The following is a 243,793-nucleotide window of genomic DNA, read 5'->3' on the forward strand; positions in this document are numbered from 1 at the left end:
ACACGTATGTTTATTGTGGTACTATTCACAATAGCAAAGACTTGGAACCAACCCAAATGCCCAACAACGATAGACTGGATTAAGAAAATGTGGCACATATACACCATGGAATACTATGCAGCCATAAAAAATGATGAGTTCATGTCCTTTGTAGGGACATGGATGAAACTGGAAAACATCATTCTCAGTAAACTATTGCAAGGACAAAAAACCAAACACCGCATGTTCTCACTCATAGGTGGGAATTGAACAATGAGAACTCATGGACACAGGAAGGGGAACATCACACTCCGGGGACTGTTGCAGGTTGGGGGGAGGGGGGAGGGACAGCATTAGGAGATATACCTAATGCTAAATGATGAGTTAATGGGTGCAGCAAACCAACACAGCACATGGATACATATGTAACAAACCTGCACATTGTGCACATGTACCCTAAAACTTAAAGTATAATAAAATAAAAAAAAAATTTATCTGAGGATATCAGCCACAGAGATTACAACCTAGACTATCAGGATCAGTCTCAAGAAAGTGTCATTCTATCAAGTTTATATATACTTTCTTTAAGATTTTGAACCAATAATTTTTTCAGTCAGCAGGCTTATTAGCATAAAGAAAAATATTAATAGAGTCAATTCAGTAAACATTCATTATATATGAACAAGGTGAAAAATACTGTGCTCGGCACAGTAAGAAATAAAAATCAAAATAGGACAGTCTTTCTTCAGGATTTGTTATCCCTAGTAGAGGATCAGGCACAATGATGCTGTCATAGAAGGTAGAATTTAATCGTCATATTGAAAACAGCCAGTGATTCATTCTGGCCAGGGTTTATGTTACACTTAATTCTCTGATTTATGACTCCATAAACCCACAGACATGTGGTACCCCCACAGGTTTGAAGGTGAACATTTCCCTCAGTGTTCATATGCGTAGAGCAGTTCTCCAAACGGCTGCCCTAATTTTCACACCATACACATCGGTCTAACATCATCCACAGGCCCAACAATGTTTTATTTTCCAACAGACTGTGGGGTAAACTGCACCTTTGAAATGTTCCAGGCCAGGTGCAGTGGCTCATGCCTGTATTCCCAGTACTTTGGGAGGCCAAGGTGGGAGGATCAGTTGAGCCCAGGAGTTCAAGACCAGCCAGGGCAACATGGCGAGACCCCTGTCTCTACAAAAAAATAAAAAATTAGCCTGATGCAGTGGCACATGCCTGCAGTCCCAGCTACTTAGGAGGCTGAGGTAGGAGGATCACTTGAGCTCAGGAGGTGGAGGCTGCAGTGAGTTGTGACTCCAGCCAGGGCCATGGAGAAAGACTCTGTCTCAAAAAAACACCCAAATGTTCTAGAGCAGAAAGTCAGGATTAGCTGACATTTCTAGGAAATGACAAGAGATCTGTTTCTTAAAAGTGACTCTACTCTGGAAATTGTCACATGGAGAACTGGAAGCAGAGAATTTATGAAATTCCCATGCTTTAAAAGAATCAAGAGGAAGTTAAAAAAAAATTAAAAGACTTTACCAAATCACATTGGAGGACAAGCCTTTACAGGGAAACTTTGGTTGCTCCTTCTTTGTGTTGGGTACCAAGTTTTTTTGTAAGATATTAATAAATTTTCTTGTTCTAAATCCATAAATGCTCATATTTTAAAAGAGATGGCTCTTACGGGTATTATTTTATATTATATCCCCTCTCTGAAAATCTCTCAACATTGAGAATAAAACTTAATGGATCAAATTTATTTACTTATTTATTTTTTTGAGACAGAGTTTCACTCTGTTGCCCAGGCTGGAGTGTAATGGTACGATCTCAGCTCACTGCAACCTCCGACTCCGGGTTGAAGAAATTCTCCTGCCTCAGTCTCCCTAGCACCTGGGATTACAGGAATGCACCACCACACCTGGCTAATTTTTGTATTTTTAGTAGAGACGGGGTTTCACCATGTTGGCCAGGCTGGTCTCAAACTCCTGACCTCAAGTGATCTGCCCACCTCGGCCTCCCAAACTGCTGGGATTACAGGCGTGAGCCACCGCACCCAGCCAAGAATAAAACTTAATAAATCAAATTTATTTTTTAAAATCCGTTTATTTCCACCTCTGCTAAATCAACGCTACTTTACTGAGCAGGTGGCTATCTGATTCTGTCATCTTATTAGCAGACACCACCCAAGAGGAGTTACGTGATACCCAGAGGAATATTAAACTGAAGAAATAAGGGCCACCGAGGGCTCATCTGTAGGCAGCTCTTTGAAGTTCCTCCCTGGGCCCAACTTTCCTCTGGCAGATTGGTAGGAGATAGCTGTCTTCACAGTGCATGTTCTCCTACCATTTCAAACACTCTTGACTAAATCTTAAACTACTCACAAGTTTTTTATTGTAAATCCATTTGCTTTCATTGTAGCACAATGCATGTTTATTGTAGTAAAAGCAAAAAAAAATACAAGTAAGGGAAAATAAGGTATGTAATTCCAACTATCCAAAGGCAATTACCGTTAATGCTTTCAGTATGGTTCCGGGTTTTTCTGTGCATCAAAAGATTTAACACTATACTTGAAATAGCTGAATAGTATTCCATTACATAGATATACATCAATTTAACAAATTGTTGTTTTCACAGCTATAAATGTCCATCTTTTCTTACTACAAATAGCCATTTCAAAGAACATGTCCAGTACTCAGGATCTGTGCATCTCCTAATTATTTCCTTTAAAAAGTCTATATTTTATGCTCAATACCACTAATCATTAGGGAAATGCAAATGAAAACCATAATGAGATACCATCTCATACTAGTCAGATGGCTTTTATTAAAAAGTCAGAAGATAACAGATGCTGGTGAGGTTGCGGAGAAAAGGGAGTGCTTATACACTGCTGGTGGGAATGTAAATTAGTTCAGTCACTGGACATTTCTCAAAGAACTTAAAATAGAACTACCATTAAACCCAGCAATCCCACTACTGAGTATATACCCAAAGGAATATAAATCATTCTACCATAAAGACACATGCACACCTGTGTTCATCACAGCACCACTCACAATAGCAATTGCATGGAATCAACCTAAATGCTCATCAGTGGTGGACTGGATAAAGAAAATGTTGGGCTAGGCAGAGTAGCTCACGCCTATAAACCAAGCATTTTGGGAGGCTGAGGTGGGCGGATCACTTCAGGTCAGGAGTTCATGACCAGCCTGGCCAATATTACAAAACCCCATCTCTACTAAGAATAGAAAAATCAGCCAGGCATGATGGTACACGCCTATATTTCTAGCTACTGGGGAGGCTGAGATATGAGAAACACTTGAAGCCTGAGAGGTGGAGGTTGCAGTGAGCTGAGATGGTACCACTGCACTCTAGTCTGTGTGACAGAGCAAGACTGTGTCTCAGAAAAAGGAAAATAAAGAAAATGTGATACATATAACACCATGGAATACTACACAGTCACAGAAAAGAACAAAATTATGTCCTTTGCAGCAACACGGGTGGAACTGGAGGCCATCATCCTAAGTGAATTAACACAGGAACAGAAAATCAAATACTGCATGTTCTCCCTAATAAATAGGAGCTAAACATTGAGTACACCCAGGCTAGAGTGCAAAGGCGCCATCTCAGCTCACACATGGACACAATGAAGGGAATAATAGATATGGAAGCCTAACTGAGGGTAGAGGGTGAGAGGAGGATGGTGATTGAAAAACTACCTATCAGGCATTATGCTGATTACTTGGGTAATTACCTGTATACCAAACCCCCACAACGCGTAATTTACCCATGTAACAAATGTGCACATATACCCCTTGAATCTAAAATGAAAGTTGGAAAGAACAAAAAGTCTACATTTTAAAACATTAGATTTGTCCATGCTTCTTCTCTATTTGTTTAAAAAAGAGAGAAAGAATAAAAAAGAGGTAGAGAATCTTTAAAATTCACATTTGGCATACATGAATATGGCTAGGTTTTATGATTTTTTATTTGCAGTTTTTAAGCTGTATACTTCCAAAAGGTTATTGATATTGGTTACAAGCAAATTTATGTACATGCATGTAGAAAAACACTAAAGGTAAAAGAGATGAGAACGCACATTGATAAAGAGAAGAGTAACGGTGTAAGGGAGGAGTAATGAGCTAATTTTAATATCATGACAGCCAAGGAAAAAAAGGAAGCATTACAGGTGAGGCGATTCTCATTGTCTGATAAAAGGAAGCACACTATTTCAAAGGAGTCTTTTTTTCTAGCACTACACTAGTGATACAGTAATATATCCCATGTGTCTTTACATAAAGGTGTTGATCAATGAATTTTTTTCATCCAACATTTCTTTATAAAGTCAAGGACACAGCATTAAATTTTATTTCAGGAAAAACATTTTTATAGGAAAAGCTAACATAGTTCAAGTAGATAGCTTGTGATCTAACTTATTACAAAGAAAGAACTTAGACTAACATATAATAACGTTCCCATATATGGTTTCCCTCCAACAGCTCTCATTTCAACCATACATTTGGCAGAAGCTAATTAACTGGGGACTCCAAAACTGCCTGATGGAGAGTCAATATTGACCTCAAATCTTTGAATTTGTTTGAAAGCCTACATAACCACTAAGTTGAGCCCCATAGAGCAAAATGTAGATGACTGGGATTAGAAATTCTTGTCAATGAGCTTCCTTGACCATAAAAGAATCTGAGGGTAGTTTGGATAGAAAGAAGGTTGCCAGCTCAAAAGCCCTCAGGTGTCACTAAATGCATACCGGGGCCAGGTGTGAACAATGGCAAATTGAAGCTGCTTAGCCAAAGGCACTGAAAACATACAAACATTCAAAAGTATAAAAACACTGTTGGGCCAGGAGCAGTGGCTTACACCTATAATTCCATCACTTCGGTGGTCCGAGGCTGGTGGATCACCTGAGGTCAGCAGTTCGAGGCCAGCCTGGTCAACATGGTGAAACTCCCATCTCTACTAAAAATACAAAATTAGCTAGGCATGGTGGCAGGCACCTGTAATCCCAGCTACTCAGGAGGCTGAGGCAGGAGAATCAGGAATATAAATCATTCTACCATATATTTTATATATATAAAATATACACACACACACACAGACATATATATGTATACACCACACACACATATACATATATGTATATGTGTGTGTGTGTGTGTGTGTGTGTGTGTGTATGTGTGTATAGGGGGCGGAGGTTGCAATGAGCTGAGATTGCGCCATTGCACTCCAGCCTGGATGACATGAGTGAAATTTCAACTCAGGGGAAAAAAAAAACAGTTGCAACCAGTCTCCTGGTAGAACTTGGTCTGCAGGCAGCCAGTTGATATACCTGCTGACAATAACTGACTTGGAGCATTAGCGCTTCCTGTTGAGCCAACCAGAATGAGTTATCTACAAAATGTACAGCCAAGTTCCTGAATAAAAATACTCACTATTTGAATATTGGAATCCATCAGCCAAGAACACCTGTTTTAGTTCTTTTAACAGCAGTAGGCAATCAGGGTGAAAGGCTCCTCCTAATCCATGATAGCGCCCCACGTCATCAGTTTACAGAAGTTTTTCTATTTGCTGTAACAAAAGGATATGGATTACCTTAATATAAATAATAAGAATCAGACTATTGGTTTATGTTGATAAGAAGAGTGAGCAGAACATGGCTCTCTTTTATCTGCAATGGACCAGAGCACCCCATCGTATCCATCTTGATTCTGGTAGGGGTATTATGAAGAATTCATACCCACTAGAAATGTTCAGCCATCTTGGCTTTCTTGACTTCATAATTTAGCCATGCTTTGGCCAAATTGCTGAAAGATAGCAATATTTAGGTACATAATAAATTTAAGGGAGATGCATTCACTCTTAACCTTATTTGAGGGTCAAAGCAAATATCTCCAGAAAAACGACCCATGGGAAAATGATCTTTGAGTAAAGATTTTCTATGCCTCAGTGTTTTGCAGAGTCAATTCTAGGCATTCCATTCTTTCAACACTATCAACAAATGGGTTTTTGAACATGTGACTTATTTTTAAAACTGTAAAGATTTTCCTTAAATTGTATTCAAATAAGTCCTAGCCAAGTTAATATACATTAATACTTCTATACTGCCCTTAAGAATAAATTCATACAAAAACACCTATTAACATAGAACTTTCCTTCATCTTCACCTTTGCTTTTACTCAATTTTTTTTCAAGAGTGTTGACCAGCACTGTTGCTACTAGCCACATATTATTGAAATTTAAATCAAAATTAAAATTAAACTAAAAGCTCAGTTTCTTGCCACATTTTCAAATGTTCAATGACCACATGGGTATAGTGGATACTATATTGGTCTGCACATATATAGAACATCTTCATCATCACTGAAAATTCTACTGGAGAGCCATGATTGAGATAAGAGAAAAAGCAACTGAATATTTGCCCATAAAGAAAATGACATGGAAACTTGCTGGGAGAAAACAATTTGCTTATAAATATACCTGCTGATTGAGAAGTCACAATTTCTTGGAGTTCAATTACAAAATGATTTTTGTCTTTCAACTACGTCCACCAGCAACACTAGATCAAATTTGCTTTCCAGCTGGGTGATTGCTGCCTTAACAATGTCTTAGGATGATTCTGTAGTCATTTTTAGTTATTAAAACAATGTCAATCTTTTTTGTTGCAATAATTAAGACTCAATGTGGCTAGGCACATTGGCTCACACCTGTAAATACCAGCACTTCGTAAGGCCAAGATGAGAGGATCACTTGAGCTCAGGAGTTCAAGATCAGCCTGGGCAACATGACAAGATCCTGTCTCTACAAAAAAATAAAAAATTTGCCCAGTGTACCTGAAGCCCCAGAGGCTGAGGTAGGAAGATTGTTTGGGCCCAGGAGGTTGCGGCTGCAAGTGGGTCATGATCTGATCTAGCCACTGCACTCCAACCTGGGTGACAGAGTGAGACCCTGTCCCAAAAAAAAGACCCAATGCCACTAAATTTTTAATATTTGTATGTCACACTCAACCCAGAACTCTTGTCCTCTCTTACCACTTCCCCTACCTCACGCAAGCTTTAGTGTTTGAAGTGAAGGAGGAAGGTGTGGTTTGTCTCTGGGACACTTTATATCCTTTCTTTTTTAAAAAACTTCATTGTTTGAATTGACACATAATTGAAATAATATTTACAGAGTATATAGTGACCTTTTGATACTGTATCATGATCAGGGTAATTAGCATATTCATCATCTCAAACATTTATCATTTCTGGGAACATTCAATATCCTCCTTCTGGCTGTCTAAAACTATATTATTGTTAACTATAGTCATCCTATAGTGCTTTGTATAGAACACTAGAACTTATTCTCCATCTACCTTTAATTTTGTATTCAACAAATCTTTCCCTTGCCCATGTCCCTCTGTCCTTCCCAGTCTCTAGTATCCTCTGCTATAGTTTTTACCTCTAAGAGTTCAACTAATTTTTAGCTTCCCCATGTAAGTGAGAACATACTGGAGTTTAACTTTCTATTCCTGGCTTATTTCACTTAGCATAATATCCCCCAGTTCTACGCATGTTGCTGTGAATGACAGGATTTCATTCTTTTTGCAGCTGAATAGTATTCCATGGTGCGTCATGTGGTTCTTCTATTGATGGACACTTAGGTTGACTCCATATCTGGGCTATTGTGAGTGGTGCTGCAATAAACATGGAGGTGCAGATGTCTCTTTTATATACAAATTTTCTCTCCTCTGGATAAATGTACAGGGACATTTGCTACTATGGATTTGGGGACAAGATGATGATGGGGCTGACGCAACAAAACTCTCCTCATGTGATTGTCTCCATGGGAAGACATAGAGTTGGGAAAGGCCTCTAATCTTCTTGTAGTTTAAGCTGCCTCCATCTGGTTGTGATGGCCTCCCCTGATGTGTCAGCCTCTACATAAGGGGTGTACTTGTGAAGTTCCACACTAGACCTACGTGTCCAATATCCTCTCAGTCTCCAAGGGCTCCTCCATTTAACACCTTTTCTCCTTCAACCTTGCCATGAACACATCTTCAAAATCAGGAAACATGGGCCAGCATTTCCCTCTTCTTTTCTATTATGAGGTAGGAGAGCTGAAAACAAAAGCATGTCATACATATAGCAACAGAAGTCTCCAGATTCTAGCTTTGCACCATGACAGTCTCACAGCCAATGAGGTTTATTTGAGGTGCGATTACTGCTAATTAAAAACTTTTCCCAATACCCCATCATCATGACTTGAAATATAGTTGGCATAGGCAATTTTTGACAGTCTCTATAGAGACTTAACTATCTCAGGTTTAAAAAAAGCTGACAATTTTTTTTAAGTCTCCAGATTCTGCAGCTAAGTAAGTACTTAAAGGGAAAGGGTGTCAGTCTCCTCTTTTTCAAGACACCCCCAACCTTCATGAGTATTTTATCAAAGCTGACTCACTTGGCTCCATGAATGGAAAAGCACCACTGTCACCTTCTCCAAGGATAGACAGAGGAGAGAGGACCTCCAACCACAAACTGTGAAAGTTGTTCCTCCAAGTTCCTGGGGTGCAGGAGGAAATCAGGGGACAGGGGTAGATGGTAACTAGTGGTAGTAGTAGGGATAAATGCCACTCATCATGCACTGGCAACTATTAGTGGCTTAGGAATACTTAGTGCCTTGTGTCCTCAGCTTTGGGTTTTAGCCACAATTCTGAGACAGCAAGAAAAATCAAACTCCACTTTCTCTTACATATGCAATGATTATTAGAAGCAGCCTTAAATTTATGCCTTAACATTTCCATCCAACCATAGTAAAGATTTTTAGTCATTTAGAGCTATGTTCCAGAGCAGTTTCCAAGTCAGAATAAGTTAAACCATTTGCCTTTTGACACTCGATATTTTACGGTTGCCAATTTGCTATTTGCAGCTAACCTTAGGGGTCAACAGCTCTAATTCATCTGAATGGAGAAACAGTGTAACCAACCAGTTTCTCACAGTGACAGAATACTTGGGCTGCTTTGTCCAGACTGTTGGGATGGAGTCAGCCAATAGCTAAGAATGAAGGTCATTGATTCACATGACAGGGGGCCCAATGCAGGTCATGTTCTACCTGCATATCTGAGGATTGCCCCTGAATAATATTTATATCTGAATGAATCGATTCTAATATAGCAGTAAAAAGTGTGAGCTTCAGAGTCAAGCACCTGAGCTGACAGTCCATCCCAACTGCGTATTAACTGTGAAGTCGAGCACATTGCAGAATTCCTGTGCCCCTGTGTAATCATCCCTACAATGGTGGCTCCTGGGTGGCTATGAGGGTAATATGTGATTATGCACCTGCAGGACTTACATGTGCTTAAACAGACACCATCATTAACTTTCATATTACATTCTGATAGAATTAGAAACCATAAAGGTGTTATGAGGAGGAGAAGAGACATTTATGGAAATATTTGCCCAACTCACTTGTAATCTGTAATTTGACCATTTACTGCACACACTGTCCATGCTCTAGATGTCACTGGACTCCATTGCTAGATGGTACTCCCAGTGTGATTTATTTTTCAGGCATTGCATTATCTTTGGTGTAATATGTTTTTATTAAAGTCACATTACCACGTGATATTCAGAGCACAAAACTTAACATAAAACAAGTTTAATACAAAGAAAGGCAACTTATGTCTAAATGATTTCTCTCTAACCCAGTATTTGTAACAGCAGTAGAATAAAAGGAAATATTTTCACTGAAATAAAAATTGGGCAGCAAAAATATCTTTTTCAAAATGTAAGTAAAAATAAATTTATCTTAATTTTGGAATTCTTTATTGAAATGGCAAAAGTTATTTAATTAAGATATTTCATATGAGAAGGCAATTCTGAGAAAGTAATGTAGACACTGTTCACTCAAAATTCATGTTGAAGCCTTAAAGACCAATATAATTGTATTTGGAGATGGGATCCTTGGAAGATACTTAGGTTTACATGAGGCCATGAGAATGCCACTCTCCTGATGGCATTGGTACCCTCATAAGAGCCCCAGAGAGCTTGCTCTCCACCCCATCCCCGTTTACCCTATGCCCGCCATATAAGAACACAGCAAGAAGGTGGCATCTACAGGCAGGAAGAGAGCCCTCATCACAAACCATAGGCATTTTGATCTTGGACTTTTAGCCTCCAGAACTGTAAGAAAATGAATTTCCATTGTTTTGGACAGCTAGTCTAAGAGAGAGAGAGAGAGAGAGAGAGAGAGAGAGAGAGAGTGTGTGTGTGTGTGTGTGTGTGTGTGTGTGTGTGTGTGTGTGACAGAGTCTCACTCAAGGATCCTCCTACCATAGCCTCCCAAGTAGCTGGGACTACAGGTGCATGCCACCATGCTCGTCTAATTTTTGTACTTTTTGTAGAGATGGGATTTCACCATGTTGGCCAAGCTGGTATTGAACTCCTGAGCTCAAGCGACCCACCCATCTCGGCCTCCCATAGTGCTGGGATTACAGGCGTGAGCCACCTTGCCTGGCCCTAAGATATTTTATTACAGAGGCCCAAGCTAAAGTAGCACTCTACATGCTTTTATTATCAGTGAAAGTTTTTGAGTATGTTGAAATAAATGTGTGCATTGTTACAGAAATAAAGATATATAACTTTGAATGGACATTTAGAAATCTATTAAAAATGGGGAAGAAAATAATTCTGGAGTAATTCATGCAGATCTGAATAAAAAGTAACGATCGGTTTGGTTGGCTCCCTTACTGAGGCACTTATGAATCTAGTGCTGATCCAGCAAAACATCTTCCAACTCAGCACTCGGCTAAGAGGGCAGGAAGGAATCCTGCTCTAAAGAGATTACTTCAGAATTCACTTACTCTACTGTTTCAATTCAAACAAAAGTTCATACTTTCCTCATGACCATGGAAGATTGAAGTAAAACCACCATACTGGCATGATATAATGTGGTAGACAAACTGGCTTTTTATCAGAATATATAAAATTCATGCTGGGCCATTTATCAGTGACGAATTTATTCTTTAACTTCACTGGACTTCAGTTTCTGCATTTGTAAAAATGAGAAAATAATGGCAATATCCGTCTCACTGGGTTGTTACAAGAATGTTAGAAAAGTGGCTGGCTTATGGCAAACTCTCAACTAATGTTAAACGCCCTGGCCTATCTGAGTATTAAATTCAACAAATGAACTCACATTCGTCCAGAAGAATAAGCATAGGCTCTAGATGACTGAAGAAAAATTTAACAAACCATTTAATTCAGACCCTACTGAAAACTCAGTAGGCCCTTTACAAGTAAAAGTTACCCCCACACTATAGTAAGCTCCATGACATTACATGATATGGAGAATTTTTTGCAGTGTATTCATCCATGATTTTGAATGAGTTGAAAAAATGTTTTTAAATGTTTAATGCTCATGTGTAATTAGTTTTGTCAAAATAGAAATGATTGAAACAAATATATTTTAATTTGGCTACAAATTTTATGAAAGTATATAAGTCTTCCAGATGGTCATATATCATTTTCATTGCAGATTTAAACTAATTTTTTATCTAATTTAAATGTAATAATTGATTGTATTAAATTAATTTAAATAATCTTTAACAGTAAACTTTGCTTTGTCAAGGTACAATTTTACATCCCAACTACATTGGTTTTTTATTCAGTCTGAGAGCATCTGTCTTTTAGTGTGCTAGACCATTCGGGGTTTGGTCCTTGTAAACCTTTTGAGTGTTTTTCCACCTTGACCTCAGATAATTTCCCCCCACAAAAACACTGACCTATGCTCAGATGAAGACTCTAGAGGACCCGCTGCAGAGCTCTGAAGTTCTCTGGAGCCCTCTCCCCCTGGGTACTTTGCCACCGTAGCCTACCCAATTTCTGGTTCTGTCTCCTCAACTCAGGGATACCACCAACCTCCTCCTCCTGGGTTCCGCTTCCCTCCAGCATGGCCTGGAAACTCTCTCCTGGGAGGAAACTGGGGCAATCCTAGGCCTCACCTCATTTGTTTCTCCTCTCCCAGGAATTCTTGTCTTTTATTACCTGATGTCCCATGTCTTGGTAAACCATTGTTTCACATATTTTGTTCAGTTTTTTTGTTCAGGCAGAAGAGTAAGTCCAGTCCCTGTTACCACAGAAAGGCTTCCACCTTGATTTCCAACAGGAAAATTGAAATGAGCACCTGCACTTATAAAGCCTTATTTGTTCTCTCTCATTTGAGGGACATGGAACCCTTGACTGCCTTTAGCAAATTCTGTGATGCTTTCTAATACCACTAATGGCCTATTTCATGTCTGCTCCAGTTGGACGGTGACCTGCACCCAGGAATGGCTCTTCAGACTGCCTCCTGCTCTTCCTCACCCCGGCTAGAAGGTGGTAGACAAGAACATTTCTAGGCAGGATCTCCAAGGCCCAGGCAGAGGAGCACAGAAAAAAAAAGGAGAGAGCAGTGCAACCCAGTACATATAATTTAAGGACCCCTTGTCCTTGACAATTGATTGTCATCTTCCCATTGGACATTTTTTTTTAACTCAATGCTATTCGCTCCTTTTATATGCTATATTTAAACTTGTTGGGAGAAAACCACATGTGCTTCCATTTCTCCTGACATCTTCCTTTCCCATCCATCCAAGTCCTTCCCCCATCATTTGCAGCCCAGAAAGAATACAAACTGTGGTACCTAGGCCCATACAGCTGTCAGGGCTCAAAACACGATACCGTTAAACTTGGCACCGTGGCATGCTGAGTACTTTGAACCGAAGGAAACTGGAAGGCCTCTGAAGCAAGGTCTTTCTGACCTTCTCCCATCTTCCTGTTTCTTGCCCCTTCTTCTCCCTCTAAGCAAGCACAGAAAACAATTCCTCTTCCCCAAGGCAGCCCATAGAAGTAGAACCTCTCTTCCCCAAAGAAAACCATAAAGCCTAGAAAGATCACTCTCTCCTTCTCCCTTGAAGACCCTCATTTCAGAGGGGTTATGCCCCAGGAGGAAGGAATGCTACACAGAGAAGCCAAGAAGACTCTGAACAGAGAGGCCTTGCTGGGTCTCCCCACTCACTCAGTCAATTACCACTCAATCATACACTTTTATCCAACCTCATTTCCATATGGCTGTCCATTTTTCATCAAACTTAAGCATAAAAATAGGCAGTTTTCCCTGGGTCTTTGAATCTTCATATCTGAAGGCTCCTGTGTCATGCAAAACTTTGACTAAATAAATCTTTATGCTTTTGTCTTGTTAACCTGTCTTTTGTTATAAGGGTGTCAGCTATGCCCCTTGTGATGGGTGAGAAAAGGGATCACACCTTTCCACAGTCCCCACCTACCACCACCCAGATCCACCTGGTACCACGAAGGGCCTCAGTACACCTCTGTGGGGAAGCCAGTCTGTATCTGTATGTCCTGATCACATACCCCCAAAAGTGCTGCTGGGCCCTGTAGCCACAGGGGTAAACAACAGGAGCTCAGGTGGACTTTGGGTGATCCATCTGGGGAGGATGCCTTGAGACCTAAAAGCAGGCCCATTCATTTGCACAGGGACTTCTGTGGTCCTGGAGAACCGGGACAGCATGTAGAAGTGGGTGAGGGAGAGAGGAGAACAGAAGCTGCTGGTGTGTGGGTGCCCTGGCCCAGTGAGGAACTGGAGTTCAGGGTGGCAACTAGAAGGCAGGGTACACAGGGCAGGGGCTCCAGTGACCCAGCTCTAGAAGCGATACTGTCTCACTATAAAACTCTCACTAAGGAACCATATTGAAATGTATTTCTTTAACTATGTAAATACTTCTTGTGAGAAACTATATTATTTGTATCTAGTATTAATTACTTGGAAAAATCAAACTCATAAATTTGGCGACAACAGTCAACAAATAATTTCTACCTAAAAATGATAAAGACTTCGGCAGAATTTTTTTTCCTCATCACTGGTCAAGTTGCTTTCTGGTAGACAGTGAGCTAAAATTACAAGAAATTCTCTGGGGAGCAGATTGTAAGAACCAGAATGAAAATAAAGTGTGCTTCTTCAGAAACAAAACGTTGGAACTCCATTCCAAACAGCATTTGCTCATAAGAGATAGTTTTATTGGTCTTCAATGTATCATTCCAAGAAGTTTTGACTACCATGATTGGGCTTAGACATCCAGTGGGAGTTTTCAGATACACGTCATCCCTTAAGGGAGATTTACATGCAACTATCAGGTGTCATAAGGAAGGTTAAAAAAAAAAAAAAAAAAAAATGCTTGTCTGATGAGGGTGTCCTTCGATTCACTTCACCTCAAACATTTGATCAAAGTTCACTAGATATAGGTCTGTCATGTGGAAATAAATGGAAGCCTTTCAAATAGAAATCTGACTATACCCTGCCAAGATTAATTCCTGACTAGATTTATTTACACACAATTGCAGTTTTTGATGTCTTTGGGAGATCAGCACTTATTTTGGAAAAAGATCAAAAAAGATTATAAATTAACAATATCTTTTTAATGTCTCAGATCAATAACTAATTTAAGAAATTTGCTTAAATTTGTCTATTATACTCTTAAATAAAATCCACAAACCAAACAGAAAGCAGCTTCATTAACCCACGACAAAGGAAAAAGTGACAAATCTGAAATAAACTTCGAAAACTCTAAAAAAGCAATATAATTTTTGCAGTATATTACAGTGACAGTAAAAGACAGAAACTAGGTTTGACTTAAAGTCACACAACAGCTGCACAAACTGATATTTTAAATAGAAAATTCTATCTTCAGAGGATAAAATAGAAGTCAGGAATTTTCGAAGAGAAAAAAAATCAGAAATTATCTTTAAAAACCAGCTGGACATGCATCCTGCTTATGTCTCACATGAATTCTTGCTGAAATTTAAATGAACCTTGCTAGAACATTGGCAAAGTGGGGACATTAAAATAAAATATTATATGCTTGACTAGTCCAGGAATTTGGGCTTGTTCGGAGATTCAAAAAGATGGACTGAAAAAGCACTGAGAGGTAGTAAGCAGGTGTATTCACATGGAGATGAGACATTTGTGAGACAGGCATGAGCAGGAATGATTATTTCAACTGCTAAAGAGTCAGGAGTGTGGAGAAGAGGGAATTCTTGTACTGTTGGTGGGGATGTAAATTTTATGGAAAATTGTACAGAGGGTCCTTGCATTAGTCTGTTCTCATGCTGCTCTAAAGAAATGTCCAAGACTGAGTACTTCACTAAGAAAAGAGGTTTAATTAATTCATAGTTCAGCATGGCTGGGGAGGCCTCAGAAAATTTATAATCATGGCAGAAGGGGAAGCAAACACATCCTTCTTCACATGGTGGCAGCAAGGAGAAGAATGAGTGTCCAGCAAAAGGGGAAGCCTCTTATAAAACCATCAGATCTCATAAGAACTAACTCCCTATCATGAGAACAGGATGGGGGAAACTGCCCTCGTGATTCAATTATCTCCACTTGGTCCGTCCCATGACATGTGGGGATTATGGGAACTACAATTCAAGATGATATTTGGGTGGGGACACAGCCAAACCATATGTCTGCCCTGGCCCCTCCCAAATCACATGTCCTCACATTTCAAAACACAATCATACCCTTCCAACAGTCCCCCAAAGTCTTTACTCATTCCAGCATTAACCCAAAAGTCTAAGTCTAAAGTCTCATCTGAGACAGGTGAGCTCTATGGTTGTCCCAACTTATTGCTCAGGAGAATTCCTGATGCAGGCAGGGGAAACTCAGCAAAACCCAACCATCTTCCTGAGTTGAGGAAATGCAACTGAGACTCCAGGAAGACTAACAAGGCTACAACTGGCAGCACAGATAACTGCAGCAAAGAGAACTTCCCAGAGACATAAACCTGGGAACCTGCAGAGGCTCAAGTATTCAGCAGATCAAAGAGTACATATAAATAAACAATCTAAGTCCAGAGAAAGAGCCATCAGAAAGAAGTAGAGGGAACAGCACCCAACACTCTCACAGGGCCTGGAATAGTACCTGCTCCAGCCAGCCAGATTTGGAAATTTCATAATCCATGGGGCAGCAGGTTGAGCAGGGGCCCCCAAACCTGGGCCACAGACCAGTACCAATCCGTGGTGTGTCAGGAAACAGGCCGAACAGCAGGAGGTGAGTGGCAGGTGAGCAAGCATTACCGCCTGAGCTCCACCTCCTTTCAGATCTGCTGCAACATTAGATTCTCATAGGAGTGTGAACCCTATTGTGAACTGTGCAAGCGAGGGTTCTAGGTTGCATGTTCCTTATGAGAATCTAATGCCTGAGGATCTATCACTGTTTCCCATCACCCACAGATGGAACTGTCTAGTTGCAGGAAAACAAGTTCAGGGCTCCCACTGATTCTACATTATGGTGAGTTGTATAATTATTTCATTATATATTACAATTAATATAGAAATAAAGTGCACAATAAATGTAATGCGCTTAAATTATCCTAAACCACCCCCGACCCCAGTCCATGGAAAAACTGTTTTACATGTAACCAGTCCCTGGTACCAAAAAGGTTGGGAACCGCTGAGGTAGAGTACTCAGATAGGATTTGCCTCAGGCATGGGGAAAAAATAGCTTTAGACTATATGTTGCTCTGGTACTGCAAGACTTGGGAAAGAATCCTAGCAGTAAAATTGTTAGATCAAATTGCATGCACATTTTACATTTTGATATACCCCCTCCACCTTGGCCTCTAAAAAGTCTATCAATTTATGCTGTCCATTTTATTCACAGAGTTGTCATCAAGGCATTGATGTATTTATTTGCTGGTCTAATGGGTAAATATTTATTCTTATGGCTTAACTCCCTTGTTCCTTATCAACTGTCTAATCTGACTTGGCTGCTCCATGAATGTGAATTGCTGACTATTGCCACACTCTACTGACATCCTTGAATCTAACTCAGACCAGTAGATACAATCCAAACCTCAACAAACACACGCACGTGAGGGTCCCAGTTCAGAGACTGTCCACTCTCCCCTAACAGAGAGAATGCAGATTCTAATTGCCAATACTTTCTAGTTTCTCAAACAAAAGACAACATAGGCAAAGCTCACCTTACTAATTTAAGATATTTTTTACCAATGGGCTAAGAATAAAATAATGCAACAAGTTCCTATCTTTCAGAGGCAGATTTGAAGTCAAAAATCTTCTCTTTTATCTACTAATTGGATGACCCTGAGCAAAATAAATTACACTCTCTAAACTACTTTCTTCATCTGCAAAATGAGAGAAGGTTAACACTACTTTTGAAGGGTTGCTGTGAGGAATAAATGAGGTAATGAATGAAAAGTCATTATGGAAGTGACTTATAAACATATAAAAAGATGTGTCCCTAAATTTAAAAATTACCTAACATATTCTAAGTTTTCTAAGTAAACTAGATTCAGTTTTTTGTGAAATTACCTTCATCAAACTTTAAAGAATCTCAAAATAATGTACAAAGATGATAGAAGCAAAATCAATAATGCATTGTTAACTTGACAAAATTCTATTTCACATTCAAATTCAAAGACAGCTAAATAATGGCAAAAAATTTTAAAGATCACCCCAAAATAAAGAAGCCATTTGCCACAAATGAGAAACATTGTCAATGTATTCATTTTTGTGTTGCTGTTGTAAGAGCACACCACAAACTCAGTGGCTTAAAAGAACACAAATTTATTATCTTACAGTTCTAGAGGTCAGAATTCCAAATGGAGTCTCAGACGATTAAAATCAAAGTGTTGGCAGGGCTGGTTCCTTCTAGAGGCTCCAGGAGAAAATTCCATTCTGTGCCTCTTCCAGTTTCCAAATGCTATCAGCCTTCCTTAGCTTGTGGCTGCATCACTCCAACCTCTCACTTTCATAGCCACATTTCCTGCTACTCACTGTGATCTCCTGCCTCGCTCTTACAAAGGTCCCTGTAATTACATCAGCCCCACCTGTATAATTGAGGCAAATCTTCCCATCTCGAGAATCACAATTTAACCCTATCTGCAAAGTCCTTCTGTCATATAAGGTAACATTCACAGGTTCCACAAGTTAGGATATGGACATCTGGGCTAGGGGCACTATTCAGCTTACCACAGGGAAAAATGCAAACACAGTCATAATTCAGGCAACAGATACATTAAGAGCACTGCACTGAGTCACACAAATCAGGTTAAGAAGCAACATCTGGGCCGGGCGCGGTGGCTCACGCCTGTAATCCCAGCACTTCGGGAGGCCGAGGCGGGCGGATCACGAGGTCAGGAGATCGGGACCATCCTGGCTAACACTGTGAAACCCCGTCTCTACTAAAAATACAAAAAATTAGCCGGGCGAGGTGGCGGGCGCCTGTAGTCCCAGCTACGCGGGAGGCTGAGGCAGGAGAATGGCGTGAACCCTGGGGGGCGGAGCCTGCAGTGAGCCGAGATCGCGCCACTGCACTCCAGCCTGGGTGAAAGAGCGAGACTCCTTCTCAAAAAAAAAAGCAACACCTGATACAAGGGTGATCTAACATTAAACCCTCCACAAAGCATCTCCTGATTCCCTTCAATAAGCTGTGAGCAATTGTTTTAAGGCTATGTGTTTAAAAGCATGTGTGGCAAAAAAGGGGAAATCTTGACTGAACACCTGCTGTGTGCCATGAACTGTCTGGGCACTGAGGATACAACGGTGAACAACCCAAAGTCTCTCCCTTCATGGAGCCCTCATTCCAGCAGAGGGACACGGTATACCAACAAGTCTTCTAGTAATACCAGCAATGTTGCCTTGATTGAAAGTAGTGAGATTCATACATTCTGTATGACTCCAGTATAAAAATCTGGAAAATATTAACAGTATGATTCCCAGGGCACTTGCCTGAAATAGACAAGGCTAGTGCAAAAAAAGTTAGGACTTATTCTAAAAACTAAAATAAAATAAGCTTACACCTGAAGACATGGGTTTTGTTTTGTTTCTGTTCGTTTTTGAGATGGAGTCTCGCTCTGTCACTCAGGCTGGAGTGCAATGGCACGATCTTTGCTCACTGCAACCTCCACCTCCTGGGTTCAAATAATTCTCTTGTCTCAGCCTCCCGAGTAGCTGGGATTACAGGTGCACGCTGCCACACCTGGCTAATTTTTTGTATTTTAGTAGAGACAGGGTTTCACCGTGTTGCCCAGGCTGGTCTCGAACTCCTGAGCTCAGGCAATCCACCCCACTTGGCCTCCCAAAGTGCTAGGATTACAGGCATGAGCCACCACGCCCAGCTGAAGACATGGGTTTCTTAATACTCTAGTCAAGGATAGAAAAGAAAATTTGGAAAAGATGAATGAATTCCAGAGGCCATTAATAGTGGGCTGCAGATTAAATAGACAACATTATGAAGAAGGGAAGCTATTTTTTTTTCAACCATATAACTCACTTTCAGGTACAAGAAGACTCCTAAGATATAAAACAGAATATTTCATATGAAGGAGTAAGAATGGCCTCATTTTTCTGGCCAAATTTGACATTAACTAAAAGAGGAAAAAATGAATTTGTGTCTTCCGAAGATGTTAAACTCACATTTGGTTAATTTGAAAGGTTAACCAAAAAATGTAGCTATAGGAAAATATGAGAGGCTGATCCAATGGGATGATTAGTTTCTTGGTGTGAAATTCTTTTGGTTTATTACTATCCTATAATATTTTCCAATATCCCTTTTCCTCTTTCTCCTAATAACCTACTTCTTCTGAGCTCCCACCTCTGATTCAGTTCTCCTTGCTTAGGGTTTTCTACTTATCTATATGAAATTTACTAAAGAAAGGCAGTAAGTAGCATCTTGGCTATCCTGTGTGCCTCGTCAAGAAACCAAAAAATAAAAACTATTTTTAGCATATCAAACTTTGACAGTTCTTTTAGAAAAAGTAAGTCTCCTTTTTAAGGCATAAGGAAGCACTTTAGCTGAGACAGAGAACAACATGGGGAAAATACGCCTCCATGATCCAATCACCTCCCACAAGGCACCTCCGCTCACACGCGGGGATTTAAATTTGAGATGAGACTGGGTGGTAACACAGCCAAATCATATCAATAAGGTAATGTGCAATCAGCCACACCTGAAAGAAGAAGGTGGGAAATCATTAGCAGAATCAGTAAGTGTATCCATTAGAGCTTAATCAGAGAAGGAAGATCACAAAGATGGACATAGAAGAAGGTGTTTATTAAAAAGTTTAAACTTTAAAATTGTTTGAGAAGCTGGGGAAATAAAACTCCAGAAGAAAGCATTTTAGAGAATCAGAAGAAAAAAAAAAAGTCACAAACCAGGAACCTCAGGCAAGAGCTGATGGAGAGGTCTTTCTGCAAGGCTCTTACCTCTGCACCTGGCAGTGAGTCTGAAGTTGCTACAGGTCAGGTAGGCCAAGAGATAGGAAAATAAATTTGTCTACAAAGCTGGAGAAATCAAGGAAAAACTAGAATCCACAAAGGCCAACAGGAACTCACAAAAACAAACTGAAACCCAAGAGGACAAACAGAAACATGCAGGAATATCCCTGTCCTCACTGCAACAGTGGTGACCTACAGGAATCTGGTTCCTTTCACTGTGGGGCTGTGCAGGTGCCTGACCCTGGACTTGGAGAAGCTGGAGGAGGGGACCCAGCAAAATCTGACACAGATGCAGACACTGATGCAGATGAAGCTACAGGTCTTGCTGCTGCGCGCCCCAAAGAAACAAATCAGCAGATCATTGGCCATATACATAGAACCCTACAATGAACCTTCTGAGTGCCATTGCCTGCTGCCTCCTCTGCCCTCCAAATGTCACATATATTTCTCCTGTGCCCAACTCTAACCCAGAATCATACAGGAAAGGAGCATCCAGCACAACTTTTCCTTACATATATAATTTATTCAATATTATTTCCCAAGCCTACCATATATAAATTCACAGTCTCCCTTTTTCTATCCTAATATCCCCCAAATCCTCTAAAGCAGTGATTCTCAAACTTCAGTGTATAGAAGAATCACCTACGAATCTTCCTAAAAGGCAGATTCCAATTCAGTAGGTCCCGGATGGGGCCTGAGGTTCTGCATGTCTAACATACGTCTTTACACAACAAGATTTAATCCTCAGAAATAAAAATGCTGTTGTGGAAATTTTTAAATTGTATTTCAGGAGGTCCTGAAACACAATCATAAATAAGTAAAAGATTTCATATAGATAAGTAAAAAAACCCTAAACAAAGGAAACTTAATTGGAGGAGACAGCTCAGGAGAATTAGGGTATTCGGAGAACGAGGAAAAGGGATACTGGAAAATACAATAGAAAAATAATAAACCCGCCGGGCGCGGTGGCTCACGCCTGTAATACCAGCACTTTGGCAGGCCGAGGCGGGCAGATCACGAGGTCAGGAGATGGAGATCATCCTGGATAACACGGTGAAACCCCGTCTCTACTGAAAATACAAAAAAAAAAAAAGAAATTACCCGGGCGTGGTGGCGGGCGCCTTGTAGTCCCAGCTACTCCGGAGGCTGAGGCAGCAGAACGGCGTGAACGCGGGAGGCGGAGCTTACAGTGAGCCAAGATCGCGCCACTGCACTCCAGCATGCGCAACAGAGCGAGACTCCGTCTCAAAAAAAAAAAGAAAAAAAACCAAAAGAGTTTTGTACCAAGAAGCTAATCATCCCGTTAGATCACCTCACCAGAGGTGCGTAACAGGCCATGGTTTGGTGGGGGAAAAGGAAGTAAAGGACAGGTTTGGCCTCTGCACCTACCTCGTCTGCACTACTTTTTTCTATTTTAAAGGTATTCGAATTTCGTGTAAAATTTCACTTGCAGAAAAATATAGATGAGTTACCTGGTGATATGGTTTGGCTGTATCCCCACGAAAATCTCAACTTGAGTTGTATCTTCTAGAATTCCCACATGTTGTGGGAGGGACCCAGGTGGAGGTGATTGAATCATGGGGCCCAGTCTCTCCCGTGCTATTCTCGTGATAGTGAATAGGTCTCACGAGATCTGATAGGTTTATCAGGCGCTTTTGTTTCTTCCTCATTTTCTCTTGCCACCGCTGTGTAAGAAGAGCCTTTCACTTCCCGCCATGATTCTGAGGCTTCCCCAGCCGTGTGGAACTGTAAGTCCAGTTAAACCTTTTTTTGTTCCCAGTTTCGGGTATGTCTTTATCAGCAGTGTGAAAACGGACTAATACACCTGGTTTAACGACAACAGCTTGAAAATCATTTGAGTTTCAGTGACCATGAGCTTAATTACAAAATTATTTTGGCATTGTTTTTGAAGAAAGGAAAATAAACGTTCCACTCAGCATTCTCTGAACTACATTATAAAAATCTTAGTTTGGCACATTGAGAACATATGTTCATTTATTATTTTATTGATCCTTGCCTGTTCAAGAATACGAAATTGACCTCAAATACTTTTAATTTTTATTTATTTTTGAGAGAAGGTCTCATTCTGTCACCCAGGCTGGAGTGCAGTGGCGCCATCATAGCTCACTGTAATCTCCAACTCCTGAGCTCAAATGATCCTCCCACTTCAGCCTCCCAAAGTACTGAGATTACAGCCATGAGCCACCACTCCTGTCTTTCCTCAAATATTTTTAATATATTAACTGAATTCCGTTTATAACCTTAGGCGAAATCACTAACTTTCTCAAGAGCTTATTTATGTATGTTTAAATTCAAGTCAACAAACATTCGTTGAATACTAAATATGTTAGGGCAGGGGTGTATTGCCTTAGGGTACAAGGGGCTTCACTCATGCTTTCTGTCTTTGAAGAGATTTGCTTTCTATTAGGAAGAACAAAATGACTTACTATAAAACACAGTGAGAGGAAACCCATAAAAAGTGTAAATGTGCAAGAATTCAAATGAGAAATTGTCTCCAGTTGGAATGACCAGGTGGAGTTTAGAATTGGTAATGGAAGTAAATCCTCAAAGGATGGATACGAATTCTTCTATCATTAATGAAGAGAAAAAAGCATTTCTGGTGAAAAGCACAGGTTGGACAAAGAATGGAGTCCAAAAAGTTAGACAAATAGAGGTCCATGGGAAACAAGATGAGTGAGACCGGATTTGGACAGGGAGCAGAGTCCCTATGATTGTTGTGGAATCACTTGTCACAGGAGTTCAGTCTTAATTGTAGGAGGAGCTGGGAAAATGAAGATCCAGAAGAGGGAGTTGGAGGATCAGAAAAGACACTCAGCAGTCCATTTAAGAACCCATGTCCAGCGCAGCAAATGGGACTGGGAAGCGGAGTTCATAGGGAGGTATATAGGCAGCTGTTGTTAATGTGAAGCTAGCACATCTGAGAGTGCACAAACATCTGGAGGCTGCCCAGAGGCTGATGTTGGTCAACAGGACCAACAGTTGAGGAGCTGGATACAAATCAGAAGAGAACCAGAGCAAGTGGGAACCCGCTAGGCACCTCTACATCTTTTCATTACCTTATATGACTAAAACAACCTTCAGAGAGTAATGGCCACTACTTCACTTTTGCTTTTTGATTCTCACCTGAGTTCTTCACAAGCCACACAGGGCGACTTATCCTGGGAAATATAGTGCCCAACTTAAATGAGTCAACTCGAACAATCCACCACACAAGTTGTCCTGTTTAAGAGATATAAGATGCGTATGTGAATGTGCTGAAGATCAGTTTGGTTAAGGTATCAGGGAACCTGAGAGTGACCATGACTTCCATGGTGTGAAGTTGATTCTCAATCAAGGGAATCATCTCTAGTGAGGTGAGAGTGAGGTTTATTTTTGCAGGTTCAGCATGAAAAGCCTGAGACTGATCCAAAATTATCCAGTCCAGCATAAGAAAATATTCCTTGACAGGATGCCCTAATCCATGCAGCCATGAGAGGGTTTTATTTAGATGAGAGAGAGCTCTATAGCAGTGCCTTCCAACTCCTGTGTCAAAGCAAGCCATTGTACTGGTATATGGAAAAGCGTTCAGGTATGCTGAGATATTCATCCTCCAAGCCTGCAGGGAAGCATGGTAGCAGTTAGAGCTCCTAGACCAGCTGCCTTGGGCAATGAGCATTTCTGTCCAGGGCTGAAGGCAGTGAGCATACTGGGCTACATTTATTTCTTGCTGCTTCCCCACCATGCACTCATCACAGTGCGTGGTACTCTAGCACCTGGGCATCTCTTCCAGTAGCCATCTGCAGCATGAATTGCTATTCATAATGGACAAGGTGCCTACAGAGCTGCTGAAGGAGTGCATGTTCCAGATGCCCAAGGAGCTCAGTAGGCAGCCCTAAGTATACTAGCAGGAGGTAAGAATGGCAGGAGGCCAGGGAGACTGTTTTTGGCAGGCACCACCCAAGGAGTAGCTCTGAAACTCTGCCTTCAGTATTTGTAACACATATGGGTTTGTGGCTTAACTTGTTCCTTTTCTGATTCCAACTAGCTTAAGTTGCACCTACATTCTGACAATTAGAGCCTTGTCATTATTTTACAATTGTGACATAAAAAATTTCATGTGGATTCAAAGTCTATTAACATTAAAGATAATTTCAAAGTTTCATCTCTGAGGGAGAAAATGGGGTCTTCTTTAAATACAGTTTCAGCTGTTACAAGCAACTTGAATGGCTGAAAAAAATGGTTTTAATTTTTTAAATTACATGACTATGTGAACAAAATTTATTTGATGGTAGCTATAAACAAAGTAATCATCATCTGAAATCACTAATAAGGAATTTACTATAGCCATTGAGAACATAAGACCTAATAACAAAACATTATGTTCATGGAAGCAAGTATGAGTATTTTATTAAAAATCTTGGAAGATTCTATTTGTAAATTTTAATCATGTTCAATTGGTAACAACTAAAAAGTATATATCATATAAAATAAATGTAATAAAATTTTTCACTAAGCACCACGGAGATTCCTCCAGATCCTCCCATTTACTCCAGTGTATTGTATGATTGTAATTTTATGGTTTTCTATTTATTTCACAATGTTAAATATAAAATTGTCATGAAGAACTACTCTTGAGAAGGTTAGAAATGCACATTTCTTTGGGGTCAGAGAGACACAAATCTTGTAGCTCTAATTCCATATGTCCCCCTTATATCCCAACATTATCTTAACATTATATCCCAGTGGGCTGGCATTATTATGAAGGATATTTACAGTTGAGACTCTTGGATGCAGGACTACTCTCCAGCTCCATGTCAGATAAAAAAAATCACCCAGTGCAAATGATTAGTGATTGGTAACTACTGATTTGTCTTCTCAGTTTATCAATGTTTCTCTGAAAGAGTAATTATGTTAACTGAGTTCTTTAAAACTTATAGATTCAAGACTGCATTTTAAGAAGACCAAACTGGCTGAGACTATATATGATGAGGAGAAAAGGGAGGAATGAAAGAAGGGAAGAAAAGTTGTATGCTGTTGCAATAGTCAGAGGACGAAGACCTAGCATAAGGCTGTACAGTAGCTGTGGAAAAGAGATTCTGGAGGCACTTTGTAGATAAAATCTTCAGAACTCTTGAGTTTGGGGAGAAAGAGACATATGAAAGAAGTCAAATATGACCGAAATGTTGATTGTGAGAGGATGGTAAAATAGAGTTAAGGAAGAGAAAAGGAAGAGATGGTTTAGGGAGGAGAATAAGGTATTTGGATCTGGAAATGTTAAATTTGGGTCCTGGGGTAGGACAACAATATAAACTGTTCTGCCAAAAAACCAAGATGCTGATTCAGAATATGAGGAGAAATGTCCTCAAATATATAGCTTAATTCTCAAACAGAAGGAGGAACATATTGTTTAATTGTTTTTCCGTAAATTATTGGGGCACAGGTGGTATTTGGTTACATGAGTAAGTTCTTCAGTGGTGATTTGTGAGATTTTGGTGCACTCATCACCTAAGCCGTATACACTGCACCGTATTTGTAGTCTTTTATCTCTCACCTCCCTCCCACTCTTCCCCCCAAATCCCCAAAGTCCAATGTATCATTCTTATGCCTTTGCATCCTCATAGCATAGCTCCTACATATCAGTGAGAAAATATGACGTTTGGTTTTCCATTCCTGAGTTACTTCACTTAGAGTAATAGTCTCCAATCTCATCCAGGTCACTGCAAATGCTATTAATTCATTCCTTTTTATGACTGCATAGTATTCCATCGTATATCTATCTATCTATCTATATATACACACACACACACACACACACATACGTACACCACAGTTTCTTTATCCACTTGATTGATGGGCCTTTGGGTTGGTTCTACCATTTTGCAATTGTGAATTGTGCTGCTATAAACATGCGTGTGCAAGGATCTTTTTCAAATAATGAATTTTTTTCCTCTGGGTAGATACCTAGTAGTAGAACTGCTGGATCAAATAGTAGTTCTACTTTTAGTTCTTTAAGGAATCTCCACACTATTTTCTATAGCAGCTGTACTAGTTTACATTCCCACCAGCAGTGTAGAAGTGTTCCCTGTTCACATCCACGCCAACATCTGTTTTTTTTATTTTTTGATTATGTCCATTCTTGCAGGAGTAATGTGGTATCGCATCGTGGTTTTGATTTGCATTTCCCTGATCATTAATGATGTTGAGCATATTTTCCTATGTTTGTTGGCCATTTGTGTATCTTTTGAGAATTGTCTATTTATGTCCTTAGCCCACTTTTTGAGGGGATTGTTTGGTTTTTTCTTACTGATTTGTTTGAGTTCACTGTAGACTCTAGGTATTAGTCCTTTGTCCGATGTATTGATTGTGAAGATTTTCTCCACTCTGTGGGTTGTCTGTTTACTCTGCTGACTGTTCCTTTTGCCATGCAAAAGCTCTTTAGTTTAATTAGGTCCCAGCTATTTATCTTTTTATTGCATTTGCTTTTGGGTTCTTGGTCATGAAATCCTTGCCTAAGCCAATGTCTAGAAGGGTTTTTCCAATGTTATCTTCTAGAATTTTTATAGTTTCAGATCTTAGGTTTAAGTCCTTAATCCATCTTGAGTTGATTCTTGTATAAGGTAAGAGATGAGGATCCAATCTCATTCTCCTACAGGTGGCTAGCCAATTATCCCAGCACCATTTGTTGAAAAGGGTGTCCTTTCCCCACTTAATGTTTTTGTTTGCTTTGTCAAAGATCAGTTGGCTGCAAGTATTTGGGTTTATTTCTGGGTTCTCTATTCTGTTCCATTGGTCTATGTGCCTAATTTTATACCAATACCATGCTGTTTTGGTGACTATGTCCTTATAGTATAGTTTGAAATCACACAGTGTGATGCCTCCAGATTTGTTCTTTTTGCTTAGTCTTTTGGCTATGTGGGCTCTTTTTTGGTTCTATATGAATTTTAGAATTGTTTTTTCTAACTCTGTGAAGAATGATGGTGGTTTATTTGATAGGGATTGCATTGAATTTGTAGATTGCTTTTGGCAGTATGGTCCTTTTCACAATATTGATTCCACCCATCCATAAGCATGAGATGTGTTTCCATTTGTTGGTGTTGTCTATGATTTCTTTCAGCAGTAGTTTGCAGTTTTCCTTGTTAGAGGTCTTTTGACTCCTTGGTTAGGTATATTACTAAGTATTTTAATTTTTTGCAGCTATTGTAAAAGGGGTTGAGTTCTTGATTTGATTCTCTGCTTGGTTGCTGTTGGTGTATAGAAGAGCTACTGATTTGTGTATGTTAATCTTGTATTCAGAAACTTTGCTGCATTCTTTTATCAGTTATAGGAGCTTTCTGGAGGAGTCCTTAGGGTTTTCAAGGTAAACGGTCATATTGTCAGCAATCAGTGACAGTTTGACTTCCTCTTTGCTGATTTGGATGCCCTTTATGTCTTCGTGTCCGATTGCTGTGGCTAGGACTTCCAATACTGTGTTGAACGGGAATGGTGAGAGTGGGCATTTTTGTCTTGTTCCAGTTCTCGGAGGGAATGCTTTCAGCTTTTCCCCATTCAGTATTACGGGGACTATGGGTTTGTCATAGATGGCTTTTACTACATTAAGGTATGTCCCTTGTATGCCAATTTTGCTGAGTGTTTTAATCACAAAGTGATGCTGGATTTCGTCGACAGCTTTTTCTGCATCTGTCGAAATGATTATGTGATTTTTGTTTTTAATTCTGTTTATGTGGCGTATCACATTTATTGACTTGCATATGTTAAACCATCCCTACAACTGTGGTATGAAACCCACTTGATCATGGTGGATTATCTTTTTGATATGTTGTTGGATTTGGTTAGCTAGTGTTTTGTTAAGGATTTTAGCATCTTTGTTCACCAAGGATATCAGTCTGTAGTTTTCTTTTTTGGTTCTTACCTAGTTTTGGTATTAGGGTGATGCCAACTTCATAAAATGATTTAGGGAAGGTTCCTTCTTTCTCTATCTTGTGGAATAGTGTCAAAAGGATTGGTACCAATTCTTCTTTGAATGTCTGGTAGAATTCTGCTGTGAATCCATCTGGTCTTGGACTTTTTGCGTTGGTAATTTTTTTTTTTTTTTTTTTTTTTTGTCACCCAGGCTGGAGTGCAGTGGCACGGTCTCAGCTCACTGCAACCTCTTCCTCCCAGATTCAAGCAATTCTCCTGTCTCAGCCTCTCGAGTAGCTGAGACTACAGGAGCCCACCACCACACTCAGCTAATTTTTGTATTTTCAGTAGAGACGGGGTTTCACCATATTGGTCAGGCTGGTCTCAGACTCCTGACCTCAGGTGATCTGCCCGCCTTTGCCTCCCAAGTTGCAGGGATTACAGGCATGCCCAGCTGGTCATTTTTAAATTACCATTCCAGTCTCACTGGTTGTTATTGGTCTGTTGTGTTTTTCCAGGAATTTATCCATCCCTTCTAGGTTTTCTAGTTTATGTGTGTAAAGGTGTTCATCGTAGCTTTGAATGATCTTTTGTGTATCAGTGGTGTCAGTTGTAATATCTCCTGTTTCATTTCTTAGTGAAGTTATTTGGATTTTCTCTCTTCTTGGTTAATCTTTCCAATGGTCTATCAATTTTATTTATCTTTTCAAAGAATGAGCTTTTTATTTCATTTTTTGTATTTTTTTTGTTTGTTTCAATTTCATTTAGTTCTGCTCTGATCTTGATTATTTCCTTTCTTCTGGGTTTAGGTTTGGTTTGTTCTTATTTCTCTAGTTCCTTGAGTTGTGACCTTAGAGTGTCAGCTTGTGCTCATTCAGTCTTTTTGATTTAGGCGTTTAGGGCTATGAACTTCCTTCTTAGCAGTGCCTTTGCTGTATCCCAGAGGTTTTGATAGGTTGTATCATTATCATCTTTCAGTTTGAAGAATTTTTAAATTTCCATCTTGATTTTGTTTTTGACCCAATGCTCATTCAGGAGCAGGTTATTTGATTTCCATGTGTTTGAGTGATTTTGAAGGTTCCTTTTGCAGTTGATTTCCAGTTTTATTCCACTGTGGTCTGAGACAGTGCTTGATACAATTTCAGTTTTCTTAAATTTATTGAGGCTCGTTTTATGGCCTCTCATATGTTCTATCTTGGAGAAAGTTCCACATGCTGTTGAATAGAATGAATAGAATCTGCGTTTGTTGAATTAAATTTTCTGTATATATCTGGTAAGTCCATTTGTTCCAAGGTATAGTTCAAATCCATTGTTTCTTTGTTGACTTTCTGTCTTGATGACCTGTCTAGTGCTGTCAGTGGAATATTGAAGTTCTTCACTATTATTGTGTTGCTGTCTATCTCATTTCTTAGGTCTGTTATTAAATGTTTTATAAATTTGGGAGCTCCAGTATTAGGTGCATATATGTTTAGGATTGTGATATTTTCTTGTTGGACAAGGCCTTTTAACATTATATAATGTCCCTCTTTGTCTCTTTTAACTGCTGTTGCTTTAAAGTTAGTTTTGTCTGATATAAGAATAGCTACCCCTGCTTACTTTTGGTGTCCATTTGCATGAAATGCCTTTTCCCACCACTTTAAGTTTATGTGAGTCCTTATATGTTAGGTGAGTCTCCTGAAGGCAGCAGATGGTTTGTTGGTGAGTTCTTATCCATTCTGCGGTTCTGTATCTTCTAAGTGGAGCATTTAAGCCAGTTACATTTAATGTTAGTATTGAAATGTGAGGTACCATTGCATTCACTGTGCTCTTTGTTGCCTGTTACTTTGGTTTTTTTGTTTTTTGTTTTGGCTTTTTAACTTGTATTTTTGTTTTATAGGTCTTGTGTGATTTATGCTTTAAAGAGGTTCTGTTTTGATGTGTTCTCAGGATTTGTTTCAAGATTTAGAGCTCCTTTTAGCAGTTCTTGTAGTCGTGGCTTGGTAATAGCAAATTCTCTTGGCATTTGTCTGAAAAAGACTGTATCTTTCCCTCGTATATGAGGCTTAGTTTCACTGGATACAAAATTCGTGGCTGATAATTGTTTTGTTTGAGGAGGCTGAAGATAGGGCCTCAATCCCTTCTAGCTTGTAGGGTCTCTGCTGAGAAATCTGCTGTTAATCTGATAGGATTTCCTTTATAGGTTATCTGGTGCTTCTGTCTCACAGCTCTTAAGATTCTTTCCTTCATCTTAACTTTGGATATCCCGATGACAGTGTGCCTAGGCAAAGATCTTTTTGCAATGAATTTCCTGGGTGTTCTTTGTGCTTCTTGTATTTGGATGTTTGGGTCTCTACTAAGACTGGGGAAGTTTCCCTCAATTATTCCCCCAAATAGGTTTTCCAAGCTTTTAGAATTCTCTTCTTCCTCAGGAACAGTGATTATTTTTAGGTTTGGTCATTTAATATAATCCCAGACTTCTTGGAGGCTTTGTGCATATTTTCTTATTATTTTTTTCTTTGCCTTTTTTGGATTGGGTTAATTTGAAGACCTTGTCTTCGCACTCTGAATTTCTTTCTTCTACTTGTTCAATTCTATTGCTGAGACTTCCCTGAGCATTTCGCATTTCTAAAACTGTGTCCAAAGTTTTCTGAATTTTTGACTGTTTTTTCTTTAAGCTATCTATTTCCTTGAATATTTCTCCTTTCACTTCTTGTATCATTTTTTGAATTTCCTTGCATTGGTCTTCACCTTTCTCTGGTCCCACCCTGATTAGCTTAATAACTAACCTCCTGAATTCTTTTACGGATAAATTAGGGATTTCTTCTTGGTTTGAATACATTGCTGGTGAGCTAGTGTGATTTTGGGGGAGTGTTGAAGAGTCTTGTTTTTTCATATTACCAGGGTTGGTTTTCTGGTTCCTTCTCATTTGGGTAGGCTCTGTCAAAGGGAAGGTCTAGGGCTGAAGGTCGTTGTTCAGATTCTTTTGTCCCACGGGGTATTCCCTTGATGTAGTACTCTCCTCCTTTTCCTACGGATGTGGCTTCCTCTGAGCTGAATTGTAGTGATTATTGTCTCTCTTCTGGGTCTAGCTACCCAGCTCCGGGCTGATACTGGAGGTTGTCTGCACAGAGTCCTGTGATGTGAACCATCTATGGGTCTCTCAGCCGTGGATACCAGTGCCTGTTCCAGTGGAGGTGGCCGGTAGGGGGATACAATGGACTGTGAGGGTTCTTAGCTTTGGTGGTTTAATGCTCTATTTTTGTGCTGGTTGGCCTCTTGCCAGGAGGTGGCGCTTTCCAGAAACCCTCAGCTGTGGTAGTATGGAGACGAACCTGTGGTGAGTGGGGCCCTAGATCTTCCAAGAGTATATGCCCTGTGTCTTCCGCTACCAGGGTGAGTAGAGAAGGATCATCAGGTGGGGGCAGGGCTAGATGTGTCTGAGCTCAGACTCTCCTTGGGTGGGTCTTGCTGTGGCTGCTGTGGGGGATGGGGGTGAGATTCCCAGGTCACTGGAGTTGTGTACCTGGGAAAATTATGGCTGCCTCTGCTGAATCATGCAGGTTGTCAGGGAAGTGGAGGAAAGCCGGCAGTCACAGGCTCACTCAGCTGCCACACAAACTAAAGGGCGGGTCTCACTCCCACAATGCCTCGCACAACAGCCTCTAGTCCATTTTCAGGTGGAGAGTGATACAGGTTTGAAAACCTGCCCCTGGCCACCTACCTCCCAGCTGCGAAAGAAAAGGGCTTGGTTCTTCCCCCTCCCGTGGAGTCTGCACACTAGATTTGGGCCCCCACCCAAGTTCTGGCCAGGAGGCTTCCCACCCCACTCAAATTGTTACAAAGTTCAGCTAGGGATTTGCTTCTCCCGGTGGAGTTTTACCCCCGGTCTTCTCCCATTGGATCCCTGTGGTGCCAGGTAGGAATGGGCTGCTAGGGGACCCAGCAAGCTCCCAGCGCCTTTCTGCTGCTGCTTCTACCCCTGTATTTCACTTGGCTCTCTAAATTGACTCAGCTCCAGATAAAGTCAGAAACTTCTCCCACAAATAGACCTTCAGCTCCTCCCATGGGAATGTGTGTTTGGGAGAGGAAGGTCTCGCTTTCCCACTTCCGTGGTTGGGGCACTGAGTTTTTGGGGGGTCTCCCAGGTCCTGCAGGAGCAGGCTGCTTCCTTCAGAGGGTCTGTGGGTCCTCTTGGGATTGCTGTTTTTTTCTTGCAGTAGATTTGGAGCTAAAATTCATGATGTGAGCCCCCTGCACACTGCTCTGTCTGGAGCTGCAATCTAGTCCTGCCTCCCATCCACCATGATGATCAACAGACCAAAAGGAGGAACATATTCAGTTGGTAGCAAATAAGAGTAATTCAGGCAACAGTAATTCAAATAAAGATTTTTGAGATTTAAGAAGTGTTTTTCATGTTTTGTGCTCTTCTTCTGCATGGGTTTATAGATGTTCTTGGCTTCCCAGACTGTATCCCTAGCCTAATCTTGAGAATTACCTAATTCATGCAGCTGTGAAATGGTTTTATTTAAGAGCGAGAACTCTATAGCAGTGCCGTTCAACTCCTGTGTCAAAGCAAGCCCAGAAGGGGTTCAGGTATGCTGAGATATTCATCCCCCAAGCCTGCAGGGCAGCATGGTTGCAGTCAGAGCTCCTAGACCAGTTGCCTTGAACAATGAGCCTTTCTGTCCAGGGCTGAAGGCAGTGAGCATACTGGGCTACATTTACTTCTTGCTGCTTCCCCAGCATGCACTCAGCACAGTGCCCGACACTCCAGCACCTGGGCATCAAAAAATTTGTTGGACAACCATATGCTTTCAATAAATCTTTTTCATGCCTTTTATCTTTTCCACCTGTAGCATTTTCTTTAAACTATTATTCCTTTGAAATGTAGCAAATATCCAAAGTGATGATATTAGCTCTGAACAAATAACACAGCACTAAGATGGAAAAATGTATTCATAAGTCTTTTTATAAAACACCTCTATCAAACCATGCCTCTGTGGACTGAGAAATAAATAGTATGTTAGCTTCTGTATCACAGACTTGAGAATAATTCACTCTCCTGCTGAAGATTAGTGATTGGAAAAATGGTAAAAAAAAAATAGAAATTATGTTAAAACTTTTTATTTCATTGCAAATATGATAAGTAAATGTGAACAAACGTCTCAGCAGTACAAAGCTTTATTTCTTCTCGATGAAATGATTATAATGGCATAGAAAGAAATATCTTTAAAAATGCATCCTTGACCAGGGCATATGAGTGCATTGAGGCAAAATATCATGATTCCTATCAAAGCTTTTTCTCTCTAGACCCTACACTATCATAGAGAAAAACGAATGTAAATTTCTCATGAATTGCAGATACATTACGTATTCTATGAGTCATAAAAGAAGCAAGCAATACTTCATTGTTAAGTTGAAATTATAGCCTGATCATTACAATCTTCTTCATGCATTATACTATTCAGAGAGATAACCATGCTTTTTTTTTACTAAAAAATGTGGAACAAGACAAAATATTACCCTCTGTGTCTATGTAATAGTTTTGCCACTTTTAATTAACTATTGAAGTAGGTCATAGAGCTGGAGGAAACACGGGAGGAGGCTAATAACTTTAAATTTAATTTTGTTTAGTATATGATTTTCACCAGAAAAGTAAAGTCAATTAAAAATATTAAAATTTTTTGCATTTTACATTTAGAAGGAGACTGGAGGTAGGGGAAGGGTATAACATACTGTTTTACTGTTTATTAAGTTACAATTTATGTAAAATATATTGCACAGATTTGAAATTTGTTGGATTTTGAGAATTGTATACACCCATATAACTGAAAAATATACCCATGTAACTGTGCTCAAAAGGGCCCTTACATTTGCTATTACTGCTGTCTTGAAATTCTTAATAATTTTATCATTGAACTTGTGTTTTATAAATTGAGTCTGATTGGACAATGGAGAAATGTGTGTGTCTGCTGTTCCTTGCCATACCAATCACATATGGCCTTTACAATACCACATCAAGACAGAATTCCAGGGGACAAATGATAGATGGGAGTTCGTTGAGACTCAAAGTGAGCTAAGCATGTTGCCTCTATGAATAAGTATGGGTGCCAATAGCCTCAGAAGCCACACATTATATTCCAAGCAGAATTTCTTTCAAACACAGAAAAAAGGCAATGATTTTCTTTATAAAACTCCTACTTAGGAACCCTATCATATACTTTGCTAGTTGTGTTCTTTGTCTGTGTTGGCCAACCATTTATGTTGGAAATGATACTACGAAAGGAAAGATAGGGCAAATGTAACCCATATTTCCTTTTCAGACCTTACCTACTCATCACTAAGCCACCAGTAGAGAGGGTAGTAGAATGTTCATGTATCAAGAAGTGAAATAAAAACAGTAGAATTATTTTTGTACAGTATTTCCACTGTTTGAATAAGAACAAAATACATATGTGTGTATGAACTACACAATATGTGCTGTGTTCTGAATACTTTTGTCCCCGCAAAATGTTGAAACTTAATCTCCAGTGCAGTGGTCTTGGGAAGTGGGGCAACTGGAAAGTGATTAGGTCCTGAAGACTAAGACCTCATGAATAGGATTATTACCCTTAAAAAAGAGGCCTGAGAAAGCTTGTTTGTCTCTTCTACCACATCAGGACACATCTAGAAGGTGTCATCTTTGAAGCCGAGAGAAAGCCCTCTCCAGATACCAAATCTGCTGGCACCTTGGTCCTGGATTCCTGGCCTCCAGAACTGTGAGCAATAAATTTCTATTGTTTACAAATTACCTAGTTAAAGGTATTTTGTTATAGCAGCCTGAATGGACTAAGACAGTATGAATTGTGTAAGTTCAGTTATTCTGCATAAAAGTTAAATGTTCTATATTTGCATGTAAAACTTACGTTGTACAAAAGATGAACAATAATTTTTACCACTTAATACTAAATTAAATTTAACAACTTTAACTTTTCCTTTTGTTAGAACAATATTAAATAGCAAGTAAAACTATGACATGTCGAGAGAAACTGAAAGAAAGAAAAGGCTTTTATCCTAGTACTTAAAGGCACTTTTTTCCATTTTTGCACATTTTTGTTTTGCACTGAGCTACACAAATTATGTCACCACCTTGCTGCATGCCAGAATGAAGTTCTTACAGTTTTGCTTTATGTCGTTTTTAGCTACACATAAAACTTTTATGCGGTTTTTCCATGTTATATAGCAGCAGTTCATTCCTTTGTATTGTTGAGTAGAATTCCATTGCATGGCTATACAATCTCCCTTTGATATTCATATTATTTCAAGTTCAGAGGTGTTGAGAACAAAACTGCTATGAACATGCTTGTAAAAACCTTTTTCTGGATATTACTTTTTAAATGTTACATGAATATGTATTTATAATTTTAAATAAATGCATGAATAGGATGATATTATTCATACAAGTTTAAAACATTCTTTTTTAAATCATTTCCTATTTTTAAAATTTTAGTTTACTCTCCTATCCCCCTGTCATCCCTATACTCCAACCCACATCACATATACCCTGGAGGTACTGATATTAGTTTAGAATTTATCATTCATGTTTTTCATATTTCTGTAAGACATGCAAATATATAAACATACACAGATGTAGCATATACACATATTAATATACACATATGCATGTGTATACATCTAGCATGTATGTGATAACACCTAGGAAAAATAATAACCATCTCAATACACATATTTCTTGCTTTTTTCACTCAACAACACCTCATAAAAATTTTACTATGTCTACTAGTATAGCTAACATTCCATTTTGATGAACATTTACTTTTGCTTATTTACTTATGTATTCATTTATTCTATTCATTTGCTTATTTATTTTTATCACAACAAATGATGCAGCAATAGAAATCTTTGGAAATATATTCTTAGGTGCTGAGGCGTATAATTCCATGGGATATTTTTCAAGTGAAGGACCACTGGGTTAAAATGCCTGTGTGTGTGTGTGTGTGTGTGTGTGTGTGTGTGTGTGTGTGTTTTAATTTTAATAGATGTTTCCCAGTTGCTTTTTCAAAAAGTTATCAAATAAATATTTTCATAAGCATGTTTGAGAATTCACATTTTAAAATTCACATTCCCTGTATCCCAGAAGCAGCTGGTGTTAACAGCCTTTTTAATTTTAGCCAATCTGACAGATGGAAAATGATATTTATTTATGAGTTTAAATTTGCCCTTTCCTGATCGTTAGTGAGCTTGGTCTTCCTCTCAGCTCTTCTTGGTCATTTGGATTTGCTCTTTTATTAATTGCCTAAATAAGTTTGTCATATTGTTATGTTTTCTATTTGTTATATAATTGAAAAGTATTTATATTGTTATTTGTTTTGTGAATTGTGTTTTTTGCCGTATATTTTTCGTGTCTTTTAGTAAAATATATCTACCTTTATTTGTATAGTTTCTAAGTTTCTAGACTTGCTTAGGAAGGTCTTCCACAAACCTAGACTGCATGTAGCCTAGATTTTAATGTGGGAGTTTTATCTTATTTCTTACACTTATAAATATATTATATAATTAATTTCCAATTGTATGAGAACCATTTATTAAATAATTCACCCTCTGTTCCTGAAGCAATAGCTTTGTCACTTACTAAATTTATTCTTAAGTATTTCACAGCTTTGTTAATATTTTTTATATATATATACATATGTATGTATATATACATACATATGTATATATATATTATTTTTTTGAGATGAAGTCTTACTCTGTTGCACAGGCTGGAGTACGGTGGTGTGATCTTGGCTCACTGCAATCTCCACCTCCTGGGTTCAAGCAATTCTCCTGCCTCAGCCTCCCAAGTAGCTGTGATTACAGGCACCCACCACCACCCAGCTAATTTTTGTATTTTTAGTAGAGATGGGGTTTCACCACGTTGGCCAGGCTGGTCTTGAACTCCTGACCTCAAGTGATCTGTCCGCCTCAGCTTCCGAAAGTGCTGGGATTACAGGCATGAGCCACCATACTATTATAATTTTAAAAATTTACTATACAGGGGTTTATTACTACAGTGGAGAACAATGCTTGTTTTCAAATTTAGGTAGTATTTAGCCATTTTATTATATTTTCTTTTTAATTCCAGTGGACTTCTTGTCCCTCTACCCACATTCATTTTGCCAGGGATATATCCATACCATCAACAACAACAAAAAAAACTAGCTGTAGTTCTCCTCTCCCAAAATATATGCCAGCTATTCTTTTCTTTTCTTTCTTCCTTCTCCTGCTTTTCTTTCTCCTCCTTCTTGCCTTCTCCTTCTCCTTCTTCAATTATTGAAATTGCTAAAATCACTAAGACAATTGTAAATAACAAGGACAAGTAGTATGGCAATAGCAAGCATCCCAGCTAACACTTAATTTTAATGAAAATGAATTTAGTTTTGCTATTTCAAGTAATACTCATATTTTAGCAAATAGTATGAATCACCTTAAGATAATTTCCCTTCTATTTTCATTTTATTTTGTTAGGAATAGCTACTAAATTGTATCAAATTATTTTTAGGTTATTATTGAGATGATCATATTGATATTTTTGAAATTTGTAAATATAGTACATTATTTTAATAGATTTTTCCTCTCAAAATGTAATAAACCCACATGGAACTGGTTTTATTCATTTTCTATGTTGCTGGGCTCAATATGACACTTTTTGTCTGAGATGGGGGGGTCTTGCTATGTTAACTAGTCTGGCCTCGAACTCCTGGCCTCATGCAATCCTCCCATCCTGGCCTCCCAAAGTGTTTGGATTACAAGTGTGAGCCACCATGCCTGACCATGCCACATTTTTAATAGAATTTTTTACTAATATATATCACAAATATATTCATAAATTTCATATCTTTTGTGCCCTTTACTCAGTTCTTCTCAATAGTAACATCTTGTAAAACAAGATGGCAAACAGGACATTAACATTGATGCAGCCAAGATAGAGAACATTTCCATCACCACAGGGATTGTTTATGTTGCCCTTTTGTAAAGATATCATTTCCCACCTGTCCCCACCCACTTTGTAGCCCATGCCACTAACCTATTCTCCATTTCTATAATTTTTGCCATTTCAAGAATGGCATACAAATGGAATCATACAGTATGTAATCTTTCAGGATTAGTCTTATTCACTCAGGATAATTCCATAATTTATTCCTTTTTATTGCTGAGTAGTATTCCATGGCATGGATATACCACAGGTTGTTTAACCATTCACCCACTGAAGTACATCTGGGTTATTTCCAGTTTGGGGCTGTCACAAATGAAGCTGCAATAAATATGTATGTGCAGATCTTTACATGACCATACATCTTCATTTCTCTAGAATAAATACCCAGCAGTGCAATTGCTGGGTTGTATAGTAGTTGTATGCTTCATTTTGCCAAATTGCCAAACTGTTTTCCAGAGTGATGTGCCACTTGGCATTCCCATCAGCAATGTATGAGTGATCCAGTTCCTCTGCATCCTTGTCAGCATATTGAGTTGTCACTATTTTTTATTTTAGTCATTCTGATGGGTTTGTAATGATATCTCATTATAGTTTTAATTTGCATATTCCTAATGGCTAATGATGTTGAATATCCTTTCATGTGCTTATTTGCTATCTATATATCCTCTGCTGAAATCTCTTCCTGTCTTTTTGTCATTTTTTAATTGTATTGTTTATCTTGAGAGTTCTTTATATATTCCAGATATATCTCTTGTATACTCCTTTGTAGGATATGTGGTTTTCAAACAAGTGTTGAATTTTATCAAATATGTTTTCAGCATTGATGGATATAATCATATGATTTTTAGGGCTATGGTTGAAGAACTGCAGTATCAGTTTCTTTGCTGTCAGCTACGGGCTTCCCATAGCTCCTAGACACCTCTCTCTGGTTCCTGCACACGGACTCCTACATCTTAGAACCAGCAATGAATGGTACATCAGATCCTTTTTATGCCCAGAATCTCTCTGACTTCTTTTTCTGCTATATCTCACTGACTCCAGCTAGAGAAAAATTATCTCCTTTTATCAGCTCCTGTTATTAAATTGGGCCCACTCAGATAATCTAGGATAATCTCTCTATTTTAGGTCCTTAACCTTAATTGCACCCTCAAACTCCCTTTTGCCATGTAACACAACGTATTCACTGGTTCTAGGCATAGCGGCATAGATGTCTGGAGTGCCGCTCTGCCCACAATAGTCTCCAACTTTCCATTGATTTCTAGTATTTGTCCCATTACATGATTTGTAGTTCACAATGTGCCAAGCACTGTGCTAAAACTTTTATGGCCATTAATTCACATTTCTTAATAAAAATTATATTGTGTAGGTACTATTATCGTTTCTATTTTTACAGATGAGAAAACTGAGACACAGAAAGGGTAAGAAAATCCTCTGAGGTCTTATAGCTGATATGTGGCAGAATCAGAATTAGAACCTAGGCCAAATGGCTCCAAAGTCTGCATTCTTAGCATTTCATTATATTGCCGCCTTGTAATTTTCCATTTGATATTTTCTTTGATCCAGTGGTTGTGCTCATATGTAATAGGTTTCAGAGGACATATAGTCCCTGTCACAATATTCTAATTAAATTTTTGTATTTGTCATCATATGATGTCTCAATTTACTTTGTTTACCACTTTTAGCCTGACAGTCTTCTCATCTGACATCAATATTGGCATTTCTGACTTCTTTTTGTTTGTATTTTCCTAACATGCCATTCTCCTTCTATTCATTTTCCCTTTACTTAAAGTATATATTTGTAAAGTCACATAGTGGAGATTTTATTGGCCCATCTGACAGTCTCTGTCTTTTAATAGATTAATTCAGGTCCATTTACATTGAGTAATGACTCATTTACTAGTCTTCTGTATCTAACATTTTTTCTTATGTTTCTCATGCAATTTATGTTTCCTTTTGTTCTTAGTTCTTATTTTTAAAAATTTGTTAAATGTTTTCATTCCATAGTTTTCTATGTACATTTGGAAGTTCTACTAATTTCTAACATTTCTTTAATGATTACTACCCATTTCCCTATACTCATTACCAGATACCTATTTCTCTACTACTGTTTGTAAACAAGGTACTACCTTTCTCATCAAGGCATAAATTTTCTCCTACCAAGATGTCATAGATCACCATGGCTTTCCTTAGAGGGCTAACTCTGTTTCCACTTAGGGTGTAGAACTCCACAAAAAAATGTTGTTCCTACATAATAACAACAACAGAAGAAATTAGATAATTTACCAAAAAAAAATCTTTCTTATGCCCATCAGATATATGAGGACACAAGGCCATCAAGTGAAGTAGTTTCCAATGAGTAAGCAGGCCTTAAAAGGAGAGAGGAGACCCAAAAACTGTTTTATCTTTGGCACTGCGTGAAAGGATGAGGTAACCATCATAAGAGCAGATGAGAAGAAATCAGCAAAAATTTTAACAAATTCTTAAAAACTGATTAGATACAAGTGTGATCACTTAAAATAACTGAAAGCCACAAACCCAAGAGGATTTCTTACTGACAAGCTCTATTTCACTGGCCTTCACTGAGTGCACACAAAAAAAATTGGGAGTAAAGCAGGCATAGCTCAACTCCTGATTATATTGACTCAACTTTTCACATTGACAGCCCAAAGAATAGGCATTCCCATTTTGGGGCATAAGTTCTATTTATCTCAATCTCTGTTTTTCCCAACACAGGATATCTGCCCTTAAATAAAGCATAATGAGATACACAAAAAAAGCAAGAAAAAAAAAACCTGTTGTCAACAGAATCAGACTCAGCAATAACCTAGATGTTGAAACCATTAGACAAAGACTTAAAAATAACTATGACTAGTATGTTAAAGAATGAAGTGGAAAACATGAACAGCATACTTGAACAGATGAAGAATTTCAAAAAAAAAATTGAACAAATAATTGTTTTAAAAATGCTAGAAATAAAAACATGGTATCATAGATCTGTGCTGTTCAATATAATAACCACTAATAAATGTGACTATTTTCTAATCAAAATTTAAATTAATTAAGATAATATTTAAAATGTATTGCTTCAGTCACACTTGCCACATTTCAAGCCACATGTGGCTAGTAGATGCTGTATTGGACAAGAATTTTTTCATCAGCCCACAAGGTTCTATTGGTTAGCACCATTGTAGAAGAAGAAAAATTTTTATAGGTTTATCAGCAGACTAGATGTAGCTAAGGAAAGAATTGGTATACTTGAAGATATGTCACTAAATATTATCCAAACTGAAATACAAAAAAAGTGTGTAGAAGAACAGAGTGTATAAGGGCTATGATATATCAAATAGTCTAACATACAGGAGATTGGGTATTCAAAGGAAGAATAGAAAAAGTATATGGCAGAAGAAACAATTAAAGAAACAGTAGCTTAGAATTTTCTGATATTAATGAAACACAGCATAGATCGCAGAAGCTCTGAGAACTCTATACAGAATAAATACAACACACATAGACATTTTCAGATACATCACAATCAAACTGCTGAAAACCAAAGATATACAGAAAATATTGAAGGCACTGAGAGAAAAAAGAAACATTACATACAAACATGAGAATTATACCAGATTTTTTTTTCAAATGTTATGCAAGCCAGAAGACAACAAACAGACATCTTTAAAATAAGAAATGGTCAACCCAGAATTCCAAATGAAGTTAAAATATGTCTCGGAAAGGAAAGCAAAATACAGACTTTCAGACAAACAAAAACAAAATTCAATGACAGCAGACCTATACTAAAAGAAATGCTAACTCAGGTTGTTAAAGTTGGAAAAAAAAAAAGTATGCTACTACATGGAAATGTATATTTACACAAAGAGATAAAGAATGCCAAAAAATGATTAAATGGTAAGATTTAAATCCAACCATATCAATAAATACAACAAATACAAATTGTATGTAAATATTCCAATTAGAAGGTATAGATGGTCAAGTTGGATTATTTAAGAAATTAAGGCCCAACTAGATGTGGTCTACCAAAAACTCACTTTAAATATAAATACACCAGTTAAAAGCAGAAGAACAAAGAATATATATTAGGCAATGACCAATCAAAACTGGATTATCTATATTAATAACTGACAAAGTAGATTTCTGAACAAGGAATGTGCCAGAGATAAAGAATTATATTACATAATGAGCAAATGATGAATTCATCAGGAAACTATGAAAGTCCTATGTATTTATACACCTAATAATAGAACTCCCCCAAAAAAAGCTGATAGAACTAAAAGACAAAAATGGGCAAATTCACAATTACAATTAGAGATTGCAGTACTCTTCATAAAATTGATAGAACAGATTGACAAAATTGCAAGGATATGAAAGAACTAAACCACACTGCCAGAAAACTTCATTGACATTTATAGAAAAATACACCCAACAAAATTAAAATACACATTCTTTTCATGTTTAAATGACATAGTGGCTAAGATAGGCCATATTCTTGGGTTACTGAGATAAATCTCATATTTAAAAGAATTGAAATCATCCAATGATATATGCAAATTCACAGTGAAATTAAACTAGAACTTAATAACAGACATCTGGAAAACCTCCAAATATTTAAAAATTAATGCACCTCAAAATAATCCATTGGCCAAAGAAGACATCACAAGAAAAAATAGAAAATTTGAATTTTATAAATTTTATAAAAATGAAAAGAGAATATGTTGAAATTTCTAGAATGCAGACAAATCATTAGTTGTAAGGTATATGTTAAATATTTATATTAAAATTAAAGTCTTGAATGAATAAGATTTCATCTTAAGAAACTAAAAGAAGAAAAGGAAATTAAAGCAAGCAGAAAGAAGAACGTAATTCAAATAAGAACAGAAGTCAATGAAATTGGGGAAAAAAAGAGAAAAAAAAAATGAAGACTTAAACTTAAGACCTGCAACTATAAAACTACTACAAGAAAACCTAGGGTAAAGCTCTATGACATTGGTCTGGAAAATGAGTTTTTGGATATGACTCAGAAAGCACCAGCAACAAAAATAAAAATAGATAAATGAGATTACATCAAAATAACAGTCTTCTGCACAGCAAAGGAAACAATCAACAGAGTGAAGAGATAACCTACAGTATGGAAAAAAAAATCTTAAACTATACCTCTGATGAAGCATTAATGTCCAAAATATATAAGGAACTCAATTCAATAGTAAGAAAGCAAAAACTCAAATTAAAAATGGGCAAAGGACCTAAAGAGACATTTCTTCAAAGATCTGCAAATGACAAACAGGTTCAAGGGCTCAATATCACTAAACATCAGAGAAATGCAAGTCAAAACCGCAATGAGAAATTACCTCATATCTCCTAGAATGACCATTAGGAAAAAGATGAGAGATAATATGTGTTGGAATCATATGAAGAAAAGGAAACACTTGTACACTGCTGATGGAAAGGTAAATTAGTACAGTCATTATGGAAAACAATATGAAGCCTTCCTCAAAAAATTAAAAATAGAATTACCATATGATCCAGCAATCAGAAGATGAAGCTGCTCACATAAAGCCAAGCTCTTCCAAGGAACATGCTTAGCTTTCATTTGAAGCAACACCTATTAAAAACTAAAGTTTGAATAACTCTTTCTTGGAATACAAGTTCAAGCAACTGAAAAGGCCCTGACATGATATGGTCGAGGTAGTCGTCATTATATATACATATAAAATTCAGTCACACACAAAGCAAATTGTGAAGCCTGTCTGAAACACTAGATAGAAAAGGCTTCAGCTAATCGTTGGTGCAACTCTATAAGGTATCGGGTAACACATTCCTAAAATCATTCTAAGATTGAAATCATGCAACTGATGACAGACATTAAGGTTATGTGGTTACAGCTAACATTATACTCCATGGAAAAATTGAAACCCTTTCTCCTAAGATCCAGAATAGGAAAAGGATGCCCTCTCCTGCCACTTCCATTCAACATAGTATTGGAAGTTCTTACCAGAGCAATTAGGCAAGAGTGAGAAATAAAAGTCACCCAAATTGGAAAGGAAAAAGTGAAATTGTCACTGTTTGCTGACAACATGATTTTATATATAGAAAACCCTAAAGATTCTACCAAAAAAGCTGTTAGAATAAACAAATACGGTAAAGTTTCAGGATACAAAATCAACATACAAAAATTAGTAGTGCTTCTATACACTAACAACAAACTTTCTGAAAAAGAAATCAAGAGAATAATCCCATTAACAATAGCTACAGAAAAATAAAATACTTAGGAATAAATATAACCAAGGAGATAAAAGACCTGTACACTGAAAACTATAAAACATTAATGATAGAAATTGAAGAAGACACAAATAGATATCTCATGTTCATGAATTCAAATAATCAATATTGTTAAAGTGTCCATACTACCCAAAGAGACCTACAAATTTAACGCAATTCTTGACAAAATTCCAATGGCATTTTTCATAGAAATAGCAAAAAAAAATCAGAAAATTCACATAGCATCAGAAAAACAAAACAAATAGACAAGGCAATCATGAGCAAAAATAAGGCTGGAGGTGTCACACTATCTGACTTCAAACAATACTACAAAGCAATAATAAAACAACATGGTAATGGCATTAAAATAGATTCTGACCAATGGAGCAGAATAGAGAGCTCATAAATGATCACACCCAGTGCAGGTATGTATGATCAATTGACTTGTGACAAAGTTGTCAAGAATATGCCAATGGGAAAAGGACAGTTTCTTCCACAAATTGTGTTAGGAAAACTGGATATCTATATGCGGAAGAATGAAATTGGACCTTTATCTCATACCATATCCAAAATTGACTCAAAATGGATGAAAGACATAAACATAAGACCTGAAAATTTTAAACTACTAGAAGAAAACATAGGGCAAAAAACTATACAACATTGGTCCGGGCAAGGATTTTTTACATTTGACCCCAAAAGTTCAGGCAACAAAAGCAAAAATGACAAATGGAATTAAATCAAAATAAAAAGCTTCTGCACAACAAAGGAAACAATTAACAGAATGAAAAGACACCCAATGGATTGGGGAGAAAATATTTGTAAGCCATACATCTGATTAGGAGCTAATATCCAAAATACACAAAGAGCTGAACTCTACAGACAAAAACAAACACAACTGAAAATGGGCTGGGGACCTGAATAGACATTTCTCAATAAGCAGCATAAAAATAGCAAACAGATTAAAATTAAAACTTTTAAAAAAGATTGGTCAATTGTTTATGGGTAGTTGTGTACTGAAGTAGCTTGAGGAATCCCTGTTTTATACACAAGAAGAGAAAACTTCAGGAAGAAAATGATAGTTAATAATAGGTGGGATGGCTGCTACAGCCAACCCTTATTCTTCTTTGCCCACTAGAGACCTATCGCCCATGAACAAGGCCAGTCTCACAGCCACTTATCACAGCAGAAGACTTAGAGTGCAGGCATACTTTGCTTTATTGCACTTCATTTTGTTGTGCTTTGCAGATATTGCCCTTTCTACAAATTGAAGGTTTGTGGCAACCCTTTGTTGAACAAGTCTATCAGTGCCATTTTTCCAACAGCATGTGCTCAAGTTGTGTGTGTCACATTTTGGTATATCTTGCATTATTTCAACCTTTTTCTTTTTCTTCTGTTTATGTATTTTATTTACTTATTTACTTACTTATTTATTTATTTATTTATTTACTGAGACTCTGTCAGCCAGGCTGGAGTGCAGTGGCACAATCACTGCAACCTCCAGCTGCTGGGTTCAAGTGATTCTCATGCCTTGGCCTCCTGAGTAGCTGGGATTACAGGTGTGCATCACCATGCCTGGCTAATTTTTGTATTTTTAGTAGAGTCGGGGTTTCGCCATGTTGGCTGGGCTGGTCTCAAACTCCTGACCTCAAGTGATCCGCCTGCCTCGGCCTCCCAAATTGCTGGGATTACAGGCATGAGCCACTGCACTCAGCCTTATGTTTTTATTATTATATCTGTTGTGGTGATCTGTGACTAGTGATCTTTGATGTTATTATAATTGTTTTGGGGCACCACAAGCCACACCCATATAAAACAGCAAATATTGACAAATGTTGTATGTGTTCTGACTGCTCCACCAGTAGACAGTCCCCCTATCTCTCTTCCTCTCCTCGGGCCTCCCTATTCCCTAAGACACAACAATATTGAAATTAGGCTAATTACCCTAAAATAGCTTCTAAGTGTTTAAGTAAAAGAAAGAGTTGCACATCCCTTACCTTAAACCAAAAGCTAGAAATGATTAAGTTTAGTGAGGAAGGCATTTTGAAAGCTGAGATAAAGTGAAAAACTAGGCCTCATGCACCAAACAGTTAGCCAAGTTGTGAATACAAAGGAAACGTTCATGAAGGAAATTGAAAGTAGTACTCTGGTGAACCCACGAATGATAAGAAAGCGAAACAGTCTTATTGCTGATATGAAGAAAGTTTTAGTGGTCTGGATAGAAGATCAAACCAGCCACAATATTCCCTTAACCAAAGCCTAATGCAGAGCAAGGCTCTAACTCTCTTCAAGTCTATGAAGATGGAGTCTTGCTCTGTCGCCCAGGCTGGAGTGCAGTGGTGCGATCTCAGCTCACTGCAACCTTTGCCTCCCGGGTTCAAGTGATTCTCCTGCCTCAGCCTCCTGAATAGCTGGGATTACAGGTGTGCACCATCATGCCTGAATAATTTTTGTATTTTTTAGTAGAGACGGGGTTTCACCATGTTGGCCAGGTTGGTCTGAACTCCTGATCTCAAATGATCTGCCCGCCTTAGCCTCCCAAAGTGCTGGGATTACAGTTGTGAGCCACCATGCACGAATGCTATATTTTTTGATATAATCAGTTTATTTGCCTGATTAGTTTCTTACTTTGATGTTACATCAAAAAATTATATTTCAGGTTTAAAATGTGTAAAAATACAAAAATCTATACCCATATGTTCATATTAACTCTCTAGGATTTCAGTAGTCTAGGAGATTTTTGTTTCCATGTTTTAAAAAATAGTTTAAAAATGATTTAATTTTCCTATTACAAATATAAATATATGCAAGCTAATACCTGCCTCCTATAAACATCTGAACCGTTTCGAACTCTGAAACTCTATTGACATTTACAAAACCAAACAGGTAAAAATGTCCTTGTTAAATTTATGGCTAGATTTGCAGTTTTGAACTGAACATTTGTAAGTGTTTTTTTAATGAAAATTAAAGAATTTCATAACACCTACACACACACCCCACTCTCTATGCCCAGCAACAAGGTTGCTATTAAATGGTCTTCAACTTTTTGGCACTCCCCAGCCTCATATCCATTATTCCAACAGAGGCAGAAAAATGGGTCATAAAAGGCCATACTACTGAAGCTTCTTCCAATTTATAAACATCCTGAGCCATTTCCCAGGGGATTGAAATTTCAAGCACACAGGTCAGAGGAGTTCAAGACTGGCTACGTGATGCTCTGCATAGTAATTGCAAAATTTCTAAGTTATATCACTTGCCAAGAAACCTCTGAGTCTCTTCAGGGCTGACTTTGAGATTTCATAAGCAGAATCATAAGTATGACTAAACATATTTTTAACCCTTTGAGTCCAATTCAGTAGCCATTTTGTATTCATCCTCCAGGGAGGTGGAATAGCTTAGTATCTGAGAATATGGGCTTTGGGGACACATTGTCAGTTTATCCACTTGCCAGTACGGTGGGGTTGAGCACACTACTTAACCTCCCCAAGTTTTATATCAATAAAATGAGGAATCAGAGTTGACAATTTGTGTGTAAAACTTTTAGCACAGTGTCTGGCAATAGTAATCATTCAATAAATTTTATTAGGAGAGCGTAAAGCAAGTCACACATCTTTGCCAGTATACACAGTGTGTTCAGAACTCAGATTATCAGAACATTGGAAGGTAACTCTTAGAATCATTCTGCAACTCATCTGTTGCCGTGAGTTAGACACAGCCTGAGGAAACTTAGGTTAATCCATGTTGAGTGCAACTACAATTCCTCAGATTAATTGAAAATTGCATGAAGGGCAAGCAATGAAAGTTTTACATGCCATAATTTTATTTTCTATAACTTTCCTTATAACTAGAATTTTTCCACAGAATTGTCAAAAGGGCTTGCAATGAGTGAGACATGTCTTTATAACTAAAATACCTGTAATTATATTAGATAGCTCTAAGTATATAAATAATAGAAACTCTAAATGTATACAGATATTTCAAATATCACTACAAAAATTAAAATTGATGTACTGGAGACTTTGAACTAGCCATCATCAAAGTCATAAGACATCCGTCATGCCAGGACATTTAATACTATATAAAATACCATGTTCAATGGATGTATAAACTTTATTAAAAACTTAGTAAATGTCAAGCTGTGTACGAGGAATTGAAAAGTGTAACATTAAATCCTAACCATCAAAGAGTTCATAGTCTAAAAAAGGAAACAAACAAACATATTTAAATGTATCTGTTAAGTACTATAATAGATACATATTTGAACAGCCAGGGGAAGCCAAAAGATAAATAAGAGGAAACCAGAGTAGAATACAGAGATGGTGGTGGCTAGAAAGGTAAAGAGAAGTGGTACCATTCGCACTATACTTTAAAGAATGAATAATAATTTTCCATGCTGGATTTTCCAGATGGATGGCATGCTTGTTACATTGTCTCTTAAACTAGACCGAAATGCTCATGTGTAATTTTTCACCATGGCCCAGAAATGCTAGTTCAAAGGTAAACAAAGCCTCTTCACCTCATCTCTCCTCTCACAATAATCACCCATTTATCCCCCAACTTGCCTGTCTGTGGACTTCAGTTTTACACCTTGACTTTCATATCTATCTCTTTCCCCACTTGATATTAGTCACCTGCTAGATGGTTAATATTTTCTTAGAATCTGGTATACTTACAAAATTTCGCACTTCATTTGTTCCAATCATGAAGAAATTGTCACAATCAATATTTTACAGTTTTTTCATTTATTTTCTAAGTAAAAATACACATAAATATTGATTTAGGTATTTGCATACATACAGAAGAAAGAGGAAAAGAATTTCCTACTTAGAAACAACTACTGTCCAACTTGGGGGAACCATGGTAACATTAAGACCTTTTTGTTCCACTGAGCACTTTTGTAGAATAGGTTATATGAAGATGGGCCTAGAGGAACTTCAGATTTAATCATGGTGAAATAAATTATGCATTTTGTCTTCTATAAGAAATATAAGAAACAGAAATATGCATCTATCTTTGATCGAACTAGAGAATTCTGCATTTCCAAATCATGAAACAAAAAGGTTACAAAAAGATGTGAAGGCTCAACCTCTATGAAAAACAGTATGAAAATTTCTCAAAGAACTAAAAATAAAACTACCATTTTATCCAGCAATCCCACTACTGGGTATCTACCCAAAGGAAAAGAAATCATTGTATCAAAATGACACCTGCACTTGTGTTTTTGTTGCAGCACTATTCACAACAGCAAATATATAGAAGCAGCCTTAGTGTCCAACAATGGATCAATTGATTTTTTGTAAATGTGATATGTATATATATATATATATATATATATATATATATACATATATACACATATATGTGTGTGTATATATGTGTATATATGTGTGTATATATGTATATATGTGTGTATATGTGTATATATGTGTATATATATTTGTATATATATGTGTGTATACACACACACACACACACACACACAATGGAATACTATTCAGCCATAAAAAAGAATGAGATTGTGTCTTTTGCAGCAACATGGATGGAACTGAAGTTCATTACCTTAAGTGAAATGAGCCACACACACAAAGCCAAATATTGCATGTTCTCACTCATAAGTGAGTGTTTAAAAATGTGTACAGGGCCAGGCACGGTGGCTCACACCTATAATCCCAGCACTTTGGGGGGCCAAGGCAGGCAGGTCACCTGAGGTCAGGAGTTCAAGACCAGCCTGGTCAACATGGTGAAATCCTGTCTCTACTAAAAATACAAAAATTAGCTGGGCATGGTGGTGCACACCTGTAATCCCAGCTACTCAGGAGACTGAGGCAGGAGAATCACTTGAACCCAGGAGGCAGAGGTTGCAGTGAGTCGAGATCATGCTGTTGCACTCCAGCCTGGGCTACAAGAAAGGGATTCTGTCTCAAAAAAGACTTTTGTTTGAGCCAGGTATAGTGGTTCATACCTGTAATCCCAGCACTTTGGGAGGCCGAAGCGGGGGGATCACTTGAGGTCAGGAGTTCAAGACCAGCCTAGCCAACATGGTAAAACCCTGTCTCTACTAAAAATATAAAAATTAGCCAGACATGGTGGTGGGTGCCTGTAATCCCACTTACTTGGGAGGCTGAGGCAGGAGAATCGCTTGAATCTGGGAGGCAGAGGTTACAGTGAGCTGAGATCCCTCCACTGCACTCCAGCTTGGGCAACAGAGCAAAACTGTTTCTAAAAAAGAGAAACCACAAGAGGATAAACTTCAGCCAAACAATTAATGAATGAGTAGATTACTCCAAAAAGATTGGCACTGAGTATTGATGTCACTTTATAGGACCAAGTCTCAAAATAATAGGGGGATTATGGTTAAAGGACAAATATAAGACAAAAATCCTGATAATCTAGAAATAATGTAACAAATGAAAATCATAATTGAAGTGATGAGAAAAGGTAGGAAATAGCATACATATGTTGATTTCTTCACTTTCCACACCTGAGCATGCATCAAAATATATATTATAAACTATCGAATCAAGTAATAAAGATAAAAGTATGTTTAAAGTTATAAGAGATACTAAGGAAAATCATAAAATCTATTAAAACTGGCAGTGAAGAAGTATAAAAGGAGGAATTATGTTATAGCTCATAGCCATGGATATTGGCTAAAGAAATAATGGATTAAATATTTTAACTAGTTCTGTGACACTGTAGACTGAATAGAGTTGACAATAATTTATTATACATGTTCAAAAAGCTAGAAGAGAGGATTTTGAATGTTCCCAACACAAAGAAATGATAATTATCCAAATTTGCTCCTTGCACATTGTATACATGTATTGAAATATCACTCCGTACCCCCAGAAAAGTAATTAAAATAAGCAAAAGCTTTGGAAAAAGTTATATTTTAAATAAAGGTTGGATATAAAGGTAAACACCAGGAAAAAAATATGAAACTGCCAAATTATCAGAAGAAATATGCAAATTAAAATAAACACAGATCAGTTATAAAGATTAAAAAGGAAAATCAAAAGAATCCATAAAAACAGAAACAAAGTATTATGGTAGAAGTAAGTGCAATCATAATTAAAATCTAATGCAAATAGGCTGAACTAATCTATTAAAATGCAAAACATACAAAAGACTCATAAAAAACAAAGTCACTTCCCATCCCACCACCACACAAATTGCAGGTGGATCCAAAATAGATTAAATTCCAGGTGGATCCAAAATAGATCAAAGATTTAAACATAAAATGAAGTTACAGGTAAACTACCAAAAATATGGGATAATTTTTAATAGTACAGTATTAACGTGGGGAGAATCTCTGTAAGACCATAAAAGTTTTAATAGATTTATTTATAGAAAACAAGAACTAAAAAACATTGCTAGTCCACATTTTCAAAATCTAGTCAAAGGATAAATGAAAACCTCGGGAAAAATATCTTCAAAATATGACATGATAATTTCTACAATTGGAGAGTTCTCCTATACCATAATCTAAGTGTGATGAATTGAATTATTTTTAAAAATATTCCATGCTTCTCCTGTGGGATATACATCCCTGCCCTGTTGAATGTAGATACAGCCACCTTTGCTTTGACCAGTGGAATATCAACAGAATTGACATGTTGCTTCCAAGCAATATGTAATCTTTTTTGTTTGGCTTCTTTTACTGGGCAAAAGAATTTTGAAGTTCCTTCATGTTGTTTCACATATCTGTAGTTTCTTCCTTCTTGTTCCTAATTAGTGTTTCATTGGATTACTATTCCACAATTTATTTATCTGTTTTCCTGTTGATGAATAGTTATGTTGTTTCTAGTTTAGGCTATTATGAATAATCTTGTTATGAACATTCTTGTGCAAGTCTTTTTATGGACATGTGTTTTCAATTCTCTTGGAAAAATACCTAAGAATAGAATTACTGGGTCATAAGATAAATTTATGTTTAATTTTTTAAAAAACAACTTAAAAACCTAAAATCATAAAAACCCTAGAAGAAAACCTAGGCAATACCATTCAGGGCATAGGCATGGGCAAAGACTTTATGACTAAAACACCAAAAGAAATTGCAACAAAAGCCAAAATTGACAAATGGGATCTAATTAAAGAGCTTCTGCACAACAAAAGAAACTATCATCAGAGTGAACAGGCAACCTACAGAATAGGTGAAAATTTCTGCAATCTATCCATCTGACAAAGGTCTAATATCCAAAATCTACAGGAAACTTAAACAAATTTACAAGAAAAAAACAATCCGATCAAAAAGTGGGCAAAAGATATGAACAGGCATTTCTGAAAAGAAGACATTTATGTTACCAGCAAACATATGAAAAAAAGCTCATCATCACTGTTCATTAGAGAAATGCAAATCAAAACAACAATGAGATGCCAGTTAAAATGACAATTATTAAAAAGTCAGGAAACAACAGATGCTGTTGAGGCTGTAGAGGAATAGGAATGCTTTTACACTGTTGGTTGGAGTGTAAATTGGTTCAACCATTGTAGAAGACAGTGTGGTGATTCCTCAAGGATCTAGAACCAGAAATACCATTTGACTCAGTAATCCCATTACTGGGTATATACCCAGAGGATTATAAATTGTTCTACTATAAAGACACATGCACACATATGTTTATTGCAGCACTATTTACAATAGCAAAGACTTGGACCCAACCCAAATGCCCATCAATGATAGACTGGATAAAGAAAATCTGGCACATATAAACCATGGAATACTATGCAGCCATAAAAAAGAATGAGTTCATGTCCTTTGCAGAGACATGGATGAAGCTGGAAGCCATCATTCTCAGCAAACTAACATAGGAACAGAGAACCAAATACCACATGTTCTCACTCATAAGTGGGAGTGAACAATGAGAACACATGGATACAGGGAGGGGAACATCACACACCAGGGCCTGTCAAGGGATGGGGAGCAAGGGAAAGGAGAACGTTAGGACAAATACCTAATGCATGCAGGGCTTAAAACCTAGATGATGGGTTGATAGGTGCAGCAAACCACCATGGCACATGTATACTTATGTAACAAACCTGCACGTTCTGCACATGTATCCCGGAACTTAAAGTAAAATTTAAAAAAAAAAAAAACGGTTTTCCAAAGTGAGAATTCCTGTGCACAGTTTCATCACTAATATTGGTTGTTACCGATCTTTTAAATTTCAGCCATTCCAGTGGGAGTAAAATGGTCATTTGCTATGGACTTAATCTGCATTTTCCTGATAATTAATGATTCTGAGTACCTTTTCACTTGCTTATTGGCTATTTGAATATCCTCTTTACAGATGTCTGTTCAAGCATTTTGCCTGTTTTCTTCAAGCTGCTTAGCTTTTTATTATTGTGCTATAGTTCTTTACATATGACTTTCAATGAGATCAATTTCTTATTTTACTAAACTTTATAAGTTTTGAGAGTATGTAGTAGGTGTATATATTTATGAGGTACATAAGATACTTTTGGTACAGGCATACAATGTGTAATAATCACATGATGGAAGATTGGGTATTCATCCCCTGAAGCACTTATCCTTTGTGTTACAAACAATCCAATTATACTATTTTAGTTAAAATGTTTAATTAAATTATTATTCACCATAGCCCCTATGTTGTTGTATCAAACACTAGGTCTTATTCTTTCTAACTATACTTTTTGTACCCATTTATCATCCCCACCTCCCCCTGCCCTGCCCATGACCCTTCTCAGTCTCTGGTAACCATCTTTATTTTTTTTTTATTATTATACTTTAAGTTTTAGGGTACATGTGCACAACATGCAGGTTAGTTACATATGTATACATGCGCCATGTTGGTGCGCTGCACCCTTTAACTTGTCATTTAACATTAGGTATATCTCCTAATGCTATCCCTCCCCCCTCCCCCCACCCCACAACAGGCCCCGGTGTGTGATGTTCCCCTTCCTGTGTCTGGTAACCATCTTTCTATTCTCTATCTCTATGAGTTCAATTGTTTTTATTTTTAGATTCCACAAATAAGTGAGAACATGCGGTGTTTGTCTTTCTTTGTCCGGCTTATTTCACTTAATAGAATTACCTTCAGTTCCATCCATATTGTTGCAAATGACTAGTAATCTACTGTGTATACGTACCACGTTTTCTTTGTCCATTCATCTATTGATGGACACTTAGGTTGCTTCCAAATCTTAGTTATTGTGAACAGTGCTGCAACAAACATGGGAGTGCAGGTATCTTTCTGATATAGTGATTTCCTTTTTGAGGGGCATATACACAGAACTGGGATTGCTGGATCATATGGTAGCTCTGTTTTTAGTTTTGGAGGACTCTCCAAACTGTTCTCCATAGTGGTTGTACTAATTTATATTCACATCAACAGTTTATGAGGGTTCCCTTTTCTCCATATCCTCACCAACATTGTTACTGCCTGACTTTTGTATAAAAGCCATTTTAATTGTAATGAGATGAAATCTCATTGTAGTTTTGATTTCCATTTCTTTGGTAATCAGTGATGTTGAGCATCTTATATGTCTATTTGTCATTTGTGTGTCTTCTTTGAGAAACATCTACTCAAATTTTTTGCTCATTTTTTAATCAGAATATTAGATTTTTTCATCTACAGTTCCTTGTATATTCTGGTTATTAATGCCTTGTCAGATGAGTAGTTTGCAAATGTTTTCTCCCATTTTATGAGTTGTCTCTTCACTTTATTGACTAATTGCTGTGCAGAAGATTTTTAACTTGATGTCATCTTATTTGTCCATTTTTGCTTTGGTTGCCTGTGATTGTGGGGTATTACTCAAGAAATTTTGCCCAAAGCAATGTTCTGAAGATTTTTCCCCAATGTTTCCTTGTAGTAGTTTCATAGGCTGAGGTCTTCAATGTATGTCTTTAATTCATTTTGATTTTACTTTTATAAATGGCAAGAGATGAGAGTCCAGTTTCATTCTTCTGCATATGGATATCCAATTTTCCCAGCACCATTTATTGAAGAGACTTGTCTTTTTCTCAGTGTGTGTTCTTGGCGTCTTTGTTGAAAACAAGTTCACTGTAGATGCGTGGATTTGTTTCTGGGTTCTCTATTCTGTTCCATTGGTCTGTGTGTCTGTTTTTATGCCAATACCTTGCTACTTTTGTTACTATACCTCTGTAGTATAATTTGAAGTTAGGACATGTGATTCCTCCAGTTTTGCTCTTTTTGATTAGAATAGCTTTCCCTATTCTGGATCTTTAGTGATTCTACATAAATTTTAAGATTGTATTTTTCTTTCTACGAAGAATATCATTGGTATTTTGAGAGGGATTGCATTGAATCTGCATTTTGTTTTGTGTAGTATGGACAGTTTAACAATATTGATTCTTTGAATCTATGAACATGGAATAGTTTTCCATTTTTTGTTTGTCTTCTTCAATTTCTTTCATCAGTGTTTCATAGTTTTTATTGTAGAGATCTTTCACTTCTTTGGTTAATTCCTAGACATTTAATTTTATTTGTGGCCATGGTAAATGGGATTACATTTTTAATTTCTTTTTCAGATTGTTTGCTTTTGGTATAGAAATACTACCAATTTTTTCATGTTGATTTTGTATCCTGCAATTTTACTGAATTTGTTTATCAGTTTTTTGGTGGACTTTAGGTTTTTCCAGTAAAGCCATTGAGTCCCAGGCTTTTCTTTACTGGAAGACTTTTTATTACAGCTTCAATCTTGTTACTTGTTATTGGTCTATTCAGGTTTTGGATTTCTTCATGGTTCAATCTTTGTAAGTTGTATGTGTCTAGGAATTTATCCATTTCTTCTAGATTTTCCAATTTATTGGCATATAGTTGTTCATAGTGGCCATTAATGATCCTTTGAATTTCTGTGGTATCAGTTGTAATGTCTCCAGTTTCATCTCTCATTTTATTTATTTGGCTCTTCTGTCTTTTTTTCTTAGTTTGTCTGGCTAAAGGTTTGTCAATTTTGTTTAGCTTTTTAAAAAAAAAACAACTTTTTGTTTTATTGGTCTTTTGTATTGTCTTTTTCATTTCAATTTACTCTTGCTTTTCTAGTTCTTTAAGATGCATCATTAGCTTATTTATTTGAAGTTTTTTTGATGTAGGCACTTATAGCTATAAATTCACCTCTTAGTACTGCTTTCACTGAATCCCATAGGTTTTAGTATGTTGTGTTTCTATTACCACTTGTTTCAAGAAATTTTTAAAATTTCTTTCTTAATTTCTTCATTGGCCTACTGGTTATTCAAGATCCTATTATTTAATTTCTATGTGTTTGTATAGTTTCCAAAATTCCTATTGATTTTTAGTTTAATTCCATTGAGATTGGAGAAGATGCTTGATATCATTTCAATGTTTGTGAATGTTTTAAGACTTGTTTTGTGACAACATATGGTCTAACCTTGAGAATGATCTCTGTGCCAAGGAGAAAAATGTGTATTCTGCAGCCATTGGATTAAATGTTCTGTAAATATCTATTAGATCCATTGGTTCTATAGTGCAGATTAAATCCAATGTTTCTTTGTTGACTTTCTGTCATGGAGATCTGTCCAATGCTGCAGGTAGGATGTTGAAGTCTCCAACTATTATCGTATTGGAGTCTTTCTCTCTCTTTAGCTCTAATAACATTGGCTTTACAGTATGGCAATTCCTCAAAGAGATAAAAGCAGAACTACCATTCGAACAATCCCTTTACTGGATATATACCCAGAGGAATATAAATCATTCTACCATGAAGACACATGCATGCAATTGTTCATTGCAGCACTATTTATAATAGCAAAGACACAGAATCAACCTAAATGCCTAGCAGTGACAGATTAGATAAAGAAAACGTGGTGTATATATATATACCATGGAATACTATGCAGCCATAAAAAAAGAATAACATCATGTCTTTTATGGGAACATGTATGGAACTGGAGACTATTATCCTTAGCAAACTAATGCAGGAACAGAAAATCATACACTGCATGTTCTCACTTATAAGTGGGAGTTAAACTGTGTGAAATCATGAACACAAAGAAGGGAACAACAGACATTGGACTCTACTTGAGGGGGAAGGTGGGAGGAGGGAGAGGAGCAGAAAAGATCATTATTGGGTACTGCACTTAATACCTGGGTGATGAAATAATCTGCACAACAAACCTTCATCACATGAGTTTATCTGTGTAACAAACTTTCACATGTACCCCCAAATCTAAAATGAAGTTAAAGAATAATACTATTTGCTTTGTATATTTATCTGGGTGCTTCACTGTTGGGTGCATATATATTTACAATTATTACATCCTCTTGCTGAATTGACCCATTTATTATTATACAATGACCTTCTTTGTCTCTTCTTACAGTTTTTGTCTTGAAATCTATTTTGTCTGACATAAATGTAACTACTCTTGCTCTTTTTTAGTTTCCATTGGCATGAAATATATTTTTCCATCCCTTTATTTTCAGTCTGTGTATGTCTTTATAGATGAAGTATGTTTTCTGTAGGCAACAGAGCCTTGGGTCTTGTTTTTTCATCCATTTAGCCAGTTTATGTCTTTTGATTTGAGAGTTTAGTCTCTTTACATTTAATGTTATTATTGATAAGTAGGGACTTACTCTTGCCATTTTGTTGTTTTCTAGTTGTTTTTGCAATTTTGTTGTTTTCTAGTTGTTTTGTGGTCTTCTCCTCTTTCTTTCCTTCCTTCCTGTCTTCCTTTTAGTGAAGGTGATTTTCTCTGGTGATATGCTTTAATTTCTTGATTTTTATGTTTTGTGTATCCATTCTATGTTTTTCAACTTGAGGTTACCACAAGGCTTGCAAATACTGTCTTATAATCCATTATTTTAAACTGATGACAGCTTAACACTGATTGCATAAACAAACACAAAAATAAAACTAATAAAAACTCTACATTTTAATTTCATCCCCAGCTCTTTAACATTTTGTTGCTCCTCTTTATGTCTTATTGTACTTGAAATGCTGTTTTAGTTATTTTTGATTGGTTCATCATTTAGTCTTTCTACTTAAGAGACGAGTAGGTTACACACCAAAATTACAGTGTTATACTGTTCTGTGTTTTTCGATGTACTTAACTATTACCAGGGAGTTTTGTACCTTCAGATGATTTCTTCTTGCTGATTAATGTCCTTTTCTTTCAGATTGAAGAATTTCCTTTAGCATTTCTTTTAGGACAGGTCTGGTGTTGATTAAATTCCTCATCTTTTGTTTGTCTGGGAAGGTTTTTATTTCTCCTTCATACTTGAAGGATATTTTCACTGGATATACTATTAGAGGGGTAAAAGCTTTTTCCTTCAGTACTTTAAATATGCCATGCCACTCTCTCCTGTCTTGTAAGGTTTCCACTGAAAAGTTGGCTGCCAGACATTCTGGAGCTCCATTTTATGTTATTTATGTCTTTTCTCTTGCTGCTTTTAGCACAGCTCTAGGCCTTGCCCAAAGTCCTTCCCTTCATGATGGTGAGTTACCTAAGGCCCTGGGCCTGACCAGAGATGCTGTATGGGATCCAGGGATTGGAGTCAAAAACCTTAGCAATTTACTGGATGTTCTGCTGTGGCTAAGCTGGTACTCAAACCACAACACAAAGTCCTTTACCCATAACCTTTGGGAGTTTGACTATTAAGTGCCTGGAGATAGTCTTCTTTGGGTTAAAACTGATTGGTGTTCTATAATCTTCTTGTACTTGAATGCTGATATGTTTCTCTAGGTTTGGGAAGTTCTCTGATAATATTCCTTTGAATAAACTTTTTATTCCTATCTCTTTATCTTCTATTTAAGGCCAGTAACTATTAGATTTGCCCTTTTGAGGCAATTTTCCATATCCTGTAGGTGTGCTTCGTTGTTTTTATTCTTTTTACTTGTGTCTCCTCTAACTATGTATTTTCAAACAGCCTATCTTCAAGCTTACTAATTCTTTTTTCTGCCAGATCAATTCTGCTATTAAGAGACTGATACATTCTTCAGCATGTCAATTGCATTTTTGAACTCCATAATTTCTGCTTGATTCTTTTTAATTATTTCAATCTCTTCATTAAATTTATTTGATAGAATTCTGAATTCCTTCTCTGTTATCTTGAATTTCTATGAGTTACCTCAACACAACTATTTTGAATTATCTGTCTGAAAGGTCATATATGTCTGTTTTTCCAGGATTGGTTCCTGATGATCTATTTAGTTCATTTGGTGAGGTCATGTTTTCCTGAATGGTGTTGATGCTTGTAGATGTTAGTCAGTGTCTGGGCATTGAAGAGTTAGGTATTTATTGTAGTCTTCACAGTCTGGGCTTGTTTGTACCTGTCCTCCTTGGGAAGGCTTTCCAGGTATTCAAAGGGAATTGGCCCCCATGCCCAATAATGCTCTGGTTTTTGCAGACTTGTAGAGGTACTGCCTTAGTAGTCTTGGATAAGCTCTAGAGGAATTCTCTGATTACCAGGCAGAGACTCTTGTTATTTTCCCTTATTTTCTTCCAAACAAATAGCCTTTCCCTTTGTGCTGAGCCACCTGGTACTGGGGGTATGGTGATGCAATTACCTTTGTGGCCACCACCACTGGAACTGCGCTGCGTCAGACCTGAAGCCAGCAAAACACTGGGCCTTGCCCAAGGCCTTTCCCTTCATGAGTTACCTGAGGCCCTGGGCCTGACCAGAGATGCTGTATGGGATCCAGGGATTGGAGTCAAAAATCTTAGCAATTTACCGGATGTTCTATTCTGCCGTGCTTAAGCTGGTACTCAAACCACAACACAAAGTCCTTCCTGCTCTTCCCTCCCCTTTCCAAAGACAGAGGAGCCTCTCCCTGTGGTCACCACCATCATTTGACAGGGGGTTCTGCCAGGCCACTGCCAATGTTCACCTAAAGCCCAAGGGCTGTTCTGTCAGCTTGTGGTGAATGCTGCCAGGCCTGGGACTCACCCTTCAGGGCAGTGGGCTCCCCTCTGGCCTAGGGCAGGTCCAGAAATGCTGTCCAAGAGCCTAGGCCTGAACTCAGGAACCCCAAGAGTCTGCTTTTTGTTTTACCCCACTGTGGCCAAGCACTGGTGCCTAAGGTGCAAGACAAGGTTCCCTTTACTTTTCCCTCTGCTTTTCTCAAATAGAAAGTCTTTCACCATAGCCACCACACCTGGGAATGTGCTGTGTCACCCCTGAAGCCAGCACATCTCAGAGGTCAAGACCCATGGTGTACTCCCTGGGTGTTGTTGGTTACTTAGGGCCCAAAGCTTCGTAAGTCAGCAAATAATGAGTACCGACAGGACTGGGTCCTTTTCTTCAAGGCAGTGCATTTCCTTTTGGCACATCCAGGAATGTCTAAAAATGTCATGGAGAAGCTAGGGCCTGGAATGGGGGCTGCACAACTTTTCCCAGTGCCCTATCCTATTATGGCTCAGCTGGTGTCCAAGATGCAAGACAAAGTCCTCTTTACTCTTTGCTCACCTCTCCTTAAGCAGAAGGAAGGAGTCACTTTTGTTGCTGTGAGCTGCATTACCTGCGGTTGGAGGAGGAATGGTGCAGGCATTTTCTTAGCTGAGCCAGCTGGTGTCTCCCTAGGTCACATGCCACCCTAGTTCACTGGTTCTAAGCCTAGACTAGCACCAGAAGTTGCCTAGGAATTGCTTGTTTCCTAGACTGCCTTTCAAGTTAACTGGGAGTACAAAGCACTTTAGCCCCCAGTGGCTACGCTTGCCAAGAAACTCAAGTTCCACTGCTGAGATGGGCGGTTCCCCTCTGGCTATAGCTGGTCCAAATGCTTTCTCTGTGCACGGGTGCTGCCTGAGCCCAGCACAGCTTTATTCCCCACTGTGACAGAGCAGCACTGAGTTCAATATAAAGTCCCCCAGCCACTGCACTCTCCTTCCCAAAGTGCACAGATTCTCTCTCCATGCCATATAACTGCTGCCAGGGGATGAGGGACGGGATGGATGGCGTCAGCAACTCGACTGTCTTTCCTGTCCTCCTCAATGCCTCTTTCCACAATATGAAGTTAAAATTGGATACTGTGATTGCTCGCCTGATTTTTGGGGTTCTCATGATGATGCTTTTCTGTGTGCAGATAGTTGTTAAAATTTGCTGTACCTGTGGGAAGGACAAACAGTGTAGGCTTCTATTCAACCATCTTCCTCCACCCCTCAAGGTAAATATGTTTTTCTTTCTATTACATTTAGTGCTTTCAGTGTCCTTGCTAAGAAATCTTTGCCCACCCTCAGATCATGAAGATATTGTAGAAGCTTTTGTTTTTGTGAAAGAAGCTTTCTCCTATAGAAATTTTACAATTTTAGTTTTTATGTTAGGTTCACATTTCATTCAAATTAATTTTGGGTGCAGCATAAGATGAACGTCAAAGTTCCTTTTTTCCTTTATATTTACTAATTCTTACAGGCCTATTTGTTGAAAAGACTTTTCTTTACCCATTGAATTGAATTGAATTGAAATGAATTTGCAACCTTTTCAGAAATCAGTTGATTGTACATTTATGTCTATTCGTGGAATTTCATTCTGTTCCAGGGATCTATTTGTCCATTTTCATGTTAGCACCACTCTGTCTTGGTTGCTGTAGCTCTGTAGTAATTCTCGAAATCAAATAATTAGAGTCTCTAACTTTGTTCTTCTCTGGCAAGATTCTTTGAGCTATTCTAAGTTCTTTTCTTCTGTATAGTGAGAGAAAATTAATGATGCAAGAGAGAAGACAATTGTTCATGATATGTCTGTGAGATTACCCACAATCAAACATCATCTATACTAGGTTTGTTATTTGAAAATTGTATATCAATTTGACAGTTGAAATTGATATTTCATTACCCTTATAGCATCACTTGATTACCTAGGCATTTTATGGTTTTGTTGTGGTTTTTACATTTCTTTAAAATTATTTCAATGTTCTTTGTTCATCATTATAGTGTGCTTTTGTATTGTTACCGGTTTTTCTTCAGATGAGAAAGAATAGACCACTCCTGGACTCTCTTAAATGGTGCCAAATCCAAACTTGCTGGGCCACAGTGAATAGTACAATACAGCAGGAAAATTGTGCATTTGGAGAGCAGGCGGAGATGCAAGTAGAAACTGACGTGAAAGATCTTATGTTACATGAACAAGAAATTGCAGGTGGAGAGTACTAATGTGAAAGCTGAAGGGATGGGCAAGACTGGAGGCACGAAGACAAGTTAGTGGGCAGTTATTACAACAGTGGGGGAGAAGAAGACCTTTAAAGGATATCCAAGAGCAAAAACAAAAATCATATCAAAGCCAGTATCAGATGAACAAAAACAAAACTACAAGGGGAATATAGAGGCTGGAATTAGGCAACATAGGTGACTTAAGTCAGAATAAAGAAACAGAGGCACAGAGGCCAATAAAAAAACTAATATGACTCATATGACCCAAGTTAATTATAACCAAGTCCAGACATGGAGAGAACCTCAGGTCATCGGGGTAGAAATAAACAACTCCCACCTCAGGACATGACTGTAAGCAAAGAACATGCATGTAACAGTTACTCACAGCTAAAAACACTCAAAAAAAAGAAAGGCAAGAACATTCATACATTGGTTTCCAGAACAAATTTTGTCAACACAGCTAAGTATTATTCCAATACTTCATTTTTGTCTGGTCCCATGTAAATTTTTTTACCTTCAGATCCTAAATGGACAGCATCGCTTATACTAATCAGACATGGAGAACAGGAAAAGTGGAGGTCAAAGATGGTACCAAGATTACCTGCCTGATTGTCTGAGTAAATGATGAAATGATGAGTAAATGATCAAACTGAGTAAATGATGAAACTGTCAGCTGATAATTAGAATTCGGAAAAAGTATGTTCCTTTAATACAGGATAAGATGATGCATTGATAAACCTAAGTCAGGAAATAAATGGCAATAAAATCACAAAGAATTAAGGCAAATAAGAGCATCCAAGAAAAGTGATAAAGATGTGAAATAGTTGTTATAAGAACTGGGAAAAGAAATTGATTAGAATGAAGAGTACCGCCGAAATGCCAGATGAAGAAGACATTTATAGATGTGTAACAGGCGGTCATATGGTTTTGCAATATTCTGTAGTAGCATTCTGCAGATCAGGCATAACAAGGAAGAAAGTGGGAAAGTAAGCTCCAAGTTAAAATGTAGTGAATTCTCCAATGTTTGTGAAATTTTTAAGTCTTCTCTAATCAATCAAACTTTCAATTCCTTGAGAGTGAGGACCTTGAGATACACAATTTCTAATGCTTCACAGCTCCTAGCTCAGTGCCATGTACAAATGAGTGCCTAATATGTAAATATTAATGGATATGATACTGTTATTTGTACCTCTTTAAATGCAGACTATAATAGTGTTGAAAATGTCTAGTGTCAGAGGAAGTTCATTTGTTCATGCCTATCATACGAGTTGAAATACCTTTCCTAATTTATTTGCATACGTTGTAGTCAAAATTTTCAACTCCAAACAGAATAAATTTTATATATCATAAAAAGCACAGGCATAGAAAGAGTCAAAAACTACTCTCTGAACCCCTTCCCAAGTATAGCAATTACCCAACGCCCTGGTAAATATGCCAGTCAAAATGTTTAACAGGTAGAGCAGGGATACTCGTTCCTGTAGCCCCAAAATAAGAGATCAACAGACCCTGAGATTGAACAAAACAACTTCAGAAGAAAGAATCAGAGCTCTTTTATTTCCCCCCTAGGGCATGAGCAGTTGCTTAGTCAGAAGTTTCTCCTGCTGCCCAACCCAGTGGGTGACTGAAGATATGAAGATTATCTTCTAGGTTTTGTGTAAAAGTTCCTAGATATTTCAAGTGCCCCAGAAGTTTATTAAAATTGGCAAGAATTGTCTCTGAAGTGAATTGATAGTAGTGAACAATTCAACAAGGTACTTAAAAAGAGACACAGGCATTTCTTCAGTACTTTGGTTCAAACAAATGACATAACTGGTTAAAGTATTTCAGCTGGTGGTATTTTCCTACCTACTCCAACCCCTCTCCTATTGTTGGTATTCTTCAGCCAAAACTGTAAGCTATGTTTGATTTGTGTAATGAGTAGTTTCAGCAGTTTCTTTTTTTAATATATTTTTTTATTATACTTTAAGTTCTAGGGTACATGTGCACAACGTGCAGGTTTGTTACATATGTATTACATGTGCCATGTTGGTGTGCTGCACCAATTAACTCGTCGTTTACATTAGGTATATCTCCTAATGCTATCCCTCCCCCCTCCCCTACCCCACAACAGGCCCTGGTGTGTGATGTTCCCCTTCCTGTGTCCAAGTGTTCTCATTCTTCAATTCCTACCTATGAGTGAGAACATGTGGTGTTTGGTTTTTTGTCCTTGCTATAGTTTGCTGAGAATGATGGTTTCCAGCTTCATCCATGTCCCTACAAAGGACATGAACTCATCATTTTTTATGGCTGCATAGTATTCCATGGTGTATATGTGCCACATTTTCTTAATCCAGTCTGTCATTGATGGACATTTGGGTTGATTCCAAGTCTTTGCTATTGTGAATAGTGCCGCAATAAACATACGTGTGCATGTGTCTTTATAGCAGCATGACTTATAATCCTTTGGGTATATACCAAGTAATGGGATGGCTGGGTCAAATGGTATTTCTAGTTCTAGATCCCTGAGGAATCACCACACTGTCTTCCACAGTGGTTGAACTAGTCTGCAGTCCCACCAACAGTGTAAAAGTGTTCCTATTTCTCCACATCCTGTCCAGCACCTGTTGTTTCCTGACTTTTTAATGATGGCCATTCTAACTGGTGTGAGATGGTATCTCATTGTGGTTTTGATTTGCATTTCTCTGATAGCCAATGATGATGAGCATTTTTTCATGTGTCTTTTGGCTGCATAAATATCTTCTTTTGAGAAGTGTCTGTTCATATCCTTCGCCCACTTGTTGATGGAGTTTTTTTTCTTGTAAATTTGTTTAAGTTCTTTGTAGATTCTGGATATTAGCCCTTTGTCAGATGAGTAGATTGCAAAAATTTTCTCCCATTCTGTAGGTTGCCTGTTCAATCTGATGGTAGTTTCTTTTGCTGTGCAGAAGCTCTTTAGTTTAATTAGATCCCATTTGTCAATTTTGGCTTTTGTTGCCATTGCTTTTGGTGTTTTAGACATGAAGTCCTTGCCCATGCCTATGTCCTGGATGGTATTGCCTAGGTTTTCTTCTAGGGTTCTTATGGTTTTAGGTCTAACATATAAGTCTTTAATCCATCTTGAATTAATTTTTGTATAAGGTGTAAGGAAGGGGTCCAGTTTCAGTTTTCTGCATATGGCTAGCCAGTTTTGCCAGCACCATTTGTTAAATAGGGAATCCTTTCCCCATTTCTTGTTTTTGTCAGGTTTGTCAAAGATCAGATGGTTGTAGATGTGTGGTATTATTTCTGAGGGCTCTGTTCTGTTCCGTTGGTCTATATCTCTGTTTTGGTACCAGTACCATGCTGTTTTGGTTACTGTAGCCTTGTAGTATAGTTTGAAGTCAGGTAGCATGATGCCTCCAGCTGTGTTCTTTTGGCTTAGGATTGACTTGGCAATGTGGGCTCTTTTTTGGTTCCATATGAACTTTAAAGTAGTTTTCTCCACTTCTGTGAAGAAAGTCATTGTTAGCTTGATGGGGATGGCATTGAATCTATAAATTACCTTGGGCAGTATGGCCATTTTCACGATATTGATTCTTCCTATCCATGAGCATGGAATGTTCTTCCATTTGTTTGTATCCTCTTTTATTTCATTGAGCAGTGGTTTGTAGTTCTCCTTGAAGAGGTCCTTCACATCCCTTGTAAGTTGGATTCCTAGGTATTTTATTGTCTTTGAAGCAATTGTGAATGGGAGTTCACTCATGATTTGGCTCTCTGTTTGTCTGTGATTGGTGTATAAGAATGCTTGTGATTTTTGCACATTGATTTTGTATCCTGAGACTTTGCTGAAGTTGCTTATCAGCTTGAGGAGATTCTGGGCTGAGACAATGGAGTTTTCTACATATACAATCATGTCATCTGCAAACAGGGACAATTTGACTTCCTGTTTTCCTAACTGAATACACTTTATTTCTTTCTCCTGCCTGATTGCCCTGGCCAAAACTTCCAACACTATGTTGAATAGGAGTGGTGACAGAGGACATCGAGTGGTGAGAGAGGGCATCCCTGTCTTGTGCCAGTTTTCAAAGGGAATGCTTCCAGTTTTTGCCCATTCAGTACGATATTGGCTGTGGGTTTGTCATAAATGGCTCTTATTATTTTGAGACACGTCCCATCAATACCTGATTTATTGAGAATTTTTAGCATGAAGGGCTGTTGAATTTTGTCAAAGGCCTTTTCTGCATCTGTTGAGATAATCATGTGGTTTTTGTCTTTGGTTCTCTGTATATGCTGGATTACATTTATTGATTTGCATGTGTTGAACCAGCCTTGCATCCCAGGGATGAAGCCCACTTGATCATGCTGGATAAGCTTTTTGATGTGCTGCTGGATTCGGTTTGCCAGTATTTTATTGAGGATTTTTGCATCAATGTTCATCAGGGATATTGGTCTAAACTTCTCTTTTTTTGTTTTGTCTCTGCCAGGCTTTGGTATCAGGATGATGCTGGCCTCATAAAATGAGTTAGGGAGGATTCCCTCTTTTTCTATTGATTGGAATAGTTTCAGAAGGAATGGTACCAGCTCCTCCTTGTACCTCTGGTAGAATTCAGCTGTGAATCCATCTGGTCCTGGACTTTTTTTGGTTGGTAAGCTATTAATTATTGCCTCAGTTTCAGAGCCTTTTACTGGTCTATTCAGAGATTCAACTTCTTCCTGGTTTAGTCTTGGGAGGGTGTATGTGTCCAGGAATTTATCCATTTCTTCTAGATTTTCTAGTTTATTTGCGTAGAGGTGTTTATAGTATTCTCTGATGGTAGTTTGTATTTCTGTGGGATCAGTGGTGATATCCCCTTTATCATTTTTTATTGCTATCATATTTTTATTGCTATTTGATTCTTCTGTCTTTTCTTCTTTATTAGTCTTGCTAGCAGTCTATCAATTTTGTTGATCTTTTCAAAAAACCAGCTCCTGGATTCATTGATTTTTTGAAGGGTTTTTTGTGTCTCTATCTCCTTCAGTTCTGCTCTGATCTTAGCTATTTCTAGCCTTCTGCTAGCTTTTGAATGTGTTTGCTCTTGCTTCTCTAGTTCTTTTAATTGTGATGTTAGGGTGTCAATTTTAGATCTTTCCTGCTTTCTCTTGTGGGCATTTAGTGCTATCAATTTCCCTCTACACACTGCTTTGAATGTGTCCCAGAGATTCTGGTATGTTGTGTCTTTGTTCTCGTTGGTTTCAAAGAACATCTTTATTTCTGCCTTCATTTTGTTATGTACCCAGTAGTCATTCAGAAGCAGGTTGTTCAGTTTCCATGTAGTTGAGCGGTTTTGAGTGAGTTTCTTAATCCTGAGTTCTAGTTTGATTGCACTGTGGTCTGAGAGACAGTTTGTTATAATTTCTGTTCTTTTACATTTCCTGAGGAGTGCTTTACTTCCAACTATGTGGTCAATTTTGGAATAGGTGTGGTGTGGTGCTGAAAAAAATGTATATTCTGTTGACTTGGGGTGGAGAGTTCTGTAGATGTCTATTAGGTCTGCTTGGTGCAGAACTGAGTTCAATTCCTGGATATCCTTGTTAACTTTCTGTCTCATTGATCTGTCTAATGTTGACAGTGGGGTTTTAAAGTCTCCCATTATTATTGTGTGGGAGTCTAAGTCTCTTTGTAGGTCTCTAAGGACTTGCTTTATGAATCTGGGTGCTCCTATATTGGGTGTATATATATTTAGGATAGTTAGCTCTTCTTGTTGAATTGATCCCTTTACCATTATGTAATGGCCTTCTTTGTCTCTTTTGATCTTTTTTGGTTTAAAGTTTGTTTTATCCAAGACTAGGATTGCAACCCCTGCCTTTTTTTGTTTTCCATTTGCTTGGTAGATCTTCCTCCATCCCTTTATTTTGAGCCTATGGGTGTCTCTGCACATGAGATGGGTTTTTTGAATACAGCACACTGATGGGCCTTAACTCTTTATCCAATTTGCCAGTCTGTGTCTTTTAATTGGAGCATTTAGCCCATTTACATTTAAGGTTAATATTGTTATGTGTGAATTTGATCCTGTCATTATGATGTTAGCTGGTTATTTTGCTCGTTAGTTGATGCAGTTTCTTCCTAGCATTGATGGTCTTTACAATTTGGCATGTTTTTGCAGTGGCTGGTACTGGTTGTTCCTTTCCATGTTTAGTGCTTCCTTCAGGAGCTGTGTAAGGCTGACCTGGTGGTGACAAAATCTCTCAGCATTTGCTTGTCTGTAAAGTATTTTATTTCTCCTTCACTTATGAAGCTTAGTTTGGCTGGATATGAAATTCTGGGTTGAAAATTATTTTCTTTAAGAATGTTGAATATTGGGCCAGGTGCGGTGGCTCACGCCTGTAATCTCAGCACTTCGGGAGGCCGAGGCGGGTGGATCACGAGGTCAGGAGATCAAGACCATCTTGGCTAGCACGGTGAAACCCCATCTCTACTAAAAATACAAAAAATTAGCTGGGCATGGTGGTGGGCGCCTGTAATCCCAGCTACTCAGGAGGCTGAGGCAGGAGAATGGCATGAACCCAGGAGGCGGAGCTTGCAGTGAGCCGAGATAGCGCCACTGCAGTCGGCCTGGGTGAAAGAGCGAGACTCCGTCTCAAAAAAAAAAAAAAAAAAGAATGTTGAATATTGGCCCCCACTCTCTTCTGGCTTGTAGAGTTTCTGCTGAGAGATCAGCTGTTAGTCTGATGGGCTTCCCTTTGTAGATAACCCGACCTTTCTCTCTGGCTGCCCTTAACATTTTTTCCTTCATTTCAACTTTGGTGAATCTGACAATTATGTGTCTTGGGGTTGCTCTTCTCGAGGATTATCTTTGTGGCATTCTCTGTATTTCCTGATTTTGAATTTTGGCCTGCGTTGCTAGGTTGGGGAAGTTTTCCTGGATAATATCCTGCAGAGTGTTTTCCAACTTGGTTCCATTCTCCCCGTCACTTTCAGGTACACCAGTCAGACATAGATTTGGTCTTTTCACATAGTCCCATATTTCTTGGAGGCTTTGTTCGTTTCTTTTTATTCTTTTTTCTCTAAACTTCTCGCTTCATTTCATTCATTTCATCTTCCATCACTGATACCCTTTCTTCCAGTTGATCGAATCGGCTACTGAAGCTTGTGCATTCGTCACGTAGTTCTCGTGCCATGGTTTTCAGCTCCATCAGGTCATTTAAGGACTTCTCTACATTGGTTATTCTAGTTAGCCATTCGTCTAATCTTTTTTCAAGGTTTTTAACTTCTTTGTGGTGGGTTCGAACTTCCTCTTTTAGCTCAGAGAAGTTTGGTCGTCTGAAGCCTTCTTCTCTCAACTCATCAAAGTCATTCTCCGTCCAGCTTTGTTCTGTTGCTGGTGAGGAGTTGTGTTCCTTTGGAGGAGGAGAGGCGCTCTGATTTTTAGAATTTTCAAATGACTGTTTAGATATTGCTAAAGTTTCATGGCAGTTTATTTTTACTTTTGTTAAAAGTTTTAGGAGGTTGACCTCAGTCCTTTTCATGTCACAATGGGACAGCTTTTCTAAATGAAGACATTGAAAGAATATAGAGATTTTTCTATTTTATGTATGTGGAGGTTTAAGATGTTGCAGCTTCCCAGCAGCATGGTAGTATTGAGATAGCTATGTGTGTCTCTTTATGCTGATGTTTAAGAATGCTCTTCAGATGTGAAGTTTTCTTTTTGCTATTTGGCTCATAAATTAGATATTTCATGTGGAGTAGATAAGTACAATAGTGACAAGTACGTAGAATAATAAAGAAGGCTTTGATCTTAAATCTAAGAAACTTGGCTAATTCTGGAGATAGCCATATAAAAACTTTAAAAGAGGTACAGGTATGGTGGCACATGCCTATAATTTCAGCATTTTGGGAGGTCGAGGCAGGAGCATCACTTGAAGCCAGGAGTTTGAGACCAGCCTGGGCAACTAGCAAGAATCTATCTCTAAAGAAAACACACACACACACACACACACACACACACACACACACACACGTGCATTTTATATATATGACATATAGAAAGAAAGTAAATGTGGTATCAACCAAAGTCCTCATTTCTACAACATTCATTTACCAAGAAATAATGTTCAGTACAGCCCAACACAAGATTATTGGTTTTCTTTCTTTTTAAAAAATTATACGTAGATTACATATAAAATTATATTTTTTAAAAACACTTTAAAACAGAAGTATGGGTAGGTGATTTAAAGTGACCTTATGTCAAATAGCCATAGGTTAAGTATCTTCGAAGAACTTGGATATTATTTCAGAAGAAAAAAAATTTTAACTTGAACACATAAATATTACAGAGAAAAAACCAGTACCTTCCTGTGCAGTCCTGTTGGAATTTGGACTTGCCGTGAGGTGTTGAAGCCTTGTTTCACTGAGTTGGAGAGACTGGATGTAAATGGCACAGTGTGACTTTGCTCCATCCTGCCTTGATTTTCCTACTCCACCATCATCAACAAAGTTGTTATTGAATTTTGAGAAGCATTATGAAAACTTTTCATGGACATAAAATTGTTATGATGTAAATTATCAACAACACAACTATTCAGATGACTTTGATTCTGGTGTTGGATGTCTTAATGGTGGTAACTTTGTATGCAAATAAAAAAATGGATGGCATACACATGGAAGAAATGGTACTGAACACATAAATCATCGAGGCAGTTACCATGGTAGAAGTTCCTGTTCTTATAGCAGTATTTTCCATTCTGGGAAAAGACAAGTCTACATCAAAACAACATCCCTGACAATGAAACGAGGAGGAAAGAAGACAAGAGCGATTGCAAGCGGTTTGAGGCTGAGGATTTTCTATCTTTAAATCTTGAACATGAGAGAGAACCAAATCAGAACAGATCTTTAGCTGCAGGTGTGTGGGAATACCTCCAAATCGTAAATCTAGAGCTCCAAGGTATTAATCAAGGTACTGAGGGCCAATGTATTGAGCTCTGGTCATTAAGCTGTGTAATACAAAATAATAGACTCACAGCCAGCTGGATTCCCAGTAGTAGGATATCTTCAGTAACAGCCAGGTAAGAACGGAAGTCATTCAAGTGTTTACAAAGATTTAGTCCCTAAATCTGCTGCTCTACCTACAAAACCTATGCAATGGAAAAGCCCAACTAAAGAGAATAAAGTTGGGACTTCTTTTCCTCATGAGTCTACATATGGTATTGGCAACTTTAATGCTTTTAAATCAACTGCCAAGAATTTTAGTCCATCAACAAATTCAGTGAAAGAGGGTCATCGCTCAAACTCCTCTTTGCCTGTTGACAAACTTAATCAGCAGCCTTGTCTAACGGAACTGACACAGTGGTAAGAAGAGTGCATTTTTGAAAGCACTGAAAAGAGACAGAGTAGAAAAAGAACATAAAGATGAAAGGCATTACTGGCTCACAGACAGATGATGTCTCATTTAATTTACATAACAGCAATAGTACTCACTGATATGAACCAAAACTTTGAGGAAAATAAAATTCCACAGGAGGATGACAATGCCCCACTTTGTGCACTCCCCCAACCCCCAGAATAAACAAAAAGTGGACTGTAGCATGCTGGCTAAAACTGGAGCAAAGAGCACTAAAACATTAATTTCCTGATCTCGACTGTTGTATTGGTCATCTTTTAAAACATAAATTGTTCTTTAGTCATTTGTAGTGCAGTAAATGTTATAGGAAAGACTTGGCCACATTTTCTTCCAAATTTTAAGAGGTGATTTTCAAGAGCCTTCTTTGGGTAGGTTGTCAGACCCAGATTTTCAGAGTAGTTGGAGAAGAGTCTTGTGGGAAAACTTATTTTGATAAAATTATTACACATGCAGAAAAGCCTGATTACACTGACTGACTAGATCTGTTCATAACACAAAAAATAAACTGGATTTTGGGGGGAAAAAAGAAGAGAGAGGCACAGATTAGTACACCGAGGGAAAAAAAAAAGAGAGTGGAAAGCATCTCTGGCACCTGTGTATTATGATGTGGTCTCTAAGCAAAGAGAGAGGATAAAAAAGATGGATTTTAGGCCCTTAAAATTGGGGATTTTGAGGGGGATTGTAACCACAAACCACAAGACTTAAAGCCAATCCAACTCAATGACAGAGTGTCAAATTCATGAACCAAAACAAGAATAAGCTCTATCCTTCTAATTTAAACTACACATCAATTTTTCTTATTTAAAATACATTTCAATTTGGAATTATTCACACTGACATATGTGAGACATGGATATAAAAGATGCACTAAAAAAATTCATAAAGAGAACACACTAAAATCTGACTTCAGAGATAAGCCAGACGTCCAACTCTGGAAATGGTATTTCAGTATCAATTACCTGTCTGCACCCCTGAACCATCAGAAGTACTTGTTTGAGGTAACATCATATACAGCTATTGGGTTTCACAGACCATCTGTTCTTGGTCATAGTAACTTCAGAAATGAGACATAATGACAAGGAAAGTTCTGGAAGTCATTTTGACTTTACTAGGCTCTGTATAACCTCCATCCACCCCATCCAGGGCCTCTTACACAAACTGTCTTAATGGAAGTGAAAGGAATTGAAGATACATGAGATCAGTGCAGAAAACAGAGGTGGCAAAAGGTTACCTCTATTTTGGATCAAGTTATTACAGAAGTTTTAATGTATTATGAAGTCATTTTTAATAAAATGTGCTACAGGAATACAAGAAACTATGCTGTTATGGTTTTTAAATGCCATGATATTTATAAGCAACACATGAGGAAATTTTTGTAAAGAGTTGGCTATGTTCTAAGGCAGTTATAAAATACAGAAGTTGGTACCAATCAACTCTCTAAGGTGGTTGTTAACAGTTTCTCTTCCTCCTTCTCCTCCTTCTAATGCACTGCATAATCTTTTTCTTTGGCAGACAGTAGCAACTACTTCTGCAGTTATTTTCAATTCTGACGTTGCTTCAAAATCACCTGCAAAACTTTTTTAAAATATTGATGCTAGACCTTCACCTCTCAGATATTCTGACTTTGTGAAACTCACATAGAGCCGCAGGATTTTTATACATTTTCTATAGGAGATTCTGAGACAGTGGTAGGGACAAGAACCCCTGTCTTAATTTCACCCAGAACAGTCTATAACTTCTGTATAAATTAAAAGCAACATGGATCCATGGATCCAATTGGTTAATGTGGATATCACTTTGGTTTCAGGAATGAATCCAAATGAGAGATATAACAGTGTTATATAACAATAATAGTGACACTCTTTGAGAATTGCTGGGTTTGCATAAACACAGCCCCTCACACATCTCTTCAGACTTGGTTAATGATGAAGTCTCTATGAAAAGACTTGATAGCACACTTTGGATCCACTGAGTCAGCATAAATTGATATTCAGCTTTCTCAAAGTTGTTGACAGAAGTAGCAGACTCTAAATATTTAAGGAATTTACTGACTGAGGAGGGCATAGAACGGTTCAGCCCTCCTCTCTCCGATAATGATTTTTGAGGAGTTTATTCTTGTCTGTCTTTCTGAGAACAATGTGAATTTTTCCCTGAGAACTAGTGTGTTTTCTTTTCCGAGATGACATAAAAATATGTAATCTTTTTCTTGTGCCCTTTTTTCTTTGAAAACCAGGAAACCTAGAACCAAATCTGTTGCTCAACTGTAGTAACTGTGTAGAACACCATGACCTGCATATTTTAAAGTCATTTTTCCCCATCTTGCATTATTGTATGTCTTCCCTCATTCAGATTTCAATTATAGTTTTTCTATTTTATTACATGAATTAATGTAATCTTTTATCAAGTCCACTCAATATGGAAAGTGTTTGATGATATTGGAATCAATTGGAATCATTTCCGAATTGCATAATTAGAAACATGTTGTCTTTTAATTATCAGCCAAAGAAAAATTGAAAAGTTACCCTGATGAGGTTTTCTGAGCCTCTAAAGGAACTTAGAGATAAATTCTGTATCAGAGGGTGTCAGCATCACCTCCAGAGCTAACCTTCATCACAGTTCACTCTAAACTTCAAATTTCTCCAACCTGGGAACTAGTAGTGATTATCTTACTTGGTTACATGCAGGAAGACTAGAAGGTGAGATGACAGTCTATCACCAAGGTACACACAGGACACAGCACCTAGATGATATTTGTAATCGTTGAAACAGTTATTTATGCTGTCTTTCCTATTTCATTTCCTAGGGTAGCAGTTCATATTTTTATTAGAGAACGAAATGTTTAGACATGTCATTGGCTAGTGTATTTTCTGAGTGAGAGTATGCTTATATAAAAGTCAATTCAACTTTCTCTAGAAATTTTTCAGATTCTGTTCAGACCCTTTTAAGTATTCAGTACTCATGACAAAGCAAGGTTTTTCATTATACTTATAACAAAAATTGGTCTCAAAGCTTTTGAAAGAGAAATTACACTGGAGCCTTAGAAGATGCTTTTATTTTTTATTACATTGTGCTGCTGTTGCCAAAAAAATGATTTTAAAAGGCCAACGACTTATTTCTATCCATTATTACTATAATACAGAAAATGTACACATTAGAGAATTAGATAACCCCTCTAGAAGCTATGACAATTTCATCACTGCCAATCCAAAACAATATTTTGCAAGGTCAGATCTTCTAGATAAGAAGAATAAAAAAACCTATCATCTTGAAGCTTTATCTTAGCTAGAAGTGGTATGGTAGATGTAGTGTTTGCCTTCTGCCTCCTGCCTTATCCTCAGGTACCTTCTATTTAATGAGGATTGTTATTGAAGCCGATGCTTTTTGATTCCCAATCATGTCCCATCTCTAGACCAGTGGCTGCACTATTAAGATCACATGATGAGCTCTTTAAACTCCTGATGCCAAAGCCAAACCCAGATCAGTTGAATCAGGATATCTGGAGGAAAGATCTGTATATGCACCAATTGTAAGTTCCTCCAGTGATTCCATTAAGCAAACAAGTTCAAAATCCAACTTCACATTTAATTAAATAATTTTAAGGTATATGTAATTAGAATCAAGAATCTCATTACACAAGTAAAATAATCCAATCAATAAATGATGTAACTTAAAGATCTCTCTTGGCAATAAGTGTCGCCTTGTTTTCTACTATCTCCTCATTCTGAAATTAACAACAGAATCTGAATTAGAGTTTTATTGGTAAACTGAGGCAAGTTCTATAAAACCCTTTATTATCAATTTTATTCAGGATAATTTTTTAGAAATTTTATATTCTTAGTTTAAAAGAGAGGGGTCTCAGAGTCAATTACTTTAAAATTAAAAAGATAACAAATTTAATGTCAAAACAATTTGCTTGTACCATATATAGGGAGAGGGCTTTTAAAAGCACAGTTTCTGTAGAATAAAATGCAATGAGCAAGTTCAAATTCTTCTTGAAAAAATAACTTGAAAGAAACAGCAGTTCTATTTTGTTCCAAAAAAATTGGTATTTGAGGGAGAAGAAAAGGCAATGAATATCAAACCTCATTTTTCTGTCATGAATCGGCTTCAAACAAAAAATAGATAGGGTTTGCCATCTTCTTGTCGGGTTTTTCCAAAATCTGATTTATTGAGGAATTTATTTGGAATACAGGCAGTGTTACAAGTATATACAAAATATCCAAAGAGCCATGGACTATAAACAAACTCTTATTTGTACTGTATATCAACCTTATTCACATTTTCAAAGGAAAAAGTTGAGATACAGAGACATTGCATGACTCATCTAAGGGCATCAAGTAAATTCAATCAGCAGGAGAAGGAAAAGTAAAGTCTAAATTTACTCATTTTTATGTCAGTATCCCTGAATCCCAGTAGTTTGCACAATAGCCTCTTTTTCCATGAATGCATCCCAATTTATACAAATTATAGTTCAAGACCCTTGCCAGAGTTTCAAATATCTCTTAAAAGAAGAAAAACACTTGTACCTCTTTTAAAGCTCTGTTCTTTGAGATTTCAGAAACTAATGGTGGGATTTAGTCTTTTGACATCGGTCAATGGAAGCATTCATCCCTGATAGGGAAGAAGACTACCATGTCCAATAAACTGAATAAACTTTCCAAGATCGATTCATGTTTGTGGAAAGATCCACATGTAGTGTTCCAAAGTCTGCCTTCCTGAGCTATCTTCTGTGCCTGTCATCAGACCAGCTACATAAACCAGCACCTAGCCTTTCCAAGAATTTCCAGTTTTGCTTCCATGAATCATGTTACTGACCTTAGCAAGTGCTTGGCAACTCTTATCTTGCCATAGAAATTGGAGTTTTCTGTCACAGCAAGGGCTATGACTGCTGAACAGGAATGGGTTGTATTGGGAAAATGGATTGCTTATTTTCATAAGAATACTAGCCTCAAACTTGAATGTCTAAAGTCATTTCATAATTTCCTCTTTATTTACAGCAGAGATGCATTTTAAGATTATTGAAAAGCAAAACCCAATATTGCTATTTAGAAGATGGGCAAATATTGATATCCGAGACTCCTGAGCATGGCCAATTTAGCTGGTATCTGATAACCAAACAAGACTGTCATTTAGTACTTACTTTATGTCATAATTTCCAAGTAAGCCTTACCAACTACAAGCATTATATCATTATTACTCAGAATATGCTAGTCAAGAAGTCAATATTCCGGCCGGGCGCGGTGGCTCACGCCTGTAATCCCAACACTTTGGGAGGCCGAGGCGGGCGGATCACGAGGTCAGGAGATCGAGACCACGGTGAAACCCCGTCTCTACTAAAAATACAAAAAATTAGCTGGGCGTGGTGGCGGGCGCCTGTAGTCCCAGCTACTCGGGAGGCTGAGGCAGGAGAATGGCATGAACCCAGGAGGCGGAGCTGACACTGAGCCGAGATTGCGCCACTGCACTCCAGCCTGGGCGACAGAGCGAGACCCCATCTCAAAAAAAAAAAAAAAAAAAAAAAAAAAAGTCAATATTCCAGGATATTCCAGGAGAGCTTAACCTTCCCCTTGTTGAGACGATTTACCCAAAACACCTCAGTGGTATGCCTTTCTCTAGTCTAGGAAGTACTACCCAACTCTCAGACATCATCCTTCCTTTTTCCAGAGATGAGGAATTGTATTCTTCTAAGACCCAGTTATGGACCCATCATCTGTTACTAGACTCTCAAACTCTCATGTTTCCGTATTCTGGCTCTGGTAGATTCCGTTCCTTGATCTTCTGTCTGAATTGTACACCCCCTCCAAACCTCTGCTATAACTCTTCAGTAGTCTTTCCATGAGCCTATACTACCCTGATGTCACTGTCTCTTGACTCTGATGTCAGCTTCATCCTCTGAATTTAGGTACTTGCTTTTCTTATCTTGCAATGTTAACTCACTTGGCTTTCTCCAACTTGTGACCTCATGCTCTCCTCTCTGTGCCGCATCCACCAAGCTCTCTGGTCACTTGTGCCATTTTGTACTGACCAATTTTCATTGCAATCCATCACCCAGGACTGACAGCTGTACATGAAAACACGTATTATATAGAAGCTGGGAATGTTTCTCAGACAGAAATACACCGATCTTTTAAAAGACAACAAATGGTCTTTATTTCACATACAACATGAGTATCTGTATAAGTAGTAAAATGAGCAACTCACTGAGAGACAACTTTTTAAAAATAAATAAAACTCAGAAAAACAATGTGTCAAAGACAACAGATGGTCAAATAATACAGCATGTATAAAACATTTGGGCAAAAACCAATTTGCTAAGTGAAGTGCTTAGAAAAGGCCAAACAAAACACACCAGAGACTTTTATAAACAAAACAATATGTGTACTTTTCAGATAGTCATTTCATTGAAATAGGGAGACTCCCCCCAAACAGTAGCATTTTTAAAATGGAGTTGACTCCTTTTGGAAATAACGTATAAAAATCAGAATTTTTTCTCATATTCAATCTTTTAACGAATAATGTAAACTCACAACAGCATTTTAATGGGTATGCTACTCAATATGATCTTCTGTAATTAGTTTCACATGTGACTTGCCCTCTTGTGCAATTACTAAAGGATATAAAGAGACTTGAAGGTTAACAACAATGTATCATGTTTTATCTTTGCTGTTCCAATGTGTATGCACACTTGCATATGCACACATAAACTCTTTCTAAAATCACCATGGGAATAATAACTAAGGTCATCTGAGTTTATACCCTTTATGGGGACAGAGGTAGGTTATGCAGTCATTGCAGAAGGAAACTTCTGATGTCCCTTTATTCTTACAGAGCGGGAGTGGTAAGGCAAAGATCACTCCCTCAGATCAAACGGGTGTCATAACCTGTGAAAAGAAGATGGAACAAGGAGAATCAACCTAAACAACTTTGTAAGAAATATTTCTAGGAATGTGATGCAGTGTTAAGTGAACACCGAAGAGCAAGCTGAAGAAAGAGATTTTTTTTCCATTATCTTCCAGAGTTTCTTTGCGCCCATTTTCTTTTTTCTGTTTATTTCTTTTTATTTTTTTATTTTACTTTAAGTTCTAGGATACATGTGCTGAATGTGCCAGTTTGTTACATAAGTATACGTGTGCCATGGTGGTTTGCTGCACCTATCAAACCATCATCTAGGTTTTAAGCTCCGCATGCATTAAGTATTTGTCCTAATGCTCTCCCTCGCCTATCCCCCCACCCCCTGACAGGCCCCAGTGTGTGATGTTCCCCTCCCTGTGTCCATGTGTTCTCATTGTTCAGCTCCCACTTATGAGTGAGAACATGCAGTGTTTGGTTTTCCCTTCCTGTGTTAGTCTGCTGAGGATGATGGTTTCCAGCTTCATCCATGTCCCTGCAAAGGACATGAAATCATTCTTTTTTATGGCTGCATAGTATTCCATGGTGTATATGTGCCACATTTTCTTTATCCAGTCTATCATTGATGGGCGTTTGGGTTGGTTCCAAGTCTTTGCTATTATAAATAGTGCTGCAATAAACATATGTGTGCATGTGTCTTTATAGTAGAATGATTTATAGGCATGGGCAAAGACTTCATGACTAAAACACTAAAAGCAATTGCAACAAAAGCCAAAATTGACCAATGGGATCTAATTAAACTAAAGAGCTTCTGCTCAGCAAAATAAACTATCATCAGAGTGAATAGATAACCTACAGAATAGGAAAAAATTTTTGCAATCTATCTGACAAAGGCCTAATATCCAGTATCTACAAGGAACTTAAACAAGTTTACAAGAAAAAAACAACCCCGTCAAAAAGTGGGCGATGGATATGAATAGACACTTCTCAAAAGAAGACATTTATGTGGCCAACAAACTTATGAATAAAAGCTCATCATCACTGGTCATTAGAAAAATGCAAATGAAAACCATAATGAGATACCATCTCATGCCAGTTAGAATGGCGATCATTAAAAAGTCTGGAAACAACAAATGCTGGCAAGGATGTGGAGAAATACGAATGTTTTTACACTGTTGGTGGGAGTGTAAATTAGTTCAACTACTGTGGAAGACAGCATGGTGATTCCTCAAGGATCTAGAACCAGAAATACCATTTGACCCAGCAGTCCCATTACTGGGTATAAAGAGACTGTTTTTAGAGACAATTACTGGCAGAATCCTCTGAGCAACGCTGCTCTCTGACAACGTTTTCTCTCTGAGAGCAGTTGGGTCCACCACTTTCCAAACATAACAACAAAGGGTATCTCCCTTGTCAAGACCACATACTGTAAATTTAGACAGATGCAGGTTCAAATCCCAACCACTTATGTGCCATTTAAATTCTGTGACTTGGAGCATTTTGTTTAATTTCTCCAAGCTTTAATTTCCTCATCTAAGAAATAGAGATAATAATATCATCCCCATAATTACTGTTAAATGTAAAGCATTTAGCTCTGGTGTTTGGCACAGGGCAAGTACTCAACAAATGTTAGCTAAAATGATAAACATTAATAACATTAATAAACTGATATTTAGAAACAATCCATTTGTTTCTCACCAGGTTTACTTTGGTTCTCAAATGGCCTGATTGCCCCATCTGGTTGCCAAACTCTTAACTATTTTTTTTTTTTATATTGACACTGCATTTTATTTTTATTTTATTATTTTTTTTTATTATACTTTAGGGTTTTAGGGTACATGTGCACAATGTGCAGGTTTGTTACATATGTATCCATGTGCCATGTTGATTTCCTGCACCCATTAACTCGTCATTTAGCATTAGGTGTATCTCCTAATGCTGTCCCTCCCCCCTCCCCCCACCCCACAACAGTCCCCGGAGTGTGATGTTCCCCTTCCTGTGTCCATGAGTTCTCATTGTTCAATTCCCACCTATGAGAGAGAACATGCGGTGTTTGGTTTTTTGTCCTTGCAATAGTTTACTGAGAATGATGTTTTCCAGTTTCATCCATGTCCCTACAAAGGACACGAACTCATCATTTTTTATGGCTGCATAGTATTCCATGGTGTATATGTGCCACATTTTCTTAATCCAGTCTATCGTTGTTGGACATTTGGGTTGGTTCCAACTCTTTGCTATTGTGAATAGTGCCGCAATAAACATACGTGTGCATGTGTCTTTATAGCAGCATGATTTATAGTCCTTTGGGTATATACCCAGTAATGGGATGGCTGGGTCAAATGGTATTTCTAGTTCGAGATCCCTGAGGAATCTCCACACTGACTTCCACAATGGTTGAAGTAGTTTACAGTCCCACCAACAGTGTAAAAGTGTTCCTATTTCTCCACATCCTCTCCAGCACCTGTTGTTTCCTGATTTTTTAATGATGGCCATTCTAACTGGTGTGAGATGGTATCTCACTGTGGTTTTGATTTGCATTTCTTTGATGGCCAGTGATGATGAGCATTTCTTCATGTGTTTTCTGGCTGCATAAATGTCTTCTTTTGAGAAGTGTCTGTTCTGTCCTTGCCCACTTTTTGATGGGGTTGTTTGTTTTTTTCTTGTAAATTTGTTTGAGTTCATTGTAGATTCTGGATATTAGCCCTTTGTCAGATGAGTAGGTTGCAAAAATTTTCTCCCATTCTGTAGGTTGCCTGTTCATTCTGATGATAGTTTCTTTTGCTGTGCAGAAGCTCTTTAGTTTAATGAGATCCCATTTGTCGATTTTGGCTTTTGTTGCCATTGCTTTTGGTGTTTTAGACATGAAGTCCTTGCCCACGCCTATGTCCTGAATGGTATTGCCTAGGTTTTCTTGTAGGATTTTAATGGTTTTAGGTCTAACATATAAGTCTTTAATCCATCTTGAATTAATTTTTGTATAAGGTGTAAGTAAGGGATCCAGTTGCAGCTTTCTACATATGGCTAGCCAGTTTTCCCAGCACCATTTATTAAATAGGGAATCCTTTCCCCATTTCTTGTTTTTGTCAGGTTTGTCAAAGATCAGATAGTTGTAGCTATGCGGCATCATTTCTGAGGGCTCTGTTCTGTTCCATTGATCTATGTCTCTGTTGTGGTACCAGTACCATGCTGTTTTGGTTACTGTAGCCTTGTAGTATAGTTTAAAGTCAGGTAGCGTGATGCCTCCAGCTTTGTTCTTTTGGCTTAGGATTGACTTGGCGATGCGGGCTCTTTTTTGGTTCCATATGAACTTTAAAGTAGTTTTTTCCAATTCTGTGAAGAAAGTCATTGGTAGTTTGATGGGGATGGCATTGAATCTATAAATTACCTTGGGCAGTATGGCCATTTTCATGATATTGATTCTTCCAACCCATGAGCATGGAATGTTCTTCCATTTGTTTGTATCCTCTTTTATTTCATTGAGCAGTGGTTTGTAGTTCTCCTTGAAGAGGTCTTTCACATCCCTTGTAAGTTGGATTCCTAGGGCAACTCCAAGACACATTATTGTCAGATTCACCAAAGTTGAAATGAAAGAAAAAATGTTAAGGGCAGCCAGAGAGAAAGGTCGGGTTACCCACAAAGGGAAGCCCATCAGACTAACAGCTGATCTCTCAGCAGAAACTCTACAAGCCAGAAGAGAGTGGGGGCCGATATTCAACATTCTTAAAGAAAAGAATTTTCAACCCAGAATCTCCTATCCTGCCAAACTAAGCTTCATAAGTGAAGGAGAAATAAAACACTTTACAGACAAGCAAACGCTGAGTGATTTTGTCACCACCAGGCCTGCCCTAAAAGAGCTCCTGAAGGAAGCACTAAACATGGAAAGGAACAACCGGTACCAGCCCCTGCAAAAACATGCCAAATTGTAAAGACCATTGAGACTAGGAAGAAACTATAGCAACTAACGAGCAAAATAACCAACTAACATCATAATGACAGGATCAGATTCACACATAACAATATTAACGTTAAACGTAAATGGGCTAAATGCTCCAATCAAAAGACACAGACTGGCAAACTGGATAAGGAGTCAGGACCCATCAGTGTGCTGTATTCAGGAAACCCATCTCACGTGCAGAGACACACATAGACTCAAAATAAAGGGATGGAGGAAGATCTATCAAGCAATGGAAAACAAAAAAAGGCAGGGGTTGCAATCCTAGTCTCTGATAAAATAGACTTTAAACCAACAAAGATCAAAAGAGACAAAGAAGGCCATTACATAATGGTAAAGGGATCAATTCAACAAGAAGAGCTAACTATCCTAAATATATATGCACCCAACACAGGAGCACCCAGATTCATAAAGCAAGTCCTGAGTGACCTACAAAGGGACTTAAACTCCCACACAATAATAATGGGAGATTTTAACACCCCACTGTCAGCATTAGACAGATCAACGAGACAGAAAGTTAACAAGGATATCCAGGAATTGAACTCAGCTCTACATAAAGTGGACCTAATAGACATCTACAGAACTCTCCACCCCAAGTCAACAGAATATACATTTTTTTCAGCACCACACCACACCTATTCCAAAATTGACCACATAGTTGGAAGTAAAGCTCTCCTCAGCAAATGTAAAAGAACAGAAATTATAACAAACTGTCTCTCAGACCACAGTGCAATCAAACTAGAACTCAGGATTAAGAAACTCACTCAAAACCGCTCTACTACATGGAAACTGAACAACCTGCTCCTGAATGACTATTGGGTACATAATGAAATGAAGGCAGAAATAAAGATGTTCTTTGAAACCAACGAGAACAAAGACACAACATACCAGAATCTCTGGGACACATTCAAAGCAGTGTGTAGAGGGAAATTTATAGCACTAAATGCCCACAAGAGAAAGCAGGAAAGATCCAAAATTGACTCCCTAACATCACAATTAAAAGAACTAGAAAAGCAAGAGCAAACACATTCAAAAGCTAGCAGAAGGCTAGAAATAACTAAAATCAGAGCAGAACTGAAGGAAATAGAGACACAAAAAAACCCTTCAAAAAATTAATGAATCCAGGAGCTGGTTTTTTGAAAAGATCAACAAAATTGATGGACCGCTAGCAAGACTAATAAAGAAGAAAAGAGAGAAGAATCAAATAGATGCAATAAAAAACGAAAAAGGGGATATCACCACCGATCCCACAGAAATACAATCTACCATCAGAGAATACTACAAACACCTCTATGCAAATAAACTACAAAATCTAGAAGAAATGGATAAATTCCTCGACAAATACACCCTCCCAAGACTAAACCAGGAAGAAGCTGAATCTCTGAATAGACCAATAACAGGTTCTGAAATTGTGGCAATAATCAATAGCTTACCAACCAAAAAGAGTCCAGGACCTGATGGATTCACAGCTGAATTCTACCAGAGGTACAAGGAGGAACTGGTACCATTCCTTCTGAAACTATTCCAATCGATAGAAAAAGAGGGAATCCTCCCTAACACATTTTATGAAGCCAGCATCGTCCTGATACCAAAACCTGGCAGAGACATAACCAAAAAAGAGAATTTCAGACCAATATCCTTGATGAACATTGATGCAAAAATCCTCAATAAAATACTGGCAAACCGAATCCAGCAGCACATCAAAAAGCTTATCCACCATGATCAAGTGGGCTTCATCCCTGGGATGCAAGGCTGGTTCAACATACGCAAAACTCTTAACTATTTTAATGTAATTGGAGTTCAGGCAGTGTGTAATGGTAAGACAGTCCCCATCAACTAATTATGCCTGCACCATTTTATATTTCTTCAATTTTTCATGTGTGTCTAGCCATTTGGTAGGTCCTTTGGAATTTATAATAACACCTTCCCTGAGAGATTGTAGGTTGAGCTCATGGAACTGGCTAAGGCAAACAGCATTATCCTGATTAGAAAGACAAATACAGGTGGTAAATAAGCAGAAGCCTACTCCAGGACAAGAAGCTACAAATCAGAAGCCCACAGTTCAGTTAGGAGAGCTTAAAAAAGAAGTTAACCATGGAACATGACTTAGTGAGAGGTTGAATAGCAACATGGAACTGAGAGAAAGTCTTAGAGAGAAGGCAGTTTCCTGGCTTGGGTGGTGTGTCATATTTCTCCTTATCCCACTTGTTAAAGATGTGTTTTAGTAGCTCAACAAGTTCTGCAGAAGAAGAAATAGGTTTAGATGACTTTGGATGGGAGGAAAAATATTCTTTTTCTTCTACCCATCTTAGGTACATTGGCTGGAGCCCTGAGTATTAGATCGACAAAAGACACATTCACAAGAGAAAAATAAACAGTTTATGAATGTGTGTAGTGCACATCACATGGAAGAAACCTCATTGATGAGTAACTCAAAGTTGTGGTTAGAACTTCAGCTTATATAGCCTCTTAGCAAAGAAAAAGAAATTTATAGAGAAGGGACAAGACAAAGGAAAAGGGTTTTAGGCTTCCAAAGGTGGCAAACTGTGGGAAGGTAACTATGTGTGGGAAACAGAGTAAGATTTGTTTATGCGGGTCCATCTCAGGACTGACTTTCCATCTTTTTTGTGGTCCTAAAACTTCCACAGGAGAGATGATTTATGGTGGTTCTCATTTCTCAGAAATTTCTGCTTTTAGTTAAGAGAAGCTCTGGAAAGGTTTCTTTCTTCATCTGTTGTTTCTTATTTGCCTCCAACTCAAAATAATCTTTATGCCAAGGTAACACATTTTGGAGTGGCATATTTTGCTCCGCTACAACTTCCTAGAGCAGGAAAACCATGTTAATTACTTGCACCCACGTGAGCAGTGGGATAGCAACTCTATAATCTTCTCATAGATTACCTACCACCCAGGCTAATGAGCTCACCATAAAAGTCACCCACTAACACATGTACTCTGTATGATCCCCCTGGATAGGAGTCAATTGTGTGACTTTAATAGATAATTTTTAAGTTAGCTCTAAAGCACTAGAAGCATAACAATTGTAGTGGAAGAACTGCAAGTGGAAGAAATGGGAAACTTTTTCCAAAAATAAGAATCCAGACCCAGTAAAGAGCCACAGCTCCAGGTGTTTGGGAATCTAGCCTGGGGACTCTTCAAAACTCAAAGAGCACTATACTGCAGGGCCCACTGTCCTCGCTGAGACTATCATGATGCACAAAGGATCCTTTCTGCAGTGTGATCACCAGGTGTCTGCTTTTCTAAGAGGCAACATCATTTTATAAATATTTCCTATGGGATCAATATGTGTATATAACAAAAAATAAATGTCTAGCCGAGTGTCTTATTTTTTAATACTGTGTTAGAGCAAGGCAGTGCCCTCGTCTTCACCTGTGTTGTTCATGTGTATAGATATTGCCTATAAAACACATCTTTCAAACATGGTGACTAAATTCTGACATTCATTACCTGGAAGGCATTTGCATTTTCTTCTTGGCTTCTACGGCATATCACTGCTTGTTCAAAGCACCTAAGGAGAGGTGAGGAAGGACATCTGAAAACATTTATTTTATCAAGGTAGATAATAGGAAAATATCCGAAGAAACTATTCAAAAAAATGCCAGAATTATCAAAGTGGAAAACATTAGCATGCACACACATCCTTGGGCTCCTGATATCAACTGTTTTCTGGATGCTGGTAGCTTACAAGAGATCTTGCCGAGCACTTCAAAGACTATCAATGTACATGAGGTCTAGAACAGCAGATAATGAAAATTTTTTGTACCATATCCTCAATTGCTCACATTGTTAAAGATTCACCTTTTTCTAATTCTCCTTTAATTCAGTGGGGCAGGAAAATAAGTTTATTCTTGCCTTGCTCCATCTCATCACTTCTAAACCACTAGTTTATCACCTTCCTTCCATGTATCTTCATTTGAATTTCATATTTACCGTTCTCTCCAAAGCACCACTGAACTCCAAGAACTATTTCAAAGTTTTGAGATAACTTAAAAACTGACCAAAATTTTTCTTGTTCTCCTCAAGAAAGTCTTCCCCTAGTCCCACCCCACTTAATCATGCATTTATTTACTCATTTATCCATTTATTAATTCACCAAGTATTGACTTCCTACTATCATGGCCAGTATATCTAGGACTGCCTAGACCTAAGAGGCTTAGACAACAGATATTTATTGTCTCACAGTTCTGAAGGCTAAAAATCCAAGATCAATCTGCTAGCAAGGTTGACTCCTTCTAAGGGCTATGAAGAAAGGATTTGTTCCAGGTCTGTCTCCTCGGCTTGATCATTTTCTTTCTATGTTTCTTCATACTGTCTTTCTTTTTTGTATGTCTGTGTCCAAACTTCCCTTTTTTATAACCACTCTAGACATGTTGGTTTAAGGGCCCACCCTACTCCAGTGTGACCTCATCTTAACTAATTACATCTGCAAGACCTATTTCCAAATATAGTCACATTCTGGGCAACATAGTGAGGGACTGGTGGTTATGACTTGAGCAAATGAATTTGGGGTGCAAGGGACAATTTAATTCATAATAGCCAAGTAAGTGCTAAGTGCTAAAGATAAAAGACCTTGTCTGACATTCTCTTCAGCCCCTAGATCTAACCAAAGGCCTTTGCCTCCTACTTTGTCATAAAAACAAAGCTTATTTTGTAGAAATTCCATAAACTGTCCTCTTCTTTACCTCTTTATCACATATATTCTCTTGTATTATTTGTGCTTCCATCCTTCCTGCTAAGCAAACTAGGCCACTAAGCAAGCCAAAACCCAATTCAGCATGAATAGTCCTATCCTAGGAAAATGAAACTTAGTTTTACCAAGTAGAAACTGCCAACAAACCTGTAACTAGGGATTTTGAGGCAACTGCTCCACTTTAATCTAATATTTTCTTTGCCTTGCTTCTACATTCACCTTATAAAAGCCTTCCCCCCCACACTCCTTCACTGAAGCCCCAAACCACCTGTGGTCTGGAGCCGTCTAATTCATTAATTGCTACTTGCTCAAATGAACTCTTCAAAAATTGAATGTTTTATCACTAAAAAATTGAATCTTTTATCACTATGTAAAGAGTCATTAAATGACTTGGTCACTATGACATCACATATTTGTGATTCAGTGTATTAAATTCTTGGCCAAGGCAGTTCCTGTTTCAGAATTTAAATGGTAAGTATTTAGGATATGCTTGATTAGGATACTTATTCAAAGTTTAAGAGGCTTACTAATGTATATCCTGAATTGTCAGGTATATTTACAACATTTTCGTCTCTATTCAATTACGTTTGCCTTAGCAGATAAAACCTTTTATTATGTTTCTAATTGAACACTTGTCTCCATGAATTAAAAAACATAGCTTAATTACTACAAAAGAGTACTGAGAAACCAGAGGCCCTGGAGAACAGCAGATGGTACACATTCATAGACATGCTAAGTAGGAAGCAGAAAAATGAGAGTACAAAATGTTTTACAAGCATTGAAAGATAAAATTCCATTAAAAAGTGAAATTGAGGAAAATGGATGTTTTAATAACCAAATGAGACATGTATAGTCAAAAGCTGCCTCTTGGGATGTGATTAAATTGATTTGATATTTATATGCTGGAAAGATCAAAATGGGAAAAGAGCTTCTAAAGAAATACTAAGCATGACATTCATTCAATTGTTCAACACTCAAAAACATATTAAGCCTCTGCTATGCTTCAGACATTGTGCTAGGCACCAGAAATACAACATTGGGTAAGATAGACACAGCTTTAATTAGTTTATAGAACAGGATGCAGAAAAACATTATTCAACAAAATAAGATACTGTTATGAATAGGAAATGCTTGGGATGATGTGAAAGTACATAGCAAGAGCATCTGTGGCTCTTTTCTATTTTCCTAAAGGAAAATCTCCTAAAAGATGACCAGAGCAATGGAGAAAACCAGGTGTCCATGGCAGAGGTAAAGAGAGTCAAAGAAACTAGTTGGGAAGGTGCTGAAATAATTCAGATGGTGGCATCAGCTAACATACTGACAGTGGGGATTAGGAAATGGAATGAAATTGAGAAAGCTTTATGGATAGATTTGATAGCAATTAACTATTGGTGAGATGGAGAAAGTGAGAAAAAGAAAGGAGTCAAGAGTGATTCCCAGATTCTTGGCTTGAGCAAGCCACGTGGCAAGGACCAAAACAGGAGCAGAATCGGGAGGAAAGACGATGATGTGCTCTATGCATGCTGATGTCAGGGTGCTGGTGAGACTGAGAGAGGATCTTTCTGGTAGGTAAGTATGGAGCTCAAAAGAGAGATCTTAGCTGGAGATACAAACTCAGGACTTAATGGCAAATGGATAGTAACTGAAACTAAGATACTGATGTGATTTACCTAAGGCTTTATAAAAGTAAGATGAGAAAAAGGCTTAAGAAAGCAGTTTGACGCCAGTACAGTGGCTCATGCCTGTGATCCCAGCACCTTGGGAGGGCAAGGAAAATCACTTGAGCCCAGGAATTTGAAACTAGCCTGGGCAACATGCTGAAATCCCGTCTCTATGAAAAATACAAAAATTAGCCAGAGGTGGTGGTGCGTACCTGTAGTCCCAGATACTTGGGAGGCTGAGGCAGGAGAATCACTTGAACCCAGGAGGCAGAGGTTGCAGTGAGCCAAGATGGAGCCCCTGCACTCCAGCCTGGGTGACAGAGGGAGATTCTGTCTCAAAAAAAAAAAAGAAAGAAAAGAAAAAAAAGGAAAAAAAAAAGAACACAAAACAAAAAGAAAGCAGCTTGACATTGAGAGAAATTTAATCCATTCCAAAACATTTGCATTTTTTCTTTTTCTATTTTATTTTATTTATTTATTTTTTAAATTTTACTTCTGGGATACATATGCAGAATGTGCAGGTTTGTTACATAGATATACATGTGCCATGGTGGTTTACTGCATCTATCAATCGTCATCTAGGTTTTAAGCCCTGCATGCATTAGGTATTTGTCCTAATGTTCTCCCTCCCCTTGCTCCCCAACCCCTGACAGGCCCTGGTGTGTGATGTTCCCCTCCCTGTGTTCATTTATTCTCATTGTTCAACTCCCACTTATGAGTGAGAACATGCAGTGTTTGGTTTTCTCTTCCTGTGTTAGTTTGCTGAGAATGATGGCTTCCAGCTGTATCCATGTCTCTGCAAAGGACATGAGCTCATTCTTTTTTATGGCTGCACAGTATTCCATGGTGTATATGTGCCACATTTTCTTTATCCAGTCTATGATTGATGGGCATTTAGGTTGGTTCCAAGTCTTTGCTATCGTCAATAGTGCTGCAATACATATATGTGTGCATGTGTCTTCATAGTAGAATGATTTATAATCCTTTGGGTATATACTCAGTAATGGGATTACTGGGTCAAATGATATTTCTGGTTCTAGATCTTTGAGGAATTGCCACACTGTCTTCCACAATGGTTGAACTAATTTACATTCCCACCACCAGTGTAAAAGCATTCCTATTCCTCCACAGCCTTGCCAGTATCTGTTGTTTCCTGACTTTTTAATAATCACCATTCTAATGAGATGGTATCTCATTGTGGTTCTGATTTGCTTTCCTCTAATGACCAGTGATGATGAGCTTTTTTTCATATGTTTGTTGGTTGCATAAATGTCTTCTATTGAGAAGTGTCTGTTCATATCCTTCGCCCACTTTTTGATCGGGTTGTTTGTTTTTTTCTTGTAAATTTGTTGAATTTCCTTGTAGATTCTGGATATTAGACCTTTGTCAGATGAGTGGCTTGCAAAAATTTTCTCCCAATCTGTAGGTTGCTTGTTTACTCTGATGATAGTTTATTTTGCTGTGCAGAAGCTCTTTAGTGTAATTAGATCCCATTTGTCAATTTTGGCTTTTGTTGCAATTGCTTTTAGTGTTTTAGTCATTAAGTCTTTGCCCATGCCTATGTCCTGAATGGTATTGCCTAGGATTTTTTCTAGGGTTTTATGGTTTTGAGTTTTACATTTAAGTCTTTAATCCATCTTGAGTTAATTTTTATATAAGGTGTAAGGAAGGGGTCCAATTTCTATTCTCTGCATATGGCTAGGCATTTTTCCCAGCACCATTTATTAGCTAGGGAATTCTTTCCTCATTGCTTGTTTTTGTAGGTTTGTAACAAAGATCAGATGGTTGTAGATGTGTGGTGTTATTTCTGAGGCCTCTGTTCTGTTCCATTGGTCTATATATCTGTTTTGGTACCAGTACCATGCTGTTTTGGTTACTGTAGCCTTGTAATATAGTTTGAAGTCAGGTAGTGAGGTGCCTCCAGCTTTGTTCTTATTGCTTAGGATTGTCTTGGCTATACAAGGTCTTCCAAAACATTTGCATTTTAAAGAGGTGAAGGTTGGGCTAGGAGCTGGGTAGATAAATGAAGTCTGTTTCATAAATACAAAGTTTGAGAAGCCTGAGATATCCAAAAAGAAGCTAGGTTGGATTTAGCTTCTAGCAAGCATCCTCTTACTTCAGTAACAGTCAAGGAATTACAAAGGTCAAAATAGAAGAGTAGCCACAAGTATTTATCTTCATTCTTTGTCATGATCTCTTAAAATTATATGAAGGAATATAATAGGTATAAACTCACTCTAAATCCTGTAGCAGGAAGATTCAGGATTCCAGGAAGAAGCTAACTGAAAAAAAATTAAAGATGTGATATTATTCTTGAGAAGTTACTAAAACTTCAGAATGTAATAAAAAGTCAGTGCAATAAATTTGAAATATAAATAAAATCTTCATAAAAAAATTAAAAGATGCTTAAAAAGACAACATAATCATACAATACTGATAGCCAGAGCAAAAGTAATTGCACAGCAATAACAAAATGCACAGTACATATTTACTGACTTGCAAAATTCATAATCAATTACTAGACAAAAATCCAAAAGAAATAGGATTACCAAATGGAATTTATATCTTATCAACCTTAACAATTTAAAGTGAAAGTTAAAATGTACAAATTTTGGTGAATGAAAGAAAGAAAAGGTGAAGTTAAGTCACATTAGAATGTGGATTCAAGATTTATTGCACATAGTTCATGGAACAAGAATTTTAAAAATTATTGAAATTTATTAAGAGGAATAGAAGTATAATAATTATGATATTGGTATGGGGCAAGGAAATTTAGTAAGTTTTGAAAAAGTATGCTAAATTTTATCTATCATAGCAGAAACTAATAGATCATGTTTAAATTAAGTAATATGTTCATAGTATATGGTGGTAGGTTGAAACTGCTAGAAGAAAAAGTTTAAAAATAGCAATCTCAAAAAATAAATAAAATTTAAAAAATAAAAACAGCTATCTCTGCAATAGAGGAAGTAGATAATTGAAAGAGATATAGGCCGGGCACGGTGGCTCACACCTGTAATCCCAACACTTTGGGAGGCCGAGGCAGGTGGATCACCTGAGGTCAAGGGTTCGAGACCAGCCTGGCCAATATGGTGAAATGCTGTCTCTACTAAAAATACAAAAATTAGCTGGGCATGTTGGCAGGTGCCTGTAATCCCAGCTACTTGGGAGGCTGAGACAGGAGAATCACTTAAACTCAGAAGATGGAGGTTGCAGTGAGCCAAGATTGTGCCATTGCACTCCAGCCTGGGCGACAAGAGTGAAACTCCGTCTCAAAAAAAAGAAAAAGAAAAAGAAAAGAGATATAACTGAGAGCATTTCATCATAAGCCCTTAGCTACTTTTTGATTATCAACCATACACGTTTTATTTTTTATATAAATTAAAAATATATTTTAAAAAAGTAATGAAGTCTGCAACAATCTACTCCCAACCTATTTGTCTAACTATTTCTTCTTTCTTCCTTTTTTCTTTCTTTCTTTCTTTCTTTTTCTTTCTTTCTTTCTTTCTTTCCTCTCTTTCTCTCTCTCTTTCTTTTGCTCTTTCTCTCTCTCTCTCCTTTCTTCTTTCTTCTTTACCTTAGCTGCAACCAAAATTGACTTTCCAACAGAAGTTACTGAGACTGCTCCATTTGGTGCACTGGAGGAGCGTTATGTGGTACTAGGGGCAAATAAAAGCCAACTGGAGTACTAAGTATATTACCAACAGCATCTGTCTCATCTTCTTTCTTATAACTGTGCACATACACACACACCCCACCAACAACAGTACCCACTATAACAACACATTCATAAGAGATGGTGCCATTTGGTCTTCAACTTAGCTCAGATTCCAAGATTTTAAGCTCTCTGCTACCCATCTACTGTGAGGTTGTTCCTCATAGTCAGTGCAGCATAGCTCTTTAATTCTTCTTTCTCTATTTTAGTCATATTCTCTGCTAACTTAACAACCCACTCCACATTCTTGGTCAGCTCCCAATCCTCAGATTCTGCTAACTTCATAATATAGGTCACCATGTGACTTGTTGACTTCTCCATCTGCCCAAATCTTACACATTATTTCAGATCCACCTCAAATGCCAGTTCCTCATCATTTCTTCTCTGCACTCAACAGAGCTTTGCTTCTTATTTATAAAAACAAAGGTCACCATGCTTTATATTACAAATTTATTGTTTGTATAAATTTATTACAAAATTATTGTATATGTATATTTTAAGTTTCTCTCAATTTTAAATTCTTTCAAGGCCAGGATTAAAGCTTGCTAATCTCTTATCTAACATAGTAAATGTAATATTTTAATGGATATAATGCTCCTTAGATGAATATTTAACTATATTTTAATTTTGGTGAGACTCTCACTGTCTTAGTTCATTTAGTATGTTCTTTTAAGGAAATACCTGAAGCTGGGTAATTTATAAAGAAAAGAGGTTTATTTGGCTCATGGTTCTGTGGCAGAACAAGAAGCATGGCACAAGCATCTGCTTCTCGCGAGGGCTTCAGGCTCCTTCCACTTATGGCAGAGGGTGACGGGCAATGCACAGAGATCCCAACAAGAGAGAAAGCAAGAGAGAGAGTGGGGAGGTGTCCGGTTCTTTTCAACAATCAGTTCTTGCAGGAGCTAATAGACTGAGAACTCACTCACCCCTACCCTTAGAGAGGGTATTAATATTCATGAGGGATCCACCTCCATGCCCCAAACACCTCTCATTTGATCTCCTATATTGGGGATCAAATTTCAACATGAGATTTGGAGGGGAAGAAACACCTGAACTATATTACTCATGGATTTTTATTAATTGGGCAATTCGGAATTATTTTCTGTAGGTTTTTGAGGGGAAGCTTTCATTTTCTTCATAGGCATTTACTGTATGTTACATACTTGTTATACTGTGGCTCTTCCGAAACAAAGATGGCTTGCAAAATAGTAACAAAATAGTAATAGTAACAAAATGCTATTACAGGGTTAATAAAAAGGAAACTGAAAATTTAAGGAAACTGAAAATTTAAGGAAAGGAGTCAAATATGTTCCACATATTTTCTGTGATTGAGCCTTAATATTGTTTTTGCAGCTTTCTAATATCCAGAGCAAAAAGGGAAATATTAATTTCAACTGGTGTTTCTAGATAAATGCTCTAATTTGAAGGTGTTGGTAACCAGCTAGACTTCCCAGGGAACTTTCAAACAGTGTGAGGGACATATCAAAAGATCTCACACATGGGAAATTATGATCGATCCTAGAAGCAGAAAGTGGGACAGAAAAAAAAAATTTGGTGACATAATGGATGAATAGCTCCCAAATTTTATGGAAGACATGTTTACAGATTCAAGAAGCGTGGAAAACCCTAAGCAGTGTGAATTTAAGATAACCACATCTAGGCATACCATATTCAAACCACAGAACCAAAAACTAAAGAGAAAATCTTGAAAACAGCCAGGAAAAGAACAGCATATTTGAACAATTATTTGGACAAATTTGAACAATGATTCAATATTTTTTAAGAATGAAAATAAAGACACGTCCAGATAAAAATAAAACTAGCAGGGTTCATCACCGGCAGCTCTGCAATGAAACAAATGTTAAAGAAGCTCTTTCGTGAGACTCCGTCTCAAAAAAAAAAAAAGAAGCTCTTTTGGCTGAAGAGAAATCATACCTGATAAAAATCCAAATTTTCAAGAAGGAATGAAAAGCATGAGAATCTATAAACATCTAGGTCAATGTAAGAGAGTATTGTTTTCTCCTAATTTCTTTAAAATGCATATGGTTTCAAAGCAAAAACTGTAATATTCTTTTGTGTGGTTTATAGAATAAATACATATACATGTGAAAATTATAATAAATGGAACTATGGAGTCGCAAAGTTTCTCCATTTTTCATGAAGTCACACAATATTAACTCTAAGTAGACTGAGAAGTTAAGAATGTGTATTGTAATTCCATGAGCAACCATTGAAACTAATGCAAAAAACCCTGAAAATCTAATAAATAAATTAAAATATAGTTTAAAAATGTTCAATTAATCTAAAAGGAAGCAAGAAAGGTGGAATATAGGAGCAAAAAAGCAGAGGGGACAACAGAAAACAGATAGTAAAATGGTAGACCTAATTGTAAACATGCCAGTAATTCTATTAGCTGTTGTTGGACTAAACACCCCAATTAAAAGATAGAGATGTCAGAATGAATTTTTTAAACACCCAAACATGTTATCTCAAGAAGATGCAGACTGGGCACAGTGGCTCATGCTGGTAATCTTAGCACTTTGGGAGACCGAGGCAGAAGGATCACTTGAGCTTAGGAGTTCGAGACCAGGCTGGGCAACAAAGTGAGACCTAGTCTCTAAAAAATAAAAATAAACATAAATTAGCTGGGTGTAGTGGCACACACCTGTAGTCCCACCTATTCGAGGTGGGAAGACTACATAGCTCAGTTGGTCTAGGCTGCAGTGAGCCATGTTCGCATCATTGCACTTCAGCTTCGGTGACAGTATGTGATCCTGTCTCAAAAAATCAAAACAAAACAAAAAAAGAAGATGCACTTTAAAGATGCTGATAGATTGAAATTAAATAGCTGGGAGGAAAATGCCATGCAAACTATAGGCATGAGAAAGGCTAGAGTGTTTATATTAGTATGAGATAAGGTAGACTTCAAGACAAAGAGTATTACTGGAATAAAGAAGGACATTTCATAAAGCTAAAAGAACCAATAAATCAGGAAGATATAACAATCATAAATATGTATGTACCCAGCACAGACTTTAAAATATATAAAGAAAAAAATGAGAATTACTGGAGCAATAGACAATTCCAGGATCATAATTGGAGATTTTAACACTCCTTTCTTAGCAATTGATGGGCCAATGATTCAAAAAATTTAGGGGAAAACAATGATATGATTTCTGCAAAAACAGATAATCCCTCATGTAGACAATAAAAATATAGTTATACCAATATTGTTGCTAATATCAAACTGTGAAACAAAATTTACCAATGATCAACAAATGCATATATGGTCATACTTCACTTGATGATGAGGATATGTTCTGAGAAATGAAAAATCTACACAAATCTACATGAAATATCTAATTTTTACTAGCACTTCTTGTCATAATACATCTTGGATAAGTTACTTTTTTGAGCCTCACATATGACATCCATAAAATATTAATATAAATATCCATAACTCACTCTCCAAAATCAGAAATCTGGCCTGATACCTCCTTGGGTTTTCTTTCACTACCAATGTATATGATTCTGCAAAATTAAAGCTATGAATTTTTCACTTGATACCCAAAATCTTGTAAGCTTAGAACGTGAAGACAGGCACAGCATGCAGTCATATAGTAAACACAAATAATGCTATCTATAATGAAATTTTAACATTTTGACATTTGACAGAAGAATTCAAACCATCAAAAGAAATATTTTGTGTGTGTGTGGAGAGTAACTTTATTCATTGTCCATAATGATGATTTTCTTATTTTTCTTTCCTGGAATGCTGTGTTAAATAAAATCTTATATATAAATACAATCTTTATAATATAAACACAATCTTATAGAGAAGACACATATATATAAAACAAATGAAACCACAACTGCTCTTATTGACGTGATAGGTAGGAGCCCAGATTTCATTCTACCTAGGGGAAAATCGAGCACAGGTTCTCCCTCAAGGGGGCGCCTTAGAGCACAGCTGAAGGCTAAAGCCCAGGTGGAAGAATCACCGTAAAAGGAGTCTCCTTGGCTGGACATTCTTTCAGCTGCCATAATAGTTTCTTATTAAGACTTTCCTGAAACTCCAAAAATCACTGATCTGCATAGTCTCACTTTTTTCTACTCTTCTCAGTGCCAGACATTGATGCGTGAAAAAAATATGCATCTCAGCATTTTATTACATTCTGTTATAGTGCTTTAAATTGCCTTGCTGAATTGTGTTATGTATAAATCTAATCAGCATTCCTTAATTCCCTTCTACCATAAGATCTCGAAAATAATATATAATTGCTGAATTGACAAAATTATCAGGATCTAATGTCTGGTTTGAATTAAACATTAAAATATATGAGGAAAATATTGAAAGGCTCCAAAAGACAGCAATACAGATGAAAATATATGGAAAATAAAGGAAGTGAACCTGCTTAATTGGTCAATGAAAAGGCAGTGAGAAACTTAACTATCTTTGAATTAGGAGGAAAAAACTATTATGCAGTAATGACTTTTTAATCCTTGCTATTTCATGAGGGATTTGCTACAAAAAGGAGGGATTTCCTCTTAATGAGAACTGACTGGACCCACAATGCTAGTCAGCAATTCCAAATCAGCAAACTCGCCCATTGTTCTGAAGAGTCTTTCTAAGCATTTACCATATTCTTCAAGATTTCTGTCCCACTTTAATTCTCTGAGAATATCCAAAAAAGAAACTAAAAGGCATGAATAAAGGCAATGAGAATGGGATTGCAGGGCATTGCTAATGAGGGAAAGATGTGGCAGCTTCTTGGAATAGAAAGGACGTTGGATTCCAAAAGGACAGAGAGAGGGAGAAGTGCCGGTTGATCTCCAGGACTCTGAACTGTGCAGCTAAGTTAGGGGTGCTGCTGTTCACCAAGACTGGGCATGTCGGAGGAGGCAGAAGATGAAAAGAAAAGGAAGGAATGGTGATGATTGGGGGAATATGTGTATTCCTTTTGGATACACTGAATCAAAGTGTCTTTGGGAATTGCAGTGGAAATGTCTAGAATGCAGTCAGGTATACACAACTAAAGCTGGGTTGAAACACAGATTTTGGAGTTCTCGGGGTGGCCAATGTCACAGGTATGGTTGAAAATGACCAAAAAGAGCAAGTAAAAGAGAGGTGCTCAACTTGGGATCCACAAACTTCCTGTGGGTACCGTGAGTGATCTTCAGGAGCATCCTTTAATCCTCTGAAATTTCATGTTATTTTTGTGAGCATGTTCTTTTCCGCAGGAGAGAAGGCCTGTAACTTTCTTCATGTTCTCAAAAATTCATTACCCAAAAAGATTTTGAACCAGAGATCTAGATTGAGAAATGAAAATATCCAGGAAACATGCTCTGAAGAATATGTCCATCCATACGGCCGGGTGCGGTGGCTCACGCCTGTAATCCCAGCACTTCGGGAGGCCGAGTTGGGCGGATAACGAGGTCAGGAGTTCAAGAACAGCCTGACCAACATAGTGAAACCCCTTCTCTACTAAAAATACAAAAATTAGCTGGGCGTGGTGGCATACACCTGTAATCCTAGCTACTCAGGAGGCTGAGGCAGGAGAATCGCTTGAACCCGAGAGGCAGAGGTCGCAGTGAGCCGAGATCACACCACTGCACTCCAGCCTGGGCGACAGAGTGACACTCCGTCTCAAAAAAAAAAAAAGAATATGTCCATACACATAAAATATATAAATGTTCATACACATAAAGAGAACTGGTTGCCAAGAGGGAGCCTGAGAAAGAGCTGGCAGTCAGAGAGCAGAAGCAGAAAGACGCAAGACTGGATCCAAGAGAAGGCAAGTTTTCAAATAGGAGAATGCCCCATTTTGTCACTCAGGGTAGAGATCAAATATTAACCCTCAGAAGGGCCTTCTCTAATCACTTAGCTCAACCACCCATACAGGTGTATTTCCCACATGAAAGAGAAAGTTCGCTGTGAGCAGGAACCCTGAATCCCAGTGCTTACAACATAATGAACATAAAGTAATTGTCAGATGATTAACTGATTGGCTGCTATTGGAGACAATCTGCAATTTTTAAATATCATTTTTACCTTCCTTGTTCCAAAAATACATTGCATTCAAGTAGTTCAAAGACATTTTTGATTTAATAACTAAATGAACAAGTGAGCAAATATATTACCATTTGTTTCCTGGTACGACCAATAACAATAAAGGCAGAGTGCTATCGAAGAATGCAGAAAAAAAGGAGGCAAAAATATAGGTAACTGAACAGTAAAGTAACTAAAAGGGTTAGTCACTGACATTTATACTTATTAGTGAGTTTTCTGACTAGAAGCTATTATTTATGTAATATAAGCATTTCATTTTATTCTATAATCTATAATGCTAGACAGGAGCAAATGCAGCAGTTGTCAATAATTGCTACAAGCCTATCAAACTGGAGAATTCAAAGGTCTTTATTATAAGCCAAATGCTGTAAAACATAATGTCCTAAGGCAGTTAGGCAATAAATGTTTACTGAGGAAAATGAACTCTTCTTTCCTAGCCAATTTGAATAAAAACAACAAAAGTTATTTCAAACATTTTAACATAATGCTACACACTCATGTCCAATAAAATACATTATTTCTTAGAGTTATAGGATATTACATTATTGAAAATAGACATGTTTCATTACTTTTTATATTTAGGCCACGTTTAATACTTCCTATAAATAAACTATCAGACAAGATGATGCCTCAACCCTAAGCAAAGTATTTTATACTTTCACTTTCAGAGATTCATAACAACACTTGATTTACATTTTAAAATATTAAATTCTACTTTCTGAGATGCAGATATAACAAGTACATCAATTTCACAATAGGAAAATCATCTGTGTATTAAACAGTTCAGGTAGAAGATGGTCTCTGAAATCAAATAGCTTATGAACTGATGCATTTTTCAAAGATTTGTCTTAAATGAATTCTGCTGGTGAGAGCAAGATTTTCAAAGTGGCTATCGTGTCCTCATTCCTGTACTGACTCGTAAGAGCCAAGAAAGGAGAAAGGAAAATTGACATCTGCGCACAGCTTAATGTTGGTACAGGTGCAGGGCTAGCTACATAATTTGCAGGGTCCAGCGCAAAATGAAAATTTGGGACTCCTTTTTCAAAAAGCAGGGGAAAGCATTTTTTAAAGGTATGAAAATATAAAGCTTTTTCATTTCTTCTCTCTTTTTCTCTCTGTGTCACAGTGGGGTTTTTTTTACTGAATTAGAAACTGGAGGTAATTTTTTTTCTTTTTTCTTTTATTTTATTTTACTTTACGTTCTGGGATACATGTGCAGAACTTGCAGGTTTGTTACATAGGTGTACATGTGCCATGGTGGTTTGCTGCACTCATCAACCCGTCTTCTAGGTTTTTAAGCCCCACATGCATTAGGTATTTGTTCTAATGCTCTCCCTCACAGTGTCCCCCACCCCCCGACAGGCCCCAGTGTGTGATGTTCCTGTCCCTGTGTCCGTGTGTTCTCATTGTTCAACTTGTCACAGTGTTTTTTATTTGCACTATAATGTTGTTCTAGGTAAAGAAAAATTAAAATTTTAAATTATTAAAATGAATTTGCTGTTCATCTGTGTATTGTACAGTGCAAATTTTAAATGCAAATATAGGAATATTTAACATACAAAATGACCACAATTACTTGATTTGTATTTCATAGCTCACACATCGATACACATTTTGTTCTTAGCAAAACAATGGAAACACTATGCAAAACTAACTCAACTTCTTATTTCACTTCTTAATACATCACATCCTACCAATACTCTCTATGGATAAATAAGGAAGGTTTGAAAGAACAAGGAACTATGAATAGTCCTACTTTTCACTTTCTCTCTTTGTCATCATTTTCAGTGTAAATGTTTAGCTAGTATAAAAAAGAGAAAGGAGTAACAAGGGATATGCTAGGGTACCTATGTATGTCATTGGTTTAGAAGGACACTGCCCACTTTCAAAGCAATTCTTGTTCAAATAGAAAATGAGCCTCTCAGCCTGTTTGCACTGCACTTAGTTTGACTGACACTCGACTTGCTTAGTTTTTTGTTTGTTTTGTTTTGTTTTGTTTTATTATATTTTAAGTTCTGGGGTACATGTGCATAATGTGCAGGGTTGTTACATAGGTATACATGTGCCATGTATGTACATTAGGTATTTCTCCTGCTATCCCTCCCCTAGTCCGCCACACCCATCATCTACATTAGGTATTTCTCCTGCTATCCCTCCCCTAGTCCGCCACACCCCGACAGGCCCCAGTGTGTGATGTTCCTCTCCCTGTGTCCACGTGTTCTCAATGTTCAACTCTGACTTAAGAGTGAGAACATGCGGTGTTTGGTTTTCTGTCTTGAGTTTGCTGAGAATGATGGCTTCCAGCTCCATCCATGTCCCTGCAAAGGACATGAATTCATCCTTTTTTATGGCTGCATAGTATTCCATGGTGTATATGTGCCACATTTTCTTTATCCAGTCTATCCTTGATGGGCATTTCGGTTGGTTTCAAGTCTTGGCTATTGTAAATAGTGCTGCAACAAATATATGTGTGCATGTGTCTTTATAGTAGAATGATTTATAACCCTTCGGGTATATACCCAGTAATGGGATTGCTGGGTCAAATGATATTTCTGGTTCTAGATCCTTGAGGAATTGCCACACCATCTTCCACACTGGTTGAACTAATTTACACTCCCAGCAATAGTGTAAAAGTGTTCCTATTTCTCCACATCCTCTCCAGCATCTGTTGTTTCCTGACTTTTTAATGATTGCCATTCTAATGAGATGGTATCTCATTGTGGTTTTGATTTGCGTTTTTCTAATGACCAGTGATGGTGAGCTTTTTTTCATATGTTTGTTGGTTGCATAAATGTCTTCTTTTGAGAAATGTTTGTTTATACCTTTCTCTCCCACTTTTTGATGGGGTTGTTTGTTTTTTTCTTGTAAATTTGTTTAAGTTCTTTGTAGATTCTGGATATTGGACCTTTGTCAGATGGATAGACTGCAAAAATGTTCTCCCATTCTGTAGGTTGCCTGTTCACTCTAATGATAGTTTCTTTTGCTATGCAGAAGCTCTTTAGGTTGATTAGATCCCATTTGTTTATTTTGGCTTTTGTTGCCATTGCTTTTGGTGTTTTAGTCAGGAAGTCTTTGCCCATGCCTATGTCCAGAATGATATTGCCTAGGTTTTCTTCCAGAGTTTTTATGGTTTTAGGTCTTATGTTTAAGTCTTTAATCCATCTTGAGTTAATTTTTGTATAAAGTGTAAGGAAGGGATCCAGTTTCTATTTTCTGCATATGGCTAGCCAGTTTTCCCAGCACCATTTATTAAATAGGGAATCCTTTGCCCATTGCTTCTTTTTGTCAGGTTTGTCAAAGATCAGATGGTTGTAGATGTGTGGTGTTATTTCTGAGGCCTCTGCTCTGTTCCATTGGTCTATATATCTGTTTTGGTACCAGTACCATGCTGTTTTGGTTACTGTAGCCTTGTAATATAGTTTGAAGTCAAGTAGTGTGATGCCTCCAGCTTTGTTCTTTTTGCTTAGGATTGTCTTGGCTATGTGGGCTCTTTTTTGGTTCCATGTGAAATTTAAAGTAGTTTTTTCTAATTCTGTGAAGAAAGTCCATGGTAGCTTGATGGGGATAGCATTGAATCTATAAATTACTTGGGCAGTATGGCCATTTTCACAATATTGATTATTCCTATCCATGAGCATGGAATGTTCTTCCATTTGTTTGTGTCTTCTCTTATTCCCTTGGGCAGTGGTTTATAGTTCTCCTTGAAGAGGTTCTTCATATCCCTTGTAAGTTGTACTCCTAGGTATTTTATTCTGTTTGTAGCAGTTGTGAGTGAGAGTTCACTCGTGATTTGGCTCTCTATTATTGGTGTATAGGAATGCTTGTGATTTTCTCACATTGATTTTGTATCCTGAGACTTTGCTGAAGCTGTTTATCAGCTTAAGGATATTTTGGGCTGAGATGATGGGGTTTTCTAAATATACAATCATGTCATCTGCAAACAGAGACAATTTGACTCCCTCTCTTCCTATTTGAATACGCTTTATTTCTTTCTCTTGCCTGATTGCCCTGGCTGGAACTTCCAATACTATATTGAATAGGAGTGGTAAGAGAGGGAATCCTTGACATGCTTAGTTTATACTACCAGTAGGTCTCCCTGAACTCCCATGCATGTGCATCTGCTAGACTTCTCTGCCTCTGGAGCACTGCAAAAGCTGTGTGCTAATGGATTGGTGAGGCTATGTGCTAATGGATTCTCTAGGGCCAAAAGAGATTTTAAAATATTTTATTTCAGATCCATCTATATGCTGCCTTTCAAGAAACTCATTTCGGCTTTAGGGACACACACGGGCTAAAAGTGAAGGGCTGGAAAAAGACACTCTATGCAAATTGTAATCAGAAGAGAGCAGGGATGGCTATACATCAGACAAAATAGACTCTACATCAAAAACTGTCACAAGAGACAAGAGGGTCATTATATAATTATAAAAGTATCCTCTTATCAAGAGGATATAACAATTATAAATATTTATGCACAGAATATCAGAGCACCTAAATATATAAAGCAAATATTAATGTAACTGAAAGGAGATATAGACAGCAATGCAATAATAGTAGGGGACTTTAGTACCTCACTTTCAACAGTGGATACATCATCTAATGGAAAATCAATAAGGAAACAGCAGACATGAACAAACTATAGACCAAATGGACCTAACAGACATGTTCAGAACATTCCATCCAGTAGCAGTAGAATACACGTTCTTTTCAGACACCCACAGAGCATCCTCCAGGATAGATCATACGTTAGGCCACAAAACAAGTCTTAACAAATTTAATAAGACTGAAATAATATCAAGTACCTTTTATGACCACAACAGTATAAAACTAGAAATCAATACCAGGAGGAAAATTAGGAAATTCACAAATATGTGGAAATTAAACAATGCACTCTTAACCAATGGATCAAAGAAGAAATCAAAAGGGACATAAAAAATATCTTGAGAAAAATGAAAATGGAAATATACAGATATCAAAACTTATGGAATGCAGCTAAAGCAAATCTAAGAGGGAAGTTTATAGTAATAAACACCTACATTCAGAAAAAAAGAAAGATCTCTAATGAACAACCTAACTTTACACCTAAGCCCAAAGTTAGCAGAAGGAAGAAAATAAAGATTAGAACAGAAATAAATGAAATAGATACTAGAAGAACAAAAGAAAATATCAACAAAACTGAGAGTAATAAAAACAGAGAAAAGACTCACATAAATAAAATTATAGATAAGGGAGATATAACAACTGATATCACAGAAATACAAAGGATCATAAGAAACTACTATGAAAATTATAGTCCAACAAGTTGGATAACCTAAAAAAAATGAAGAAATTCCTAGAAACATACAACCGACTATCTTAGTTTGTTTTCTGTTGTTTATAATAGAATATCTGAAACTAGGTAATTTAGAAAGAATAGGAATTTATTTTCTACAATTATGGAGGCTGAGAAGTCCAGGGTCAAGGGGATGCATCTGATGAAAGTCTCCATGGTGGGGTTTCTGCAGAATTCTGAAGCAGTACAGTGCATCACATGACCAGGGTGCTGAGCATGCTAGCTCCAATCTCTCTTCTTCTTATAAAGCCACCAGTCCCACTCCCATGATAACCCATTAATCCATTAACCTATTAATAGATTAATCCATTCACAAAGACAGAGTCCTTATCATCCAATCACTTTTTTAAGTCCCAGCCTCTTAATATTGCCACATTGGGGATAAAGTTTCAACATGAGTTTTGAAAGGGACAAATATTCAAACCATAGCACCTACAAAGACTGACTCATGAAGAAATAGAAAATCTGAACAGACCATAGTAAGTAAGGACTTTAAGTGATTAAGAACTTCCCAACAAAGAAAAGCCAAGGACCTGATGGCTTCACTGGTGAATTCTGCCAAATATTTAAGGAAAATTAAACCAATCCTTCTCAAACTCTTCCCAAAAAATTGAAGAAGAAAGAGCACTTCCAAAGTCACTATGAGGCCAACATTACCCTGATAGCAAAGCCAGACAAGGACACTACAAGAAAAAAAAATATGAAAGAATATCCCTGATAAACATAGATGCAAAACTCCTCAACAAAATACTGACAACTCTAGGAAAAATGGACAAATGTAATCACATCAACTTAAAAAATATCTGCACAGCGAAGAAAACAATCAAGGAAATGAAGGGACAGCCCACAGAATGGGAGAAAGTATTTGCAAACTACCTACCTGACAAGGGATTAATTACCAGAATATATAAGGAGTTAAAATAACTCTCTAGGAAAAAATATCTTATAATCCAATTTAAAAATGGGCAAAAGATCTGAACAGACATTTCTCAAAAGAAGACGTACCAGTAGCAAACACGTATATGAAAAGGTGCACAACATCACTGATCACCAAAGAAAGGTAAATCAAAACTACAATGAGATATGATATCACCTTGGTTACAATGGCTTTTACCCAAAAGGCAATAATGAATGCTGGTGAGGATGTGGAGAAAAGCGAACTCTCTTCCACTGTTGGTAGGAAGCTAAATTAGTGCAGCCACTATGGAGAATGCATGGGGATTACTCAAAAAAACTAAAAATAGAGCTATCATATGATCCAGCAATCCCACTACTGGGTATATGCCCAAAAGAAAGAAGTATATCAAAGAGATATCTGCACTCCCATATTTATTGCAGCATTATTTATAATAGCCAAGCAAGCACCTGAGTGCCCATCATCAGACAAATGGATAAAGAAAATATACATATATAAAATGGAGTACTATTCAGTCATAAAAAAGAATGAGATCCTATCATTTGCAACAACATGGATAGAACTGGAGATCACTATGTTAAGTGAAATAAGCCAGGCACAGAGTGAAACTTTGAATGTTCTCACTTATTTGTGGGAACTAAAAAATTTCAAACAACTGAACTCATAGAGATAGAGAGTAGAATGATGGTTACCAGAGGCTGGGAAGATTGGAGGAGGACAGGAGGAAGAGAGGATGGTTAACGCATACAAAAATATTATTAGAAGGAATAAGATCTAGTATTTGATAGCACAACAGGGTGACCATAGTCAACAATAACTTATTGTACATTTTAAAATAACTAAAAGAGTATAACTGGATTGTTTGTAACACAAAGAAACGGTAATTGCTTGAGGTGATGCATACCTGACTTACCTTGATGTGACTATTAAACATTATATGCTTGTATCAAAATATCTCATGTGACCCATAACAATATACACCCAATATTTACCCATAAATATTAAAAATTAAAAATACTAGCAAACCAAATACAAAAGCACATTAAAAGGATCATACATCATGATCAAATAGGCTTTATCCCAGGGATACAAGGATGGTTCAGTATATACAAATCAATAAATGATGGTTCAGTATATGCAAATTGGTAAATATAATACACCACATTCACAGAATGAAGGATAAAACTCATAATCATCTCACTAGATACAGAAAAAGCATTTGATAAAATTCAACATTATTTCATGATTTTTAAATCTTGTAAAAAAATTAGTGATAGAAGGAATGCAACTCAGTATAATAATGACCATATATGACAAGCCCTCAGCTAACATCATACTCAACAGTGAGCAACAGAAAGCTTTTCCTTTAAGATCAGAAACAAGACAAAAAATACCAACTCTTGCCACTTCTATTCAACATAGTACTGTAAGTCCTAGACAGAACAATTAGGCAAGAAAAAGAAATGAAAGGCATCCAAATTAGGAAGAAAGAGGTAAAATTGTCTTTGTTTGCAGATGGCATGATCTTATATATAGGAAAGTCTGAAGACTCCACTAAAAAGTAGTTCGAAATAATAAATTTAAAGTTGTAAAATATGAAACCAATATACAAGTCAGAACATGTCTATACACAAACAACAAACTATCCAAAAGAGAAATGATGAAATCAATCCAATTTACAGTAGCATCAAAAAATAAAATACTTAGAAATAAATTCAGCCAAGGAGGTAAAAAAAGAAATGCACACTGAAAAGTACAAAACATTCATGAAAGAAATTGAAGGCCAGGTGCAGTGGCTCATGTAATCTCAGCACTTTGGGAGGCTGAGGCGGGCAGATAACCTGAGATCAGGAGTTCAAGACCAGGCTGGCCAACATGGTGAGACCCCCGTCTCTACTAAAAATACAAAAAAATTAGCTGGGCATGGTGGCACATGCCTGTAATCCCAACTACTCGGGAGGCTGAGGCAGGAGAATTGCTTGAACCTGGGAGGCAGAGGTTGCAAGGTTGCAGTGAGCCGAGATAGCGCCACTGCACTCCAGCCTGGGTGAAAGAGTGAGACTCCATCTCAAAAAAAAAAAAAAAAAAAAGAAATTGAAGAAGATGCAAATAAATAGGTATCCTGTGTTCATTGATTAGAGGATTAGAAAAATCAGTATTGTTAAAATGTTCGTATTGCTGAAAGCAATCTACAGATTCAGTGCAATCCCTATCAAAATTCTGGTGGCATTTTTCATAGAAATAGAACAATCCTAAAATTCTTATGGAACCACCAAAGGCCCTGAATAGCAAAAGCAACCTTGAGCAAGAAGAACAGAGTTGGAGGCATCACATTTTCTGATTTCATATTATATTACAAAGCTATAGTATCAAAATAGTATGGTACTGGCATAAAAACAGATACATATATCAGTGAAACAGGATAGAGAGCTCAGAGAAAAACCCAAGCATATATAGTCAACTAACTTTTGACAAGGGCATCAAGACTACAAAACAGAGAAAGGATAGTCTCTTCAATAATTGGTGTTGAGGAAACTAAACATTCACATGCAAAAGAAATGAAATTGGATGTGTATCTTAGACCATATACAAAATGGGTTAGAGACTTAATCATAAGACATAAAACTGTAAAACTTCTACAAGAAAACATAGGGGAAAGTGCTTTGATATTGGTCTTGGCAATGATAATTTGGGGTATGACACTAAAAGCACAAACAAAAGCAAAAGTAAACAAGTAAGACTACATCAAACTAAAAACCCTCCGCACAAAAAGGAAATAATGAATGAAATGAAAAGGCAACCTACAGAATGGGAGAAAATATTTATAAACGGTATATCTGAACGGGAGTTAATATCCAAAACATATAAGAAACTCAAACAACTCAGTATCAAGAAAACAATAACTAAATATAAAAAGAGGGTAAAGAACTTGAATAGACATTTCTCAAAAGGATACACACAAATGGTCAACAGGAATATTAAAAAGTATTCAACATCACTAATCATCAGGTAAATGCAAATCAAGGCCACAGTGAGATACCACATCACACTTGTTAAGATGGCTATCATTAAAAATAAAAAGATCAATGCCGAGGAGTATGTGAAGAAAAGGGAACACTGACACACTGTTGGTGGAAATGTAAATTGGCACAGCCATTACAAAAAAACACTATGGAGGTTCCCTAAAACTTTTTAAATAGAACTACCATATGATCCAGCGATCCCACTTCTGGATATTTATACAAAAGAAATGAAAACAGTATGTAGAAGAGATACCTTCTACCTACTGTACCATACATGCCATATTCATCACAGTGTCATTCACAAATAGTCAAGATATGAAAACAACCTAAACGTCTATTGGCAAATGAATGAATAAAGAAAATATGGACTATACATGTAATGCAATATTATTCAGCCTTAAAAAAGAAGAAAATCTTATTTGGGAGGCGAGGTGGACAGATCACTTGAGGTCAGGAGTTCGAGACCAGCCTGGCCAACATGGCAAAACCCCATCTCTACTAAAAATACAAAAAAAAAATTAGCCGAGCATGGTGATGAACTCCTGTAATCCCAGCTATTTGGAAGGCTGAGGCACAAGAATCACTTGAACCCAGGAGGCAGAGGTTGCAGTGAGCCAGTGAGCCGAGATCGTGCCACAGCACTCCAGCCTAGGCAACAGAGCAAGACTCTGCCTTTAAAAAAAAAAAAAGAAAGAAAGAAAAGAAAAAGAAAAAGAAAAAAAATCCTGCCATTTGCTATCACATGGATAGACCTAGAGGACATTATGCTAAGTGAAATAAACCAAACACAAAGACAAATACTGTAAAACTTTACTTATATGTTGAATCTAAAATAAGCAAACTTATAGAGGCAGAGAGTAGAATGGTAGTTGCCAGTGGCTAAAGGTAGGGGAAATGGAGAGGTGATGGCCAAAGATTACAACGTTTCAGTTATGCAAGATAAGTTCTGGAGATTGAATGTGCAGCATGGCAACTATAGCTAACAATACTGTACTGTATACTTCAAATTTTCTAAGAGGTTAGTTCTTAAGTGTTATTACCGCAAGAATAATAATAATAATAATTTATTACAACAGTAATAAGAGGATAGGAGAAAACTTTAGGAGGTGTTGGATATGCCTTTGGACATGATAGTGGTGATGGTTTCATGGATATATATTTATCCTCAAACTCATGGAGTTGTATACACTAAGTATGTACAGCTTTTTACATGTCAATCACACCTCAATAAAGTGATTTAAAAATATATATTTGCTTTTCAGATTTAAAAAGGCAGTTAATTCTCCTGATCAGCAGTTTATTTTAACCCTAAAAAGATACGTGGAATATTTTCAAGGCAATGGATATAGAAGATTTTAATTTGTATCTCAAACTGAAATTTCATGCTATACCATAGATATTTGCCAATACAGATTATTGGAATTGTGTGTTTTTTTAAAAAAACCATACCAGTATTTTGGCTTGAAGTATTAGGCAGAGAGAGTCAGGGCATAGCCAAGCGGAGTGCCACAGAGTCCCATAACACCATTCAAGCCCACACTTGCAGGTGGGCAAGACCACTCATCTGTGTCCTCCTCTGATCTTGCCTGGTTCTTGCATTGGTGGAATGAGCCTGCTAATGAGCACACCCATCACTGCCCCTGAGAACCACTAGGATAAATGAGGAAGGATATTCAGAGCACTGCCTCATTACTGCTTAGATTTCTCCTTCCAGCCAGTCAGCACCGAAACCAGTTTAATGTCTGCACATTAAAAAAAGGCAGAGTGAAATGCTCTCCTCGGCTTCTCCCCAGCTCCACCTTGTCCTAAAGAGTAACTAAGCCTTTCTGTTCCTCACCTCAACTTGATTAGGGGAGGGAGAAAAATTACTTCATTGTGTTTTAAAAACTTCTCTTAAAAAAAAAAAAGCCTAGGCCAATCCACCAATCGCTGGAGCTCCGCATGCTGACGCTAACAATCATGTAGCAAAAATCAGTAGCAGTGGTATCTCTGTTAACTACCATGAACATCCAGGACCATACAATGAAAGGAAGAATAAAGCCAAGTGAATGTGCATGGACAGAGAACGAGATTTAATTTAATTTGGAAAAATCAAGGAATATAACATTTCTTGCATTTGTCTCATAACCACTTCTTACCTAAGGTTAAAAAAAAAACTACCTCAGTTTATTTGTTCTTACCTTTTCAAAGTAGACCATTTCAACTTAAATTCTGTGTCACACAATTTCTTTTAAGTGCAAAATTCTGAAGCCTTTTTTAAATAACATAGGGAAATATTTAACTTAAAGTTCAGAGCTCAGAAAAGACGATCCTCTTTATACACTAGATATTCTTAACTAGTGCTTCTATAATTTGCTTCTAAACAAAGAAAATCTGTTCAGCTGGTAACCACAGTCTATTGAAACAATTGAAATAACTTTCAATAGTTAAGTAGAAGGTATACATTAACTTAGAGCTTCTTTAAGAACTATGTGTATTTCTGGATTAAAGTACTTTATATAAACTAGTTCAGTTAACTATTTTACCAGGACACAATATGGCATTCTGCAAAATTCATTACTCCTATAACTATAAAGTCCTGTTCAAGAGATTTTCACAATTATATTTGCTTCACACATTAAAATGAGAATATAATCTAATAATAAGTGTTAATTTAGAGTTAAAGGTGTAATAGGCCCAGGTTTGGTCCCAACACTGGAGCTTGGCTTTAGGACTTCCCAGTGCCACTTTCTAAAATCACTGGGCCTCAACTATTCTATTTAAAATAGACCTGCTTGTTCCCACTCAAAATAGACAATGCAAAAACACATATTTTCTTCTTCTACACATACATATTTTCCTCCATTGCTCCCTGTGTTACTGGTTTAAGACAACATTTATTCTTAAAATTACTTCACCAATTCCTAGGATATGTTTTCCCACAATAAACAATTAAAAAGATAATTTTGGGTCACTGATTCATCTTCTTCAGACCATGCTGATTTCTTTTTAGCATCTGGCACATGACCCAGTGATAATTTTTAATGACTTTCAAAATACATTTTTCTGGAAATCAAATAAATACATTTTTCCCCTAAAGCCCCTTTGCATTACTATTGTGGTTTGTTCTCCAAAGTGCAACTTCAAAAGCCACCATAGGAGGAACTCTCATTGTTTTTGTCTGATGATCAGTACTGATAGTTATTCTTTAGCAACTTGGATTTAGCCACTTAAAGAAGGAGCGAGATCTATACCTGAAGACAAACATTCTTTATCTCATAAATGAGATAAGAAAGATCTCAACTCCTTCTAGACCAGTGGTTCCCAAACTTGAACGTGTATGAGAATCATCTAGAAGGCTTGCTAAACCATGTGTCCCTGGGCCCACCCTAGGGTTGTGCTTCAGCCCCTGGAGTTGCAGCCTGAGAATCTGTATTTCTGATCAGTTCCCAGGACCACACCATGAGAACCACTGGTCTAGACTGAGTGGTCCAATCAAAAAACCAAAATTTTTACAAAAACAACTTTTAAGTCGCTATTAGAAAAAATTAAGACATTCATACTTCTAGCTCTAAAATCTATCTTATCAGAACCTCACAATGTTTCTTAGAGGAATTTTAGTAAACAATAGTATTATATTCGTTTTTTAAATGTCAAAAATTTGTCTAACATCATTACACTGAATCTGTTTTTGCCTTCATATTGGGAAGTTTAAGCACTACTATTTTTTATTTTAGCTTGTAGACAATTTTCCAAAGAACATATGTGGTTTTCTTTTTAGAATAACATATGATTAAAGACACTGTTTTACCTTTAAAAAGTAACTAAATTAAAATTTACTTCACATATGTTTATAGATTTTCCAAAAATTCCAAGGCAAACTCAAACTGCATAGAAAGTTAATTTTTTCTAAATTCATCCATGAGTATATGGGTATGGTTTACTATTAATTATGCATACCTCTTATTAGAATAAGACCAGATTCTAAAAAATTTCCAATTGGCACCATTTATTTTTTTATTTATTTTTTTTTGTTTTTGTTTTTTTTGTTGTTTTTTTTTATAATTTTTTTTTATTATACTTTAGGTTTTAGGGTACATGTGCACAATGTGCAGGTTTGTTACATACGTATCCATGTGCCATGTTGATTTCCTGCACCCATTAACTCGTCATTTAGCATTACGTATATCTCCTAATGCTGTCCCTCCCCGCTCCCCGCACCCCACAAGAGTCCCCGGAGTGTGATATTCCCCTTCCTGTGTCCATGAGATGGACACAGGAAGGGCACCATTTATTATATCACCATTTATGCGATAATCTAGTAAATAGCATCTAATGAAAAATACATTTACCTTGGAAAACTATACACATACTATATGAGAGAATAATTAAGATGATGATTGCAATAAAAACAGTACTGTACATTAGTTTCCTAAATGTTATGGTATAAATTAATGTCCAAAGGAAATACTTTTCATTCATCAAAGATTTGAAACTACAAATTATTAAACATATGTGCTAAGAAGCTATCTGTAACTGATTTTAGGCTCTGTGTATTTTTATGTTCATTGAAGCACTTTTTTAAAAGATCAACACGTGCTTGTTTACTGCCACTCGCTGTTCAACTCTCTGAAAACTAGCTCCTCTGCTGCATACTGACTAGTACAGATAAAGACAATTCTGTTGTAACAAAATTACTTTTTAGGACATTAGGGGTTTTTTTCTTATTGTTTATTTAATGTTCAAGCATAGTTTTAATAACAACCCTGATCAGAAACTCATTTTAATGATGCTAGGAGTACTAATTCTCCCAGCCTTTCAGAAGGATGTAAATTACTACTGTGATGTGGAGACTTGCGAAGCATTTGGGCACAATGAACAAACATGAGAAAATTGCTAGAGGTAAAGAATAGCTACTGTTTACTGGACAGAAGGAAAAAATGGCGAATCCAATAATTGTCATGATGGAGATGCAAGTAAATAGAGTTTGCCATCAATTGACTAACTTGACAAAGTGCACCTAGATTCATCATCTTTCCAACCCTGCTTTTTCTAATCTTTTAATGCATCACCATCATCCAAGGCTCCTTTCTTCTAGGACAATAACTGGGCATCCAGAACAGTACCAGTATAATACCCAGTACAATACCAGACAATGTCTAAAGTATCCCATCAGCTGGTTAAAATAGTTTCAAACACAGTGGTCTGGCACATGAAAGCAGCCCATTTAGCAGCCACTTCCAGAGACCCATCCTCCTCCCACCTGCCCTTCTTTTCCCTTTATTGCTCAATAATGTCCAGTAGTCTTCTAAGCTTTTGTTAAGTCCCTGTTGATTCTTGGTGTTTCCGATTTTCACTGCCCTGATTCTACTTGTCTTTGTTCTATGGTTCAGCCCTTTGTACCATGACTGAAGCTGCTATGTCTTCCTCACCAACTCCCTTTGGTTCCAACGCTTACACACATCTTACAATATTTCACCCAGAAAATGTTTTCTTTTGTACCCTTATAGCAGATCTGTTAAGATATTTGACCCTAACAAATATGTGACTATTGAATATATTTATAGATGGGCAAGTTGTGGAGAAAACCCACCAGCTTCCTATTTCACAAGGTGAACAGCAAGCAGTAAACATGATAGGAATGAGGAACTATCAAAACCTATCTCCACTTGGTTCTTACAACTAGACCCAATTATGTATTGTGTTTAGTTAGTCTCTGGAAAATACAATCACCGAGAAATTACCTGTAACTATTGCATGACATGTAAACATGACCAGTAGTCAGTTACTGGGGAAATCATTTAGAAATTCCAGGAACTCCAATTTGAACTCCAGTAATTCTAAAGGAAGATTAAATGAGAAAAAGGAGACACATTTTTGTTTTCACAACTAGGATTTCTTATTCTGACACCTTTTTATTTCAGTAGCACAGCCTGAAGAGTGTTATCTCACCAGGAGGAAAGTAAGATGACAAAATTGATCTGTCTTCACAAAGCAAAATTATAAACTTAATTACATAATTATTTTTAATATGTGCATTTATGACTATTGTGATAATAGTTACATTTCATGTTCTTCACAAGAAATGTACATATAACATGAAAAGTTACATTTCATGTTCTTCACATACACCATTTCATAAAGCCTAACAATATTCTCATTCAACGTACAATAGTTAATGACCCATTTGCTTGCCATTTGTCTTTTCCTTTGCCAATCTTTCTTTTTCTCAGTACTTACCCATCCTGTTACCCAAAAGAGGCATATTCTGCAATATTCACTTTAGATGTGGCCAGTTCAAATCAATACAAAGGAAGATCTTCCAGAGTGTAGACAAATGGCCATAATAAAAGATGAATTGGGCAGCCCCTGCTAGGGAACAGTCCCTGGGCCTAATTAAGGAATATTTCCTATCCTCAGGTTAAGGAGCCTCACCTTGTTCTACCCAGCAGGATTTGCTAGCATTCTCCTTTCTAATCAGAATGTTATTACAGTTATTTGTAACTCTTATAGCTGCTCCAAATTGTGCTGTGGAACATAGATCAGGGCAGATAGCTTATCTTTTTAGTTCACAGATATTAAATCAAGAGAATCCACATCTAGATGTCATGTAGGAGCCACCTACTATGTATCACCCAGAGATCCTGAAGTGTGAGCTTGACACTGTGACTAGGTGTAACTTCTAGAATGTCTGTCTTGAAAAAGAGGTTAGTGTATTATGCCTAGAGATCAGAAAGGCAGACTGAAGTTATCCTTAGTAATGTTCATCAAAATACTTCTAGCTCTCCTCCTTCCAGGCTCAGGGATGGATCGTCCTTTCTCTATCACTTTGAAGTTAGGCCAATGAAATTTAAACAGACATGCTGTGGGTCCCTTCCAGATAGAATTTGCCATGTTTCCTGTGTCCTGCCTTGATAGTTGTGGATGTGTGTGTCAATATAGAATTTCCATCAGCCTGGTGCCTGAGAGACTATGGTGATCAGAGCCCTCCACTGACTTGTGATAACCATGATGGTCATGTAAAATAAGAAATAAACTTCTGTTGACTTAAGCAACTGAGGTTATGTGGTTGTTGTATTTTTTCCACAGATCATCTAACCTATACTGACTGATAAGCCTTCTAAAAGCGAAAGGAAGAAAACAGCTTTGTAAATCGAGGCCTCTTCTGCAAAGTTCACCATAGGTAAGAAAATATTTCTCATAGCATTGCAAATCTGCACCCAAATTTGTACCCAAATCAAAAGTTAGTGCTACCTGGAAGGAGGCAAAGAAATGAGGAAACCCTGACTTCCCAGTCTTTATCCAATGTGCCCCACAGGGCAACCTTGGAATTATAGAGGTAACAAGCCCCTGTTCCTCAAGTGTCAATCCCTGGAATGTGGCAGATTAGCTCTGCACATGAAACCATCTATTATTCCCCTTGTCTTGAAGCAGAAGCCAAGATAGCAGCCTTTAAACTAAGGCTTAGGGCCTCCAACAGATGCTAACAGGGAGACATACAAAGGCAGTACCTAGATTCGTTGACCATGACCGAAAACATTGGTTAATAGCTAACAGAATGCATTCTGTTTGAAGCTACTGTGTCCTACCACGATTTTAAAGGACTTGTGCTATCAGAGAGACCCTGAGCCTGGACTAGATCAATGGTTCCCAAATCATGGTCCACAGACAGGGTCTATGGGACTTTTTACTCATCTGCAATGAAATGAGAAAAATAAGGACAATTTAGTCATTTTTAGTGAAACTAAATATATTCTGTTTAGAGGACTGTGTTTGAACATTGTTGTCTTTACATTTATCAAATGATGGTAAAAGATAAATGGTAGGGCCTTTATTGTTGCTATTACTGTTTTTATTTGACAAAATTAAGTTTGGTAACCTTATGTTGTCCCATTGTTTTTATTAAAATTTGACTTAATTATGGAAACTGTTATTTTTACATGACCATCAGGTTTAAAAACTACTGAAGCTCTATAAATCTTTGTATGTAGGTCACGCTATGGTTATGTTTAATATGATAAAGTATAACTTGGTGGAATCTTGAAACCTCTTGCCCCATCCTCTAGAGCTGCACCATCCAACGGGGTAACAACCAGCCACATGTAGCTACTGAGCTCTTGAAATATAGCTGCTCCAAATTGTGCTGCATAGTAAAATACATACTGAATTTTAAAGATAAATAATAAACTGTTAGTTATTTGAGAAATCTCCAAACTGCTCTCCAGTGGCTGAACTAATTTACATTCCCAATGGATTCATTCACACTCTAAACATCAGCATCACACAATATACCTTTGTAACAAACCTGCACATGTACCTCTTCATTCTAAAATAAAGGTTTAAAAAAAGAAATAAAGTATCTCATTAATAATTTTTATATTGATCACATGTTGAAGTAATATTTTTAATATCCTGAGTTAAAATTTATTATTAAAACTGATTCATCTGTTTCTTTTTACTTTTTAAGTATGGCTTCTAGAAAACTTTAAATTGCATCTGTAGCTCACATTGTATTTCTGTTGGACCTCCCTGTTCTAATGTCAGTGTGTTCATGATTAACCACTATTAAGATTATGTTCTTTCTGGTAATGTATTGTGTTTGCATGCCTTCTCAGTCATACAAATCGTAATAGCTGACTTACTTCTGTTACTCAATAGCCTCATTTACCTAGAGTCTCTGCTCTTTCTCATCTTTTGTATCATATGGTCATGAAACTAGTTTTCTTAGTTAGTCTCCTTTTGATCATATCACTCCATTGCCCAGAAATTGAAGAACAGGGAAGCCTTAGGCACCGGTGGTGAGAACGTAAATTAGTACAGCAAGTCCTCACTTAATAGCATCAATAAGTTATTGGAAACTGACTTTACGTTAAAGGACATACTGTATAACAGAACCAATTTTATCATAGGCTAATTGATATATAAACAAGAGTTAACTTCCTATGGCTACAGTTTGCAATTTCACTTAAAGTCACAGTTTCCAAGAACCTGTCAATGGCATTAAATGAGGAATTGTTATATAGTTACTGTGGAAAAGAGAATGAAGGTACCTCAAGAAATTAAAAATGCACCTAACATAGGATCCAGCAATCCTGTTACTGGAGATATACACAAAGGAAAAGAAATCAGTATGTCAAAGAGATATCTGCTCTTCCATGTTTATTGCAGCACCATCCACAATAGCCAAGGTATAGACTCAATCTAAAAGCCCATCTACAGATGATTGCAGAAAACTAGATAGATAGATAGATAGATAGATAGATAGATACATACATACATACATACATACATACATACATACAATGGAATCCTATTCAGCCATAAAACAGAATGAAATCCTGTCGTTTACAGCAAAATGGATAAAGCTGGAGAACATGTCATGTGAAATCAGGCAGATGCAGAAAGACAAACACTGCATAATATTATATGTGGAATCTAAAGAAGCTTGTTTCACAGAAGTAGAGAGTAGAATAGTGGTTACCAGAGGCTGGGAAGAGGTTGGTTGACAAGTACAAAGTTACATTTAGACAGGGAGAATAACTTCTGGTGTTTCTGTTACACAGTAGGGTGACTATAGCAAATAACAATGCAGTGTATAGTCGAAGATATAGTTGAAGAGACTAGAAGATTTTGAATGTTATCACGACAAAGCAGTGATAAATGTTTAAAGTGATAGAAGGTAATTACCCTGATTTGAACATTATAAAATGTATGCAAGCATTGATACATCACATAAGTATGTACAATTACCATATGTTGATTATGAATTTAAATTTAAATTTTAAAATAAAAAATAATCAACCTAATGTTTGACACTCTCCAACAAGTAATTATTCCATAGCTCTCCAATACCAATTATGTTATTTTCTGGCCATAAACCCATCCAGACCTGCTATTTGCACATGCTGAGCATTTGCACATGCTGAGCATTTGCACTCACTTGTCTTTGATATGAAATGTTGTTTCCATTACTCTCTCTCAGTCTATGTCTTTGTCTTCCACACTCAGTACACAGCTCTCCTTCTCTAAAAACCCTTCCATACTTGACCCTACCCGACCCTCCAAACCAGGCTCCTTGATGATCTCTCATATCTCCTTTAATACATTATGTTCATGGCATCAATTTATATTTATTGATAGATGTAGAAAAAATATATATCTCAGACAATCAGCTATGTGAATTCTGTTTCCATAATTCATAAATTATCTTAAAGCAGAGTATCATATTTCATAAAATGACAGGGCTATAATGCAGCTAAAAGAATGACTGTTTATTTTGCTAGTGAGGTAACAAGACTAAAGCTTTTAAGTGACTTATCAGAGTTTACATGTCTAATTAGGAGCAAAAGTGGGACCAGAACTCCCAATGTTCTACTGGTATTCCTGGAACAAGCCACTTTTACTTTTCTAATTTATTCTGTCTTCCAGCATGTAGGAAATACCCCGATATAAATCAGGTAGTCTCAAATGAAGCATGAAGAAACATCAGCAGGAGATAGTGCCCAAAGGAGAGAACATTGAGATTATCAGGATAGGGCAAAGAGCACCAGATCTCCAATGGGTTGATCCCATGGGGTGAAAAGCAGGCTAGATGATAGGCAAGTGAGTGGGCTTAGAGACAAGGCTCCAATCATAGCAGAGTGGCTGAAGTGCAGTCAAGAAATCTGAAGCAGCTGAGGCTTAACCACAGTGACTGAGCATGCGCCTTAAGGTTGTGAGAGAAGAGTTAGAAAGATGGCTGCTTAGGGAGCACACAGGTTACCAGACATGAAACAGCAAGGTTAATTTCCAGATCCCACCCACTAACCCAGTCAACAGACTATATCGCTTATTTTATCCCATCAGTCTTCATAGATAGTCTAGATAGAATGAATCTAAAGCTTGAATATATTCAATTAAGGGAACTAAGTAAGACAAAGTTAATACTAAGCTCTGCCCAGAGTTTGCACTTACCGTGTAAGATGATACAGAGATGGATAGATAAGGGGCAACACAAAAATCCACGTGGCACTTGGCTTACAATGTAATGGTTGATTTTCTGCTAAAATGACAATAGCTTCTGGTCAGTTTTCATCTAGGGTGAAATTGTTTAGATTTTATATAAAATCTTTTCTGAAATACCTGTGCCTACTAACTGTCTGTTCCAGTTGCACATTTTGCTAGCTATCACTCCCTAAAAGTCATTTCAGAATTGTTTAATTAATGCTAAATCAAGCAGCTAGTATTTTTGGTCTGACACGGAGGTGATGAATTCCTCAAGGGTCCTGCCTGACTGACAGCTGTCAACTAGAAATGGATGCATAGAATGAACAATTTGGCAGCATGCATTTTAGCCTTTAGATTGCACTTAATATTTTTAATGTATGGTTGGTTTACTATTATCTGAATATCTCTACATGATGAAGCTCTTATTGAGGTTTTACCAGCCTCTTGCACTGGGACTTCTCGGGTCTACAATAAAAAAAAAAACACATAATAAAATGGCTTTTTCTACTGTTGAAAATGGTGATTGTGAATAGGTGCAGAAACGTGGACAGAAGCCCTCAAGTGTCATTCCCCAGTTTTAAAACATGATGCTGAAAAAAAGAAAGTTGTGGTTTATTTCCGTCGTGGTAGGATGAAAAAGCCACAAGATTACTGTGGATGTGTATAGTGCAAACAGGTTAACAATGCTTGTTTGCTTTGACTCACTAGGTTGGTTTGAGAAGTAATTTTCAAATGGGTTTTGTTATTCAAAGAGCCTCAACGAGGTTTTAAGAAGAGATTCAAAGATAAGAAAGGGTATCAGCCTCTATTAGCCTATGTCTAGGGTGGAAACCCCTGACATGCTCAGCCAAGTGGAGGCATTGACATCACAGATTCTATTGGGCCCGGAGTGCAAGTTTATAATTGAACAATGTAGGCAGGAAGCGAAGGCTAAGAACATACACCATCTGTTTGTTTTTAAAACTCTAATGTGTGTCTTCAAACTGCAAAACAAGAGAAACACACTTTAATTCAAATCTTAAGAAGAATTCTATTTCAGTAATCTGGTAAAAAAATAATAATAATAATAATACCTAAACATTACTTAGGGGAGTCTTTTGCTACAATGCAGTGGTTCTCAACCAGGAGCAATTTTGTCCTTCAGGAACATTTGCCAACGGCTGGAGACACCTTTAATTGTCGCAACTGGAAAGTGCTACAGGCATCCAATGGGTGGAGGCCAGGGAGGCTACTAAACGTTCTACAGTGTAAAGGACAGCCTCTCACAATAAGGAATTCTCCAGCCCATAGTACAAACAATGTCCAACAACGATAGACTGGATTAAGAAAATGTGGCACATATACACCGTGGAATACTATGCAGCCATAAAAAATGATGAGTTCATGTCCTTTGTAGGGACATGGATGAAACTGGAAAACATCATTCTCAGTAAACTATCGCAAGGACAAAAAACCAAACACCGCATGTTCTCACTCATAGGTGGGAATTGAACAGTGAGAACACATGGACACAGGAAGGGGAACATCACACTCCGGGGACTGTTGTGGGGTGGGGGGAGGGGGGAGGGACAGCATTAAGAGATATACCTAATGCTAAATGACGAGTTAATGGTTGCAGCAAACCAACATGGCACATGGATACATATGTAACAAACCTGCACATTGTGCACATGTACCCTAAAACTTAAAGTATAATAATAATAATAAATAATAAAACTGAAAAAAAAAAAAAACAAAAACAGTACCTGCCTCAATGTATGGCCAGGGTATGCTAGATTCACTTTTGGGTTTTGCCACCAAAATACTTCTATAAAACTAATATGCCAGATTCACTGCCTTTGCCAAAAATAAGACAGAAGTGACACCCTGAGAAAACAAACAATGAAAATTATTCATTCAGATAAACATCTATTTTAGTAAAACCTAATAGATTCTTAATAAAATGAGAGGTGATTTGGAAATTTTGCCCTGATAATTTGAGATTAAAAATACATTGTTAATGAGTACTTCCTGGCTACCCACGCACTAATTGTATGTATCTGTGATATTCGCTCAGGCAAAATTTTCAAAGTTTGCAAAATAACATCAGAATGATTTTGAAGACCTCTGTATCAACAGCTTACTTTTTATTGACAATTCCCAAAGCAAGTTCTTCAATTTTACTATTAAGAAGCTTCTTATGGGTCCCCCTTCTGAAACTGCCCTTGACATGTTCCACAGCATCCTTCCAAAAAACTGTTTCTAAATAAATTTTTAAAAAATCCATGAACCACTCACATAATAATCTTAAAATACTTCAAGTATTATTAAAAATAGTGAACATTTTATGGGACTAAATTCAGTTAACCATAAGCATGTCCATCAAAAGAACAGTGTCTTCACTAAATAAATCTACTGCTAAATGAATAAGGACTTGTGAAGATTTCTATATTAAAATTCTTCTTTCATGGAATTAATTATATTTATGGGGGGAGGAAGCAGGGTTAGTATAACCTTTTAGCCTTTATTTAGAAATAGGCTTATTATATTGAAGTCAATGATATACAGATATGTAATTCAAGCAGATTCTACTTGTGTATCTACAAGTAGGGAGCATTAACCTCAAAAATAAATTCCTCATGTCAAAGGGCTACTACTCATTTGTTCCAGAAATTCATTAGCAAGTTGAAAAATAAGAATGACCCAGTCTGGTTAAAAGAAAACGCAGTCTACAGAAATGTTCATTGCATTTTCATACTTTTCCCCCCACTGGTCAAATAATAAAAATCATCATATGAATGACACTTAGTAATCACCTATAATGCAGTAGGACCTACACCCCTCACTATGCCCTGTGCTGGCCATCACAGCTACCTTGTTGCATACATATTTTGCTCCAGAAAAGCAAGGCTCAGCCAAGAGTCAGCACCTGCATAACTCTAAAGTCACAGGGGACCTACAATTCAAACCCAGGCCAGCTTTGCTCCAGGACATCCAGTGACATATCATGGTCTCCACTATAGCAAAATTCACAAGTTCAAAAGGGTTTTAAGTTGTTGTATTCCTTTGTATTCTTCTTTCAACAATATCCTATTGTTCGAATTCCCAAACTCAAAACAGTTTATAAACGATTGCTGTAGTTACACTTTAATTCCTGCCCCACAGTTACTTCCACAAAGGCATTTTGCCCTGTGTAATTCCATTCTTTTCCTAGTCTTATGTCATAAGGGGAAAAAATATGTTTTTGCTTGTGAGATATCTCTAGCTCAATTTCTTTCTGGTAGTGTGTCTTTGATCAGTTCAGACATTTCTCAGACTTCGTAAACACCCTCGTTTGTAGATAGCGTATGTGTTCTCTGAAACTTTTTATTGCTGTTCAGCTTTGTCTGTGTGTGTGTGCGCGCGCACGCGTGCATGTGTGTAAAGAAGGAGATTAGGACATTTAGAGAAGGAGGGCGGGGAGGAGAGATCCTGAGAATAGAAAGGAGGAAAGAAAAAAAGAGGAATGGAAAGAGACAGAGAAAGGAAATGGGAGTGGAAGGAGGGAGGACTGCTTTGTAGCTGCTAAGATTGCAGACAGAAATAGCACACAACCACTGTGAGTTGTATGCGATTCAGAAACCAAGACCAAATTTTGCTCACTTTCATTAATCAGTTGCTCGCAGAGAAGGAAATGACATCTGGTTCTGTCTTCTTCTACATCTTAATTGTTGGAAAATATTGTAAGTATGCTCATATCTAATTTTGTATACCTTAGTATTTTGTGGAATAACCACAAGCACAAATGTTTATTCCTTATATTTATGCTTTTAAGATAAAATGCACTTGCTGATGAAATTGTAATCTCACTTCAGAATTGTTCTTCTTAGTATATGTCTGGTATTTGTATTAAAAACCATAATATCTTACCATAGTCAATAGTGAAGCAAGACCGATGTGCTGTGTAAACCTAGGCTCATAATAACCAATTCATATAATTGATATTATAAGCAACATTATAATATTTAAAGAGTAGTAATTCTTAAACTATATTCAAGGAATATGTTCATTGAAAAAATCCTGGGAAAGTCCTCACATTTGTGCCAGCTTCTGTGTAGTTGTAATGCTCTGTCACCCTTATCCTTTGTGATTTGCTATCATAGGTGTGCTTCTGGGCAGGGAGATGCATTCATAAAACTCTTTTTATTTAGCAAGGTTTATCACTGTTCCTTGAAAGAAAAACAAGGGAAATCACAAAGCAATGAAAAACATAGGCACAAAAGAAGCTCCAAATGGGCATGTTATTTTTACTATAATGACAAATTTTGTTTTCTCTATGTGTGCTGTGGTTTATTTTTCAGAAAATCTTTTTTAAATTCAAGGGAAACAGTTGTTGTGTGTTAAGCTCCATTTGAATTATAGTACGTAGATAGAAATAAAGTGTTTTTGTTTCTTAGGTAATAAATGATCAAAAAGTCAAAGCCAAACCAAGAACAAAACTTTCTGGGTATCTTTAATACTTTATGATTCCGGGAATGTGGGCTTTCACTAATTTAGAAATTGAGCCTTTTTATAGTACTGTGTCTCTTAAAAGTTTGCATAAGTTTTGTTAACTCTGAGCTCTTCTATTAAGGAATGTCTCAGGGTAACTTTCAATCCTGACTCTCCCAATTGTAATGTGTCAAAGTGATTATATTTTCCTTTTTCTTCTTCTTTCCTCCTTCCCTCTACTCCATCTCATCTAGAGTTAAAGGACAGCATCAAACCCACAGAAACTATTCAGAATCCTGGGGAAATATTCTAGTCCTAGCCTTCTCCATCTCTAATCTTGATTAGTGACATTCCTATTTTTTAACTGAAGGGAAAACAATAAATTGCAAACCACCATCAAAAATGTAATGTTTCTAATTATAATTCCATGTTTAAACTACCAGAGCTTTTGACATTTGTGGCCAACAGCTTCAAAAATTAATGCCATATTTTACCACCCCTATTCCATTTCAGTGAAATGAATAGATTAAATAAGCCAGAGGAATATTTCCAAAATAGTCTTTCTAGTATAAAGAATTTAAGGGTATATAAAAGGTGTTTAGGGCAGGTTGGGAAGCAACTTTGGCCACTGTATCACCAGTCATTTCAGGTTAGGAAAAAAATTCCATGTTTACCTGTACCCTTTTGTTAATAAATTATTTTCATGAGCAGAAAATAATAATAATGGTGGTGATGAAGATGCCAAAACCCTCTGTCTCTTTAAATTTAACTTCTCTTTTGATTCAAAAGAAAATTTGGGAGTGTAGTGTAAGTTGAGAGCTCCAAGTTCTCATCCTTCCAGGCCTTCCCCAGGAAATGAGGGCATAAACATTTGCAGCAAAGTTTGGCAAGCCAATTCCTGGCTACATGGTATTAACTGCATGTTAGGGTGGGGGAACACTTGTCAGGGACCCCCTGAAATAGCACTCACAGCCATGGCTCACCTTGAGTTTAGCCCCTCACCCAGGCCCCACCTAAGTGAGAATTTCCTGGGCACATAGCAACGGAAATCAACAGCCACGCATAAGGACAAATTTTTAAACCTCTGTGAATGCCCCATGGTTGTTGTTTCTTTGTGTGTTTGCTTTGTTTTGTTTTGTTTTGGTTTGGTTTGGTTTGGTTTTTTATCTACTTTCCTGTTACGGGAAAGGCGATGTGGTATCATGGAAGACACCTAACCTAAGATGCTTAACTGCACTACCATGTACCGGTTCTATGGTTTTCAGCAAATGATTTACCTCTTCTGAGCATGTGAAATGGCAATCAAATCCTTTACCCTGTCTACCTCTCAGAAACCCTGTGTTCCGTTCTTTATTACAAAAATTACCTCCTGAATCTTCACAACAACTCTATTATGTGGATACAATTAAGCACACGAGGTAGGACATTCAGTGCCTTGTCACAAGACTCGAGCTAATAAATGCCAAGATTGGAATGCTTTCAAAGCCCATGCTCTCTCCCCTAGACCATGATAATTCTCAGTAGCCATAATGTGTATAAATGGGCTTTGAAAACTATAAAGCCTGTTACAGACGTAAGCAACTATTAGTCATCCTTTCAACCAAAAATACCTATGCATGCCAGAGCAGTGACCATGCTTTATTCACCTATCTTATTAAAGTAAGCATGGTCCCTCCTCTGAAGGGATAGAATGGAGAAAACGGCACGTTGATCTAGAATTCAATTCAATAAGACAAGTGCAAAAATTGAGGTCCACACAAACAGAGGTGACATTAAGACTTAGAAAAGATTTCCTTTTAGCCTTGAGAATTTTTCATTCTTTAAAAATCCTTCTGCCCATAGTCTAATTAATTGTATTGTGCCAATGTTAATTTTTTAGTTTTTTAATGTACTAAATTTATGTAAGATGAAGGAAAGCTGGGTGAAAGGTGTATGGGACCTCTCTATACTATTTTTTCAACTTCTTGTAAGTATATAATTATTTCAGAATTCATGGTTAAAAAACAATCCCCAGGACAACTTGTATTATAAGTTCTTATCAGAAAATGCTGTATTATTTCTTAAATGATATCACTAAGCAAAACAATTCTTTTACTTAATGTTTTAGATAGGCAGGAAACAAGTGAAGACATAGTAAATAGAAGGAGTTCAAACAAGCTTGATCCACTTTAGTATTTTGCCAAGGACCGGCCCAGCATAGTAAGGTCTTCTCTTTCAGACTCCTAGAGACACTTACCAGGCTACCTGGCCTTTGCTTTGGATCCCAGCACTGGCATATCTTGTAACAGTTTTCTTCTGTAACTATGAAGAAGAGAAAAGGAAGAGACAATTCCAGAACAGACCACTAGCTTGGTTAGTACATGGAAAAAGAAAATGTTGGCATATTTATCCAATTCCAAAAGATGGGAGAATAAACATACCAATATGCAGACCACGGAGGTATACTGTGTTCCACCTTATACTTTGGCGGGCGGGTTGGGTTTTTTTTTAATTTGTATAAATTTATGGGGCATGAGTGCAATTTTGTTACATGCCTAGATTGCATGGTGGTCAACTCAGGACTTTTAGGGTAACATGCATGGTACCAATTAAATAACTTCTCACCACCGTATATTGTGGAGGCTGCTGACAATTTTGTATTGTTTTTACTACATATTTTGAATCATATTTTTAAGTTTCAAATGGAAGGAAAATTAATGAATCTGTGCAAATTCACCCCGATCTACATCAAGGGAAATTATTATGTTTGTGAACTAAATAGTCTTTCAAGCACAATTTCACACATTGGTACAAACTTGTTAAACTAAAATGCCTGGAGTTGAGTATTCTAGTTAGGTTTAGCTTTCTGTCTGAAAAACTGTAAGCATTTAGACCATTTGATTTCAATCCTTATGTTTACGGGTGTAGTTGTTTTTCTATTTCCCATTTATTGAGAGGTCTCCATGGATGAGGAACAATGTAAGTGCTTTACAAACATGATCTTATTTTATTCCTATAATAACCCTATGAGATATTCTTGCTTTACAAAATAGGAAACAGAGAATGAGAAATATTTGGTAGCATTCCTGGCACCACTTCTTAGTATTGTTGCAAAGGAGATTTGAATCCAAGTCTATCTCCTTAAAAAGCCTATGCTATTAAACATGATTCAATGCTAACACTTTCTTAAATTATAATATAGAATTTAAAGTGACTTTAACAGACCCCTGACCTAGCTCACTGGCCTTCAAGCAAGTTAGATCTTTCTCTATTTTAGATATTAATCCATAAAGATATATTGACCAGCCCAAGGTCTCAAAGCTGGTAAATCCAGGGCTTCCACCACCTACGGTGAGGGCCTCCCCATCCAAGGCAAGTTTAACAAATCCATGCTAGGAGTTTATATATCTCCTCTAACGAGCTGGTGCTATCTGCTTTGTATACATTCCTCAGTGTACACCAACAACTGATGAATTAGTATATGTAAATAATTTGAATACATAGAAAGCACTTTTGTTTGCAGCACATGAAACTTAGCTATACATACAGCAAGTGCCAATAAATATTGACTTAATTCCTACATTAGTTTACCTCTCCCTCCTTCTGGATATTTTATTAGCCCCACAACCCCAACAGCTCTATTTACTGCCTATGTGTAGTGATCCAATACTCTTTCATCTTTTTAAATTCTACAGCTTCATCTATTTCTGTGATCAGAACAACAAGGACCCAACACTAAACCAAAAGCTCTTTCCTTCTTTGGAGATAAGCAGGGGCAAGTTGTGAATATTTCAAATTTAGGTTTTGTTCTCTGTCACAACAAAAATAAATGTCAAATGGAAAAGGGACAGTGTAAAGTGAGATATCGTGTTGTTCATGTTAGAACTTGGTATTTTCCTACTAAATAACTGTATTTTATAGCAACCTGGATATTATATTTGTTGTTAAATAGATTCATTTTATAATTATTTCAGTACTACCTAAATTAACTGGGTCTCCTTATTTCTTCAATCTTTTATGATAATGAATATGCCTTTTGGAAATCATAAATGTTTTCAAAAAATTTCTGAGAGTTAATCTTTGGGAATGGTACTCTTGGGACTTTTCACCAGCTGGTCTAGGCCACCTGGAGCCCTTGCCTCTGGCCATTGTGCCAGCAACTCTCTCCACCTCTCTCTCCCCATCATTCTTCCTCAACTCCTCCTCCCATATTGCTCCAGGAACTCAAGTTCTCATTGAGTTCCTATACAGATGGACACAGCTCTCTCTCTCCTTAGCTCCTGTTTCCAAATGCAATCCTAGGTCTACATTTAGACAGGGTGCTCAGTTGAACCAAAATATTACCCACATGATTAGCTACAAATGAAACAACAGACAATATGATATATTCTTTAATAGTAAGATTCACACTTAAAAAAACAAAAAGCTGTTGAGATTTTAAACAATTTTTTTGTTAGAGGATTGAGTATCCACTTGAACTAAGAGGCCATATAATTATATGAGTTATTCCATTGATTAAAACATATAGTTGGCCAGGCATGGTGGCTCACGCCTGTAATCCCAGCACTTTGGGAGGCCAAGGCAGGAGGATCACTTGAGGTCAGGAGTTCAAGACCAGCCTGGCCAACATGGCGAAACCCCGTCACTACTAAAAATACAAAAGTTAGCCGGGCGTGATCGTGGGCGCCTGTAATCCCAGCTACTCAGGTGGCTGAGGCTGGAGAATCGCTTGAACCCAGGAGGCAGAGGTTGCAATGAGCCAAGATCATGCCACTGCACTCCAGACTAGGTGACAAGAGTGAGACTCCATCTTCCCAAAAAAAAAAAAAAATATATATATATATATATATATATACTGTTGCCTCCTACTAATCTTTTCCCTTGGTTCTCATCTAATTCATTTAAGGAAAAAATGAAGTTTCTTTTTCCACTTCCCACAGTCTGATCCTCGAGTAAATTGCTATTACTTAGACAGTTTCTACTTAATGTCGCTCAAGTACTATTTTTAATTTCAGTTTCATAAAATCAGACTTTTTTGAGTTGGAAGGCAAGGTAAAGCTATAAAGGACAACATTCTCATTTTTCACATAGAAAGAAACTAAGGCCATATAGCTGTGTTCCCTTTAGTTTTCAGCTGTCTTATTCTTAATTCACTTTTAAAAGTGGGTCTCCAAATTTCATATGTAAGACAAAAAGGGCAAGAAATATCAAAAGGGTAAAACAGGAAAGAACCTAGACAGAAATTATTAAAATAAATTTATTATCTACCAAAATTCTAGCGTCAATGATTAAGACTTTGCCAATACACTAAGCTAGTATAATCCCTCTTCACATACCTACCTTGTAGAAAAACATTTAAATCATTCTTACAACCAAGGAGAGAAAGGTTCTCATTGCGCCTGCCCATCATCATGTTTGCAGCCAGGCCCAGAGGAACTTTAATGAAAGGGACTTTAAAAATGCTTAGAGTAAGGCGGGGGGTAGTGTCTCATGCCTATAATCCCAGCACTTTGGGAAGCCAAGCCAGGTGGATTGCTTGAGCCTAGGAGTTCAAGACCAGCCTGGGCAACATGGCGCGACCCCCCATCTCTACAAAAAATACAAAATTTAGCCAGTCGTGGTGGTAAGCATCTGTAGTTCCAGCTACTCGGGAAGCTGAGATGGGAGGATCGCTTGAGCCTGGGAGGCAGAGGTTGCAGTGAGCCAAGATGGCCACTGCACTCCAGCCTAGGCAACAGAGCAAGACCCTGTGTCAGAAAAAGAAAAAAAAAAATGCTCAGAGTAAGTCAACACCCAGTGGATGTCTTCACTATTAATATCTCCTCTCCAGTCCATGCTCCTATCGTATTCCCCAGATAATAGAGTCATCTCTAAAGATGCAGCCCTTTTCATCACATGCCATGCAAATCATGAATCTGGCCCTTGGGGTCACCCCTCTAAGGTGATAGAGGCTTCATGTGCCACAGGTTGAAAAATGAGACTGAGCATTGCTACAGCAGAAGAAACTTTGCCAACTTCTCAGGAGTAATTTATAAACTATCAGAATCTCTCAGACACTTCTAGTGTCCAGAGAAATGCCCTCTTTTTTCTGGGTGCCCCAGATAATGTAGGCACCAAATACCTGTGTGCTTCACCGCTCCCATAACCTCTTCATTCCCACCAAAAAAGAATGCCATCTCTTCTGTCTTTCTGCCTATGCAGGTGCCAGAGAGGGCGGACAGTGGAGGCCCTGGTCGTAGGGAGTCAAATATCCCTAACCTTACTGTTTTCTTCCCTCTCCCCACCCCAGCACACACAGTTTCCTGAGATAGAGTAACATGTTTCAATCCTCACCTTTGTGGGGATTGAAAGGACACTCACAGAGCAACACAGAGCATCCTCACTGTTATGTTAAACGACCCCAAGATATTCATTCCTGATATGGTAAAACATAAATCCCACACTGGTCGTAAACTCTGCTATCATGAAAGTCTGATCTCTTTTTTCGCTTGCTTGTTTTGTTGTTGTTGTTGTTGTTGTTTATGAGACAGGGTTTTGCTCTGTGGCCCAGGCTGGAGTGCGGGTGTGATCACAGCTCACTGCAGCCTCAATCTCCTGGACTCAAGTGATCCTCCCACCTCAGCCTCCTGAGTAGCTGGTACCACAGGTGCATGCCACCACGCCTGGCTAATTTTTGTATTTTTTGTAGAGATGGGAGTTTCACCATGTTGCCCAGACTGGTCTCGAACTCCTGGGCTCAAGCCATCCGCCCACCTCAGCCTCTCAAATCTCTGGGATTACAGGCATGAGCCACTGCTCCCAAACTCCTTCAAGTTTTGATCCTGCTACATGCTTGGGTTTCTCCTCCTTTGCTTCTCTCCCAGATGGACTATTTAGTGCCAAGTGGACTCCCTGCAGCTTTCCCTTTCCTGGCTAAGCAACCTAAATACTGGCTTCCAGTTCTAATTAACCAGTTCCTCTTTCTCCCTTAGCACTTAATTTCTCCTTCCTATCTTAATGATTCTCTGTATTCCTTACACTCACCACACCTTCAGACAAAATACCCACAAAGAGAAACTCTCCTGTCTTGGTCCCAAATCTTGCAACCCAAATTCTGATTTCTACTCATTTCATTTCCCTAATAAATACTTCCTCCTCATGAATTAGGACTTTCATAGAGAACAGCTGCCTGTTAAACATACTACTTGCAGCTTATACCCCTCCCTCATTTTGCAGTTACCTGGGTTCATGGACATTTTTGGCCGATTTTTTTCAGTGTTATGTAAATTGGTTCCAACACCTGATCCTCATAATACAAGCAAGTTATGACCCTGCAGGTTCATGTAGTTGCAGCCATTTAAACAGATAAATCTTACTTTACAGAGTTTAAATTAAAACGTTATAAAATAGAACATGCAAATAGATAGGAAATGACAAATTTTGAACAAAATTTATATGTGTGTGTGCCTGGACTTAGTGGAAGAAATCAGATAAGCTGCCCTAGGAAGCTTTTTTGGAAGCTTTTATCCAGGCACATATTGCAAGTATAAGTTAATGAAAATAACTGTTCTCAGGTGCATCACTCATTGGCTTCTGAGATACAGCACAATCCACTCTGCCATTACCTTCACTCATAAAACCTCAGATTCTTTTTATCCTCTTCTCTCACCCTCTGTTGCTCACCCTAGCCTTTTGATATTTTAATTGTTTTTTCCCAGGGCAGGCTAGAAATGTTTGATTCATTTTCAATGGTCCAGAAGATTTGCCGTTTTTACTTTCTCAGTTGTGGCTGATTTGCTGGAAATTGCAAAACTGCCTCATGGTTTATAAATGTTTCTACTTTCTCACACATTTCAAACTTAGACACAATGACATCATCAGTCATGCTTTCTGTTAGCTTCTTAACCTCCATTTAACCTCCTTTTTGTGTTAAGATCAGGAGAGATGGCCAGTTTAGCAAAGTCAAATTTAGATTTTTATTTCGCCCTTCTAATTGCAGTCGTTACCCCTGATCCTATGAACTTGCAGCACAACAGTTTAAGCTCCCTGGAAAGGAAAGAGGGATTGTTTTTGTTTGTTGATATTTTCTCAACCACTGAGCATTCGTCTTCAGTGGTGATCCAGAATAATGTGGCAAGTCATTTGTCTATCAAATCCATTTTAATGGAAAAAATCTGTACAAAGCTTTTTGTAGCACGTCTGGCTCTTGGGCACCTTTTTTCAAAGTTTCTATGCTAGTAAACAGGGCAGGTTCAATTTGAAAGCTCCATGCCCTCTTCTGTTCTTCAATCCCCTAGAGGCTTTGAGTCTTTTTTGAGACAGGGTCTTGCTCTCCTGGCCCAGGCTGGAGTGCAGTGATGCAATCTTGGCTCACTGCAAACTCTGCCCCCTGGCTCAAGCAATCCTCCCAACTAAGCCTCGCGAGTTGCTGGGACTACAAGTGCATGCCACCATGCCTACCTATTTAAAAAAAAAATTATGGAGAGGAAGACACACTACATTGCCCAGGCTGGTCCTAAACGCCTGGGCTCAAGCCATCTGCCTACCTCAGCCTCCCAAAGTGCTGGGATTGAGCCACTGCACCTGGCCTGCCTTTGACTCTTCACTATTTCTCTCTCTCTGATCCAAGGCCCTTGGCGTCACTCTCTGCCCCTCTGTTTCCTCCAATCACTCAGCTCCTCACTCCTGATCCACTCCTGACACACATATTCCCCTACTGCACAGGGTCATCTTGAACACAAAATTTACTTCTATTCTAATTTTTTCAGGAGAATCCACCCTTCGGTTTTTGTCATTTTTTCCCTCAGAAAGCACGGGGTTGGGGAGGGGTTCAGGGAATGTTAACAAAGATAATGCCAGCATTCTCTGACATGAAGTTTGAGGGTGGAAGGAAATGTTATAAACTACTACTACACACACACTTTAAATCTTATGCCATCATTAACATTAAGCATACCAAATCCAGGTACGATATATAGTGTAAACATTTTCACGTTTATAGACCACAAACCTCAGATGTGCAAAAATTACATTTTATATTTCTATGACTAAAATTCAGAGCTCATGACTCCTACATAAAATAATAGAACATTTAAATTTGCTAATTCAAAGTAGCTTGGTTTTAAAATCAGACACTTTTTCTTTAAAATGCAATCTGGGTTTTCTTTTGGTTTGGGTTTTTTGTTTTTTGTTTGTTTGTTTGTTTTACATTTAGGGGGTATATGCTCAGGTTCGTTACATGGGTATGTCGTGTGATGCTGCGGCTTAGGCTTCTGATGATCCCATCACCCAAGTAATGAGCATACTGCCTGATAGGCAGTTTTTCAGAATTTGCCCCCACCCCGCTTTTGGAATCCCCAGTGTCTCTTGTCCCCATCCTTTTGTGCATGTTTACCCATGCACCCAGTGTTCAGCTCCCACTTATAAGTGAGAACATGTAGCATTTGTTTTTCTGTCTCTGCTTGAATTTACTTAGGATAATTGCCTCCAGTTGCATCCCTGTTGCTGCAAAGGACAGGATTTCATTTTTTTTATGGCTGGGTAGTATTCCATGGTACCATATTTTCTTTATCTGATCTACCGTTGGTGGGCATCTAGATGGATTCCATGTCTTTGCTATTGTGAATAGTGCTGTGATATATATATGAGTGGAGGTGTCTTTTTGGTAGAACTGTGTATAAAATACAATCTCAATCACTTAAGAAATCTTACCTGCACTACCCTTTTTCCCTTCTGACCAACAGCATCTGATTTCGGTGACAGTTTTGCAAACATCAAAATTGAGGAGGCAGGTAGAGAGGTGAACATCTCCAGTCACTTTGCCAGCTATTCATGAGGGTTAACTCACTCTGGCAGGGATGGGTGACACCAGCACCCACCAAAGCATTCAACCACTCTTCCACATTGTTCTCCAGCTAATCCACATGCTTCTCACCAAAGACCACCAACACCATCTGCTCATAGCCTTCTCAGGAGAGCACAGGAAGCCCTCAAGTGTCCTTCCTCACCTATTGGGAACTCAGGCAGATTCGGGGCTGACAAAGGACCTGTGTCTAGCTCACACATTCACCATCCCCTCCCTCACTTCAAGACCCTGCTTCTCCTAGAGACGTGCCCTTTCTTTGAGCTGGACATTAGGATTTGAGACAAGAATCACTTCTGCTTAGGCAGTCCCCCAAATTTGCTTAGCAATTTCCACCTCCTCCCTTGCCCTACAGAGTTTTAATACCAAAGGAACAGGGTGCTTCCTTCTCACATTTCATTCTCAGCAGGTTCAGGAAAACTGCTTTGAGGGCATCACACATGCTTAACCCTTAATTCTCGCTAGAGGTTGTGGAAAGACTGGATGTTCTGTGTCCTTCATTACTGGGTCTTAATGTTTAAGACCAATATGGTAGAATCTAACAAGTAAATAAAAAGAAAGAAAAAATATTATCTCTCTCAAGCACCTATCTTTTGCCACTGAAAGCCATGACTCTAAAGCTTTGGAATTTAAAGCCAAGAAGGTAAGGACTCTAGAAAGTTTTTTTGTGCTCTGCCTTCCCTGAGCAATAAAGTACAGTCTACATTTATAGTTTTAGTGGTGGAAGAATAAAAAAGGAATAACCACGAAGGGAAGCATACATGGACATACCCTAAAATCAGTAATTATAAACACAAAGCCACAGTAATTAGAAATAATCATTATAGGCCGGGCGCGGTGGCTCACGCTTGTAATCCCAGCACTTTGGGAGGCCGAGGCGGGCGGATCACGAGGTCATGAGATCGAGACCACGGTGAAACCCCGTCTCTACTAAAAATACAAAAAAATTAGCCGTGCTTGGTGGCGGGCGCCTGTAGTCCCAGCTACTCGGAGAGGCTGAGGCAAGAGAATGGCGTGAACCCGGGAGGCGGAGCTTGCAGTGATCCGAGATTGCGCCACTGTACTCCAGCCTGGGCAACAGAGCGAGACTCCGTCTCAAAAAAAAAATAATAATAATCATTATAACGAAATACCTTAGTAAGAGATGCACCCTTTTTATTTGCAAATCATATCATATCAAATTTTTAGCTATTTCCCAACACTGTAAGATAGACACAAGTGAATATGCATATTTACCCTTACTCTCAAGAAACTTCTATAAGAGAATTGGAATTTTCAAAACTTGCCTAATGATAGATAGGGTTAGTCTATCTTCATTTAGTCATTTATTTTTTGAGTCACACACAAAAAATTTGCTTACCCTATTTGGATTCTAACTCAAATATCTTGGCTCAAAATTCTGTACTCTTTCTGATACCACTTTTCCCTACTCTTCTATTCTGTTGCCCACAATGGTTTCTCATATTTCACTTACACCTGCCTTTCATGTAACTTTTATTTTTAATCTCTTTTCCCTACACTTTTCTATATGCTTTTTTCCTACTTAATCAACACTAATCACAATATTATAGATGAAAACATCAATGTATGAAAGTGTTATTCAAAGCTTGAAAAATCCCAAATCATTAGGCATATTTATTAAATTTCTCCCCCAAATTCTTTCTGATGCAATGTCTAAAACAATAGAATATGTAATAAATTGGAAGGAGTAAGGAATAGTCTCACATGGCACTCTCACCCCCTAGGAACTACTCAATCACATTCTTCTCTAATTAGTCTCCCAGGGACCTATGTACCACTTTTAAATTTATTCTGGGGAAATTGTGGCAATTTTTAATGTATATTGTAATGTGCTTCATTCCATGTACTTAGATACACAAAGTGTTCTAGATCGATGTTACAATGTTCTGATTTTTTTTTTTTTTTTGTGAGAGAGTTTCACTCTTGTTGCCCAGGCTGGCGTGCAATGGTGCAATCTCGGCTCACTGCAACCTCCGCCTCCTGGGTTCAAACGATTCTGCTGCCTCAGCCTCCCGAGTAACTGGGATTACAGGCATGCGCCACCACGCCCGGCTAACTTTGTATTTTTATTAGAGACGGGGTTTCTCTATGTTGGTCAGGTTGGTCGCGAACTCCCGACCTCAGGTGATCCGCCCACCTCGGCCTCCCAAAGTGCTGGGATTACAGGCATGAGCCACCGTGCCCGGCCTTATTCTGATTATTAATAGGAATTATTTACATTGCTAAAGTTATAGGTAAGAGTAGTTAAATTATTGATGTTCTGGTTAAATGATAAGCACTCATAAATGTTGTCTGATTATATCCTCACATGAACCCTGAAAGGTGATGTTTTCTCACCTTTCCAGAATGAAGAGAGAAATTTAGAAATTTATCAAGGTCATGGACACATCAATGCTTAGTCCAGAACTCGAACTCAAGCTTATCTGATTCCCAAGCCTGAGTTTTTTCACTCACATACAAACACCAAAATCATGTTCTCTCTCATTTTTATTATTATTATTATATATTATTACATATAATGAGTAATTTTTATTACATATAATAAAATAATTTGTATTGTTATATTAATATATTACATATGATAAAATATTTATTACTATTATAGATAATATATGATAAAATGATTTATAATTATCTAATATTTTATCATTTATTATATTTCATTTTATAAGACAAGAATTCCTATGCCCATTAACAGGTGAACAAGCTAGCCAAGCAAGTTGAACTGGTTGCAGATTTACCATGTTTTATTTCCCAGGGAGAGGAAAGAAGGGCACTGCAAGGTCAGGTACAGCATGCACAAGGTCATGGAGACAGGAAAGGACATGGCAGGCTCAGAACATGATGAGAAGTCTGGGGTAGTTTAAGAGGAGGGCTGAAGCAGATGCTTGGAGATGAAGTTAGAGAGGATCACCAGAACCAGATCATGAAGGTCTTTGGAAGCCACGTGCCAGAGTTAGGATGGTAATATGTTAGTAATTCGAATTGAGGTTTTGCACAAAATGGAAGTAACTCAGGCAAATTACCAAAAATGGACTAAAACATGAGAAACTGAAAGCAATCTTTAGAGAGGGCGTGGCCATTGCACTTGAGTCACTGGAAAGATACAGGCTATGAACAAGTCGAATCAGCTACTGGTTTTCACAAGGAAGTAACTCAGGCAAATTACCAAAAATGGACTAAAATGTGAGAAACTGAAAGCAATCCTTAGAGAGGGCGTGGCCATTGCACTTGAGTCACTGGAAAGATACAGGCTATGACCAAGTCAAATCAGATAATGGTTTTCACATTGTTTTCCTGGGACCTTAATACATTTTTAAAATATTTTCTCCCTATTCCTATCTATAAAATACACAAAATATGTGTGGAACACACTACAGAATGTTTGTTGAATACCCTGACTGTGATAGGACTGGTCTTTTTGATATTGCACTCCACAAATATCCAACTAGCATCTCTATTTCTCATTCTCAAGAGTTTGATCTAGTCTGTGTTGTGTTTTCCACACTTCCTATTTCTCTTGTGTTATTTTCCAACTCACTATTTTCTTTAACTCTGGAAAGCCCTCTGATCCAATTTGCAAATAAGACAATAAATAAAACATAACAGAAAACATTAACAAAGTCTCACACAATAATGGACAATAGATGGACAAAATGCTTATACACGGTTATTGGAATCAAATGGAGTGAACTCATTATCTGGAAGTACATACAATCTGCGCTCTTTAATCAGTAACTTTGCAACACAAAGGTTGTTACTCAGAAAGTATCAGTCAACAGATTTAAGAGGTTTTATTCAGCAACTATAACCTCAAAGTAGTAGAAAACAGCACATAGACAAATAATTTAAAATATTGTGTTTATAGGACCAAGGCCTAATACCTGTAAGAATATAATTTTACTCTCTCTATTTTAATATATTTACATTTTAATCGATAATACTACCCATGATATGTTTAATGCATGGGTGTAAATTCATTTCTTTTTCTCATTTGTATTTTCCTTTATAAAGGACACCTTAAGAGTATGATGAAACAGTGCTGAAAGTTTAAGGTGCATTATGGGAAATGCATCAATCAGAGATGACTTCAATATCCTCAGCAGACTTTTAATTTCCCTAAGAATTGCAGAACCATAGTCATGCTATCTAGAGAAATAGCTTGCTCAGAACATCTTTAAAATAAGAATACATTCAATCATTCTTGCAGGTAAATATTAACCCAATACCTGACTTAAAATAGGCTCTTTTTGCAAGCACTGTATACATTATGAGCAAACCATTGCTAATGCCTTCTAACATGACTAGAAATATTATAACTACAGGTCACGGAAAACTATAGTTTTAATACACATATGAAAATATTAGTGGTTTACCTTCAACTGAACAAAGTCATATTCTTCCACTGGATAAATTATTTTCTGGCATAAATTAGATACATATTTGGAAACTTGTATTAACTGTTTCAAAATAACATAGCCAGGAAATCATACACACTTTGGAGTTGCAATATTGGTGTACTAAATAGGGTTTACACTTATGAGCTGAAAGAATTCCATACTCATGGAATGTACAAAGTTTTGTTTACTGTTTCCAAAAAAAAAAAAAGTGACTTATATGCCAATTTGTCACTTTATATTAGGCTGGCACAAAAGTAATTGAAAACCGCAATTACTTTTGCACCAACCTAATAGAAACCTAGCTAAACTAGAAAAATAGGTTTGTTCACTTAATTAATACAGACATATGCTCTAGAATCTAAATCTAAAATCCAGCCTCTCTTTAGGATTTTTACCAATATTTGAAGACAAACTACAGCTGTGGGAAATACAGCATTATCCCCACCACTGTGTTTACTGGTGAGCTAGTCCTCATTTGAAATATTTCTCTTTTTATCTTTCTTTCCTTAACTATCTCTTCCTTTCATCCTTTCCTTCCCTTGTACCCCCCAAAAAACAACTAAATTTTCTTAGTCTAGTTGTTTCACAGACAAAATCTGTAGTCCCTAGAGTTTCTATGAGGCAGGTAAAGGGCTTATGTCCTTTGAGAAAACAAGATCTTGGTGGCAGACTATGTTAACATCAGGCCCGAAATGCCCTTGGGCATTATAGGAATTGGGTCTTACCTAGCTGGCAACAGAGTCTGGAGAAAAGAACTACTTTCTATATGCATTAAAGAGAACTTCATGACACCATTATTTTAAAATACTCTTCTAAGTATTTCAGGCACACAGACAATTATTCATTCTTCCTTTCCTTCAACTAATTTTGTTTTACTTCCTACAATATGCCAGACACCAATACAGGCATCAGAAATAAATGATGGACAACTCCAGAAAGATCCTTCACCTATGGGAATTTATAATCTGGCAGTAATATTTAAATAACAAAAAGTAAACTAATAAACAAGATACCTCAAAGAGTAATAAGTATTGTGAAGAAGGAAAAAGTAGTGGAATAGGATAGTAACTAGCAAGGAATTTAAAGGGATAGAGGGATAGATAGAGGGATCCCAAGCGATCTCCCTAAGGGAGGGATACTTATGCTGAGGCTTGAAGAATGAGGAACAGCCAGTCTTGTAATGATCTGAGGAAAGAACAATGCAGGCACTCAGGTGGATGGAACAGCCAACTCAAGACTCTAAAGTCAGACCAAACCTAGCCCATCAAGAGAGGACAGTGTTTGTAGGTCAAATTAAGTAAAGGAAGAAATGTGGAAAGAAACCAAGTTAGTGAATAGGATTGGCCCATTTATGTAAGGTAAAATGTAAAGGTTAAAAGTTTGGATTTTATTTCAAGAACAATAGAGTGTCAGTAGAAGTTTTAGAAGAGGACACATTAATGATCTAGTTTAATTTTGAAAAATCACTCTGGCTGCTATGTGGAGAACAGGATGAAAAGAGGCAGGCGTGGAAGCAGGAAGTCCAAGTGAGAGACAGCTGCAATTAGACACGATGGCTCGCGCTCTGGGGAAAGAAGCAGAGATGAGAAGTTGACTCATTTCAGATAGTCAAGTGCTGAAGGATTGCAAGTGGGAGGTGATGGGCTAAGAGAAAAGAATTCTTTATTCCTAAAAGATGAGAGAATGCAAAATGAATTATGAGTCAGAAGCCAAAGGCATTTTTTTTTTATGGGGAGAAAGAATAGGGGCCAGGTACAGTGGCTCACGCCTGTAATCCCAACACTTTGGGAGGCTGAGGCGGGCAGATCACCTGAGGTCAAGAGTTCAAGACCAGACTGATCAACATGGAGAAACCCCGTTTCTGCTAAAAATACAAAATTAGCTGGGCGTCGTGGCACATGCCTGGAATCCCAGCTACTGGGGAGGCTGAGGCACTTGAACTCAGGAGGTGGAGGTTGCGGTGAGCTGAGATCGTGCCATTGCACTCCAGCCTGGGCAACAAGAGCAAAACTCCATCTCAAAAAAAAAGAATAGGTAGAAAAATGGTCATATAATCTATGACTTCTCTACGAAATAATTCAATTCTGAAAGAAGGGTGCTTCCTTCCACGTTCCATAAATGTGCATCCAACCCATGTATTGTTCTAATGAGATGAGTACAGATGGGCATATGAGCAGGGGCCATTCAAAACACGCCCAGGTGGCAACAGCAGTAAGAGAGTATGATGGAAGAGGGAGAAAATGAGTCCTTCCTCACTACTTAACCCAGTGACCTGAATTAGCAACCACCTCCCATCATGGGAAGCATTACATTGAGATGGCATCGTGGACAGAAAGAGGAAGTTAGGCAGTTGGCAACACAAACTACTTGTTCTGTTCATTAAAAGACAAACTGGAAAGGTTTGGAGATGAGGGTGCTCTACAAAAGATGAAGAGTGTTAACTAGTTCCTGACAGACATTTATAATAGAAGAAAAAAGGCATATGTAATACCTACTTGATATCAGAGAAGGTCTTAGCATCAAATTAAACCACATGTGCTGCTTAGCATTTCAGATAGTATTTGGCTCATGGTGCTTACAATTTCATTGATTGATGATTGATTGGATGGTGTGGAATCTAGGAAGTATATTTTTAGTACAGTCATTAGTTACAATAGAGCTAACCATGTCCAGTAAAACCTTGTCTCAGACTCTAACAGCCTCTAAATGCCTTTGAAATCGTCCTTTTGGCTAAAGATGGAAAAAAAAAATCACAGATTTCAAGTCATAAACACACAGGTGGAGTGGAATGAAATATCTGGAAATACTTTAAACTGGAAGTTAAAAGCAATGGGTTTAGAAAAAAGGGAAATTGTCATCTAGTACTGAGACTTCTGTGAAAGATAACAATGAGGACATTTTGCCCATCCATTAATTTTATCTAATCATAGCAAACAACCTGGCAGGGGGTAGTTACTACTACCGGAAAGGGTCCTGATCTAGACCCTAAGATAGGGTTCTTGCATCTCACGCAAGAAAGAATTTGGGGCGAGTCCATAAAGTGAAAGCAAGTTTATTAAGAAAGTAAAGGAAGAAAGAATGGCTACTCCATAGGCAGAGCAGTGGCATGGGCTGCTCAGCAGCTTATACTTATTTCTTGATTCTATGCTAGACAAAGGGTGGATTACTCATGAGTTTTCTGGGAAAGGGGCAGGCAATTCCCAAAACTGAGGTTCTTCCCCTTTTGGGACCATATAGGGTAACTGACATTGCCATGGCATCTGTAAACTGTCATGGCACTGGTAGGATTGTCTTTTAGCAATCTAATACATTATAATTAGCATATAATGAGCAGTGAGAAGTCAGAGGTCACTCTCGTCACCATCTTGGTTTTGGAGGGTTTTGGCTGGCTTCTGTACCGCAACCTGGTTTATCAGCACGGTCTTTATGACCTGTATCTTGTACCAACCTCCTATCTCATCCTGTGACTAAGAATACCTAACCTCCTGGGAATGCAGCCTGCTAGGTCTCCACCTTATTTTACCCACCCCAATGCCTCTGACATTACTAATTCTCATGTTCCGGAAGAAGAAACTGAAGTTTAAGAAAGCTGTACAAAGCCCACAACAGCACATCTGGGAATGTCTAAGGATGACCCTCCCTGCCCTGCAGCAGCCACACTTTAGCCTGTACTGTAAACATTCCGTACAGGTGTGGGGAGCACACACTAGGGATGGCTGTTGTCTGTACGTTGTGGCAATTCCAAAAAAAAGGCAAAAGCAGGAAAACACACTATTCAAATTTAAATAAGCCTCTTTGATTTTGCTGAATAATAAGTAGTTGTATGGAAATGCATTAAAATTAAACTCACCAGCAAGTAGATGTCATTAACAATATAATAGCCACCATGGCAATCCTAAAAATAAGAAGCAGTGGCCACTTTTCTGTAGTCTGTAGACAGCAGTCAGCCAACAGTCACTGCTCTGGACTGCCCTTGATGGCATTCAGAGTCATGCTTTTTGTTATTTTCCCACAAAAGGTTAGATCCCCGCTATGCATCATGTCCAGAAAAACCTTGTCAAACTCTCAAAGTCTCTAAATGCCTTTGAAATTGTCCTTTTGGTTAAAGATGGAAGAAAAAATCACAGATTCCAAATTATAAACACACAGGAGAAGTGGAATTAAAATCTCATAAATAATATTACTGGCAATTAAAATTCTTTGTGACTTATACCCAGAATTCTCAGAGAGCTTCACACACACACACACACACACACACAGTGTCCAGGGTAATTTCATATTTATGCAAAAACTGTATGAGTATATGCCCAAATTCTAGGTAGAGGGGGAGTCATACATTCTAAAAATAGTGGAAATTTCAAAACTTGGAAACCATTTCAGCTCCAAGTTTAAAATATAAAAATATTTCCTAAACTTATTTTTTAAAAACATTTTATTTTGACAAATTTCAAACGTACACAAAAATTACAAAAGTAATACAATCACATCCATACACCTTTCACCTGGATTCACTCATAGTTAACACTTTTCCCCATTTACTTTATCTCCTTCAGCAAACATACATACATATTTTTTCTTGCTGAATCATTTGAGACTCACTGGCGACATTATGACCCTTCGCAAGCACTTCAGCATGTATCTCCAAAGAGTTACAGTCTCTTAGCCCTCATACAATTACTAAATACAATTAACATTGAAAAATCATATTATTTAACATAAAGTCTATATTTATATTTCAGCAATCGTCTCAATTACATCCTTTATGCGGGGTGGCAGGGGGAATGATGCTTTTCTTTTTTTGTTTTTGTTTTTTTGAGATGGAATCTCACTCTGTTGCCCAGGCTGGAGTGCAGTGTTGCGAGCTCGGCTCACTGCAACCTCCACCTCCTGGGTTCAAGTGATTCTTCTGTCCCAGCCTCCCAAGTAGCTGGGACTACAGACAGGTGCCACCATGGCAATTTTTTTTCTTTTTTTTTTTTTTTTTTTTTTTTTAGTAGAGACAGGGTTTCACCACATTGACCAGGCTGGTCTCGAACTCCTGACCTCGTGATTTGCCTGCCTCAGCCTCCCAAATTGCTGGGATTACAGGCACGAATCACCGCGCCCGGCCCATAATGATGCTTTTCTAATCCAGGCTCCAATCCAGGATCACACATTGCATTCAGCGGCCACAGCTGTATAATCTTCTTTAATCAGGAGACAGTGACATTGTGAGATTTGAAGAATATGGACAAGTTGTTCCATAGAATATTCTTCAATTCAGGTGTGTCTGATGCAAGCATACTTATATATACCTAAAGTAGGCCTTTTGCAAACCCAAGACTGTTACAAAACTTACCATAAAAATACAGCAAGGAAAGAAAGCTACATGTTATGTTCAGGGACTGGTCTCCTGTTAAAGTGCCTCCTTAGATTTGCACCAATTTTTCTTTAAAATTATGACTCACGGGACTTCCTGCTTTTGTATCTCCCTTGTTCCTCTAATTGTTGTCAGCCAGTCTTCAAACAAAAACATCACATTTATCTATCCTGACTAACTTTCCAAGTCATTTCAAAAGCCATAACCCTAAACCCCACACCTTGCCTTCACCTTTTGGCAATCATTGCAGAGTTCCTTTACTTAATTTCAGTTCTTTTGCTCCTTTCCATAGTAGAGAGTCTGTATTGCTATTTTCATCAGTCCCTTCTGTATCAGTTAGAAATGCATCATAGGTGCAACAAAGAGAAGGACCAAGCAACAGTGACTTAAACAAATAAGAACTTAAGAATTTTTTTTTCACATAAACAGAGTCCATATGGACACTAAGAGGGGAACTACAGACACTGGGGCCTACTTGAGGGTGGAGGGTGGGAGGAGGGAGAGGAGCAGAAAAAAATAACTATTGGGTACTAGGTTTAGTAACTGGATGACAAAATAATCTGAAAACAAACCCCCATGACATGAGTTTACTTATATAACAAACCTGAACATGTGCCCCTGAACCTAAAATAAAAGTTTAACACACACACACACACACGCACACGCACACGCACACACTCCAGAACTAAGTGCTTGCTGGCATTGCAGCATCTATTCAGCCATGACCTGAGGTTCCTAGGTACTTCCTACCTTTCCCATTCTCCATTCTTCAGACACTGGTTTTTATGTTACATTGACTCCTAATAGATGGAAAGATGGCTACTGTCACTCCAGACATCAAGTTCATGTTCAAAGCAGGAAGAAGGGGAAGAGTGATGTAAAGCTGGATTTTCCCCCAGTTATCAGGAAAGCAATGGCTTTTCCAAAAATTTCCCAAAAAGATTTCTAGTTTTTAGGTCTCATGGTCAGAATTGGGTCACACAGTCCCACCTCACTGCCAAGGAAACAGGGAAGGCCAGAAACAGGAGTCACCTTATGGCTTGGGGCAGTCACCTCATCTAATGGTGCAGAACACAGTGTCCCCACAAACAAGATGGGGATTGTGTTAACAGAGGAAAATGGGAAATGGAGAATCGGTAGGCAACTAACAGTTTCCCTGAGCCCTCCCAGTCAATATTTATATTTATTTATTCCCCACTTCTCTATTCCATTTCATATTTCTTCTGAGTTTTTCTTCATTTATCTTCTCTCCCTACTACTTCCTCCTGAAGAATGAACTTTCAAACTATTTTTTATTAACATTCCATCTCCCACCTAGAATCAAATAATATTACAACAGCTGGTACTGCCTCTTCCTTTGACACAGAAGAAAACCTAAAATCCAGTAAGACAGAGTGGCATGCCAAATTTGCCCATCAATTTATTGGCACATCCAAGAATAAAGCAAAACTCTACTGAATATCAATACAGTAGTATCTGCCTCTGAGGATTCTTGGTGCATATTTTTGCGTTCTGCCATGTTTGGTCCATTTTGCCCCTACCTTGGGCATTTAAATATAAAGATTCCCATGAGGTCAGATCAATTCAGCTGTTTATTTCTAGAAATGTCTATAAAGAGAAGAACTAACGAGAGAACCATCTTTTTATTTTTTTAATTTACTTCCTAAATATAAATGAAGGAGAATCTAGAACCACTGTCTTCATTGGAAATCATTGTTCCAAATGAACCACAAGTCTGAGTTTATAAAGCTGCCATCTCCAATATCTCTGTTGAGAAATATGTCTATTTACATACATCATGTTTGTTTCTGACCTTGTGGGACAATAACTTGGAATGCCCTGAGCAACAAAAACATAAAATACTCTGATGAGACAGCATCTCATCTTTGCACTGAAGGATTTCAAAAGAGGGACAGATCACCCAGAATGGATATGGTCATAGAGGAAGTAAGTTAGAAGCTATAATTGACCTCAATCTTAAAGGGTAAGATCTAAATAGGTGAAAAAGAAGATATTCAGGAGTACTGCCATGAGTCCAAAAAAGGGAGGTAGAAACATCAACAACCTTTCAGGGCTCATAAGCAAGTCTATATGGGGAATTAGTAGAGGCACATTGGTTAAGAACACGTGTTCTGGAATCAGATGGATCTGCATCTGAATCCCATTTCCACCACTTCCTGGTCCCATTATCTCCAAGCGATTTATTCCTCTATGCTTTAGCTTCCTAAACTATAAAATCTTGATAATATTAGAACTTATTTAATGGAGTTTTATGAAGATAAAGTGAAAAAAGGCATGCAAAGTGCTTAGCCTGGTGCCTAAAACATATTAAATGCTCAAAAACATGAAGAAAAAAAAAATCAACTACTGACCAACGTGAAAGGAGTCAATGTAACAGACTATTAAGTTTTAAAACTGGGTTGTGGACCTAAGTGTCCATCAACAGATGATGGATAATGAAAATGTGGTATATATACATAATGGAATATTATTCAGCCTTTTAAAGGAAAGAAACTCTGTCATTTGTGACAACATGGATGAACCTAGATGGCATTATGCTATGTGAAATAAGCCAGGCACAGAGAGACAACTACTGCAAGATCCTTTTTATATGTAGAATGTGAAGTAGCCAAACTCATAGAAATAGAGAGTCGAATGGTGAGTACCAGGGTGTGGGGGAAAATGGAGAGATGTTGGCCAAAAAATGTGAGGTTTCTTACACTTCTCTTTGTTGAAGGACCAAGCAAGTGACCAAAACAAGAATTAAAAAATAAGTTCCAGAGGTCTGTCATACAGCATGGTGACTATAGTTAGTAATAATGTGTTGTACACTTGAAAATTGCCAAGACAGTAGATTTTAAATGTTCTCACCACAAAAAAATGCTAGTCATGTAAGATGATGATTATGTTAATTGGTTTGATTTAATCATTTCACAATGTATACATATATCAAAAAACCACATTGTACACCATAAATATGTACAACTTTTATTTCTCAAAAATAAATAAATAAATATAGGCTGGGCACTGTGGCTCATACCTGTAGTCCCAGCACTTTGGGAGGCCGAGGTGAATGGATTGCTTGATCCCAGGAATTCGAGACCAACCTGGGCAACATAGTGAAACCCTGTCTCTACAAAAAATATAAAAATTTAGCCAGGTGTGGTGGCATGTGCCTGTAGTCCCAGCTACTCAGGAGGCTGAGGTAGGAGGATTGCTTGAGCCCAGGAGGTCAAGGCTGCAGTGAGCCGAAATCACACCACTGGTTACTCCAGCCTGGGTGACAGAGTGAGACCTTGTTACAAAAATAAATAAATATAAAGAAATTTTTAAAAAATAAAGACCCACTCAAAAAACAGAAAAGTGTATTGAGACCAGTTGGGGACACTTTGACAATAAGGCTAAAGTGTCACAAAGGAAGTTATTAAAAATGTGTTATCTAGATGTGAACTAATACAGATTAGAATCACAGTTGAGGCAGTAGGAATGGAAATAAGGTGTGAAATGGAAATGCTATTAAGAAGAAATACAACTGCCCTTAATTTAGGATTTTTATTTCTTGGCTGCACTACCAGCATAAATCAATAAAACTGACTGTTATCACACCAGTAAGTAGGAATAAAATGTGATAGTTGGACAGTCAAGACGAGTTTTGTCATAGTTTGAGACAGATGCTAGAAATGTATAAGTACAAAATCCGTGGCTAGAAATGTATAAATATGAAACCTCAGCCACTTTATGTGTTGGGAAATATGTACATTTATTCAATAAATGCTTACTGAATGTGAACTCATGATTATGACAACATCTCACTCATCCGAGAATTACTTATCCTAGACCCTCAAAAACTTTGATTCTTCAAAACCTAGGCATTAAAAAAAAAGGAAAATATCTCATCTTGTTTTAGGCCCTCATTCAGAGCTTATTTGCTTACTTTCACATAGAAATCTAGTACGTCCAAGTAGCTGTGTTTTTGGCCACAGCAGGTTCAAGTTACAAACTAGAAATGGGAATTAGAATAGTGAGACTACAGAGGCAGAAACATTAATGATAGTAGAAGTGACAGCTGGTAGAAAATTGTGATGAAAACTATAAAAAGTTGGCAAGAGTCTGTGATAAAATTTATAGGACAAAAATGCCCTCAAAGGGCCCTAAAGGTATCACTGTATTGTTCAATATGGGAACCCCAATTTACAACTAAAGGTTAATATGTTCCACAGATTTCCAAAACTTCAAAAGGAAAGCTAAACACAAAAATTATATCAGATGGCTAGGTGCTATGGCTCACATCTGTATTCCCAGCACATTGGGAGGCTGAAGCAGGAGGATCACTTGAACCCAGGAGTTTGAGACCAGCCTAGATAACATAGCAAGACCCTGCCTCTACAAAAATTAAAATTAAAAAATAGCCAGAAGTGGTGGAATGCTGCTGAAGTCCCGGCTACTTGGGAGGCTGGTGTGGGAGGATCACCTGAGCCCAGGGGTTTGAGGCTGCAGTGAGCTCCGATCATGCCACTGTACTCCAGCCTGGACAATAGAGCAAGATCATTTATCTTAAAAAATAACAATATCAGAGACACCAGTATAGAAATTTTTTGACAAGTTTTGCTAAAAAGGAGAGATAAGAAATGGTGATATAAGTGGATAATTGATAATTGAATCAATAAAATATTTTTTGTTTTATTTTGTCCTGTTTTAAGAAGGGATACATAACAGCATGTTTTCAGGGACTAAGCCAGAAAAGAGGTAAACATTGATGATGCTTAAGAGAGAAACGGAGAATTGCTAAAATGTGTCCTGAGTAGGAGAGAGGGGATGGAACTGGAAGCTCAGGTGAAGGACTGATATGGGACAGAGGCAAAGACAGCTCATCCATAACAACAGCAAGGAAGCAGAGACAGGAGGGTGACCCGTGGAGAGATGCACTGTGGGGATTTGTGCAGGTACAGGTTAGGCCACCTTCTGGAATGTCTTATTATCTACTTTCAGACAAGTTAGGTCAGAGGATTTCTTTATGGCTAGCTCTTACACAGAAAGGCAGGGGAAGGTTAGAGTCATTTTTCTAGGTTTTATGGCTGATTTAGGGGGCAAGGGATTCTAGTTTCTATGGCCTGCCTTGGGGGAAGAAGGGGAATAGGAGAAAGAAGGGCAGGAGAAGGTCAGAGAGAGACTTTACTTCTGAGCCCCTTCTAATGTCCTCCAGTTCAAAGTACTCAGCATGCTAAAGTGCCATACTTTGGGATATCGCTTTCTAAGCCCGAAAAATGACATCGAATGGTTTCCTACTGATTATTCACCAATGCTTTGTTCGGGGTTTTTCATCCTGGGCACTGTTGACATTTTCGGGCAGATAAATCTTTGTTTGGGGGAACTGCCCTGTGCATTGAAGAATTCTTAGCAGCATCCTTGGACTCTACCTACTAGATGCCGGTAGCAACCCCCAAGTTGTGACAATCAAAAATGTCTCCAAACATTGCCAAATGTCCCCTGGGTCCAAAAGCATCCCCAATTAAGAACCACTAGCTTAGTTACACCTTGTTACAAAATAGCTAGAGAAAACTAATATTACAATTCAATTATTTTTGAGCTATAGCTAAGAAACCACATTTTTGCACTCTTGAATTATCTGTAAATAACATCAGAGTGTTTTTATTATTAAAAGAATACTCACTTTTTAAAAGCAAGTCAAATTTTTCCTAAGTATATAAACTGAAAAGTAAAATCCCCACTTTCTTCTGTCATTTTTGGTCCAACTTCCCAAAGATGACCACTGTTAGCAGTTTCACGTTAACATACCATAATTTTATAAACACAAGCATATATGTCTTTTATCTCATACAAAGAAGAGCAAACTATATAGATTATTCTTCAACATACTTTCTGTAACTTAATGATATTCCTTGAACAACTTATTATATCAGTGGATATAGATCTACCTCATTTTTTCAAATTGTTTAACTGGATATAGACTGTGCTACGAATTTATAGTTCTGTAATTGCACCATATAATTTATTTTTAAATCCTCTATTTATAATTATATTTTTGTTTAATTTGTTTCTGGATATCTGAAATCATTATTGATAGACCTTATTGAAGATAAAAATTATATTTAAACATAAATGAATCAGGCTGGGCACAGTCCCTCATGCCTATAATGCCAGCACTTTGGGAGGCTGAGGCAGGTGGATCACTTGAGTCCAGGAGTTAGAGACCAGCCTGGGCAACATGGTGAAACCTCATCTCTACTAAAAATACAAAAATTAGCTGAGCCTGGTGGTGCACACCTGTAATCCCAGCTATTCAGGAGGCTGAGGCAGGAGAATCACTTGAACCTGGGAGGTGGAAGTTGCAGTGAGCCGAGATCACACCAATGCACTCCAGCCTGAGCAACAGAGCAAGATTCTGCCTCAAAATAATAATAATAATCATCATCATCATCATCATCAAATATAGGGAAAGTTTGTGTTTGTGTGTGGTTTTCTTTTTTGTTTTCTTTTGTGTTTTGTTGTTTAATTTTACTTCCTAACAAGACATTTTAGCAAATTATTTACACACTTTTGAGACTGGGGGCAATGAAAAGAAAATAGGTATATTTTATATACCTATTTTACTGGGGGTAAAAGAAAATAGGTATATTGAATATTTTTCATGGATTGTAAAAGGATTGCAAATGCTGGAAATAAGTCATAGAGTACAATTAAACTCCTAGTGCTTGAAAAAGTCATAGCTGTACAGAAACACTATAAACATTTTAATTAGAAATGATAGATATTTTAATCTGCTTCACTATTGTAACCATGTCACTAGCTACATGTATCTCATAATATCATTTTGTAAAGCCCAAATAAACCCAATACTTTATTTTTAAAAAATAAAGTCTGATGCTTGGTGAAAAATATTTTAATTAAATTTATCAGTTACACTCTATTACTTTATTTTAAATTTAAGTAAACAAAACTACCTTTAAGGCAGTGACTGCACTGATTTCAGAGCAATGATGTTAAAATTTTCCATATTGGGCCGGGTGCAGTGGCTCACGCTTGTAATCCCAGCACTTTGGGAGGCCAAGGTGGGCGGATCACGAGGTCGGGAGATCGAGACCACGATGAAACCCCGTCTCTACTAAAAATACAAAAAATTAGCCGGGCGTGGTGGCGGGCGCCTGTAGTCCCAGCTACTCGGAGAGGCTGAGGCAGGAGAATGGCGTGAACCCGGGAGGCGGAGCTTGCAGTGAGCCGAGATTGCGCCACTGCACTCCAGCCTGGGCGACAGAGCGAGACTCCGTCTCAAAAAAAAAAAAAAAAAAAAAAAAATTTCCATATTAACATTTAATGACGTTACAGAATGGGGGTTATAATTTTACTGAGTTATTGTTTACGTGAGTTCCCTAGACACAAATTGTAAGTGTTTTTGCATTTCTGTTAAAATCTGTAAGAGAGTAAAAAGCCTAGTTTATTCCACTCAATAAGTCACTAAGAACTTAGTTCTCAAGAAATGTTTATTGAAACGCTTAAGGTTTTAGTTCTGAGACAGGAATTCATTATTTGAATATAACTCAGATCAAACTATGTTCCCCCCCCAAAACGATAACCAGCTATAGCATAGTCACCTTACTGTAAGAAAAGGGTGCAATTTCCTCAAAAGCGCATTATAAAAATATTTCACTGTACTTGCTCTCTGGCTTTGGTCTTTGAATTGCATTAGGATCCAAATAATGTCAAAGAGAAAGGTGCAATAGCCGCGCACAGGATACAGCATTTTTTCCTTCTCTGTGCACCACTCACACAGACCCCATGAAATGCATACAATGCACACAATTTTATAGTCATAGGGGAATGATTCATTCTCAGAAAAAAGATTCCACTGATATCCATTCAATACTTGTGTCTCACTTGGCAATTGGCATACGTGACAGTTTCTCTGTTTTTCCATCTACTTAATTTCAAAGGATTTCCAGAAGGAAAAGAAGACTTAAATGCTTCATTTAAAATATTTCTGAGTTTTGACAAAGGTGCCAAGACCACACATTGGAGAAAATACAATATCTTCAATAAATGGTTCTGGGAAAATAAAATATTCATGTGTAGAAGAATGAGATTACAGCCCTCCCTCTTGCAATATACAAAAAACAACTCAAAATGAATTCAAGACTTAAATGTAAGACGCAAAATTATGAAACTACTAGAAGAAAACATAAGGGGAATGCTTCACTGCATTGGGCTTGGCAAAGATTTTTGAAATAACACCTTATAAATACAAGCAACAAAAGCAAAAATAGACAAATGGATTATATCAAACTGAAAAGTTTTTTCACAGCAAAGGAAATTATTAACAGCGTGAAAAGACAACCTACAGAAAGGGAGAAAATATTTGCAAACTGTACATTTGACAAAGAGTTGATATCCAAAATACATAAGAAACTTAACAGCAAAAAAAAAAAAAAAAGCCCAATTGAAAAATGGACAAAAGACCTTAATGGACGTTTCTCAAATAAAGACCTACAAATGGCCAACAGATATGTGAAAAAATGGTCATCACTAATCATTAGGGAAATGCAAATCAAATCACAATGAGATACCACCTCACTCCAGTTAGAATGGCTATTATCAAAAAAAACAAAAGAAAACAATTATTGGCAAGGATGTGGAGAAATGGCAACCCTTACACACTGCAGGTAGGAAATTAGTACAGCCATTATCGGAAAACAATATGGATTTTCCTCAAAACATTAAAAATAAAACTACCATATGACCCAGCAGTCCTACTCCTTGGTATATATCCAAAGGAAATAAAATCAGTATGTTGAAGAGATAGCTGCACTCTTATGTTTACTGCAGCACTATTTGCAATAACCAGGGTGAGGAATCAACCTAAGTGTCAGACAACAGAATAATGGATAAAAGAAAATGTGGTATATATACATAAAGATAAAGATATACTATTCAGCCACACAAATATTCAGCCATAAAAAAGAATTAAATCTTATCATTTGTGACAACATGGATGAACCTAGTGGACATTATGATAAGTAAAATAAGCCAGACACAGAAAGACAAATTCTGCATGATCGCATTCATATGTGAAATTTTTTTAAAAGGTGATGTCATAATATAGATACAGAGTAGAACAGTGGTGACCAGAGCAGAGAGAAGGATGAGGAGAGGTTGGTCAAAGGATACAAAGTTACAATTACATAGAAGGAATAAATTATAGTGTTCTATTACACAGTAGAGTGACTATGGTTAACAGTAAATTATTACATATTATGAAATAGCTAGAAGAGGTTTTGAATGTTCTCACCACAAAGAAATGATAAATGCATGAGATGATGGATACACTAACTACCCTAAATGAATCATTGTATAACATAGATATATATGGAAAAATCAAATTGTATCCTTAAAATATGTATAATTACAATATGTATAATTGATATGTATGTATCAATTTTTCAAGTAAATAATTTTTCAATATTTCTGCTGTTGGAATTTAAATGTTTAAGCATGTTTCCAAGTTGCTCTCAAATTTTTAACTAATAATTTCGGTTTGTATATGTTGGAGTAGTTTTTCAGTTAGGAAATTTTTTTATTGATAAATTCCTTAAAGTATCAGTTTGTTTGTTTGTTTAGAGACAGGGTCTCTTCTGTCACCTAAGTTGGAGTAGTTTTTCAGTTAGAAAATTTTTTAATTAACTGATAAATTCCTTACGTATGAGTGTGTTTGTTTGTTTGGAGGGCAGTAGTGCAGTTGTGACCATCAGAGCTTACTGCAGCCTCAAATTCCTGGGCTCCAAGGAATCCTCCAGCCTCAGACTCCCAAAGCTGGGCCTACAGGCATAAGCCACTGTGCCCAGCCTATGAATGGTTTTTACATGAGATGAGAATATTCAAATTAAAAACTGTAATTCAAAAAAGTCTAATTTTAAGTACCACTAAAAGCAAGATGCATTTATATCAACATTAAGTGTTAAGTTAATCCATGCTCAAAGAGCCAAATGCCTCATCATTGTCGTGGAGCCAATTTCACTGTCTACTGCTTCACTAGAGCTCCACTAGGTGTTTCAATTCCATTCTGAGTGTCTTTTGCTACTCAATCTCTGTTAAAAATATTAATGTCCTGATCCCAGTGCCTTAGAAACTCCTAGTGCACAGATATATTCAGATATATTAAATATTTTATTGATTTGATCAGAAAGCCTTCAAAACATCTTGAGAAATATATCTACTCCTAAGGCACACATTTTTCCTACAAGGTAAGCCTACTAATATCTGCATTACATACCATTTTGTTAAACTTTTCTATCACACCTGTTTGTTCTTGATCTGAGAAGGAACTTGCTCTCACCTTTAGGAGTAAATAAGTTTACTTTTTAAATAAGCAGGAAAAATTATTCAGATGAAGCCATCACCTTCCTCACTGGTGTCCTCATTCTGTGCGCTCTTATGCTTGGTGCATACATTTGCAAATGCACACACAGCCAGGAGGAACACAGAAAGAGTGGCAGGTAGTTGCTTCCTCCAGTTAAACTTCATATCAACAAATCATTGAGCCTTCCTTATTCACAGCCAAACAACACAGAGTCATCTAAACAGAGATTCTCAATAGAGAGTAGGCTATTGGAATTGAGCAATGAGTAGAGTAGGGATGTGGTTTGGCATAGCATATTCAATATTTTAATATAAATTTATGTTTGGGAAAACCATTCCTCATTCTTTCCTTAATAGCTACAAAAAAATAAAGCTGAACCAAATTTTCTTGGTTGGTGGGGAGCCACAAAAGATATATAGTCTTAAGCAAGGTATATATTCACCCCTATGAGAAATGTATCAAAACCTTAGGGAAGTTGTATAAAATACATTTGATTATCAAAACTGAACATAGATTTTGAAGGCCTGAGAAATCCTGAATTGATATGAATTCTAAACAAGGCTGCTGCTGGTCATGTATAGAAAAAATAGCTTTTGGGTACAGAAAAGCTGTAGACATGAAAGAGTATAATTGAAGAAGCAAGCTAAGTGATCAGTATTTTTAAAACTACTCAACACATTCACAAAATATATTTATTATAGAATCAATCAATAAGAATAATACAACCAAATATGAACACAAAAATTTTAAGTGACAGCTGTTGTAATAATAGCCTCAACAGATTTTGAAATCTCACTCTTCATTTAAACAAAGCTGGAAAGATGGTTATTCAAGATCTGTGTTTACAAAAAAAAAGGTTAATCTGGTTGCATAAGTAAAAATGTTGACCATTTACACTGTGTTAAAATTTTTACATATTTAACAAAGTTATATATGCTTTTACTATCATAGTTTAAAATGTATTTTGAAAAATAAAATTCTGGCTGGGCACAGTGGCTAGGGCCTGTAATCCCAGCACTTTGGGAGAACAAGGCAGGAGGATTGCTTAAGGCCAAGAGTTAGAGGCTGCAGTGAGCTATGATCATGCCACTGCACTCCAGCCTGGGCAACAGCAAGACCCTTTCTTCAAAAAATAAAAATAAAATTCTAGTCAAAGACTTGCAAAAACTGATATACCTTCCTGAAACCCTAATTTTATTCAACCATGTTTAATACCATTAGATGAATGTTACCACTTATTTTCCAGATGATGAAACTTAAGCTCAAAAAATTTACTGAAGGTCACAGATCTAGAAAGGTGACAAATGAAGGCTAGACACCCCTGCCCCACTGCATTGATTCCCAACACTGAGCTTTTTTCCCCTATACCAGGAATAGATGTGCTTTAAAAAAAATTTTCATACACCTATTACATATCCAATATTAAGACAAGCAGCTGTGAATTATAATTTTATGGTTGATGCATTTACGACAAAAAGAAAAGCTACTTTTTTCTACTTTAATGTGAAGCACAAGATGGTATCATGCAAACTAGGAAGGTAGAAATTCTTCATAGAATTGCAGTTGTCTTTTCAATGGCAAATTGGTATCTTTACACAATTCTACAATAATTTTTCTGTTAAGTACTTCTGACTGTTGCACTGATATTAGTGAATTTCCATAAGCTTGATAGGTGAAATCAAACTATTTAACCTCAGGTCAGAGAAACATCAGAACTATGAACATACATTCATGTAAAACCAAGTTATAAAATGTTTACAAGTTATTTTACTCAGTAAGGACTTCTTTCCCAAAGAGTAAAGACAACTATTCTCCTATTCCAGGAAAGTTTACATAATGTCTGCAGGAAGAAAAAGGATGGAAAGCTTTCCTCTGGCTTTTTCTCCTTCAGCTGCATGGATGTAACTAACCCAGGTAGCTGCAGGTAATGAAGCTGGCAGGCTGCCTGAGACCATCCTGTTACACTGAGCACATCACATAAAGTATTGTCTGCATATCAGTCCCCACAATATCTCCACACCATAAGCCATCTTTTTACTTCCCAGACGCTTCTCTTGGGGCTTCCAGTAGACTGAGTCCCAGAGAAAAATTTGATAGTTCAGGGATGATTTTTTTCCCAGTCAGTCCAACAGGGACCACTCATCCCACCAAGCCTGAAGGAATTTGTATGGCAGTTCACACCTGAGGCTCAAGAAAGCATGGACTCCTTCTATTGCTGTCCCTACAAGCCCCATCAGTTTTTCACTTACTCCTTCATTCACCCTTTCAAGTAAATTGCCAACCCGAGATTTTTCATGTCTGGAATGACTGCAGAAAGGACACTTCGAAGTTTCTTGATGTATCAGTTAGGAATGCATTTTCTTGCAACAAAAGAAAACCTGACCCGGCATGGCCTAAACAAAGAAGCATTTATTTTTCACACCTAAAGAGGAGTCCGAGTAGCCTGATGATTCCAGGGTTGGCATTTTGTGGGTATCTGTGGGTTTTCTTGGTCTTGCCAGCACGTGTGTTGCCTCATAGATGCAAAACTGTTGCTGCAGTTTCACACAATCATCCCATCATGTTCAAGGCAGAAAGAAAGTGGAAGACAACAGCCCCATCCATCTCTTGTATCAAGAAAGCTAGCACCTCCAGGACTTCCTCAGCAGATGTCTGCCCATGTCTCACTGGCCGGAACTGTGCCCCTTAGACACCGAGAAGCCGGCCAGCTGGGGAAGAAAGTATTTTGCTTTCCAACCTCTTTAACGGAAGGGTAGCAAGAGAGAAGGGTTTTGGGAATCACTGTTGAATCAACAAACCAACAGTGTCTATTATACTTGGGTTTAAAATTAATAATGCGTTTATTATAGTAACAAATTCAAAAACCATGTTTCCCTTCAGCCTTTAACTTCAATTTACAAACCTATTTTCTACTTATAAATCTTGTAAAATCAAACCAATCTCCTTCACTTTTTAGTTTATAAATGTTTAACTCAAGTTGAAAAAATTGAACTTTTAACCAGTCTCATTCAAGACAAAGTATAATGAACTGTTTTAAACAGCATCTTAAATGTAATGATTAATTTTATTCTAAATACAAGTGGATTATCCCTAATCTGAAATTTTGAAATCTGAAATGTTTCAAACTCTGAAACTTCTTGAGCACTGACAAGATGCCACAGTGGAAAATTCCACACCTGACCTAATGTAATTGGTTGCAGCCAAAATGCAGTCAAAACTCATTCATGCATAAAGTCATTTTAATATTGTATAAACTTACTTTCAGGCCATGTGTATAAAGTATATATGAAACAAATAAATTTTGTGTTTAGATTTGGGTTTCATTTCCAAAATATCTGAGAATGCATTTGCAAATATTCCAAAATCTGAAAAAATCTGAAACCTAAAACTCTTATGTTTCCAAGCATTTTGAATAAGAAATACACAATCTGTATTTTTTTTTCTTTTTTTTTTTTTTTTTTGAGACAGAGTCTCACTCTGTCACCCAGGCTGGAGTGCAGTGGTGTGATCTCATCTCACTGCAACCTCCACCTCCCTGGTTCAAGTGATTCTTGTGCATCAGTCTCCTGAGTAGCTGGGATTACAGGTGTGTGCTACCATGTTCGGCTAATTTTTGTATTATTAGTAGGAACAGGGTTTCACCATGTTGGCCAGGTTGGTCTCAAACTCCTGCCCTCAAGTGATCTGCCCGCATCGGCCTCCCAAAGTGCTAGGATTACAGGTGTGAGCCACTGCACCCGGCCTCAACTTGTATTTTAAATGCATGCTTAAAAACTTTAGAAAATCGAATAAAACATATTTTAAATATAGTAAATGTCAAGTTACCTTAAATAGTCCAGTGCTCCTTATACACTTAAACTCTCTTATAATGTAAAATCACAAGCTTGAACTTAATTACCTGTTTTAAGTTGAAATTAGTAGGTTCATCTGTTATTCCTTAATTGCCTAATTCTCGTAATCATAAAAAACACTCCAACCCCCAATAAGCACAGATTATTCCCACATTAAAATATAATTCCATTACTATACATTTGATTAATTTTATTGTTTCTATATTCTAAAATTTATGACAGTTTAAAATACACGTATTTATTAAGGGGAGAATTTTATCATAACAGATCAACAAGAGTTTCATCTCAAACAAGCTGAGGTTACTTTTGAGCCAACAATTTTTTTTACCAGGATATATATCTTGAGTTTCCTATAACTGGGATGATTCCACCTGAAGCTTTTGTTAAAGGAACCCCGAGTGCCCACCCCACAGGGGCAGCTGATCTTAAAGTACACATCCCCTGTGTTCAAGTTTCCCAGAGGAAACACTTTTCTTTGCCCTTATGCTCAAGGACTGGGAACCTGCAAATTAAACCAACAAGAGGCTGATTTGTATGCATATGGCAGCTAACTAAAGTAATAGCTAGCTTGCCAAACAGTTAGAGGCTAGTGTTCCTAAGTAGGGGAAAGGAAGAGGAAGAAAAGCCTTCCATGGGAAGAAAATCATTTCTTTAGGAAGGACAAAGGGATTTTTAGAAGAAAAAACAGGAGGTAAAGTTTGTGATGATGTTTGTTTATGCAGGTGCATGTAGCCTATCCATCCTTTAAGGATATGAATTTCCCCAGGGAAGGGATTTATGACAGGTTTACTGTCAGTCTCTCTCCTGGGAGTAGACTCACCCAAAAGAGGGAATTTAGGGAAGGATTGTTTCCCAGAAGTTTCAGATTTTAGTCAGATAAGGGAAACTCTGAGAAAGCTTCTTTCTGCATCTGGCATCTGTTGATTCTCAAATGTCTTCACCTTAAAATAATCTTTGTACGAACTCTGGGGTTCTGAGTGGGTCCTCACACCTGTTAAAAGATAATTTAAAAAGAAGGGGAAGTGAAAGGAGAAGGAAGAGGAGGTAAAATCATGATATTCATATAAATATAAAATAAAAATGTCTCAAAGACCTCAAAGACTAATTCATTTACTAATGAGGGAACCAGTAAGATGTTACAAATAATTCAAAGGAGACTTCAATGCACACACACACACACACACAGACACACACACACACACACACACACACGCCAACAGGAATACTGACATAAATCTGATTAACACATGCAAAAGAGAACAATAATCTATGGGGCAATAATCAATGTATCTCACAATCTGCATCTATCTGTCACACCTAATCTGCATTTCTATGAACAATAAATCATTTGCATTACTATAACTATTCTACAACTTACAGAGTTGTAACATACAGTCATAGAACATCTCAGTTAGCAATGGAACAGACCCTGTATATGACAGCAGTCCCTTAAGATTACAATGGAGCCAAAAAATTCCTATCACCTAGTGACATTGTAGCCATGTAATATATATGTTATATTATATATTATATGTAATATATAACATATATATTATATGTAATATATAATATATATTATATGTAATATATAACACATATTATATGTAATATATAACATATATAATATATAGCATATATTATATATAACATATATAATTATATTATATTATATATAACTTTATCATTATATAATGTTATAACTTTATCATTATATAATGTTATAACATCATTATATAATGTTATAACATTATCATCTTAGAAATTTTGTTATTGGGCTACCCAATTTACAGCCTTTAGGAGTCATAAGTATGACAATTCCAACACTAAACTATTCAAAAGTTGGCATTCTAGCCATATCTGAAGGACCCTATTCAATGCAACTAGTGATCATTCACATTCCAATAACAATATGTTTTCATATTTTACCCCATATCCTGACAGTTCCACATGTAGAGATATTTTGGAAAAGCTACCAGGGTACAGGGGTGGGGAACATTTTTAAATTGTTATATATAATCCCTACTGCCTTATAAGCAGATCTAAGCACCTACCTATGGTTATACAAATATTTGGAAGAAGACTAAGTTACTCTACATGAGAAATAAATAAAAGATACAGCAGCTGAGGGCAGATCCAAACCTTAAGAACAGTGACAGCCAGGGAGGCTGGAAACTCAGTGCTGGAAAAGCTGAATCCCTTTCATCCTCCAAGCCAGAGAGACTCCATGACAACTGTCAGTCTAAAGAGGATAGTTAAGATAATTTGTACTGAAATATAAACTCTGTTGTCTCTCACCCTCTCAAAATTGTCAACCACTTAAAAAAATTGTCAACCACTGAAATATTTAGGCTGGTTCAGGACAAAAACAGCATTCAGGGCAGATGGATAACTGGGTTACACAATGAGAGCATGTTTACTTGCTCTTCTAGGAACTATTACTTCTGTAACTCTTTGGGCATACTTTTCCAGAGGGACTCAATATCATTTTTTTCTATTGATTTGTGTTACTGCACTGTGAATTATTGCTGTTCTTAAGGATACGGTTCCATGCTAAAAAGGAAATGCTTTTTGTTTTTGACTTTCCCAACGTTTCCGTATAAACATCACTTACTGGCCCCTTGCCTTTCTACTTCTATTCCTAAACAATTGAGTTCTAAAGCCATTTGGTGGATCAGAAGAAGGTATTTTTCTGTGTGGAGTGTGATAGAGTAGTGGTCCAGAGAAGAATTTCGGAGTTCCACTGGGGTGAGAAGGGCATCCTTAGAGGGGGCTGGTGCCGGGTCCTAAACAGGGTGGGGAGAGTGCTCATGTAAGTGAGAGTCTGCACTGAGTAAGGCGAGGAGAGCATCCATGCAGGAAAGAGGATCTGTCAAGATAATAAATATATTAAGTTAATAGAAAGCAGGCTTCTCACTGTCAGGAAAGGGAGTAACAGATATGTGAAGGGAGAAGATTAGACTGAGCCTGTAGTGTTGGATAGGAACTGGAGATGAACTCATAGTTTTCAGTATCTAGAAATATACAGAGAAATTAATATAGATGGAAATGTGTGTATGTATGAATAACCATACATATATTTCCTAGTCTGTCCACTGAGAGACCTGGTGGCAGTGATACCCACTATCAGTGAGCTTACCTTGTGTCTACATCTTGGCTTCCAAATGCCATTCTACCCAGAGAGGACCCAGAGCTCCTTAGAGAAATGGCTGGTTACAGGACTATAGCAAGGAAAATGCAAGATGATCCTGAAACATCTTGTAGTGCCAGAAAGCAAGGAAGAGTGCTCAAAAAATGATGCATAAATATTAAAAAGACACCAAAGCTAGGTTAAAAGAGTTCCTACTGGTCCAATTTGAGACAACTTCCATATCAGAATACATAATAATAATCAACAGATTGTAACCCATTGAACAAAATAGGAAGCCATAAGTCTACCTGATAGAAATAAGTAAATGAATAAATTAACATTTGGATGAGGAAAGGGATTTTTGCAGTTTCAAAGTACCCCTCTACAAAATGTGTATTAATTACAAAGGAATTTGGGTGAAATCACTAATGGAAAAGTTAACATCTTGTACTACCTGACAGGTTGAAATGAGCATCACTTGTGTGAATTTCATGCCAAAGATGCATAACCTGAATCTAATTATGATGGACATCAGACAACCCAAATTCAGGAACATTCTACAAAATAATTGACTTGCATTTTTCAAGTATCAAGGCCATGAAAATGAAAAGATGCTAAAGAAATGTGACAATTAAATGCAAGGAGTGATTCCATACCAGATCCTTTTACTATAAAGGACATCTTGCGGGGGCAATATATAAACTTTAATGGGTTCTGAGGTTTAAGTGGTAGTAACAGCTCCATGTTAAATTCCTGATTTTAATGGTTCTATTTACATAGGAAAATATTCTTGTTTGTAGGAAATACTAAAGTATTTAAGGGTGCCAGAGCATCAGGTCAAAAACTTACTTTCAAATGGTGGGGTGGTGGGGAAATGTTCTTTATCTGATACTTGCAACTTCTCAGTTTGAGATTATCTCAAAATTTTACAGTTACTTTTTTTTTTTTTTTTTTTTTGAGACAGTTTCACTCTTGTTGCCAAGGCTGGAGTGCGGTGGTGCAATCTCGGCTCACTGCAACCTCCACCTTCAGGGTTCAAGTGATTCTCCTACATCAGCCTCCCGAGTGGCTGGGATTACAGGCGCCCGCCATCACACCCGGCTAACTTTCTGCATTTTTAGTAGAGACGAGGTTTCACCACATTGGCCAGGCCAGGCTGGTCTCCAACTCCTGACCTCAGATATCTGCCCACCTCAACCTCCCAAAGTGCTGGGATTACAGGCGTAGGCCACCACACCCAGCCCCAAAGTTACTTTTAAAATATCACTTAAAAATATTCAAGATACCTAGTTCAACCATTGTGGAAGTCAGTGTGGCGATTCCTCAGGGATCTACAACTAGAAATACCATTTGACCCAGCCATCCCATTACTGGGTATATACCCAAAGGATTATAAATCATGCTGCTATAAAGACACATGCACACGTATGTTTGTTGCGGCACTATTCACAATAGCAAAGACTTGGAACTAACCCAAATGTCCAACAACGATAGACTGGATTAAGAAAATATGGCACATATACACCATGGAATACTATGCAGCCATAAAAAATGATGAGTTCATGTCCTTTGTAGGGACATGGATGAAACTGGAAAACATCATTCTCAGTAAACTATCGCAAGGACAAAAAACCAAACACCGCATGTTCTCACTCATAGGTGGGAACTGAACAATGAGAACTCATGGACACAGGAGGGGGAGCATCACACTCTGGGGACTGTTGTGGGGTGGGGGGAGGGGGGATGGACAGCATTAGGAGATATACCTAATGCTAAATGACAAGTTAATGGGTGCAGCAAAACAACATGGCACATGGATACATATGTAACAAACCTGCACATTGTGCACATGTACCCTAAAACCTAAAGTATAATAATAAAAAAAAAATTAAGATACCTGATATAGCTGTTGAATCATAATGTTATGAAAATGTAGAACTAATTTCATGATACAATCATTGAGGAGCTATATCTGCCACTAAATATAAATTTTAAAGACAGGACATAAAGAGATAATATTCAGAAAAGAAGTTATGTGGAGAAGAATATTCAAAAGAGCTGCATGAAAACACAGGCAGGTATGGCCAGTTAAATCATCTTCAAAGTATCTGTGGCTGGAGGCTGACAATTCATCAAAGAATTTTTCTTAAAATCTTGATGTTTAAAGTGTTCTTAAAAAATTAATAAAGATATAAAAAGTCTCAACACAGATCGGTTTATTTATATGTATGCTTGAGATCTCTGAAATATGTGATGTTCTGCCAGTAATGGCCTTCGGCATGCAAATCCCTTTTTTTTACTTTGTTTTAAACAATTGGTTGAAAAAAGATTAATTTTGAGTAATTTCACAAGTGAGAACATTATTTATAGCACAGCTCATTATTATATAGATTTGACTATGTCCTTCATCAAACTATGTGCTCCGAAGTGACTACATACAGTCAAAGCCTGTCATACATGGATTGCTTCTCTATGAGAATGTTAATTGCCCTGTTATTAAGAAGTCCCGCCATACTTCACAAAGGAAGTAGTCACTTTTATTTTTTTCATGCTTTGATCATTGATCCAAATACATTTTTACATAATAAGCTTTTAATGATTATTCGAACTATTGTGTTCTTATTTCTTCATAATTATGAGTATTCTAGAAAGTTCAAAAGATTTACAAACTTGGTAAGGATTATAAGAACATAACTGTACTGGGAGTCTACAGAAATCTTTGAAATTATATGAATCTCATATTTTAAAGTGTTATAGTTAATATGTGGCCGACACAAAAACCTGCACACAGGTGTTTATAGCAGCTTATTCGTAATTGCCAAAACTTAGAAGCAACCAAGATGTCTTTCAGTAAGTGAGTGGATAAATATATATTACCAAGTGTGAGAAGCTAGTTTGAAAAGGCTACATACTGCATGATTCCAATGACATAACATTCTGGAAAAAGAAGAACTATGGAGATAGTAAAAAGTTCAGTGGTTACCAGAGGACTTTTAGGGCAGTGAAACTACTCTGTATTATACTATAATGGTGGATACATGTCATTATACATTTGTCCAAACCCATAGAATGTATAACATCAAAAGCGAACTCCAATGTAAACTACGGACTTTGAGTGACAATGGTGTGTCAGTGTAGGTTCATCAGTTGCAACAAATGCACCACTCTGGACTGGGGAGAGTGTTGATAGTGGAGGAGGCAGGGACTATATGGGCACTCTCTGTACCTTTTGCTCTATTTTGCTGTGAACCTAATAGCTATAAAAAATAAGGTCTACTTTTTAAAATGGCATTGTTGCCCTTCAAAGTCAGAATAGGATGGTTATGTGAAATGTTATCAAATATTCATACCTTTCAATTGTTTATGGAAAAATTTTTACTTCTTAAGTTTGTCTCCCCTAATTTTACTATTCAACAAGTAATTTTCAGCATCCCCAACCAGAGATACAAACAAGTAATGACATGGGCTTTGTTTACAATGAGTGTTCTTTTTTGTTGGTGGGGGGTGGGGGTAAGATTAAAGCACTTGATACAATTGGACAACCAATATGTGATGAAATTTAATTAACTGGTTGTTAGTGTAGATGAGTGTGTCTGGTGCAAAGAGGTTAAAGTGGACTGCTTTTTGAAGTATTGATAGTTTTAAAGTTCTTATAGTCCTCTTCATTCTATTAAATGTTTATTTGTAGGGGTATAAATATAGCAAATCAGATAATATTTCAAAACTTTAATCTTTAAATTAGCTTGGACGCTCAAACATTCTTTCCTAGAAACGCAATTGCAAATAATGACTAATTTTTCTTCAAAAAAGGAAGTAAAAGAATATTTATCTAAAAGGATTAGAATCTCACCTAGATGCAAGCCAATAAAGTCTGAGTCAGGAATTCCGACAAGGCTGGAGCCCAAATTTCAGGAGGAAGTGATAGTGATGAGGCGGAATGGTAGTGATGGAGGAGGAGTTCCAGGAATCGGGGAAGGTATAAAAAACCAGAATGAGACTTCTGGATTGAAGATGGAGTTTGAAAGTGTTGAAGTGAGTGAGGAAGTGTTGAGCTGAATTAGAAAACTCACATGGTGAAGCTCTTGGGTAAGGAGGGAAATGAAGGCAAATGAGTTATCTTTATTCTTGCACCCTACCGTTCCCCCAGAGAGTCTCAGTGGTGGCACTGCCATGCTTCCAGCTGGTCAAGCCAATTCAGAACATTCTGTCCATTTCCATTCTACCCCTAAATTACATGTCAAATATATTCACTTCTCTCCTCTCCACTGGCGCCATTCTAGACTAAGCCTCATTTGTCTATTACCTGGAGCACTGCAAAGTTTCCTAATCAGCAGCCCAGCTTTCCCTCCTACGCTCCCCTCAAGTCTCCTACCCAATGGCACTCCACCCCAGTAGCCAGAATTATGTGACCAAAACATACCTGTTTCCTAAATGGCCCCTTGGCTTCAAATTCTTCATTGATTCCCCTTTGCATTTTAAATAAAACCCAAACTTCTTCCCTTTGCCCAAGGATGCTTCTCTACCTCATCAACCTCAGCTCATGTCACTTGTCCCTGCTTACTGGGCTCCATCACCACAACCTTCCCAGAGTTCGCTAATCCTCAGCCTGAAGCCTCTTCCTCACCACTTTAACTACCACCACCACTTCCCCACTCCTACCTCCCCTACTCTCATGGGTGATTTCCTTTTCTTCCTCCAGATCTCAGCTTAAATGGCACCATTTTACAGAGGCCTCCCTCTAACTACCCCTTGTACAAAGCACCAGCACACAGTTATTTTTCATTACATCACCTGTTTTCTTTCTTTTTGGACCTCTCCATAAATTGTAAATATTTATTAACTTGTTCAATATATCCTCCCTGGGAGATGGTAACCTCCCCTAGGGCAGGAACTCTGTTTCATTCAATGATGCATGCATTAAATCTTGCACAGGGCCTTACACTTAGCAACTATCCAATATAGAAATTATCACATGGCACCTGCTTTCCTGTTATCCTCTATGTCTTCTTCTTTCTCTAATACTAATACAGGAGCTATTAAGAAATTATTTTAGGCAATTAGGGTAAAAGAGGCTGGATGCGGTGGCTCACACCTGTAATCCCAGCACTTTGGGAGGCCGAGATGGGTGGATCACCTGAGGTCAGGAGTTCAAGACCAGCCTGACCAACATGTTAAATATAAAATTAGGCGTGGTGGTGCATGCCTGTAATCTCAGCTACTCAGGAGGCTGAGGCAAAAGAATCGCTTGAACCCGGGAGGCGGAGGTTGCCGTGAGCCAAGATTGTGCCGTGGCACTCCAGCCTGGGCGACAAGAGCGAAACTCTGTCTCAAAAAAAAAAAAAAAGAAAGAAAGAAACAGTAAAAGAGTCCTCGGTGGAATTTTCCTTTAATAAAAAGCAGCCCCAAACCATTTCTTTTCTAACAGAAAGCAGCCTGAAAAGTCAAGCTGCAAGCACAGATTTGCAAGCTGGAAGCTTTCATATGTAAATGTCAGCAGCTGTACCTGGAAGCCAGATACATTCAATATGGCGATTCCCGCTCCCTTTTCCTTATCACCATGTGTGTGGGTATCACAGCACTGGCCAGGTAAAGCCACATGTGCAGGTGTCACGGCCACAGCCAGGTAGAAGCCACATTTGCATAATAAAAGATTAGGGTGGGAGGGCCAGTCTTTTAGGTCTTTTCGCAGGCTATGTAAATGACACACCTGGTGAAACCAATCCCCTGGGCTCTATGTAAATCAATCACCGCCTCCTCAAGCCTCTGTACAAAATCAATCGTGTTCTGCCCCAAAACCTGGAAACCCTCTCTTGGGCCACCGGCTTTCTCATCATGAGGAAACTTTCTCTCTCTACTTTTTTGTCTATTAAACATTCCTCTCCTTAACCTACTCCACGTGTGTGTCCTTGTCCTTAATCATCTCAGGGTGAGACAATGAACCATGGGTTTTCCACAGACAATGAAGTCGTTTCAATACCAGACCAGCCTTGATTCTGAGCCCATAGTAAGAATACAACAAATTTCTGTTTTTAAAATTATTGGCTGAAAATTGTTTGTAGAAGAGGGTAATTGGATTGAACTGTTAAGTATGGGCAGATGTTTCATAGAAGAGAGGAGTGGAGAGGCACTCCAGGTGGGAAACAGCATGAACAAAGGCAAAGAGGAAAATGTTGGCATCTTCTGGAATCATGGAAAGAACATCCTAAGAGGTGAAGGTTCCTAGAAAATAACTGGCATCAGGGTTGTAGAAACCATGATGAGAAAGACAAATCATTATAAAATATCAGGGAGAAACTGCTCTTTGCCATGCCTTCGTATTAACCGCCTTCAAACTTTGTGTCGTCTCCCTTTTTCCTCAGTTTCTCATGGGGGTGGACAGGATATCAAGTGCTCCCTTGGCTATTTCCCCTGTGGGAACATCACAAAGTGCTTGCCTCAGCTCCTGCACTGTAATGGTGTGGACGACTGCGGGAATCAGGCCGATGAGGACAACTGTGGTGAGTGAAGCCCCTGCAGTCACAGTGAGAGAAAGGAGCAGAAAGGACTGAAGGTGAAGTCGCCGAGACTTCTCTCAACAAAAAGACAACACTAAATTAAAATACAAAACATATGTTGCTTAAGGAAATCTTACACTTATTTCAGTAGCTTAAAATATCCACTCTTTTCTTTTCTTTTGAGACGGAGTCTCGCTCTGTTGCCAGGCTAGAGTGCAGTGGCACGATCTCGGCTCACTGCAACCTCTGCCTCCTGGGTTCAAGTGATTCTCATGCCTCAGCCTCCCGAGTAGCTGGGACTACAGGTGCCCACCATCACGCCCGGCTAATTCTTTTTATTTTTAGTAGAGACAGGGTTTCACCGTGTTAACCAGGATGGTCTCAATCTCCTAACCTCATGATCCACCTGCCTCTTCCTCCCAAAGTGTTGGGATTACAGGCATGAGCCACCATGCCCGGCCTTAATATCCACTCTTTTCTATGTAATGGTATCACAGCCAATATTCCAGGCAAGTGGTGGTTGCTCATAGAGTAAGTTTTAACCAAGGTTGTCCAACCCACAACCCGCAGGCTGCATGCAGCCCAGGATGGCTTTGAACACAGCCCAACACAAATTCATAAGGTTTTTGAAAGCATTAGATTTTTTGGTGATTTTTTTAAGCTCATCAGCTATCATTAATGTAAGTGTATTTTATGTGTGGCCCAAGACAACTCTTCTTCCAGTGTGGCCCAGGGAAGCCCAAAGACTGGACACCCCTGTTTTAACCCAACAAACCTGCCCAAGTAAGGTGTTAGAGGCAGAATACTGTTGAAAATGAGAATACGGGCTCTGGAGCCAGACTGCCCAAGTTTGAACCTGGGTATAACGATAACCAATTATCTAAGCTTGAGAACATTTCCTAGCCTCTCTGTGCCTCAGTTTCCTCATTTTATAAAAGGGCATGGTAATTGTGCCTATACTATAAGAATTCAGGAAGATTAAGGGTACAGAATTAGAAGAGTACTAGACATCTAGGAGGTGCTGTCTAAGTTTTGGATGCTGTTGCCCTTATCTTTTGGGAAGAAAAGTGAGTGCTTCTAAAAGAGACAAAACAATATGTAAATACAACTTACTTACTACTTAACCAACAACCATACCTCTGGATTTATAAAGCCGGTAAGTAGGGCTTCTGGCCAATTTGAATATGGGAAAACAGCTTTCAGTTAGAATTTTGTTCAAACTTCTGAAGCCTTAAAAATACAAAGTTAGAACCTGAATTGTTTGGATCTGAGTCACTGGGAAAATAAACTTCGGTTAATTATGTAAAATAGTAAGATTTCTCACCTGTCAAGAAATAAGGTACTATTTTGGGAGGACTAAAAGATGCATAACAATGTTGTTATGCAAAGTGTCACATAAATAATATACGCTAATGAGGCCTTGCTGTGATCACTCCCCCAAGTATTTCAGGCTTTTTAAGAAACCACCTTGAAGGAATTAAGTTTCCGTTAACATAAAATAAGATGAACACCAGGCTTGAAAATCCTCCTACCTGAAAAAAATCAGCTAGGTCACACAAGCAAACCTTAACTGAGCTTATTTCTTGAATGTAACTGAAACTTAGGTTGTTTCTTGTAAATGCCTCTGATAATCACAAACAAAACTTAAATCGTCTTTCTAAAGTGGTATAAGGTAAATCACTTTTAACCAATCCCCTATCACCTGGAAACCCCGTTGTAATAACCAGTCATGGAAAAGGTTGAAGTACTTCCTCATTTTCACTTTATGAGCAATCCTATAATATGTGCCTCTGAGCTTTCTTTACTGCCTGGGCTGAAATCTCCCTGATATCGAGCTGTACTTTCTCTTGCTGTAAGATAATAAACTTTTAAATTTTTATAACTCAATCTGATTTTATTTTTGACACTTCTTAGTTTGAAACACTGTTTCTATGTGATGGCAGTAACTCAAGTATAACCACACTATCTAAACTAGTGAGCTTAAGCTGCAATTGTATTTGATTTGGATGGCCATAAATATGTTTTCATTTACTTAAAAAAATAACATCTTGTTAAAATAAATTAATATTACATAATTTTTTAATTAGATGAAACAGTGTTTTGCCCACTGCCAGCCAGTTCCCCCTCGACCTGCTGGCAATTCAAACAGAGAGTTCTAGACAGAGCAACAGGAAAACTTCACTCCAATTAAAATGGCAGCTGGAAGCAGGAAAGGAACGTGGTAGGAGTAGCAAATTTACCAGCAAATGTAGCTTCTCAGTGGAAAAAAAGCTTGGGAACTCTAGCTTTAAGGCTAAGTTTAAAGAGGCCAAGTAGCAAAAGTAGCAATCCTTACAGTAATAATCCTTAAAATCATGCAAGTTTTTCAGGATTCACCAAAAAGCACATTTAGACAGAGGCAATAGGGCACTGGGGTTTCAGAGAGAAGTTCAGTAATCAAGAGTTAAACTCTAGCTATAAAGGGAGGCAAAAAATGGCTTGTTTTCTTTTTCTAAACGGGAATAATAAGAGTATCAATGTTCATGAGTTGTTAACAGGATTCCATGAGATAATGTATCCGAGATGCTTAGCAGAGTACAGGTGCTATGGACTGAATGCTTGTGTCCCCCATAAAGTTAGTATGTTGAAGCCCTATCCCCCAATGTGATAGGATTTGGAGGTGGGATTTGGGGGATGTAATTAGGAATACATGAGGTCATAAGGGTGGATTAGTATCCTTATGAGTCCTAAGGGAGCTTGCTTCATCTCTCCACCATGTAAGGAAACAGCAAGAAGACTGCTGTCTGTGAACCAGAAAGTGGGCCATCACTAGACATGACTCTACCAGCACCTTGATCTTGGACCTCCCAGTCTCCAGAACCATGAAAAATAAATGTTTATGTTTAAGCCACCCTATCTATGATACTTAGTTATAGTAACCTGACCTAAGACAATAGGACATGAAATTAGCACTCAATAAATTTTACCTAGTGTTATCAGTTAGCTGTAATTATATTACAAACATAGTGGCCTAAAAAGTAACCATTTATTTAGCTTATGATTCTTGGGGTCAGCAATTTTGGATGGACTCCGCTGAGATCAGCTAGGCAGTTCTGGACTCAGCTGGATTTTCTCATGCACCTGCAGTCATCTGTGGATCAGCTATGCCATGATGCCTGGGACCTTGTCTGTGTCCTTAATTCACCATTGCCAACGTTTGAAAACTCTCAAGTCCAGTTTTGGAAATCTGGGAAAGATCATAATTCACTCTTATAAAGACATGTCTATGTAAAAAATAACTATTTCAATTTGTTACTGATCTTCTTATGCCAGAATCACATAACTTTCTTGAAATTCACCTAGATCACTGGATCGCCAAAAGTAGTCCTGAGACCAAATTCATCAACATTACCCAGGAAGTTGTTAGAAATACACATTTTGGCCAGGCCCAGTGACTCACACCTGTAATCCCAGCACTTTGAGAGGCCAAAGTGGGAGGATTGCTTGAGTCCAGGAGTTGGAGATCAGCCTAGGCAACATGGCAAAAACCTGTCTCAATATTTTTTAAAAAAGAAAAAATAATTATTTTAAAATATTTATATAAAAATTTAAAGAAATGCAAATGCTCAGGCTCCATCCCAGACCTATTGAATCAAAAGCTCTGTTTTAATAAGAGCCTCGTGTCATTCTAATACACACTAAGTTTTGAGAACCACGAACCTAAACCCAATGAGCAGAAAATCAGGAATGCATGCAAAATGGTAGCAACAGCAGAGATACATTAGAATCAAGTTTTCAATATGATATGCAAGTATTCTAACTTGCTCACAAACTCCATTATTATCAATTATCTACAATTTTTAGCTCCTCTAGGAAAACTGGTACTCTAGTAGTGGCAGTCATCTAGAAATAGAAAAAAAAAATTAATTCCGTTCAAAACCTCAAAGATGCCCAGTTGGCATGCTGCTGCTGTCCATGTAAAAATAGGCTGGAACTTTCCAGGAAGGATGGCAGAATTTCAATACCATCTTTAGAGTCTAGGTGATGGAAAAATTATGAGACACAGTTATTTCTGTTTGTCTCTAATTGCTTTAATTTCCCTTGCGAAATGAGTGGTTTTTTCCTTCATTTTATAGTATCTGGATAATTTATGCTCCCAAGGCTGTTTTCTTATTCTCCTTCTCCTTCTCCTTCTCCTTCTCCTTCTTCTTCTCCTTCTTCTTATTCTTCTCTCTTCCTTTTTTTCTTTTGAGACAGAGTCCCACTTTGTCACCCAGGCTGGAGTGCAGTGGTGTGACATCAGCTCACTGCAACCTCTGCCTCCAGGATTCAAATGATTCTGCTGCCTCAGCCTCCCAAGAGCTGGGGCTACAGGTGCGTGTACCACACTCAGCTAATTTTTTTGCATTTTTAGTATTAATGGGGTTTCGTGTTAGCCAGGATGGTCTCGATCTCCTGACCTCGTGATCCACCAGCCTCGGCCTGCTAAAGTGCTGGGATTACAGGCATGAGCCCACCGCACCTGATCGGCTGTTCATTTTTAAAACATCCATATGTAAATTCTGTTTAATACTAATTAAATTAAGTCAGAAAGTTGCTTCTTTTCAGAATATGTAAACCTCATGCATATTTTCAGTCATGTAAAACACAATATCTTAACATACAAATATAAGAAAATCCCATAATTAAAAATCACTTTTAGAGTAATAACTTACAACTTAATAGTATATTGTCAAATAAAATACCTTCTTTTAATAAAAGGGTTTTTTCTTAATCAGACCTTTTAAGGTATATCTTAAACTCCAGAAACCTCTCCCTTATTCTGTCAAGCTATTTAAACCTTGACACTAATAATAATTATTAAAATGGAAAAATAAGTCAAATGGAAATTGTAGAAATAAAATTTAGGGAGATCGCTGAAAAAAATGAAACACTAAATGAATTACACTGAGTCCCTATATTTGAACTAATATATGAACTAATTATATTTAGAAAGAACGGTCACTTTTGTGTTATCACAGGCACTTTAAACAAGTACTCTTATTTAGTACATATTAAGGTCCCAGTTTTCTCAGAAAACTCATAAATAATTAATTTCCCTATAATTAAACACTTTATTAAGTATAACAAATAAAATATTTCAGCACAAAGAGCATTGACGTTAACTCAGTGAAGATTTTTTGTGAACACAATGCAAGCAAAATCAATAGATTTAAAATTTTTCAGTTGAATTCATATGAATCCTTTTTTCTAAAATATTTACACAATATGGAATTTACATGTATACAGACATACATATATCAAAAACTGATTACACTATTTTTATAATAACTTTGATCCTTACTGGTAAACTTCAGTATAGAAATGTATAGATATTTCCTGAGTTATGCAATTTTATATAATTCCCATATAATTCCATTTGTTTTTTTGCCATGTGTCACTAACCCATTCTTCATCTCTACTCAGAACTGTCACAGACACAATCAAACAGCATAAGGACCAAAAAAAATTTTTTAAGTCATCAGAGCAGTGTTTGGTGTGACAATGACAAATCCCAAAGGAGGGACCTTTCAGTTTTTCAGCTAGAACTATGATACCTGAGGGAATACGTCTGGGTAAATAACAAAGGAACCTGATAACAAAAAGTTGAGGGTTCTTCTTTAGGAACCATCTGTGTTCATTTTCAAATGAGTGCAAGCTCAGTAGTAAAAATGTTAAAGGAGCATCAAATTCTCACATGCTATTACATTAGTTCACTACCTCTAAATTTGTATTTAAAAGAAACTCTTTGCATTTCTAGATTAGAATTTGCCCTAGCATTCCTTCTGTGTTATAAACAGAAGCCTGTGCTAAATGAGGGCTCCCCTTCATGGTTACACTAACCCAACCTTATCCGAGAGACAGGTTGAATTACTATACTGGGAAGACTGGCATTATGGTGCCTCTCCACTGTACTCTTGTTCTTTAGCACTTTAGCAGCCTTGTCTACAGGAAAAGGATAAAGGCCTTTGTCAGTCTGTTTACATATTACCAATTCTATAACCCGTAGGGGAAATGGAAAACCTCTTCTAATACATTTTGGGTTGTTTAGTGTGTTAGTATCTGCCAAAAAATTAACGTGCAAATAATGTGACCTTATTTGGAAATAGGGTATTTGCAAATACAATGCCGGTAAAGAGTGACATCATACTAGATCAGGGTGGGCCCTAGATCCAATGACAGTGTCCTGCAAGAGACAGGAAATGGCATACAGAGATGCTGGAGAAAAGAAGGCCATGTGAAGACAGAGGCAGAGACTGGAGCGATGCTGCTACAAGCCAAGGAACACCAGGAGCCATCAGAAGCTGAAAGAGGCAAGGAAAGATTCTCCCCCAAAACCTTCTGAGACGCTGTGGCCCCAATGACACCTTGATTGCAGACGTCTGACCTCCAGAACTGTGAGAGAACAAACTTCTCTTGTTTTCGATTTTTTGTTTTGAGACAGAGTCTCACTCTGTAGCCCAGGATGGAGTGTAGTGGCGTGATCTCGGCTCACTGCAACCTCTGCCTGCCGGGTTCAAGCAATTCTCCTGCCTCAGCCTCTTGAGTAGCTGGAACTACAGGCACGTGCTGCCACACCCAGCTAATTTTTTTATTTAGTAGAGATGGGGTTTCACCATGTTGTCCAGGATGGTCTCGATCTCTTGAGCTCGTGATCCGCGCATCTTGGCTTCCCAAAGTGCTGGGATTACAGGTGTGAGCCACCGTGCCTGGCCAACTTCTCTTGTTTTAAGTCACCAAGTTTGTGGGAATTTGTTACAGCAGCCCTGGGGAACAATGCATGTTAGGACAGGACATGGAGAAGGGCCACCTTCTGTGGGCCCAAAGAGACATTATTAAGGTCGATATAAAGTCCTGGTCCAGATTAAAGCGAGCCTTAGAATTTAGTCTTAGTGAATTTTAGACAGAATTTCCAATGAGCTGTTCTTATGCATAATTGTATGTGGTATAAAACCTCCTAAAGACGATTTTGCTTCACTGTTGACTTTCAGTTCTGGGTTGTGCTAAACTTGAACCACATGGTTTTTACCAGGTGTTTTGTACTCTTTTATGTTATGGCGAGTCAGGTATGGCTACAAGAGACACCAGGGAGGCTCAGAAACACAAAAGTTTATTATTCCCACAGGTTCTAGAGATGGGAGGCAGGGCATACCATACAGGGCTAGATGGGAAAGACACCAGGAGGCAGAAAACAGGGGTGAGAGGGGAGGCATCAGGTCAGAGCCTTTATTGGGGTTTCTGAGGGAAATGCAAGGCAGTGTGGGGTGAGCAGCTTAAGATGTGCTGGTTTGAATAATTTTGGAGGGCTCTGAACACTAGCAGTGGTCCTTACTTCCCAGCTACCTGGCCGTAGGATGATGAAGCGGAGGACTATTGCCTCCGGGGTGTGTGGGCTAATGAGAGGAGCTCTAGGTCTGGATTGGTTAGTTTGCATATCAAAGGCATGCTCTAAGCACCCTTTGCTCTCTAAGAACTGACAAGCCCTGGGAAAGACAATCTCTTACTAGCCTAGAAAGGTTTTTTAAAGGATGTTAAAGATCATAATATACAGAAAAAATGTTTAAATGTACAATATACCAAGTCTTTCTTGAGTTCAACTTTGCCAGCAATTCCCTCCCTACCTCCCACTTCACAAATGTACACAGAAAGTTGCAGCAACAAACAACAGTAAGTAGAAAGTCACCTTTACCATGTAGCAAAAACTGCCCTCTGCGTATGAATGCTTCTCTGGGAAGCTCCTTGAAAGTATGAACATTTTCCCACGTAAAGTTTTCTATTTCAGCTCCTTCCCAAGGTGATCTTAAATGCTTTGCCTTCCCTCCCCACTGCTCCAGACTTTGTTGTCTGTCAGTAATAGTTTACTTTGCAATTTTGCCATTCACTGCATATTTTAGGTTTGAAAAGACATCTTATGTTCTAGGTTTGTCTATGCATGACTATTTTTTTATTATTTTTGAGACTGAGTGTTGCTCTATCACCCAGGCTGGAGTGCAATGGCGCGATCTCAGCTCACTGCAACCTCTGCCTCCCAGGTTCAAGCGATTCTCCTGCCTCAGCCTTCTGAGTAGCTGGTATTACAGGCACCTGCCACCACACCTGGCTAATTTTTAGTAGGACCAACTTTTAAGCAACTTTGCTTAAAAGAAATACACTCCAAGTCACAGGATTTTTCTGTGACTAAATTCTAGCTGTCCTCCAATGCAATGTGAGAAGGACCCTAGTTGACTATGGCAAATCCCATAATGCAGTTCTTCCAAAGCTTGCTTTAAGACTCACCTAGGCCACTTATGAAAAATATAGATTTCTCAGACTCCATGCTGACCAAATAAATGAGAGTCTCCAGTGGAGAAGCCTGTAAATTTGTGTTTTTGATAAATGCCCCAGCTCTCAGTTTTTATTTTAGCATAAGGGAGACTGAGCTTTCTCTAAAGTGTCTTTAAGGACAGAAATCCAATCATTCATTCATTCAATCAACAAGTATTTAGTAAGCCCATGCAGCATGCAAGATCAGATTTTTCTTAATCTATGTTTTTAAACTTTATTTACAGCATGACTATATCATTTTTAGCTGAAAAGCTCTTTTTTAGTAAAAGTATTTGTTTTATTGGTGCCGTTTTTACAGCACTACCAATACATACTGGAAACCATATCCCCTAACACAATATTCTCTTCTGTGCAGTGCTTGTTCCACTACCCTAGACTGCCTCGAGATAAATCAGAGAATAAATTTCATCAGGATCATTACTGAAGTATGAAAAACCATTCTGATCACTGCCCTATACATCCTTAAAATATGAAGGACACAGGTTTTAAAATATAGAAACACATATACCAAAAGCTGTTTTCTTTAAAATGCTAACTCCCCAACTTTGCAATTTTGGCAACATTTCCCATGTTCTGTATATCTGCCTTCTGCTTTCTGGTGGGAGGAAGTAATGGGTAGAAAGAGGAAAATACTTTGGAAAGGCAGAAAGAAAAGTAAAAGCTGATTACTAAAAGGCTTGTTTGTTTGATGATGTTGCTATTTAATAAACACAATGGTGAGGACAAAGGATTAGGAAATGTCATATAGCCCATGGTTTTAAGCATGGCATTATCTATTAATGGTAAAAAAAAAAATTCAGCAAATTGAAGTTGTCTATTTGTAAAAGCTCAGTTAAATATAGGATCTGCTAAAGAAGCAGAGTGAAAGAAAATCAGCATCTATGGCAGTCACCCAGCCACGTCTCATGAATTTCATAGCATCAGTGAAACATTACCCACAAAACAGCCCCGTGTTCTGGGATGCTGTCACTTCACCTAATTTCCATCACTGATGCTGAGGTAGGTGGATGTGGCAGTCACAGGAACATGAACGTGGTGCACAGAGTGAAGTGAGGCCCTGGTAGCCTGCAAGGTCGAAGCCTTCAAACCTTCACAAGCCCACTTCTCACTCACCTTCTGCAGATATGCATGAAAACTGTTTATATGAATACTCAAAGCCTCAACATACTCTGACCTACCTACTTACATGCTTTATTTGTAACATCGATAAACATATAACCACTCATAACACTACTATGTTTTTGGTAAATTGTCTTTAGTAATACCTTGATTTGCAATATTTTCATTGATTTAATAAAGAAAAATAATGTGAATTTGAATTCCAGTTAATAACAACTTCTGGTTGTTATTTAAATAAACTTTTTTATAATTCACACAATTCTGATGTAAGAGCCTCAATAATGGAAGTGAAACAGACAACAGAAAAATAAGCAGCAAATAGTGATAGCTAAATACTTAAAGCTGATGTCCCACAAAAGGTGAAATTCTGTAGATAGAATGTAAACTGATTACATAATTTCTTTGGCCTAGAAAAGAAATACAATAATAATTTATATTTTAATTATTTATTTTTAATAAATCTGTTTCTTAGTCAAGTCACCTAACCTTTTTCAGTATCAATTTTTCTATCTGCAGTATCAATTTTTCTATCTGGGTTTCTGCTTATATATATATATCTGTAAGTGGAGATGATGATAATGACCAAATAGAGTTACGAGGATAAAATGGAGTACCTAGCACAACATAATGGGTACTTGCTAAATATGACTTCTTTCAGGGCTAAATGCTAACATTCAACCTCTCTGTTAAAAGGGGTGAATGAAAGTCTCTCAAAGAATTCTCCTTATCTAAAGATATGAAACAAGTTTACAAAAGTAAACTTGCCAAAAGGTCAAAAAACTCTGCAAAACTAGGAAAGGAAGACAATCCAATGCCATAAATTTCCAAAATCTCAAAACCTGACAGCCAAGGAAACATATGGTGATTCCGGAGCCCAGTAGAACAGAACATTTTGTAAGGCTCCTGACCCCATCCCCAGAACCCACGTGACATTTTTTTTTAGGGCAACCACAAAATTAAACTACACTAAATTTATGGGTTCAGAAAAAATGCACTGCGAGATTCCACTTGAGCTCCCCAAATTAACTAAATGTCTAATCATTGTTCCGCCGTACTTTAATCCAATGATTCAATCAGCCTCCCCATATCTGTCATTGTTAAATGGAAGAAACCGGAAACTACTGTAGGTATATTAGACAGAAATTAGGTAAGCAGAATCTTCTCAGAAGGGCTGGAAGAGTGGGTGTAAACAAAGTCGACAACCGTGCTGTTGGATCCATCATGGCTGCGACTGACAACGGAGACAGCTGCTGCTCCCGCCCCCAACACAGCTGCCTCTCTCGACACCCACAAGGCTGGTAGTACCTGAAATCCCCTTCCACAATTGCTCTTATGTCTCTGTTTTAGACAGAGCAGCAAAAAAATGACCTTATACCTCTCTTCTAACCAAGATACATGTGAGTGCATCCAAATCCTGGCTGGCTCTACAGGGGGTGCGAAATGTCGTCTGAAGTTTTTCAGTCTCTGCTGCACAGAAAAACACCAATGAAGTTGGGTTAATCTACAGCATATTCCATAACAGGTTCCTTGCAGTTGTGCAATACAATGGCTCTTCCTCATGATCTGTTCCTTTGGTGACTCAATATTTGTATGCATTTGCTCCTCAATTTCATTTAGCCTAGGCCAGCATTGGGTTCAGATTTCAGTGGACAATCTAGCAAAACTACTGCTTGAGCTAACACATGGAATCCAGAAACTCCAGGAGGTCACTATATTAATCCGTTCTCACGCTGCTATGAAGAAATACAGGAGACTGAGTGATTTATACAGAAAAGAAGTTTAATTGACTCACAATTCCACATGGCTTGGGAGGACTCAGGAAACTTACAATCATGGCCAAAGGCACCTCTTCACAGGGCAGCAGGAGAGAGAATGAGTGCCAAACAAAGGGAGAAGCCCCTTATAAAACCATCAGATCTCATGAAAACTCACTCACTAGCAGGAGAACAGCATGGGGGAACAAGCCCCCATGATTCAATTATCTCCACCTGGTCCCACCTTTGACACGTGGGTATTATTACAATTCAAGGTGAGTTTGAGTGAGGACACACAGCCAAACCATATCAGATACCCAGATCGATTAGCTTTGCCCAACCTAAAGCTATATTTCTACTTGCTGGTCTAATGCTTGTAGAAACCATTCCCATGCAAATTCCTTGGGTTTCTGCTTATATAAAATAGCAAAATCTTTTGGTATGTCAGTCTTCTCTAAGTCCAGTTTGTGTTCTGCAGCATGCTGGGCTCTGGCTCCAGTTATAATAGGTTGAGAAGCAAAGAAGCCTGGTAATGAAAGGGCCTGAGGAGAGTTGGCAACTTATTTACCTCAAGTAAAGTAACTCATGTGTCTTCAAACAAACTACAGCTAACCTCATCAGACAGGAAAGGGGAGCTGCTTTTGCTTGCAAGGGAGGTTTTGTGGGAAGGGGATTTAGAGTGGTCAAATTCAACTGAACACACACAAATGTCCTAGTGCAATTCACAAGGTCTCTCTCGCCAATCAGTATTCTAATGTTCACTTAAAAGATATGACAGACTGGCTGGGCGCGGTGGCTCACGCTTGTAATCCCAGCACTTTGGGAGGCCGAGGTGGGCGAATCACGAGGTCAGGAGATCGAGACCACGGTGAAACCCCATCTCTACTAAAAATACAAAAAATTAGCCGGGCGTGCTGGCGGGCTCCTGTAGTCCCAGCTACTCAGAGAGGCTGAGGCAGGAGAATGGCGTGAACCCGGGAGGCAGAGCTTGCAGTGAGCTGAGATTGTGCCACTGCACTCCAGCCTGGGCGACAGAGCAAGACTCCGTCCCAAAAAAAAAAAAAAAAAAAAAAAGATATGACAAACTGAGCACAGTGGCCCACACCTATAATCTCAGCACTTTAGGCCAAGGTGGGAGGATCACTTGAGGCCAGGAGTTTCAGACCAGCCTTAGCAACACAGAGAGACCCCCATCTCTACAAAAATAAAAAATTAGCTGGGCATAGTTGTATGCATCTATAGTCCCAGCTACTCAGGAGGCTGAGGTGGGAGGATCCCTTGAGCCCAGGAGTTTGGGGCTGCAGTGAGCTATGATCGCACCACTGCACTGTAACCTAGGCAACAGAGTGAGACCCTGTCTCAAAAAAAAAATTTTTAATGATATGACAAAATGTGAATTCAACTTATACTGTAACTTAACAACCCATAGGATCAGATTCTATATAATGTAGGGATACATTAGTCCTGAGGTAAGGCCACAAGAGATAAAAGATTATCTGAGGGTAGTCCTATCACCCAGGCTGGAGTGCAGTGTGCAATCTCGGCTCACTGCAACCTCTGCCACCCCAGTTCAAGCAATTCTCACGCCTCAGCCTCCCGAGTAGCTGGGACTACAGGCATATATCACCATGGCTGGCTAATTTTTGTATTTCTAATGGGGGTTTCTCCACCTTGGCCAGGCTGGTCTCAAAATCCTGACCTCAAGTTATCTGCCCGCTTTGGCCTCCCAAAGTGCTGGGATTCCAAGCATGAGCCACCGTGCCCAGCTGTTTCCTTTCTTTAATCTCTCCAGAGCTATTTCTTTGGCAATCCCACTTCACAACCCTTGAAATTTCTCATTTTCATTCTAATGATTTATCATAGCAAGAACTTTGCCAGAGTCTAGCCATCTAACAGACACATCATTCCAGGAAGCCATAGCAATAATTTAAGTGACTTCTTTTTGTCACTGTGTACCATTAATTATGAGAGTCCCATGTTCTAATAATAACATGATTGCCATTATCTAAGAAGAATCGGAATAGATAACCCATCCGATGTTTCCATCCTTGAGATGTCTGAGAGTCTGTTATCTGTAACCCCTTCTGGAAGGAGGAAACAGAAACCACTCTAGATATTATTGGGAAAGAGAAGCTTAAGAAAAAAATATATTTTATACAGGAAAAATGTGTTTGTAGAATCATTTTAAGGGCTGCAGAAGAAGGAGTCAGAGGTAGGGAATACACCACTGTAGTTGCAAGCCCAAGATCAAGAAGCATCTGCTTCTGCCACAGCTGCTACTGCTAGTCATCTCTACATCCATGAAACTGGGCCCCTGAGGCTGGCTGCAGTAACTGCCCCAACTACCACTAGATATCCATGAGACTGATGTGTATAAACCTCAGGTCTCACAAGAGTGCATCCAATTGGTAGAAGCTTATCTATAACAAGAATCCTGGCTGCTTGGGGTCTGGAAAACATATATTTAAGTTACCAACTTCTAAAGAATACGAAAGCATTCTAAAGTGGGGGTCGAATAAAAGAGGAGCAAACATTCACAAAAGCCACCACAGTCTCAGGAAGTTTTAGTCTGTATTTGGCTATATATGCTGAATCTTTCAAATCTCCTTCTCCTACTCCTGTTTCTCTGCCTAACATATCAACTGATGCATGTGTTAAGGGTTGGGCAGGCACCTTGAACTTGTTCCTAGGTGTTCAGGGGCTGGTATTTGCTGGTTTCTGGAGTGTTGTCCCTTGTCCAGGAAGTTACTGGTGGCCTGCTAGAGTCCCATGCAGAAGTCTTCAGTGCCTCACACCTAATAATCCCAGCACTCGAGGCCAAAGCAGGGTGGATCACGTCACCCCAGAAGTTCAAGACCAGCCTGGGCGACATAGCAAAACCCCATCTCTACAAAAAAAAACAAATTAGGCGTGGTGGTGCACACCTATAATCCCAGCTACTCAGGAGCCTAACGGAGGAGGATCACTTGAGCCCAAGAGGGAGAGGTTGCAGTGAGCTGAGATTGCACCACTGCACTCCTGCATCAGTGACAGAGCAAGATGCTGTCTCAAAAAAAATTTTTAATTTTAAAAATTTTAAAAGAAATCAATGCTAGACTTAATACTAACTTACAGAAATAGGACAAACTTTTATAACTTCACTCTCTGTTCATATGTTTGGGCATCCTTAGGGAGTCCTGGCAGCATTCAGAAAAAAATTTAGAAGGTCTGGAGAAGATCACATACAAAACCCTACCAAGAGAATGAAGGCTTGTACCATGTGCAGAGATCCCCAGAGAAACTGCTTCTTCATCCCTGGTCACTAGTCCACTCTATCACATGCTTGACTGCACTGTCTCTTATCTTTAAAAGTAACTAAAAGATTATTAGGAATTCTGTGAGAAAAATTGTCTTCCTTTTATCCCACAAATAAAATCTTCTATTTTTTAAAAGTGACATAGGGGTTTAAAATATAAATAAGAAAATATAGAAATATATATATATAAGCACTCAGAGAATAATCACTTTAGATACCATGGTGCCTTTCAAAAAAGAAAAAGAGAAAAGAAATGAGATCATGCCAGTCATGTTTTCTTTCTTTCTTAAAAGTTAATCAGAAAGTCACGGTGGCTCACGCCTGTAATCCCAGCACTCTCGGGGGCCGAGGCTGGCGGATCACCTGAGGTCAGGAGTTCCAGACTAGCCTGGCCAACATGGTGAAACCCCGTCTCTACTAGAAATACAAAAATTTGCTAGGCGTGGTGGCGGGTGCCTGGAATCCTAGCTACTCTGGAGGCTGAGGCAGGAGAATCACTTGAACCTGGGACACAGAGGTTGCAGTGAGCCAAGGTAGTGCCATTGCCCTCCAGCCTGGGCTACAAGAGCAAAACTCCGTCTCAAAAATAAATAAATAAAATAACACAAAAAAAGTTAATCATCATGGCTGTCTAGCCATGTTTGTACATCTCCAACATCAGTTTTAGAGATTGAAGAAGATGTAGGGAAACATAATTACTGTAAAATGCTAAGAACAGTGTGCCATATTTGGATATGTCTGAAATACTGCTTCTTAAAATGTGGTCAAAATATTACTTACTTCGGGAACACCTATAGTACTTGTTAAAAACAGAGAATAGTCAGGGCATGGTGGTGCACGCCTATAATCCCAACACTTTGGGGGGCCGAGGTGGGCGGATTTGAGGCCAGGAGTTAGAGACCAGCCTGGCCAACATGGTGAAACCCCATCTCTACTAAAAAAAAAAAAAAAAAAATTAACCAGATGTGGTGTCAGGTTCCTGTAGTCCCAGCTACTCGGGAGGCTGAGGCAGGAGAATCACTTGAACAAGGGAGGTGGAGGTTGCAGTGAGCTGAGATCGTGCCACAGCACTCCACCTGGGTGACCAAGCAAGACTCTGTCTCAAAAAAAAAAAAAAAAAAAAAAATGGAGAATAGCTTTGTCACAATTTACTCCCCCAAAATGTTTTTAATCGAAATAATTAAATTAAATTTAAAATGGTGACTAGGGAGCCCATCTCAGACTATAAAATGAGAATCTCCAGGTGGGGGTCCATAAATTCACATTTATAGCAAGTTTCCAGATAATGTTTATCTCGCTACTTTTGGAGAACCACTGGGCTCTTTTAAAGAGAAAACCTATTTCCCCACAATATACCAGAATATTTCTGTTTCTTGAACTTTTCTGTTCTCTGATTTTTGTTTTAGGAGACAACAATGGATGGTCTCTGCAATTTGACAAATATTTTGCCAGTTACTACAAAATGACTTCCCAATATCCTTTTGAGACAGAAACACCTGAATGTTGTAAGTAATTGAAGCAGTTATTTTCTTTTCCAGTTCATAAGACACTGTTGTTTAAAAGTTTGATTCAACATTTAAAAAAAAGATTGCATCTCAATCTGGAAATCAGTTTTAATTAAAGAAACTTAAAAATTTGTAAGAGGTCAATTATAGTTTTCTAATTGCAAACTCTATTAAATATACAACTTTAGGAAAATTTATTTCAAAAAGACTCAGGGATCTTAAGTGTAGAAGTAACAAATGATGTCAGATCATTTGTTATGAACAAAATCAATGTCAGTCAAGGATGTTATTTTATATGAGTTCTCTTTTCACAGTCACTATAAAATGTGATGTAAAGAAAACAGAGAAAGTAGAGAGGGCAGAAAAGCTGTTTGGATTTTAATGTTTGCCAGAAAAAATTCTTCTGAGCTGCAAAACCCTTATTCATTATAACCCACTATGTTCAGTCATACACTGAAAACTTACAAAAACACTGGAGGGGTATGGAAGGTATAAACCTGAGGATTAACTACAATATTTTAGATCAGACAGATGTATGAAAATAACTCCTCAAATAAATTTTGTCTGTTCTAATAAATTATGCAAATGTAAATCTGTACCTTGGAGCTGTCATTTTGACCCTAGCTTTTCAAAACCTTGGTTTAAAAGCAAGGCACATTTGCTATTCCTCTGACATTCCAGACATGGTTCTATATCAGAGCCTCTATACAGACTGTTCTTTCAGAAACTTTCTCCCATGTATCTGCTTAGTCAGTGACCCTCACCTTATTCAGGGCCCTGTTCAAATCAAAGAAAGCTGCAGTGATAACACTGTATAAAACAGCCGCGTCCTCAACCCTACCCTCATTACTCTGTCAGCTTACTCTGTGTTATTTTCCGGGGTGGCACTATCATAATTGCTGGTGGTAGTGGTGCTGCTTGTGGTGATGTATGAACTATCTCATCAGATCCTAAGTACTATGACAATGACTATGACTATGACAATAGGTACTTTGTTTGACTTTTTTTTTTTTTTTTGCTGCTCTTCTAGTGCCTAAAATAGTGCTTTGCACATAGTGAGCACTCAATACATTATTGTTGAAGTCTATATAGGAGGCTATGGATAGGATGTTTTGTTTTATTTTTTATCTTTGTATCTGCCCAGAAACATACATATTTCATGGATTGATTATGGTTACAGTAAAACCCAGTTGAATTTTTTAAGCCCAGTTGAATTAGTGTACTTTTAAACATGTATTTTTTATAATAATTTTTCTTATAGCTAAAACTTTTAGTTTTTTAGCTAACAATAAAAACATTAACAGAATTCTTTGCTGGGTTTTAAATTCATGGTTTATTTTTATCCTTTTCGATTCTGAAGCATGCCAAATTAACAATATGTCTGAATAATTGAGGTTTTATTTATGTAAATGTTATATAATAATAACTACATTTTAATAACAGATGCTTAGGTAGTTATTTTATAACATTATTTTTCTAAAGTTGCATTATCCTAAGTTAGGTCTTTAGTCGTAGATATAAACACAATGTATTATGTAGGCAATGATTTAACTATTGTAGATTTCAATAATTTAAAAGAGTAAAATTTTACACTGTGAGTTCTAGAAAATACATGTTAATACATAGAGCCACAGTTTATCTTTTGCTAGTCCTAGTAAATGCTAATTATTCAATTCTCTTACTCATCATCACGTTTTCTATTCTCTCCGTTTTGTACAACTTACATCACTCCCACCTTCCCAAAGCATTATCTGGGCAGCTTTGAATGGAAAACAGTCATGAATGAGCAATCACTGGCTACTCACTACAAAATGGTGGAGAGGTGACTAAGAGTTTATTTTAGACAAGTTTTATATCATATATTTAGTTTCTTCATATCACCTGGCAATGCCAGCTCCTCCTCTGTTCTTTTTTTTCGTATATATAGTGCCTTCCCAGTCATATCCTTTTCATAAAACCGTTTAAGATGAATAGGTAATTGCCACATATCAAATACGAGTGTTATGAATGAGTAGATCAACAAAATATGAAATATTAAAATGTGAGGATTGCCTATCTGTTGCAAACATAAAGTTTTTTTCTTGCAAAAATTATTTTTAAAAAAGCAAGGCATAGAGGAAGAAATCCTTTGCTATATTTTTTTCTTTATGTTCTACCATAAATTGTAAAGTCTAGCTTTTTAAATTTTTAATATTTTTTTATCTTCACTACTCAAATGAGGTTAATCAAATACTACTAACAATCCCCAGTTTAAGGGGATAGACATCACTCTTGTGAGATTCACAGGGTACTCAGCAATCTGTCTCAGCATCATGCCATTATTTAGAGGGAGACCAAATAATTTGCCCATTAAAAAGCTAAAAATTGGCTGGGCACAGTGGCTCACACTTATAATCCCAGCACTTTGGGAGGCTGAGGTAGGAAGATCTCACTTGAGACCAGGAGTTCAAGACCAGCCTGGGCAACATAGTGAGACCCCAATCTCTCCAAAAAATAAAAAATAAATAAAACTTAGCTGTGCTACTCAGGTGCCCAGGAGATTGAAGCTGCAGTGAGCTGTGATTGAGCCACTGTGCTCCAGCCTAGGTAACAGAACAAAACCCTCTCTCAGAGGGGGGAAAAAAACAGCTAAAAGTTTTTGGGAAAGGAAAAAGTTAATAGATATAATTTAACTGATAATATAATGTTTAAAATAATGAATTAAGCCATGTTGTCTCAAAACAGTTTTTATTCTTTTATCATATATTGTTTTCTTTTTATTTCTTAATTTTTTTTTTTTTTTTTGAGATTGAGTTTCACTCTTGTTGCCCAAACTGGAGTGCAATGGCGCAATCTTGGCTCCCTGCAACCTCTGCCTCCCAGGTTCAAGTGATTCTTCTGCCTCAGCCTCCCGAGTAGGGATTATGGACATGTGCCACCACGCCTGGCTAATTATGTATTTTTAGTAGAAACGAGATTTCTCCACGTTGGTCGGGCTGGTCTTGAACTCCCAACCTCAGGTGATCCACCCGCCTCAGCTCCCGAAATGCTGGGATTACAGGCATGAGCCACCGCTCCCGGTTTATTTCTTAAATTTTAATTGAATCTTTTAATACCTCACCTTATTCCCAAAAGGATTTTCAGCAACTTGCAATTAAAATACAGCTACTAAAAGCCTTAAACCATTAACATGATATAAAAGACAAAAGTTCAGTGGTGAGTGGAAAGCGAATGACAAAGAAAAATTAAGAAAATCCTTCCTGAGAAAAGTTCAGTGACTTCATCCACAGCCTAGTTATGAATTTCATAGCTGTTAAGTCCAAGAGAGAAAATAATGGGTTACATAACTTTCATAGTTTGTAAAGCAAAACAAACAAATGGGGAAAAACCAGATAAGTCAGCAAGAGAAATATATTTTTGCCTGATCCTGCACCCTGGAAGACATTTGTCACAAGTATAATTACATAAAAGGAATGAGGCTATTTAATAAATGCTGTATAAAAAAAGAAGTAATTTTTTCATCAGTACTTAACAAAAACAAATATATCATTGAGAGTTATTTAAAGACAATTTGTGGGGGGGAGTGCAGCTAATAACTAAATATATTTTTCAAATTTGAAAACAGTGTAAAAATAGAATGGCAAGTGTAGTGTAAAACTTGGTGTTAAAATTTAAGTTAAGGTTCCTAGTGTCCCACCTGATTTAAAGCAGATTATTATAGGGATTTATTGGAAATTAAACTGAGCAAAGCTTATAATCATTTTTGACCAGAATAATGTGAGGAATTCACATTAGTAAAGTCGTCTCTCAAGGGCAATATCATGGAAAATATAATATCTATGATGAGCCAATAAAATTAACAAAATTTAAGTTTAAAGGATTTGAAAAGTACAGAGATTTGGAAAGAATTACTTACTCAACCATAATTTGACCATTCAGAAGCTACCAGCATTAACTTGGTACTGCATTACTCATCTTTTTTTATTTTAACATAGTTGAAATTTCCTATACAAACCATTTTTATCAAATTTTCAATTAGCATTTTGGCATAATCAGGTATCCATATTACTACAACATCTTTTAAAATATTCCATGTAATAGTATATTTTGTAAGTGACATAATTTCCTTAATCATTCCTTGGCTGTTGGACATTAATGTGTTGTTTTTTCATTTTTCCCTATTGCAGATAACCCTGTAATCAACATATATGAATTATCTTAATTTAGTCTCTATATATGAAAAAAACGCACTGGGATTAACGCTAATTTCACTGCCCTCCGTTTCTGCCCTTCCTACTTCATTCTCAGGACCTTCATCTTCCTTCCCAACCTTTTCCATCCCATCCCCACAGCATACACATAGACTCACATACGAGATATGATTTTAACTTAAAGAGACAGCATCAGTTTTCAGACATCCGCAACCAAAGTGGGTACTTGCAACTATAAAACTGTTTTAAAGTTCTTGGCAGATACTCTGTTTATATTAAACACTAAATCTAGGCTATGGTCCTGATCTCTTGTAACCCTGTGAAGAAGTCTCTGGAGATATTTGGGAGGAGAGGAAGAACACATGTCACCCCATATCTGAGCCAAAAGCTCCTCATGAACAGTCATTCACAGAGGTCTCTGGTTAGCCACTGAGACACTTGCCTGCTCTCTGCAAGTTTCACCATAAAGGTCAGAAACTGGAAGCCTACAAGCAGAAAACTCTCATAGACAGTTTTGTTTGTCCAATAGTATTTTTAATGTTTTCAGTTAGCTAATATCAGTTTTTAAATAGATAGTTATATGTAAAACATTGTATTTCTGACTTCTTTGAGGAAGTTGGTAGATGTAGCTACAGAGGTTCCTATTCTAATATGGCAACAGATGGGAGAAGCTGTTGCACTTGGACATCTGGACGCAGTCTGCAGTGACATTGCCTGACCACTGGAGACACTGGAGTCTGTAACCCCTGCTGTATAGGTTAGGGCTCCAGAAGTCAATATGGGGGGAAAAACATTTCTCATTGCTCTCAGGAATTGGCCATTCCCCATCAGAGCGGGAACCAAACTATATTTATTATCCTAAATAATAATCTCATTCTGTTTAGCTATATGAATACATCATTGCAAATCTCCAAGAGACTTTAGATGTATTGACTCACATCCTAACACTATCGCTACAGCTCCACAAGATGGCCAAGGTCATACACCTCATTCTCCCTCTCTTTCCAACACCTAACACCAGTGAAAATAGAATCCTATGCAGGAAAAACGTTCACTCCCATAAATAAACTTTTATTCATCCTTTACCCCTATGTAAGCCAAAAGATTTTTTTTTAAATTATTTGGAGAACTCCTGATTAAAGAAAAAACTATAGACACTATCATTTGCCTTTAGTTCTCCTCGTTCTTGCTAGTTAAAAGTGATTTATTCCTCCTTTAAAGGTTTTGATTATGCTACTTTATTTTTAAGTGGCAGTTGTAATATGAACATTAAGCCTCATCACACATTATCATGTCAATCCTTAGCAGACTGTTCTCCATTCATTGCAAAATGAATGAAATAAGAGCAGATTATTTCATTCATTTTGCAATGAATGGAGAACAGTCTGCTATTTTTTAAAAAATGCATGAGCTGGTAAATGTGTGTTTCCAAATGTTAATGTTCTACCATCATTTTAAGATTAAATTAAAAGCAAACTTTGGAACCTTAATTTAAAGCATTGCCTAAATTGCCTACTTAACACATGATATGCTTTTGTACTAAATGATTTTCTCATTGCTTTTCATTTATTTCTTTTCATTACCCTCCGTTTCCTGGTCCCTCACTGTCATTATGCCTTACCACTTCCCCTTGATTCAGTGGTCGGTTCTGTGCCAGTGCAATGTCTTTGCCGAGGTCTGGAGCTTGACTGTGATGAAACCAATTTACGAGCTGTTCCATCAGTTTCTTCAAATGTGACTGCAATGTAAGTAGAAAAGAATGACTTCATCCTGACAGCCGGGTGGCACCTGTAAAATTGTATTATAATTAAGACCATGTCATTATTAGTAATATATTTTTATTCAAAGATGATGTCATTTTTCCTGGGTCAGGTATAATAATTACTGATATTTATTTTGCATTTATTAAATGCTAGACCCCACCTTAAATCATTCTTTATATTAACTAACCCCTCATAATAATCCTGTGAGGTATGGAGTATCACCATATTTTATCTAAACAAAAAAAGTCATCAATTGCATGTGCTACTAAAGAAAAAATGGCCTCTAATTAAACTATTACATAGAGCTTTCCTATTACATAGAATTTGCGCTTGACATTTATTGAAAGAACTCTTTTAGAATTTATTGGACCCAAATTTTAATATAATCTGATGTGTAAGTTAGAAAATAAGGTAAATTGGATAAGATATTCCCCCCAAAATATCATATTTAAAATCTGTTCTGAATCACATTTTGAGTCATAGATGTTAATGTTGTTGTTTTCTTAAGGAATTCAAACTTATGTATGTAAAAAAAAATTATCACCATAAGTGGTTTGTTGATTTCTAGTACCTGTAGTGTTAGTTTCTAGTACTAATTTGAATTCAACAAACTTCAGCAACACAAACATATACATTTGGCTGAAACTTTTTTAAAATAAATTAGTGGAGGATAGCTATTTTAATCCAATATTTTTGCTGAGTTTCTTTTTTCATCTAGATACCTTAGCGCCTTGTGACTCTCACTTTTGGGTATATGAGGACAAAATAAGAGTAAATCTTGAGTTTATGAATATTGACAAGTGTTACCGTTTTCAAACCAGGCCACATAATACAGCAATTGAAATACTTGATATATGAGGTAAGAGCTACAACTCCGAGTTCCTGTGCATAGTGGTTCCATTGAATTCACAGATCTGAGTTTACCCAATTTGTGATGGCCAAGGAATATGAACTGAGAATATCAGCAGAGTTTTCCAAAAGAGGGAACATTTCTGCTTGAACTAAGGAAAAAAGAGCTCTTCAGCATTCTTTCTTCTTCTTGCCTCACCGTGGCTCTTTCTCAAAGCAATTAGTCCTGCAAGAAAAAAGTAATAATCCCCCAAAAGAACCTGAAGTCTTATGGAGCACTTCTCTGATTTAAATTCTAACTGGAAATTCTGGGTATAAGAATTTATGAATAGTCTGGGCAACACAGAGAGAGCCCATCACTACAAAATAAAAATAAAAATTAGCCAGGTATGATGGCCCACACCTGTAGTCTCAGCTACTTGGAGGCTGAGGCAAGAGGATCACTTGAGCCTGGGCGGTCAAGGCTGCAGTGAGCTGTGATCAAGCCACTGTACTCCAGCCTGGATGACAGAGTGAGACCCTGTCTCAAACAAAAAAAAAGAGTCTATGATGATTTCATTCTATTTTCAGAGAAAAAAATCATAATCCTTCTCCACTGCTTGTATCAAATTACTAGAAAATCCAAATCAAAGGATATTCTGATGCAGCCAATTTCATTTTTCATTTTCCCAGAGTAAGATTTGAATCCATTCTTTAACAATTCAACCAACATTTGTGAAATAAAGAACAGAGAGAGAAAGCTGGGGGAATGGAGGGGAATAAGGCAATGGCTAACTAGAGAGGGCATGCCCCACACAAAGGTTGAATCATTGAATTAATTCCCATTCAATTTTAAAAATTGTCGTGATCTAATATACACATACATACATAAAGACATGCGGGCAGAAAACTGTGACCTACCAGTTTTCAACCCCTGGTATAAACAAAAAAGCTGGGACCAGGTCCTTGTAAATGATTGTCTGCAAGAAGGCAAGAAAGAAGGAGTCAAAGATGACTACAAGGTTTCCGTTCTAAGCAACAGTGTGATCGGAGAATGAAGAGACTTGGTGGCAGTAACTGAGGAAGATGGGGACTCCAAAGTTAGATGTTTTTTCCAGTGTGAGATTAACAGGTCACTCAGTGGAAATCTCCAATAGGCATTTGGAGATATAGGAATAAATCTCAGGAGTTTATGTCTACATTATTTTTATTTTATTTTTTGTTCAAAAAATAGCATTCTCTTGTGCTTTAGGTTGAGCCACTTGGTTGCAGTTGTCTATTTATACTTTTCTCTGCAGAACACTGACTTAGACCCATACCTAGTCCCAGTCTGTTCAGTTCCATACAGAAAAAGAACTCTATGCTTTATAGCAAATACATTAAAAAGTAAATATCAAATTTCATTAGTCAGTTCCTTCCAGACTTTGAGTTGGAGCTATTATAGGGAAATGTCAGAAGAGGACTGAACCATATATAAGTATCAAAGAAGCTAATACTCCAAGTAATGTTTATTGAAGTTGGGATTTTTAAGACATTTCACATAAATGCTAATGAACAAAACAGGCAAACATAGATAGATATGATTATTTTTACTTTTTTCTAGCTTGATAAACACTGATTTTGACTATTTGAGACTTGGCTTTAAGATCCTGGAATTTAATCACTAGAACTATATGATCTAATACTAAGAACTTCCTTTACAAAAACTAGAGCTAGCTTTGACAATAATGATTAAACTAGGCCATTTCTCTCTCACACACACACAAACACACACCCTCTTTGACTCTGTGAACAATCAAGGTTGGAATGTCAAATTTTAAAATATAAGGATTTGTTATAAAGTATTTGGGGTTGTTCTATTCAGGTCCTATTTTCTACCTGAAAAAGGAAAATGCCATGGCCTATATATCCTCCAAAGTTCCTAATAGAGTCTAATAATCCCTAAATAAATGTTATTGAAATGAATTTATAAATAAATACAAAAAAAAAGAAGTTGGTTGCCTCTTTAGCCCTCGGCTGTAAGACTGAACTTATTATTCAAAGAAAATTCTCTATTTATAGATAAAGTATAATTTGTGCAAATAGAGTATAAACTTCTTAAAGGCAGGTATTCAACATGTGCAAATGGCAGGCATTTGACACGTTTTTTGAGATAATGAGTGAATGAATGAACACATTTTTGGGGTTTTTTTTTGAGACAGTCTCACTCTGTCGCCCAGGCTGGAGCGCAGTGGCACGATCTTGGCTCACTGCAACTTCTGCCTCCCAGGTTCAAGTGATTCTGAGAATACATCTTTAAGAACACACTAAACTTTCATCTATGTCCTTAAATCAAACTCAGGTTTTTTTGTTTGTTTGTTTTTTGTAAACAGACAGGGTCTCACTGTGTCCCCCAGGCTGGAGTGCAGTGGTGCAGTCACAGTTCACTGCAGCCTTGACCTCTGAGGCTAGGTGATCCTCCTGCCTTAGCCTCCCAAGTAGTTGAGACTACCAGCTTGCACCACCATGCCCAGCTAATTTTTTTAATTGTTTGTAGAGATGGCTGGGGGGTCTCACTATGTTGCCAAGCTGGTCTTGAACTCCTGGGCTCAAGTGTTCCTCACACCTCCGTCTCCCAAAGTACTGGAATTATAGGTATGATCCACTGCACCCAGCCAAATCCAAATATTTAACAATTTATCTTGACACAATATAAACATTTAAACAGGATGTAAGCAGAATTTAGAATCTAAGTCAAGTCAGAATCATTAGCAGAAAAGAGATCCCCAATTAGTTAATATGTACAAGGAAATAATATTTGGTGACAGCCAGCAACTGAGAGTAGTTTCAAAAGGGAATTACTTGTTAATCAGCCTTTGGCATTATTTATTTAAAAAGCCATTAAGTGTCTGATATGTGTAGTCTAGAAAAGTGATTTTTAACATTTTTTCTTTCATTATTGTGTCCCTTCCCCCAGGGAGCCTTTTTAGACTTTTTTTTTCTATTTGTCTCCTCCTGTGAAATTTTAATACTACAGATATACGGACAGGTGCAGTGGCTCACGCCTGTAATCCCAGCACTTTCGGAGCCCGAGGTGGGTGGATCACAAGGTCAGGAGTTCGAGACCAGCCTGACCAACGTAGTGAAACCCCCATCTGTACTCAAAATTTTAAAATTAGCCGAGTGTGGTGGCGCACACCTGTAATCCCAGCTACTCAAGAGGCTGAGGCAGGAGAATCGCTTGAACCCAGGAGGCAGAGGTTGCAGTGAGCTGAGATCGTGCCACTGCACTCCAGCCTGGGCCACAGAGTAAGATTCCATCTCAATAATAATAATAATAATGATAATACAGATATACTATATATGTTCTTGTGTATATCTGTACATTATACATATAAAAAGTAAGTTTTTTTTTCTTAAGAACCAATTCTCACCTTCATTGAGAGTGCATGGTCTTCTAAACTCTAGAAAAGTGTTTCTCAAATTAGAGTCCAAAAATGTGTTCCAAAGAGTCCAAGAAAGTTTTTTTTAAGAAGGATTCATCACCAAGTTTAAGCAACACCGCTTCAAAACCTAAACATTGTTAGTGCTTATTGTATAAAACTGTCTTAACCTGAGTTAAGGTAACCTCCAGACAAAGCAGTCGGTTGCTCACTTATTAGTATCTGCTCCATGGTACTATAGAATGATAGTACTAATAATATCATATTATTAGATACCATCTAATCCAAATCCCTCCTTTCACAGTGAAAGAGACTGACTTGGAAAGGTTGTGTGTGATTCATGCAAGGAACCCCAGCTACACTGGTTTTGGTTTTTTTATTGTTTCATTTATTTTGCTTTTACTACATTACATTGCTGTTCTAAAACAAAAAATTAAGGGCTTGGGACCTTTCCAGTACAACCACAATTATGTGGATCTGGTCTGTGTCAAACTGCTTATTAAATTGTGATACAAAAGAAAATCTTTCTTTACAACTTCTTAGAAGTTGAAATGGAATCACTTATTGAATAAAGATGATCCAATTATAGGTACCAATTGATGTTTTCCTTCATAACTAATTTTAAGGTGGTGGAATGTGAGCAATGAAATATTGAGAATTTCTTGAGTGTTTTTTAAACAGAAAACACTATTCTTATTGTCACTTAGAAACTGAGATGCCTTCTAATGTTTGTTAAATACAAATAGGAAAGAAAAACATAACTGAAAATCAATTTTTTCAATTTTATTTTTTAACATTTTTTGTCAGAATTACAGTCATAACCAAAATTTTTAAAAAATGAATAGCTTTAATAGTGCAAAACTAACAGCTAGACCTAGTTCAAGTGATATGACAAATATGAGAGAGACATTATGAAGCAAAATGTTTCCTGAAAGCTAGTACTAAAGTTAATAGTTTGTAATTATCCCTATTGTTGTAATTTAGAAGTAAAGAAAAAACAACTTTAAGAATCAAAATTTACATTTATTTCAGGTCACTTCAGTGGAACTTAATAAGAAAGCTTCCTCCTGATTGCTTCAAGAATTATCATGATCTTCAGAAGTTGTAAGAAAATATTTAATTCCTGGTATTAAAATAAACTAGCATTTTTGGGCATATCTTTTTCTTCCCACTTCTGTGAACACCAACACTATTCCACTGCTTGTGTCTAATCCCTATTCAGGGAAGTATTTCGCTGTTAACTGAAGACTTCCAGGTAACACTTATTTTTTCTGAGTAATTTTAGAAACCATTCTAGAAAAACCTCAGACACGTATTTCCAAAGGAACTGGAACATGTATACTGTGAATCCTCCTACCACATTCCCCCAAAATGGAGATTCTTAGAAGCTTTTATCCTCTGCGTTATTCTAGCATGGAATACCTCAATGCTCATCTTAGAGAAAAATGTTACGCTCTTTTGCCAGATCCACCATCAAGAAAGTGAAGAATTTTCTTCCATGTGTTTTCAAATTCATTATCTACCTAAAATAGCAAGTCACTGTGGGTTGAAACCTCTGAGCATGTTGTCTTGGAGACTTGATTCCATTTTCACATCTGCCTTGTGAGTGGGTTTTATTTTGGCCTTGAGTAGTATCTGACATGCTAGCTTCCCTTCAGAACTCTCAAAATCCATACTGGCCCACGTGATGTTTGTTACTTAGGTCAACTTTGTAACTAAATTATGTTGTCATATGGTGAATTGTTGGGTTTAGATACTCTGTACCTAAATCACACTAACCAAGAAATATCTCAGGATTCATTGTTTCATTTTTATACCAATATAGATTGGTTCTTATTTTGGTTTTACAATAGGGAAACCTGATAAATTAATATATATATGCACATTTTTAAAGATAACAGATGGAAATTGAGTGGAATCAGAAAAAAAATTAACCCACTTCTTTCAGTGAAATATTCTAAAAATCCAGATAGTCTGCAGAATATCTATTTCATATTTGAAAACAGAAACTCTAATGAAAATAACTTTTCAAAATTTCATTCTGAACATTTATCAGTCAAAAGAGCAGAATTTTTCACAATTAGGCCTGACAAAACTTCAAGAGTACACTCACTTATTCTATTTTCTGATTTCTGGAGACTAAAGAATTTTTCTGTAGCATCACCTTGTGTCCACTTATTTAAAGGAGCTAGACTACAAATCTAAATATCAAAATTCAGATTTATATAATGCAGTGGCTTAGCATTTTTGTACAATAAATATTGAATTAATTTTCTTTTTTGAACTAACCACCGTACTAATGTGGATGAATTAATTCCTGAATGACCAATTTGTTCCATGTAACAAAATGATCAAAATAGCCTAATTATTTAAAAATTTCTAATTGGTTATTAAAAGTCTATACCTTTAGACCTCCAGGCAATACAGCCTATTCCTTAGTAGATGATTATAACACTAGAAATAAACAAACAAATGCATGATAAATGAGAACCATTCATTACCTACTACATGATTGGGCCCACAGCATGTCAGGTTCAGGTGCATAATCATTTTTTTTTAAGAGACAGGGTCTCACTCTGTCACCCATGCTGGAGTGCAGTAGTATGATCGTAGTTCATTGCACCCTCAAACTTCTGGGCTCAAGTGATCCTCCCACCTCAGACTCCCAGGTAGCTAGGACTACAGGCATGTGCCACCACAGCTGGCTCCTTTTTTTTTTTTAGAGATAGGATCTCACTATGTTGCCCTGCCTGGCTGGTCTGCTTCAAATGATCCTCCTGCCTTGGCCTCCCAAAGCTCTGGGATTATGGGCATAACCCACTTCACCCAGCCTATAATAAATTTTATAATAACATTTCACAGTCAAAGTTAGGTTTTCTTCCATGTTGGAGAAATAGGGTACTTTTCAGTCAAAATTTCTAATTTAACTGAATGTTCACTCATATTGGTTTCTTTCTTATTGCTCCTAAAAATTATAACAAATTACATATAAACTTTCAGGACACTCTAAAGAACAATGGTGACCCGCACTCAGAACATGAAGGCAGCCTTGAAATCCTTCCTTTGTCATTCCCACAATCTGGGGCAAGTACACGTAGAAATGAAAAACTTTGTGTGGGTGCAATGATGCAATAGCGTATACTCTGGTACCCATTTCCTTTGACCTCCAGTTAAGGTCGTATTTTCAGTATTACTTAACTATGTAAGCCTGCATTCTTGTCTTGACATTCCAATCTAATTTATATTCTTCCAGTCCTGATTATTTTTGCTTATGTTTTTCTCTTTTGCCACTTTTACTCCTTATAAATTTTCCCCAAACAGTCTTTGGAACAAGGTTTGGATGTCAAATTAATGAGATCAAAATTGACTTGGTTGACAGATTTGTGATTAACATAGAATATGGTTTGGGACATTAAAAACATCATAAACTTTTAGGTTGGCTAGCACTGTGTTGAGCACTTAACAAGTTTAAAGAATTATAACAAGACCTGTATTAAAAGTCTGACTTCTAGACTTCTGATTTGTGAGGGCTTTACTATGTGTTAACATTTTATTTCTAGAAAATTCCAATAGTAAGCTTAGGCTGTTATTCATTCATCTTTATAGCTAGAATTTCTAAATACAAACCAGCTTAATTGTCCATAAATTTAATAGAAACATGAAGAGATATGATATCCGGCTTCACTAAATTATTTTGTAATGTTTACCTTTTTCAATTTTTAAAATGTTTAATTGTCATCAAATACACATAACATAAAATGTAGCATGTTAACCATTTTTAAGTCTATCTTCAGAGGCATTAAGCACGTTCATATTGCTATGCTACCATCACCATCATCCATCCACAGAATTCTTTTTGTCTTGCAAAAGTGAAACTCTGCTTCATTTTTTTTTCTTTTTAATAATCATTTTCACAGGTACCTGCAAAATAATAAGATTACATCCATCTCCATCTATGCTTTCAGAGGACTGAATAGCCTTACTAAACTGTAAGTACCAGTGCAAATTAATTTGCCCATTCCATGGTAGTCTGACAGCCTAGACTATTCTAATCCAGACCAGCCTCCCTGTCCATGACAGTACCAAGGAGCCATGCAAGTCGTGCTGAAGGAGCAGTAGAGCACCGTGGCTAAGACCATGGGATTGTGAATTAGACAGGTTTCAGTCTGAGCCCTGATTGCCTTACTTACTAGGTGTGTGACCTTGAGCAATTTGTATTCCTTTCTTTTTTTTTTTTTTTTTTTTTTTGAGACAGTCTCTCTCTGTCACCCAGACTGGAGTGCAGTGGTGCAATCTCAGCTCACTGCAGCCTCCACCTTCCGGGTTCAAGCAATTCTCTACCTCAGCCTCCCGAATAGCTGGGATTACAGGTGCCCGCCACCATGCCTGGGTAATTTATTTTGTATTTTTAGTAGAGACGTGGTTTCACCATCTTGTCCAGTCTGGTCTTGAACTCCTGACCTCATGATCCACCTGCCTCAGCCTCCCGAAGTGCTGGGATTGCAGGTGTAAGCCACCACACCCAGCCAATTTATATTCCTTTCTAAGCATAAGTTGCATCTACTATAAAACACAAATAATAGTTCGTACCTCAGGGATGTTGTAAGAGACAAGAAAATGCGTGGGAAGCATTAGGCACACTGTGCCTGACACATACTAAGAATTCAATATACATTTGCCATGGTGACAGGAGTGATGACTGAATGAACTTAGACAAAGTAAAAGCCTGATGCAGCCAAGCGGGGTGGCTCATGCCTACAATCCCAGCACTTTGGGAGGCTAAGGCACAAAGATCCCTTGAGCCCAAGAGTTTGAGGCTGCAGTGAGCTAGGATTGCACTACTGCACTCCAGCATCCAGCATGAGCCATAGACCAAGACCCTGTCTCTGAGAAAAAAAAAAAAAAAAAGCCTGATGATGATATTTGTGATGAAGAAGAAAAAACCCGAAGACTTCCCTAGTTATTCAATTATTCTTTTCTCACTAATCCCACTTTTACAAATGCATGAAATACTGTAAGGTTAAAGAAATAAAGCTTTTTGTGGTATAATATACATAATCTAAAATTCACCATTTAACTGTTTTTAAGTAAACCATTCAGTGGCATTAAGTACATTCACATTGTTGTGGAACCATCATCACCATCCACCTCCAAAACTTTTTCATCTTCCCCAACTGAAACTCCATATTTGTTGAATAATAATTCCTCATATCTGTCTCTCCCCATTTCCCCCTCTCCCCAGCCCCTGGCAACCATCATTCTACTTTCTGTATTTATTAATTGGCTACTTTAAGTACCTCATATAAGGAGAATCATAAAATATGTAGTCTTTGTGTCTGGTTTATTTCACTTAGCACAGTGTCTTTAATGTTCACATGTTATAGCATGTGTCAGAATTTCCTTTTTTAGGGCTGAATAATAGTCCATTGTATTTATATACCACATTTTGTTTAACTGTTTATCTATCAGTGGACATTTGGGTTGTTTCCACCTTTTGGCTGTTGTGAATAATGTTGCCATCAACACAGGAATACAAATATCTGTTTTGGTCCCCACTTTCACTTTCACTTCTTCTGGGTATATACCCAGAAGTGGAATTGCTAAGTCAGATGGTAATTCTTTGATTTTTGAAGGACTGCCATTTGATTTGATTTTGATTTTTTAAGGGACTGCCATACTGTTTCTTACAGCAGTTCTACCATTTTACTTTCCAACTAGTGATGCACAAAAGTTCCGATTTCTCCGCATCCTCACCAACATTTGTGTTCTCGTTTCATTTGTTTGTTTTGACAATAACTATCCTAATGGGTGTGAAGTGGTATCTCATTGTGCTTCTTTTTAAAAAAAACAGGCTTTCTCAATGTTCCATTTTATTCAGTTCTGCCATGCAGCATTCTAGAAGTAACTGGAAAGAAGTATAACCACACGAGTACATAACTCCCTGTATTTCCATTTATGTCCCCTTGTTTTCCACGTATCCTGTTCTCTATCCTAACTCAAGAAACCCATTCCAGTCAGATTTTTAGCTTGTGGTATCAGAGTTTGGGATTGAGTCAAGAACACCTAGTAATTTACTAGCAAAATGGAAGAAGACTGCAGAAGACTCGAAGCCTTAACAGTAACCACTTTACCATGTCCTCTCCCCTTCTACCCCATCCCTGCTCTTTCATGTCTTAGCAAAATACCCAGCGTCAATATTGGACTCACTCCCATCAGGCTCCTGACTCTCTTCTTTCCATATATCTTTGCAAAATTTACTAAACACCATCTGTTTGGTTTAATGTTCAGTGGATGTGGAGGAAGCTCTTGAAAGGCAGTACAGAACTGGAGAGTAAACTTAAAAGTGTCCTCCATCTCTTTTCATAGCTTTTGTATAGTGCCGGAATATTGTTGAGTGTTAAAGATGCCACATATTTCTAGTTAAATAATCGTTAGTCCTAGCACTTTGGGAGGCTGAGGTGAAAGGATCACAAGGTCAGGAGATGGAGACCATCCTGGCTAACACAGTGAAACCCCGTCTCTACTAAAAATACAAAAAATTAGCCGGGCATGGTGGCACACGCCTGTAGTCCCAGCTACTCGGGAGGCTGAGGCAAGAGAATCACTTGAACCTGGGGGGTGGAGGTTGCAGTGAGCCAAGATCGCGCCACTGCACTCCAGCCTTGGCATCAGAGTGAGACTCCATCTCAAAAAATGATAATAATAATCATTAGATACCTGATGATTTATGGATCTAAATAATGATTAGATCCATAAGTATTCATTAACCCTCATAGAGTGCACGTATTTTAGGTAGACACCATGAGGGCATAGAAAGATAACTCAGGCTTGCTCCCTTTAAGTAGTTATATCTTAATGTTTCAGATAGAGCACTGAGCTATCACTGGGGAGGGGCAGGACTCCTGTTCTCTAGAAGTTTATGATCTAAGATGGGAAAACAATGCCAACATATATACAACATTAGAGAACCATTTTTGAAAAGTACTTAAGTTCCAAACCTGTGTTGCCGAAACCAAAATTGCTATTATGGTTCACTGAAAGGAGTGATTATCTCAGGTCCAGAGCAGTAAAGGATGGCTCTGAAAAATGAAGAGGACTGGGCAAAACAGGTGAGCATAGGGAGCAATAGTGGATCAAATGTCTTTTACCTGGAGGGTTTTTGTATAAGAGAACCCCCTGAGGTTGTAAGTCATTTCTTACCCCTTACTGTGCCCACCTGGGCTCCAGGTTTGCAAAGGAGGGAAGGAAGAGGCTCTATCGCGGGGTGCCATTGCTCACTAGCCCTGAGCAAAAGTCAAACCCAGCAAGGGAGAACAGATTCCTGGCAGGCGAAATTCTACAGGATGTTTACTCAAGATATGAAAGACTGAAGAAGAGAGAGAAATCAGTGTGAATCGTGTATTAGTGGAAGTCAAACTTGAACTCTTACTTGCATGTGAATCATAAGCAGAAAGAAAAAGGAAAGAGGGAAGAAACTGGAGTAAGAAGTGTGAGCAGAGACACTGCTATAAAACATAATGTATACTGAATGTTTATGGCATGCATTGCCTCTATTAAACCATAGGAAGTAGATCCTGATATTATCCCCATTTTAGAGTTGGGGAAGCTGAGGCTTACAGGAATTCATTGCTTGCTCAAGGTCACTATTAATAAGTACAGGAGTCAGGAATCAAACTGTTCGATAGCAGATTTAGTGCAGTGAATTGCTACACTAGAGAGATTGAGACATGAGTGAACATGGCAAGAAGAGGAGATCAACACAATAGAACAGAGAGTTATTTCACTTTGCAGAGGAGTGGGATGTAAAGATGGGTAAGGCAGAGTCGAACTCTTTAGCAAGGGATACAATACCCTTTTGTGCAGAACAGGCCCCTGCCTGCCTCCTGGGTTTGTCTCCTGTCTCTCCTCATAGCCCCTTCATGGTGAGGCCCCATTGAATTACCTGGTGATTTCTTAACTTTTCAGACTCTCTTACCTCTTGCGTTTGCATAAGCTATTTCCTCTGCCTAGAATAGCTCCTGCCCATTCTTTGCTTTGTGAATTGCATGTCTTCATCCAAGACTCTTCTCAATTGTGCTTCTGTTTAGTAAAGCCTTCTCCTGTCTCCTCATTCCTCCACACTCTGCAGTCCCTACTCCTAGCAAAGCTGGGTGCTTTCTCCTCTGCAATGGCAGAGCAACCATGCATTATACACTTCCCTCTGTTTCCCTGACATTACAAAGTAATCTGTTCACATGCTGTGGTCTCTTCAGACTCAAAGCCCCTTAAAGAAAGGGATGGCATGCTTAGCACAGTGCCATGGTGTAAGTATTCAAAATAGGTTAATGAATACATGAATAGGTGAATGAATAGATTGATTAATTAATTATGGGGAAATTTAAAACTAGGTATGATAAGGTAAGTGATAGCAATTCTTAGAGATTCAAAGGCAGGGAAGTGTCATGATGAGAATGCTATATGAAAAAATTTAAGATAGATGATTATTGTTTTTACTTTTCTTATTGTAAGACATCAAAAAGCTACAAATTTATTGTAGTCATTTCTCCTTTTCCAGGTATCTTAGTCATAACAGAATAACCTTCCTGAAGCCGGGTGTTTTTGAAGATCTTCACAGACTAGAATGGCTGTATGTTTAATTTATGTGGCATTTTATAGCACTAGTTTTTAGATTCTAGAGATATATAAATAAATTAATTTTTTTCTTCTGGCTGGCAGGATCATTGAAGATAATCACCTCAGTCGAATTTCCCCACCAACATTTTATGGACTAAATTCTCTTATTCTCTTGTAAGTACTAAACTAAAGCAAATATTTCAATCAAAGGCAAAGACATGAATAAAAATTAATGCTTAAATTTAATACCATTAAATCTGGATTTGTTAAAACCCCAAAGAGGCCTTTTCAGTGAAAAACCTTTTCTTAATCATATTCTATAAGGCTATTTATAGTTCCAACAATTTTAAAAGATTTTCTGTCTTCTAGAATATGAGCCCATAAAAACTGAATACATTCCCACTCATATTTTATCACAATATTCTTTTTTTTTTTTTGACATGGAGTCTCACTCTATCGCCCAGGCTGGAGTGCAGTGGCATGACCTTGGCTCACCACAACCCCTGCCTCCTGGGTTCAAGCCATTCTCCTGGCTCAGCCTCCTGAGTAGCTGGGATTACAGGTGTGTGCCATCACGCCCAGCTAATTTTTGTATTTTGAGTAGAGATGGGGTTTCACCATGTTGGCCAGGCTGGTCTTGAACTCCTGACCTCATGATCCTCCCACCTTGGCCTCCCGAAGTGCTGGGATTACAGGCGTGAGCCACCGCGCCCAGCATTTATCACAATATTCTTAAGCACATCATTACTGTCTTTACAGGCAGACCTCAATGATATTGTGGGTGTGGTTCCAGACCACTGTAATAAGGCAAATGTCACAATAAAGCAAGTCACACAAATTTTTTTGGTTTCCCAGTGCACATAATAAAGTTATGTTTACGCTATAGTGTAGTCAACTAAGTGTGCAATAACATTATGTTTAAAAATGTGCATACCTTAATTTTAAAATTCTTTATTGCTAAAAAGTGCTAACAATCATCTGAGTTTTCAGCGAGTCGTAATCTTTTTGCTGGTGAAGGGTCTCATGTCAATGTTGACAGCTGCTGACTAACCACAGTAGTGGTTGCTGAAGGCTGGGGTGGCTGTGGCAATTTCTTAAAATAAGATAACAATGAAGTTTGCTACATTGATTGACTCTTAATTTCATGAAAGATTTCTCTATGGTATGCAATGCTATTTGCTAGCACTTTACCCACAAGAGAAGTTCTTTCAAAATTGAAGTCAGTACTCTCAAATCCTGCCATTGCTTTATCAAATAAGTTTATGTAATATTCTAAATGCTTTTTTGTCATTTCAACAGTGTTTATAGCATCTTTACCAGGAGTAGATTCCATCTCAAGAAGCCACTTTCTTTGTTCATCCATAAGGAGCAACTCCTCATCCGTTCAAGTTTTATCATGAGATTGCAGCAATTCAGTCACATTTTCAGGCTCCACTTCTAATTCTAGTTCTCTTGCTATTTCCACCACATCTACAGTTACTTCTTCCACTGAAGTCTTCCCTTCGAAGTCACCCATGAGGGTTGGAGTCAACTTCTTCCAAACTCCTGTTAATGTGAATATTTTGACCTTGCTTTCATGAATCACAGATGTTCTTAATGGCATCTAGAATGGTGAATGCTTTCTAGGAGGTTTTTAATTGACTTTGCCCAAATCCATCAGAGGAATCACTATCTATGGCATCAATAGCCTTACAAAATGTACATCTTAAATAATAAGACTTGAAAGTTAAAATTAGTTTTTGATCCATGGGCTATAGAATGGATGTCATGTTAGCAGGCATGAAAACAACATGAATCTCCTTGTAGATCTCCATTGGAGCTCTTGGGTGACCAGATGCCTTGTCAATGAGCAGTGTATCTTGAAAGGAAATCTTTTTTTTCTGAGCAGTAGGCCCCAAGAGTGGGCTTAAAATATTTAGTAAACCATGCTGTAAACAGATGTGCTGTCATCCAGGCTTTGTTGTTCCATTGATGGAGCACAGGCAGAGTAGATTTAGCATAATTCTTGAGGGCCCTAGGATTTTTGGAACAGTAAATGAGCATCGACCTCCACTTGAAGTCACCAGCTGCATTCGCCTCCAACAAGACAGTCAGCTTGTCCTTTGAAGCTTTGAAGCCAGGCATTGACTTCTCTCTAGCTATGAAAGTCTTGTATGGAATCTTTTTTTTTTTTTTTTTTTTTTGGAATCTTTTTTCAATAGAAGGTTGTTTCATCTACATTGAAAATCTGTTGTTTAGTGGAACCACCCTTCATGAATGATCTTAGCTAGATCTTCTGGATAACTTGCCACAGCTTCTCCATTAGTACTTCCTGCTTCACTTTGTAATTTTCTGTTACAGAGACAGCTTCTTTCCTTTCCTCATGAATCAACATCTGCTAGCTTTAAACTTTTTTTCTGCAGCTCCTTCACCTCTCTCAGCCTGCATAGAATGAAGTAGAGTTAGGCCTTGCTCTGGATTAGGCTTTGGCTTAAAGGAATGTTGTGGCTGGTTTAATCTTCTATCCAGACCACTAAAGCTTTTTCCATCAGCAATAAGGCTGTCTTACTTTCCTATCATTTGTATGTTCATTGGAGTAGCACTTCTAATTTCCTTCAAGAATTGTCCTTTGCATTCACAATTTGGCTAACTGGTGCATGAGGCCTGGTTTTTTGACTTATCTCAGCTTTCAAAATCCCTTCCTTACTATGTTTAATCATTTCTAGCTTTTGATTTAAGGTGAGGAGGTATGCAAGCAGTATATCTTGAAAGGAAACCTTTTTTTTTCTGAGCAGTAGGTCTCAAGAGTGGGTTTAAAATATTTAGTTAACCATGCTGTAAACAGATGTGCTGTCATTCAGACTTTGTTGTTCCATTGTAGAGCACAGGCAGAGTAGATTTAGCATAATTCTTGAGGGCCCATAATTCTTGTGGGACTCTTCCTTTCATTTGAACACTTAGAAGCCATTGTAAGGTCATTAATTGGCTTAATTTCAATATTGTTGTGTTTCAGGGAATAAAAAGGCCTGAGGAGAGAGATATGGAGGAATGGCTGGTTGGTCAGAACACACACAACATTTATCGATTAAGATTGCTGTCTTGGCTGGGTGGGGTGGCTCACGCCTGTAATCCTAGCACTTTGGGAGGCCGAGGTGGGCAGATTATCTGAGGTCAGGAGTTTGGGACCAGCCTGACTAACATGGTGAAACTCTATCTCTACTAAAAATAGAAAATTAGCTGGGTGTGGTGGCACATGCCTGTATCCCCAGGTACTCTGGAGGCTGAGGCAGGAGAATCGCTTGAACCTGGGAGGTGGAGGTTGCAGTGAGCTGAGATTGCACCATTGCACTCCAGCCTGGGCAACAAGAGTGAAACTTTGTCTCAAAAATAAAAAAGATTGCTGTCTTCTATGGGCATGGTTTGTGACACCACAAAACTACTGCGATAGTAACATCAAAGATCACTGATCACAGGTCACCACAAACAATACAGTAATAAAAAGTTTGATGGCTGGGCAGGGTGGCTCATGTCTGTAATATCATGCTTTGGGAGACTGAGGAGAGAGGATAGCTTGCAGCCAGGAGTTTGAGACCAGCCTGGGCAATATAGCAAGACTCCATCTCTACCAAAAAAAAATTTGTTTTTAGTTAGCAGAGCGTGGTGACACATGCCTGTAGTCCCAGCTACTCAGGGGGCTGAGACAGGAGAATCACCTGAGCCCAGGAGTTTGAGGCTGCAGCGCACCATGGTCACACCACTGCACTTCAGCCTGGACAACAAGGCAAGACCCTGACTCAAAAAAAGGAAAAAGTTTGAAATACTCTGAGAATTACCAAAATGTGACACAGACACACTAAGTGGGCACACACTGTTGGAGAAATGGCATTCATAGACTTGCTCAATGCAAGGTTGCCCTAAACCTTCAATTTTAAAAAATGCAGTATCTGCAAAGTACAATAAAGCAAAACACAATAAAACAAGGTGGGCTGGGTGCAGTGGCTCACACCTGTAATCACAGCACTTTGGGAAGCCGAGGTGGGCAGATCACCTGAGGTCAGGAGTTCAAGACTAGCCTGGCCAACATGGTGAAACCCTGTCTCCACTAAAAATATAAAAAGAAAAAAATAGCCGGGCATGGTGGCGGGCATCTGTAATCCCAGCTACTCAGGAGGCTGAGGCAAGAGAATTGCTTGAACCTGGGAAGTGGAGGTTGCAGTGAGCCAAGATGGCCCCACTGCACTCCAGCCTGGGCCACAGAGCAAGACTCTGTCTCAAACGAAATAAATAATAAATAAATAAATAAATAAATAAATAAATAAATAAATAAAAATAAAACGATGTGCCTACGTTAATCTTGGTAAAGAAAAAAATTCCTTTAAATCATCTCCTTTCCACCATTTGTTGTTGAGGGGTTTGGGCTTTTTTTTTTTTTTTTTTCAGTTGCTAACATTACTGCTTTCCTCCATATAATAACTTATATTTGTTAAAATTTTATTACTATCAAGTATTTAAATATAATTAGATTATAATTAAATATAATTAGATTATATTTAAATTATAATTTAAATAAAATTAGAGGGAAGGCTGGGCATGGTGGCTCACGCCTGTAATCCCAACACTTTGGGAGTCCGAGGTGGGTGGATCATTTGAGGTCGAGAGTTTGAGACCAACCTGGCTAACATGGTGAAACCCCGCCTCTACTAAAAATACAAAAATTAGCCGGGTATGGTGGCGCATGCCTGTAACCCCAGCTGCTCGGAAGGCTGAAGCAGGAGAATCACTTGAACCTGGGAGGCGGAGGTTTCCATGAGCCAAGATCATGCCACACCACTCCAGCCTGGGCGACAGCCAGACTCCATCTCAAAAAAAAAAAAAATTAGAAGGAAAAAACAACTAATTTAGTGGATTTGTGTGGTTTCATAAGAATAATAATAATACCATGTTTGACCCAAGATGAGAAGAGAACCAGAAATATGTGACTTGTTTGTCTTTTCCTTTTTCAGAGTCCTGATGAATAACGTCCTCACCCGTTTACCTGATAAACCTCTCTGTCAACACATGCCAAGACTACATTGGCTGTAAGCGATTGTATCTTTTTTTAAAGAACTCAACTAAATTTTCTGTTTTTACCTAATTCATTCCAGATACAAGATTGTTTTAGTTTTTCTTAAAAATGATAAGGGTTTTAGTATCATATCACATTTCCTCAAACTGCTTTAACATGATTTTTACATTAAACATCTACTTTATCTAAACTAACATCTCTAAACTCTCAGCAAAATAAAACATCTCAAAAAATATATATATGTATATATATGTACTGGAGCCAGGAAGAAGAAACACAGAAGGAATGTCACCGCATCTATATAACATCTCCCCCTTTCCCTGCTGATATACTCACCTACTAATTTGGCACAAAAAGACTAAGTCGTTTTAATTTCACTCTAGAATTCTGAATAATAAGAATATGATATTTAGCATTTATTTTTCAAAAACTAATCATGATAAAATATGTTCCATGGAATATTTTACACAGTAGCTTTGCTTGTAGTAATAAGTATCACTCCACCATTCAGAACTCAACCATCCAGTAAATTTGCCTATTTAGAACACAAGTAAAAAATAAAAGAAAGAAATAACCAAAATAACTATTAACAAGTTCAATCAACAAACTGCCATATGCTGTATCATATGAAAACTCCCTCTGTCTCTTATTTTATAAGAAATTCTCACAAGTTGGTTGTTTGATTTCTAAGCTCATAGCAGATTACAAATGTCAAATTAAAAGGAAGAGGAAAAGTTAGAGTCAAAAGCATTGATTGTAGTCAAAAGTAACAACTATCAACTTGATAAAAAAGCATAAGTGAGAAATGCTATAAAAAGCAATGACAGTAATTCAAACTGTACTAATTTGCAACCTCTCAGAAAAAAACAAACATCCTGAAAAGTTACTAAGTCCAGTAGGCATTTTGGTATGACAGTACAGTACTGTACTATACATTGAAAACAAGCTAAAGCCATAAAGGAAAGGGCAAATTAAGTTCAATATCCTTCATTAAAATTGAATTTTGGTTCAAATGAATGCATTAGCATCTATTACAGCCTCAGTAATCCCAACTTAGTAATTAAGCACAATTGAACAATACTTACATAATTAGCAATTAAAATGTGTGCATTTAGACCAGAAGCAACTGTGTGCAGTATTATGACCAAGCAATAATAAACCTTGCCTTTGTTTATAAAAAGGCAAGAAGATATACAATATACTTCAGATAAACATCAAAATGATTAAGATGTATTACTAAAAAAAATTAAAATTAAAAATTTTGTTACTCAAGTTTTCATAGGTAAATTCTAGCTATCCAAAACAACTTATTCCATATGAATTCCTGATAGTGAATATTATCCTGATTTTAATTCTGGTAATAATAATACTTTACTTTATAATTATTCACTTCTTTATAACTAATCATACTATTCTTACCTTGCATGAACTTTCATTTAGCACAGTATGAACTAGAAAATCTGACAGATTTGTTGGCCAAACATCATTTTAACTCTGATTTGGGGGAAAAATACATACAAAATAAAGAGACAGATGACAGCCCAGGAAATTATGCTTCTAAGGTATTTGCAAGACAATAAACTGAAACCTATATTAGTTCTTGCAAAAAAATGAGAAACTGTAAATGCCACAATAAAAGTTGTAAAGTTCAAAAAGAAAGAAATAGAAGTAATAAGCAAGCATAAGGACAGATATGGCAATAGCCAAAGGTGAACTAAAAGTCAAGAAATAAAGTAAACTTTTCTTTTGAGATGAAATTAAGCAAGTTTATTTATTAGCCAAAGAAGTCAATATGAAAAGCTTGAAAATATAGAAGACGATGGGAATACACAATAGTGCGAAGTAGTAGGAGACATGGAAAAGAATGGAAAAATAAAATGTGATCACACACACACACGCATACACACAGAAGTGAAAATGAATGAACTATCAGTACTTCAACATGACTTAATTTCAAGAACATATGAATTACTCAAGAAAAAGTCACAGAAGACTACATATATTACAATTCCATTCCTATAATACTGATTAAGATATAGAAAGCCACAAGACAGCAGTACTTCCCCTCTACCAATAAGAAAGAGCTTTATAATCTACAAAGTCATAATTTTGTGGAGCCCATAAGTAGGCTACAGTCATAAGGTAGCCAAATAAATGGAATTCTAAGAAGCAACAAGGAGATGTGGGACATAACATACTATTTCACCTTTGACAGAGCACAGGATGAAGAGTTGGCTGGCATGAAAGCAGGTACAAAGAAAACTGCTAAAACTTTAATAAACTTGTAAGCTTAACTGTGGGCTACTATAGCACTTTAGAAGAACTGGGAACCCCATATGCAAGGGGATTTAGCTATCTTTAACAGGCTCTGTTTCACTAATCTCCACCAACCACAAGAAAAACTAGGAGTAGGTAAGGAAACCAGACAGAGCCCTCATTGGTAGCACTACACAAAACTCCACCTTCTTCTCTAAACTCACCCCTCTCAGGGAACAAAAGCTTCAAGCCTTTGGGAGTGGGACAGAAAATCCTCCTCACCCAGGGACCGGGCAAAGATCCATTACTTCCATAGGAGGAATAGAAACTAGAGCATTCTGCCCCAGGGTACCAACAAAAAAAAAACACTCCAGCCAGGATCTTGCACTGGTCAAAGCAGTGGATAGTGCCCATTTGTATCATGGCAGAAAATGCTCTTATGAGAGTTTGGCTTCTGGGGAAGGGGAAACAGCAAAGCTGAGACAGCCCCATCCCCAAAAGGGTAAGGAAAAAGAAGTACATTGTCAAATTATAAAGCAATCAACAGAACCAGAACCAGCAATAACTCAGATTTTACAACTTCCAAACAGAGACATTAAAATGCTTATGATTAGTAAGTTAAGTAATATAATGGAAAGATGGATAATATGCACGAACATAAAGAAAATGTCAGCAAAAAGATGGAAACTACAAAAGAGAAACAAAAAGTTATTTTAATAGCCTTAGCAGCAGAATGAACACAGCTAAGGAAAGAATCAACAACCTTGAAGATAGATCATAGAAAGCTTTCAAATTGAAACGAAAAGAAAAAGGAGACAAAAATAAAGGCAAAACAGAGAATCCAAAAGCTGCAGGATAATATAATTGTCTAACAAATGTGTAAATGGAGTCACAGAAGAAGAATAGAGGAAGAACAGGACAGAAGACATAGCTGGAGAAATAATAGCCAAGAATTTTGTTACATTAATATAATGCAACAAAGCAGAAATCTAAGAACCTCAGAAAAATCCATGCAGAAATCGACAAAAACTAGATAAATCATAGTCAAATGCTGAAAACCAAAGATAAAGAAAAGTATCTTAAGGCAATCAGAGAAAATAGAAACATTATACACTGTAAAACAAAGACAAGAAATGCAACTTTTTTTTAGAAGCCACAAGGACTATGGTAATATTGGGGGAAAAAGATTTCAGAGTAAGGACTATCACCAGGGATAAAAAGGGATATCATATAATAATAAAAAGATCAATTAAGCAAAAATATGTGATAATCCTAAATGAGTAAACGGTTTCAAAATACATAAAGTGAAAACAATAGAACTGTAAAGAGAAATAGCTAAAAGTCAAAAGATGTCATTTAAAGCTGATGAATCTTTGGCCAGGCATGGTGGCTCACACCTATAATCCCAACACTTTGGGAGGCCAAGGCAGGAGGATCCCTTGAGCTCAGGAATTTGAGACCAGCCTGGGCAACATAGTGAGACCCTGTCTCTATTAAAAATTTTTTTAAAAAACTTAGCTAAGCGTTTAGCTGGGCATGGTGGCGAGCACCTGTAATCCCAGCTTCTCAGAAGGCTGAGGCAGGAGAATCACTTGAACCCTGGAGGTGGAGGTTGCAGTGAGCTGAGATCACGCCATTGCACTCCAGCCTGGGCAACAGTGAGACTCTGTCTCAAAAAAAATAAAAAATAAAAATTAGCTGAGCATGGTAGCGTGTACCTGTAGGCAGTCCCAGCTACTCAGGAGGCTAAAGTGGGAGGATAGCGTGAGCCTGAGAGATCAAGACTTAAATGAGCTATGATTGTGCCGCTGCACTCCAGCCTGGGCAACAGAGGGAGACCTGTCTCTGGAAAAAAACAACAACAACTGACAAATCCATAGATTAGATAGACAGTGGTATTCCCAAGGTGAACACTAATAAAAAGCACGTAATTAACCAATATTATATGGTAAAGAGAGGCAGAGGAGCAGAGAGGAAGACAATGTACACAAATTTTATCATAGTATCATCAAAAGAAAGAAGGTATAGTGCATTGGGTAAAGTTACAAAGATTGCCAATAGAATATACAAACCTTTCTAAATATCATAAGAAATAAATTTTTTAAAACACCGTTAGGTTAAGATAAATATTACACACACACAAAAAAAAAACCTGAGGTGAAAGTTTTTTAAACCTATGGAGCTATGTAATAATATTTTTAAAAGACAGACCAACGCCAACTATATTAATCATATCAATAAATATAAGTAAGCTAAACTCACCTATTAAAAGAAAAAAGACTGGGAAAGAAGACCTGGAAAGATATTTCTCAAAAAATACTTATAAATGGCCAAGAGGCATATGCAAAAATGTTCAACATTACTAATCATCAGAGAAATGCAAATCAAAACCACAATGAGGTATCACCTCACGCCTGTTAGAATCTCTATTATCAAAAAGAAGAGATGACGAGTGTTGACAAGGTTGTGGCTAGAAAGGAATTCTTGTGCACTGTGGATGAGAATGTAAATTAGTACAGCTGTTATGGAAAACATACGGAGCTTCCTCTAAAAATTAAAAATAGGACCAGGCGCGGTGGCTTACGCCTGTAATCCCAGCACTGTGGGTGGCAGAGGTGGGAGGATCACTTGAGGTCAGGAGTTTGAGGCCAGCCTGGTCAACATGATGAAACCCCATCTCTACTAAAAATACAAAAATTAGCCGGGCATGGTGGCGGGCACCTGTAATCCCAGCTACACAAGAGGCTGAGGCAGGAGAGTCACTTGAACCTGGGAGGCAGAGGTTGCAGTGAGCCAAGGTCACACCCCTGCACTCCAGCCTGGGCGACAGAGCAAGACTCCATCTCAAAAAAAAAAAAAAAAATTAAAAATAGAACTACCATATGATCCAGCAGTCCCACTTCTGGGTATATATCCAAAGGAAATTCCATTAGTATGTCAAAGAGATATCTTCACTCCCATGTTCATTGCAGCATTAGTCACAATAACCAAGATATTAATCAACCTTAGTGTCCAACAACAGTTGAATGGATAAAGAAAACGTGGTAGATATATACAATGGAATACTAGTCAGCCTTAAAACAGAGATCCTGCCATTTTGACAACATGTGTGAACTTAGAGGACATTATGCTGAGTGAAATAAGCCTGAGACAGAAAGAAAAATACTGCATAATCTCATTTATATGTGGAATTTCTTTTTAAGTTGAACACAGAAACAGAGTAGAATCATGGCTATGGGTCATGGCAGGGGGAATGAGGAGATGTAGGTTCAAGGGTACCAAATGACAGTTATGAGATGAATAAGCATACAGATCTAATGTATGGCATGAGGACTGTAGTTTAATAATACTGTATTGTATAGTGGAAATTTGCTAAGAGGGTAGAGTTTAGGCACTCTTACCATAAAAGAAATTAACCATGTTAGGTGATGGGTATGTTAATTTGCTTGATTGTAGTAATCATTTTACTATGTACTATATATCAAAACAGGCTATATACCTTAAGTATATACAGTTTTTAAAAGTATGTCATGTAATTGCAAACAAAAGAAAGCAGGCATCATATATTTTATCTAAGTAGGTGGAATTCTGGCCAATATGCATTAAACAACACAATGGCATTTTAATGCTATAACTGCAATTTCCAATAAAAGATATCACATTATATATACACACCAAAGAAATTAATATAGCTACCAAAACAAAAGAAAATGTAGACATACATAAGCAGTAAGAGATAATCCACCACTGGGTCAGGCGCGGTGGTGCATGCCTGTAATCCCGGTACTTTGGGAGGCCCAGGCGGGTGGATCACCTGGGGTCAGGAGTTTGAGACTAGCCTAACATGGTGAAACCCTGTGTCTACTAAATAAAAAAAAAAAAAATTAGCCAAGCGTGGTGCCTGTAATCCCAGCGACTCGGGAGGCTGAGGCAGGAGAATCTCTTGAATCCGGGAGGCAGAAGTTGCAGTGAGCCGAGATTGTGCCATTGCACTCCAGCCTGGGCAACAAGAGTGAAACTCCATCTCAAAAAAAAAACAACAAAAAGATAATCTACTACTTCTCACTCCATAAAAGATCAAGTAGAACCAAAATAAATAAATAACATAATTAGTAAGTTAATGCTAATCAGTGTATATCAAACTGCAATGCCCCTTCTCAATAACAGAACTGCTTTCTTTGGGACAGCAACATAACTAGCTAAAATACTACATTCCCACACTTCTCTGCATCCACATATAGGATATGTCTTAAGTTCTGACTAGGGAGGCCAAAGTATTACAGTGTAGAACTTCAGGAAAATCTCCTTAAAGAGAATGATGCAAGTCCTTTCTTTTCCTTCTTTATCCAGAAAAAAAAAAAACTGAATATGATGGCTTGAGCTTTAGCAACAGCTTGTACCATGAAGACAAGGGCATGAGATCAGTGAATATGAAAGATCCTGGGTTTCTAACAACTTTGTAAAACAACCATATCAGCCCTGAACTGCCCAACTCTAGATTTTTTTTCCTGGGGGAAAAAACCCCAACAACTCTGTGTACTTATGCTATTACAGATGCGTCGCTGTTATATGTACGTGCACCTAATCCTAATATGAACTTGAAAGCAAAGAATGCCCAAAGAACATTCACCAAAATTGACCATATATTTTAGGACATACACATACACAAACCAAACTCAAGAAAACAGATGGAGGGATTAGCCTAAAACAGGAGAAGGGTCATCTCTTCCTCTGAGACTAGAAGGAGACCAGGTGCATATACAGGTAAGTTTACAGATGTTGGGCAGCAAGTCAAGGGCTTTTCCCTTCTTCATCACCTCGATTTTCTCTGTGAAGTAGGAGGCAGAAATGTTTAAAAGGTGGAGGAGGAAGCAGATAGAGAGTAACATTTTCATGTTTTGAATGCCACTAAGGGACAAGTTGAGGGAGAATAGACAAGATTATAGTTTTTGTCTTTTGTTATTGTTGTTATTCAGATTGAAGAACCACCAAAGTTTTCATTTTTATCCAATTCTACCAGGTATAAAGGGAAAAATAAAATGGTTAGTCTCAGAGGCTCATTAGATAGGAAGGGTGGTGGTTTAAACACAGTAAAAAATAAGAATAAGAAAACACGCCTTTGTTAACTCCATTAAAGCTTGCAGCTAGGGAGCAAGAAACAGATTTTTTGTTGTTATTTTGATTTTGTTGTTGTTATTTTTGCTTCAGCTAAGAGGTATGCTGCAAACCAGATCCCTGCATATCAAGGACTAAAACCCCTAACTTTAGGAAGAAAATATACATATTCATTCCCATAGAAACACATCATACAAATGTGACCCCAAATGTTTTTATTATTAACACGAGAGGGGGGAAAAAACAGTAAATATACAACCCAAGGTTAAAATAAACCCAAGGTTCAAATAAACTCAAAATTAAACTACCAGTTTAATCAAATGTCCTTAATTTGTGCCCCAATATGTGCCTCTTTTTGATTTTCATAAATTAGTAAATTAGTACTAACAAATATTTTTGTCAGCTTAATATAAAACTTACATAAGTAACTAAATAGGAACATCAACTCACCTCATTAAGTGCATTTCGTGAGACTTAAGAGAGCATCACCACCTGGTGGTAGATTCAGGGTAATGATTAGCAACTAAATAGAAGGAAATGGCCAGTCCCTGTCACGGATAACATACATTATGAGAGGCCAAAAGCCTTGGCCAAAACTAAGACCAAAAAAAGTAGCACTGTGAGTGATTAGCTTCCAATTTAATAGAATAACAGAAATTTGGAAGGGTGATCTAGAATCCACATTTAAGATTCTAATACAATATCCCAGGTAGTACAAAAATACTGTCTACAAAACTATAGAGATGTGATACATTGTGCTAAATACCTGTAGTAAAAAGAAACAACTTCTCTGGATATCATAGATTGCTAGATAGTTTAAATTGGATTTAAATTTGAAACGTTTTATATCCCTCAATCAGTAAATCTAATTTTGCAATCCAATGCAACATAGAAAACCCCTGATATATCCTATAGTCTGACTTCAAATATATCTCTCATTTTGTTTTTGTTTGTTATAAATACACCAAATATTCTTCAATTACGTTGATTTCTAGATACTTTACATCCTGGTCTTCCAGATTTTCCAGATATATTTGATTTGTCAGCATCTATTTTTAATGCAGCACCTAAAATAAAACTGACTCACACGTAGACAGTGGAGTATAGGCACTTGTATTAATACTTTCCATGTTTCCTTTCAGATTTTAATAGCTGTATCATACTTCTGCTCACATGTTTTAGTCACAATTATTCCTGAACAGCTTTATGTTACATGGTGACCAGTAAGCTGAGTGTTAGAAGAGACTGAATAGATTTAAGGGCCAGCATTTACTTTTGAAAGTCTATCCCTAAACCTCAGCTCTCTTCCTCTGCTCTATAAAGTTCCACCATATACTCACAAAAGAAGAGGAACAATAAAAGAGTAACTTCAAGATAACCATGAAGAGACAGTAAACATAAAAATTTTGATACATTTTTATGCTTAGACTGTGAGGAGGTTTATGGTGACATAGGCATCACACAGCACGGAAGCCCCAGAGGATTATATTTAGATAGATAGATAGATATAGATAGATAGATAGATAGATAGATAGATAGATAGATAGATAGATAGATAGATAGATAGATAGATAGATAGATAGATAGAGGTAGATAGATAGATGATAGATGATAGATAGAGGTAGATAGAGAGAGATAGATGATAGATAGATGATTAGATAGATAGATAGATAGATAGATAGATAGATAGATATAGAGGTAGAGATATAGATATATGCAGCTCTCTAAATTGGAAATGCAGAACCTAAGGCAATCTCCTGTTTGCTTTCTGTCTGCACTGCCCTTTATGACAATATAAAAAGCAAATAAGGGTATTCCCAATAGTAAAAGATTATTGAGGATTTTTTCTGGGGAGTGATTAGGCTGGAAAGGTAGGAGCTAAATATTGTTTTGGCAGCAGCAGCTTCTGCAACAATAATAGAATCTGATGCAGACTGTAGCAAAATAAAATCACACCACTTAGGGAAATGTCATTGGTAACTTTGGACAAATGTTTCATATGGTTCATTATGAAATATCGGTTAATAAATTAGGTATTTACCATAACAAATGCTTTCGATTTGACTTCTTGTTCTTTTCAATTTCTCAGAATATACGTGCCCATATGAACTCATGATACAGATGGGACGCAAAACATTTTTACTATTAACATAGAAAAAAGTGTATAATATAGATATTATATATATATAATTTCAGCTGTAATAGAAATGGCTACAAGTGAGAGTCTATATGAAATAAACAGTATGTAAAGAAAAGATATTTTATTAGAAGGCAAATAATTTTAACCAATTTATTTCTCTCCATGATTAAGATTTAGCTGTATCGTTTTATTTTTATGTTCCAGGGACCTTGAAGGCAACCATATCCATAATTTAAGAAATTTGACTTTTATTTCCTGCAGTAATTTAACTGTTTTGTAAGTAATATGCTATGCTTTTGAAGTAATATTATATTTTCTTACAAATAAAATTTAAAAACACCCATTTTATGGAAAAAAATTCCCAAAGAACATCAAGAGTCTGTTGTTGGATCTCAGTTTGAGAAATGCTAAATTGAAGTGTTAGCCTATAAGAATGTTTATCCTTTGCAAATTATTATGGCATAAAGTAAGTTTTTCTTTATAATTGTGAAAAAATAGTTACAATCAAAATGAAAAACAAAATACGCTGAATGCTCACAGCCCTGAGGATGTAATTATGGACATCAAGATAAACCTTAAAGTGTTAATGAGTGTAATTCCTTCTTATGCATCTCTGGCCTATTTTAAATTCACATGGCATTTTCTGTTGAAAGTAAAGGATGTTAGGTCTTCCTTCAGTAAAAAAAAAAAAAAAAAAAAAAAAAAATCCAACTCTCCTATTCACAGCTTATTTTACCAGAATGTTTTTCAAACTATGGATTGCAACTAATAAGTAGGTGTGAAAGTAATGTATAGCACAATTTAGTATACCCTTGTCAGCATTTTTAAGTGAAACAGAATTTAATTGAATAGATTATATCAGACTGCAATGCAGATAATAAATGTATTGTTTCATGAGCCTTGGGGTGTGTGTGTGTGTGTGTGTGTGTGTGTGTGTGTGTGTGTGTGTGTGTTTTATGATTCAATATAAAACACATTTTTTACTGTGTGTTACCACAGGAAATATTTGAAAACCATTATCCTAGACTACACAGGACCCTGTATATAGGCGATACAATAGCTCCCACTGATATTACCATATGTTTTCTCCAATTATACCCCCCATTCCAATGAGTTCCGATGAGTTCCAGTTTGAACTCCTCCTGAGTTCAGCAATCTTCAGGTGCAGGGTGCTTGATGTAAATCATGCAAAATAGTGTATAGTAATTGCCCAAAGGAAACCAAATTGCACCTGAAGGACACAGAACAAATAGATATCTGAAAAACTTAGAATTTCTTTTCTATTGTATTTAATTTTTAAGGAAATCTCTGTATTAAGAGATTATTTGTGGATTTCCTCTTGGCAGGTGTTGTGCTTTAAAGGTCCAAGAATATCGGGAAATGGTGGTAATGGTTTGGAGTGCAGTGAGGAAATAAATGGGAAAGGACAATTTGAAGACATGTCATATAATGTTTAAAAAATTAAAAGCCCTTTAAAACTTAGTTCTGAGGCCGGGCACGGTGGCTCACGCTTGTAATCCCAGCACTTTGGGAGGCCGAGGCGGGCGGATCACGAGGTCAGGAGATCGAGACCATGATGAAACCCCGTCTCTACTAAAAATACAAAAAATTAGCCGGGCGTGGTGGCGGGCGCCTGTAGTCCCAGCTACTCGGAGAGGCTGAGGCAGGAGAATGGCGTGAACCCGGGAGGCGGAGCTTGCAGTGAGCCAAGATTGCGCCACTGCACTCCAGCCTGGGCGACAGAGCGAGACTCCGTCTCAAAAAGAAAAAAAAAAAAACAAAACTTAGTTCTGAGTTGGTCCTCTAGGCTAGCTGGTAACACATGAGATCAATGCAGAAATGTCAAGTTAAACAGTCTGATTCAGCATCCCAAATTAGAGATTCTTCTAAAGGGGTTCAGCCAAGAGTGGACTTCCTTAGGCAGATCCGCCCTAAATCACATCAAGTAACAAATGAGTAGGAGTGCTGTGGTGTGTGGGCTATTTTGTTAGACAGTCATGCTATGGAGACTGAAGAGACAAGTCTAAAACTGCTCCTATGCTCTTGGTTGCAAGATATGCAGTCTGTATTCTCAAAAGCTGGGGTTTTCACCATTTCTCTTGCAAAGCTCTTCCCTCCCTATTTCACTTAAAATTTTGAATTTCTATTATTATCATCATTAAAACATTTGAGAAATTTAGGTTTAAAATTAAATTGGATAATTTATACTACTTCAAAATGTCTTTATGTGAAAAATGTACTGTATATTCATTATCTTTGTTTCTGCAGACCGTTCCTCTCTTTAGTAATTCTTGTCAGTTACCTAAAGAAGTTACAATGTATTTTTCTTTTTACTTTCAGAGTGATGAGGAAAAACAAAATTAATCACTTAAATGAAAATACTTTTGCACCTCTCCAGAAACTGGATGAATTGTAAGTATGACTGAACATATACTGATAAGAATTTTCTTTCTACTGTTTTATTTTTCACACTTGTACTTATATGTGTTTATACATTTAAGAAATATTACTTATCTCCTCTTTCTAAGCATTATTTACATATATACACCTCAAGCTACAAAGGAATTCAGATAGCATACAAAAAAATGTGGAAAATAAAAATATAAATATTTGAGGAAAGTGGGTTAAAGGAAACACAGCTGTAAAGAAATAATAAAGCCAGTATAAAATTAATAAATAAAATACATTCAATACCACTCTGTTCCACTCCTAAAGAAGGACAGTAAATTTGTGGGGGGATTTTGTTTTGCTTTTGTTTTTTGTTCTGTTTGTTTTGAGACAGGGTCTCACTCTGTCGCCCAGGCTGGAGTGCAGTGGCACCACCTCGGCTCACTGTAACCTCCACCTCCCAGGTTCAAGCGAATATCCTGACTCAGCCTCCTAAGTAGACAGGATTACAGGTGCATCCCACTATGCCCAGCTAATTTTTGTATTTGTAGTAAAGATGGGGTTTCACCATGCTGGCCAGGCTAGTAAATTTATTATGTTTCCTAAAGGATTAGGATTCAGGCACCATAAGATTAGAAGATACCACTTTGCTGATCTGAAACCAAAGGATAATCTTGGATCCATAAGGAAATTAGACACTATTGTGGATAATATTCCTACCTATAATAATGGAAGAGATAAATTATTTTTATAATGCCCCTTTTTGATGCCAATGACATAATTCCAAAGGGCACTATAACAATTCTATGATGAACCAAAGCCTGTGGTCTAAGCACATTGTAGTTGATTTTCAGAATAAAATAGATGTAGAACAATGGATGAAGTGCTTATCGTTCAGAACTGTTTTTTATATTTTAGTGTCAATTTGTTTTCTTTTCATTTTTTTGTTTGCTTTTTTTCTAGTACCAGGGTGTCACTCTGCTGCCCAAGCTGAAGTGCAATGGTACAATCATAGCTCACTGTAATCTCGAACTCCTTGGGCTCAAGTGATCCTCCCACCTCAGCCTGCTGTGCGGCTAGGACTATAGCACACCACCATGCCCAGCCAATTTTTTTTTATTTTTTGTAGAGACAAGGTCTGTCTGTGTTGCTGGGGCTGGCCTAGAACTCCTGGCCTTAAGCAATCCTCCCACCTCAGCTTCCCATAGTATTGGTATTACAGACATGAGCCACTGTGCCCAAGTAGTATCCATTTTCTGGAAAGAATCTGAATGTGGACAGAGCTACATGTTTTGACAATTAGCTAGACAGAACATTGATTTATTAAAACTTTTCCATAAAAATTAAAGAATACAATTAGAATGTTATGAAAATAACACCAGGACACCTTACCTGAGCACTCAAGAAGTTACAATGTGTTTTTCCTTATGCTAGGTAGAGGGAATACATGTGCCAGGAGCAGGAACGTTTCTCAGGTAACAATCCTGCATTCTGCCCCAAAACATCGGGGAATGAGCCATTAAAAACCCAACACTTTATCTGTAGCCTGAAACACTTTTTGGTGGTCAGTACCAATCATTCACAAAATGTGCAGGAAAATCTCAAAAACAAATAGAACCAACCATCTGCTGTAGCAACTCCTGGTACGTGACAATTGAACCATATCATCAGCACATAGGAAAGTAGTCTGAATAGTAGGGGGAGATGCAGCTGGATGATCCAAAGTATTATCTAGACAATAGAATACCAGTTACTCAAGGGATACTAACTATATACTTTTTCTTGTTTCATCCACTTGAAATCACACCTGAATATTAAGGGACAGTTCCTTCAAATCCTAGCCTTCAGGGTGGCAGTCAGGTGCAGATTTTATATATCAATAACCAACAGTGAACGTGAACTTAAAGGGCTTAGTGCATAACCAATGCTAATCCAGGTTCAGAAGTAAAGGAAAGAATAATACAAACTGCAGAGGGTAACCAAGGCCAATAATTTGTCTTGCTAATTATTAGGTGGACTATAATGCACCTAATCCCATATTAAACACTTTCCTGAAAAATCAGATTCACCAGGACAAAAATGGCATGTTTTCTAAGAGTCGATAGCTTTCATTGGATGAGTGTATATCTAAACTGTCCTTTTGAGAGAGGGTTGAACTACACTCTGTGCCCCTCCAGGCTCCATCACACCAACAGAGTTAATGACGACAAAAAGGATTCACTTGTCACAGAGGACTTTAGGTGGCTCTAGTAACAGAAAATCTTTGCCATGTGGGTGACTTAATTTGAGCTTTTAAAGTCAACTGCTCTAGTTCACAAGGTGTTTCCTGAGTTCATTCAGAAATGAACCTTGACTCCAATTAAGTTTACCCTAACTTTCCTAAACTTAAGCTGAGAAAATGGCCCTTTCAAATGTCACTTGGGATCTGGGCCAACACTATCCCGTTACATGGTTCATACTGTTAGAACTATATGCCAGGATTTGCTCTGATAACAAAAACCCACACTCCCACCAGTAACTGTTGAACAAGACATTTGGAATTTTAATATCCCAGTGCACCATTTTAAATCCGTGTTGCACATTGCTTTACTAATATGATCAATATTTTACTTGGCTTCCTATACAAGGAACTGAAATTGTGCCCCACTTTTACTAAAGATGAAGCAGATAGACTCAGTCTATTCATAGTCTTCTAACTGGGGATGGAGAAAATAGCTAGTCCAAAACTGAGCTAGGCACTGGGTAGCCCAGATGAATAGATATCATTCTTGTACTCAAAGAACTCACATGTTTCAGAAAGGAAGGACATATGTACAGAAACAGTTGTAGTATGATGTTATATGTGCTATATGTGTTATGTGTGCTATAACAGAAGTGTGCAAGAGGAATACATAGGAGAACAAAGGACAAAACACTTAACCTCCGTAGGCTCAGAGGTTAAACAGAGGAATGAAGTCTAGAAGGATGAATATGAGATCACAAGGAGGGAAAAAAGAGCATGGGGATTAAAATACTGAAGTGCATTCGGGCCATGGTGAAAAGTTACTTTGGGTAGAAAGTGGTAGGCAAGGAGACTGGAAACATAGTCAATGGCAAGACAGTTGAATATTTAAAGGTTCATTATGGCTGGGTGCAGTGGCTCACACCTGTAATCCCAGCACTTTGGGAGGCTGAGACGGGATGGTCACTTGTTCCCAGGAGTTCGAGACCAGCCTGGGAAACATGAAGAAATCCAGTCTCTATCAAAAATATAAAGATTAGCTGGGCATGGTGGCATATGGCTGTAGTCCCAGCTACTCAGGAGGCTGAGGCAGGAGCATGGCTTAAGCCTGGGAGGTGGAGGTTGCAGTGAGCTGTTTGTGCCACTGCACTCACAATGCGGTTTTGATTTCATCTCCTAAGGTACAGTAAGCTATTGAAGGAGGTTCCAACTCTTTATGAAAGAGATGGAATTTTAGAATAATTCCTTCAGTTGTCTAATCAGAACAATCTATCTTTGTTGACAATTCACCGATAAATATGTAAATAACAGCAATAGTCTCCAGGTTCAGTTTACAGCAAAGACATTATAATATTTATCATATTATATTAGCCACTTATTTTTAGTTTTAAAAACTCAGTCTAAAATTGTCCTACCCTTCGAGGTCAAAAAATCTAATGTTTGCCTTATAAGCAAACCAGCATATATAACAAATACATCTATTCATTCTCCTACCTATCCCAGTGTCAACAAATATGATTTGGAGATGAATAGAAGAAAAGGTTAGACTTTCCCTTAGTATCCCTTGATCACCTTACAGAGCTCAAGTCTATTGAAACTTTATCTTGTATAAAAGAATCTGAGGCCTTTCACATGAGAGCTGCCACTGTCAAAGCTACCACGAGAGGTGCTGCTGTCAAACACCTTTTTAGGACTAAGGTACAAGGTCATACCATGTTAAGCAGACCCTCTACACATACATGAGATGACATGCAAAGTATCCTACCCCAGGATAACATGAGATCCTGTGTATATCAGCTGTGAAAGAAACTCGAGCTTGAAATAATACACTTCCATAATAATCATAACAATCCTAAGCAGAAGAAAAAAATTAAGATCGCAAACCATATATCTTTTCTAACACAAAAAAAGAGAACAAAGGAAGAAGGGGCACAACACAAAAATTAAAAGAATTAGAAAATTCGATTGATTAAAACCAGATCAGGCCGGGCGCAGTGGCTCACGCCTGTAATTCCCAGCACTTTGGGAGGCTGAGGCAATTGGATCACGAGGTCAGGAGTTCGAGACCAACCTGGCCAACACAGTGAAACCCCATCTCTACTAAAAATACAAAAATTAGCCGGGTGTGGTAGCATACACCTGTAATCTCACCTACTGGGGAGGCTGAGGCAGGAGAATCGCTTGAACCCGGGAGACGGAGGTTGTGGTGTGCCAAAATTGCACCACTACACTCCAGCCTGGGTGACAGAGCAATACTCGGTCTCAAAAAAAAAAAAAAAAAAGATCAAATACCATCAAGTATTTGTCTTCCAGGGGATGATGAAATGGAATAAAATATTTTTATATTTCCCTACTTTGCTCCTTTTTTAAATTTTTAGACTTCTGGTAATTAATATAACTCAACAATGGCATTGTTGAAAAGTTGTATAGTAGTTTCCTAATGGATTTCAGAACAATGAATAAAGTCTTAAGAAAATAATATCACATATTTGCAATTATTTCTCCAGGGATTTAGGAAGTAATAAGATTGAAAATCTTCCACCGCTTATATTCAAGGACCTGAAGGAGCTGTCACAATTGTAAGACTGATGTTAATTTTGCCACCTCATTTCTTTATTTTATTATTTTTTAAATTGTGGTAAAATATGCATAACAAAATTAGCCATTTTTAAGTGTGTAGTTGAGTAGCATTAGCTACATTCACATTGCTGCACAACCATCACCACCATCTACCTCCAGAAGTTTTTCATGTTGCAAAACTGAAACTCTAGCCACTAAACACTAACTTCCCACTCACCCTTCCCCCATCCCCTGGCTACCACCATTCTACTTTGCGTCTGTGTGAATTTGACTACTCTACATACCTTGTAGAAGTGAAATCATGGAATATTTATCTTTTTGTGACAGGCCTATTCTACTTAGCATACTGTCTTCAAGTTTCATTTCTGTTGTAGCAGAAATGAATTTCCTTCCTTCTTAAGGCTGAACAATATTTCATTGTGTATATGTATTGCAGTGTTTATTCACCCATCAATGGACATTTTAGTTGCTTCCATCTTTTGGCTATTGTGGATAACGTTGTTATGAACCTGGGTGTACAAATATTTGTTGACCCTGCTTTCAATTTTTAGGTACCTACTCTCAAAAGTAGAGTTGCTGTTTCATACATTTCTGTCATTTTATTTTTAATGTATGTTTCATTCTGTTTTCCATAGAAGTTTAACCATTTTACATTTCCACTAGTAGTATACTAGGGTTTCCATTTCTCCACATCCTTCCCAACACTTGGTATTTTCTGTTTTTTTGATAATAGGCATGCTAATGGATGTGAAATGGTATCTCACTGTGGTTTTGTTTTGTGGTTCCCAGTGATTAGTCATGTGGAGCAACTTTTCATGTGCTTATTGGCCATTTGGATACCTTCTTGCAGAAAAATCTGTTCAAGTCATTCACTCATTTTTCAATTGGATTGTTCAGGTTTTCTGTAGTTGTTAGATTGTTGGAGTTCTTATATATTCTGGCTGTTAACTTCTTTTCAGATACATGATTTTCAAATATTTTCTCCCATTGTATGGGCTGCCTTTTCACTCTATTATGGTGTCCTTTGATGCACGAAAGTTTTTAATTTATGTATAGTCTAATTTTTAAATTTCTTTTTTTGTTACTTATGCTTTTGGTGTCATATCCAAAATGACACCAAATGTCATTGGTGTCATGTCATGAAGCTTTTCCTATGTGATTTCTTCTAAGAGTCTTGTAGTTTTTAGCTTTAACATTTAGGTCTTAAATCCATTTTGAGTTTACTTATGTACACGGTGTAAGGTAAGGATCCAACTTCATTCTTTTGCATGTGGATGTCCAGTTTTCTCAACACAATTTATTGAAAAGACTACTCTTTCCCCATTGAATGTCCTTGGCACCCTTGTTGAAAATCATTTGACCATATATCTGTGAGTTTATTCCTGAGCTCTCTATTCTATTCCATTAGTCTACATGTCTGTATTTCAGCCAGTACCACACTGATTGCTGTAGCTTTGTAGTATGTTTTGAAATTAAGTAGTGTAAAATCTCCAATTTTGTTCTGCTTTTTTCAAGATTGTTTGGCTATTTGGGCTCCCTGCGTTTTCCATATGAATTTTAGGATGGATTTTTATATTTCTGCAAAAAAAAAAAGGCAATGGGATTTTGGCAGGTTGCCTTGAATCTGTAGCTCACTGTGAGCAATACTGACATCTTAATATTAAGTCTTCTGATCTGTGAACATAGCCTGTCTTTCCTTTCACTGATATCTTCCTTATTTTCTTTCAGCAATGTTTCACAGTTGCCAGGGTATTTATCTTTCACCGCCTTGGTTAAGTTTATTTAAGTATATTATTCTTTTGATGCTATTGTAAATATAATTCTTTTCCTCATTTTCTTTTGTGATTATTCATTGCATATAGAAACACAGCTGATTTTTGTGTGTTAATTTTATATCCAGCAATGTTGATTAATGTTTTAGTTCAAATGGATGTCTTTTTAGTTAAATCTTTAGGATATTCTACATATAAGATTACATCATCTGTAAACAGAGATAATTTTTTTCTTCTTTTACAATTTGGATGCCTGCCTTTCATTTTTTCTTCTTGCCTAATTGTTCTGATTAGGACTTCCAACATTATGTTGAATGAAAGTGGTAAAAGCAGGAATCCTTGTCTTGTTCCCACTCTTAGGGGAAAGCTTTTGGTCTTTTACCATAGAGTGTGGGTTTTCATATACATCCTTTATTATGCGAGGTAGTTTCCTTTTATTTCTAGTTTGCTGAGTCCACTTCATTTTTTTATACAACCCATTGGTCATTGTCATTCTTTATCTCTTTCCTTCTTTCTGTAACTGTGGCTCCCCCAGCAGTTCCTTCCATCCCCCATGTAACTTACGGTCTAATCTCCAGTAAATATTTTTATTTATTTCCTTTTTTTTTAATTTTGTTTTTGTAGAGATGGGGGTCTCATTATGTTTCCCAGGCTGTTCATATTGGACTTCAAGGCTCATGCCATTCTCTCACCTCGGTCTCCCAAAATGCTGGGATTACAGGCATGAGCCACCACACCCAGTCTAAATATTTTAAAAAGAGAAATTTTCCTGAGAAGTTTCCTTTAATCAATGATTCTTGTTTCAAGGTGTTGTTTTTCAAAGATTCTGAAATTTTCTCCATTTAAATTTAGCTTTCAGTTCTCTTTAAGAAGGCAGGTGCTTGTAGTCCCAGTAAGTTGAGAAGCTGGGGCAGGAGGATCCCTTGAGCCCAGGAGTTCGAGTACGGCCTGAGCAACATAGCAAGTCCCCATCTCTAAAAAATTAAAATATAAAAATAAATTCCCTTTAAAGTCCACTTTTCATTTCATGTTTTATGACTTAAGATTTATTGTAAAAGATATATTATTCCATTAATTCAAATTTTGACTAAATGAGATTATTTTATTTCATTTTATTTAAACCGTATCTGATCTTAGGCAAAATGTGAAGTAGGTGCGGCTCTTTCTGGGTCCCCTACCACTTCTCTGGTGGCAGCCCTTTCTTGACAGCTCCGCCTTCATGCCCATGTTTTATTAGCTCTCACTCTATCACTACCATAATCACAGAGTATTTACCACAAGCTGGGCACTGTTCTAAGTGTTTCATCTTAATTAATTCACTTACATGTACAATCAACCCTGTGAGGCCAGTGCTATTTCTATCTCTTTATTTCATTGACAAACAAAAGTTGTATATATTTATCAGTACAACAGGATGTTTTGAAATATGTATACATTGTGAATTGCCTAAATTGGGCTAATTAATGTATGCATCATCTCACATACTTATTTTTTGTGGTGAGAACATTTAACATCTACTCTCTTAGCAATTTTCAAGAATACAATACATTGTTATTTGCTATAGTCAGCATGTTGCACAATAGATGTCTTGAACTTATTCCTCCTTTCTAACTGAAATTTTTGTATCTTTTGACCAATATATTCCAATCCTTCTCCACTTGCCTCTGGTAACCGCATTCCACTCTCTACTTCCATGAGTTCAACTTTTTTATATTCCACATATAAATGAGATCATGTGGTAATTGTCTTTCTATGCCTGACTTATTTCATGTAGCATATTGTCCTCCAGATTCATTCATGTTGTTGCAAATGACAGGATTTTCTGGGTTTTTTTTAAAGGCTGAATAGTATTCGATTGTGTATGTATACTTTTTTTTTTTATCAAGTCATCCTTTGATGGACACTTGGGTTGAATCCATACCTTGGCTATTATGAATAATGCTGCAATGAATATGGGAGTACAGAAATCTCTTTAATATACTAATTTTATTTCCTTTGGATATATATCCAGTAGTGGAATTTCTGGACCATGTGGTAGTTCAATTTTTGATTTTTGAGGAAGCCCCATACTATTTTCCATAATGGTTGTACTAATATATTCCCACCACCAGTATGCAAGGGCAACCTTTTCTTCATATCATACTCAGCACTCATCTTTCATCTTTTTGATAAAAATTATTCTAAAAGGTGTGAGGTAATCTTTCATTGTGGTTTCAGTTTGCATTTCTCTGATGATTAGTGATGTTGAGCATTTTTTCATATACCTGTTAGTCATTTATATGTCTTCTTTTGAAAAATGTCTATTCAAGCCCTTTCCCTAATTTTTAACCAGCTTATTTGTTTTCTTGCTGAGTTGTTTGAGTTCCTTACACATGTTGGACATTAACCACTTACGAGATATATGCTTTGCAAATATTGTCCCCCATTACACAGGTTGTCTTTTCACTCTATTGATTGTTTCCTTAGCTGTGCAGAGGCTTTTTAGTTTTATGTAATCCCATTCATCTATTTCACTATTGTTGCCTATATTTTGGGGGCAATATCCAAAAAAATCATCACCCAGGTTAATGTCCTGGGGCTTTCCACCTACGTTTTCTTCTACTCATTTTATAGTTTTACAGTTTAGGTCTTTAATCCATTATGAGTTGTAGTATACTTTTGTTCATAAATATTTAAAAGTAACCCAAAATAAACAGATTCACTCCCTTTACTCATGTAGTTTTTAGAAATGACTTATTGCTGCTTTTTTTAAAAAAACAGGAACCTTTCCTATAATCCAATCCAGAAAATTCAAGCAAACCAATTTGATTATCTTGTCAAACTCAAGTCTCTGTAAGTATTCACATATGGGGATAGTTTTATGACAAAATTGTTTTTTAAATACTAACAATGTATATTTTTATATATTTCTTTCAAATCATAAGCTTTATTTCCAGTACGTTAGTTTAGCTCTACAAAAACATATGAGTGCTTGCTGAACTATAAACAGACAACAATTAGTTTTATCTTATATATTTAGAAATTAAAAAATAATGATGAATTATTTTATATTTTTCTATAAGTCACTAGGAGCTTATGTTGATTTGTTTGCTTTGACCCTTCAAAGGCATCTGTGCATATTCACTCTCATAACACTGGGTATTTTATAATTTATTATAACCATTTTTACCTCAAGATGGAATATTCTAGATTATATAAATCCTTACTTGTACCACACACACAAAAATAGACAAAAATTCTGTTAAAGTCGAAGAATTGCCTTAAAAGATAAGCTTCAAGGCTGAGTGCAGAGGCTCACACCTGTAAACTCAGCACTTTGGGAGTCCAAGGCAGAAGGATTGCTTGAGACCAGGAGTTCAAGAATAACCTGGGCAAAATAGGGAGACTCTGCCTCTACAAAAAAATAAAAATAAGCAAATTAGTTGAGTGTGGTGGCATGCACCTGTGGTCCTAGCTACTTGGGAGGCTAAGGTGGGAACACTGCTTGAGCTGGGAGGTTGAAGCTGCAGTAAGCCGTGTTCATACCACGACACTCCAGCCTGGGCACCAGAGGAAGACCCTGTCTCAAAAAAAAAAAAAAAAAAAAAAAAGATAAGCTTCAGTTCATTTAATTTGAGGGTTCCCTCAGTAAAATGACATTTTATTAGAAAAAAATTGATTAATTAAAAATTACTAGGAAATTTTCAAGGATGTAAAACATCTCTGCTATTGTAATATTGTACAAAAGATAATGCTTGTGCATTTATTCCACACATATTTATTGAGTAGTTAAAATGCACAAAGCATTGTGCCATGATCTGTGAGGATCTAAAAAAAATCAAACAAGGAAGATAATATGTGTATAAATAACACAATCAGGAGGAGGAGGATTTGGGGAAGTGGGTGGGCTGAGTATAATTATTTTGTTCAGAGTAAGTGTTAACTAAAAGCATTTTATTAAATTGTCCTTCATGAAAACTCAATTTATTAAACCATGTATAACACATGTTCTTTTGATTGATTATTAATTTGATATTTTTAGCAGCCTAGAAGGGATTGAAATTTCAAATATCCAACGAAGGATGTTTAGACCTCTTATGAATCTCTCTCACATGTAAGTAGATATTTTTATTGTTTTTCACTGTGATTTTAATATTTGTTTCCACGTGTATTATGATAATACATCCAATCTATTAATATTTTCTAGAAATTTGCCAGCTATAAACTGAATGTTTGTGTTCCTCCAAAATTTATATATTGAAATCCTAACCCCAATGCAATGGTACAAGGAGGTGGGGCCTTTGGGAGGTGACTAGGTCATGAGGACAGGGCCTTCGTGAGTGGGATTAGTGCCTTTAGAAAACAGACTCTGGTCCAGGCCAGTGGCTCATGCCTGTAATCCCAGCACTTTGGGAGGCTGAGGCAGGTGGATCACCTGAGGTCAAGAGTTCAAGACCAGCCTGGCCAACATGGTGAAACCTTGTCTCTACTAAAAACACAAAAATTAGCCAGGCGTGGTGGTGATTCCAGCTACTTGGGAGGCTGAGGCAGGAGAATAGCTTGAACCCTGGAGGCAGAGGTTGCAGTGAGCCAAGATTGCACCACTGCACTCCAGCCCAGGCGACAGAGTGAGACTCTGTCTCAAAAAAAAAAAAAAAAAAGAAAAGAGACTCTGGAGACCACCCTTGCCCCTCCACCTTGTGAAGACAGAGAGAGAAGATGGCCATCCATGAAACATGTGGTCCCCTACCAGACACTGAATCTGCTGGCACCTTGATCTTGGTCTTCCCAGCCTCCAGAACTGTGAGAAATAAACATTCGTTGTTTAAGTCACTCAGTCTATGATATTTTTGTTACAGCAGCCAAATGGACTGAGACATGTCTAAACAATAATTAAAACTCTTAAAGCTTTGATATTGGGTGAGATGATTTTAGCTTTCCACAGTCTGGTAGAATCTCATAGGAGATTTTTGAATCTCAGGAAACGTGAGTGTGAGGGGAATCCACTTGGTCTTGTAAGAAGTTCTCCTCAGCTCTAATGACTGTTCACAGATATTGGTGTTTGCCTAATGAGCTAGTAATTTGTGTATAGGGTGTGTTAGTCCATTTTGCATTACTATAAAGGAATATCTGAGGCTGGGTAGTTTATAAGGAAGAGTTTATTTTGGCTCACAGTTCTGTAAGTTGTAAGAGAAGCATGGCACCAACCTCTAATTTTGGTGAGGTCGTCAGGAAAGCTTTTAATCATGGCAGAGGACAAAGAGGGAGTAGATGTGTCAAATGGCAAGAGAGAAAGCCAGAGAGAGAAGAGGAGGTGCCAGCTCTTTTTAACAATGAGATCTCATGTGAAATAATAGAAGGAGAACTCACTTATTACTGCAGGAAGGGCACCACACCATTCATGAGGGATCTACCCCATGACCCAAACACCTCCTACTGGGCCCCACCTCCAACATTGGGAATCAACTTTTGACATGAGATTTCGAGTAGACAAATATCCAAACTATATCACATGGTACAAGTGCTACCAGATGAAGAGGAAGGAATTTATATAGGCAATATAAAATAATTATAAATAAATCAATGCTGCAAATGAAGGTAGTTAGGAAGAAATCTTTCTCAATAAAAATGTCCCCACATGTCAGGGCATGATTCAAGCAAGCATGCATGGATGAAATGGCAAACTTTGAAAAATCTTTTATTCAAAGAGTATGTCTGGTTGTACCTGTGATTACATGCTTTAGAAGCATTTTTTAATTGAATGCAATTTTATAGCAGTTATTAGAATGATCCATGCCATGGAAATTAATTTTCAATAATTTAGAAAATCTCAGCTACCATCAACTCTGTAATTTTGCTTATATTTTAAGTCTAACACAGAACCCTGATTTTGTTTTCCATAATTCCTCAGAAAGATGGCTTATAAAAGATTCCTTGCTTGTATGCAACATAAAGCTATCTGAACTAAATTAAACAGAACAGAATTTATTGGAAGAAAATGGTATAACACAAAATCTGAGGAATAATTTATACCCACTGGAATTATCCATCCAAGTGTCATTCAATCAGATTCAGAGTTCCAGGAGAGAGAATCTAGTGTACCCAGGGCACTTACCTACTCTGGGCTAGGGATTGCCTCCACTGAAGGTCCCACCATAACTTCTCAAAAAGGGAGAAGTGATTCTCTCAAAGGAAATCAGAACACTATTATCAGAAGAGTGGTTGAGTGCTGGGCAGCCAAAGTAGCATACGAAGAGTTACTATAATTCTGTTGATAAAAGCAACACTTCAGCCTAAGACACATAAAGGAAAGTAAAATACCAATCAACACTCCTTCCTTCTTCATGTTCTGCTCTCCTGTCCTTCATGGTTTACAGAATAAATGGATATAACCGAATGGATATATCAGCAATTGACCTTGAACTTGACAGGACAAATTGTAATCATCAAGTTTTTATCTTTTCTTACTATAGCTCTTTATACACTAAAGATCATTTATATTTTTTGGCAGAACACATGGCTTCATAGGCAAATAGATCTAATTTGAAGTTCAATTTGCATATTTAGTAGAAACTTTCCTAGCAAATGACTTGCCTACATTGAAGATCCATCTCTTCCTATAATGATGCTAATACTTACCTCACAGAATTCATTTGAGAACTTATTTCTGATACTTAAGAAATACTCAATAAAAGATATTGTTGTTGGTGGTAACACAGTAGTAATTATAAATTATCTTCATGGTACATTTATCAACAAGGAAAGTCTCTCTATTGATGAAAGAAGTCACTCAACAAATATTTATTGAACCCTTTATTCTGTACTAAAATCTAGTGTGAGAGATAGGCATGTTAGCAAGTAGTTACAGATAACATAACTTCTTTTTTTTTCTTTTACTGTGGCACTTCCATGTTTAATGTCTTTAATATTATTTTGTTATTTTTATTAATTGACAAATAATAATTGCACATCTTCATGGGGTACATAGTGATGTTTTGGTACATACAATATATAGTGATCAGATCAGGATAAAGGATAATTAGCATATCCATCCTCCAAAACATTTATCATTTCTTTGTGTTTAGAACATTCAATATCCTCCTTCTAGCTATTTGAAACCATACGTTATTGTTAACTATAGACATCCTACCATGGTATAGAATATGAGAACTTATTCTCCTTTCTAGCTGTAACTTTGAATTCTTTAATAAATCTCCCATCTCTTGCTTCTCCTTACCCTCCCCCTCAGCCTGTAGTATCCTCTGTTCTACTTTTGCTTCTGTAAGATCAACATTTTTAGCTTCCATATATGAATGAGAACATAAGGTGTTTAACATTATTCCTGGCTTATTCCATTTAATGTAATGTCCTCCATTTCCCTCCTTGTTGCCACAATGACAGAATTTCACTCTTTTTTGATAGCTGAATATTCCATTGTGTATATCTACCACATTTTTTTCTCCGTTCATCTGTTCATCAACACCTAGGTTGACTCCATATCTTGGCTATTGTGAATAGTGCTGAAGTAGCATTGTTTGTATGGGGTAATACGTAAGGTTCATTGCCTCACACCAAGGAAATTAAGGATGTAGACACACAAGGAGTGCGGTTAAGAGCAGAGGTTTAATAGGGAAGAGAAAGAGAAAAGCTCTCTCTCCTGCAGAAAGAGAGGAGTGCCTGAATAGGTCTTCCAGTTCTGTGGTGAAATGCAAGGGTTTCATACAGTAGCTTGAGGAGGCCATGTCTGATTTACATAGGGCCCAAAAGATCGCATGGACCAGGTGTGCCATTTGCATAGCATGCAAAGAAGCTGGCTGCCCCACCCTAATCTTTCATTATGCAGATGGGTTCTCTACCTGGCTGGCACCATGTTGTCTGCTTCTTTACTGTACACGTGGTTGACAAAGAAGAGGAAAGATGGAGCCTCCATGTTGAACATGCTTGGCCCCCAGGTAGCCTTTTCCTATTGGCACAGCTGCCGGCTGTGCAAGCTTCTTCTAGCTTGCTTTTCTATGTCTGCAGCTTGATTTTTCAGGCTGCTCTTTGTTAGAAAAGAAATTATTTGGGGGCTGCTGTTTATTAAAAGAGAAAGCTTACCAAGGACTCTCTTACCCTCACTAACTGCCTAAATACTTTCTTTTTAGCTCCTGTATCAGTGCTGCAATAAACATGGGGATGCAGATATCTCTTTGATATGATTTTCTTTTCTTTGAATAGATTCTCAGGAATGGGATTCCTGGATCATGTGCTAGTCCTTTTTTTTTGAGATAGAGTCTCACTCTGTCACCCAGGCTGGAGTGCAGTGGCGCAATCTCGGCTCACTGCAACCTCTGCCCCCACAGGTTCAAGCGATTCTCCTGCCTCAGCCTCCCAAGTAGCTGGGACTACTGGTGTGCGCCACCATGCCTGGCTAATTTTTTGTATTTTTAGTAGAGACGGGGTTTCACCGTGTTAACCAGGGTGGTCTCAATCTCCTGACTGCATGAACCACCCACCTCGGCCTCCCAAAGTGCTGGGATTACAGGTGTGAGCTACTGCCCCCGGCCCATATGCTAGTTCTATTTGTAGTTTCCTGAGGAACCCCCATTTTGTTCTCTGTTCTCCATAGTGCCTATACTAATTTACATTCCCGCCAGTAGGAGTTCCCTTTTCTCTAGCTTCTCACCAACATTTGTTACTTCTTGGTCTTTTTGATAATAGCTATCTATCCATCGTTGGAGTAACATGATACCTCATTGTGGTTTTAATTCGCATTTCCTTGATCATTCGTGAGGTTGAGCATTTTTTCAAATATGGGTTGGCCATGTGTATGTCTTCTTTTTTTTTTTCTTTTGAGACAGAGTCTTGCTCTGTCTCCCAGGCTGGAGTGCAGTGGCACGATCTCGGCTCACTGCAAGCTCCGCCTCTTGCCTCCCAGGTTCACACCATTCTGCTGCCTCAGCCTCCCGAGTAGTTGGGACTACAGGAGCCCGCCACCACGCCCAGCTAACTTTTTGTATTTTTAGTAGAGACGGAGTTTCAACATATTAGCCAGGATGGTCTCAATCTCCTGACCTCGTGATCCGCCCGCCTTGGCCTCCCAAAGTGCTGGGATTACAGGCGTGAGCCACTGCGCCCGGCCTTGTATGTCTTCTTTTGAGAAATGTCTGTTTAGATCATTTGCCTATTTTTTAATGGGATGTTTCCTTTTTTTCTTTTCTTTTTTTTCCTTTTGTTGGTGTTGAAATAACATCATAACTTCAATAACAAAAAAACGACAGAAACACAGAAGAGAAAATACTTAACTCTTCCCCTAAGGGTTAGAAAGCAATCACTTGCAGCACAATAGGAGCTGTGTAACTGCATTTACATATACTAAACATCGAAAGTACAATAAAGGTTTCTCTGGAGGGATTCATTCTCTTGATCACATGTAACAGTTTGTATTCTAAGACATGTCTAACACTTGTTTTATTTATTATGCCTTTCTGCTACTCTCACCCACACATTCCTTAACAGTGAAATCAAGCTAATGATAATTGGATGTAAGTTTAAAGTTTCAGAATCCCTAATGTTTTAGTCCTCTCAATTTCATCTTAAGACATTTTCTTTCTACTGATAGAATGTAGGAAATAAATATGAATGTATGGTGACACTGAATTAAATGGAAAATCTTATTTTACCTTCTCTTTGTATACCAGATATTTTAAGAAATTCCAGTACTGTGGGTATGCACCACATGTTCGCAGCTGTAAACCAAACACTGATGGAATTTCATCTCTAGAGAATCTCTTGGCAAGCATTATTCAGAGAGTATTTGTCTGGGTTGTATCTGCAGTTACCTGCTTTGGAAACATTTTTGTCATTTGCATGCGACCTTATATCAGGTCTGAAAACAAGCTGTATGCCATGTCAATCATTTCTCTCTGCTGTGAGTATTTCCTGGTTAAAGGGGAATTGTAGTTTTGAAATATACAAAAGCATTATTATTAGAAAATAAGTTGTGTGAGTGGTAGAATTATGGAATTTTACATTTTTCTCCTTTTTGCGTGTATGCTGCTTTCACATTTTCTACAAAGAAAATAGAATTACTTTAGCAATAAGAAAAAACATGTTTTTTTAAACTAGGAAATTTAATCACCTTACACAAATTAAGGAAGCTTTCATTTATTAGTTCTCTCTCATACAGTGGCTCCGAAGGCACAATATTTTGTTGAAGCATCTAAAATCTTTTACTACAAATAAAATTGCAACCTCCTATGGTCACAATTTTACATGCAGACCTATACTTACTTTTTTATGTGTATGTCCAGTTCACAGATATTGACTTAACAGCTACATGTTTTCCTGATCTCTGAGCTACTAGAAGTTTTTTCCACTCTAACTGAAATGTGTAAATAAGAAAATGTTTTTAGGGAGTATTCATTTTTTCAAAAAGTTGTTGCAATGTAATGGCAAGGTATTATGTTAAATGAACACTGCAAAGAAAAATAAGGAAAAAACCAGTCCTCAGGATGTTTGTAATCTAGGTCAAGTGGCCTAGAATTTATCCGTGCTCCCTCAAGCAAGTAAAGCATCAATCTACGTGAGGTTCTACTTTTGTATGTGTGCTGCCTCCATGTACTGTCCCCATCCTTATTCAGAGTCTAATGTCTAAATGTTTTTTTTTTATTACAAGCTATGTAAGAAACAGAACTCAGAAGCCATTTACTATTTTGTATTGCTAGCTACAAAATTTTTAGTAAGTTCAATATCCTTGGTGAAGCCTAGACTGTAACTTCAGAGTTAAAGGCTTAGGGTCAGCCTTATGACTTATACAGTGATGTGATTTTAGGGATTTTGTGTAGAATGCTTGTGCGGTCCAAAAATCTCACCCACTTTCTGATATGTAACATTTGCTTAAAAAGAAATATGCCAAGTAGTGTAAGAGAGCTAATTCCTGGGATTGGAGACCCTAAAAAGAGACAGAAAAAGATGTAAAAATTGAAAGAGAGAGAAAACAGTTTTGCTTAGACCAACTCTGGTAGGTAATTTAAGCCCCTTAAAATGGTATGGACTGCAAAGCAGTTCATAATTATTCATATCTCTTAAATTATAGACTTCAAAATTCAGTCATTATTCTATCATAGGAACTTGTGAATTACTTTCTCTAAGATTTTATATGACATCTTGAGCTTGTTGCGTTGGGAGAATTTCAGCGGAAGAGCTGCACCAAATAATGCCATCCTCATCTAAGTCCCTAACTGAATGCTCTACGTGATTGCATTTTGTTCATTTATTCAACACTTCTACATGATGGGTCTAGAACAGATAATACAATAGACAAGATCTCTGCTCTTAAAGACTTGCACTTTAAAGGAAAATGAAGAAATGATTGCATAGTTAATTGTAGAGAGTACCTTTGAGAGTGGTTACCAAAGAAAGTCTATGAATAGACCCTCATCTGTAAATGAATTCTTAGGAGAATAAAAATTACCTCTTCCTAAGTTGGAAGAGACTTGACTATTTTTTCTAGCATTAAAAATATTATTGCTTATTGATGATTTTATGATACCTATTTACTTCTCTAAATTTGTGAAACTATGACTCCTCTAGGTGCCGACTGCTTAATGGGAGTATATTTATTCGTGATCGGAGGCTTTGACCTAAAGTTTCGTGGAGAATACAATAAGCATGCGCAGCTGTGGATGGAGAGTACTCATTGTCAGCTTGTAGGATCTTTGGCCATTCTGTCCACAGAAGTATCAGTTTTACTGTTAACATTTCTGACACTGGAAAAATACATCTGCATTGTCTATCCTTTTAGATGTGTGAGACCTGGAAAATGCAGAACAGTTACAGTTCTGATTCTCATTTGGATTACTGGGTTTATAGTGGCTTTCATTCCATTGAGCAATAAGGAATTTTTCAAAAACTACTATGGCACCAATGGAGTATGCTTCCCTCTTCATTCAGAAGATACAGAAAGTATTGGAGCCCAGATTTATTCAGTGGCAATTTTTCTTGGTAAGAAACTAAGAAACTCATGTTCACAAGTTTTTATTTCAAATCTTCCAACCAGTTTTTGTTAGTAAGAATGAGGGTGAATTCTATCAGAATCCCCAGCAAGGATTTTCCTCCCCAAATTATACTCTGATATAAATTCCAACCTGACACAGCTTAATAAAAGACACTAAACACCTGTATTTCATGTATTCACCCTAAAGATGCTAAGCAGCATATGTTTTGGCTCTTTGCTTTACAATATGAACATAATGATATTTATTATCTTTTCAAATTCGTGGCAACACACATCTTTGGCTTGTGAGTATACATACAACTGTTCTAAACCAGCAATGTAAAAAATATTCTCAGAGTACAGCAAAAAGTAACCGAATTAGAAAAAAATCACTAGGCCAGGCACAATGGCTTGTGCTATAATCTCAGTACTTTGGGAGGCCAAGGTGGGAGGATCACTTGAGGCCAGGAGTTGAGACCAGCCTGGGCAATATAGCAAGACCCCATCTCTACAAAATTATTTTTAAAAAATTAGCTGTGTGAGGCCAGGTGCAGTGGCTCATACCTGTAATCCCAGCACTTTGGGAGGCCGAGGTGGGCCAATCATGAGGTCAGGAGTTCAAGACCAGCCTGACCAATATGGTAAAACCCCATCTCTACTAAAAATAGAAAAATTAGCCAGGCATGGTGGCACACACCTGTAGTCCCAGCTACTCGGGAGGCTGAGGCAGGAGAATTGCTTGAACGTGGAAGGAAGAGTTGCAGTGAGGCGAGATAGTGCCACTGCACTCCAGACCAAGCAACATAGCAAGACTCCATCTCAAAAAAAAAAAATTAGCTGGTGTGATGGCATGCACCTGTGCTCCCAGCTACTTGGAAGGCTGAGGCAGGAGGATTGCCTGAGCCCAAGAGTTTGAGGCTGCAGTGAGCTATGATTGTACCACTGCACTTCAGTGAGGGGCACAGCAAGAACCCATCTGTAAAAAAATTAAAAATAAAACATCACTAATACTAGAAAGCTTAAAAACCCAAGATATTCATTGAATTACTGTAATTTCAATATCTCATTTTAAAAGTAAACATTTTGTCATTCTTCACTACTTCCACAAAACTTCATTTCAAAAAAAGTCATGATTTTTGTGGACTTTAGTAATTCTTTATGAAGAAAAAAAACCACACATTATAGTCTTTGTATCTTTAGTAATAACATCTTTGTATCTTTAGTAATAAAAATGTTTTATGTTTGTTCTTTTTGAAAGAAATATTTCTATGCATTAATAATACTGTTTGTATTCCAAATAGGTATTAATTTGGCCGCATTTATCATCATAGTTTTTTCCTATGGAAGCATGTTTTATAATGTTCATCAAAGTGCCATAACAGCAACTGAAATACGGAATCAAGTTAAAAAAGAGATGATCCTTGCCAAACGTTTTTTCTTTATAGTATTTACTGATGCATTATGCTGGATACCCATTTTTGTAGTGAAATTTCTTTCACTGCTTCAGGTAGAAATACCAGGTACAATATTTTTTAATCTCCTTAAAGAAATAATAAATATGTTTGTACAGTGTTCTTTTAAGGAAAACAATTAAAATTCTTAATACTAAACAATTTAAAGAATTGTACAACAGATCCGAGCACAGTGGCTCATGCCTGTAATCCCAGCACTCTGGGAGGCCAAGATGGGCAGCTCACTTGAGGTCAGGAGTTTGAGACCAGCCTGGCCAACATGGGGAAACCCCATCTCTATTAAAAATACAAAAACTAGCTGGGCATGGTGGTGCACCGCTGTATTCCCAGCTACTCAGGAGGCTAAGGCATGAGAATTGCTTGAACTCAGGAGGCAGAGGTTGCAGTGAGCCGAAATTGCGCCACTACACTCCAGCCTGGGTGACAGAGCCAAAAAAAAAAAAAATTGTAAGTCAGAGTTGTAGGTACTTTTGGCTCTGCTCATCAGTATAACATTTACTGGGGAAGAACTGTTTATTTTTTTCCATAAATGCCTAATAATACAATTACTTTGGAACAAAGAAGCAATGAGTGACCAAAATAAATTCCACACAGTGTTGAAATTCTAATCATCACATGCTTAAGGTGACCAGAAAGGAAAACAGGCCAAAACAATTCTTAAATAATTACTGCATTTTTTTCAGAATGTAAAAAAATTTTCTTCCTGTAATACATGCAATTTAGAGAAGATCATGCCGGAGCGTGAGAGATAATAGAAACAAACTTTCTTGGCATTTAGAAAGAATGTAGGCTGGCATGGTGGCTCACGCCTGTAATCTGGCACTTTGGGAGGCCCATGTGGGAGGATCACTTGTGCCCAGGAGTTCAAAGCTGCAGTGAGCCATGATTGCACCATTGCACTCCAGTCTGGGTGACAGAGCAATATCCTGTCTCAAAAAAATAAAAATAAGAAATAAAAAATAAGCAATGTGCATTACATCCATTAGAATGACTACTATTTTTTTAAAAAACACACATACCAAAAAAAACAAGCATTGGTAAAGATGTGGAGAAATTAGAATCCTTGTGAATTGCTGGTAGAAAAATAAAATGGTACAGCTGCTATGGAAGATAATATGGCAGTCCCTCAAAAATTTAAACCATCCAATGGTTTAGTTACCATCCAGTGTGGAAATGGTCCAGTTACCATCCAATGTGGAAATTCTCCTTCTAAGAAAAAAATCAAAACAATTGAAAGCAGGGACTCAAACAGATATTTGTACACCCATGTTCATAGCAGCATTATTCACAATGGCCAAAAGTTAGAAGCAATACAAATGTCCATAGATTGGTAAATGGATAAACAAAATATGGTACATATACACAATGGATTAGTATTTAGTCTTGTAAAGGACGGAAATTTTGACAAATGCTGCAATATAGATGAACCTTGAAGATACTGTGCTAAGTGAAATAAGTTAGACTCAAAAGAACAAATATTTTATTTCACTTACATGATGTTTCTGATATAGTCAGATTCATAGAACATAGAACAGTGTTTTCTAGGGGTTGTGGGAAGGGAAATGGAGAGTGATTGTTTAATAGACATAGAGTTTCAGTTTGGGAGATGAAATCACTCTGGAGATGGATGGTGGTTATTGTACAATGATGTGAACGTACTTATTGCCACTGAGCTGTCCACTTAAAAATGGTTACATGGTAAATTTTATGTTATGCATATTTTACCACAATGAAAAGTGCATATATCCTGTTAAATATATATAAATATATATATATATATATATATATATATATATATTTTTTTTTTTTTATATATTATATATATATATATATATATATATATATATATATAATGCAGTTTGTATTCACATTTTAAAATTTTCATGTAGCAGGGCGCAGTGGCTCACACCTGAAATCCCAGCACTTTGGGAGGCTCAGGTGGGCAGATCACTTGAGGTCAGGAGTTGGAGACCAGCCTGGCCAACATGGTGAAACTCCATCTCTACTAAAAATACAAAAATTTAGCTGGGCCTGGTGGCATGCACTTGTAGTCCCAGCTACTTGGGAGGTTGAGGCACGAGAATGCTTGAACCTGGGAGGCAGAGACTGCAGTGAGTGGAGATTGTGCCATTGCACTACAACCTGGGTGATAAAGCGAGACTCTATCTCAGGAAAAAAAACAACTGTATGTATTAATACATAATTTAAATTTGTTCTGTACCATGGATGATGGTGATAGTATCTTACATTTTATGAACAACAAAAAGAAGGCCAAGTGGGGAGGACTGTTTGAACCCAGGAGATTGAAACCAACCTGGACAACATAGGGAGACCCTGAGACCCCAACTCTTCAAAAAATAAAAAATTAACCAGGCATGGTGGCACATGCCTGGGGTCCCTGCTACTCAAGAGGGAGGGTGAGGTACAAGGATCGCTTGGGCCCAGGAGGTCAAGACTGCAGTGAGCCATGTTCACGCCACTGCACTCCAGCCTGAGCGACAGCGTGAGACCCTGTCTCAAAAACAAAAACAGAAAAACAAAGAGTAATGACAGCATCAATTAAATTATAATAAAATCAGAGTATTTTGGTATTTGTATATATATTAGAGTGATTTTTAAGATGGGTTTAGCCTAAGTTATTTTTTATAGAAATAAATATCTGGTCAAAAGCTAAAAAAATGCACACTTCGTTTTAAAATCAAATGGCAAAAAAGAAATCTATTAAATACAAGCTTACATATTCTGACAAATACTATATGCACTTTAAAATATTCAGAAAGTGTTTTAATTATTAGGCACTTAAATTTATGACTTAAATACGAAACAATATGTTTTTTCCTAAAATATAATCATAATATATAATCACTTTGTGAAAAATATTTCTACCTAAAGGAATATTTTTGTTAATGTATTCAAGAAGAGCTACTTAGAAAAAAGGCCTTTCTTTTTCAGCACTAGCATTCCTCTCACACACTGGCACTCTGGAAAGATATCTTGGAAACAAATATAGACTTGGTATTTAATTATGTGACATCAAAGGAAAAAAATTAAAACTCAAAAAGGGGTTGGGATGAAAGAAACAGGGAAATTGGGTTTCTATACCTTGTAAACATCTATAAACACTAAAACTATTTTATTTTTCTTTTCTAGGTACCATAACCTCTTGGGTAGTGATTTTTATTCTGCCCATTAACAGTGCTTTGAACCCAATTCTCTATACTCTGACCACAAGACCATTTAAAGAAATGATTCATCAGTTTTGGTATAACTACAGACAAAGAAGATCTATGGACAGCAAAGGTCAGAAAACATATGCTCCGTCGTTCATCTGGGTAGAAATGTGGCCACTGCAGGAGATGCCACCTGAGTTAATGAAGCCAGACCTTTTCACATACCCCTGTGAAATGTCACTGATTTCTCAATCAACGAGACTCAATTCCTATTCATGACTGACTCTGAAATTCATTTCTTCACAGAGAATACTGTGGGGGTGCTTCGTGAGGGATTTACTGGTATGAAATGAATACCACAAAATTAATTTATAATAATGGCTAAGATAAATAGTTTACAGGGACATGAAGAAAAATAAAAATGACTAATGCTCATACAAAGGGAAGTAATTATATCAATAATATATATGTATATAAGTAGACATTTTGCATAAGAAATTAAGAGAAATTTACTTTAGTAACATTCATTCATTTTTCTAACATGCATTTATTGAGTACCCACTACTATGTGCATAGCATCGCAATATATTCCTGGAAGTAGACAGTGCAGAACCTTTCAATCTGTAGATGGTGTTTAATTACAAAAGACTATACAAAGTCCGTCTGCAGTTCCTAGTTTAAAGTAGAGCTTTGCCTGTCATGTGCATCAGCAAGAATCATAGGCACTTTTAAATAAAGGTTTAAAGTTTTGGAATACTCAGTATAATTGCATCATAGAAAATGTCTGACTGTTTGCAAAATAATATTCTGTTTTAAGAATCCATCTTACCTCTCTTTAAGTTTCCATACACTTGAGAGCCAACACAACATATTTATTACTAAAAAGATGCTTTGCTAGAAACTCAAAAACAGCACTTCTTTCGGCACTTCCTGCCCAGTTTTCTCTTTGCTTTAAATGAACATCATCATATAGGATTGGAATAGGAGAGTACGAGTACTGCAGAGAAGTGGATCAGAAAAGCTAGAATGAGGATAAACATTTAGATCAGTGGAAACTCCTGAAATAAATCCTCGTATTGTCAGTTAACTGATTTTCAACAAGGATGCCAAGACAAACAAAAAGGCTTTTCAACAAACCATGCTGTTTTAAGAACAGACTTAAGTGGTTTAATTCACCCACTGTAGATGGGTGAATGTTATGGTGTGTGAAATATCTCAATAAAGCAGTTAAAAGGAAAAAGAGCTGGAATGCACTGATTCAGGAACTTAATTTCAGGAAGGAAAGGTCTGTATGTACACGTTTCACTTTAAGCAGAAAATCGTTCTTCAAGAAATGACTCTACCTTCTCTTTGCACTGCCAGCACGTGAGATACTAACTTTTTAACTAGTTGTTCTTCTCTAGTCTCTACATTATTAGAATTTTTTGCTTTCATAATTTGAAACCTTTAAGCAGGAGAAGAAAATGTTTTCAGATAGTTTCAAATACACCAAAAATATTTGAAACACAAAAATACTGGAATCAAACCATAATGCACTTATCGAATATATAGTTGTATAGATTTGTTTTGAAAATAAATTATCCGAAATTTAACTCTATTAAAAATGGATTGCTTCGGGTTTTTTTCTCTGCTTACTTGGAATAATCTCAATAAGTTTTCTACATGAAGAGCATGGTATAATTTCAATATAACTCACAGCATAATAGAAAACTATAGTTCTGCTTATAATATTCAATAATATAACTACTGATAGTTCTATAATAAATAAAATAGCCAGGTGCAGTGACATGCAACTGTAGTCCCAGCTACATGAGAGGCTGTGTCCAATCTGGGCAACCTAGTGAGACACTGTCTCTAAAATATAAATAAATAAATAAAATAGGCTACAATTTTTAAATTTCAAAATAGCCTACAAAAAGTAAATTTAAAAAAGCTTATACAAAATGAAAACAGGCCAAGG

The 243,793-nt window shown here is 37.4% G+C and overlaps 1 protein-coding gene, 1 non-coding gene and 1 pseudogene across 9 annotated transcripts; all 3 read left to right on the forward strand.

Annotated features, from left to right (window-relative positions):
* Positions 1 to 8,143: 8,143 nt before the first annotated feature.
* On the forward strand, positions 8,144 to 8,284 carry LOC115836214. The gene has a single exon (XR_004031183.1). It is a non-coding gene; the product is annotated as a U4 spliceosomal RNA (small nuclear RNA).
* A 62,484-nt stretch (positions 8,285 to 70,768) lies between these two features.
* LOC100583009 lies at positions 70,769 to 71,971 on the forward strand (annotated as a pseudogene).
* A 50,415-nt stretch (positions 71,972 to 122,386) lies between these two features.
* On the forward strand, positions 122,387 to 243,427 carry RXFP1 (relaxin family peptide receptor 1). Of its 8 annotated transcripts, XM_030815219.1 has the most exons (19): positions 122,387 to 122,698; positions 155,239 to 155,339; positions 166,753 to 166,890; positions 182,805 to 182,903; positions 188,733 to 188,838; positions 194,139 to 194,210; positions 197,024 to 197,095; positions 201,661 to 201,732; positions 201,822 to 201,893; positions 206,702 to 206,776; positions 216,479 to 216,550; positions 218,615 to 218,686; positions 223,391 to 223,462; positions 227,996 to 228,067; positions 229,257 to 229,328; positions 234,895 to 235,124; positions 236,789 to 237,199; positions 238,493 to 238,711; positions 241,814 to 243,427. In XM_030815219.1, the coding sequence occupies exons 4-19, from the start codon at positions 182,861 to 182,863 to the stop codon at positions 242,110 to 242,112; spliced, it is 2,031 nt and encodes a 676-aa protein (XP_030671079.1). In that variant the 5' UTR covers positions 122,387 to 122,698; positions 155,239 to 155,339; positions 166,753 to 166,890; positions 182,805 to 182,860; the 3' UTR covers positions 242,113 to 243,427. The 8 variants fall into 8 exon arrangements, with proteins under 8 accessions (XP_030671079.1, XP_004088595.1, XP_004088593.1 ...); XM_004088547.3 differs by lacking the exons at positions 155,239 to 155,339; positions 216,479 to 216,550 and adding an exon at positions 196,107 to 196,190; XM_003257903.4 differs by lacking the exon at positions 155,239 to 155,339 and having other exon boundaries at positions 122,421 to 122,698.
* Positions 243,428 to 243,793: the final 366 nt, after the last annotated feature.

Source organism: Nomascus leucogenys, chromosome 7b (assembly GCF_006542625.1).
Source record: "Nomascus leucogenys isolate Asia chromosome 7b, Asia_NLE_v1, whole genome shotgun sequence".
NCBI classification, from domain to species: domain Eukaryota; kingdom Metazoa; phylum Chordata; class Mammalia; order Primates; family Hylobatidae; genus Nomascus; species Nomascus leucogenys.

Coding starts and splice junctions, on each gene's coding strand:
- RXFP1 (XM_003257903.4), top strand. CDS start 122,584: ATGCGATTCAGAAACCAAGACCAAATTTTGCTCACTTTCATTAATCAG. Junction 166,891..182,804: donor GGCCGATGAGGACAACTGTG/GTGAGTGAAGCC, acceptor TTTTTGTTTTAG/GAGACAACAATGGATGGTCT. Junction 218,687..223,390: donor CTCCAGAAACTGGATGAATT/GTAAGTATGACT, acceptor TTATTTCTCCAG/GGATTTAGGAAGTAATAAGA.